The sequence below is a fragment of the Xenopus laevis genome, chromosome 7L (assembly GCF_017654675.1).
Source record: "Xenopus laevis strain J_2021 chromosome 7L, Xenopus_laevis_v10.1, whole genome shotgun sequence".
NCBI lineage: Eukaryota > Metazoa > Chordata > Amphibia > Anura > Pipidae > Xenopus > Xenopus laevis.
In genome coordinates this window covers 52,791,795-53,008,175 of record NC_054383.1, presented here as the reverse complement: position 1 = coordinate 53,008,175, position 216,381 = coordinate 52,791,795, and the positions used below count along the sequence as shown (strand labels likewise).

General features: G+C 40.0%; 1 protein-coding gene across 1 annotated transcript; it reads left to right on the top strand.

Annotated features, from left to right (window-relative positions):
• The first annotated feature begins 28,544 nt into the window (after window positions 1–28,544).
• ogdhl.L (oxoglutarate dehydrogenase like L homeolog) lies at window positions 28,545–182,719 on the top strand. Its single transcript, NM_001094077.1, is given in 23 exon segments — window positions 28,545–28,618; window positions 38,811–39,041; window positions 55,873–56,064; window positions 64,030–64,132; window positions 82,128–82,243; window positions 82,446–82,600; window positions 87,430–87,576; window positions 92,080–92,170; window positions 110,738–110,917; window positions 111,002–111,130; window positions 115,341–115,520; window positions 116,829–116,981; window positions 126,100–126,202; window positions 126,275–126,403; window positions 131,435–131,585; window positions 137,502–137,629; window positions 144,707–144,885; window positions 153,131–153,202; window positions 154,563–154,688; window positions 155,007–155,079; window positions 156,326–156,489; window positions 175,514–175,668; window positions 182,372–182,719. Coding segments are annotated over 22 exon segments (3,057 nt in total). The 5' UTR covers window positions 28,545–28,618; window positions 38,811–38,834; the 3' UTR covers window positions 182,496–182,719.
• Window positions 182,720–216,381: the final 33,662 nt, after the last annotated feature.

The window sequence follows — 216,381 nt, the reverse complement described above, 5'->3', positions numbered from 1 at the left end:
GTGTAGTGTGTGGCAAGGATTTTGTTTTATTTTACTTTGTTTATGCTGGTTTGCTCACAGAGTCTGTATATGTGAACAATAAATGGACTTTACTCTGATAAAGAACTGTCTGTTCGTCTGATCCTGCTCACAATTGGTGGAGGAATGCAATGGGCAGAAGTTTTACTTGAAAATACCGAAGACCAAAAGTTAAAGGGGCACTGTCGCCCAGTCACTTTCAGTTAAAGTAGGTACTGTATATCTGAGCTCCATTTGTCATACCATTTGTCATAGCAGGAGAGTTGTTTTGGTTATTTGGGAGGGTCAGGACCTGGTATATAATAGAGAGAGGTTTAGCCAATGTTTACAGCTGAAATTAATTTTCCAGAGTAGTATATTCCTGCTTCAGAGGGCAGTCCACCTGGAACAGGAGCTTTTCCCAGTGGAAGAACTTCAATTGCCTGTTTAAATTCATCACATGTAATTGGTGCGTCTAAGGCAGCTTTGGTGTCTAGCCTCAAACAAGGCAGAAGGATGGCTCCTAAATATCTTTGTATGTCATGGAATGTTTTATTGGTTGTAGAGGAGTACAATCAGTGATAGTATTCCCTGAACACTTCAACAGTTAGGCGTGAGGTAGTAACCAATGCACCTGTATGGTCTTTTATATTTGGTATAGTGGCTGTTTGCTGTGCATCTCGACATAAGATCATAAGCAGCCTCCCATGACATCTCCCGTTGCAAACACTCTTTTTGCCTGGGAAAGTAATTGTTTTTGTGTTAGTTCCGTGTTTGCCAAATGTAGGAGTCTCACTGATTGGTACTTTCCTTATCAGTAGTCCTCTATCTTGGTCTTATTATTTTTAACATGTTTGATTCCTGATATGTAGGCCCCCTGAAATGACATTAAAGGCATCCCAAAGTGTATGTGCGGGTGCACTTTCTGCATTATTGTGTCAGTATAGGCCACCTCTTGTTGTACAACTTTATAATTGACAGCCCATGGGAGAAGTCTTTAGACCCTGTCTGGAGGATCTTGCCCTAAGGTTACAACCATTTCCAAAGGAGAATGGCCAGAAATGCCTCTGGGTAGGTAAGCCACACTGTTGATTAGAGGAAGGATGTCTTGAGGCATGGTCAATCCTAGAGTGTGAGTTGTGAGAGACTGAATAGCAGGAAAACTTTATTAGAGTGGGTTGCTTCCACCTCCACACTTCTATTAGTGTAACACTCATGTTATCAGGAACCTCGCGCAGGATACCCTCGAATGCACAGGTGGACCTGTGGATTCCGGTGTTCACCGACACCCTTTTGGGGCCCTGGGCTTTCTGCGGCGGAAACCAACAAGGATGTATGTACCTAGAAATAAGTCCGTAAGCGAGGTACTGGCAACGAGTTAGAGAAGACGCAGTCAAGAATCGCGTGAATAGTTCAAGGCATCAAGGCAGGCAGCAGGAATCGTAGTCAAGGGTCAGGCAGAGGTCAAAAACCAGGAGATCAAAGTAAAAAAACGCTTAAGCAGGAACAGTAAACTGAAGCCTAGCTTGGGCACTATCAAAATGGTGGATCAGGCTTTTAAAGAATAATTGGTGACAAATGATTCAAACCGGCGCTGAATAGTGGTGTCATGATGCTCAGCGTCACAACGCCAGCATCAAGACGCCCAGCATCAAATGCCAGCGTCAGATTTCTAATGCAGAAGTGCGCTCCTGCACACACGAGCAGGCATAGAAGTGCTCCAGGAGGTAAGTGAGGAGTTAGATCTCTGGGCGCATCTTACAGTACCCCCCTTCAGGAGTACCCTCCGGGGACTCCCATAACTTCTGAGGGAACCTTCTGTGAAAAGCTCTGACCAAACGAGGAGCATGGGTATCAGAGGCTTTTACCTTTCTTCAGGCCAAAACCCCTTCTAGTGCACCAAGTACTGAATGTTGCCTCTAAATCTTCAAGAGTCCAGAATCTCTTGGACCCCATACTCTTGATGGTCACCAAGTAAAATGGGAGCAGGAAGAGGTTGATAACCGGAAAAAATGTTTCTCACCAGAGGCTTGATCAAAGATACATTATCATGTATTTATATAGCACCAACATATTGCGTAGCACTGTAAAGTAAATGTGATTATACAACTTAATCACATGAATTATATACATAGAACATATGGAGTTAGATACATCACAATCAATACCAGTACAAAAGGATGGCCCTATGCAGAAAGAGCTTGCATTCTAAAGGGAAGGGAGTAATACACACGGTGTGGGAGTGGGCAAGATTGAATTAAGTGGGTGAGAAATGTGGTGTTGTGTTCTGCTTCTAGAAAGAAGTACGTTTTCAGAGATTTCTTGAAAGCAGAAAGGTTGGGAGAAAGTCGGACAGACCATGGGAGAGAGTTCCAGAGGAGGGGTGCTGCCCTTGCAAAGTCTTGAATGTGAGCATGTGAGGAGGTAATGAGAGAAGAGTTGAGTAGCAGGTCAGTAGAGGAGTGTAATAAGCGGTTGGGTGAGTATATGAAGATGAGTTCAGAGATGTAGGGTGGGTCAAAGTTATGAAGTGCTTTGAAAGTCAGGGTCATTAATTTGAATTTAATTCTGAGAGGTAGTGGAAGCCAGTGCAGGGATTGACAGAATGGTGTGGCAGAGGAGGAGCAGTTGTTGAGATGTATGAGCCTTGCAGCAGTGTTCGTTATGGATTGGAGAGGTGACAGTCTCTGGAGGGGAAGGCCAATTAAAAGAGACTTACAGTAGTCTAGACGTGATATGACGAGAGAGTGAATAAGAATTTTGGCAGCATCTTGGCTGATAAATGATCGTATTTTCGATATGTTCCTTAGGTGGAAGTGACATGATTTAATAAGTGACTGGATATGAGGAGTGAATGACAGGGCAGAATCTAGGATAACCCCAAGGCGCCTGGGGAGAGGGGGTGACAGTGCAATTGTTTGCTATGATGGATGCTTCCAGGATGTTACTGGTGTTAGTTGGAGGAAAGAGAACCATTTCAGTTTTAGAGAGGTTTAATTTAAGGTAGCGGTGCGACATCCAGGTAGAGATAGCGGACAGGCAGGAGGAGACGCGAGTTAGGAGTTCTGGGTTGAGATCAGGTGATGAGAGATAGATCTGAATATTTTCAGCATAGAGGTGGTAGTGGAAAACATACGAGCTGACTAATGTGCCTGAGGGAGGAAGTATAGAGGGAGAATAATAAGGGTCCCAGGACAGAGCCTTGAGGAACCCCAACAGAAAGAGGTAGGGGAGAAGAGGCTACTCCATTGTAGGAGACACTGAAGGAACGATTGGTGATGTAAGAAGAGAACCAGGACAGGGCTGTGTCACGAGGCCAAGCGAAAGGAGGGACTGGAGGAGGAGAAGGTGATCTACATTGTCAAATGCAGCTGAGAAATCAAGCAGTATTAGTAGTGAGAAATGATTGTTGGCTTTAGCAGTTAAAAGGTCATTAGTTAGTCGGGTCAGGGCAGTTTCAGTGGCTTGTGTGTTGTGTTGTGGCTTAAAACCACATTGTAGGGGGTCCAGCAGGTTATTGTCAGAGAAGAATGAGGTTAGTCGGTTGTAGACTAGACTAGTAGTTTAGAGATGAAAGGTAGCAGAGAGATAGGTCGGAGGTTGTCAATATTGGAGGGATCGAGAGAGGGTTTTTTCAGAATGGGGGTGACAAGAGCATGTTTTATTTGAGAAGGAAACAGTCCAGTTGAGAGCGAGAGATCAAATAGGTGAGTTAAGGCTTTGATTAGACAAGGATTGATATTGCGGAGAAGTTTTGAGGGAATTGGATCAAGCGGGCAGGTGGTAAGGTGAGAAGAGGCCAAAAGCTTTGAGACTTCCTCATCAGTGACAGGGGTGAAGGAGCACAGGGGAGACTGGGGAGTGTGGAGGGAGGGTGGTGGAAGTCTAGGGAGGTTGAGTAATGTAATGTCCCTTCTGATAGTGTCAATTTTGTTTTTGAAGTGCTCAGCAATATCTTGAGCAGAGACAGATGTGCATGGAGGGGGTGGAGAAGGGGAAAGGAAAGTGTTATAGGTGGAGAAAAGTTGTGCTGTTATTTTGGAAAGGGAGTTAATGAGTGAAGTAAAGTATGTTTGTTTGGCTTGAAAGAGGCTGGTGTTATAGGACTGCAGGGCAGATTTGTAGCTCCAAAAGTATGATTCTGAGCGGGATTTACGCCAGCGATGCTCAAGTGCACATGAGTGTCTTTGGAGTGCTTTTGTATGAGCAGTATGCCAAGGTTGAAGTGGTTTGGGTCTAGCATGTTTAGTTTTTGTAGGAGCAAGCTCATTAAGGGCAGTGGAGAGAGTGCTATAGTAGACAGAGGTAGCCACATTAGGTCAAGAGATGGAATGAGATATTAGAGTGAAGAGAGTCAAAGAAAGAAGAGAGATGTGACATGTCTACAGCTTGCAGGTCACGGTAAGTACGTGTTTGGGGAATAGCAGGGGGTGAGGAGGGACTTTGTGAGAGTTGAAATGTGAGCATATTGTGATCAGAGAGGGGAAATGGTGAGATCGTAAAATTGGTGGTTGAACAGAGTCTGGTAATATGAGATCCAGAGTAGGCATGTGCCTAGGGCGCAAAGCTGGGAGGGCGCCAGGCACGTAACTCCTCTGTCGCCTACCCCAAGTCCGGTTCCCTTCTCTTGCCGAGTTTTCTCGCTTTGTGCGCAAATTGCATTACCATTGGAGTGAGAGGGGGAGTCTGAGCACAAAGACAAGCCTAGGGAGGAGGATAGTGAAAGAAGTTTAGAGACAGATGTTATAACAGGAAAGAGTTCGAAATGTTCATATTAGGAGGAAGGTCCAGTTTGACCGAAACAGAATTAATGATATCTTTAATCTTGAAAGGTAGCAAGGTCTGAACTTGGGAGAAGACAGACAAAGTTTGATATGGTGAGTAGAAAGCCAGACTGAATCTCCAACTAGGGAGTACTGGAATTACGACGTTTGTCCGAAGCCGTCTTTTGACATGAAGAAGCATTAAGGAGAGATTGATGAACCTGCGATCAGATGGCTCTAAAGTCACAGACCAATGCGTCCGCCACAGGTTTCTCCACTTTAAGGATGTTAGTTGGAACAGCCCAAAGAATCGTGATTTAAATTATTATGAGCAAACTCAGCCCAAGGAAGAAGTTCAACCCATTTGCTCTGAATTTGGGAAATAAAAAAATCGCAAGAACTGTTCCGTAGTTTGATTGGTCCTTCCTGTCTGACCATTATTTTCAGGATGGTAAGCAGAGGAAAAATTTAACAGTTTCCCCAACAGTTTAGTGAAGGATCGCCAGAACCTGGAAACGAACTACACACCATGGTCCGACACAATAGATTGAACAGCAGATTGAACAACACTGTGCAGACGAAAAATTTCCTTGATAAAAACCTGGGCCAGGACAGCACCTGAAGGAAGCTTCTTTAGAGGAATGAAATGAGCCATCTATGAAAATCTGTCGACCACCACTAGAATAGTAGTCTCGGAGGATTTAGGCAACTCCACAACGAAATCCATGGCAATGTCTAGCCAGGGTTGGGCAGGTATAGGCAAAGGCTGAAGAAGATCACAAGGTAATGAACAAGGAATTTTCTGTTGACATCCTTGGTAAGTGAAAGCCAACAACAGTATCTAGACACAAACTCGTGCATCTTATCTCCAGGATGACCAGAAATTTTTAATGAATGAGCCCACTTGAGAACTTGAGGAACCATTTGTTGAGATGAATAACTTCCCAGATGGACATTCTGGAGGAGAATCCAAAGAGGCACATTCAGACCAACACATAGAAGTAGCCACAAAAACCTCAGAGAGAATAATAGGGCAGGGTGGGGAGGGATCAGCCTCCTTTTCTATGAGACAAATAAAGCACCCGCCTTCATATTCTTAGACCCTGGTCGATAAGAGATTAAAAAATTAAACCTAGAGAAGAAAAGAGCCCACAGAGTTTGACAAGGGTTAAGTCTTCTGGAAGAAGAAATATATTCTAGATTCTTGTGATCTCTCAGAATAGTAATAGTTTGATTAGCACCCTCCAACAAGTGACGACATTCCTCCAGAGCGAGTTTTACTGCCAATAATTCGCAGTTGCCCACATCATAATTTCTCTCTGCTGAAGAAAGTCTGTGGGAAAAATAAGCACAAGGGTGAAGAGTTCCTTGGAAGTCCACTCTCTGGGACAGAACGTGCAGTTCTACACCCAATTTGGAGGCATCTACCTCTAAAATAAACAAACAAGGTGGATCAGGATGAATGAGTATAGGAGCTGAAGTGAATATTTGTTTAAGCAGAGACCTTGATAGGGTCCATCTCAAAGCCTGAATGAAAAATAACGTATCCCAAAAAGGAAATACTGGTCTTGTGGAACTCACATGTCTCAAGATTGGCATAGAGACAATTCTTCCTTAATGTGTCCAAAACCTGTTTTACTTGGGCCACATGATCCGAAAGTGAAGAAGAGTAAACCAGAATATCGTCCAGATATACAATGACACAGGACTGCAACAAATCACGGAGCACATTGTTGAAGAAATCTTGAAAGACAGCGGGGGCATTGCATAGGCCAATTGGCATGACCAAGTATTAATAGTGACCATCCAGGGTATTGAACGCTGTCTTCCATTCATCCCCCTGGCGTATGCGTATCAAGTTGTAGGCTCCCTGTAAGTCAAGTTTGGCTTCCCTTAACCTATCAAAGAGCTCCAGAATAAGTGGAAGAGGGTACCAGTTCTTAACTGTTATCTTATTCAATAGTCAATACAAGGTCTAAGACTGCCATCCTTCTTCTGCACAAAAAAGAACCCGGCTCCAGCAGGTGAACTAGACTTCCTGAGGAAACCTTTGGATAAGTTCTCCAAAATGTATTACTTCATAGCTAGTGTTTCAGTAACAGATAGGGGTTATGTTCTTCCCCTAGGAGGAACAGCATGGGTAACAAATCAACAGGACAATCGTAAACCTGATGTGGAGGTAGAATCTCAATCTCAATTCTTCTTCTCAAAGACATCTGTGAAATCTTTTTATACATCTGGAAGAAGACTAGTGGTTGCGGACAAAGAGGAAGCAGAGACAGGAACAATGGAGGAGAAAATACAATTTGAGTGACAATAGGAGCTCCAAGAGGTGAGTTTTCCGGCAGACCAATCGAAAGAGGGATTTTGTAACCAAAGCCAGGAGAACCCCAGAATCATGGCAGTTTCAGGACACTGGGTGATCAGGAAGAAAATCTCCTCTTCGTGAAGATTGCCGACTCGGAAGAGAACTGGAGTGGTGGCAGAAGAAAGGAGTCCTGGAGAAATGGGTCGGCTATCCACAGCATGAGCCAAAAGCAGGACCTTGAGGGGCTAAGAACTTAGCCCACAGGTCTTCACAGAAGATTTGTCGATAAAATTTACTGCAGCTCCAGAGTCAACAAAGGCTTGGCAGGAAAAGGTTCCAGACAGGGTTGAGAGGGAAGCAGGGAGGAACAGCTGAGATTTAGAAACATTTGGGAGTGCACAAATCGTGCCTAGGGAAGACTCCCCCCTCACACCTAGGCTTGGGCGTTTCCCTGACGCTGCCACTGAGGTCTAGTTGGACAAGACCTAATGAGATGCCCACCAAGACCGCAATACATACAAAGTCCTTCTGCTCTGCTGCATGTTCTTTCTTGAGCAGTCAAGCACGTAGCTCCAATCTGCATGGGTTCATCAAGAACCAGTGGAGTGGGAACCATAGAAGGAAGAGACTCATATCGAACAAAGGTAGAAACACTGGGTTTGCAGGTACGAAACTTGAGTGAAGACCTCTCTCTCTCATTCAGGAATCTATCTTGACAATGAATACTACGAAATCATCAAAAGAAGTAGGTAGATCCAGAGTAACCAGCTCGTCCTTAATATCCTCGTTAAGCCCCTCCAGAACGCTGCAATAAGAGCCTCATTGTTCCAAGACACTTCAGCAGCCAATGTCCGGAAATTAATAGCATATCCGTAGGCCGTACAGGATCCTTGGTTAATTTTCATAAGCCGGTCAGAGGCATTAAGTTTTCGACTCGGAACATCAAAGACTTGATGAAAAGTAGACAGGAAGGCCGCAGAATCATTAACCAGGGGATCATCTCTATCCAGTAGGGGAGAAGTACAAGCGAGAGCCTTTCCCTGTAGAAGAAAGATAATATAGGAGACTTTAGACCTCTCCTTCGTAAATTGGTCGGGTGCCAAGTTGAACTGGATCTTGCATTTCGTTAGTAATCCTCGACATGCATCCGGATCACCCCCAAAACAACACCAGCATCAAGATTTCTTGGAAGTGCGCTCTTGCACACACAAGCAGGCATAGATGCACGCCGGGAGTTAGGTGAGGAGTTAGATCTCCAGGTGCGTCTTATAGTTAGATTGCAGCTTTCTGACCATTCCTTTACTGGTCGGCTGTAGTTAGGGTTGCCACCTTTTCTGGAAAAAAATACCGGCCTTCCTGTATATGTATCTTTTTTCCCTATTAATAACATTGGCATCAACCATTGCCGGCCAGGTGGCAACCCTAGCTGTAGTGGACTCCAGTTCTAGTATCTAGCTGCGGGTTTAGTACTGCATTCAAATCTCCCATCAATATGGCACCAGAGTGTCCGTGATAAGTGGCAAAATATTAGTATCTGCCATGGTGGTAATATATTGTATGTGACTAGGTGCTGCAGTTCTCGTACAGCTGTTTGATTGTGGTTTAATATATATTATACCTTGCTCAGCAGCTGCTCTCCCTCTGTCATACGATCGCTGAACTTATCCAGCTCTCCATGCAGGAGAAAGATGTCTGTTTGCAGTTCCATTTTCAGATCCTAAAATAAACTTACACTCGGCGCAGATGTGAATTGGATGCACAATACAACAAGGGTTATACCCCCCAAAGAGTTAAAAAGTAGTTTGAAAGGTATGCAATTCCTGTAATAACACTCTCCACAAGCTTTTAGTGTATCTTAGGCATGTAAACTGACGGAATTTAGAGGAATTTTCTACACACAGATATAAAGCCATGAAGATGCATGCACTGTTCATAATTTGGGGTCTATACATGCGGCTTTGTTTGTTAAACCTATGTACAGTATACGGTAGATCAAACTGTTCAGAAGCCCCCTGGTATTCATATTTATCATGTTCTGTACTAAAGAAGATAAAAGCATGATGCTGTAAGTAAAGTATATGTTTTAGGCTTGTTTTCAGAACCATTAAATTGTATGAAAAACACTCATTTTGACAGTTTTTCTTTCAGCGTTCTTATCTCAGGCTCAAGTTTGTGAGGGCAAAACATTAGGATGTCCTTTTATTCAGTCGTCACCTTTTTGATGCAACATATGTGCAGCTCCTATTTCTCTCTATTGCTCATGTAATACTTCCCCAATGGTCTAAAGGTCATCTGCACAACCATTTACCCAGTGTTTTCAGTATGTGAGACTAGTCAACCCTACGTGGGGTTAAGTTGACAGCATCATGTAACTCCAGCTGCCAAATGTCTCTTATTAGTCAAGTGTATAAGTTTTGCCTTGTAAGTCCTGATTGACAAGCCCCCAGAGACCATAAGAGCGTGTCAGAATCTGACATTTTCTTAAAGTTTTTTTAAAAAAAAACTTTTGTTTTATTTATTTAACCAAAATGTAGGCAGTACGAACATAGTAAAGCTTGTTATGGTTAATAACAGTATTGGTCCAATGTCAGTGATATAGTTATATCAACATAATCATTAATCATAAGAAAAAGAATGTCTGAAAATAGACTATATAGAGGAAAATAGTAGTAGTAGTAGCTACAATCTAGTGGTACTAGATATTATATAGTTCCAGTTTATTGTCTCTCCCAGTTGCCATTTGTTTCATAGTTGCTCTTTTTTTTTATTTGTGTAACGTGTTCCTGAATTGGCTGGGTGGCTGTTTCCCAGTGTTTGCAATTAATGTGGTTGGTGCTTATATACAGATACATTTTCATGAAGAACTCTTCAAAAAAATTCTGGTAAGACCTGAGTAGTCCAGGTTATATTTTAATGTAAACTATGAAGTTAAAATATCAGCACAAAAATATTCATATGATCTTTATGTTTATTTTAGAGTCTCTATATATCATATTGTTGGATAATCCTATGCATACTCAAGCATGAAACTATTTAGACAAGGCTGTAATTTGCCAGTTTGGGTTGATTCTCAGAAATTAAATAAAAATCAAATCATTTAGCAAAGCCTCGCTTTGCCTTGATTTGGCTTAGAAAGGCATATTTACATGTTTTAAGCCATATGAGTTTATACTTTACAAAAACATAATTTTCTGGGGTCTTTCTAGTGTTGTGCTTTAAATGAATTGCTTTAAATGAATTGTTCAGTATAAAAATAAAAACTGAGTAAATAGATAGGCTGCACAAAATAAAAAATGTTTCTAATATAGTTAGTTAGGCAAAAATGTTATGTATAAAGGCTGGAGTGACTGGATGTGTAACATAATAGCCAGAACACTAACCTGCTTTTCAGCTCTCTTGGTTTACACTGACTGGTTACCCTGGTTATCAGGCAGTAACCAATCAGTGTCTTGAGGTGGCCACATGGGTCATATCTGTTGCTTTTGAATCTGAGCTGCACACTGAGGATCAATTGCAAACTCACTGAACAGATATGTACCATGTGGCCCCCCCTACAAGTCGCTGACTAACTCAGAGTTATAGAGTTGAAAAGCAGGAAGTTGTGTTCTGTTCAGTTATGTTAGACATCCAGTCACTCCAGCCTTTATAGATTACATTTTTGGCTAACTATATTAGAAACATTTTTTATTTTGCACAGCCTATCTATTTACCTAGTTTTTATTTTCACACTGAACTGTTCCCTTAAAATTTAATTATTTTAAATTTCCATAATATTATAATTATATTATTTGATATGGCCATGTTCTGGGGATTTGGGGGGTTCATAGAACAGTAAATACATTGATACAAATACAGAAAAAGAACATGTTTCCTTAAATAATGTAATTTTTTTCTTTGATTTGTATTTAAAGCAATATGTCAGCTTAAAGAAGTGGAATTATATAGTACTTCAGTCATGAAATCTCATGCCCTGAAAATAATCAATATATAGTTTTCCTAGGGAAATATACTGTTTTAGGTTAAAAAGGAGGCCAAAGGTCCTCCAAAAATCAGTAAGCTGTAATCATTGCTAATGCAGAAACAGCTAACATTTAAGACAGGTGTTGCCAGCTTCCCAAAACATCACGATAGAAACGTGTGACTAAGGCTATGCATTAAAAAATTAGAGGAGGGGGTAATACAGAAAGGCATGCTGCATACTTTACATTGGCAGCAAAGGCAGTATACATAATTTTCACATTATAAGATATTTTCAATTTCAAGGGGCAGTATTAACCTTTTTCAGCATGAGCTTAATGACTAGGGATTGTGCTGAAAATATTTTTGCCTATTATTTTACAGGAGAACTAATTCCCTCACATACAAAACCACCGGGGGCCAAGGGGGGGCCGCATTGCGGTGCAATTGTGCTCTTTGCACTAGAAGTCAAATTTAAATCGCAATTATGGCTCTTAAATTTAACAGGAGCAGATTTTTGCTGCCCCTGGCAACGCAGTGCACCTTGAGGTAAAAATGTAGAGCATCATAGTGGAGTTCACAGGTGCCATCTCTTTTCCCTTCTGGGTGGAGGAAGGCTTTAGTATGCAGGGGGGTTGATAAAAAAAGATATGGTTTTTGTTTTTCTTGAGCTAAACAGGACAAACAGCGAAATTGAAGCTACTCCATGTTTAGTTTTTGTGAGGTAGAGAATAAAATTATCAGAGCACAAATAATCTCCCAACGTAATAGTTTGGTGTTTATTTGGTGTTTTGATTTTATCTGTTCTTTAAATGCATGTCCAATGCAGTGTGGTTCTGTATATTTACTGCATAGCAATACCTGATTTAACTAATCTCTGTTTTTCAATTCCAAGGACATTGAGCTCAGTGCTGAATGCAACAAAATCAGGGTCAATTATTGCATTTAGCATTGATCTATATTGCTTCAAGCCTCACTGGGGATTGTGACGTCCTTTAACTCTTGGATTGCGATAAGGTAAACACTAAGGGGCAGATTTATCAAAATGTAGAGCTTAGTAAATAAAAACTCACCCACATTCTTTTAATTCGAATGGGATTTTTAGAAGTGTATTTGTCAAATGGTGAGTCCTAACTTTCACCCATTGATAAATACACTTCTAAAAATTCCATAGGAATGAATAGAACATAGGTGAGTTTTTATTTATTAGGCTCTAAACTCACATTTTGATGAATCTGCCCCATAGACTCTGCTTTCTAACTTTTTTTGATTCCAGTGGGCTGTTTTTTATGTTCTTGTTTGTATGTGTGGGTTTTATATTCATAAATCATTGACTAGATGGGTGTAACCTAGAAGTCATACTGAAGGTGTCACAGTCTGGTAGTTCCATTATTGCCAGAAAATACTAATAAATGGAGTCCTAGTTGTAGTTTATCAAATTATGAAACCAGAGATCACCAAAGTTTGCCAGAGGAAATTCTCTCTATTAACTTTTATGGGAGTTTCTAGGGGTGTATTTTTTAATAGAATGCTTTTTATTGAATTTTAACAGTTAAAAGTAAGGGAAAGAAATGGGTAAAGAAGGAAGGGGAGGGTGAAATTGGCTGGATTTATTGTCCATTAGTTGAAGGAGGTGGCGATTCAATCCATGGAGTCCATATATTATCAAACTTGCTTGGGTAGCCTCTGGATATGTGAGTTTATACAGTTCCAATTGTGAGTTGACAACCTTGGTCCACCAATTGAGGGTTGGTGGTGTTGGGCCCATCCGATGTAGGGTGATCGTCTTTTTGTCTTAGAATAGCAGCAGGCTCATTAGGCATCTGGTGTGTATTCTGGGCACCAGGGAGTCAAGGAGGTCTAGCGGGCAGGTAGATGGGTTGAGCACTTGGGGTAATGCTAGTTTGTTTGAAATAAAGGCCACAATTTCCCTCCAAAATTTGTAGATAATAGGCCAATCCCACTAAATGCAAGAAACCAGCATTCGGTGCTGTGCACCTTGGACAGTTGGAATAATCCATCCTACCCATTACATACAGTTTCCGTGGGGTAAAATATGTTTGATGGATAATTTTATGTTGTATAAGTTTATCTCTTGTACTCACTAAAGGAAGGTAGAGGTTATCTATAATTTTTTCCCAATCATCGGGATCTATTTGAATCCCACTATAGTAGGGTTTTTGCTGCTGGCAGTGCTTGAAGTACTATGACTGCATCTCCTCAATTGTAGACTTGAAGGCCTTGACTGTAACATCTAGGCACCATGGCGTAAAAACACATGCAGATACCTACAAGTCTCTAAGGGGCCGATTCACTAACTTCGAGTGAAGGATTCGAAGTAAAAAAACTTCGAATTTCGAAGTTTTTTTTGGGCTACTTCGACCATCGAATGGGCTACTACGACCTTCGACTACGACTTCGAATCGAAGGATTCGAACTAAAAATCGTTCGACTATTCGACCATTCGATAGTCGAAGTACTATCTCTTTTAAAAAAAACTTCGACCCCCTAGTTCGCCATCTGGGGAAGGTCCCCATAGGCTTGGCTAACTTTCTTTGATCGAAGGATATTCCTTCGATCGTTGGATTTAAATCCTTCGAATCGTTCGATTCAAAGGATTTTATTGTTCGATCAAAGGAATTATCGTTCGATCGAACTATCTGCGCTAAATCCTTCGACTTCGATATTCGAAGTCGAAGGATTTTAATTCCTAGTCGAATATCGAGGGTTAATTAACCCTCGATATTCGACCCTTAGTGAATCGGCCCCTAAATGTTTTTTTTTTTAATGTCCATTCGGAAAATGTGTATGTTTTCCCAGGGTCTACTGGCACATTAATAGAGCTGATCACCTAAATATGAACCTTTAGTATACTTTAGATAGGGATTTCTAAACTAGCCTACATTCATTTATTTTTACTCAACATTTTGTTTTTAATTAAGATTGATTAGGAGCGGGTCTGAAATGAAAGATGAGCAATACAAATAATATCTGATTTCTATTTTCTGATTTTCTTTGACCCCCACCAACCAGACAGGAGGAGGCAAAACAGAACATCATTTGATTCAATTCTAAAACTATGACAACAGAAAAAGAAGACAAGATGCACATTGTCTTAAAATTTCATTCAGTGTATATGTATTACAAATGTACCTTTGTGGACATGCTGGCAAAGCACATTTCCATTTGCTTATAATTTTTCTTAATATAACTGATTTGCCATGCTTTTCTACTTCCTATATATTAGTCTGACAGCAAGCATGGATAAGAAAAATTAATGATACAGTTCTTGCTTGTCGGTATGCACAGCAGATTAGTGAACCCCAGATCTAGAACTGTATTTAGGTCTGGTGCTGTCCTAGGCCCTCCCTGTGATTGTCACTTTCTTTTATTTTCCATATAGGCACTCGAGTGCCGCTCCAGAACTAAACAAGCAGTTTACAACATACTAACTATATAAAGTAATTGAATGTGAACTTGCCATTTAGATGAGTACAGGGTTACACTGACCTCCAGGTAATTCTGCATGATCAAGTTTTAGGTGCTTCATATAAATCATCTGTTACAGATTTTCATTTGACAAATAAGATGCATTTTTAAGTCACAGTCAGTTTTTCCATGACACAGTATCTACCATCTCTGTGCCCCACAATATCAGTGGCAACCTATAATAATCCATATACTCCACATAAGCATTAGCTGTTGTAAGACAGTTACGAGTTTAATAGGAGTCCTTCTGTTAATGATACAGTGTTAGCAGGTTTGAGCAATCAAACTTGATTTCCACTGGGAACAATTCGCTGGTGCTCTATGGGTTGCCATATGTTTAAGGTCACCGGTGGGTTTTATTGGTTTTCTCCAGGAAGAGTAACTGGATTTTTCAAACCAGAGTGATCATTCCAAATACATCATTCTCATTCCGTAAATCATTATCAGTATGGAGCACTATCCTGCAAAGGTTCATTAAGCATTAATTTAGGGCTTGTTTTAACCATTTCCAAGTCAGCCAGATTCTCCAATCAAGGCAAGGGTCCAGATATAAGCTGCAAACATTTATTTTTTGTAAATAATATAGTAAATTGAAGGAAGCCTATTATAGCTTCTACAGACTATGATGGTTATTAATTGTATATAAGTGAAACATCATTTAAATAAACAATTGTAATCATACAATCTTCACACTGTTTCAGATGACAAGAAAACCAACAACCACATTAAAAAAAAAAACCACATTATTAGAGGCAGAGTTTTGTTTATCAGCTGACTGTTTATGCACTAAAGTAATTACTCTGCTGGAAGTATGTGCCATTTCTCTTGCATTTGCCCAAGGGGGCCTTCAAATAGAATAGAATCATGAATAAGATGCCAAAAACATGTTGTTCCTAACTTAATCTCTGTCATAAACCAGAAATCATACAAAGTGCCAGTTTCTTTTATAATTACCTGACCTGCATAACTCAAAAAGTGTAAAGTTTTTTCAAACTTTTGGTTTTGGATACAGAAGTACAATTATTGATGACTTAATTTTTTTATATATTCTGATGCAGTGTTCAACAATGTGTTTGATACTGGGACATAAACTCTGTGAAAACAAAATAGGAGGGCACAGGAATTACTCTGGTTTACTCATTGTCCTAAATGTCTAGTGTGAAATATGGCATACACCAGTGTTGCCAAACTACAGCTCTATCACAACAAGGAATGCTGGTAAGGCGAGCTCTGGCATTTTGGGGTTATTTTAAAGGTATTTACTTTAAAATACTAGCCCCACACAGACACAATATGTGTTTGTGTGTGTATGTGTGTGTATATATATATATATATATATATATATATATATATATATATATATATATATATATATATATATACTGTACATACACATACATATATATATATATACATTTACTATATTTATAATTAACTATTTGACTTATCTACCCAGAACATCTGTTCCTCATGTGACCCCCTAACCTACATGTCCAAACTTCCTGAAATTCAGTATGTAGCTTACATTTAGTTGCTCATCTTCCTATGCTCTTTAACAAGTTCATGTTTGGGAGGGATTACACTAAGGGGAAGATTTATCAAGGGTCGGAATTCGAAGTAATGGGAGTTTTTTTTGAACTCCCATAACTACGAAATTTGAAACAAAAAGACCAATCGAAATTTATCAAAAATAAAAATTCAAATTTTTTAGGGTGAATAGGTCCTTTTGAGATTGAATTCGAATCGTACGAATGGAAGTAACAGCGCATTAGATTGAATTTTTTTCCAAAAAAACATTGATTTTTCAAAGTCCACCATTTGACTCCAAATAGGTTCTAGGAGGTCCCCCATAGGGAATTTTTAAAGAGACAGTATGGGGCAGATTTATCAAGTGAAAATTCGAAATTAAAAAAATTCATATTTTGAGCTAATTTTTGTGTACTTCAATTAGGGAATAGTCCAAATTCAATTTGAATTTGAAAAAAAATCAAAAATTTAAGTATCAAAATTTATCATGTACTGTCTCTTTAAAAATTCAACTTGGATAAATGGCAAGGGAACTGAGTTGGATGAAGGGAAAGGTTTGGGGAACTGGGGGAATATTCCACTACATAAATTCCATTCTGTAATAACACTCTGTCTTATATTGAACTGCAATTGCATTTTATGCTATTATGACTGGTGACGGTCAAAAAAAAGGGTGTGTAGACCAGACCCAGTCTCTAGAAGGCAAAGTTTTATTCATAACTGTAATAACATGTTTGCTTTGTAATGTATGTTGGGTATTTTGGTGGAAATAAAAACATTTAAAAAAAATAAATAAATTCAACTTCGACCTTTCTGCCATCTAAAACCTACCGAATTGCAGTTTTAGCCTATAGGGGACCTCCTAGAACAAATTTGGAGTTAATTGGTGGACTTTGAAAAATCTAAGTTTTTTTTTTAAAAACTTTGAATCGAATTTGATCAATTGCGATGTTACTTCAATTTGTTACGATTCAAATTCGAACGAAAATGACCTTTTCACCGAGGAAAAAATGTTTTATCGATATTCAAATTTTCTAATTTTTTTAAAATTTTAATCAAATTTGGACTATTCACTAGTTGAGGTACACAAAAAATAGCTTGAAATTCGATTTTTTTTTTCAATTGGAATTTTCATTTTGACCCTTGATAAATCTGCCCCTAGATGTGGTTGGAGGTTGAACAAAGGATTCTCTAGCCTGAAGAGGGATAATAGGCACCTAGGCTATTTCTGCTGCTTGGTACAAAAACACGTATGTTGCTACCTTCTCATATAGGTTTTAACCTGTTGTTAAATTAAGATACCTATACTATACTATACTGCACACAGACACTTTGCTACCTCTAATGATATGGTAAGACTTTTCTCATTGAAAAGTAATTTCTGTTCCACAAATAAGTTAGGTTGCAGATTTTTTTTTTAAATCTACTTTAGTACATTTCTTTATCTTTTACATCAATATTACATGAGTGAGGAGGTTCAATTAAAGTTAACAATGTTTTTCAAGATTGTTGGGAGATCTTCAAGAATAGTATAAAGTTGCAAGATAGAGATTTTATTGAGAAGGTTTTAGAAGGGTCTAAAATGTATCCATTGAGGCATACTGTATATCTACAAATTCATGAAATCTAATCTTAATTGATTTGACTTATTTTTTGCTATAGGCCTTCTTTTTTTTAACCTTTATTTTTAGCACTGAGTAGAGCTTTAATATTTACTATCTTCCGTTTACTATTTTTTATTTTGAGGATATTTGAGCGAAAAATATACTGCATAGTTTGCATAATAGTTTTTCTTTTGCTTGAAATTGGAAAGCTTAGATTTTACTTTGTTGTTATATATGTCTTCTTCAATAAAAAGACATGAAAAAGAAAGGAATATTATGAGTTAGCTCTCATTTAAAGATAATGCTTTTAAATGCTTTTGAAAAAGTTAAAATTTTTAGTTTTTTTCTAAATCCCTGGTCAGCAGCTCTAATACTGTAGTAGTGAAATAAATTAAAGGAATAATACATTGGCTTACTGCATAAATGTAAATGGTAACTCTAACCCAACACCATATTTGTACATACATCACTATCAAAGCCTTTACAATGCACAGTAAAATGAGTTGGTTGATTGCGCCTTAGTCATCTCTCCAAGGAGGTTTTCTAAAGAAATGTTACTTAATGTAATTAGTAAGAAAACTACTTTGTCTCATTAGTGCCAAGTTAGTATTTCTAGATACTGAGTCAGTCTTGTCACTACTCCACTTAAACAGGCTGTACAGAAAAACTGCATGGCAAAGGAAATGGTGATTTATTGAACATGTCATCATAAATAATTCTTAAATCTAATCAACCCTTCACTTTATGGATGTGATTCTGATGCACAATCAGTTCTTTGATTGATATGTGTTTTGTCATTAAATGAAGCACCTCCTTTACATGCCTGCTTTTAACTCCTTTTGCTTGTGGGTGTGTGCTAGTATGTCAATACATGAAGATCACAGTAAAAATATACACATTTTCAGAAAGCACAATTGATTGATTGAAAGCTTTTCAGACTTTGGCAGACCACCAGATTTGTGAATTCCTTTTGGTAGACAGATCATATATAGGTATAGACATAACCAAAAAGAGACAATATATATATATATATATATATATATATATATATTTTTTTTTTTTTTTTTTTTTTTTTGAGTAAATCGGCACTCATCATTCATATAGTTAAGGGCCAGGTGCTAACCAAATTTGTAGATATCAGTCCAGCGAAAGCACTCATGGCATTGACTCAAATATATATCAAAGGATTTTTATTAGTGCATTGTGCATCAACGCGTTTCGACTCACATGGAGTCCTGACGACGGCTCCATGTGAGTCGAAACACATTGATGCACCATGCACTAATAAAAATTCTTTAATATATTTGAGGAGTCAATGCCGTGAGTGCTTTCGCTGGACTGATATATATTTTTTTAAACTAATTATTACAAAAACTTGCATTTGCAAGATAAACAGTGAAATTCTAATTCAATTAATAATGAATTCAATATAAAGAGGGTAGTTTAACTTTATATCAACGTTTTAGTATGATGCAGTTATATTCTGCATCATATATTTTTATCTTAAAGTTTCTATTTATGTGGTTTTGGAATGATTTAGCTTTTTGCTCTGTAGCTCTCCAGTTTGTAATTTTAGCAGCTATCTGGTTGCTAGGGTCCAATTTTCCCTAGTTACCCTAGCAACAAGGCAGTGGTTAGAATGAAAGACTGAAAGTTGGATAGGAAAGGACGGGCCTAAATAGAAATATAATAATTATAATGTAGCATCACATAGTAATATTTTTTGCGGCTTCATTAATAGGGCCCTCGCATATCTGACTGATTCCAAATATTATATATATATATATAATATAATATTATGGGGCAGATGTATCAAAGTGAAAATTCGAATTTCTAATTTTCACATTCTTTTATTTGACTATTCGCCACTTAAACCTGCCGAATTGCAGTTTTAGCCTATGGAAGATGTCCTGAGATCAAATTGGAGTTGTTTGCAGCCTTCCTGACATTTGAGTTTTTTGTGCAGAAAAAACTCGAATCAAATTTGATTTACCTTTTTGGGTCCATCCTATTCATCCGACATTTAAAAATTTGATTTTTCAAATAAATTTCAATAGGTCGAATTTCAAGTTCATAGGAGTTTATGGAAGTTTTAAAAAACTCCCATGAACTCCAAATTTGACCCTTGATAAATCTGCCTCTAAATCTACTATAAGGGGTGCTTTAATATTTATATAATACTAATTCAATGCAAAGTCAAACTGTTATTTTACACATGAGTAGCAAAATGCCATTCATCTTTTGCCTTCCTCTAGATAAGGATGTTCACATAAAACAATACTGCTCAGGGTGACACAGTTGTCAACAACCTAATTCCATAATTCTAATTCATAGGATCTCAGTCATGCAGGAATTTAATTATGACAGGCAGGCATTGCAGAATAATGGCCAGAAGGGGCACAAAAATGTTTGAGGCTCATGATTTGCTTTTCTTAAGAAAATAGGCTGTGTAAAAAGGCCTGGAGGCTAGGCATTGCATACGCTGAGTATGGTTTATTTATATTACATAACACCATTAATGTATACTGCACTTCATATTAAGAACATAAGGAAGAGAATGATAGCAGGGAAGGTACACAGAATAGCAAATTACTTTAGCACAAAGGATGATGTGCACATTAATATAGAAAAAAAGCATAAACCCTTAAAACTTAAAGGGGGAAACATATAGGCATTAACATTAGATAGCAGAAGTTACAAAGGAGCATATCAGAGATAGAGGCAAGGAAACGAAAGTATTGTCATTGAGAAACACAAGGAAGCATTAACATTGATTCTCTAGATACCAAGGGGAAAGGGATTCTGAATGGAAAATGACCATGTGGCAGAAGTTTGTGTGAGATTACAATTACAACATTGTAAAAGGTTCATAATTCAATGTGCTTTTTATATTTATATGGGCACAGGTGTCAGTGGGCCCTCTAGCTTTTAATCATTTGGCCTATTTCATGTCATTCCCTATTTCTTTAAGGGGGAACATGCTTAATAATTGAAGAATATAGTAAGTAGATATAAAAGATTAGGAGAATAAAGAGGTTGAGTGAGGAGTGGAGCAATAATAATTTGAAAAGTAGGCCCAAGGTCTAACGTTTTCTGGAGGGCCCCTGACATCCCAGTCCAACACTGCTTCAGGTTAAGAAAGGCATATGGCAGTTTCCACTTATATGTACAAATGAAATATAGCAGGTTGAAAACCACTGGTCTTTGGTATATAAATATAAATCCATTGATTCGAACAGATACAGTATATTGGTCATTTTATCCAGTTCAGTGTTTTTTACATTTTAGTCATGAAAAGGCCAAAGGTGCAAACTGACTGCTTGGATGCGGTTTTCAAATACCTAAAAAAATACTACCCATGAAGCCATAATACACTTTAACATTATGTTAGTCCTATTAACGTTATATTAACAACATTTGCATTTGCAAAGTCTTCTTTTTATACAAATCCATATTGGCTGAGGTTACTGGTAATTATATTTGGAATCATCTGAATGCCCATGACTTTGATAACCCAAGCTAGTGGGACAGCAAAAATGAAAAGAAATCATAACATGCAGACAACATGTGAATTACATTTATTGCCAAAAGAAGGATTTCAAAAAACAGGCAGATTTGCAATGAATTATCATACTTTATCAAAAAGACAAAAAATATGCAGATTTTGCAAGTAAAATAATTCACACCGTAGCTTATGTAAATGCACATGAAATAAGATTAGTATAAAAAATTTTTTTAAAAATTATATAAATACACTCCTATATAAAAGGAAAAAGAAAACCTGAAAGCTAAAAAATAAATATGAATAAAAACAAGCTGCCTTATTCATTGTAGATAACTCGATCAGGGGGATTTCCCTGGAGAAAAATTCAGCTTTTAATGACTGCATGATGTTGATTACTGCAAAGAATCATGTAAATAAGGTACACTGGGTAATTATAATCAGACACTAAAAGGCCTTTAAGAGCTTTACTAATAAAGCCCCCCTGAAGGGCCCTACTGAATTGCTCAAACAGTAAATACTGTTAACTAACTTGATGGGTGTTTGTTTTTGCATATTGAATCACCTCTCTTTAAAATTTAAACATGTACATAACTGTATGTATTAAAAGGAAACACTTGCTGTTACATTTGCATTTTTGGACGACATGGTATTTGTTTTTTCATTACTGGATAGGTTCACAGTGACACAACATCATGTGGCAAAAGAAATTAATAATGCACAAAGTTAGGGATTCAGTACTAGAGATAATTTATCTTAGTGTATATGTGTCAAATTTTTCCTATGGTTGTATACTGACTTTTCAAAGGCTGCTGATCCAGGCAAAACTAAACCGGTAACTGCACTTTCAATTTAAGATACAGGATATAATACATTACCTTTAATTATGTTTACATAACATTAAATGCAGGCCAAATGATCTATGATTTAATGACCAAATGGTTAATGAGCTAAAGCATAATCATATTTGTATTGCACCTCCAAAGAACTCCTCTGGTTGTTACTGCAGCTCCTTGCAACCCACCCATAGCCTGTTGTCTTCATTTTATTTTTCTGTTGTTATTGTACCCACAAACATCTAATTTTTCCACTTCTTTACTTTTCCTTTGCACTCTCTTCCTTACCTTTGTTTTCTTACATTCCCTCTTCCTCTCCTTTTCTCTTCTAACCTTTTGCTCTCCAACCCCATTTCTGTTTTTCTTCCAAATTTCCCTTCTTTTCCACTCCCTTTGCAAATATTGGTTTCCAGTAGGCTACTGCCCCACACTAATTTGTCTACCCTACATTGCATTCTATTACAGTTTGCCAATAATATATTTATTTGATGAGGCTGCCAGATCGCTATACATTCATCTGAGTTGCAGTGCAGGTACTCAGGGCAGCCACGCCACACGCCCCAATCTTTCTGAGAGCTGCTGACTTCGGGAAGGCATGGACGTTTAAGGGGCCCTGGCCACCAATTTTCTCATAATGGGGTGGGGCTGGCCACCAATATTTTTTAATGGGGGGGCCTGGCCACAAATGTTTTTTTTTATGGGGGGGGGGGGCTGACCACCAGTACCTTTTTATTTTTTATTAACATGTGGGAACCCTAGCCACCAATATTTTTCTTGTTTTTTTACTGTGTGGTGGGGGGCGGACCTGTAGGTGGGGCTTTCCGTGGGTGCAGCCCAGGGGGCCCAGGAAATTTTGTCGTATGGGGCCCTGCGATTTCTGATGGCGGTCCTGCAGGTACTAAATATACAGCAGAAGATATAATCAGATATTCCATAGAATTCATTAATCCATCCCCTGATACATATTTAGCAACTGAGTGGCATCTTAGTGCAGGAATTTCTCTGGCTATTGCATTCAATTTTGTAGTAATAATATGGTATTGTAGGACTTCTTTACAGTACCTCATGTATGAGTTACTGGTGATTTTTTTTAAAACAATATGTTTGATGTATATACCTTTCAATTTTACAGCACAGTTGCAGATGAGATATGACAACTAAAAATATGTGGCTACACATAGGTACATTATAAAAATATGGGTTCAGTTGTAACACTCGCAACTGCTTCTCCCCACAGCTTTCACATCCTTGATACACCATTGGATGTATACTATATGGAATCACAGCTCTCAGAGCCTGAATCTTGTCTCTGTATTTATTCATTCATCATTACAGCAATGCAGAAATTGAGCAATTTAAAAAACAAAAACAAAACACCATCTACTTACGTTTTCTTAGTAGGACAATAGAAAATGAAATTTAAAAGGGGCTCATTTGCTATCCATAGGCACAATTTTAGACCTTTAAATGGGAACATCGTCTCCCCATTTAAAACACCATACACAAAGCCTTGTGTTTACCTAAACTTGCACCTATTGCCAATAAGCAACTTGCTCCTTGTATTTGTATCGGTGCCCAAAACAAACTGTGCAGAACACTGATCCTTGTAGTTAAACAGACATAAAGGGGCAGATTTATCAAGAGTTGAAGTGAAAATTCAAATTAAAAAAATTGGCATTTCAAGCTATTTTTTGTGTACTTTGACTAGGAAATAGTCTGAATTCAATTAGAATTTGAAAAAAATTAGAAAATTAGAATATCGAAATTTATCATGTACTTTCTCTTTAAAAATTTGACTTAGACCATATGCCATCTAAAACCTGCCGAATTGCTGTTTTAGCCTATGGGGGACCTCCTAGAACCCACTTGGAGTCAATTGGTGGACTTTGAAAAGGTTTTTTTTTTTAAAAAAAACTTCAATTCTAAATGCGCTGTTACTTCAAATTGTACGATTCAAATTTGATCAAAACTGACCTATTCACCCAAAAAAAAGGTTGACATTTTGATAAATTTCGATTGGTCTTTTTTTTATTTGAATTCCGAAGTTATGGGAGTTCAAAAAAACTCCCATTCCTTTGAAATTCGACCATTGATAAATCTGACCCAAAATATTGCATGCCTGGGGGCAATATGTGGAGGAGCTCTGTATCTACTTTTAAAAATGTATACAATTAAATGGCATTGTAGTATAATTCCATGTCCTGCATGCAACTCTTTACACTGTGGGTACCTAAATGTTCAGTTCACAAACCTGCTGCAAAATTGTATGCACCCACAATTATGCTGGAATTATTGGAAAACATGGTAAACATGAATCTTGCTTAGCTTTGTCTCCCTGGAGCAATTAAAAGCCAAACTGAATCATCGATTCATACAATTCTGCAGATACTTCCAACTGAGACATGCATTTCATGCACAGTTCAGTTCTTTTCAAATTACACCCACATTGCTGGCATGGGAAGCCAGACTTTGGACTCCAGACCCCAACAAACTGCTATCTCAGCTCTACAATATAATTCAATCCTCACAAGTTCCCCCATTCAATAAAGCCAAACAGAAATGGCAGTCACTTATTCCTTCTTTAGAGGAGGACCAATGGGAAGAGGCTATCGATAACCTATACCCCTGCCTAATATCACTCAGGGATAGAATGATTCAATTTAAAGTGATTCACCAAATTTATATTACCCCAATGAGGCTCAAAGCTATGGGTAGACTAGACAGAGCCATCTGTGTAAAGTGCGGCAGGGAAGAAGCTGGTTTCCTTCACTTGATATGGGACTGCCCTAGGGTGGCAGCATACTGGGCAGAAGTCATACAATATACCAATGTATTCCTCTCCTTTCCAGGAATCAAGTCACCGGAGTTTTGCATATTAGGCATTATAGATGAGGTAGTTCCCTTACAGAAATCCAGAACACTTCTAAGGTCGATCCTTTTCTACGCAAAAAAAACTAGTTATTATGAAATGGATGAGCCCCAACCCTCCCTTACTGCAGCAATGGATTGACCTAATAAATGGTACATTACCCCTAATCAAACTGACGTACAATGCTAGGGGAGCACCTGGGAAATTTGGGAAAATATGGGACCCTTGGCTAGACATCAATCCTCATGCATCCCTTCCAGATGATTGATTTATTGAAAGTACTCTGAAATACTTGATGTTACATATAAAATAATTGTAAACGAAGCTGAATAAGTGTAAAGCATATACAGTATGTGATATTTAAAGTTTATTTTTTGTTTTGTTTAAAATGCAAAATAAAAACCTTTTAAAAAAAACATGAATCTTGCCAATAATTTGTACTTTGTGCTACTTTATTAAATGATTAACAGAACATTCCAAATACTTCATTGTAGTTTCTAGTGAAACTGAAATTCAATTTCATGTTTTTAGGTTTAACAAAATCTGTCCCAGTGTATCTTGGCAAGTAAACACTTGTTATCATTATAGGTGGAGAACAAATAGTGATGCGCTGAATCCAATATATTAAGGTTCAAATGAGTACTGAATCCCTCAAAAGGTTCTATCTGATTCCAGGTATGGGATATGGATTAGTTTGCAGGGGTGATTCTACCATGAGGCACAAAGCAGCTCCTGGTTACTTTTAAAGAAGAATTTCTGGTCTTTAAACCAGAAATCTGGCTCTTCTAGTGCAGCGACGTGCCTCCCCCCGGACTCCTTCCGGCGATGTAAAAGTAAGTGTCGGGGGGGGGGTGGCATCGCAAAAGCCGCCTCAAGAGCCTGTCCATGGCAGTTTGATTGCCTATGTATGCTGCATACATGCAGTAATCTTGACAAATTTGTGCAAAAGGCACAAAACTGTTGCCAAGTGCCTGGACATTAGTAGTTTTTTCCCTGGCTATACCAGGGTGGCTAGTTTGTTGTTACAATGTATTCCACTGTAACACCCCTATAACTTTTTGCAGCTTATTAGCCTCCAAATAACTCAAGTATCAGAGTTTCTTTTTGTATAGCATTAGGATAATTTCCACAATTATTTATTTTCACCATAAGACTATACAATATTCTGGGTTGGAATTAGGGGTGGCAGAAATGGCAACAGGTTAGGACCAAATGAGGCAGAGGTGCATGTGCCTACCTAGACTGCTAGCAACATTTCTTGCTTCCCTTCTCTCTGGCAGACAGGAAACTGTCAGGACCAGCCAGGGCTCTATAACCCTTGGGTGCAGCGCCGTTTCTGGGGAAGGAGCCGCCTGAGGCGGCTCCTGCAATGCCGCCCCCCGCACCGACTTACCTGTCGGCGAGGGGAGGCAGGAACACGATTGCGGAGAGCGCAATTGCGCTCTCTCGCAATAGCGCAGCCGAATTTCCGGTTTAAAAACCGGAAATTCGGCTCTTAAAGGTGCAGGAGCGGCTTTTTGCCGCCCCTGGAATCTTGTCTGGCGCTGCCGCCTGAGGCGAGCGGCTCAGCTCGCCTCATTGGCGGAGCGCCCCTGCTTGGGTGTGCATTTTCAGGGCCTTGCACTTACCTGGTGAGTCACTGGAGGCTCTTAAGGCGGGTCCTGTTCTCCTCATGTATGTGTTTCCATGTTTCTGCCTGGTTCCAGTCTGTCTCCTCCCTTCTCTCCACCCATCTCATTATTCTCATTTGTTTCCCATCACTTGTTGATGACCCTTTATATTCCCAGCCATGACCTTTGCTCAGGGCTTGGTCATTGTTTGCTTCCCTTCATGACTAGCATTTAGGCAGGTTATATACAGACTTAAGGTTGAACTTGATGGACGTGTGTCTATTTTTCAACCTAAATTACTATGACTTGCCATTTCTTGCTTCCCTTCTCTCTGGCAGACAGGAAACTGTCAGGACCAGCCAGGGCTCTAACCCTTGGGTGTGCATTTTCAGGGCCTTGCACTTACCTGGTGAGTCACTGGAGGCTCTTAAGGCTGGTCCTGTTCTCCTCATGATTGTGTTTCAATGTTTCTGCCTGGTTCCAGTCTGTCTCCTCCCTTCTCTCCACCCATCTCATTATTCTCATATGTTTCCCAATACTTGTTTATGACCCTTTATAATCCCGGCCATGACCTTTGCTCAGGGCTTGGTCATTGTTTGTTCCCTTCATGACTAGCAGTTATATACAGACTTAAGGTTGAACTTGATGGACGTGTGTCTATTTTTCAACCTAAATTACTATGACTTGCCATCCTTCATTCCAAGTTCCAAGACCTTGCAATGGGCTACTCTGATCTTCTGATTTAAACTGTGCATTTTCTCATCTTCTACTAGGTAACTAGGCTAATGTCGCAACAAGCCATAGGAGAAGTGGTACAGCAGAAAGGACAGAAAAGGTGGAGTAAATTGCAAATGGGGGCTGCAGGAACAAAATTGCTAATGAGATAAATGGCATATAGGGAATTTTTGGATGTTAGGAAGGGACTTCAGAAGAAAAAAGGCATGGTGGTTAAAAAGCAGACAGATCATTATGTAAAGGGGAACTACCCAGTGATACATTGTCGTTTTGGTAAAGTGGTTGAGGGAGCAGACACTGGAATATGGCAGAAAACATGGTTGTAAGTAAAAAGTTAAGCACAAAAGGAAAATATATTTCAATAAGGGGATAGTGGAGGTAAAGAATGAGTAAAGAAATGGGTGGCAATTAGAAGTAGAAGAAAACATGTGGGCCCCATTTGCCATATTTAGGGTGCCTGAATTCCCAGGCTCTGCACTGATTACATCTTCCACGTTTCATAGCATCGTCATATAATTGATGTAAGAGTGGTCTTTGGATGACAGGTTGCCTGGCACGCTACAAAAGCCAAAATGATCAGGCAATATTTATTATTGCAGGATGCTAACTTTTTTTTTATTAGGGATGACTATAGAATCTATAAGGCCACCAAATAAATCCTGGCTATTTGTAGTTCTCCTTTTTATTTGCTTCCTTACAAGTCATCACTACCGTTAAAGGAAAACCATACCCCCAAACAATGTAGGTCTCTATAAAAAGATATTGCATAAAACAACTCATATGTAAAACCCTGCTTCATGTAAATAAACCATTTTGATAAGAATATACTTTTCTAGTAGTATGCACCATTGGGTAATCATAAATATAAAATTGCCATTTTAAAAAATAAGGGCAGCAGCCCCCTGGGATCCTAGGATTCACAGTGCACACAAACAAATGTTACCTGTTAGGTCACATGAGCCAATTACAGAGTTCTGTCTTTTGCTTCAACACTTCTTCCTGTTGCAGTTAGAGCTGTAGAATTCTGGTCAGGTGATCTCTGAGGCAGCACACAGACCATCACAAAATGGTGGTTGAAGTCAAGAGATGCAAAAGGACAATATTTACTTAAGTATATATACCAGTTTGGTAAGATTCATTAATATGCCACTTATATGATATAAACTATCTGTTGCTTAAGTATTCATTTTGGGGGTATTTAGTTTTCCTTTAATTGATTCCCATTAGTTCTTCAGCACCAAGGACAGCAGCACTCCACCCCCAAAACCCTCACTTTAGACAAATGCTGTAGCCCCGCCCTCCGCTTCACCCCTCCCAGCGCCGTTCCAGGAACTCTCGCTTTTGTGACGTAACGCAGCCTGCGGAACGGACCGTTTTCCTGAGTCGGTGCTTATAAGTAAGCCGTGCAGAGCCGCCCTCAGGTAAAGACCTTACTGTGTGAGCAGATTTATGCAACGGTCTTCACCCTGTCATCCCACTCTCCGCCCCTTGTTTTCTTCCTACTGTGCTGGTAAAAGATATATCAGAAATGAGCTGTCTGCATCATTTCATTGATATTCTCTGTATTACGGGAAGGGCATTGGAGACCAAGGTCGACTTCCCACCATTAAAACTGATTAATGGATGGTGTGTTATAATTACATTTAGCATATTCTGCTTAGTAATTGGCAAAGGCATGAGGTTTTTGGCGGAGAGCTACAGATAATAAACGTGTTTACGAAGCTCAGAGATCTGCTTCCCCTCCAGCTTACAGACAGTCTGACTAGCAGCGTCTGGCTACCAATATAATTACTAATATATCTTATAGGGGAGTATGTAACCGCACCATACATGGTTGGCAGAACCATCTGTTAGTAGTGTAATGTGGTTTTCGCACTCATAGTTTAAAAAAAGCTTACTGTTTTAACAACATGGCATGGTATTCATCTCTGAAGGCAGCCTTCCAGGGAGGGGCAGATTCAGTGAACATAGGACACCTGTATAGGAATAATGAAAGTCTCCCCTCCTCAAACATGGGTACTGTAGCGCTTAAATAATGTGTAAAACATTACTTTATTGAAAGAACAAACAAATAATATGAGCTGCTGAGGACCCAGGTACAAAGGCAATATGTCCGCCTTTGCATCCAGATTACCCTGAACTGAGAGATCAAAAGTGTTCATTAGGAACATATGGCTAACTCCCTAAAAAGGAGTGGCTAGTGGTTCACTGACTTGATCACTCGGGGAGGCCTGGGTTTGAAATTGTATGTCAATTTAAGATGCTACACATAAAGTGAAAGCTTTGTCTGGTCTTGCTGTGTGTAAAACATCCTATATGTAGTGATGTTTATATGGAAACTAGTTGATTGAAGACCCTGCAGTTATGCAAGTAAACATTACTCTGTATTTTTGCTTGATGTGCTTATCAGTTTATTTACACTACGTGGTTTTCTTCTGCTCAGTAGTTCAGGATTGTTTCTTAGGTATCTCTACCCACAGAAGCACTAATGATTGATGAACTCGGTAAAGAAAGAAAGTGATATATGCACAACAAAAAACACAAAACCTTACAGTTTAAACTTACATAAGCAACGAATTACTCACCGATTTAACCTACACAAACATTGTTGCACTTTTACTAGCTACTGACTGACTGCCTTAAAATGACATTTGGTGGGTGCTGTGTGATAGAGCTGACTTGTATTAGAGTGGGAATGTTTTTAGATATGTCTTTTAAGGGTGTTTTGTTTTTAAGGTGTGGTCCAGAAAATACATATGAACATTTAGGGTCACCCTAAAAATACATCATATAAATGCAACATCTATTATGCTTATAAATAAAACATTTTAAAATGTTTCTAATGTGATGAACTATTGGATTAACTCAAAATGAAATGCTGCGCTTTTAACCACAAAAGTCTGTTCCTCTGGCTCTTATGATGCACTGTGCTCATGTGTACTCACACACAAACCAATGGCATGCATGCATCAGTGAACAGAAGGCACCTGTATGGGAATACTGAAAGTGGCCCCTCTTCAAACATGGGTACTGCAGTGCTTAAATAATGTGTAAAACATTATTTTATTGAAAGAACAAACAAATATGAGCTGCTGAGGACCCAGGTGCAAAGGCAATAAGTCTGTTTTTGCATCCAGATTACCCAGAACTGAGAGATCAGAAGTGTTCATTAGGAACATATGGCTAACCCTTTAAAAAGGAGTGGCTAGTGGTTCACGTACCTGATCACTCAGGGAGGCCTGGGTTTGAGAGGACAAGAATAAAAGGATGAGTAATTAAAAGTAGCAATAACAATACATTTGTAGCTTTACAGAGCATTTGTTGTTAGATGGGATCAGTGACCCCCTGTTTGAAAGCTGGAAAGAGTTAGAAGAAAAAGGCAAATAATTAAAAAACGATTAAAAATAAATGATGAAGTCAAGTTGAAAAGTTGCTTAGAATTAGCCATTCTATTACATACTAAAAGTTAATTGAAAGGTGAACCACCCCTTTAAGACAGTACACATAACGTGAATGATTTGTTGAGACACACCTATGACTAAGCGCTGGAAGGTGCGAAACGCGTAAGGTGGGATATATGGGGTGGTATGTACTGAATACTTTTTAAATGAGAAATTCAATAAATTATTCTTATTTTTTACTCTAAAAGGCCTTGGGATATATATCTTTTTTGATATAAACTTATTTGGATTTGACTGCCTTGGAACTGGGGCTGGTCCCTTTGGCCATGCCGAATAGCTGTATGGACTCCCGATTTTTCAATAGATATATGTGAAAGATTTGTTGCCTGGTCTTGCTGTTTGTAAAACATCTTATATGTAGTGCAGTTTATATGGAAACTAGTTGATTGAAGACCCTGCAGTTATGCAAGTAAACATTACTCTGTATTTTTGCTTGATGTGCTTATCAGTTTATTTACACTAAGTGGTTTACTTCTGCTTGGTAGTTCAGCATCGTTTCTTAGGTATTTGTACACATAGAAGCACTAATGATTGATGAACTCGGAAAAGAAAGAATGTGATGTATGCACAACAAAAACTACAAAACCTTACAGTTTAAGGGTCAGGGAACACAGGCAGATTCAGGGAGATTAGTCGCCCGTCGACAAATCTCCTCTTCTTTGGGGCGATCCCTGAACTGCCTTGCCGCCTAGTGAGGCAACTTCTGAAAACGAATTGCTCCAAGTGGGAGGAAGTTCAGGAAGATTAGTCGCCCAGAAGAAGAGGAGTTATGTCGCCGGGCGACTAATCTCCCCGAATCTGCCTGTGTGCCCTGACCCTAAATTTACAGACGCAACTAATTACTCACCCATTTTATCTACACAAACATTTTTGCACTTTTACTAGCTACTGACTGGCTGCCTTAAGAGTAAGGCCACACTGGGTGTTTTGGGGAGATTTAGTCGCCTGGCGACTAATCGCCTCTTCTTTGCGGCGACCAAACGCCTTCCCTCACTTTGCGTTGGCTAAAATGAAAAATCGCCGGCACTGATCACACGCGCGATTGGTTTTCCAAAGTCGCCTGAAGTTGCCTCGTGAGGAAACTTCGGGCGACTTCGGAAAACGAAACGCCGCGTGGCCTTACTCTGAAATGACATTGGGTGGGTGCTGTGTGATAGAGCTGACTTGTATTAGGGTGGGAATATTTTTAGATATGTATCTTTTATAGGTGTGTTGTTTTTAAGGTGTGGTATGGAGAAAATACATATGAACATTGAGGGTCGCTATAAAAATACATCACATAAATGCAACATCTATTATACTTGTAAATAAAACTTTTTAAAAATGGTTCTAATATGATAAACTATTGGATTATCACAAAATGAAATGCAGCACTTTGCACTGTGCTCATGTGCTCACACACAAACCAATGGCATGCATACATGCTAGGTTACTTCAGTCAATGAATGGAAAGAGCTTTGTCTTTTAATCCCACAATGCATTTGTAATCCGTGTATGAGCATATGAAACACCATAAAATAGTGTCTTAAGTTAAAAGATGTAAAGCAAAAAAAAAAATATGCATATGCTAATTAAAGTAGGCTTTTTGATTACTCACTTATTATACTACATAATTTTAATTACCGTAAAATATCCTCCCCTCTATTGAAATGCATGTTAGTTAGTTGCATCAGCCATCCTTAAGATGGCCCATCCTACATCATTTTATTTGTTAATAACTCTAACACTTATTTTGAGGGTTTTTTTTATGAAGGGTTAAGCTTTGCCTTCAGCATGCTTCACCAAATCTCTCCAAGCAATAGCATCTGTTGGGCAACATAAAAATCACTCAGCTTTGTTGGGAAAGAGACGAATTACATAAAAAGCTGACAGATGCTTGTGTATTAATTAATGCAAATAGATTTCCCATTGGCAAATCATAGTCCCACTGAACCCTTGCATTATGTAAAAATGTTTACATATTGTACAATAGCCAGAACTTCTCGCTATTGATGTGGCTTTTTACTTTTGCATTTCTTTTCCACACAGTATTATCTTAAGTTACAACATTTCCAATTAAAGATTACTGCTAATGAAATGTCTAATGTGGAGACCTTTTGGCATGTAGTCTGACGTCATCAATTAAAAGAATAGTGACATATTCTATATATTTACAGAAATGTGTCAATATACCTATATAACCCCCATATATCAATCATTTTTTCTAATGGAGGAGCCCCCTGACTCCTCCCAGCTCACCGCTTACCAACTTTTGTTGCTCTCTGACATGGCTTGAGGGAGAGTAGCTTTGTGAGTAACGGAATGCTTGGGGCAGGGTAATGTTTTGATGGAGGACATATGAAAAAAAATGTTTAATATATTTATAGTAAAAATATATATTGTATATTATATATATTATATATTTATATTATAAAATGCCCGGCCCCTACCACATCATAATTTAGGAAGCTGCTCTACTTTAAGCCATCTCAAAAAGTGAAACAGATTAGTAAGTGATGAATGAGGTGGGAGGAGGCAGGGGGCAATTTTATTAGAAAAGATTAACAGCTCACTATGTCACTATCCCATTAAAACCCAACATATAAATGATGTATGCTTCAAGTCTACATAGATACCTATGGGACCATTTCAAAGGGCATCTAAAGTTGACATGTGATGTATTTAATATGTAGGCTATAATGTATAGGGCTGCAAAGTGCAAATATAAAAAAAAAGTAAATAATTCAATCTGGAGCATTTAAGGTTATTTCATTGAGGTACTTACCTTTCTAGGTAGGAATGTCAGTATCATGCATGCTTTGTATTTGTTAATCCCGCAATTACAAATTCAGATAAGCGGAGGTCAAGAGTAATGCGATTGTGGCGAAATGCTCAGACTTGCCTCCCCTCCTTTTTATTTTTGTGCAAATTTCTGCACCCATGAATGCATTTGCATGTCACATAGGGATGAATGCGAGAAACCTTTTTGTCATGCTACCTAAGGGGCAACTATATTTTTGTAGAAAAGATACATTTTGACAATATGCTAAAAATGTATGTGCCTGTACTTAGTTTTACTACATGAAGGTGGCATATTTTCCAAGTATGACACCTAGATTCCAGACGCCAGGACCTGTGCTTTTTCAGATAAGAGATCATTCTGTAATTTGGATCTCAGAAAAATCATCTAAATGTTAAATAAACCCAACAGGGATGTTTTGCCTCCAATAAGGAATAATTTTATCTTAGTCAAGATCAAGTACAAGGTACTGTTTTATTAATACAGATAAAAAGGAAATCCTTTTTACAAACTTGAATTATTTGTTTAAAATGGAGTCTAATGGAGATGGCCATCCTGTAATTCAGAGGTTTCTGGATAACAGATACAGTACCTGTATTTGCATTGATACATACAGCATGAGAGACCATTGCTTTTCTTTAATTGTTTGCTCAGATGTGCAATTACATTTACAAATAACTTTAAAACCATTGAAAATGTTTAACGAATGCATATTGAAAAGTTGTGTAGAATTACATTTATTTATTGTGCAAAAAGCAGTTTTTCAGTGGCCATTCCTTTTAATGGCCACTGAAAGTATTACATAGTAAAGTTAACAATAAAAAAGAATAGTGTTTTTTCAGAGTTAAACCTATAACATAATGAAACAATAGCCATATCTCACCTCTGCATCCTCAACCAAGCCAAACTCAAAAGCAGCATAGTCTGCGACAAGGAGTCATCACAATGAGCTTCCAGTATGTTCCTCCTTCCTGACAAAGTACGCCCCCTGGCATGACTTCAGATTTGCATCCCCTTGGAGGAGCCAGTCACACTGATCCCCCCCCCCCCGAAGATGATTTCATAAAGACATGCCCTCTATCAGAAGCCTGCCATTTGCAATAAATAATGGGGATCAGAGAGGAAATATGCCAGTGTGAAACTATAAACATAGCTATAATCTCAGCCATAAAGCAGGGCAGGGATGCTTCTGTTAATGGGTAGCAAAGAGGAGCTGTACCAATGTGAAATAATGCTGTGTTATAAATATATCTAGAACCTCAGCCATACAGCATAAAGTATGGTTCACAGGCAGTGTAGGACAGGCAGAGTATGGCAAACACACAGGGAACATACCAGTAGTATGTTATGTACATAACTATTATATATATCTATATATATATAGACAAATACAAGATTCCTCTGCACTCAACCCATTATCAATATATTTAAGACAGCGACATTTTGTGCATACTGCTACTGAAAAATGCCTTACCCTTTAAACAAAACAGGGATTGTTTGTCCATATATTGCAATATATTTAAGCTGGCCAACTACGTCAAAGTCATCCCATATCTGGCCAGTCCTATGCTCAATTTTCATCTGATTCATTAAGAATTCTATGGTTTAATTATACATTTTATAAAAGGGACGAATACGTTTTACCTGCAACTTACTAGCTGCTTTCAAAGTAAAACTCCCAAACTTGTCTGCCCTTTTATTAGACACCAGTGGCATCACCTGACTATAGTTTTTGTGGTCACACCCTCATTGCACCCCCGCCTAATGATTTTAAAAACTAGTGGTGAGCACAACTTTCCCCTGTTTGTTATCTATATATATATATATATATATATATATATATATATGTATATATATGTATGTGTGTGTGGTTATATTTATAAGTTTATATATAAGTTATGTATTGTTCATACATACTCCAGCAGCTTATCTGAGGCTTGGTCAGGTGAACAATGCAGTCTGGGTCTGTGAACAGTACAAGGTTTTACAGGCATGAACAATACTGGGGGGAGATTATAGCCATGAACAATACTGGGGGGGATTCTAGACATGAACAATACTGGGGGAGAATAGAGGGTGAACAATACATGCCCCCCCCCTGACCAGGAGCAGCACTGCTGAAATGATCCTCTACAATCAGTTTGCAAAGTTCTTTTCTGTCAACCAAATCAGAGGCACACATGCAGCTCTTCAATAATGCTTTCCTGTCTGCAAACAGAGAAGTTTTGCACACAGATTTGATGTAACTAGAGGATGAGGAAGGGGAAACATCACTCAGGGAACATGGGTGGGCCTAAGTGAAATTTGCTGTATTAGAATGGACACTCCTACTTTTAGATGCTGAAAATGCTTGATCTGGAAAGCTGTTACGAAATGAGTGATAAGAAAGTGTGTTTATAATACAAATTTGATGCAGTTCGGTATAGATTTTATCATACTAAGCAATACAGGGGTTCCAAGTAAAGTATAGTGACAGATACCTGGCACCCAGTGGAGCACACATACAGCCGCACTCCATCTAATCCCGGTGGGAAAAGTTTTCTCCTGCTGCCGCTTACATCTGCTACTTGGCAGCTGCAGCTCAGATCGCGGTACCAGCACTAGTTAGAGCGCCCAGCTTGCGCACCGCATTACAGGCGCTACCATACCATCTTAGCAGATGTAAGCGGCAGCAGGAGAAAACTTTTCCCACCGGGATTGGATGAAATGCGGCTGTATGTGCACTCCACTGGGTGCCAGGTATCTGTCACTATACTTTACTTGGAACCCCTGTGTTGCTTCTCCAGCGCACAGCAGCTCCATAAACTATTCACAAGCGGATCCTAGCACGCACACAATAAACTCCATGCATCCCGGCAAGTCTCCATCTCGCCAGGTCTCCATCTACATGCAGCCCAATAAATCCCACTTATTCGTGCCGTGGCTGCAGCTAAGGGGCTGGAGGTGGATGCAGACAGGCCTGTACACAACGTGCCCGCTTCACTCTCATAGAACCTGTCCCAGTGCGGCTGCGATGCTGCTTCAGAAGGTTGAGAGGACTGGGCTGAGCCAAAGCCGCCGCTAGCCATCTCTCCCAGGGAAGAAGCTCATGCCTTGGCCTGTGTGAGCGCTATCCCGGGGGCTTTCCAGCCACATGCTGTCAGTGAATAGCCAGGGTGGTGAAATCGAGTGCTGCAGGATGGATGGTCGTCGTATCACCTTTTTTGAAGAGGACAGGAAGTGGAGTTTTGGTAAGTTATTTCTTAATAAACTTGTGATTTTAAAGTATATTTTTTTCTTGGTGTTTATTTTTCATGGTAAACTAACAAATTTTTTAAAATTTTTTTTATGTTACTGGTCCTTTAAAGGTGGGTGTGTTTATATATAATGGGGGATATTTATTTACAGGCAAGTCAAGTGTGAGGTCTAATTACTGGTGGGGTGTACAAATGGCATGAAAATTTTAATATTCTCAGCAATTATTTTGCCTGAAAAGGTGAACACGATCATTTATTGTTACTTTGCCCTGAAGAAAAGCACTGCAATTTTACATACCACATATTCAATATATAACTTAGTTCAATTAATTTTCCAACTAATGCAGACCTTGTACCGTGTTTTTTTTTTTATTATAATGCATTATGTGCTTTTATTTTAATCACATCATCCCAGAGAATAAAAGCTTTGCCAGCAAATTACTTAATAAAAAAGAATCTTGATATTTTGGCATATAGCTGCTGCACAAATAAATTGGAAAGCTCCTAATTTAATTGTTGCTGATGGATCATTTTAAAGTGACTATAAATTAAGAACAGCAAGTTTAAGATTTTTTAATGCAATTTTAAAAGTGACTTTCATTTTTCTTTCATTGATTTTAAAGTGCAATAGGAATGGTAAAACAGTTTTTACTGTTTTATCGGTATTAACAATTTAAATATAAACCTGCCTATTTACAGTACATTCAAGTGACAAACTTTACTCTTGAGTATGCAGCCTGCATAGTGGTTAGTAATGGCACTGGGATGCTTAAAATTACATCACTGTGGCAAAGATTTTATCAGAAAAAAGTGTGGCAATAAATCAAACTGTACCACAATTGATTCATTCGCAAATATTTTTAACAAGAAAAAGTTGCTGCATTAAAATGTTTTGTATCATTTGCCTAAAGTTATGAATATGTTGATAAATGTCTGGTGACATTTAGCAAAAGATTATACAGAAGAAGACATGACATGGCAAAGAGGGAAGGCTAAAAGATTGGTTGGTGAAGAACAAATATTTCAGTGATCTGGCCCATAGTATACCAGTCTGTTATTGTGTATAGTGGCAGAAATGCAAAGGAGTGTTCTATAAACACAATATTGTGTCTCTTGCATACACACTAATTGTTATACAAAACATAACTTTTGTGCTATTATCTTAGACTGTACATGCAATATTGGTAACAGTAGTTTTACATAATAACCCTTACGGAATTTGGGTCCTGGTTAGGGTTGCTACCTGTCCGGTTTTGACAACCGTTTTTTTTGAAGGGTTGGCTGGGTCAAAACTGTCTGCCTGGTTTTCCAAATTAGGAAAACGGGGCAGGACTCTCTGAGATTAATGCTGCTATCAGCAAATCGCTAGTTGCCACGCCATGGCCCCACTTCTGTAACATCACAGAGATGGGAAAGGAGGCAACCCTTGTCCTGTTCTCTGGTTTTTGATGTAATGGGATGGACTTCTCAATGGGATGAAGAAAATATATCCAAAAACTGCCTCAAGGCTCTTCAGATTTAAATGGTTTGCTATTTATTTAGAGTGAGTAATGCACCAAATCCAGGATCTGATTTGTGATTGAGCCAAACCCAGATCCTGTAAAATTTCTGGCATGCATGCATAAGACTTTAAAGCTCAGGACAACTGACTGCGACAATTATTTCTCTCAAATTTGCATCTGCATTAGTAAATTATGCACAAGTTGTGTTCAGGCTGTGGTGGCATGAATGCAGATTGGTCTTTTCTGATTATGGAGACAGAAATTAGGTGCATTAAGGCATGTAAGGAGACCACTAGACAGGTTTTAAAACCAGGATATCTTTGCATCCATTCTCCTTTTGTTTCGACCTTGACCTTATGCATCAAAGCATTTACAACCAGCATTTAGTGTAAGATGCAAGTATAGAGGAGTTTGTATTGTACATTTGTGAATAGCACTTGGAAATGGATTCCGTTTTGCTCTTTGCAAAGGAGTGTGAAGAAGTAGTGAAAATAAACTGCTGTAGTATAGTTATTCTTGTTTTGTTAATATTTTGTGTTAAACTGATATGACAACCAAAAACACAGAGAACCACAAAAAACTCACACTGAACCAAGCATATTATGCTTCACCATGATGTTCTTCTTACTTTACAGAGATTACCATCTTAATGAATAAATATGAGTCACCTCAGGTCAGTTGCTGCTAAATTAAAACCATACTGTACTGGTTTGCTTGTGAAACACAACTCCATCCTCAGGACATTGCCCCCAAGATGTTATGTGTATTCATCAGGAGCCAAAGAACCTTTCTTAAGTGGAACCAATTCCAGTTATGTGGAAGAAATGTATTACGCATGGCTGGAGAATCCAAAAAGCGTCCATAAGGTAAATAGACCGCAAATATTTTTCTTTAACATGAACAGAAACGTTTTCTTTCTGAAGACATAATAGACATCCAGAGGATTTTAAAACATCATATCTTAGACTGTAAGTAAGAGTGGTATATACACAGGCAACACTAACATTTTCAGTACAAAGGGACAAATTTGGGTCAACAAAGAGATAGGAAGGGGCATATACATTTTAATGATGCAAATGACTTTATTTAACACAAAATCAAAGGAGTCTAGAAAGAAGGGAAAATAGGAGGAAAAAATAGGATTACTACAGCTCATAAAAAGCATTTCGCACTCCATGTTTCATTTAAACCTGCTGAGGATAGAGAATTGAATTTCATGATCCAGTTTGCCTCTCTCTTTAGTATATTTTGTTTAAAATCACCTCCTCTTGTCAATGTTTCAACCACCTCCAACACCACCCTTTTTAATTGCCCATGTGTGTGTTGACTGTGGTGTCTAAGTACCCTGTTTGAAATTCCTTATTTCACTCTTAGGCTCCTTTATTTTAGGTTTGATATTCCTTCCTGTTTGCTCTACATATACTAACCCACAGGGGCAATTAAGCATATAAATGACTCCTTTAGAGTCGCATGTAGAATAATCACTGTGGTTAACCCTAGTGCCTTGTGTCTGGTGATTGATCCAATCACCTTTTATAATTGAAGGACAACAAATACAATTTAAATATGGCAATGTTCCTTTTTTGGAATCCCAAAAAAACTCCTTTTGTTTTTCTTTAAAGATAAAGCTGGACATAACAAATCCCTAATACTTTTCCCTTTCTTATAACTAAACAAAATGGGTTCTGTAAATAGTCTACCAAAAGTGCTATCGCCTTGCAGAATTGGCCAATATTTCTTAACCACTTTTTCAATCTCTTTATTGTACTTATTTAGAAATTAACAGGATTCGATTTGTGCTTTCTTTTAATTTTTTATTGCAGTGCAAAAGTTCTTCCCTTCACAGTTGCTACATTTGCCCTAATTTGTGGCAAATTTGATGGTTCATAGCCACTTTCCACAAAATGTGAATGTAAGTCTTCACTAGAATGTACAAAATCTTTATCTAGGGATGTAATGTATTTTGCACACAAATTTAATTGGATTTACTTTGTTATGGTCCAGGTGTTTTTAATGTAGTGAATAAGATCAATTCAGTATTTTCTTCAACTACCAACCAGTATAGATTCTGGGGGTTAATTATCAAGGTCCAAATATCCGAACCTTGAATAATTCGTAGTTTTTGGACTAAAAAAAAAATCTACAAATTTTTCGAGATTTATTAAAGTCCGATGGTCTAGAAACTCCGAATCTGAAACCCCGGCATCTAAAAGCTCTCGAAGTCCTGTATAAGTCAATGGGGAAGGTCCCAGTGTCTGCGCTGATGTCCATATGATAGCCGATGAGTTTGTGGTTTCTGTGAAAAAAACTCAGAAAACTCAGAAAAAATTGTAGTTTTTGCGCAAAACTCTGAACAATTTAGTTTTCGAGGAAAGCTCTGAAGTATTTTTGCTGCCTTTTTTCTTCAAAAATAAGGTCCATACAGAAAATAAAAGTTGCTCAGATTTCGAACTTAGAAATACTTCGGATCTTGATAAATAACCTCCTCTGTATCTTCCCTATACACACACATCATCTTGAGCACAGAAACTCAGGACACACACACAACAATCATTAAAACATAGTCGCTATGATTATGTTGGGTGATTGCCACAGTAATTATGATCTCTAGTTACAGCCGTCTGTCTGCTATAAATAACCCTGTACTCAAACAAATGTCAGGCATATCCACTGCAAATTTATTGATTTTTAGGGGATCATACAGTGAATCAAAGAAGTTACCAATAATGGCAATTAGCTATAAGTGTCTTTGTCCTCTTTTGGGCAAGTATTTCCATTACCAGTCACCATTGCCACTCAAACAAGCCCATATATTGTAGAAAGCTGCAGCAGATTTGTTGCACTGATTCACCCATTCTATCTTATCATATAATTCATGCAATTTTAGTAACTGTTCACCAGCCTCTTCAGACTTTAAGGCTATGGCAGACTGGGTGACAGGCAAATAAGCACCGATGCATCTGTGATGTCACACTTCTCCCCTTCCTGTGCAGCCCTATTTCAGAGGAGCTGTGTCATGCCAGAAAATGTGAGATAAACTGATCTAAGTTTTTCAATCACATTGGGAATAAAATTTGAATTGACAGCTCCTGATGCTCCCAATTTGCAAATGTAGTTTCTCAGGGGAATAAAATACTGGAAAACTGATTTTTCCTTGCCTATTGTTATGGAGACACCAGCCGCAAGATATTGGATATTGGGACAGATGCTGCTCCTGGGTCACCAGTTGGACAACATTTCATTAACTAAGATGGCACATGATTGAAGAACAATACTTTTTTTGAAAGCCAGCAGTGCTATTATGTTGATCACATAACTGAAATATATTCACAAATTAGCAAATTAGACTGAAAGCAGTTGCTATTCTCATAGTGGTGACTTTACAAATGACCCTAATCTATATGTATATATTCTTCAGTACTTTTAGTTGCTGTACCCAGATGCACACATTGTTGTCAGCTGTAATTACGTGAAAGTTGATCCTGCACCGTGCACGTTATACAGTGGTGACCGAGATTTAAAATTGGTATTTGTATTTTAGGTATACTGATTCTCAGGTAAACCTTGCAGATTTGGCAGTTTCCAACAGTCCCTCTGGCATTTGCCATAATATTTAGGTTGCTGTGCTGGGTCTCTCACTATGTATTTGTATACTGCTGAGATGACATTACTTTGACTTTGGGTCTGGCTCTGGAAACCTAAGTATATTGCATACTGGCACATACTGAGGACAATGGATACTGGTAACAAAAGCACATCACACAGAAAGAGGCAGTGGAAATAGAACCCCGAGTCAATGGCACATCAAGCAAATAGATTGAGTGGGTACTTGAACTTCAAGCACAATATACATTGGGAGACAATTGACACTGGCACAACACATCTATAGTACATCAGAGTATTTTAGCTGGCTGAGAAGCGTTTGAAATTACTCATGACCAAACACAGCAAGTACAGACAAAAAATATACACAGGCCAATGCAGCGGGCCAATGCTTTGTCTGCCCTTGGCCTTGAATTAAATGGGAGGCAGCATGGGCACTTTTGTCCGTTTCTCCATCGGTACGTGCTGTAGATGTTCGGGATTAAAATGTATTTTGTTATCTGTCTATTGTTCATATATATATATTGTCACATGTTCATTGTTCTGAGAACAGGTGAAATAGTCAAGACTCTGTACACATCAGCTTGCTGTGATACTGCAGCTTATGAAAGCAGGGGACTGAGTACAACCTGGAAAGTGCAGTTTACTGTTTCAGTGTCCATTGTCTCGATATCCACATGATAATTCACAGAACAGCATTAGTAGTCAATTGCATAAAAATCATCAATGCTAACATTCGGGTTGACGCTTCAGTTCGGAATTATTCATTAGTTCAGATGTGTAGTTTATGTCTGCCAATACTGACTAGTATAATCAGAAGCATTCGTTAAACCTGATTAATAAATTAGCAAGTAATTAGTAATGCTTTTATTGAATTATACAAATCCAGATTATTACAGGTCTTCTTATAATATTTTAATAATTTCAGGTAGGGACCTGTTAGGCAGAGGGCTCAGGACCTGGAGTTTTCCAGAGTTTTTCCAGGTAACTCTAATTTTTCTCTCCATACCATCAGCCTACTAAAAAATCTTTGAAACATTAATTAAAACAAATAGGATTGTTTTGCCTCCAATAAGTATTATATCTTAGTTGGGATAAAGTAAAAGGTACTGTTTTATTATTACAGAGAGGAAATCATTTTTAAAAATTAGAATTATTTGCTTAAAGGAGAAGGAAACAAAAAAAATAAAACCTAGTTCATTAGGTCTGGCATCAGGCCCCCTCCTCAAACGCCACATTAAAAATGTTCATGTCATAACTGCTTTTGTGCACAGGTGTCTTGAAGTTTCCCTGCTGTTTAAAGTTCGGTGCCGCCATTTTCAATTAGGTGCATCACTTCCGGTTAGGCAGATGATGATGTTGAAAGAAAAAAAAAAAACAGGACAAAGTATCTATTTAAAATAAAGGCATGCGTATTTTCTTTTATTAATCTGCATTACTACAGACCTCAGTCAGACAGACCCGAATGGTGGCTTGCTTGATATATCGTTTAGCTCTGCTCCCCAGCTCCTGCGCTCGCTCGCTGACAAACTGTAAATTAAAACCAGAGCGAGCGCAGGAGCTTCAAAGCTTCCCTTTGTTTCCAAGCTATGAGGAAGCAGGAGCGCGATTGGAGCTTGATTTAGTGAGGCGGGGCAGAGAGGTCAGCAAAGACGAATGGCTGCATCACGTTGTCGCAACGTCATTGCTTGACAGGGAACCTACAAGATCATCGTGCACATGCGCAGGGCACTGCTGGGAACTATTGCGCATGCGTGTGCCCTATTGAGCCTGATTTCTGGACTGCAGCATGGGTATGCTGTTATATACATGTTTCAACTTTTTAAAAAAACGATTGCAGCACAAAGGTTAATGAAAAAACTAATGAGGGAATGCTTGGTTGTAAAGGGATATGCTTTTCATGGTCAACACTTAGAGCTTAAGTTGATTTTAGACTTTCCTTCTCCTTTAAAGTGGAGTTTATGGCAGATGGCTTTCTGTGTAATTTCTTCTTAGACTTCTAAATTGCATTATTTCTGCTTTCATTTATACTTATGTATGATTAGGAGCTCCCATAATCCTTTAATTCTCAATGAATATCAGTCGAAACTCAAGGTCAGTCTCTCTAATGCTACTAACAGGTCTATTAAATTTTTGTCTGTGGGACAAAAACTATAAGAATAAATTTTCTGGCACATAGGGAAATTGCCAACAATGATTTTTAGTAGTTCAGACATGCAATGCAAAATACTCCGTATAAGTATAACTGTTGCACTGTCAAATGAATGACAATGAATCAAAGACAAGCTCTGATCCTGGTAGGTATTTTATATCAAGTAAATATTCTCATGGTATAGTGCCCTCTTGTTATTCAGAAACTGAGATTCCAAGGGACTCTTCTGAGCTCAATTTTGTTTTGCTCTGTGGGCATTTATGTGTGCTTTGTATCCATATGATTCTACAGAAAGCTTCTTAAAAAAATGTAGTCAAGCCTGGCAGCAAAATTCTCAATTACTCAACCATTAACTCATTTAAGAGAAATGATTTGTCTGAATAAAGGTGCTACATTTGGAGGTTTGCTCAGCCAGAATTCAGACTAACTTATTACTGTTTAAATGCACCCATCAGCTGAATATGTATGCAGTTCTCTACCCTACATAGCTAATACAATTCCACCACATCTATTCAGCATATCATTTAAAAAGAAGTGGTTGTGACAGTGATTTCTAGGAATTGACTCATATTATTTTTCTTTAAAAAATGTACCTGCTTTAAAGGGGTTGTTTGCCTTTCAACACTTTTTTTTAGTTCAGTTGGTTTGAGATAGTTCACCAGAAATAGATTTTTCCTTTCTATTTTTTATTTTTTCCAAAATTCCAAAAGTTTAAAGTATAATGTCCCTGTCTCTGGTGTTTCAGTCATAGTGACATAGTGTCAGGGAGCCAGGAGCTCCCTCCAGGGAGGTAGTCAGGATCAAGGAGGAAGCCCTCTAGTGGGAGCAAGGTCGCGGTATCCGAAGGGTTAAGCAGAATCAGTAGTAGTGGTCACAGGCAGGAGTTAACGAGGGCAGGCAGATCAGATGCAAATATCAAGAGTTCAGGCAGGGGGTCAGAACCAAGGTAGGAGATAGAAACAGACTGGGAGCAGGATTCAGGCTGGGAGCTGGAAACAGGCTGGAATAAGGAATCAGGAAACACAAACAGGAACCCAGGATTAATGGCAGCAAATCCTATTCTTGGGCGCCGTCACAACGTTTTGGGCGCCCTTTTTTTAACGAGATCCCGGCACCAGTGATTACATCATCATGCAGCGACGCTGCAGCCATGTGTTCAGCATGGGCGCCGCCATCTTGGATCTTCACTGTGACCGCCGGGAATGTAAACAGCGCCGTCGGGTACTTCTGGCAGTCCTGACAGTACCCCCCCCCCCCACACGGGGCCTCTGGACCACCAGGACAAGGCTTTTGGGGAAACTTAGCGTGGAAATCCCTCACAAGACGAGGAGCATGAACGTCAGAGTGTCCTTCCCAGGAGCATTCTTTAGGGCCAAAGCCCCAAAGCCCTTCCACTTGATGAGGTACTGAAGAGAGCCCCTGTTGATTCTGGAGTCAAGGATCTTTTCCACCTCATATTCTTGTTGACCATCCACAGAGATAGTAGGAGGGGGAGACTGGTCAACAGAAAAGCGGTTGGAGGTAGCGGGTTTCACCAAGGAGACATGAAACACGTTGGGGATTCGCATCTCAGGGGGAAGCTGAAGTCTGACAGCCACAGGATTGATCACCTCTGAGATGGAGAATGGACCCACAAACTTCGGACCCAATTTAGGAGATGGCACCTTCAACCGAATGTTCCTGGAAGACAACCAAACTTTATCACCAACCTTGTAGGGAGGAGAGGGTCTACGTCTTCGATCTGCAAACGTTTTGTGAACCAGAGCGCTCTTCTCCAAGTTAGACTTGGTTGCAGCCCAAATGGCAGACATGTGGGCTGCATGGTCATCTGCAGCCGGGACGTCAGACAACACAAAGTCCTGTGGGAAGGCTTGAGGATGTTGACCATACACCGACATGAATGGAGACCTTCCAGTGGAAGTGTGGCAGGCATTGTTATGAGCGAATTCTGCCCACGGGAGGAGATCAGACCAATCATCACACTTCCACTGGAAGGTCTCCATTCATGTCGGTGTATGGTCAACATCCTCAAGCCTTCCCACAGGACTTTGTGTTGTCTGACGTCCCGGCTGCAGATGACCATGCAGCCCACATGTCTGCCATTTGGGCTGCAACCAAGTCTGACTTGGAGAAGTTATGACGACCCAGATCACGGTGTTCCCACTGGAGGGAGGAAGTTCGACTATGAAGTCCATTGCCAAATGCGTCCAAGGACGAGAGGGGACAGGCAATGGCTGTAGTAACCCGCTAGGGCGAGAATGGCTAGACTTGGAAGTGGCACAAACAGTACAAGCAGCAACAAAGTCTTTGACATCTTTACGAATAGTCGGCCACCAGACTAGACGCCGTAAAAGTTCTAGAGTCTTAGCAGGACCAGGATGTCCCTCTTGCTAGGAGCTATGAGTCTGTTGCAGGATAGGCAGACGAAGTTCAGGAGGTACGAATGCCATTCCAATGGGAGTATCAGGAGGGGCAGAAGATTGACCAGCCAGAATTTGATCAGCAAATTGAGGGTACAAAGAAGCGATGATCTTGACAGGATGAATAATAGGCTCTTGTCTTTCAGGAGTACGATCCACCGGAGTGAAACTTCGAGACAGAGCATCGGCTTTCCGATTCTTGGAGCCAGGGCGAAAAGTCAAGACAAAGTTAAATCGAGAGAAGAAGAGAGCCCACCTTGCTTGTCTGGGATTCAGCCTCTTGAGAGATTGAATGAACTCAAGATTCTTATGATCTGTGTAGATCGTGACTGGGATCAAGGAACCTTCAAGGAGGTGACGCCACTCTTCTAAGGCAAGCTTAACAGCCAGGCGTTCTCGATTTCCTACATCATAATTTTGTTCTGCAGGAGAGAACTTCTTAGAGAAATACGCACATGGGTGCAGCTTTCCATCAGAGGGATGTCTTTGGGACAGGATAGCTCCAGCTCCAACTTCAGAAGCATCCACCTCGATGAAGAAAGGTAACTCCGGATCAGGATGGCGGAGAACCGAGGCAGAAGTGAAGGCATCCTTCAAGGATTGAAAAGCTTCTATAGCAGGCGGGGGCCATGAGCTGGGTTTACCCCCTTTTCGGATGAGGGCCAGGATAGGAGCAATACGAGAAGAGAATCCCTTAATGAATTGCCGGTAGTAATTGGCAAAACCAATGAATCTCTGGATTGCCTTAGTGCTCAGCGGTAGGGGCCACTCTTGGATTGCAGACACTTTCACAGGATCCATCTCAAAACCCTCTGGGGAGATGATATAGCCCAGAAAAGGAATCTTGGACACTTCAAACACACATTTCTACAGTTTGGCAAAGAGAGAGTTCTTCCTCAAACAAGAGAGTACTTCCTTCACCTGGGAGCGATGGCTTGCAAGGTCCTTGGAGAAAATCAGGATGTCATCTAGGTACACGACCACAAACTTTCCCAAGAGATCCCGGAAAATGTCGTTCACAAATTCTTGAAAGACAGCGGGGGCATTGCAGAGACCAAAGGGCATTACGAGGTACTCATAGTGCCCATCACGAGTGTTGAATGCTGTCTTCCATTCGTCACCTTCCCGGATGCGGATAAGGTTATACGCCCCACGGAGATCCAACTTAGAGAAGATTTTAGCCCCCTTCAGTTGGTCAAAAAGTTATGCGATCAGAGGCAAGGGATACCGGTTCTTAACGGTGATTTTATTAAGACCCCGTTAGTCAATACAAGGACGTAGGCCTCCATCCTTCTTCTCCACGAAGAAGAATCCAGCCCCTGCAGGAGAAGTAGAAGGGCGAATAAACCCCCGCTGGAGATTTTCTTGGATATATTCCTTCATGGCAGCGGTCTCTGCTGGAGAGAGAGGATAAGTGCGACCTCTAGGGGGCATGGTTCCAGGCAGAAGATCGACAGGACAATCGTAGTGACGATGAGGAGGGAGAAATTCTGCAGACTTTTTACAGAAGACATCGGAGAATTCCTTATAGAAGGATGGAAGCGTCTTCAAATCTGACGTAGAAATATATTCACCCTCTGGATGGGTTCAGCAGGAAGGCAGTGCTGTTGGCAGTATGGACTCCAACGGGAAACCTGCCCCGAGGACCAATCAATGATAGGGTTATGCAGGCGTAACCAGGGAAGCCCCAAGACGACTGGAACAGAAGGACAGGAAATAATCAGGAACGATAACTTTTCTTTGTGTAAAGTCCCAACCTGCACAGGCAATTCCCCAGTCGTCATAGAGATAAACTCGGATTCAAGGGGTCGGTCATCAATGGCGGTTACTCGAAGAGGAGGAGTCAATGGAAACAGGGGAACATTCATATACTTAGCAAAGAGAGTGTCCATGAAATTTCCGGCAGCACCAGAGTCAATGAATGCTGAGCCAACTATGGTCTTAGTGGCCAGACGGATCTGTAAAGGTAGAAGAAACCTGTGAGAGTTCTCTTGAGATTTGGGAGCAACATCCCCCACATGAGACTTTCCAGGGTCACCTTGAAGAGGGGAACTCTGAGGCTTTACAGGAATAACACCCCTCACACGAGTCTTTCCAGGGTTAGCTTGAAGAGGAGAATTCTGAGGCTTCACAGGACAAGAGTTGGCAAAGTGGTACTGACCACCACAATAGAGACAAAGTCCAGCCGTACGTCTCCGGAGTTTCTCCTGTTCAGAGAGACGAACTCTTCCGACTTGCATAGGTTCCTCCGGAGGAATAACAGAAGGCTGCTGGGGGGTAGAAGGTAACATCGGTCTTTGGAAGCGAGGTGCCAACAAGGGTTGAAATCTTTTACTGCGCTCCTTCTCCACTTGATGCTCTCTGAGACGAGTGTCCACCTTAATGGACAGAGCAATCAGATCTTCCAGCAGGTCAGGGAACTCCCTGGAGACAAGATCATCTTTAATTCGAATAGACAGACCTTGAAAGAATACAGCCTTATAGGCATCGTCATTCCAGGAAGTATCAGCCATTAAAGTTCTAAAGTCAATAGCATAGTCACTGACACTGCGGTTTCCCTGCCGGAGTTGCAGAAGACGAGAAGGGGCGTTTGTGACCCGACCCGGGGCATCAAACACAGTACGAAATGCTTGAAGAAAAGCCTTGCCATCAAAAGTCACTGGAGAATTCTTCTCCCAAAGAGATGTTGCCCACTCAAGCGGTTTGCCCACCAAACGAGACATCACATAGCCCACCTTGGAACGTTCATTGGGGAAGTGCGAGGGTTGAAACTCGAACTGGATCTGGCACTGTGTAGCGAAACCTCTGCAAGCTTGTGGGTCCCCACTAAAGCGAGGAGGAGGCGGAATGCGAGGCTCACCAGACGAGGAACCTGTGGTAGACGAGACGGCCGCCATGGGAGGGTTTACAGCAGCTTGGGAAGCAGGGGGCGCTGGAGGCATACGAGAGAGAAGGGTATCGAGTGCCTGCCCTATGCAGTACTGCTGGGCTTCATAATCCTCCATGCGGGATGCCAGTCCGCAGAGCGCTCGTCCGACATCAGGCGTAGCTTCCTCAGTAGGATCCATGGCCCAAGAATAATGTCAGGGAGCCGGGAGCTCCCTCCAGGGAGGTAGTCAGGATCAAGGAGGAAGCCCTCTAGTGGGAGCAAGGTCGCGGTATCCAAAGGGTTAAGCAGAATCAGTAGTAGTGGTCACAGGCAGGAGTTAACGAGGGCAGGCAGATCAGATGCAAATATCAAGAGTTCAGGCAGGGGGTCAGAACCAAGGTAGGAGCTAGAAACAGACTGGGAGCAGGATTCAGGCTGGGAGCTGGAAACAGGCTGGAATCAGGGTGGAATAAGGAATCAGGAAACACAAACAGGAACCCAGGATTAATAGCAGCAAATCCTATTCTTGGGCGCCGTCACAACGTTTTGGGCGCCCTTTTATGACGAGATCCCGGCACCAGTGATTTCATCATCATGCAGCGACGCTGCAGCCATGTGTTCAGCATGGGCGCCGCCATCTTGGATCTTCACTGTGACCGCCGGGAATGTAAACAGCGCCGTTTGTCAAGATCCTGGTGCAAGGATGCCGCATCCTGGATGTATAGTTGGATAGTTTTGTGTCATCTGCAAACACTGATACATTACGTACAATACCCTCCCCATAGTCATTAATGAACAAGTTAAATGAAAGTGGACCCAATACCGAGCTCTGAGGGATCCCATTAAGAACTTTACTCCAAGTAGAGAATGTACCATTAATTTACGACTGACGTACCAAATTTTCACAACTGACGTGCTGGCTGCTGCAATATAAGCACCCAGGTATGTGTATTATGTGACATAAGACCCCCTAACGGTACAGAGACCCTAGAAAACCATATATTTTCAGAAAGTACACATTCTGAGGAATCCAATATGGGTAAATATGTGTTTCTACTGCAAACTGGAAAACAGCAAAGCAATGCTGAACATAACAGTTTTTATCAAATTTCTGAAAATCGTCACAAATCTTGAATTTTACCAATTATATGCCCCACATTTCGTAACGTATCAGCATAAAACATCCTAAATATGAACGACAGGGGTCTACTGAACACTTTGATGCCCAATATGCATAGATATACCAAACTATGTGGCGCACAGAAACCCCCAAATGACAATAGTGTAAATACATTTTCACTGCTGACGCGCTGGCTGCTGCAATATAAGCATCTGGTATGTGTATTATGCGACATAAGACCCCCCTAACAGTACAGAGACCATAGTAAACCATATATTTTCAGAAAGTACACATTCTGACGAATCCAATATGGGTAAATATGTGTTTCTACTGCAAACTGCAAAGCAATGCTGAACATAACGGTTTTTATCAAATTTCTGAAAATCGTCACAAAGCTTGAATTTTACCCAATTATATGCCCCACATTTCGTAACATATCAGCATAAAACATCCTAAATATGAACGACAGGGGTCTACTGAACACTTTGATACCCAATATGCACAGATATACCAAACTATGTGGCGCACGGAGACGCTCAAATGGATATATAGTAGATAAAATTTACAAGGCAAAGCAAAATAAGACAGAAAAGTGTGAAACGCAAATAAATCCAATAAAACCACAACAATCAACATTTTTTTTTCCCCAGACTAGTGTAATCGGCCGTCAGAAGCACAGTTTGAAAATATTAGCTGGGCCAAATAGGTTATATGGACAGAAACAAGTGAACACAACATATGCAGAGCTGAAAATGCAATAAAATGGCTAAAAATGCACCAAAATTCCCAAAATTGCAGTATAATCACCGAAATAACATACAAAAGGTATTGCACAGTACGGTTAGCGAATACGCTATTTGTAATGGCAATAAAACATTTTTTTCAGACAAAAAAGAGACGATGCGATAAGAAAAAAAAAAAAAAAGCCACAAAGCCATGTATGTGCGTGTGCACGTGTACAATTGGTGAATTACATGTTATGTGTGCGTGTGCACGTGTGTACAGTGAGTGTTGTTGCACTAACCTGAAAAAGTCGCTGAAGAGTGTTGCACACGATGTGGAGGGGCCCCAGGAAGAGCTCTGCGACGATCTGCCTGTTCCTGTGCTGTGGGGGCGGAGCTGGGCGGCGCAGTGCAGGCTGCAGCAGCAGGACACGTAAGTAACACGTGCCTGCTACTGCTTTGGGGCCCCTGGGCGATCGCGCCCCAGGGGCCACTTGATCCCCTGCTCGTTGCCTAGGGGCAGGGGATCGTGTAGGAACGGAGCGAGCGGCTCTAACAGCGCTCCTCCGCTCTCAAACCCGGAAGTGCTGCAGAACGTAGAATCTACGATCTATGGCACTTTGGTCCTTTGATCCACAGATTGTAGATTCTACGATCTGTGGCACTTAAAGGGTTAATGTGAGATGGTCAATTTGAATAGCTGATCCATTGGCAGAAGTTATGGTTTATTCACCCAAAACCACACTAACTTCTGATTACATCTGACTTTTATCTGTAACATGTGTTAATCATTTGTTTATTTTATTTTCAGGAACACCATTAAACCTTTTATTGATAAAGTATTATCTACCTTATGGGTTAACATTCAAAAGCAAACAGTGATTATTTTATGCACTTTTGGAAAGGATTTTGTAAAAAGTTATCTTCAATTCATATTTTTATTAAAAGGATTACTAATAAAGTGCTTCTTCCATTTTGTTTCTTTTTGGTTGTGTTCTGTAGATAAGATACTGTATATACTCGAGTATAAGCCGACCCGAGTATAAGCCGAGGTAACTAATTTTACCTACGAAAACTGGGAAAACTTATTGACTCGAGTATAAGCCTAGACACTACAGCCCTGTCTCCCAGCAGCGCACATTCTGCCAAAGCGACCCCCCCAGCGATCAACCAGACTTCTTTGCAAAGTTGATGGTGACAGAGAATTGCCAAACGGATTACTGTGTGCATTGTCCCACTGTCCCACTACCATGTGTGATATTGCCATCACTGTTAATTTTTTGTATAACCAACAGAGGGCGCTGTGTGATATTGCCATCACTGTTAATCCTTCATATAACCAACAGAGGGCGCTGTGTGATATTGCAGTCACTGTTATTCTTTCATATAACCAACAGAGGGCGCACTGTTATTCTTTCATATAACCAACAGAGGGCGCTGTGTGATATTGCAGTCTCTCCCCAAGCGAACTGTTGGTATAGGAATGAATAAAAGTGACTGCAATCTCAGCTACTGCCCACTGACTCGAGTATAAGCAGAGGTAGACTTTTTCAGCACATTTTGGATGCTGAAAAACTCGGCTTATACTCGAGTATATACGGTATTTATTTTTATCATATACAGGTCACAATAATTGACATTCCAGTAGTCTCACTTTTTTCAATTAGCCCTGTTTCCAGGATTTCTTTAATGATGTCCTGACTCAACAAATCTAAAGTGTGTTATAGCAGCTGCCTATCTTTCAAAAAGTGAATATCACCATGAATAAATGTATGTATAAGTTTACTTGTAAAGCACTGTTAAAGAGCCACAGTGCAGTACAATGCATACAATGTATAAAAGTACACACAGGGAGGACAAGTCAGACAATAAATAAATATACACAGTATACAGAGCTCATATAAGGACACAGAGCTATGTGGAAAGAGACAAAGTAGGATGGAGGTCCCTGCCCCACAGAGCTTACAGTCTAAGTGGATGGGTGGCTAACATTCAGGCACAAATTGGAGGGGAAAAAGAGCCCAATGTAAAGGCAATGTACTATAGGCGCCAGGATAAGACTAATGTTCTAGTGCTCCAAAAGGTAGACTCTTAGTTTTTTTTCCGATGAGATTGAAAGAGTAGTCGTTATTGCAGAATTCAGAGATGGAATTCCAGAGGTAAGAAGCAGCAAGATAGAAAGGTTTGAGACCAGAGGTGGCTGTGGATGGTGTGAAAAGAAGTTCTGAGAGGAACATACGGCCAGGAACGTACAGTTAAACAAGTGAAGAAATGTAGCGAGGAGCAGAGGAGTGAATGGCTTTGAATATTAGCAGAAGGATTTTATATTCTTTCCTTTGCTTAACAGGCAGCCATGCTAATGATTTTAGGGGTTAGACTGGTTCCCTCTTAGGAAAGAGCAGGAGGATCTTAGTAGCAGAGTTTAAGATTGGAGGGGAGAGCGATGGGAGTCAGCAAGACTGGTTAGTTAGAGATTGCAATAGTTTAAATGGGATAGGAAAGGGCATGAATTAGTGTTTTGGCTGCTGTTTGTGAAAGAAAGGGGTGTATCTTGGTTTTATTGCGAAGAAAGAAATTATAGATTTTGTCGATAGTATTATTAATATGATTAGAGAAGGAGAGAGACTGGTAGAAGATGACACCCAAGCAGCGTGCGGAATGAACAGGGTTAATGGTCATGGGAAAAAACGCTTAGATTTGTATTGTGAACTGTTATATTTTATGGAGGAATTTTGGAAGTGGAGGATCTATGGCAATAAATGCAAAACACAAAATAAGAATTACACAATAAGTGTTAAGAGAAATTACACCCAATAATTCCCTTTTACACAAAGGAGTTATAATATCTAGCATTGCTAAAAGACAGGAGGCACTGCTGCCAATACACACCATACTGAAAGCCCTAGCAACTGCATGATCACATTAGAGCAGTGGTGCCTAACAGCCTCCAGTGCCTTCTAGGCCCCATACCTTGGTAGAATCAGAAAATTGTCTCTATTATACATTTGTTGGATCATTTATTAATTGCTTGCCAGACATTCTGCTTATTGGTAGAGCAAGCAAATCTCGGTGCCCTCTCTTTGTTACAGGACATAGATGCTTGCCTACACACCTACCAACACTTTGGGGCAGATTTATCAAGGGTCGAATTTCGAAGTAAAAAATACTTCGAAATTCGACCATCAAATTTAAATACTTTGAATTCGAATATCGAATTCAAACTTTTTTCATCGAATTTGGGTATTCTGCGGTCGAAGTAAAATTCCCTCGAATTCACTTCGACCCTTGATAAATCTGCCCCATTATGTCTCCTATATGAAAGTTAGCAGATCCCTCTTCCAGCCACTGCAACACTTCTACCATGTTGCTTTTTCTGGAGAAAAGTCACTGTTGGCATCATCTACAAAATGTATTAGTATGGAGTGCACCTTGTATACAGTAGAATCAGCAGAAATCTACATTTTCAGCAAGGACTTGCAGCATTGTTTTATAATCTATGATATCTACTCCTGTGTCTATGTAAAATACATTTATTTCACTTTTGTCTCTTACCCTTTAGTGTCCAAGGACAGATAATTAATGTAAAGACTGTTCAGTTCTTTATGCATTTATTAGATTTTCTTTAATTAATACAGAAGACAAAAAAATTGTCCCCTTAAAACTACTGCAGATTAGTGTAACTAAGTACTTTTCCAGCTGCTGGCAAGATATACAGTATTTTGAATGGTACAGTTCTGACTCCTGGGAGTTGGAGAAAATAACTAAAACATTATTACTTTTCCAGTGGCATTTATGGATGAAGTATTCAGTCAGTGCAACAAATCAATATTTTGAAACACATCAGTCTTTAAACAAATTATGTTACCCTTCCTACCAGTGACAGTTCAGTAGATGGAGCCTCAATTTGTCATAGTGTTGTCAGCTTAGAAGATTCTCTTTAGCAAGCACGCATAGTGTTCTGAATGGTGTGCATACAGTTGGGTTACCTGTAAAAGAGTAGCTCAGTGTCAAGTCTACTTTATTTAGAGGGGCTTTTTTTTCTGATAAAAAACAACTGAATTAGGAAGATATTAGATAAGCAGTCAGAGTATAATAAACCTATATAGATAAAGCTTCCAAAATAAGCTTTTTTAACCATTTTTTGGGGTGTGGTATTGGACATAATATATTACTTAAATTATATATAACATGCGTATAATATTATTACATGCATAATACATGTATTATGCATAAGCACCAAGCACATCAGATATTCAGAAATAGAACTCAGGATTCTGCTTGACATTTTACAATAACATAACATCACTAATGTGTAAAAGCTTGCATGTGTATGGATTAAAGGAACATAGATTCAGTCTATGGGTCTGACTGTGCCTACAACCATAAAAAGTACATAGGGACAACCAAAAATTATAAAAGACCTGCTAGTATTTATGGGATCAGAAGCGTGATATAAAATATAAAAAGTGTAAGAAAAAGTTTGATTGTGCCTCTTACTTTAGGTGATAACTCAGTTGTGCATTTCACCATAATATAACATCAAATTAGATATGTTTTATGTGTAATCCTTAAAATATTTGTATTTTTTTTATTTGTGAATGTTATACCTGTAGTAGCATTTTCCTGTTAAATATATGTGTTCAAATGCAAGTTTTGCCCCCTTTACATGTAAATGAACTTAAAAATTTTAATAACTTTTTTAATAACTATTTTAGAAAGTAAATTACTGTTTTCTAGTGAACAATCTATGAATGTTCTGGTGTCATGACATTTACATTATTATTACACATATATTCCTGTTTCATTTGCAGTCCTGGGATGCATTTTTCCGAAGTGCTGATAATGGAACCCCTCAGTGTGAAATACAAGGTGTACCTTCTTTGGCTGATATAGAGAGTAAATTGCCTTCCCTTTCTAGCCAAGGTTTGGCCACGGCACCAGCCAAAGCAGAGAAGATAGTGGAAGAGCATCTGGCTGTGCAATCTTTGATTAGAGCCTACCAGGTAAATCCATACTAAAAAAAGTATACAAATATCTCCACTACAAAAATAGGAACTTTGCATGTATCAAGTATGTAATTTTATCAGTTAACCATTTTTTTCACATTACATTATTCACTAAGACAGCAGCCTTAGTTAATCAATAGAAACAGAATAAAATCAATACACGCTATATACTCTTATCTGAAAAAAAGATAAAAAAAAATCTATAGGAAGTCTAATAGACATTGTAGAGCCTCATAATATTATGTAGAACTACTTCCTGCTTATCAAGAGTTTGTTTAGCATAATCATTTAATTTCTAAATCTAGGCAGTTACTATGATAGCTGTCCTGGATATAATGATATAAAACTGCAATTTCTGTAGTACTTTACCTCTATCTAAACAGAGTGAGTGTGACATTCAGAAACAAAAGGGATTTGACACATGTGATGTTTTCATCACGGTTACTGAATAGGAAGTATTCTTCTGGCCTGTTATTTGGTGTTCAAAATGTGCTGGTGTTGTGGGTTGCTTTTGTTGTTTGCAGTGATTGACACAAATTCTTGGAGTTTTAAGTAGAAGCAGTTGTCATTTCACTTATGTGCCATAGCTTTCATTACTTCAGAGTCTTGGCCAGAAAAGATTTCCACATACTAGAAGGCTCCTGGGTAGGGGCATGGCCTGCATGGGGAACATATAGGATGTGAGTTGCGTGAGCTCCGAATAGGAGCGCAAAAAAACCCTGAATTTATCCGGCCAATATTAAGCAAGTCCTCAAACGGTGGGCACCTCAAGACTACAGCCCTCAGATCCGATGGTGCGGAGAGGCCACCGCAGAAGCACAGACCTGGACACAAAACCGAAGCGCACCATGCCGAATCAAAATGGCGTCAATGCAAACACAGCCAGCATGGCCACGGAAGCCTCCTTGTGGAGATACTGCAGCAAAGCAACTGGTGCAGTTCGCAAGAGACACCCTGCCTCAGTGCAAAAACAAAGGTGAGCCCAGGGAGTCACAAGGGACGAATAACCAATGGGATAGCAAACCAGACAGGGCTTCATCCCACACCCCACCAAGCTCACCTACGCATACACCCATGCCCAACACTTAATGAAGTCCTCAGCAATATTACAACAAACCACATGGTGCTAATGGACAAAATAGACAAACCAAAAACAGATTTTGCCATCTTAAAACACAACACGCAAAAGCTGAGGGAGAGGACAGGGGAAGCTGAGAGGAGGATAAGTGACCTAGAGGATGCCACTGCCCCTATTCCAGGCTACCTAACCGCTACAGAAAAACAACTAGCTCTGCTGGAAAGTAGACAACCTGTAAAATAGACTCAGACTGAATAATATCAGGATCCTGGAGCTACCTGAAAGGGCAGAAGGGGCTGTGACAAAAAAAAATTGTTAAACATTGGCTTATGTGCACCTTTGGCCAACCAACCTTCTCTACCGCTTTTACAGTAGAGAGAGCCGACAGAGTGCCCCCACCAGGAGCACCTCCATGACCCCTAAGAGTGCTGGCTACTAAACTACAGAGATAGAGATGCGCCACTGGCAGTAGCCAGGAAAGCAGGAGAGCTCCAATATGAGGATAAAAGGATCTCAATTTATCCGGATTTCTCCACAGATGTGTAAGAATGAGGACATACTCCACACAGTTGAAAGAGGTGACACGACACAAGGCATCCTGGCGTCCCCACACAAATAGAATGCACTGGCCTGACCAGGATAATGATCTGACCAGGATAAAGATGCATCTCAAGCACATGTTCTACAAGAGACTGCTCACTGGACAGGTAACAAACTACTGTATACTGACTGGCAGGACACGTCACTAGTATAAATGTCTCGAGGGCAACGGAGCATAAAGACTGCGGCGGGTACCCCTAGACTGAACTCTGTGCGGACACTAACCCCACAACACAGTCAAGGCTTGTTCTTACGTTAAGGGTAGGGGCACACTGAGCGATTCGGGGAGATTGTCGTCTGGCGACTAATTGCCTCATTTTGCGGCGACCAATCTCTCAGAACGCATTCCCTCTGTCTTGCGCCGGCTAAAATGAAAGATCGTCTGCACTAAAGCACACGATGTGCTTCGTATTCCGAAGTCGCCCGTAGTTTCCTTGTGAGGCAACTTCGGGCGACTTTGGAAAATGAAGCGACGCGTGTGCTTTATTGCAGGTGATTTTTCATTTTAGCCGACGCAAGACAGAGGGAAGGCATTCGGGGAGATTTGTCGCCACAAAGACAAGGCGATTAGTCGCACGGCAACTAAATCTCCCCGAATCGCCCAGTGTGCCCCTACCCTTAGGCAGTAAAACTCACTCTAATTATGTTTACGAAGTGGGTGGGGAGGGAGTTGGGGAAGGGTCATTTGTAACAAGTTCATTTTTTTTGGTGTCACATTCAACATCCGGCATAGCAGGCATTCCACCAGGTTACCCACAACAGTAAGGAATTTTATAGGTAAACACTATGGCTAAAGTTAAGATACTATCTTGGAATGTGAAGGGCCTGGGGGACACCCTGAAAAGGCAACTAGTGTTCGACTTCATATGTAGAAATAGGACTCAGATGATACTGCTACAAGAGACCCACTTGGTGGGTGGGAAAATACTAGCTATGAAAAAGCCTTGGATAGGTGCAATGTACCATTCTTGATACTCCAGCTATTCTAGGGGTGTCTCCATCCTTATATGCATAACGTGTTCCTTTGTCACAGACTCAATTATGTCGGACAGGCTTGGGAGATATGTCCTTATACAAGGAACTTTTCAAGGCAAGAAATTTTCTCTGATAAATGTTTATGCACCACCCCCGCTAAATGAACCCTTACTAAATGGTTTGACAAACAATTACTAACCCTACCAGTAGAACCCCTACTTTTTATGGGAGACTTTAATGTGATGGTTAATGCAGATATATACAAGCTGCACCCCCCAGAACCTCATCTACAGTCTTAAACAAGTGGATGACCACATTCCAACTGGTAGACCTATGGTGAGTTTGCAGTGAGACAATTCATGTGTTACTCACCAGGTTACAACAACATGCCCAGAATTGACCTGGCATTGGGCTGCACAGAAGTAAATAAATGGGTTCATAAAGTTGAAATACTCACCCGAGGTATCTCCGATCATTCCCTTACCCTGTCAACCTCACATACACCAGCTGATCGGATCTGGAATTTAAGCCTTTATTGGGCAAAACATGAACAGTGGTATAAAACCATTCAGAATAGCATAAAAACCTACTTAGCAACAAACAAGGAGGAAGTGACCCCACAATAAACATGGGATGCTTTTAAAGACTTCACCAGACGGGAATTCATTAGTAACATCAAGGCCTTAACAGATAGCTACCAAGGGGACTTAGTACACAAAACCCAAAAAGCACAGGAGGCTGAAAAAGCATATTTAGCACGGCCATCGAAACAAACTCGCCAAACATGGCAGAACAGGCAAAGGGAACTCCTTCTAGCTCAGGTTGAGCTTACGAAAAACACATGCTTTACCAAAGAGCGAATATTGTTGAGTATGGCAACAAAAATGGAAAATTGCTGGCCCTATTATCTAGAGAAATCAATATCTCTATGGCGATCCCAGCCGTAAAACTACTCAGAGGGGACATCGACTCCACTCCAGAGGGTATAAATGAAAGGTTCACAAGCTACTACTCGGACCTATACAGTTCCAAGCTGAAAATTCCCCCTGATGAGGTAAAATAATACTTAAGTGACACCGAAATACCAGAAATTGATGCACAAGAAATCGCAGAATTAGCAGCAGTCATTACACAAGACGGGGTAGAGGCAGCTATAGCAGCCTTCCCAGGGGAAAAACCCCAGGTATACATGGTCTACCTATAGAGTGGTACAAGCAACATATAAAAAAAATTGGTAACCCTGTACAATGGAGTCAGGGAGGGGAAACCCTTACCTGAGTCCATGAGGGAAACGCTCATTATACTGATCCCAAAAGCAGGCAAGGACCCCCTGGAATGTGCCTCATACAGACAAATATTGCTTGTTAATGCGGATGCCAAAATATTGGCGAAACTGCTGGCGACCTGGCTGGCACCACATGTGGCCACAGTGATTTACCCTGACCAAACAGCCTTTATGCCTGGCCGTACAACAGGCATCAGTATTAGAAGGCTATTTACTAACATCTGAGTATCGCATGATAATATAGGGGAGAGGGTGGTAGCGACACTGGATAATGTGAAAGCCTTCGATTCAGTGGAGTGGAGCAAGTTATGGGCCACAATGAGATGGGTGGGTATGCCCCCAGAGTACATTAACTGGGTACAGGTGCTGTATCACATACCAGTGGCCAGGATCAGAACTAACACAAAAGTTTCAAGGGTGCTCCTTTCTGTTTGCAATTGCCATGAAGCCTATGGCCTTTCGTATAAAACGTTCACAGGAGGTAGATGGACTAAGAGTAGGTACATGAAGCGAAGTCATCTCTATGTATGCAGATGATACTCACCTCTACCTATCCAATCAGCACTGGGCACTCTCTAGGGCATTGACTATAATCAACACACACAAGGTACTCTGGGCTCAAGATCAATTGGTCTAATTCAGTGATTTTCCCCATTGACCCCCTCCCACCCAATGGAAAAAAGAGAGGTGTGGGCACATCTCCCCCTCACCCTACTTGGTAGAATTAACGTATTTAAGATGATAATCCTTCCAAAACTAAATATGTATTTAAACAATCCCCAGTAGGGATACCAAAAATCGATTTTTACTAAACTTAAAAGTCTCATGTTCACACTGTTTTGGAATGCCCCCCCAGACTAGCCATTAGTACCTTACAACTCCCTACTACCCAGGGAGGACTGGCGGCACCCAATCTCTACTGGTGTCACTGGTAGTCGCAAGAAACTGGGCTACTCCATCACACACAAACGCGGCAACACTCTTGGAAGCACAACCTGTAGGATCACTGGAGGGTCTAAAGAACATACTGTATAGAGGAACTTCACACATAACAAACGTTTTTCCCCTAATGACTGGAACAGCAGAGCGTGGCACACCATTCTACAATTCTACCCCAAAACACAGCTGCACTGCTGTGGATTTTCCCCAATGTGGTGCAACCCCAGACTACAACACCTCCGCACCATTCCAGACCCACAGGTGTGGGCACACTATGAAATTAAATATCTGTCAGATGTTATGGTAGAATGGAATTTAATGACATTTCAGGATCTTAAACACAAATTTTCCCTTCCCAACTCAATGCTCTTCAGATATGTGACATGATGTGGAAACCCAATTCAAGAGGCCCAATAGACACCCCCAAGAAGTGTAGAGGTGGAGGGCGTCTCCTTAAATAAACTGTTAAGTAGGTGGCAGCGGGATATACCTGGGTTCACCCCAGAGGACTGTGAGGACATTCTAGAATCAGTCTTTGAAGGGGTAATCTGTAGTAAAGACAGAATGACTCAGCTGAATTATCTGCACAGGGTGTACCTCACTCCTGACATGCTACATAGAATGAATCCAAATATAAGGGATGAGTGCTGTAGATGTTAACATTTCCCAGCAAATTTAATACATATGGTTTGGGAATGCCAATGCCGTTTATCCAGACATTTGGGAAGGAGGTAACAGAAATGATCCAATAAGAATGGACATTCCACTACCGATGGACCCCAAGGTACTACTATTAAATCAAATGGAGGAAATATCTCCAAAAAGAGTCCGGAGGACACTACTATCTATTCTGTGCATGTATGCTAAGAAAGTGATGGCACTGAAATGGAAATCTAGAGGCGGGCCAACCACACAGGGTTGGGAACAACTAATTTAAAAGTCACTCCCACTATATAAATTGTCATATATGAAAAGAGGCTGGGCACCATGGACAGATGAAGACCCAGATGTAGGCTGAAATTGACTAACTTCCTCCATGGTGTGCCACCAAGCTAACACCTCACAAGGCCAAACAGTCGAGAGTCAAAAGGGGGAATAAAATGTGATATGCAACTAAATATATAGAATACGGAATTAACCTGTACTGCCCTTTAAAGGACAAGGAAAGTTCAACTTAAGAAGTAGCTAGAAATGTTTACATGATGTTTTGTGCTTCTGTACCAGTTCAAGGCAACCACAGCCCTTTCGCGGTAAAGATCTGTGTCTCCAAAGATGCCCCAGTAGCTCCCCATCTTCTTTTCTGCTGATTTACTGCACATGCTCTGTGCTGCTGTCACTTACTGAGCTTAGGGACCTACTCAAAACATACAGTACACATAGATTATAAGTGTCACAATATAAGGCTGAATAGTAATTAATACAGATAATTACTACATGGCAGCACAGAAACCAGTGCAACTAGCATCAGACACTTTCCAAGATGGTCACCCCCTGTGACAAGTTTGAAGTCCTGGACCATTGCTGCTATTGACAAGCTGAAACTTTAGGCTGGTGCAATAAGTTCAGTATATAAAATATGACATTTTTAGCCATATTCATTTTTAGGGTTTAGTTCTCCTTTAAAGATAGCTTGAATGCAATGATGACACCACTCTGGTTATGATTGTAAAGTTTTTGTTTTATTGTAAAAATGCAATTCAGCAATATCAGAAAACTTACTATGTTTGTAATGATACATTTGCGCAATAAAAGAATTGTTAAAAAATAAAGAAAGCTCCTGGGTAACAAATGATCTGATCTTAAATCATTTATCGTACATATGGTTGTCCACGTTTTGTCAAAATTCTGATGTACCATTTTAATTTGCTGGTCATAAGCCAACTCTGGAGACTGGCTAGACTCAATGATAAGCAAGCCATTGAACATTCATGTGTGTCTATCACAATGAGGGTACCGGGACACACTGAATGGCAATACCTAAGGCTAAGTGAGGTTGACACTGGAGTCATCATGATGAATTGAGTGAAGCCACTCTAAATCAAAAACTAGGGCTAAATCAACATTTCAAATGGAGGTGTAAAGCTACAGTGTCAATGTTGATTGCTTCTTGCCTTCTGAACAAGCACTGCCAGCATTATTTACTTTTAAGAAAATAAACATTTGCAAATGTATTTGATTTTTTTCATTAAACAGGCCTTACTTTTGGCTCGATTAGTTACTGGGTGTTTCCAGTGAAGTCAAAATGATACTTACTGAGATTCTGGAATTGGTTTGATTACATTTTATAGCCTAATTTGTATTGCACAATTCCAGTCAATCCAGGGAAAATTAGTTCTCAGTCAGAGAAAAACAGATTAAATTGTTGCAAATTATTAGGCAATTTGCTGATGTCGACTCGCCAAAATTATACCGAATCAATAATTGTATAATTTAACTCATTGCCATTACTCGTGTCTCATTGCTAACCCTCTATGAAGATAAGTTTGCTGAATTTGAAGATATGTGTTTGAGACTATGAGGCTTCATGTGAAAGGCAAGCAGTGTAGCTTCTACAATGATGGGGGTGAAGTGACTATATGCAAGCTGCCTTGGGGTGACCAGAGTCAGTTTGTGACAACCACAGTAGTTGTTTGTGGGTACCCTGGGGCTACAAAATGCAGCCCTATTTTAGTATTGCTATAGGACAAAATCTAAAAAGTTTTATTGCTAGATTTCCTTTAGTAAATTGGGCAGTACAATTCTTATAAAGATGCATTTATATTTTTTTCTGAATGGGACAAATGTTAGGAAATTTAGCTGTGCCAGCTATGACTGGCATGACATGAAAGCGAAGGCATAACTCAAAAGTCAAAGTAAACTTTATTGTCATCTCAGCAGTATACAAATACACAGTGAAACTACTTTTGCATTTAAGCACCCAGTACTGTTATGACTATAATCACCATGATGGGGTGGGAACATGTGAAGTTAGTTACCATAAAACTAACCTATATTGTTGCTAATTGATCATTCACTTACTTACTTACACAATAAGTGCCGAGCATTTTTGTAGTGACTTCTGCTTTTATTTCTGTGTTTTGGACAGATCCGTGGACATCATGTTGCACAGCTGGACCCACTAGGAATCTTAGATGCAGACTTAGACTCATTTGTTCCTTCTGATCTAATCACAACACTTGATAAACTAGGTAAGAATTTAGGGTTTTGATTAGCTGAAGGAATTTGCAAAATGCTTTTATGTGTGTATCGTTGTAATAGTTGCTAAGTTAAATTCTGTACAAATGTTTACTATGTGGATGGTTCATGGTAACTTTGGTGAGTTACCATTGATTACACTGTCTTTCAGTAACATACTGTCAAATATTTTAAGCCAAAAGTTGTAAAAGATGGGGCAAAATATGATTTTTTTTAATGAAGCATGATTGTTGTCCTTGTATGTGAAGTAGGGACATACATTGCAATAATGGAAATAATCCATTCCAAAGAGCTAACGGACATATTCAGTTATATTTTATGATAGAATAACACTGTCACACGGTTATTTTACACCACTCTAGACTTGGTATAACTTGAATAGATTTTTGTGTAAAATAATGAATTATTTTATAGGAATATATATGATTGTAAGTGCTCAACCCTTCAAGTAAACCACGTTCCGGGTATCAGGTGCTTAATCTGGATGACCCTTTCCTGCCCAACAGGTTCAGCATACAATGTAGAAACAAACTGGGAGCACACTGATTATAGTGAAATAAGTGATTTGTTGTTTATTTTAGCCCATGTACATACAAGGTAAGGGCAACGTTTCGGACCCCACTGGGCCCTTTATCAAGGCTTCATAAAGGGCCCAGTGGGGTCCGAAACGTTGCCCTTATGTACATGGGCTAAAATAAACAACAAATCACTTATTTCACTATAATCAGTGTGCTACTAGTTTGTTTCTATATTGTATGTGGCATACAGTGATGCTTATGATGCATATAATTTTGTGTGGTGTAATCATGTTACTCTGGTGTATTTCAAAGCTATTTTTTTACACACCCATATAATTATACCAGCAAGTGTGTTTCAGGTTTGTTTTACTTTGCTTAATTTATTTTTATTCTGTGTATGTGCTGGATTATGATTGTACTGACAGTAAATTAGTCCTTCTTGCAATGAGTGGGAGCAAATCCTTTACAGAATTGTGCTGGGAAAAGGCACAATATTTAGCTGCCATGCATTATAAATATGTGCTGTATTTAGTCTTACCTTGTTTTGTGGCTCCTTCATTAGCTCATATCTATTTCACCGTTTTATAACATAAAAACAATGTAAGATGTAAGGCTAGCTGAGAACAAGTAGGTTTTTTTTGTATTTTTAATTATGAGATTTTTGTCTGCTCAGCTTGTATTTGCTAAAAGATTGGTAAAAATAAATATGTGCACAACTAGTTATGACACAGTATGGTCACTGGCAATGTTCTCTCTCTAAACTCTGTGCAGGTGCGTGCACATGAAATTTTGGGGCCAGTGAACACAACTAATTGTGATGCGCATAAAGAATGGCCTGAGAACACAGTTTCTAAAAATGCACACACAAGTTTAAAATGTACACACAAAAGAATTTTTTGGTGCACATAGTTGAGAAGAGATTAGAGAAAACATTGGTCACTGGTTGCATATTGTTTATAATTGTGTGTAGGTACACTGCTATACATGGTCTAGGGCAGTGATCCCCAACCAGTTGCTCATGAGCCAGTCCCATTGATGTTGCCCCCAGTGGTCTCATGGTAAGTGCCTTTTTGAAATTCTTGTCTTAAATTACATTTTGGAGGCATAAAGACAGGTTTTCTCCAACAGAGCCTCCTGCAGGCTATCAGTCCACATGGGACTGTCACTTAACCTATCACAACCCTTATTTGGCATCCCAAAGGATTTTGCTTGTATGACTCCCCAATGGGTTTTAAATTTAAATGTGGCTCACGTTTAAAAAAGTTTGGGAACCCCCGGTCTTAGGATGTGGAAAACAGTCTTCTGAACTTCTGGTTTTGCCTGTAACATAATAAAAATTGGATTTGCCTCTAATATAATAAGTAAGTTTGATGAAAAAGGCACAACCATCAAGTTAACTCATGAATCAAATAACTGTATCGAGTTTCCACTTTTTATCCTACTGTTATGCCTGATTTTGATTTGAACCATTTTGTTTGCTTCTACATGAGCTGCTATATAGCTAACACAGCTAGAACTGTATTTGCTCTGTTCACTGGTAGATGTTTTTTTACTTTTCTGGTTCCACTGTTGGTGTCAAGTGCGTTACATGCACACAAAGATTTTCATACACAGAGTAACGCTTCCAATCTGTATTTTAGGTCAATTGTGAAATAAAACAAATCCTTCCAGCAATAAGAAGATGGAAAATTCACACTTTTTCATATACCGTTTACTTTTTGTGCTACTCCTAATATTTTAAAAATAAGTAGAAAAAGGGTACTAGGAAGGTGCACCCCACCTTGAACCATAAAAGGCAATTAAATGAAAACTGTAATAGTAATCCAATGTACAGTTAGGCCTATAAATCTTTGGACAGAGACAACTTTTTTCTAATTTTGGTTCTGTACATTACCACAATGAATTTTAAATGAAACAACTCAGATGCAGTTGAACTGCAGAGTTTCAGCTTTAATTCAGTGGGTTGAACAAAAAGATTGCATAAACATGTGAGGAACTAAAGCCTTTTTTAACAGAATCCCTTGGTTTCAGGGGCTCAAATGTAATTAGACAAATTAAAAAACTGAAAATAAAATGTTTATTTCCTAGGGCAGCCCGACTGTCAGTGCAGATGTCTGGATATCTCCAGAGGCAGGACAAAAGAAAAAAACTTAAAGCCTTTAAGCTCCGCCTTCTCCCTTAATTATCTGGCTCTGGCCTTGCCTTTTCAGTTTTTTTCATTTGTCCTGTTAGGAGGTAGGACCAGGGTTAATTCCCTTGTAATTAGTTGAGAGTAGCGAGTTATTTTAGTTTTTATTTCCAGGGAATGTTCGGAGTCCATTCCCTATGGGACTGGGCAGAACTCTCCCTCCTTGCCAGTCAGATAGGCCCAGGATGTATGAAGAGGTGTATTGATGCAGTGATTCAGTTTATGCTTATACTGCTATCTTAATGTCGATACAAGGACAGTCCTGTGGGGACAGCAGAATTCTGGCCTCCGGTGACAGAGGGCTAAAGGAATAGGCAAATTCCCCCTACTGATGGCAGGGGAAGGGTCGCCGGTCTGGGACGTTATGCCTTACAGCAGTGATCCCCAACCAGTGGCTCATGAGCAACATGTTGCTCTTCAACCCCTTGGATGTTGCTCCCAGTGGCCTCAAAGCAGGTGATTATTTTTGAATTCAAGATTTGAAGGCAAGTTTTGGTTGCTTAAAACCAGATGTACTGCCAAACAGAGTCTCCTGTAGGCTGTCAGTCCATATAGGGGCTACCAATAACCAATCACAGCCCTTATTTGGCACCCCAAGGGACATTTTCCATGCTTGTGTTGCTCCCCAACTCTTTTTAAATCTGAATGTTGCTCACAGGTAAAAAAAGGTTGGGGACCCCTGCCTTACAGAGTGGTAAGGATTGTGCAGCTTACTAAAGGTGAGTTCGGCCGGATGCCACCCGTCCCCTGCTCCTTGCCCCCTGGTATGTCTTTCCGGCGGAGTGGAGTACCTCGTATTTCAGAGCGGCACTTACTGTCAGACGCGGCACTGTTTGTGGCAGCAGGTCAGGAAGCTGCTTTTTCGGCAAACTGCCTCTCCGGTATGAGTGGAACGTGGAAGTGCGCGTCTGGGCGGTACTAGCGTAGTTACGCTGGAGACTCAACTCTCGTGGTTTTGGTTCACTTCAGGTGGACGCTAGTGCGTTAAAGTGGCCTGGGTGCGCAGGGTTGAGCACGCTATGAAGTACAGCAATTCCACAGTGAGTGTGGATTTTTGGCAGAGAGAGAAGGTTAAGTCTCTACAGTCAGTATGTTGGTTCCTATATTACCCGACACTCTGCTAGATCTGATTAAAGACATGCCTCAGAGGGATAAGGCAGAGACAAAGGCCAAAAAGTGCTGAACTAAATCTAGGCGCACTAGGTTGTCTCTCAAGGTAGTCAGCCCTCCACCAGCAGTGAAATTTTAGAGAGGGGCAAGTTTAAAAGGGAGTTCTGATACAGAGGCTGCTCCATTCATGCTGCCTGAACCAATTCCCTTGCTAACCCAGGATGCTTGCCCTCTGGCGCAACACTCACCTCCATGGCAATCAGCTGAGGAGGATGCAACGCATGCAGGGCCTTCTTCATCACAACAACAGCAGTTCTCTGAGCTAATAATATGGGTTAAAACGGCTGTTCATCAGTGGATCCAGCAGCACACAGTTCAGAAAAGGAGGCATAGATCCCCTTCTTCTTCTTCTCTTAGATCAGACCTGTCTAGATCCAGAAGTTCTGACCAGTCGCAGGAATCTTCAGAATTTTATTCCTCAGATTCTGATTCAGAAGGGCCAGTTTTTGTCCAGCAGGAGCAGGTTAAACGCCTTTTAAGATATATGCTGCAGACTCTAGAGATAAAAGACACAACTACAGCCACTTCTAAGGCAGATAGAGTGTTAGGTTTGCAACCAAAAAAGCAGATGTACTTCCTGGTCTTTAGATCTATTACTCAAACGATTGATTCAGAGTGGAGTCATCCAGAAAGGAGAGTGAACATTAGTAAGAGATTTTTTACTAAATACCCTATTCCTGAAGAGTACAAACCTAAGTGGGATAAGCCACCAAGGGTCGATTCAGCGGTTTCTAGATTGTTTAAATTTACAACTCTTCCTACTGCAGATGCTATGGCATTCAGAGACCCAATGGACAAGCGGATGGAGAAAGCACTTAAAAGAGCTTGTGCAAATACAACGGCCATTTTCAGACCTGCCACAGCAGCATCGGGTCTGGCACGCAAAGTTCTGGACGCAATAACTGTTGCAACACTATTCACAAGATTAGTTTCTCACAGCAGAGCTTAATCGAGTGGCTACAGCTTTCGATTTCTTAGGTGAGACAGCAATGGAAATCATAAGGTTGGTAGCTAGATCATTGGCTAATGCAGTGGTCACTAGGAGGGCTTTGTGGCTCCGGCATTGGTCAGGAGACAATGCACCAAAAGGTCGATTAATTTCACTACCTTATTCAGGGGAGCATCTTTTTGGGCCTGGATTGAAAGAAATAATTTCAGATGTAACAGGTGGAAAAAGTGCATTCCTACCACAAGGGCAGAAGAATCGTCCGGATCAGTCCTGAAGACAGTCCAACCGATCTTGGGGGTCTTCATATAGGTCCTTTCGTCCATTCAGACGTAACTCATTTAACCAGACCAATTCATCAAACTACGCGGTACATAAGAGAACAACTTGGCCCAGCCAGAACATTCAAACTAGAAAGCCAAGCGTGCCCAATACCTCGAATGCAAGAAGGTCACCAAGCACCGGGTGGAACCGAAGCGTAGAAGTTCCTCACCAGTTCAGGTTCAGAGGTTTTTATTCAAATTTGTTTTTGGTGGAAAAGAAGGGAGGAAGTTACAGGCCTGTTCTGAATCTCAAACCCTTAAAACGTTCATGTAAAAAAAGCAAAGGTTCAAGTTTGAAACGCTAAGAGCAGTTATCCATGTCATGGAGCCACAGTACTTTATGACAACAATCGACCGGCAGGAGGCGTACTTGCATATACGGATACATCCGGATCGTCAAAAATACCTGCGATTTGCGGTGGGCCAGGATCAGTTCCAGTTCAAGGCTCTACCATTTGGGTTGACCATGGCACCTCAGGTGTTTACAAAAATATTGGCACCTATGATAGCTATCCTGAGAATGGAAGGGATAAAAGCAACTCCTTACCTAGACGACATTCTCATCATGTCGCCTACAGCAGAACTAGCAGAAGTGCAGATGCATCAAATGCTCAGTATGCTTTGCCGCTTTGGGTGGCTGATCAATGTCAAGAAGAGCAACCTGTTACCAAACCAATCAGTCAGGAATGGGAATGCAGTTCAATTCTACAGGACATTAAGTTTGGGGGTTATAGTAAACTGATGGTGGGATAACGTTTATTATAGGAAGTGCATATAATCCATACTGACTGACTTCTATTTGGGGTGGAATCCCCATTGTGTTTTTTGCGCATCCGCTGTTTTAAAATTTGCGCAAGGTGTAAACCAAACTTATCCAATTCCAGGACAAGAATGGTGGCACTACCAAATGACAAGGTTTGCAGAACTCTATTTCTGCAAATGGTGCAGCCCACAGCAGAGGACTACTTGAGGCTGTTAGGGTTGATGGTGTCGACTCTGTAGGCAATTCCATATTCCCGGTTTCATCTAAGGTTGCTTCAAAAGCATTTTCTGGGTCATTGGAACAGAAATCACAAAGATCTGTCTCAGAACATTCCAGTCACAAACAACTAAGAGAAGAACTCGGGTGGTGGACAGAAATATTGCAAGAGGCTGTCTGTGGTCACTACAACCTTAATCAGCACGGATACCAGTCTATCAGGCTGGGAGGCAGCAATGAACGACAAGACATGACAGTGGAAGTGGCTGTAGTCTTGGCTGCACATAAATGTTCTGGAGCTAAGTGCAGTTTACAAAGCGCTGAGAGTTTGGTCACATCAGCTGAGAAATTGTCCAATACGAATACAATCCGACAATGCAACTGTGGTGTCATATATGAACCATCAAGGAGGCACAAAGAGTCAAGCAGCGATGAACGAGGTCTCCAAAATATTTCAGTGGGCAGAAAGCCAGGGCTCAACCTTGTTGGCAATATACATCCCAGGAGTGGATAATTGGGAGGCTGATTATCTCAGCAGAAACAAGATCGACCAGGCAGAATGGCTTTACACAGAAACAACAAACTTCCACGGTACTGTGTGAGAATAAATGATCCTATGGCAACAGAGGCCTTAATCATTCCCTGGAAGTTCAGGAAAGTTTATCTCTTTCCACCATTTCCGCTGTTGGCAAGGGTAATAAGGAAGGTTCATCAAGAGCAAGTTCAAGCAATTCTAGTGGCGCTGGATTAGCCTCGGTGAGCGTGGTATGCAGACTTGGTGAACATGTCAGCCTCACCACCATGGCGACTACCGATGCGTTCGGATCTGCTGTCACAGGGACCGGTCAATCATCACAATCTGCAAATGTTATGGGTAGCGGCATGGGATTTGAGACCCAGATCTGGAGGGACACAGGTTTTTCAGAGGAAGTGATAAAAACCTTAATTAAAGCAAGGAAACCTTCTACAGATTTTGGTAAATTTTTCAGTCCTGGTGTACTGAGAACAGAATTTATTGTAGAGATTGCTCTATGCAACAACTCCTTAGTTTCCTCCAAGGAGGCCTTAACAAGGGTCTTAGTATTAGAGCCCTCAGGTCACAGACATCGGCCTTGTCTGTGCTTTTTCAGTTTGAATGGGCTATTCAACCTGAAGTAAAACAATTCTTTCAAGCAGTTCTACACATCAGGCCTCCGTATAGAGATCCCACCCTGCCGTGGGACCTCAATCTGGTGCTAAAGGTGTTACAAGGACCTCCTTTCAAGCCTATGGCTGAATGTTCAGATACATTTCTAGCTGGAAAGTTTTTCTCCTGGCAATTCGGCTAGAAGAGTATCCAAGCTACAAGCACTCTCAGTGAAGGTTCCTTGGATGGTGTTTCACAAGGATAAGGTAGTCTTTAGGACTATACCATCTTTTTTGCCGAAAGTGGTGTCAGAGTTTCACCTGAACCAGGACATCGTACTGCCATCTCTATGTCCCAATCCACAGAATGAGTTAGAGAAACGTCTACATACTTTGGATGTGGTTAGGGCATTGAAATATTACTTTAAGTGAACAGCTTTTAGAAAATCAGGTGCTCTCTTCGTTTCTTATGGGCCACCAAGGAAGGGACAAGCAGCTTCCAAGAGAACGTTAGCAAGATGGTTAGTGGAGCTAATCAACTTTGCTAACAAACAGTCTTCAAAACGGCCACAGTTTCCTGTCAAGGCTCATTCTATGAGGGCCTTCAGTACTTCATGGGCACTGAAGAATTGTGCCACAGCAGAACAGATTTGTAAAGCAGCAACGTGGTCTTCAGTTCATACCTTTGCAAAGTTCTATAGGCTCAACATTTTTGCCTCGGCAGAGGCAGCTTTTAGGAGAAAGGTGCTGCAAGCAGTAGTACCTCCTTAAAATTCTCCCTCCCTTTGTTTTTTCTGGGAAAGACGGCTTTTGAACATCCCCAGACGTCTGCACTAAAGTCGGGCTGCCATGGGAAAACAGGATTTTCTTACCGGTAAATCCTTTTCTCCCGGGCCCGTACTGTCAGTGCAGTATGTCCCTCCCATTTTTTAGAGGAGGTGTTGGTGGTTTGCCAAGGTTCATTTCGGACCAGAATTATCAGTTATATTTAAAAAAAAAGTTAAAAAAGTAAAAAACAAATAAAAAATAAAAAAACAAATATATATATATATATATATATATATATAAAAGAATAAGATTGATTGTATAGTTAAAAGTATGACTGTTTATGTCGTTACCGTTATGCCTTGCATGTTTTCCAAGTTTCTCCTATCCAGGGCTTAAGTATGCAAACTGAAAAGGCAAGGACAGAGCTGGATAATTAAGGCGGAGCTTAAAGGCTTTACGTTTTTTTCTTATGTCCTGCCTCTGGAGATATCCAGGATTAACCCAAGATGTCTGCACTGACAGTACAGGCCCGGGAGAAAAGGATTTACCGATAAGAAAATTCTGTTTTCTAATACTTTGCTGACAGCCTAAAGTCTTGAACTCATGGACATCATGATTCTGGGTTTCCTCCTTTTTAATGCTCTGCCAGGCTTTTACTGCAGCGACTTTCAGTTGCTGTTTGTTTGTGGGCCTTTCTGTCCGAAGTTTAGTCTTCAACAAATTAAATGCATGCTCAATTGGGTTCATCAGGTGACTTGACTTGGCCATTCAAAAATATTCCACTTCTTTGCTTTAATAAACTCCTAGGTTGCTTTGGCTGTAAGTTGTGGGTCATTATGAAACGCCCCCCAATCACTTTGACTGCATTTAGCTGGATTTGAGCAGACAGTATGTCTCTGAACACCTCAGAATTCATTCAGCTGCTTCTGTCCTGTGTCAAAACACTAGTGTTCCAGTGCCACTGGCAGCCATGCACGCCCAAGCCATCACTCTGCCTTTGCCATGTTTTACAGATGATGTGGTATTCTTTGGATCATGAGCTGTTCCATGCCTTCTCCATACTTTTTTCTTGCTATCATTCTGGTAGTGGTTGATCTTGGTTTCATCTGTCCAAAGAATGTTTTTCCAGAACTGTTTCTATTCTTGATGCTTATGAGTGGCTTGCACCTTGCAGTGCACCCTCTGTATTTACTTTCATGCAGTCTTCTCTTTATGGTAGACTTGGATATCGATACGCCTACCTCCGGGAGAGCGTTGTTCACTTGTTTGGCTGTTGTGAAGGGATTTCTCTTCACCAATCATCCACCACTGTTCTGTGGACGTATACAAATATAAGTTAATGGAGGGCACTTATCAATATTGGAAGGAGAAAAAGCTCTTTTTTTTGAGAATTATGAGGTGCAAATAACCCCGGGATAACCCCACAGTCAGCTACCCAAAACCATATACAAGAATAGAGAGGGGATGCACACTAAATAAAGAAAAATAATAATAAATAAATAAATAATACCAGTTTGTCTGATGTATATCTGTTTTCTATACACTATATATAAAAGAGAATTTTTAAAAATACCACCTTTGTTTACTAAGTATTATTTTCTTTATTGAGTGTGCATCCCCTTTCTATTCTTGTATACTTGTCAGGGCCCGAAGGCTCTGTTGTAGTGTGGACCAAGGAGGAGACAACAACACCAAGTTCGCGGTACAAAAGGATTTATCAGAAGAATAGTCGTAATCAGGCAAATGGTCAGTACAGGCAGCAAGGATCAGAATCGATGAAAACAGGCAAGAAGTCGGTACACGAATAAGCAGAATATCAAGAATCACACCCAGGAACTATACAAGATAGACCTATAATTGAGCAAGGACAGAAAGGGCAATTGGAAATAAATAGTCCAAAGTTGGCGCCAAAACTTGACGCAGTGACGTCATGACGCCGACGCCGGCGTCCTCCCGTTGGCGTCCTGACGCTGACGCACATTCTGACGCCGGCGTCCATTCCGTCGCCGGCGACCAATCCTGGGGCGACACGTTTCTGACGCAATCATATTACGACCAGGAAGAGCCGCATGGTGGAGCAGGAGGTCGCCATCTTGGATGTCCCGTGGGGTAAGTTCTTCACTTTCCATTACAGTACCCCCCTCCTTAGGGGGGGCCTCAGGACCACCGAGGCTAGGGGAAGAAGGAAAAAGTCTGTGGAACTTACGAACCAGGACAGGTGCATGTACGTCCGAGCTTTTCACCCAAGAACACTCCTCTGGACCGAACCCCTTCCACTCGATAAGATATTGAAGAGAGCCCCTGGAAATACGAGAGTCCAAGATTCTTTTGACTTCAAATTCCTTGTGATCGTCAACCAAAACAGGAGCTGGAGAGGAAGAAGAAGAGGGGCAAGACATAGCAGGTTTAAGCAGGGAAACATGAAAAACATTAGGTATCCGCAGCTCAGGAGGAAGTTGAAGACGAACAGCCACAGGGTTGATGATTTCGATGATAGGGAAGGGGCCGATGAATTTAGGACCAAGCTTGGGTGTAGGAATCTTGAGACGAATGTTGCGAGTGGAAAGAAAAACTTTATCACCAGGACTGTATGGAGGGGAAGAAATCCTTCTTTTATCAGCAAACCTTTTCTGCACCAGGGAACTCTTCTCTAAGTTTGCTGCAGTAGCATGCCAAATAGCCAACATGTGAGCAGCTTGGTCATTGGTAAGAAGAAAATCTTGGGAAAAAGCCAAAGGATTGAGACCATAAACACAGAAGAAAGGAGACTTTTGGGAAGAAGAATGCAGAGCGTTGTTGTGGGCAAATTCAGCCCAGGGAAGAAGATCCGACCAATCATCCTGGCACAAGGACACATGACAACGAAGAAACTGTTCCAAAGCCTGATTGACCCGTTCTGCGGCTCCATTAGACTGTGGGTGGTAGGCAGAAGAAAATTGAAGGGAAATGTTAAGAGCTTTGCAAAGAGATCTCCAGAACTTGGAAATAAACTGGGAACCCCGATCAGACACAATCTCGGCAGGAAAACCATGGAGACGAAATATATGTTTGATGAAAAGTTCAGAGAGTTCGGGAGCAGAAGGCAGTTTCCGAAGAGGCGTGAAGTGAGCCATTTTACTGAATCTGTCGATCACCACCCAGATGACAGTGTGACCAGACGAAACAGGGAGATCGACAATGAAATCCATCGCCAGGTGAGTCCAAGGTCGAGATGGAATGGGAAGTGGCAAGAGTAAACCCTTGGGGGGGGAATGTCCGGACTTGGAAACAGCACAAGTGGAACAGGACAAAACAAAGTCTTTGACATCTTTCCTTAGGGACGGCCACCAGACCAGACGAGACAGGAGCTCGGTTGTCTTCTTAATCCCTGGATGACCGGCCTGTTTGGAACTGTGAGATTGAGATAAAATGGCATGACGAAAATGAGCAGAAAGTAACTGAGAGGCACAGGAGGGAAACAAGGCGGCAATAATCTTGGTAGAGGGCACAATGGGTACAGGAACTTTCGGGGCAGGAATCTTCAGGAGCAAAGCTTCTGGACAGAGCGTCAGCCTTCCTGTTTCTGGAGCCAGGACGAAACGTGATAATAAAATTAAAACGAGAAAAGAAAAGTGCCCACCTGGCTTGCCGGGGATTGAGGCGCTTGGCTTGCCGGGGATTGAGGCGCTTGAGGGATTGAATAAATTCAAGGTTCTTGTGGTCGGTAAAGATTGTCACCGGAATAGAAGAACCCTCAAGCAAATGTCTCCGTTCTTCCAAGGCCAACTTAACGGCAAGTAGCTCCCGATTGCCCACACCATAGTTCTGCTCAGGGGAAGAAAATTTTTTGGAGAAAAAGGCACAAGGGTGGAGTTTATTGTCAGAAGAAGATTTTTGAGATAGAACTGCTCCAGCTCCTACATCAGAGGCATCGACTTCAATGAAGAAGGGTTGAAGGGGTTCAGGGTGTCTAAGAATTGGAGCAGAAGAAAAGGCTTCCTTGAGGGTCTTGAAGGCTTCGAGAGCTTGAGGGGGCCAGCGTTGAGGTTTATTCCCTTTACGGATCAGGGCAAGGATTGGATGGATCTTGGAAGAAAAGTTTTTGATGAATTGTCTATAATAGTTGGCGAAGCCAATAAATCTCTGAACTGCCTTGATGCTGGTAGGAAGGGGCCAATCCAAAATTGCAGAAACTTTGGCGGGATCCATCTTAAAACCTTGTGGAGAAATGATGTAGCCAAGAAAAGGAATGGAAGAAACTTCGAAGGTGCATTTTTCCAATTTGGCAAAGAGATTGTTTTTCCTCAACCTGGAAAGAACTTCACGCACTTGGCAACGATGATCAGAAAGGTTTTTGGAAAAAATAAGAATGTCGTCTAAGTACACGACCACACACTGTCCCAAAAGATCACGAAAAATGTCATTGACCAATTCTTGGAAGACCGCAGGAGCATTGCAAAGACCGAAGGGCATGACGAGATACTCGTAATGGCCATCACGAGTATTAAAAGCGGTCTTCCATTCGTCTCCCTCACGAATCCGAATAAGATTGTAGGCCCCTCGTAGATCCAACTTAGTAAAGAAACTAGCCCCCTTGAGCTGATCAAAAAGTTCAGAGATGAGAGGAAGAGGATATCTGTTCTTTACGGTGATTTTATTTAACCCCCTGTAGTCAATGCAGGGCCGCAGACTACCGTCTTTCTTTTCAACAAAGAAGAACCCTGCTCCGGCAGGGGAGGTAGAAGGACGAATAAAACCTCTCTGAAGATTCTCCTGGATATAAGACTTCATAGCAGAAGTTTCAGAGGGAGAAAGCGGATAAGTGCGGCCTCAGGGAAGCATGGAGCCGGGTAAAAGTTCGATAGGACAATCATAGGGACGATGAGGTGGGAGAGTCTCAGCGGACTTCTTATCAAAGACATCGGAAAAGGCTTGGTACACAGGAGGGAGAGAAGAACTTGAAGATACTGAAGAAACTTTGACAACAGGAACAGCAGGTAAACAGTTGTGTACACAAAATGGACTCCAACGGGAAATTTGAGAAAAGGACCAGTCAATGACCGGATTATGAACACACAACCAAGGCAATCCCAGGACAACGGGAGTTGAAGGGCAATCGATAAGAAGAAAAGACAGTCTTTCCAAATGCATAGTGCCCACCTTGAAGGAGAGTTCCTGAGTAGACTGCGAGATGATGGCAGAAGAAAGGGGACAATCATCAATCGCCAGGACTCGAAGAGGGGTTGCCAAGGGTTGGAGCGGAATGGCATGGTTATCAGCAAAGGCACGATCCATGAAGTTGCCAGCAGCACCAGAATCGAGGAAAGCCTGAGAAGGGATCTTCTTGGAGCCGAACTGGATTTGAACAGGAAGAAGAAAGCGTTGAGCAGAGGAATGGGGAGGAGAACAAATTCCACCCAGGTAAGTCTCCCCAAGCTTACCTAGGTTTTGGAGTTTCCCAGCTTCACTGGGCATTCCTGGGCGAAGTGGGCTTTTCCCCCACAGTAGAGGCATGACCCAGCGGCCCTTCTCCGGAGCTTCTCCTGTTCGGAAAGGCGTGCCCGCACGATCTGCATTGGTTCTTCAGGTGGTAAAGAAGAAGTAGCAGGTGCCGCAGGAGGAGGAGGAGAAAGGTTGGAAGCTGGACTGGGAAGTAAGGGTCTTTGGAAGCGTGGAGCCAGGGTGGGTTGGTACCTGGAAAACTTCCTAGCGCGCTCCCTGTCAAGTTCGACTTGGAACTCCCTCTGTCGGGTGTCAACCTTCACAGCCAACGCAACAAGGTCCTCCCATCGAGAAGGAATCTCACGAGATACAAGATCGTTCTTGATGCGCATCGCCAGGCCGTTGTAGAAGGCAGCATGGTATCCGTCATTATTCCACGAAGTTTCTGCCACGAGAGTTCGGAATTCGATGGCATATTCCGGAACAGAACGAGTCCCTTGCTGCAGCTGGAATAAACGAGCCGAGGCAGAAGTAGCCGACCTGGAGCATCGAACACCGTGCGAAGGTCCCGGATGAAGGCCTTGGCATCATCGATTACCGGATCTTCCTTCTCCCAAAGAGGAGAAGCCCACTCCAGAGCTTTCCCTTGCAGGCGGGTGATAATATAGCCCACTTTAGCTCGCTCCGAGACAAACTGACCTGGAAGCAGGGTGAATTGGATCTCACACTGGTTGATGAAACCACGGCATGATTCCGGATCACCGCTATACAGAGGAGGTGCAGGGATGCGAGGTTCGGAAACCTGGAGCGGAGTAGCAGGAACCGGCATAGGGACTGGAGCCACAGGAGATAAAGCAGATAATTTCTCCAGGATTGCTTCAAGTGCCTGGCCGAAGTGGGTTTGCTGGGCTTCATAGGTGTGCATACGGGAAGCCAATCCACGAACGGCTCTGCCGACATCAGTAGGAACTTGGGGCTCCTCAGAGGGGTCCATGGCCCAATTATACTGTCAGGGCCCGAAGGCTCTGTTGTAGTGTGGACCAAGGAGGAGACAACAACACCAAGTTCGCGGTACAAAAGGATTTATCAGAAGAATAGTCGTAATCAGGCAAATGGTCAGTACAGGCAGCAAGGATCAGAATCGATGAAAACAGGCAAGAAGTCGGTACACGAATAAGCAGAATATCAAGAATCACACCCAGGAACTATACAAGATAGACCTATAATTGGGCAAGGACAGAAAGGGCAATTGGAAATAAATAGTCCAAAGTTGGCGCCAAAACTTGACGCAGTGACGTCATGACGCCGACGCCGGCGTCCTCCCGTTGGCGTCCTGACGCTGACGCACATTCTGACGCCGGCGTCCATTCCGTCGCCGGCGACCAATCCTGGGGCGACACGTTTCTGACGCAGTCATATTACGACCAGGAAGAGCCACATGGTGGAGCAGGAGGTCGCCATCTTGGATGTCCCGTGGGGTAAGTTCTTCACTTTCCATTACAATACTGTCCTGTGGACATCCAGGTCTTTTTGCATTGCTGAGTTCACCAGTGCTTTCTTTCTTTCTCAGGATGTACCAAACTGTAGATTTTGCCACGCATTTTAGCAATTTCTCAGATGGGTTTTTTTTCTGTTTTTGCAGCTTAAGGATGGCTTGTTTCACCTGCATGGACAGCTCCTTTGACCGCATGTTGTCTGTTCACAGCAAAATCATCCACATACAAGTACCCCCCCTGAAATCAATTTCAGGGCTTTTATCTGCGTTATTGAAAATGACATAACGGAGGAATTGCCCACACCTTCCCATGAAATAGCCTTTGAGTCAATGGTCCAATTACTGAAATGAAGTGATTTAGTTCCTCACATTTTTATGCAATCTTTTTGTTCAACCCACTGAATTAAAGATGAAAGTCTGCAGTTCAACCACATCTGAGTTATTTCATTTAAAATTCATTGTGGTAATGTACAGAACCAAAATTAAAAATAAGTTGTCTCTGTCCACAGATTTATGGGCCTAACTGTATATGTACACAGGTATATGTATTTCTAAATAGGTTTTATTTTCTGTTAATACCAATTGTCTCCATCCAACAACTAGATGTCTGCAGCCTTCTTACTGTAATCTGTCATGGCTAAGAACTGTCTTTTCCAGAGGAGCCGGAGTGTGATTGATGGCTATGTTTCTGAATGTAAGCTATTGCATCTGTCATGAAGAGGTTGATGATGTGCACCGGCTGAATGGGATTGCGCATAATAAAGCCATGGATTAATGAGCTCTAGCTTCTTACAACACTTTCAAAAGCTTTGTTGTTTTTCATTTTACCAATTTAATCTCTGTTGAAGCTTAAATGCTTGATATATGATTTTATTCCTGACTGCTTGGATTGATAAGTGATCTTAGAGACACAGAACATGACGCTTATTTACCCCATTTCAGGTGAAAGAAAAAAAATAAATTCCAGTTTCTCGAACGGTTGCAATGTTTCCATGTTCTAATTTCTCTTGTCTTTTATTGCGCAAACTCTGAAAATGCAAATATGAAATCATTATTATTGTATCACAGGCTTGAATGGTTTTGGAACACAATGATTAATGCTTTTTAAAATATAAAGAATGGTTACTTGCATGTGCTGTTAGGGCAAGGGCACATCAGAACTAGTAGTAAAGATTGATTTTTTACTGTGTCTCAAGCAACTCTCAAATATATACAACTCCAAAAGAAAAATCCAAGTTGTAGTTCAACATCAACTATAGGAAGAAACCAGCACTAATAGGAGTTAAAAATAAAAATAAAAATGATTATGAAATGGATGTTTTGGTCTAAAACAAGATTTTTATCAAGATCTTGGTTTAGATAATAATGTCCATTTCATAATGAAAATGTTTGTTTTCCTATTTTAAAATCCTGGGAAAGCTGGTTTCTTCCTACGATATATATATATATATGTGTACATGTGTTGCTTTTTAGCAGCTGCTATTTCCCTAGCTGTTTAAATGAGTTTTCAGTTTGGAATCTGGTTGAATCGTTAGTGTTTCGCAAAACTGATTATTCGTCCTTGTGATTTTAAAACTCGAAATGTAAATATGCAAAGGCTGTAGACTCTATTTGCGCTTAATCTTTGGTGGAGGTTTGGTATTCTGCAGAGATGTTAAGAAATGCTTTTAAACATTTAAAGCTTATAGTACATGTCACAGTGTTTGAGGCACAAAGAAAATAAAGAAAATAAGTGTCCTACTCAGGGTCACAAAACATGAGAGAGGAAATTAACCCAGACCTCCCTGAGTCACAATACAGTGGATTAATCACTGATCTGCTCTTTTGGGAACTGCAAAGTAAAATTGCCACCTGCCTCTTCTAAACAGAATGCTCTGACAGAGAAATGCCCTTCAGCATCTAGTATTACATGTGGGGAACATATTTTAGCCATAGTGCAGTTCTTTACAGTTTATGCCTCAGAGGTCTTTAATTTTGTTAATAACAGGCAGTTGACCTTACATTTCTTTTTTGCGCCTCCATAGACCATCATAATGATTGTAAGTCTTTATATAGAACATTTTTGCACTTTACTCCTAATGGAATATGTGCAGTGTCATCTCTGCTTATTATATTCATTATTTTAAATACAGAAACTGCGAGATAGTCCTCTTTGTATTGATCGCTTTGTGCTCCCTCTTAAGAGGACAGTAATTCATAGTGTATTTAAACTGTCAAGTTCAGTCAGTTTCCATTAGGATCTGACCTTACTGTGTTTCCTTTATTTTACTTTTCTTTCTGAAATAATAACTCTCAAGACCTGGACCTTTCAGCATTCTCTTCCCCCTCCCAACCATGTCTCTTACTGGATTAAATTTGGCCTTTGATGTTTCATTTTCCATTTATGCTACATAAATATACTGAATGCTGTTTTGTTATTGGCAAACCGCTCTTTAAAGAAGGGTTGCAATTTTACTAGTCCAACCAAAGCCTCTGTATCTCCTGATGAACTACATCTTCCAGAATCCTTTCACAAGTAGCTTAATTTAGCTGATACCTTAGTCCATGCTTTACATCTTGACATCTCTTTGAATATCAAATATTCTATTTCTATTAAGGTTATTAAAAGAAGAACTGAAGGCTGTGAAAGTTTACACAACTTTACAAAAGTTTGATAAATGATGGGGACCTAACAATAGGGGGAGCAGATCCCATAATGGGGAATATGGACTTCTAAGGACTCACAGGTTGCTTCTCCTGAAGCTATACTAATACACCTGTATACATAAGTGAGGATGGGGAATGACCTATTGCAATACTGGAGTTGATGCCGTGTCTCGTGCTTAAAAAACAAGGGCTGCAATGTAGGGCATTTGTAGAGGCATGAGTTGTCACTGCTGGACGGCTGAAGTACAGTAACTTTAGGCTGAAAATCCCGAAGGATAAGGTACAGCATCTAACTTTTTCTTCTCTGCTGATGTGAATTTAAGCAGACAGCTTTGCTCAAAAAATTATACAATGTGTGCTATTTTGGGACATTTTGGTGACTAAAGATTGTATTCTTGTTTGTATTCAGGCTTTTATGGGTTGCATGAAGGAGATCTGGACAAAGTTTTCCGCTTGCCAACAACCACATATATTGGAGGAACCGATTCTACCCTGTCTCTGCGAGAGATTATCAGAAGATTGGAGGTAAATTGGGCTTTTGTGTGTTCAGAAGAAGAACTTTAGCTGATGACCTTTAGGTGCAATCATTTATTATAAATTGATATCCTTTAGGAGAAACAGGACAAATGTAGGTCAGTGGCAATACATATCTGTGTAAATATGTTTTTTTCTGCTAGTTTTGTCATACTTGCCACTAACATCTCACATATGGGATTTTGCCTTTCAGAATTCATATTGTCAACACATTGGGCTGGAGTTTATGTTTATCAATGATGTAGAACAATGCCAGTGGATTCGACAAAAATTTGAGACCCCTGGCATTATGAAGTTTACAAACGAAGAGAAGCGAACACTTCTAGCCAGGCTCATACGGTCTACCAGGTATCCCAGAATTGCATTTTTTTTGTAACTTGCATTTTATTGATTTTCATAAAAACAGTACAGACATTTCCAATGATGCCAGGTAGCTAAGGTAAGTAACAATGGAATATTACTAGCAAACGCTGGTTACATTCAATACATATCCGTTGAAAGAAAAATCATAGACAGCGAACAAGTGGGGGTGGTTAACAAAAAATAAGAGCAAGCCCTACGAGATGCCGTCAAGTATACAAGGTGGAGCTAGCCCAGGGAGCCATTCCTTTACACCTATACAATCAAACACAATGAATCATCAGCTATCGTAAGAGTGAGCTTCTGCAGTCGTTAGGAAGTAGTTCCAGTTACCCCAGACTCATGTAAGTGCAATGTGTTACTTATTCGGGAGGTAATTTCCTCAAATCTCTTATTACTCTCAAGCCTAGAAATAACCTCCCAAATAGTGGGAAGTGCAGGGGACTTCCATTTGGAGGTGATTGCCAACCTTGCCACCGTCGACACCTGGTTAACCCACTTTTGACCAGCGTTGCCTATACCAGTGACAGGGAGGGCTAACAACAAATGGGGCATCTCAATATACAGAGAGGTTTTAAAAACCTTCGTTATCAGCTTAATAATATCTTCCCAAAAATGTGTTCGTTTCGGACATTCCCATAAAACATGAAATAGAGTGCCCTTTTGTTGGCAACCTCTCCAGCACATAGGACTGCATTGAGCAAACATTTTAGAGAGTCGGTCCGGGGTGAGGTACCACTTCATCATCATTTTATAAATACTCTCTTTCTGCTGGGTACACGCCGTCATTTTCCGTGCGTTCTCCCACATCCTTCCCCATTGGGAATGGGACCATTCCTTCCCCCAAGCTTTTTCCCAGTATTGCATATAAGTGTGCTTAGGGAATGGCTCGTCCGGCATGGCATTGAGTAGGCAATATAATTGTGAGATCAGCCCCTTGTAAGGGAAACCGCTACCTAATATTTTCTCAAATGGAGACAGCTGTATCTGGGAACGTTGCCCAAACAAAGATGTAATGTAATGTTTAATCTGGAGATATTCCATCTTTTTCCCCGTGCTTCAGTTACATTTTCTTAACAATCCGTCGTATGTGTATAACTGCTTCCTCAGCGGGTTAATAAAATCATTTATCCTATTAAACGCATGCGCCGCCCAATCCAATTGGTATGATGGCCCTTGGCCAGGCTGGAAGTCCGGATTAGCAGAGAACAACAATAAGGTTGAAGGATATTTGCTAATCCGATATTTCTTTAACCAATGTTTCCAGATCGAGAGGGTGAAAGTTATGGGCTTAGGGGCCAATGCTGATAGCTGGACTCTAGGGTGGTTAGTTAAGATCAGGTTGCTTATATGGTAGGGGAGGGTCCATGTGGCTTCTAATTGTGCCCACTTAGTAGGCGCTTGAGGTTGCAACCAGGCCAGAGTTTGGCGCAGATGTGAAGCCTCGTAGTATTTGCTTATGTCTGGTACCGCAAGGCCCCCCTGATGCCGCCCTGCTAAGAGCACTGAACGTGGCAATCTTGGTTTTGCCGCACCCCATATGTATTTAAGTATCAATTTTTGAATATGGCCTAATTTAGTGACAGGGATGTGAACTGGTATGGTTTCAAACAAGTATAAAAGTTTAGGAAGCACTGTCATTTTGACTGCGGCTATACGCCCAAACCAAGATATATTATGGGACCCCCATTCCTGCATGTCTTTCCGAATCCGATCAACCAGAGGCACAAAATTCGCTTGGTACAGCTGGCGATAATGTGGTGTCAGTTTTACTCCTAGATAATTTATGTGTGATGTCTGCCACTTATAACGGAAAGTCTCCTGAAGAGCCCCCTTAGCTTGACCACCTACGTGAAACATGAGAGCCTCAGATTTAGCCCAGTTGATCTTGTATCCTGCCACTAAGCTATACTCCTGTAATGTGTGGTGTAGATTAGGTAGGGAGATAGAGGGATTACTGAGAGTGAGCAGGACATCGTCAGCGAAAAGTGATATCTTGTATGTGTCGGGCCCCACTGTAATTCCTGCAATGTCTGGGTGGTCCCTTATTTTGGCAGCCAACGATTCTATACTGAGGGCGTGAAGCAGAGGAGAAAGTGGGCAGCCCTGCCGTGTACCATTCCTAATATGGATAGGCATGCCAGCATCACCATTCAATTTCAGATAGGCAGAAGGGGTCGTGTATAATGATTTGATAGCTTGGAGGAAAGGTCCGTGGAATCTCATATATTGGAGTAGCCTAGTCATATATGTCCAATCCAGTCTGTCGAAGGCTTTCTCCGCATCTAAACTCAAAACAACAGATGGAGTGCCCTGTGATTGAATAATATCTATAAGATCTATGGCTCTGTGAGTGTTATCACCTGCTTGCCTTCCCATCACAAAACCCACTTGATCAGAATCTATCAGTTTGGGCAAGAGTGGGGCTAGGCGCTGAGCCAATATTTTAGTGAATATTTTCAAGTCACTATTTAAAAGCGCTATAGGCCTATAGCTTCCGCACTGTGTCAGATCCTTGCCCTCCTTGGGAAGTACCGTTATGTATGAGGAAAGCATAGAGGTAGGAATTTGTTCTTTTCCCTGCAGGAAGGTGTTAAAGAGCTCAGCCAGGATGGGGGCAAGGGTATCCCTAAAGACTTTGTAATATGTATTAGTGAATCCGTCAGGCCCTGCAGATTTGTGGAGAGGGATAGCTCTGAGGACTGCAAGAACCTCGTCCCCCGTAATCTCCTTATTTAATTTCTCTAGGTCCTCCTCGGTCAGTTTGGGTAAGCGGCACCCCTCTAAGAACTGAGCAAGATGTTGCGATTTATTATCGGTGGCTTGGGAGGGTGGTGGAATAATAGGAATGAAAAGCTTGTGAAATTTGAGTGGGATTGTGAGTAGCCTCCCCGTTGCTGGGACAGATCGTTAAAATTTGGGATTGCCTGGCTCGCCTTTTTAATTGGTTTGCTAGTAAAGTTTGGGCCTTGTTTCCCATTTGATAATATTTCCTCTTAGTCCAAAGCAGTGTTTTCTCTGCATCTAGCAGGGCAAGTTGTTTCAAAGAGGTGCGTAAAGTGCAAATTTCTTGCATCAGTGCCGGGTCTGAGTTATGGTGTACTGCAGATTCTAATTGATATAATTTGGATTCCAATTTGTAAATTTGTTGTCTTCTAGTACTTTTCCTAGTGGTAGAGATTGAGATAAGGTGACCCCGAAATGACAGCTTTATGGGCTTCCCAAGTTAAGGCTATGGAATCTATAGACCCCCTGTTCTGCACAAAATACTCTTTCAGATGATTCTCAATGACTTCCTTAGTGTGAGGGTCGTTGAGAATTTTTTCATTCAATCTCCAGTGAGGCTGCTTTGGAATCACGAAATATTTAAAGTAATGGGGGCATGGTCCGACCATGAGATAGCCTGGATAGAAGTGGTGGTTGGATATTTCAGACAATTTTGGGATACAAAAAAATAATCCAGTCTCATGGAGGTCTGATGAAGGGAGGAGTAAAAGGTATATCTGCGGTCTCTAGGGTGATCGATACGCCACGCATCAAACAGGGCATTGGATCTAATAACAGTGCCGAATTGTTTGGCCTGCCGTGGAACCGGGGAAGTGCGTGAGGGGCAGATGTCTCTATCCACTATTTCAGAGAAAACCAAAGTCACCCCCTATTAGTAGAATCGTGGAGGAATGTTTGGTTTGCCAGTGACAAAACTTTGCGTATCGTACGAAGTTGTTTGGTATTGGGAACATACACATTGATCAAAGTTATAGGAGTACCAACGTATGAGCCCTGTAACAGCAAGTAGTGACCGTTAGGGTCTGCGATGTGACTTGTTATCGTCAAGGGGCAATCCTTATGAATCAGAGTCATAACCCCTTTCTCAAGGAGAAAGGGGCTCGCCCCGAAACGTCGCACGTCCGCACAAATAAACAGCAAGGGGTCACCCTGCACTGCAATTTACCTCGTGTGCCAGTATATCTTTACTGGAAGTATCAAATAAATCTAACCTTATCAGACAATAAAGACAATTTGTGCAAGACTGTTTCTGTATTACTGATTAAATGGAATAGGTGTTTATAGGTATAGTAAATAATATAAATATATATATAATAGTAAATAAACAGCCCATGAATAATGTGTACTGTAGCTAATGCTAGATTCAAACACCATAGGTAGGTAGGTTTCTAACCCAATTGTCTCACTTACAAAAGCAGACTATTCTTAAAAACTGAATATGGGTTCAGAACTTTATAATTTGAATATCTTTCACCTAGTGTAATTTCTCCTAACATGAGTAAGAAAAAGAGTATGTTGTGCAGTGGCTGCCAAATGTTTAACAGATAATCTAGGTATACAACAATAAATTTCCTTAATAATGGTTCCCCACACAAATTTGTAGAAAAAGTTAACCTTTAGTGTTTCTGGCTTGGACTTCAACACCATGCGCAATGCTTCTCTTTTTTTGCAGTATGGAGTTTGGTTGTATGTATAGTATGCATAGTTTTTGTCCCTCACAAAGTGAAGTGCATATACAGTACACACACTGATTGTGTTTATATACTTTATTCTGTAATGTGCTGTAGTAGACAATGTCACTATAACAATGGTGTAACTACCATACAGCAGGGGGGCACGGAACAAAGGGTCTGCTTATGGTAACCTTTCTCTGTAGTCCCTCTCCATAGCTCCTTCTGTCATAATTTTTACCGCCTGTCGCAAACAAACAAGCAGGTGGGTGGACAACCTGCAGTGTGATATAATAAACCTTTCTATGTCTGTCATTTCTGTTGGTTACTGGCAGATAAACACACATTTTCCTTCTCTAGGTTTGAAGACTTCCTAGCACGCAAGTGGTCATCTGAGAAGAGATTCGGGTTGGAAGGGTGTGAGGTCATGATTCCAGCATTGAAGGCAATCATAGACAAGTCTAGTGAGATGGGACTGGAATATGTCATACTAGGGATGCCTCACAGGTATGTTTATAGTCATGTGCAACAAAATATTTAGTACTCAGTTTTACAACTTTGTTGTAAATGTCTCAAACTTTAGTATGAATTTACAACACACAAGTGCTCAATTTTAGACAACAACTATCATATTAGTGTGTATGTCTAATAAATCCTCTGCCTCTTTTTTTCATCTCTTTTTGAAGATTTTATGGTTTCATTTTACAAAGCGTTACAAGAGCAAATGGATAAATTCCACAGAAAATAAAAATTAAGTTCTAACAATTTTACCAGAGCAGGTAGGATATTGATGTTTCATTTTTAGAAATTATTAATCAAACTCAAAGAAACTTATTAAGCAAGTCAGACAAATTAGGGAGACTCTTCAGAGGTTTGTGATGGTCAGGCATAGGCCATAGGCCAACAGTGTAAAAGCTGGTCTGGTAAATAGCACTTTCTCATGTTTACATTTGTTCAGATCTTGTGTGATAGGGGTCAAGGGCAAGAATGAACAGTAGTAGAGATAGCAGGCAGCCCTGATGAGTACCTCTCCCTATCAAGATATTAAGACAGCATTAAAGCAGTGTGCATGTTTATTCTCACTCTGGATGGCAGTGGATGTGATTTACTTAGACTTTGCTAAAGCATTTGATACAGTTCCACACAGAAGGTTACTGGTTAAATAAAGGAATGTTGGCCTGAAACATAGTATTTGTACCTGGACAAAGAACTGGCTAAAAGATTACAAAGAGTGGTGGTAAATTGAAAATTTTCTAATTGGACCAGTGTTGTTAGTGGAGTACCGCAGGGCTCTGTACTAGGTCCCTTGCTTTTCAACTTGTTTATTAATGACCTGGAGGTGGGCATTGAAAGTACTGTTTCTAATTTTTCAGATGATACTAAATTGTGCAGAACTATAGGTTCCATGCAGGATGCTGCCACTTGGAAAACTGGGCAGCAAACTGGAAAATAAGGTTCAATGTTGATAAATGCAAGGCTATGCACTTTGGCAAAAATAATATATTATATGCAAGTTATACACTAAATGCCAGTGTGTTGGGCGTTTCCTTAATTGAGAGGGATCTAGTGTCATTCTGTGGCTACTAAAGCAAATAAAGTTCTGTCTTGCATAAAAAAGGGCATTAACTTAAAGGATGAAAACATAATTATGCCTCTTTATAGGTCCCTGGTAAGGCCTCATCTGGAGTATGAACTGGTTAGAGGAATGGAAGGCTTAAATTATGAGGGTAGACTGTCATGGTTAGGGTTGTTTTCCAAAAAAGGCGCTTGCGAGGGGACATGATTACACTTTACAAGTACATTAGAGAACATTATAGACAAATAGCAGGGGACATTTTTACCCATAAAGAGGATCACCGCACCAGAGACCACCCCTTCAGAATAGAAGAAGAGAAATTTCATTTGAAGCAACGTAGGTGGTTCTTCTCAGTGAGGACAGTGAGGTTGTGGAATGCACTGCCTGGTGATGGTGTGATGGCTGAGTCTGTTAAGGCTTTTCAGAGTGGTTTGGATGATTTCTTGAACATACATAATATCAAAAGCTATTGTGATACTAAACTCTATAGTTAGTATAGATATGGGTGTATATAATTTATGTGACGGTATGGAGAGGTGTGTGTGTATGGATGCTGGGTTTTCATTTGGATGGGTTGAACTTGATAAACGTTGTCTTTTTTTCAACCCGATTTAACTATGTAACCATGCATTCAGTTTTTGTTGAAAAATAAAACCATATCTTTCTCAATAGGATGAGGTGAGCGAAATTGGTTAGATTTGTGTCTAAATGTATCTCGTACCAGCCTTTACTATTTGCTACTTTGATGCTTTTTAAATATAGTTTCATAGTTACATAGTTAAATTGGGGTGAAAAAAGACAAAGTCCATCAAGTTCAACCCCTCCAAATGAAAACCCAGCATCCATACACACTCCTCCCTACTTTTACATAAATTCTATATACCCATACCTATACTAACTATAGAGCTTAGTATCACAATAGCCTTTGATATGTCTGTCCAAAAAATCATCCAAGCCATTCTTAAAGGCATTAACTGAATCAGCCATCACAACATCGCCCGGCAGTGCATTCCACAACCTCATTGTCCTGACTGTGAAGAACCACCTACGTTGCTTCAAATGAAAGTTCTTTTCTTCTAGTCTAAAGGGGTGGCCTCTGGTACGGTGATCCACTTTATGGGTAAAAAGGTCCCCTGCTTTTTGTCTATTATGTCCTCTAATGTACTTGTAAAGTGTAATCAAATAGGTCCCAAAGTATTAACATTTCCTGATGCAAAAATGTTTTGTTAATCAAAAACAAATAACTCCTTCTTACCCTAGCTACTTGTACTATTACAATATCCACTTCATAAGTCAAGGCTAGGTTTATGTCTCCTCTTGCTTGCATTTGCTGTGAGTCATCTGTGGCAAGAGAGTTTAGGCCTCGTTTACATGGGGCTGGATGCAGTACTAAAGCATTTGCATCCTTGCCACACTCTGTACATTGATTTTGATCTGAAATCTGGCATGAGAGGCAGAGCACAGAGCTGGCAGGTGTATGCCAGGCCTCTTTACTGCATGCCACAGGGCAGGTGGGTAGACAAGAACCGTTTGCTCTATGCAATTATCAGCCAGGTGCACTTCCCTGATTCTACAGCATAGGGAGGCAGATAAAAGTATAAGCAGACACTCAAAAAGAGACACACCAGTCCAGGCTGTGTTTTTTTTTTTTTTTTTAATTGAAACGCAGGAATAAACACAGCCTTAACATAGGCTAGAATGTTACTGGAAATACAGTGGTTTTTAACCTTTTAACTGCCAAGCATGTACGGCATACATGGCGGTTCAGGGCTCAGTCTGCCACAGTGTACGTCTTTTGCAGCTGAGCCCTACTCTCTGCATCCTTATGTATATTTAGTATAGTTTTGCTGTTTGGTGCTTTGGTATAGAAAGATATATTTTACTTAGTTTGATTTGTCAGAATATGTGCATTCCAAAAATATATGGTTTTCTGGGGGTCTTTCTACAGTTTGGGGGTCTTACGGCACATAACACACAGTGGTTTCTTTTCAGTAGCTGAGTTGGCCAGCGTGAAAATTCATATGCATGTTTTTCATTTGGGATCCGTACATACCACATTCTTTGGTAAATCTATGCATATTGGGCATCAAACTATTCAGTAGACCTCTGTCCTCATATTTACAGTGATTTTATTTTGTACATAAAACATTGTGTGAGATAAATGCGGAAAACTGCAACATTTTTAGGCGATTCTCAGAAATGTTGTAAAAACCCTATATTTAGAAAAGCGTGGTAGTTTGGTGTAGAAAGACATCTTTATCTTTGTTGGATTCATCAGAATTTGTACTTACCAAAAATATATGGTTTGGCTTGTGGCACATAATATGAATTCAAGGGTCTTTGTTCAGAAGGCGAATCGAATCGGCAGCAGAGTAAATTCATATGCACTATTTTTATTTGGGGACCGCACATGCCGGCTGCCTTGGTATATAGTTATGCATATTGGGCATCAAACTGTTCAGTACACCCTTGGTGTCAATATTTAGGGTGTTTTCCAGTTGTATGTAAGAAATTGGGTGATAAATGTGGCTAATTGCAATATTTTTAGGCGATTCTCAGAAATGTTGTAAAAACCCTACATTTAGAAAAGCGTGGTAGTTTGGTGTAGAAAGACATCTTTATCTTTGTTGGATTCATCAGAATTTGTACTTACCAAAAATATATGGTTTGGCTTGTGGCACATAATATGAAGTCAAGGGTCTTTGTTCAGAAGGCGAATCGAATCGGCAGCAGAGAAAATTCATATGCACTATTTTTATTTGGGGACTGCACATGCCGGCTGCCTTGGTATATAGTTATGCATATTGGGCATCAAACTGTTCAGTACACCCTTGGTGTCAATATTTAGGGTGTTTTCCAGTTGTATGTAAGAAATTGGGTGATAAATGTGGCTAATTGCAATATTTTTAGGCGATTTTCAGAAATGTCCTAAAAACCGCTTCCTTTACCAAGCCAAATATGGCTTTTTTTCTTAAGCAATGATAATCTATTGAAACTGGCTGTTTTGGTTTTGCCCACAGACTTTATTTTCCTTAAAAACCTTTAAAACTCTATACATATTAACAGTTATAATCAATAAATAATAGAGACGCAGATCTCTGTTATGAAGAGCTGGCAGTTGATAAAAAAGAGGGGACAGAAACAAAAAAAAAATTCTGAGCACCCTCCCTATTTTAACTAAAATTGCCAAAGACCATATCAATAGCAGAAGGTAGAATTTGCAAGGAACTAAAGACCCAGATTTAGTATGGAGGGAGAATTCACTCATTGTTTCTGTCCTATATTTCACTTCTGTCTCAGTTTCTGGATATTTATATTATGCGATTTTTTTTGTGGTCCTAAAAGTATCAGTTCACGGTACTGCAGACATTCAGATACAGCTTAGTTTACTTTCTGATAGCTTGTTAATGTATCTGTTCATGTTTGATTTATAGAGGCAGACTCAATGTACTGGCAAATGTGATTCGAAAAGATTTAGACCAGATCTTCTGCCAGTTTGACCCTAAGCTGGAGGCTTCAGATGAGGTAACAGTTATTTTTATTTATGCACTGCTTGCATTAGATTTATTACTTAGAATTCAACAATTCATTACTTTGTTCAGACAGGGGCTAGTAGTAAGCCTGTTATAATGCACACTATTTTTTTGATTTGAGTAAAGTCTTCCTACTTATGTTCAGTTTATTTTGTTGGAAAAGGCTATATATGTAAAAAAAAAAAAGGAATTCATTGTTATGTGTGTGTGTGTATATATATAATTATGTATATATTATATATAATATTTATATTATATATATATATATATATATATATATATATATATATATATATATATATATATAGTCGATAATGTACCCCCTACTGTAATTTATAAAGATATTATGTCACCGAGAAGTTATTTGACCATATATTATACAGGTCACATTTCTCTGAGGTAACTATTAATATCTTTATAAATTTTAGTAGGGGGTACATTATGCATTATAATCTACAGTTTTTATGTGCTTTACAATGTAACGTATGGCTTCACTTACATACTTCTAAATGACACTTATTAGTAGACTGTGCTTTTGCCCCCCTTCCCTTGCTGATTTTAGTTTTCTCCTTATGTTTCCCTGTAGTTATTTTTGGAGTTAAGTACCTTTATTTCTCTGCTGTATTCTGCCCCTTTCCTTCTTGCTTGCCATGGTTTACTATCGGTGAAGGGGGAGTTGTACTAAGATCAAGACTGGGGATTGAAAGTGGGAGCGAAACTTGAGATGTGGGTGGAAGGGAGGGAGACCGGAGAAGCAGGATGAAGGGAAGAAACTGACAGAGCTGACATGAGGAGCGGGAGTGAAATGTGAGAAGTTGGATGCCCGGAAGACAGGAGGAGCAAGACTGAGGAGAGACCGTGCAAAGGGAACCGGAAGACTGCAGAGGCAGCATGTGAGGGAAGAAGCTGCATGGATCGAACAGTTGGCAGCACGGAAAAAGACCTGAATAGTTAAGTTAAAGCAGGGGCTGAGAGGGAGCGCAACAGCTGGAGTGCGCTAGTGGTGAGCCTGGTAGTCAGAAACGGGAGGGAGGCAAAAGTGGAAGGGAAGGCTGCAGAGCAAGAGCAGCAGCCGTTTATAAGGATATAATTTACAGTCTGGTCCCATAGGGAAATGACCAGACTGTAGAATATATACACACACACACCAATGAAATGGACTCCTGTTCTTTTATCCTTTTCAGAAGAAAAAATAACTTTAACAAATTTCCCTGATTTTACATTTTCCAGGATTTTACATAATTTGTTCCTGGTCCCCTGAAAAACATAAAATGGGAGTTCTACTGTAGTTGGCAATCATGATTATAAATATATACAATGCAACAATATTAACTGGTTTCTTTTTTTCTCATTATTGTCCCTACAATTACGTTTCATGATGTCACACTCTGCACTTTCCCACCAATTTGTGTTTAATAGACTCACTGTTGTGTATGTGCTTTCACTTTGATAAAGGCTAGATTGCTAGTCCAAATGTTAGCCTCCCAAAGGAATATATATATATATATATATATATATATATATATATATATATATATATATATATAACAAACAAGGGAAAGTTTTGCTCACCACTATTTTTTAAAAACATAAGGCGGGGGTGCAGTGAGGCTGTGACCACAAAATACATATAGTCAAATACAAGAGTCCTCTGCACTCAACCCATTATCAATATATTTAAGACAGCGACATTTTGTGCATACTGCTACTAAAAAATGCCTTACCCTTTAAACAAAACAGGGATTGTTTTCCATATAATGCAATATATTTAAGATGGCCAACTACGTCAAAGTCATCCCATATCTGGCCAGTCCTATGCTCAATTTTATCTTGATTCATTAAGAATTCTATTGCTTCATTATACATTTTACAAAGGGACTAGGTTTTACCTGCAACTTACTTGCTGCTCTCAAAGTAAACCTCCATACTTGGCTGCCCTTTTATAAGGCACCAGTGGGATCACCTGACTGTAGCTGGGAAGGAGCTACAACATGGAGCTGGTCACTGCTCCTGTATAAACTATAACAAACAAGGGAAAGTTGTGCTCACCACTATTTTTTAAATATATTGATAATGGGTTGAGTGGGTTGACTATATGTAATTTGTGGTCACAGCCTCATTGCACAACTTTCCTTATATATATTGGGGTATATATATATATATATATATATATATATATATATATATATATATATATATAGATATATAGATATATAGATATATATATATATATATATATATAGATATATAGATATATATATAGATATATAGATATATAGATATATATATAGATATATAGATATATATATATAGATATATATAGATATAGATATATATAGATATATATATACCAATTATTCTCAGACCAGCATTCCCTGTTTTAAGAATCAATTGTTTTATTTTTGCATCGTATCTATGCCCAACGTTTTATATATACAGTGGTGTGAAAAACTATTTGCCCCCTTCCTGATTTCTTATTCTTTTGCATGTTTGTCACACTTAAATGTTTCTGCTCATCAAAAACCGTTAACTATTAGTCAAAGATAACATAATTGAACACAAAATGCAGTTTTTAAATGAAGGTTTACGTTAAGGGAGAAAAAAAACTCCAAATCTACATGGGCCTGTGTGAAAAAGTGATTGCCCCCCTCGTTAAAAAATAACAACAGTGGTTTATCACACCTGAGTTCAATTTCAAAGGTTATAAAGCCATTTCTAAAGCTTTGGGACTCCAGCGAACCACAGTGAGAGCCATTATCCACAAATGGCAAAAACATGGAACAGTGGTGAACCTTCCCAGGAGTGGCCGGCCGACCAAAATTACCCCAAGAGCGCAGAGACAACTCATCAGAGAGGCCACAAAAGACCCCAGGACAACATCTAAAGAACTGCAGGCCTCACTTGCCTCAATTAAGGTCAGTGTTCACGACTCCACCATAAGAAATAGACTGGGCAAAAACGGCCTGCATGGCAGATTTCCAAGGCGCAAACCACTTTTAAGCAAAAAGAACATTAAAGGAAAACTATACCCCCAAAATGAATACTTAAGCAACAGATAGTTTATATCAAATTGAATGACATATTAAAGAATCTTACCAAACTGGAATATATATTTACATAAATATTGCCCTTTTACATCTCTTGCCTTGAGCCACCATTTCGTGACTCTATCTGTGCTGCCTCAGAGATCACCTGACCAGAAATACTACAACACTAACTGTAACAGGAAGAAGTGAAGAAGCAAAAGACAGAACTCTGTCTGTTAATTGGCTCATGTGACCTTACATGTGGTTTGTATGTGTGCACAGTGAATCTTACGATCTCAGGGGGTGGCCCTTATTTTTTAAAATGGCAATTTTCTATTTATGATTACCCAATGGCACATACTACTAAAAAAGTATATTATTATGATAATGGTTCATTTACATGAAGCAGGGTTTTACACATGAGCTGTTTTACTCAGTATCTTTTAATAGAGACCTACATTGTTTGGGGGGTATAGTTTTCCTTTAAGGCTCGTCTCAGTTTTGCTAAAAAACATCTCAATGATTGCCAAGACTTTTGGGAAAATACCTTGTGGACCGACGAGACAAAAGTTGAACTTTTTGGAAGGTGCGCGTCCCGTTACATCTGACGTAAAAGTAACACAGCATTTCAGAAAAAGAACATCATACCAACAGTAAAATATGGTGGTGGTAGTGTGATGGTCTGGGGTTGTTTTGCTGCTTCAGGACCTGGAAGACTTGCTGTGATAGATGGAACCATGAATTCTACTGTCTACCAAAAAATCCTGAAGGAGAATGTCCGGCCATCTGTTCGTCAACTCAAGCTGAAGCGATCTTGGGTGCTGCAGCAGGACAATGACCCAAAACACACCAGCAAATCCACCTCTGAATGGCTGAAGAAAAACATAATGAAGACTTTGGAGTGGCCCAGTCAAAGTCCTGACCTGAATCCTATTGAGATGTTGTGGCATGACCTTAAAAAGGCGGTTCATGCTAGAAAACCCTCAAATAAAGCTGAATTACAACAATTCTGCAAAGATGAGTGGGCCAAAATTCCTCCAGAGCGCTGTAAAAGACTCGTTGCAAGTTATCGCAAACGCTTGATTGCAGTTATTGCTGCTAAGGGTGGCCCAACCAGTTATTAGGTTCAGGGGCCAATTACGTTTTCACACAGGTTTGGATTTCTTTTCTCCCTAAATAATAAAAACCCTCATTTAAAAACTGCATTTTGTGTTTACTTGTGTTATCTTTGACTAATAGTTAAATGTGTTTGATGATCAGAAACATTTTGTGTGACAAACATGCAAAAGAATAAGAAATCAGGAAGGGGGCAAATAGTTTTTCACACCACTGTGTATATATATATATATATATACAGGTATATATATGAAAAAGTTTGGGAACCCCTCTCAGCCTGCATAATAATTTACTTCACTTTCAACAAAAAAAGATAACAGTGGTAAGTCTATCTTTTCCCAGGAAAAGCTGAGTACTGGGGTTTTTTCTGAACAAAGATTTTTAGTGAGGCAGTATTCAGTTGTATGAAATAAAATCAAATGTGAAGAACTGGCTGTGCAAAAATTTGGGTACCCTTGTAATTTTGCTAATTTGAATGCATAAACTGCTCAATACTAATTACTGGCAAAAACAAACTGGTTGGATTAGCTTCATAACCCTTGAATTTAATAGGCAGGTGTGTCCAATCATCAGAAAAGGTATTTAAGGTGACCAATTGCAAGTTGTGCTTCTGTTTGACTCTCCACTGAAGAGTGACAGCATGGGATTCTCAAAGCAACTGTCAAAAGATCTGAAAACAAAGATTGTTCTGTATCATTGTTTAGGGGAAGGCTGCAAAAAGCTATCTCAGAGGTATGTCAGTTTCAACTGCAAGGAATGTAATCAGGAAATGGAAGGCCACAGGCACACTTGCTGTAAAACCCAGGTCTGGCAGGCCAAATAAAAAAAGGAGTAGCATATGCAGAGTATTGTGAGAATGGTTACAGACAACCCAAAGATCACCTCCAAAGACATGCAAGAACATCCTGCTGCAAATGGTGTATCTGTACATCGTTCTACAATGCAGCGCAATTTGCACAAAGAACATAAGTATGGCAGGGTAATGCGAAAGAAGCCTTTCTGCACTCACTCCACAATTAAAGTTGCTTGTTTTAGTCAAAAGCTCATTTAGACAAGCCACAGTCATTTTGGAACAAAGTGCTTTGGACCGATGAGACTGATTTGAGTTTTGAGAATTGAGTTACTGTATTTGGTCATAACAAAAAACGCTTTGCATGGCGGAAGAAGAACACTGCATTCCAAGAATTACACCTGCTACCTACTGTCAAATTTGGTGGAGGTTCCATCATGCTGTGGGGCTGTGTGACTAGTTCAGGGACTGGGGCCCTTGTTAAGTCGAGGGTTGGATGAATTCAAACCAATATCTACAAATTCTTCAGGATATTGTTAATCAGTCACAAAGTTGAAGTCATGCAGGGGTTGGATATTCCAACAAGACAATGACCCTAAACACAATTTGAAATCTACAAAGGCATTAATGCAGAGGGAAAAATACAATATTCAGGAATGGCCGTCACAGTCCCCCGACTTGAATTTCATGGAGAATCTATGGGTTGATTTGAAGCAGGCTGTCCATGTTCGCAACCATCAAATTTAACTGAACTGGAGAGATTTTGTATGGATGAATGGTCAAAAATACCACCATCCAGAATCCAGACACTCATCAAAGGCTATAGGAGGCGTCTAGAGGTCTTTACATTTGCAGAAGGTGCACAAAATTATTGTAAGTGACACACTAACGTTTTGGCTGTTACCCCAGCCTTTCTCAAAGTTAAATAGTGCAATAAAATGAATCCTTAAATACATAGTGTTTGGAAGGAATCTTCAGCATACATCCCACAGTGATGTAGTTCAACCCGATTCCTGACCTTCTTTGATGACGTACCACAACCATGAATATATTTAAACCAACTGTTGTGCAAAATAGCATCCTGTGCAAATTCGTTACACACCCTTTCATATCAGTTACACTGTATAAAATAAAACTTGGCAAATCAATTCCTCATAAAGTTCACATCAATTACAATGTTGCAGTTTCTATTATTTCATTTCAAATGCTCCGATCTTGTCTTCCATAAACTGCCTTAAAGGAAGCGATAAGATATATATAATTCGTATGATGGAACACACACTGGGACCTCCGATCACCAATAATTCATAGCATGTAATCATTACCCTAGTGCATCAATCAGTGATACAATTATTTTATTCAGAAGTCCTTACTTCCAGACACATACCCCTGTGTGCTCTATCACCAAGAAATATTATGCACTCACCCGTTTTCCCCTGTTCATCACTGTGATCTGTATGAAATAACACCAGGAAATTGATGTGAACTTTATTAGTCGTAAAATATCTACGATCTCCAATGCAGCCCCCGAACCTATTAGTACAGAGGGCCCGGGTGGACCCGCATCTCACAGTGCCCAATTGAATCCTATACATAACCACTGCACTAGCTCCAACAGTCCTCAACTATGGAGGTCCATCGGGAGTGGGCTCTGTTATTAAATAAATATACTAGTCCTATTTAGAAGCATCAATACCTGGTTAGGCTACCATGTGAAAATGTAGCTAACCCAATCTCCACTCTATGGGATTTTACACCTGTGGCTAAACCATTCTACATTCTATCTGATTTTACAACTATCCTGACAAAATATATTGTGTCCACCATTATAAAAAACAAACCTAAATTAAAAATGCACATATTGTGTCAATTGCTGATCCAGCTCAGTGGGGGTCTTATTCTGGCACAACTCACATAAATTACACATATATAGAAAAATCTAAAACTTCCTCAAAGGCCAAATATCAATAAAGTGAAAAACAACATCATAAAAAAGCCCATTATTTAAACCTGGTGTATAAATATTCAAATAAATACAGTTTGCCTCAAATAAGTATAGCCATTATCAATTTTCAAATAAAAATAACCTTATTCATCAAACTGTAACCAATATCTCCAATGAGATCGACATTGTTCATCCATTCGTTAGTCCATCAAGGTTAATAGAAAAGTGTGTAAGAGACTAGCTCATTCAGTCCAAGAGGACTTATAGTATTTAATTTATGTATCCACCGAAGTAATAGTTTCAACAGCATTCTCTCCCGATCCCCCCTCTTAACTGATTGAACATCTGTGATTAGCCATATGTTCACAGAAAGTAGTGACGGTCTTCCCAACATAAAACAAGCCACACAGGCGTTATAATAAAAATTATGAAATAAATCAAAAATTTAAAAGTATACGTCAGTCAGTATTTAATCTGAATAAGTTTCCCAGTACGTGGCTGATTGAACGTAGGCCCAGCAATGAGATGACTACATGTCATGCACAAGGGACATTTATAGCACCCAGTCCTACAAGTAGACAGCTATGTTTTAGGAGCGACAGTGTGATAACAATGTACTGGTTCTGTTTTAACCAATAAGTCCCGAAGATTGCGTCCTCATCTGTATGCAATACAGGGATGTGTTATAAAGGCAGGGGGCAAAGTTTTGTCTCTCTCGAGTACTGACCAGTGGCATGTACGGCTTGTGTCAATTGTATACTACCAGATGCATAAGTAGTGAGCAAAGTCAATCTTTCATCAGTAGTCTTTCCTGCTCTGTCACTTACTCTGCCCAACAGTTCCTCCTGTGTATATTCAAGTGCTCTAGCGTTACATACCAGCAGTTCCTGTAAATCATAACCCCTCTGTAAAAACCTAGTGATCAACTTATCAGTTTGTTTAATTAAATTTACTTGTTCTGTTTGTGAGTAAGGAATACTCTTAAGTAAAGTGGGTGGCATGAAAAATGAAGCAATAGTGTATTCCGGTCGGTTTGTTTCTTAAACGTGGTGGTACTAAATCCTGTCTCGGTGAGAGTTATAGTTAAAGAGATACTGACACCTGAAATGAAACTTTTTTTTAGATCTATTATAATATTGGCTTTGCAAGCTACTTCTAACTTTGCCATAAAGTATTTGCATGATGCTTTTACATTACCTGTCTGATCCCCCATGTTCCTGTATGAGGGGGCTGCCATATTTGTGCAGCAGGAGTCCGTTAGCATTAGAAACTGTAACTAACAGGCTGAGATGGGACAGTCAGGTTGGCAAAGTCAGAGTGTCAGAGAGTCAGAGGGGCAAATTCACTAAGCGCCGAACGCTAGCGTTTGGCATTTTCGTTACTGCGCAAATTCACTAACGAACGCTGGTGTAGTTTCGCTAGTGTTACTTCGCACCCTTACGCCAGGCGAATTTTCGCTAGCGACGTAACTACGCAAATTCACTAACTTGCGCAGTGTACTGAACGCTACCTTTTACGCTAGACTTCCTTCGCCACCTCAGACCTGGCGAAGCGCAATAGAGTAGATAGGGATTGTTTCAAAAAAAGTCAAAATTTCTTCTAAGTCCCAAAAAACGCTGGCGTGTTTTCTACATGATGGGTGATAGGCTGAAAAAGATCGAAAAAATTTTTGGGGCTCCCCTCCTTCCCCCCTACATTTCCTGACTCATGGCAACTTACCTAGACAGTGGGCACACGTGTAGGGCAAAATAAAATTTTTATTTGCTGATTTGAAAGTTTTCTAGGCATTTGTAGTGCTGATACGTATTCCTCCATTGAAATTTGAATTTCGCACCGTATGCAAATTAGCCTTCGCTAGCGTAACTTCGCTTTACATAGCAAATCAACGCTAGCGCAACTTCGCAACCTTATGCTACCCCTGTGCGCAACTTTGGATTTTAGTGAATTTGTGGAGCGCTGGCGAAACTACGCCTGGCGAAGTGCGGCGAAGTTGCGCCTGGCGCAACTTCGCATCTTAGTGAATTTGCCCCAGAGAGTCAGGCTTAGGAACCTCAACTAACAATTATATACAAAAACAAACCTCTCTGCAAAAAATGATCAACATGACCTATAGGTAACATTTAATGTACATTCATATGCTAAAATTCATTTTTTAGTGTCAGTATCACTTTAAGTCAAAAAAAGAAACTGGTTTTTCATCAATGGTAGATGTAAATCTGATCATAGAGGGCAAGGAATTCAATTTGTGGACCATTGTCTTCAATTGTTGCTTAGTTCCTGTCCAAATTAGAAATAGAGCATCAATAAAGTGATAAAGCCTATATACACATGCACCATAAACAGGCAAAATGTACCTCTCTTCATAATTGGACATGTACAGATTGACGAATGCTGGAGCCACATTTGAACCCATACTGGTCCCACTGATCTGTAAAAAATATGAATGCAAAAATTTAAAGTACCGTATATACTGGAGTATAAGCCGAGTTTTTCAGCATCCAAAATGTGCTGAAAAAGTCTACCTCGGCTTATACTCGGGTCAGCGGGCAGTAGCTGAGATTGCAGTCACTTTTAATCATTCCTATACCAACAGTTCACTTGGGGAGAGACTGCAATATCACACAGCGCCCTCTGTTGGTTATATGAAAGAATAACAGTGCACCCTCTGTTGGTTATATGAAAGAATAACAGTGACTGCAATAGCACACAGAACCCTCTGTTGATTATATGAAAGAATAACAGTGCACCCTCTGTTGGTTATATGAAAGAATAACAGTGACTGCAAAATCACACAGTGCCATCTGTTGGTTATATGAAAGAATAACAGTGACTGCAATATCACACAGCACCCTCTGTTGGTTATATGAAAGAATAACAGTGACTGCAATACCACACAGTGCCCTCTGTTTGTTATATGAAGGATTAACAGTGATGGCAATATCACAAAGCACCCTCTGCACATGGTAGTGGGACAGTGGGACAATGCACACAGTAATCCTCTGTCACCATCAACTTTGCAAAGAAGTCCGGTTGATCACTGGGGGAGTCGCTTTGGCGGAATGTGCGCTGCTGGGAGACAGGGCTGTAGTTGTGTCTAGGCTTATACTAGAGTCAATAAGTTTTCCCAGTTTTCGTAGGTAAAATTAGGTACCTCGGCTTATACTCGGGTCAGCTTATACTCGAGTATATACGGTAAATCAAAGACAGACATAGTTGTAACAAATCTATAAGTAGCTCAATATGTGGTCTTGTATGATCTGGATTAATAAAAAATTTTTTGTTTAACTACATCAATGCCTTCTTCTGTAGGGATTACTGTATACAAGGAAGAAACATCCATTGTGGCAAGCAATACGTAGGGAGGCAATGGATTTGCATCAAGGGTTGCCACCTTTTCTGGAAAAAAATACCGGCCTTCCTATATATTTATCTTTTTTCCCTATTAATAACATTGGGATCATTTTGAAATCATTTTTACTAGCCAGGTCGGTAAAATACTGGCCAGGTGGCAACCCTATTTGCATCATATTTGTTAAAGGAGACATTTCATATAACCTTCATATTCTGATATATTACTCAATGATGCAGACATTTTTTAAAGCATTTTACCTCCTAAAACTGTCATTATATCAGAGCTGCAGAGAGATTTTTACAGGTCAGTAGCTAGGCTAGGCTAAAATGAAGAGTGGGCGTGTCTGTTCATTCTCTCACAGGAAGTGGTCACAGAATTGACTGACAGGCTGAACTCTGCAGGGAAACTGAAACCCCTCCCACCCTCTGTCCTTAAATGCTCAACATAAAGCAACAGATGTGAAGGTTAATACAAACTGTAAAAAATGTATCAGTAATATTTTCTTTTATTTAAAGTACAACAGTATGTGTTCCACAACAAATAAGCATTAATCACAAATGTACATGCCCAACTGGACATAATCTATAGTTAATAATGCATTGTTATACACTGTGCAACTCTCTGCCTCTATTACATTATAAAAGTTATACAAACAGTGTACATTAGTATATACTGTTATGATATTCCAGGGCAGCAGCTGTAGGTTTTCTTTTCCTGCATATGATCAGGTGCAGGGAGTTGCAATGTAATAAATGCAGCATTTCTGGAACCATTTGATCAGGTGCAGGGAGTTGCAAGGGAATAAATGCAGCTGTTCTGGGACAATTTATGACCAGATGCTGGGACTTGCAAGGGAAAATGCAGCTGTTCTGGAACAATTTATGTTTAGGTGTAGGGAGTTGCAAGGAAATAAATGCAGCTGGTGTTCTGGAATTGTATAACATATAATAACAGATGCAGGGAGTTACAAAGGAAAACCCAAAAGATGTTGTAAGGTGCCCTGGGAGACCGGCATGCATTATTACCTTCAGTCCCCTGGTGCCTCTTGTCGCAAGTTGGAGAAAATGTGAATGCGCAATAATGGTGCATTGCAACATCTGCCAAATTCAAAATAAAAGGCACTTTTGGCTTGTTTTGAGTGCCTTAGCTGGTTCTCAATTTCCTGACTTCAGCTAAAGCCTAAAGCGGCCATAGATGTTGAGATTTTTAAAAGATCAGATCCTGATCGTGAGACCACGATCTTCTTGGAACGATCGTACAATCGTACGAATTTACCATCAACTAAAAGACCAATTTGCCAGGAAAACAAAGGGGAGCTGCCTGCTTGACCCGGCAAACATAGATAGATTGCACTGGGACCGACAAAGATTTTTTGACCTGGCCGATCAATTTCCTGACAGATCGGCCGAAAAGTCGTAAGATGTACGATCGATCGAATCCCATCAACCGCAGGATTGGACGGACTTCCCTAAAATCGGTCGTTCGGCAAGAAGAATCGCCGCGTCTATGGGGGAGCTTTATATCTATTGGATCTTCTTGATATTGACCTTTTTGCTTTCTGGATATCTGACCTCCGTACCTTGCCGCCTGCTTTTTGACCCTCTGCCTGTCCACTACTTTGTCTCTGCCTTATCCTATTTTGTAATCCAAAGAATCAAAGTAACTGAGAGAGAGCACGCCAGGCAGATTTACTGCTAAGTGATTTATTGTTCACACAACATGTTTCGGGCTGCTCGCCCTTTATCAAGTTATCACTTGATAAAGGGCGAGCAGCCCGAAACATGTTGTGTGAACAATAAATCACTTAGCAGTAAATCTGCCTGGCGTGCTCTCTCTCAGTTACTTTGATTCTTTGGATTACCTGTTACACCTGGAGCGGGGGTGTCTTTTCTGAGATAGAGAGCCTGCACCTAACCCCAGTACACAGTCATCCCCTACGTTATCCTATTTTGTACCCTGACTCCGATTATGTTGGCTGCGTTGATCCCCGTCTGTTTCGCAGCAGAAAGTTCCAGGGCCCCAAAAGGCCGTCGGTGAAAACCGGAATAAGGTAGGGCTCTCCGACTACACCTAAAGGGTAATTCTGACAGTCCTTGGGCTCCTATACCTACAGAGCGTAACAGTTAACTTGGGCCAACATGGAGCCCTCGCAGACTGCGGCACCAAACACTTCACTCGAAATGGTGCTTGAGACATTTCTTAAACGACTGGAAATCCAGGAGCAACAACACCACCATATTTCCCAGACTCTTTAGCATTTTTCATCTCGTCTAGACGAGCTTCGGTGTGCTTAGGGAGGGTCTGCTCCTTCTCCAGCTGTTCCGGTTCCTCCTCATTCCAAGTCATCTCCTTCAGAACCCAAGATTTCAGCACAAGTCTGCTTTTTTGGAAATCCTGAGGGTTGCCGGGGATTCCTCAATCAATGTCTCATCCATTTTGAACTCTGTTCTCAGCAATTCCTCTCTGAGAAATCTAAGGTGGCTTATATCATCGCCTTGTTACAAGGTAAAGCTTGGGCTTATCCTTTATTGGAGCGTGACAATCCTATTGTCCACAACTCTTTGGTCTTTATCACTACGTTTCGAGAGATTTTAGATGCTCCTGGTCGCAAGATTAATGCCTCAGTCCATCTCATGAAAATTTCCCAGGGTACTATTTCTGCTGCTGAGTATGCTATTGATTTCCGTACGTTGGCAGCCGAGGTTACCTGGAATAACGACCGCTTGGTCACAGCTTTTTGGCAATGGCTCAGTGAAAATTTCAAATATGATTTAGCCCCTAGGGATTTGCCTACTCAATTTAATGAACTGATGGCTATCATCATCTGAGTGGACAATCGCATGAAGGAAAGGTTGTCTCAGAAGTCCCGCTCCCGGAGGTTCGCTATGCCCTCTACGTTTTCTTCCAAGGCCCCTTCAACTTCAGTCTCTCCAGCTGAAGAACCTATGCAGTTAGGGGTCACCCATCTGTCCCCTGAGGAAAGCACTCACAGATGGAATTCTGGTCTCTGTTTATACTGTGGTCAAAAGGGCCATCTCCTCAAGCGTCAGGGAAATGCTCCCACCTAGGTCAGAGTGGGGAGTCTCCCCTAGGTAGAAAACTTCCACTCCCAGATAAACAACCCACAAGAATCTTTGTGCCTGCTTCTATATACTTTTTGGATAAAGTATTTCCCTGGCAAGCGCTTCTGGACTCCGGGGCAGCTGGCAATTTCCTTGACGCCTCTATGTCCAGAAAGTATGCCATCCCTTCCCCCCCCTCTCGATACACCCCTTTCCACTCAAGCTCACGTATCTTACGGACTTTTGACCTCTGCCACAGTGCTGCTGGAATTACGTGTGGCATGGTTACACGTAGAAAAAAAAAAAAAAAAAGAAATTTGCTCTGCCACTCCAGTCATTCGGGGACTTCCTTGGTTAAGACAACATAACCCATCCATTGATTGGAGTACTGGCCAGCTCATCACCTGGGGTTCTTCGTGTCACTCCTTCTCTTTGCCTGCCTCTTGTAAATCCCTGTGTGTTTCATCCATCACAACAATTTCCACTCCTCTTCCGAAATGCTACACGGAATTTTTTGTTGTCTTTGAGGAAAAGAATGCTGATATTCTTCCTCCACATAGACATTTTGATCTCATTCCAGGTACTGTTGAGGGAGGATTTATCTGCTATCCATCCCTGAAACTCTAGCCATGCAAGAATACATTCAGGAAAACCTTTCAAGAGGATTCATCAGGAACTCCTCCTCCCCTGCAGGTGCTGAATTATTTTTTGTTCAGAAAAAAAAGATGGTGGGCTCAGGCCTTGTATTGACTACCAGGGTCTGAGCAAAATCATAGTTAAAAAATTTTAGTCTCTCCTGTTAATCCCTGAACTTTTTGACAGATTGAGGGGTGCCAACATTTTTTCCAAGTTGGATCTCCGAGTTGCTTATAACCTGTTTCACATTCATCACAGATGTGAATGGAAAACTGCTTTTAATTCTTGTTATGGTCACTACTAGTATCTCGTTATGCCCTTTGGACTATATAATGCTCCTGCAGTCTTTTAGGACTTCATAAATGACATTTGCAGCGACCTGTTATTATCTTATGTTGTTGTGTACCTTAACGACATCCTGGTGTTCTTCCCTTCCCGAGCATAATTCTCAAGTCAAATGGTCTTACAACGTCTCAGGGAGAACAATCTTTATGTTAACTTAAAGAAATGTGAGTTCCATAAGTCTAGGATTCCCTTCTTAGGGTACATAATTTCTGCATCCGGGTTTGAGATGGACCCTGCTAAAGTTTCTGCAGTAACAGAATGGCCTGTCCCAATTGGTTTGAAAGTGATCCAACGTTTCTTTGGCTTTGCCATTTTTTTTTACCAAAGATTCATTTGTCTCTGATCGGGGGTTCAATTTGTTTTCCCACTTCTGGCGTGCTTTTTACAGGTTATTGGGAATTAGCCTTTACTTTTCTTCAGCATACCATACACAAAGCAATGGTCAGACGAAAAGAACTCTGGTCTTGGAACAGTTCCTTCATTGTTTCATTTCTCTAAATCAAGACAAATGGTCTAAACTCCTTTCTTGGGCTGAATTCGCCTATAATAATCTCAAACATGAAGCTTTGGGCTGCTCTCCTTTCTTCTGCACGTTTGGAAAAAATCCTCTTGCTCCTTCTGTACTCAAGGGTAGATGTTCCCGCGGCTGAAGTTGCGGTACGGAATTTCAAATCCATTTGGTAATCTGCTCATCAGGCCCTTGATAAATCCTTGGTCCGTCAAAAGAAGGCAGCTGATATACGTTGCAAGTCTACTTCCTGTTTTAATGTTGGTGATTCTGTATGGCTGTCCACTAAGAACATTAAAGGGATACTGTCATGGGAATTTTTTTTTTTCCAAAATGAATCAGTTAATAGTGCTGCTCCAGCAGAATTCTGCACTGAAATCCATTTCTCAAAAGAGCTAACAGATTTTTTTATATTAAATTTTGAAATCTGACATGGGGCTAGACATATTGTCAATTTCCCAGCTGCCCCAAGTCATGTGACTTGTGCTCTGATAAACTTCAATCACTCTTTACTGCTGTACTGCAAGTTGGAGTGATATCACCCCCTCCCTTTTCCCCCCCAGCAGCCAAACAAAAGATCAATGGGAAGGTAACCAGATAACAGCTCCCTAACACAATATAACAGCTGCCTGGTAGATCTAAGAACAACACTCAATAGTAAAAACCCATGTCCCACTGAGACACATTCAGTTACATTGAGAAGGAAAAACAGCAGCCTGCCAGAAAGCATTTCTCTCCTAGGGGCAAATTCACTATGCGCCGAAGCGCCTAACGCTAGCGTCAATTCGCTAGCATTGGTCATTTTCGTTACTTTGCGAATTCACTAACGAACGCTGGCGTAAATTCGCTAGTGTTACTTCGCACCCTTACGCCTGGTGAATTTGCGCAACGGACGTAACTACGCAAATTCACTAACGCGCGCATTGTACTGAACGCTACCTTTTATGCTAGACTTCCTTCGCCACCTCAGACCAGATGAAGCGCAATAGAGTAGATGGGGATTGCTTCAAAAAAAGTTCAAATTTTTTCTAAGTCCCAAAAAACGCTGGCGTTTTTTCTATATTATGGGTGATAGGCTGAAAAAGATCGAAAAAATTTTTGGGGCTCCCCTCCTTCCCCCCTACATTTCCTAACTCATGGCAACTTAGCTATATAGTGGGCACATGTGTAGGGCAAAATAAAAATTTTATTTGAAGTTTTGAAGGTTTCCCAGGCATTTGTAGTGATTCTACATATTCCTCCATTGAAATCTGAATTTGGCACCATATGCAAATTAACTATCGCTAGCGTAACTTCGCTTCGCTTAGCGAATCAACGCTAGCGCAACCTCGCAACCTTACGCTACCCCTGAGCGCAACTTCGGATTTTTGTGAATTTGCGGATTGCTGGCGAAACTACGCCTGGCAAAGTGCGGCAAAGTGCGGCGAAGTTACGCCTGGCGCAACTACGAATCTTAGCGAATGTCCCACCTAAAGTGCAGGCACAAGTCACATGACCAGGGGCAGCTGGGAAATTGACAAAATGTCTAGCCCCATGTCAGATTTTAAAACTGAATATAAAAAAATCTGTTTGCTCTTTTGAAAAATGTATTTCAGTGCAGAATTCTGCTGGAGTAGCACTATTAACTGATGCGTTTTGAAAAAAACATGTTTTCCGATGACAGGATCCCTTTAAGCTTGTGTTCCTTCTCCTAAACTGGGGTCCTGTTTTATTGGCCCATTCAAGATCGAAAAGATTGTTAACCCGGTGTGTGTTAAGCTTTAACTGCCTCCCAGCATGAATATTTCCAATTCCTTCCATGTCTCTCTCCTCAAACCTGTGATCAACAACGCCTTTTCTTCCATTTGTCCTTCCTTTTCTCCTGTCCTGGTCGATGGGTATCAAGAATTTGAGGAAACGCTGACATCACGTATTGGCGCCAAATTCAAAATAAAAGCTGCTTCTCAGTTTCCGGACTTCAGCTAAAGCCTTATATCTATTGGATCTTCTGGATAATGACCTTTTTGTCTGTCTTCTGACCTCCGTACCTTGCCGTCTGCCTTTTGACTCTCCCCCTGTCCACGACTTTGTCTCTGCCTGATCCTTTTTCGTACTCTGATTCCAATTACCTTGGCCGTGTTGAGGATCCCCACCTGTTCCTCAGCAGAAAGTTCCAGGGCCCCAAAAGGGCATTGGTGAAAACCGGAATAAGGTAGGACACTCTGACTACACCTAAAGGGTAATTCTGACAGTCTTTGGGCTCCTATACCTACAGAGTGCAACAGACGTTGATTGATTTTTGCATACAACACAAGACTGTGTAGAAAATGACTATGGTATTTACACTAAATCCTGATAAACATTGCCCCCAGAAAAGAATAAAATACTTTTAGTAGCAGATTGTTTTATTTATACACCAGTTTGCTTTTCATTTGTTCCCAGTCATAGCAGGACAAGGGAGAGGAACAAGCAGTTCCCAAGGAGGGGAAAAGAAACAGGACAGAGAGGGATAGAAAGGAGCAGTTCAGGGAAAGGAAAGGGTGATCTGATGTCTGCAGAGGACCGAGTGTGACATCACAAATACACCCACTCCTCCCTCATTGGCTGCTGCTCTGTATCTTATGCATAAGATGATGGCTGTTCTACTGTTGAACAGGAAGCTTGCAAAGGGGGAGGGCTGAGCACAGTTTTCAAGCTAATACAGACATTTTTGACCCAAAAGGTATTCAAATAAAAACTATTTCTTCTATTTTACATTATTTTACATGGTTTGATGCATTGTGAAAATGTATGCTATATATATCAAGAAAGTCACCAGTATCTCTAATATATATCTCTATGGCTTCCCTCTCCACTCGTGTCAAGTTGGGATATACCTTCTGTCCAAAGTTGGCTTTAGATCTCTCATCCATTAATAATCGAGTAAAAGCTTATCACTCTCAATGAATCTGTGCGTACCATAGGCACATAAAATTTTTCCTTAAAGCAATCCTGTCATCGGAAAACATGGTTTTTTCAAAACACATCAGTTAATAGTGCTACTCCAGCAGAATTCTGCACTGAAATCCATTTCTCTAAAGAGCGAACAGATTTTTTTTATATTCAATTTTAAAATCTGACAAGGGGCTTGACATTTTGTCAATTTCCCAGCTGCCCCCAGTCATGTGACTTGTGCCTGCACTTTAGGAGAGAAATGCTTTCTGGCAGGCTGCTGTTTTTCCTTCTCAATGTAACTGAATGTGTCTCAGTGGGACATGGGTTTTTACCATTGAGTGCTGTTCTTAGATCTACCAGGCAGCTGTTATCTTGTGTTAGGGAGCTGCTATCTCGTTACCTTCCCATTGTTCTTTTGTTTGGCTGCTGGGGGGAAAAAGGGAGGGGGGTGATATCACTCTAACTTACAGTACATCAGTAAAGAGTGATTGAAGTTTATCAGAGCACATGACTTGGGGCAGCTGGGAAATTGATAAAATGTGTAGCCCCATGTCAGATTTCAAAATTGAATGTAAAAAAATCTGTTTGCTCTTTTGAGAAATTCTGCTGGAGCAGCACTATTAACTGATTCATTTTGAATTTTTTTTTTTTTCCCATGACAGTATCCCTTTGTTTCATTGTTCGCTGAACAAGTTTTGTTATTTTGTACAGTGTAAATTATATGAACGAGTGTGTAACGAATTTGCACAGGATGCTATTTTGCAAAATAGGTTTTTTTAATAATAATATTTTTTTTTCCTTGAAAAAGGTACAAGGACATGACTGACATGTTGACAGTTTGCAATAAAGCTTTTCTCATATTCCAGGGATCAGGGGATGTGAAATATCACTTGGGAATGTACCATGAACGCATCAATCGTGCCACAAACAAGAAAATTACCTTATCTTTGGTTGCTAATCCCTCCCATCTGGAAGCTGTGGATCCTGTGGTACAAGGTAAAACTAAAGCAGAACAGTTTTATCGAGGAGACACTGAAGGAAATAAGGTTAGTATATCACTAGAACAAGTAGTATTTTATAAATATAAGGTATATAAAAAATATTGTAAAACATATGTCTTAATCATTTAGGTAATGTCAATACTGGTTCATGGTGATGCTGCCTTTGCTGGACAAGGTGTTGTATATGAAACATTCCACCTCAGTGACCTTCCTTCATACACCACCAACGGAACAATCCATATTGTTGTCAATAATCAGGTAATGGAATAAATGTATGAACTTTGCAGTAAATAGACATCCTTATGATAACAATTTTGGTTATAGCTCAGGCCACAGCTGTGGAGTCAGTCGGGAGCAATTTTGGGTATCTGGAGTCGCCAAAAATGTACCATCTTTTAATAACTTTGAATACAAGCACTGAAAACAATTAAATCAGATTTAAAAGGGTTGGTTGTTTACATTTAAATAAACATCCAGTATGATGTACAGATTCTGAGACAATTTGCAATTGGTTTTCATTTTTTATTATTTGTGGTTTTTGAGTTATTCAGCAGCTCTCCAGTTTGCAATTTCAGCCATCTGGTTGCTAGGGTTCAACTTACCCTTACAACCATGAATTAATTTGAATGAGAGACAGGGTTATTAACAGGAGAGGGCCTAAATAGAAAGATGAGTAATAAAAAGAAGCAATAACAATACACTTGTAGCCTTACAGAGCATTTGTGTTTTTAGATGGGGTCAGTGACTCCCATTTGAAAGCTGAAAAGAGTCAGAAGAAGGCACATAAAAGTATAAAAAGAACTAATGAAGATGAATGGAAAAGTTGCTTAGAATGGGTCATTCTATAACATACTAAGTTACGTAAACGTGAACCACCCCATTAAAGTGGACCTGTCACCTAGACACAAAAAAAAACTGTATAAAAAAAGTCCTTTTCAAATTAAACACGAAATCCAATTTCTATGTTTTATCAAAGCATTCATAGCCTTTGTAAGCTCATTTAAAGGAGAAGGAAAGCTACGGAGGCATTTTATTGCCAATAGATTAACTGCAATAGTGCAAGCTAGAATGCTATATTTATTCTGTAGATTATTTTACCATACCTGAGTAAAAAGCTCTAGAAACTCTCTGTTTGTTTAGAATAGGAGCTGCAGTATTAATGTGGTGTGACATCACTTCCTGCCTGAGTCTCTCCCTGCTCTGGGCTCAGATTACAGCAGAGAAGGGAGGGGTGGGGGGAGAGGAGCAAACTGAGCATGCTCTTGCCCAGGGCAATGAGGTTTAAGATGAAGGCAGGAAGTCTGATACAGAAGCCCATGAGTACACAATAGAAGGAAAGAAATGCAGTGTTTCTTTTGACAGGGGACTCAGAGCAGCATTACTTTGAGGGTTTACTAGTATATTTAGATGGACCTTTCTGATAAGGCTTACTTAGTTTTAACCTTTCCTTCTCCTTTAAAAATCTCAGCTGTCAATCAAATATTGTCTGCCCTAACTGCTCAATGCTGATTACTGGTAGCACCGAATTGGTTGGATTAGCTTGTTAAAGGGGAAGGAAACCTAGTTGGTGCAAAAACCCTCCCCCCCTCCCGTGTGTTGCCCACCCTCCCTCCTCCCCCTGGCCTACCCGTCCCACTGGGCAAATACCCCTAACTTGTTACTTACCCTTCTGCGCATATCCAGTCCAGGGAGTTCACAGACGACATCTTCTTCCTGCTTTGACCGGCGCATGCGCAGTAGGAGCATTTCGCCGGTACGATCTACTGCGCATGCGCCAAAAGTACATCGTGACTTTTGGCGCATGCGCAGTAGATCCGTACCGGCGAAATGCTCCTACTGCAAATGCGCCAAAACGCTGTTCAAAGCAGAAAGGAGATCACGTGGAAGAAGATGTCGCCTGTGAACTCCCTGGGCTGGACCTGCGCAGAAGGGTAAGTAACAAGTTAGGGGCATTTGCCCAGCGGGACGGGTAGGCCAGGGGGGAGGAGGGAGGGTGGGGCAACACACGGGAGGGGGGGAGGGTTTTTGCGCCAACTAGGTTTCCTTCCCCTTTAAGCTTTGAAGTTCATAGGTAGGTGTGTCAAATCATGAGAAAAGGTACAGTATTTACAGTAAGGTGGCCAATTGCAAGTTGTGCTTCTGTTTGACTCTCCTCTGAAGAATAACAGTATGAGATGCTCATAGCAACTCTCAAAAGATCTGAAAACAAAGATTGTTCAGTATTATGGTTTAGGGGAAGACTACAAAAAGCTATCTCAGAGGTTTAAACTGTCCGTTTCAACTGTAAGGAATGTAATCAGGAAATGGAAGGCCACAAGCATATGGCAGGCCAAGAAAAATACAGGAACGTCATATGTGGAGGATTGTGAGAATGGTTACAGACAACCCAAAGATCACCTCCAAAGACCTGCAAGAACATCTTGCTGCAAATGGTGTATCTGTACATCATTCTACAATTCAGCGCAATTTGCTCAAAGAACATCTGTATGGCAGGGTGATGAGAAAGAAGCCCTTACTGCACTCACGCCACAAACAGTCGCTTGTTGTATGCAAAAGCTCATTTAGACAAGCCACAGTCATTTTGGAACAAAGTGCTTTGGACTGATTATACAAATGAGAAAATGTAGTTATTTGTTCATAACAAAAAGTGCTTTGCATGGCGGAAGAAGAAAACTGCATTCCAAGAAAAACACCTGCTACCTACTGTCAAATTTGGTGGAGGGTCTGATGAATTCAACCCAATATCAACAAATTCTTCAGGATAATGTTCAAGCATCAGTCACAAAGTTGAAGATATGCAGGGGTTGGATATTCCAACAAGACAATTACCCTAAACACACTTCAAAATCTACAAAGGCATTTATGCAGAGGGAGAAGTTCAATATTCTTGGGCGTGCATGGCTGCCAGTGGCACTGGGACACTAGTGTTTATCGATGATGTGACACAGGACAGAAGCAGCTGAATGAATTCTGAGGTGTTCAGAGACATAGGGGCAAATTCACTAAGATTCGTAGTTGCGCCCGGCGTAACTTCGCCGCACGTCACCACACTTCCCCAGGCGTAGTTTCGCCAGAGCTCCGCAAATTCACTAAAATCCAAAGTTGCGCTCAGGGGTAGCGTAAGGTTGCGAAGTTGCGCTAGCGTTGATCCGCTAAGCAAAGTTACGCTAGCGATGGTTAATTTGCATATGGCGCCAAATTCAAATTTCAATGGAGGAATATGTAGCAGCACTACAAATGCCTGGGAAACCTTCAAAACATCAAATAACATTTTTATTTTGCCCTACACATGTGCCCACTGTATAGTTAAGTTGCCATGAGTTAGGAAATGTAGGGGGGAAGGAGGGGAGCCCCAAAAAATTTTTCGATCTTTTTCAGCCTATCACCCATAATATAGAAAAAACGCCAACTTTTTTTGAAGCAATCCCTATCTACTCTATTGCGCTTCACCTGGTCTGAGGTGGCGAAGGAAGTCTAGCGTAAAAGGTAGTGTTCAGTACAATGCGCGTGTTAGTGAATTTGCGTAGTTACGTCCGTTGCGCAAATTCGCCAGGCGTAAGGGTGTGAAGTAACGCTAGCGAAGTTACGCCAGCGTTCGTTAGTGAATTTGCAAAGTAACGAAAATGCCCAACGCTAGCGAATTGACGCTAGCGTTTAGTGAATTTGCCCCATACTGTCTACTCGAATACAGCTAAATGCAGTCAAATTGATTGGGAGGCATTTCATAATACAGATCGATAATGACCCAAAACATACATCAGAAACCCAGGAGTTTATTAAAGCAAAGAAGTGGCCAAGTCAGTCACCTGGTCTAAACCCAATTGAGCACGCATTTCACTTGTTGAAGACTTAACTTCGGACAGAAAGGCCCACAAACAAACAGCAACTGAAAGCCGCAGCAGTAAAGGCCTGGCAGAGCATTAAAAAGGAAGAAACCCAGAATCTGGTGATGTTCAATATTTCTGGCTGTCATTGGCAGCAAATGGTTTTCAACCAAGTATTAGAAGAGATTATTCATTAATTATTAAGTCCTGTGAGTGCGGATCCTTTTTGGAGATATATTGAATACTTGATGTTTCTGCACCCAGGCATATATAATGACTTTACGGTGCTGGAACAAGAAATTTATACAATCAATAAAGAAAGAGTCCGCACTCATGGGTCTTGTGTAGAAAAGCAAAAATGTAGTTAGTGTTTATTCGACGTTTCGGCTCCTAAACGCTTCCTGAGGATGGCTCGCGTTTAGGAGCCGAAACGTCGAATAAACACTAACTAGCTTTTTATATATATATATATATATATATATATATATATATATATATATATACATATATATTTTTTTTTTTGAGATTATCTCAAATATGTCAAATTTTATAGGGCATATTAAACCAATGGGGTGTCCAAATAAAGATCTAAAGTTCAGGAACCTCATAATATGGTGTTGTTACATAAATGCATTGTCTTCCAGATTGGATTTACCACGGATCCTCGAATGGCTCGGTCTTCTCCATACCCCACAGATGTGGCACGTGTGGTTAATGCACCCATATTCCATGTAAATGCAGATGACCCTGAAGCTGTAATGTACGTGTGCAGTGTGGCTGCTGAGTGGAGGAATACCTTTAATAAAGATGTAGTTGTGGATTTGGTAAGTATTTACACTCTTTCGCCTTTTGGTCTTTTCCTGTACAATTTATTAGCTTATAGTACTAGTATGCATCTTGTTTACATATTTATAGGACATTATCCTGTACAGCAAGCTGAATAGGTAGCTGAAATAATAGTATTAGTAGTAACATAACCAGGTATTTGGTTTAGGGATTCATTTTCATGTTTGCAAATACATAAGCTCTTTACTAATTTAAACTATAACTCCAAATAGGCCTGATTTAGGCAGGACAATCCCAGATTGAGATACCCCAAAATACTGGATCTTAAATATGGGTGTAGTTTTGGATAGATTTTGTGTACACCTGGGCAAGTCTGGGTTGGAAGGTCTAAATTGTTCTTTTTTAATATTTAACTGTTGTGCGGGGGTCTGACATCCTAACAGGTGTGTTTTCTAGACAAATTAAAAAAAAAATAATATACTTATCGTCTTATTCTGTATTTGAAGTTGCTTCTGTCTGATGAGGTGCTGAGGGTTCTTAAAACTCATATTAATTACACTCAAACTAATAATTGTTCATACTAAGGAAAATTGTTCACATTTTGCATATGTTTTCAGTTAATGACTTGTATTCAGCTCCCCATTTGGCTTATAGTTTTTTGTAGAGACATTATCAGTAGGACCCTGCTTTTGATTAAAAGCAAGAATAGAGTACACAAAGAAGATACTGGCACTGTACAAGCCTTCTTCTCTATATGTTGACATTTTTACAAGCCTTTAAGCTCACAAGAGTACAAGAGCACAAGAGCTTTTTCTGTTAATGTATTTTCATAATCAGATGAACAGTAAAGAACAGTGTATACAGTTCCTATACAATGCACTTCTGCAGTCAATACACTAATGACTATGTAGTTATTCAGGGCTTTGAATAAGGGAGGACTGGATTAAATTTTTGCTTCAAAACTTTGTCATCTTGGACAGGTGGCGCTGAAGCTCATTTATTACAATTTTATATGATTTTAATGTGCACACTTGTAGAAAATTAAATTTTTTTGCAAGTAAACATACAAATATTTTTCTTAGGTATGAGAAGTAAGCTTTGGGTCAAAATATATTTTTGGGGTTTTTTTTAATGTGTACAACTATTTTTTCTTGTTGATTTTCACCTAATCATGTTTGCCTTCTTTGTCTTCTTGTGAGCAAAAATCTATGGAAATAATTGTGTCAAAACAAAATTGTGCTATTAAGCTGAAACATACTGTTAACAGTGCTAGTATGTGTACCAGCATTGCATGATGGACAATTCTATCATAATGTTTTTATACAATTTTCTAATGTAATATATAGGTGTGTTACCGTCGTAGTGGGCACAATGAAATGGATGAACCCATGTTCACTCAGCCCTTGATGTACAAACAGATTCACAAGCAGGTGCCAGTCCTCAAAAAGTACGCAGACAAAATGATTGCCGAGGGCACAGTTTCTCTGCAAGAGTTTGAGGTACAATTTATTTATTTTTTTACATTTTATTAGTGAGAACGTAGGTACATCAGTGTCCAGAGTTTGTTTTGGGTTGGTGCCTGAAAATTCAGTTTCCCTCGCGTAAGGACAGAGGCTGATAAAGTTGTTATGACTTTTGCAACATCACTAATATCCAGAAAGGTAACAATATATGTGTGTGTTCGTTAGTAAATGTAGTACCTTCCCCCTAGGGAAGAACCTTTTGAGGTGAGGCACGTGGATTAGCAATGCATTTTTTTTAACTATAAAGTAATTGAACAATATCATGAAGAGGTTTTTCTGCTGCTTATTAAAGCAGTGTTGCTCTCTGGAATTCAGGTGATGCAAAACCTTAGAATTTAAGCTTATGCCATCAAAACTTATACATGTATGGGGCCTATTATCCAGACCTGCTTGGGACCTGGGGTCTTCTGGATAATGGATATTTCCATAATTTGGATCTTGATACCGTAAGTCTGTGAGAGAATCATATAAACAGTATATAAACACAATAGGCTGGGTTTGCTTCCGATAAGTATTAATTATATATTAGTTTGAATCAAGTAGAAGGTACTATTTTATTATTACAGAGAAAAAGGAAATAATTTCTAAAAATTACAATTATTTGGATAATATGGAGTCTATGGCAGACGGCCATTCTGTAATTCAGAGCTTTCTGGATAAAGGGTTTCCGGATGACGGATCCCACATCTTGCATATATGGCGTTTACTATATTAGGGGGCACATTTACTATGGGTCGAATATCGAGGGTTAATTAACCCTCGATATTCGACCATCGAAGTTAAATCCTTCGACTTCGAATATCGAAGTCGAAGGATTTACCGTATGATTCGAATGATTTTATTTATCGATCGAACGATTTTCCTTCTATCACAAATTGCTAGGAAAGCCTATGGGGACCTTTCCCATAGGCTAACATTGGTGCTCGGTAGGTTTAAGGTGGCGAAGTAGGTGGTTGAAGTTTTTTTTAAAGAGACAGTACTTCGACTATCGAATGGTCGAATAGTCGAACGATTTTTAGTTTGAATCGTTCGATTTGAAGTCGAAGTCGTGGTCGAAGTAGCCAATTCGAGGGTCGAAGTAGCCAAAAAAAACTTTGAAATTCTAAGTTTTTTTTCTTCTAATCCTTCACTCGAGCAAAGTAAATGTGCCCCCAAGCGTCAAACAGCAGTGCAGAGAACTACATTTTTTCATTAAACAAGACCAGTGAACAAAGTGCAATTTTGAGCGCAATCGCCATGGGTTTTTTCCACAATGCAATTTTTTCCCCCAGAATTCGTGTCATTGTAGTCACAAGGGGGCAATGTCCCTTCAGGGTTCCCCTTTATCTATAAGAGCAGCAATATTCAATTCAGAATGTAGACAGGAAGAAATAAGTGGCGCCAAATGGCACAATACAGTGCTTTGCGGCTATAAGTTTGAACGGTGCATTTTGATGCAAGTTCCCTTTAATAAAACGGGGTTTACGCACAACTGACTGCAAGGAAATTTGCGGGACTGTGACTGCATCTATGTTCATAAATCACCCCTACAGTTGGGTGGAATTCCCCTTTAAGCTGTACAATTATTGTTATCCCCCAATGTAATGCTAATCAGTTACATTTCCAAACTGAATTCTTCATTTTTAATCCATAGTTGTGGAGATTCAATTACCCAGAAATTTGCTTGTGGTAATTTAGCACAATTGGTGGGTTTAGGGACTAAAGCTAATGTCACACTTAAGGCCCCCATAGACGCAAACGACCGATTTCAGTGCAATCCAACCAATCCGTCAAATTATAATGAGGTTAGTGGAAATCGAATGATTGTACATCTACCGATCTTTCTCCCGACATCGGTTGGGAAATTGATCGGGCAGGGTAAAAAAATGTTGTCTCTAAACTATGAAAATTGCCCATTGATGGGACAGACAGATTGTGATAGTTTACAATTTGTAAACTGTGCATGTGTGCGCATGTGTGGGGAGATGCTTGTGTGACACCTGTCAACGAACGTTCGTTCACTTCAAGGATTGTTCATTACATTGATATAAAAGCATAAAACAGTTTTTACTGTTTTTTGTGCATATTCAACAATTATAACAACTGAGTCATATATATGTATGCAGTATTCAAAAGAAGACATTGAAATAAGAGGCATGTATATATATATATATATATGCATGTATGCATGTATGTATATATATATATATATATATATATATATATATATATATATATATATATATATATATATATATATATATATATATATATATATATATATATATACTGTATATATATGGGTGCTCAAGTAAAAATTATAAATAAAGAGTTCCGAGTACTGGCACTCCCAGGATTTGCACAAAAAGGAGGAAAAATATTAATTGATGAATGAAAGTGTAGGTTTATTAAACCAACGTTTCGGAAGGAACCTTTCTAAAGGACAAAGAGAGGGGTTCCTGTGTGGAACTGAAACGTTGGTTTAATAAACCTACACTTTCATTCATCAATTAATATTTTTCCTCCTTTTTGTGCAAACCCTGGGAGTTTCAGTACTCTGGAGTGCGGATACTGAATATATAATATATATCACTTTCACTTTATTCAAAAGAAGACATTGGAGATAAAAATTGGAGATAAAATTTAAAAAAATCTATACTTAGGATTTTCTAAGAGATAATGACAACATGCTGCAATCTGCACCCTGTTTCAGCAGAACTGACATTGCACAGGATAAACCCGTAGTGTTCACGTGGGGCAGAGTTCATCCTGAAAATGCATAGTTGCGCATATTGCCATTTTTCTCCATGGGGTATTTATGTACTGACATTTGCCAAAGATGTAAACATATTAAGACAGGTTGGGGGTTATATAATAAAGTTTGCCACGGGGCAGTAAACCATAGCAACCAATAAGCAGGTAGAATGTACTGGTCATCTGTTTACAAGCAAGCATCTTATTGTTGCTATGGGTTAATGCTACTGGGCAAAATTTACATAATCCCCAACCAACGCCTTTTATTACATATGGGGGTATATGCTTTACTAACACCATCATACAATTGAGTTGCCCGAAGTTTGGTTATGGATGCAAGCCATCATGTAAACAAAGGTATTTGGGGGCTCAGTTTGTATGGGACTTTGCAAATAATTATCTAAGGCAGGGCTGTCCAACTGGCCCCAACCCCTTTTGTGTGGCCCCCATCTACCTGCTTTGTCTGTTTACCATGTGAAAGCTTTAAATGGTATCACTACAGAGATGAACTGGCCCCTTCATTGTTTAAACTTCAAATTCAGACTAATCCCCTGTATTGTTCACACCTGTGATCCCCCTGCATTCTTCACACTTGTGACACCTCTATTGTTCACATCCTAAAACTCTGTACTGTTCACACCTGAGACCCAGTCTGAAACTGCCCACATTGTTCACCTGTTCGCACTTTATACAAAATGCTAATAGGGCACCAGCACTGTGTAGTACATGTTCTGCCTTCCATATGCTGCCTGTGTGTGTCCTGCTCTGCCTATGTGTGCCCTATTCTGCCTGTGTGCCCTATTCTGCCTGTGTGCCCTATTCTGCCTGTGTGCCCTATTCTGCCTGTGTGCCCTATTCTGCCTGTGTGCCCTATTCTGCCTGTGTGCCCTATTCTGCCTGTGTGTGCTATACTCTGCTTGTGTGCCCTATTCTGCCTGTGTGTGCTATACTCTGCTTGTGTGCCCTGCTCTGCCTGTGTGTGACCTACTCTGCCTGTGTATGACATACTCTGCCTGTTTGTGCTCTGCTCTGCCTGTGTGTGACATACTCTGCCTGTGTGTGCCCTGCTCTGCCTGTGACACACTCTGCCTGTGTGTGCCATGCTTTGCCTGCGTGGGTCATGCTCTGCCTGCATGTGCCCTGATCTGCCTGCATGTGCCCTGCTCTGCCTGCTTGCACCCTGCTCTGCCTGTGTGTGTGCCATGATCTGCCTGTGTGCGCCCTGCCTGTGTGCACCCTTCTTTGCCTGTGTGTGCCCTGCTTTGCCTGTGTGTGCCCTGCATTGCCTGTGTGTGCCCTGCATTGCCTGTGTTGCCTTTTGTGTGTTCCCTGCTTTGCCTGTGTGTGCCCTGCTTTGCCTGTGTGTGCCCTGCTTTGCCTGTGTGTGCCCTGCTTTGCCTGTGTGTGCCCTGCTTTGCCTGTGTGTGCCATGCTCTGCCTGTGTGTGCCCTGCTCTGCCTGTGTGTGCCATACTCTGCATGTGTGTGCCAAGCTCTGCCTTTGTGTGCCCTGCTCTGCCTGTGTGCAACATACTCTGCCTGTGTGTGCCCTGCTCTGCCTGTGTGTGCCCTGCTCTGCCTGTGTGTGAAATACTCTGCCTGTCTGTGACATACTCTGCCTGTCTGTGACATACTCTGCCTGTCTGTGACATACTCTGCCTGTCTGTGACATACTCTGCCTGTCTGTGACATACTCTGCCTGTCTGTGACATACTCTGCCTGTCTGTGACATACTCTGCCTGTGTGTGACATACTCTGCCTGTGTGTGCCATACTCTGCCTGTATGTGCCCTGCTCTGTCCGTGAAACATAAGCCTGGTATTTGTTCTGGGGGTTTGTTAGCATTTGAAAATAAATTATTGTTAGGGGCCCCTTAGGTGTTTAATCATGTGCTGGGGGTGCTGTATTATCCAAGGGGAAGAGGAGGCATATGTATAATGACAACTTTTTTCACATATAAGTAATAAGTGATATCCCTGCAGTGAGCACCAGCCATTTGGTTTTTTGGTGTGCTACAACAATTAATGTGCACATGATCTTGTGGTAACATGGGTGTAGTTTAAAGTGGGTGTGGTTAAAAACAGGGAGTGGTCAACATGGGCTTCCATTATCGGCCCTCCACCATGTAGACCAGAAAAATTCCGGCCCTCGGTACCACAGAATTTGGACAGAACTGATCTAAGGTTTATGTAAAACTTGTGAAACTGTTCAAAAGTTTTTCAGATTGGAATGATATTTCTATGATTTTTATGGGGGAGGGATTTTCCTTTTATTTATTTTTTATTTTCTCTCTCGCCTACTTGTTACTTTTTTCCATATCCTATTACCTGAAAAGAAAGAACAAAATCTTTGATAATAGATCCTTATTTAATTCTGTAATAGAATTCATGTAGTTACTTAATTAATAAATGACAAAGATTCAGAACACCAAGCTCCTCCTCTTCTAAAAGCGGGGAAAGGTTGTATTTCTCATGTTTCTCATTAGCTAATTTTGCTTTTTTTTTTTTTTTTTTTTAAAGATTTTTATTTATTATTAACTTTATATACATTAGACATGGACAGAGAAATACAATAAATCATAATACAGAAAGAAAACATAGACATTGCAGTCCGTTGAATACATTTCAGGATATTGTCATGCATATATAACCACCCGCTACCTTAGCTGTACTGCTTTACCTGTCTGTTAAAACTGTGACTTTGTTGGCTGGGTAACCTTGGAATCGGTATCTCTGGGAGGCCTATTGTTGGGTTGGCATCAATCCATGGTGTCCAAATTTTCTCAAACTTGTGGGTAGCGCCTCGGGCAAGGTATGTTAGTTTTATAACCGGGATTGTCTTATTTACCAGGGCTAGCCATTCAGGTAGTTTCGGACCTTCAGGGTTCATCCATTTTATTGCTATTAGTTTTTTTGCATAAAAAAGTAGTGTTCTCATTAGGTTTCTCTGGTGAGCATGTAGGACCAACTCGTCTACTATGCCTAGTAAACATACCTCCTGAGACTTAACCCTGGGCAGATCTAGTTGTTCTTCCAGGTAGATTAAGATTTCAGACCAATACCTCTCAATGTATTGACAATCCCACACCATGTGAGCGAACCCGGCATCAACCTCTCGGCATCTAGGGCATTCTGCATTAGGAAGTTTCCCCATATATTTGAGCCTAATCGGGGTGATGTAGATTTGATGACAGAATTTAAATTGAACAAAACGGTCCCTTGTAGCTATGAGGAAATCATAGATATGATCCACTGCCTCTTCCCATTGGTCATCATTCATAGTTGGGATCATGACATCCCACTTGCTTTCTGCCCTATCGAAGAGGGACGGTTTTACCTCTATTAATACCTTGTAAAGTTGGAATAATAGTTTCTCTGTGTTTGGGGACCATAACCGTTCCTCCCATCGAGACATGCCTAATTCTATTTTGAGTGAACCAAATTGTGCCTTAAAGGCATGGCGCAGTTGCAAGTACCTGTAGAACTGTAAATTAGGGTTTCCTATTCCCTCTTTAATTATATCAAATTGGGGGAAGTAGCCATCCGTGACAAGATCAGAGAGATCTTTAATGTCCAATAACGGCCAGTAGTGCATGTCTGGAAGAGCTATTAAATGTTGAAAATTCGAATTCCTCCAGAGAGGCGTATGTGGGGAATAAACTGGCGTTATATTTGCTGTTTGTTTTTGCACCGTAGCCCATGCTCCCATAGGAGAGCTAATCACTTCTGGTAGAGTAGGAATATCTTTCTTATTTCTGTAGGGTGCGTTCCTTAATGCCTCAAGGGATCCCATTATATTTCCATGAAGTGCCGTTAGGGGGTTGTCTGGGTCGGGATTAAACCAATTATGTATAAAGGTTAATTGCCCTGCTAAATAATAAAGCTGCATGTTGGGTAACGCTAGCCCACCACTTTGGTGTGGGGCCATTAGTGTTGTCCAGCCTATTCTAGGGGTTTTATTAGCCCATACCAGTGATCTCATTTCACCATTCAGTTTTTTAAAAAACTTTTTTGTTATTACAACCGGAGCATTTTGAAGTGGGTACAGAAATTTGGGTAGGTAGATCATTTTGAACAAGTTTATTCTGCCCCACACTGTCAGAGGCAGTCTGATCCAGTATGTCACCTCTTTTTTAAACTTATTCAGGATAGGATCTAAGTTGGTTTCTTCATATTTATTCAAGTCTCTACTAATAGTTATGCCTAAATATTTAAAGCTAGATGCCCATTGGAGTCCGTGTGCCGTACCTCCTACAACGTTATTGTTCAGTGAGAACAAATTGCTTTTCTGCCTATTCACTTTGAGGCCACTATGTTCACTGAAAATTTCTAGGATGTTCAGGGCTTTGTCAAGTGACCCTTCTGCATCTTTTAAGAATAGGATGATGTCATCAGCGTATAGCGCTATTTTGTCCTCTACCCTATTTATCTTGAGGCCTAGGACTTCGGGATCTAGTCGCAGGACCACCGCCAGTGGTTCTATCGCTAGTGCGAAGAGTAGCGGGGATAGGGGGCAACCTTGCCTGGTTCCACTACCCAGCTTGAAATTTCTGGAAAGAGTGGTATTAACCCGTATACGTGCTGACGGCTTTTTATATAGTAGTTGAATCCAGGCAATAAATCTAGGGCCAAATCCGTATCGTTTTAGTACTTCCCAGAGAAAATTCCAGCTTACTGAATCGAAGGCCTTAGATATATCTAATGCTGCAAGTATCCCCCCTGTATGAGTCAGTTTGGAGTGTTGTATATGAGTAAAGACCCTTCTCAAGTTTAAGGCTGTTGTTTTGTTAGGCATGAAGCCCGATTGGTCACTGTGTATCAACTCGGTTATGACTTTCATTAGTCTGCTGTCAAGCAGTTTAGCCAGTATCTTTGCGTCAGTATTTATTAAAGAAATTGGCCTGTATGATTCGCATTGGGTTGGGTCTTTACCATTTTTATGGATTAGTGTAATCATTGCCTCATAGAAGGTTTCCGGAAGAGATTGGGTTTCTAGCGATTCATTAAAGACATTGGATAATGGAGTTATCATCTGTTTACTCAGATGTTTATACCACCTGTTTGGCAGTCCATCTGGCCCTGGGGTTTTATTAGCGGGAAGGCTGTTTATTGTGTCCTCAACTTCATGGGGTAGGATGAGATTATCTAGGAATTTACTCTGTTCTGTCGACAATGTTGGAAGAGGAATTTGATCTATATATTTTTTTAGCTCTTCCTCACTTTTTGTGTCTTTGTTACTGTATGTCTCATTGAAGTACTCCGTGAATACCTTTGCTATGTCATGTGGGTCTGTAACAAGAGTCCCAGTTTTCCCTGTAATAGCTGGGATCACTGTTGCCGCTTCCGTAGTTTTTGCCAGATAGGCCAGCGTTTTCCCATTTTTATCGCCTGTTTCAAAAACTTTCTGATTTTGATAAAGCAGTTTTTTCCTAGTGAGGTTTACTAGTTGCAAGTCAAGATCTCTTTGGGCTTTTAATAGTTCCGTATAAGTTCCCTCAGTTTTCTCTTTAATATAGTTGTCTTGTGCACTCTGGAATGCGCTCTCTTTTGTTTGTAGCTCCTCTCTACTGACTGTCCTAGCTCCCTTTATAGCACTTATGAGTGTACCCCTAGATACTGCTTTGGAGGTGTCCCACAATATGTTATTAGATGCTGTGGCATAGTTTTCAGTCCAGAATTGGGTATACTCAGTAGTACATTTCTCCGCGACCGTTTCATTTGCCAGCCAAAGCGGAGAAAGGCGCCAAAGGGCTTGAGTATAATTTTTCCCCACTAGTAGGTTAAGCTCCAGTGGAGAATGATCTGAGTGAGCCCTTGGCAGATACTGGATTTGTTGGAGTAAGTGGGTAAAGTCGGCCGTGCCCACTGCCAAGTCAATTCTTGATAAGGTTTTATGCGTCATGGAGTGGCAGGAGTATTGTTGTTCAAGTGGGTGTTTGCCTCTCCATAAGTCACTAAGGGCCAGTGTATCTAACCAGCCGTTAAAATGTGTTGATGCTGCGTCGACCCCTGACATTCTATCCATTATTGGGTTTACTGTACAATTGAAGTCCCCTATATAGCATGTAGGCTCTGTGGGGAGGGCCAGTATTTTCTGAGAAATCTGGTCTAGTAATTCCAGCGAGAAAGGAGGGGGCACATAAATATTTGCCAGGATGATTGGTGTGTTATGAATTTTGCAGTGTATGATTATGTATCTTCCATAGAAGTCAGTGTGTATGGTGAGGAGTTCGTAGGGAAGTCCTTTCTTTATCAGTATAGTCACCCCCCGTGAATGGGTTGAGAAGGGAGCTAATTTTGCTTTTAACTAAGAATCAAAGATAAAACTATATAAAAAAAAAAAAAAAACTCTATCTTTTTACAGGAAGAGATTGCAAAGTATGATAGAATTTGTGAAGAGGCCTATGCGAGGTCCAAAGATAAGAAAATTCTCAACATAAAGCACTGGTTGGACTCACCATGGCCAGGTAGTTGAGCTATAAGACAAAAGAAAATTAATTGTAACTCATTATTTACATTTCCTCTCATGTTTTTTTAAGGATTTTTCACTTTAGATGGTGAACCAAAGAGTATGACTTGTCCCCCAACTGGTATTCCTGAAGACATGCTTTCCCATATTGGTGCTATAGCCAGTTCAGTGCCTTTGAAAGACTTTAAAATTCACGGAGGTGAGTTGTAGTTCATCTGTGTTTTAAAAAGGTGTGAGTGCCTAATATACAGGTATGGAATCTGTTTTCCAGAAGCTAGTTATCAGAAATCTACGAATTACAGGAATTCCATGTCCCATAGTCTTCATTTTAATCAAATAATTAATTTTTTTTAAAATGATTTGCTTTTTCTGTAATAATAACAACCCCTTTTGTAGGTAATCCTATTGGGTTGATTCATTGTTTAAATTAGTTAAGTTAACTTAAGGTATATATATTCAAATTGCAGAAAGATCCCTTATCCAGAAAATCCCAGGTTCTGAGCTTATTGGATAACATGTCTAATAACTGTATATCCCTTGATCTCTGATGATCCATCATTGAAGGGTTTTGTCCACCATACAGATGTACATAACTGGAATCTTTATACAGTATGAAAAGCCTATATGACAAACATTAAAATGTTAAAGTTTATATATCTAGTGTATTTTCTTTCTGTACCAGGAAAATAAGACTTTTTGGCTCAATGCAAAAATCCCAGAATTATTATAACTATTAATGGTGATGTGAGCCCAGGGACGCTTTAATAAAAGGGCAAAAATGGCATCTGCCCAAGGCCCACTTGTTTTGGGGGCCCACTGCTGACTTGCAAACTTTTTTTTTTTTTTTACAATTTTTTTCCCCGTCCGATCCACTCTCCTTTTGCACCCCGCCCGGTGTGAAGTTGCCAGCGACGCGTGTAAAACTGACTAAAGTATAAATAGGCGGAGAGGAAGCACCACCTGCCCCAGTCCAGAGAGGGAGTCTGGAAGAGGAGTCGAGCATCACGTCGGCGTGTCACACGCCACGCTGGGCTGTGCCTAAACAGCTGCACCTGCTGCACTTAACCGCCATGAGCCAAGCCCAAACAGTCCTTCCTCCTGATCTCCTACAGCGATACCGGACGGCACACCGTCACCGGGTGGGTGACTTTGTGCTGTAGTCTGCACGGCACATTCACGATTCATCCCAGCCAGCTGCTGAGCCAGGTCCAGGCACACACACTCATAGAGAGAGAGTCAGTTACGCACCTTCTACGCTCCATCTATCCTGATCCATTCCTAGGAGCAGTGAGTGGCCAATCTCATAAGTCCCTGCCAATTTTGCCACAGACTTCCAAATTCTGCTGCTTGACATTAAATATATTATTGTCACTACTGTCTGTCTTCTCAGCAAAGTCAGCTCACACTGCTAATGCTCTGTTTTTGGAATTTTATTTTACTCCTCTTTCTATTCAGTCCCTCCCCGATTCATTTTCCAGTCTCTTTTTCAAATCAATGCATGGTTGCTAGGGTAATTTGGGCCCTAACAATTGCTGAAATTGCAAACTGGAGAGCTGCTGAATAAAAAGCTTAATAATTAAAAATCGCAAATAATAAAAAATGAAAACCAATTGCAAATTGTCCCTGAATATCACTTTCAACATCATACTAACAGTTATTTTAAAGGTGAACAACCCCTTTAAATAACAGGGAGTACCACTACCTACAGTCATGGCCGGAACTAGGGGTAGGCAGAAGAGGCACCTGCCTAGGGCGCAACGAAAGGGGGAGGGCAGGTACCTGTCTTCTGCCTACCCCTAGGCCATGTTCGCGCTCTCTCTCCATTCCCTTCCAGCTCTCTCCCCCTCGCCTCCGGCTTTTTCCCCTCCCCTCTGGCGATATCCTCCCTCTCCCTTGCCGAGCTCACCTCTTCAGTTTTTCCCCTCCGTCGCTCTGCGCATGTGTGTGCATGCTCAATGGGGGGGGTGCACGCACGGAGAGGATTACGCTCCTTCTCCATTTTCGCGTTCCCTCTCCATTACCTTCCAGCTCTCTCCCCCTTGCCTCCAGCTTTTTCCCCTCCCCTCTGGCGATATCCTCCCTCTCCCTTGCCAAGCTCACCTCTTTGGGTTTTTCCCCTCCCCGCCATCGTTCTGCGCATGTGTGCACATGCTCGATGGGCTGGTGCGCGCACAGAGAGGATCGCACACACGAGCACCGAGGGGAGTGTAGTCACCTAGGGCACCCAGTCGGCTTGGCCCAGCACTGCCTACAGTCATATAATCATGATTCTTTGGAGTTTTGTTTATTATTCGTTGAGCTTTCAACTTCCTTTTAATATATAATATTCCTTATGGAGACAGTAGTATTTCAGCATTGACATAAAGTTTATTGGATTAACAGAAAATATGCAATATGCATCATAACAAAATTAGATAGGTGCATACATTTGGGCACCCCAACAGAGATATTACATCAATACTTTTTTGAGCCTCCTTTTGCAAATGTAACAGCCTCTAGACACCTCCCATAACCTTTGATGCCTGGATTCTGATGGTGGTATTTTTGACCATTTGTCCATAAATAATCTCTCCAATTCAGTTGAATTTGATGGCTGCCAAGCATGGACAGCCTGCTTCAAATCATCCCATAGATTTTCAATGATATTCAAGTTGGGGGACTGTTATGGCATTTCCAGAATATTGTACTTCTCCCTCTGCATAAATGCCTTTGTAGATTTCAAAGTGTTTGTAGGCTCATTGTCTTGTTGGAATATCCAACCCTTGTAACTTCAACTTTGTGACTGATGCTTGAACATTATTCTGAGGAATTTGTTGATATTGGGTTGAAATTATCTGACCCTCAACTTTAACAAGGGCCCCATTCCCTGAACTAGCCACACAGCCCCACAGCATGATGGAACCTCCACCAAATTTGACAGTAGGTAGCAGGTGTTTTTCTTGGAAAGCAAAGTTTTTCTTCCGCCATGCAAACCACTTTTTGTTATGACCAAATAACTAAATTTTTGTCTCATCAGTCCAAAGCACTTTGTTCCAAAATGACTGTGGCTTGTCTAAAAGAGCTTTTGCATACAACAAGCGACTCTCTTTGTGTTGTGAGTGCCGAAAGGGCTTCATTCTCATCACCCTGCCATACAGATGTTCTTTAGACAGTTTAAACCTCTGAAATAGCTCTTTGTAGCTTTCTCCTAAACCAAGATACTGAACAATTTTTGTTTTCAGATCTTTTGAGAGTTGCTTTGAGGATCCCATGCTGTTCTTCAGACAAGAGTCAAACAGAAGCAGAATTTGCAATTAGCCACTTTAAATACCTTTTCTCATGATTTGACACACCTGCCTATGAAGTTTAAGGCTTAACGAGCTAATCCAGCCAATTTGGTGTTGGCAGTAATCAGTATTGAGCAGTTTCATGCATTCAAATTAGCAAACTGACAAGGGTACCCACATTTTTTATTTAATTTCATACAACTGAATACTGCTTCACTAAAAATCTTTGTTCAGAAAACACCCCAGAACTCCGATGTTCCTGGAAAATGAAAGACATAACACTGTTATCTTTTTTTGTTGACAGTAGAGTAAATTATTATGCAGACCGAGAGGGGTTCTCAAACTTTTTATATGACTGTAATCAGATTTGTTTTCTCAGAATTGTTCACTCTTGGCTCTGCCTTACTGCCAATTTGCCACAAGCACAGATAAAGTCACAGAGACTTTCTGTTTATTGACAATGTTTTAGTGATTTTACTTGCTTGCCTGGGATCAATGGAGTGCTCATTGACCATTTCTACAGTGATTATACTGGAACAGCTAGGGTTAATATGCTAATTATCCATTTTATTCTGATTAGTCATTTAATACTGGCATGACTGAATTATGTTTTGTTAAATGGGTGTGGTATTTGCGGGTGTGGCCAAAAGTGGAAGATAGAAGAAAAGAAAGATTGATCGTTTCAATACACACATGTAGAGCTGAATCATCAGATATATAAGTAGATATACAAGTAGAAACAATAGAATTCTACCTGTATCTGACAATTCAGCACTAACAATGGGTGATCAAAATTTTCCGTCCTGATCAATGAGCTGACCTATATCCAAGTCTTCTGCTGATATCGGTCTGCTCTTTTTCCACCATACACGCACCGAATATCGGATGAAAATTCATTTTGTACAATATTAGCTGTGCGTCTATGGCCACCTTAGGGCACGATTGGGTAAAACATTTGTATATTTGTTTCAGTTGGCTGTCTTATTAAAGGAGAAGGAAAGGTTAAAACTAAGTAAGCCTTATCAGAAAGGTCCATCTAAATATACCAGTAAACCCCCAAAGTAGTGCTGCTCTGAGTCCCCTGTCAAAAGAAACACAGCATTTCTTTCCTTCTATTGTGTACTCATGGGCTTCTGTATCAGACTTCCTGCCTTCAGCTTAAACCTCATTGCCCTGGGCAAGAGCATGCTCAGTTTGTTCCTCTTCCCCACCCCCTCCCTTCTCTACTGTAATCTGAGCCCAGAGCAGGGAGAGACTCAGGCAGGAAGTGATGTCACACCCCATTAATACTGCAGCTCCTATCCTAAACAAACAGAGAGTTTCTAGAGCTTTTTACTCAGGTATGGTAAAACATTCTACAGAATAAATATAGCATTCTAGCTTGCACTATTGCAGCTAATCTATTGCCAATAAAATGCCTCCGTAGCTTTCCTTCTCCTTTAAAGGATTATTGTTATAAGATTATTATTATTATTATAGAATTTTGTGAGGCACTTTATCTAGTCATAATATAAAGGGTTTCTAGATAGCTTGAAATGCATAATATGCTACTTAAGTTGGCTGAAATGTCCTCAGGCTTAAAAAGAAATGTAATAAAAAATCACCTTGCATGTTTCAAATCAAAATAATCCAACTTTCTGCTTACAAGTCTGCCTACTTATAAAACCTTTAGGTGGTTGCATTGGAAGTTATCATGAAACTATTTGGGGTGTGGACTGAAAAGTAAATTGTAGGGCTGTTCATAACTTGCATTTAATACTTTTGTTCCCTAATAAAATCAATATTTTTTTTTAAATGTCTTTGTTTATATTATTATTATAGTTTATCTTTCCACTGAATTTCCCACAATTAGAAAAGCTTCCTGTATCCATTGGTCATTAACTTTGAAACTTTAAATAGAAGAAGTCCATTGCAGTATTTATACCAATGTTAGTAGAGTTATTCATGTAATGGTTCTTTTCCAGGACTCTCTAGGATTTTGAAGAGCAGACTGGAAATGACCAATAGTCGTACAGTCGATTGGGCACTGGCAGAATACATGACGTTTGGATCTTTGCTGAAAGAAGGAATCCATGTTAGGCTTAGTGGCCAGGATGTAGAAAGAGGAACGTTTAGGTAAATGTTTTATTTTACGTATATATTTACTTATTAGAGTTATTATTATTGTTATCTTTTCAATTTCAATGTAAATCTAAACATGTAAATTAATTTAAATTCAGTGTAATAAATAAATATGTTTAATTATTTGTATTTTTAAATATATGAATGTATTATTATTATACATGCAATACACTCTCACCTGGTGTGGTACCTACAGATAAGAGGAAAGCTGAAGTAATTAAAATATTTAAATAGGGATTGTGATCTCAGCCTGGCAATTATAGGCCTGTAAATTTGACATTTGTGTTGGACAAGTTATTTAAAGGCTTGTTAAGGGATCACATTCAAAATTGCATTATGAGCAGTAATCAACATGACTTTATAAAGGATAGGTCATGTCTAGGGTTGCCACCTGTCTGGATTTGACCCGGACAGTACGGTTTTTGGGAGGGCTGTCCAGGTAAAAACTGCCTACCTGGTTTTCCTAATTTGGAAAACCAAGAGGGATTCCCTAACATTGACGTTGCGATTGGCCAACCACCACAACATCATTGTCCCACCCCCGTGATGTCATTGGCCCGCCCCCGCCCGGAGCTCCCAGCGGGGAAAGGTGGCAACCCTAGTCATGTCAGACATATTACTTTTGTTTATGATGAGGTAAGTAATATGCTGGACAGTGGGGGAGCAGTAGATGTGATCTATTTGGATTTTGCCGAAGTGTTTGATACAGTGCCCCACAAACGACTGCTTTCTGAATTAAATTTTTTTGATATTAGTAATGTCTGTACATGGATAGGAAACTGACTAACTGTATCAATGTTTGCAGATGATATGCTTTCCTGTATTTTGCTGCAAATAAACAGTGGCAATTCCAGGAAAACATATAATCCGTGGACAAAAAATCGGGGTTCTACTGCATGTAGACATCCAGTATGTTGGCATCCTTGCAGCAGGATCTTGACATACTAGTAATCTAGGAGGCTAAGTAGCAGACAAGATTAAATGTTGATTGATGAAAGGACAATCACCTGGGATGTAAAAATGTGCAAGCCACTTCTACCCTTAATGGGACTTGTAATGGCTGTAGCAAGCACTGTCAACAGCTGTAAGGGCAAACATAGTTCTGAGTTGTCTTAACCCTTTCCCTGCCAGCCGTTTTGTCCTAGATGCGAACATCTACTGCCAAGCAGTTTTTAGACATTTTGTACTCTTTCACTTTAAGGGCATTTCCTGGGGCAGTCTTTTAGTTTACCCAGGAAAACAATATATTGTTTTTTTCAGGACAACCTGAATTTTCTAAATATGCAAGAATTGGTGCAATTCTACTTCTGTTTAGGCTTCTAAGTGTCTAATAAAATGAAAAAAATCATGTTTCACAAAGAACAATCACATATATCAGAAACATCATATATTTTATGTACAAGAACACAGTCGATTTGGAAAGGTCTATGTCTCCTGAACACGGCAATACCAAATATATATAGTTTTATGGAGATTTCTCACTTGTATAGATCAAAATCTACAAGCAGTACACTACAAAATTTCCAAAGTACAGCTCCGCAAACGGCATACTTCTGATTCACCTAGAAAACTACCCATTATTAGAAAGAACAGATTCTGGTGAATCAAAATGGGTAAATATATCTATGTACTCCAAACTGCCAAGTTGCAATTGTTTCCTAAGTTTAGGGGCCCCTATGGGTTAATCTGCCCTGCAGCTTTAAGGCCCCCACCTTTTTCTTAGAGTGATCTGCCAGGAGAGGTGTGACAGCTTCCTGCTACACTGCATTGTCGTGTGTGTAAGGAGTGGCCTTTTCCTCTTTCGCCTCTGGATGCTGATCCAGCTGGGTGTGCTCAGGGGGACTGAGTACACCAGGCCCAGAAGAAGGCATGTGTCCAAGTCGGGGACCAGGAAACCCCATGAATGAGGAATAGATCTACTAGGGCAGACTTGTCATAGTCTCTCTAGGAGAGAAAGGCAGAGAGGTTAGAGAGAAAGAACAGTTCTGAGCTCCAACATAGGAGTGATAGATTGAAGGTATCTCTCCCAGGCCATATTGCCTGTAGTATAGGGATCCCAGCGGAGAGGGAATCAGGAGAGAGTGATTGCCCTGAGGTTGATCCAGAGACTACTACTGGAATATGTCGCAGAGGTGAAGTGGGATACCTGCCGCTGCCAAGTCTGTCCCCAGGGAGTGTCAGCCTGTATCTGCTCTAAGTGAGCCTGCCTGCAGATCTGTGTGAACTCTCTATATGCTGTTGCCTCAACTCCTGCGTGAGTTGAAACCTGATGACACTTGGTTATTAGCAACGGTTGTTTTTATAGCTTTATTATTTTTTATTTAATTACACATGATGGAAAATGAAGGATAATGAATGATGTTGACACCCACTGATGATGTCACACTTACCTGTTTGACGCCACTTTTCACTTTTAAAAACGCACCACTGTTATGGAGTTTGTACTTCCTGAAGACGGCCCGAGTAGAGGAGCCGAAATGATACAGTTAGGTCCATAAATTTTTGTACAGACAACTTTTTTTTCTAATTTTGCTTCTGTACATTATCACAATGAATTTTAAATGAAACAACTTGGATGCAGTTGAACTGCAGACTTTCAGCTTTAATTCAGTGGGTTGAACAAAAAGATTGCATAAAAATGTGAGTAACTAAAGCCTTTTTTTAAAACAATCATTTAATTTCAGGGGCTCAAAAGTAATTGGACAATTGACTTAAAGGTTATTTCATGGGTAGGTGTGGGCAATTCCTTTGTTATGTTTATCAGTGAAGCAGATAAAAGCCCTGGAGTTGATTTGAGGGGGGGTGCTCGTATGTGGAAGATTTTGCTGTGAACAGATAACATGCGGTCAAAGGAGCTCTCCATGCAGGTGAAACAAGCCACCCTTAAGATGCAAAAACAAAAAAAAACCATCAGAGAAATTGCTACAATATTTGGAGTGGCAAAATCTACAGTTTGGTACATCTGGAGAAAGAAAGAAAGTACTGGTGAACTCACCAACGCAAAAAGACCTGGACGTCCACGGAAGACAATAGTGGTGGATGATCAGCAAATCATTTACATGTTGAAGAGAAACTGCTTCACAACAGCCAAACAAGTGAACCCCACTCTTCAGGAAGTAGGTGCATCGTTATCCAAGTCTACCATAAAGAGAAGACTGCATGAAAGTAAAAACAGAGGATGCACTGTAAGGTGCAAGCCACTCATAAGCATCAAGAATAGAAAGGCTAGATTGGACTTTGCTAAAAAACATCTAAAAAATCCAGCACAGTTCTGGAAAAAAGTTCTTTGGACAGATGAAACCAAGATCAACCTCTACCAGAATGATGGCAAGAAAAAAGGATGGAGAAGGTGTGGAACAGCTCATGATCCAAAGCATACCACATCATCTGTAAAACGGCAGAGGCAGTGTGATTGCTTGGGCGTGCATGGCTGCCAGTGGCACTGGGACACTAGTGTTTATCCATGATGTGACAGAAGCAGCCGAATGAATTCTGAGGTGTTCAGAGACACTGTCTGCTAAAATCCATGCAGTCAAATTGATTGGGAGGCATTTCATAATGCAGATGGACAATGACCCAAAACATATAGCCAAAGAAACCCAGGAGTTTATTAAAGCAAAGAAGTGGAATATTCTTAATCAGTCACCTGATCTGAACATGCATTTCACTTGTTGAAGACTAAACAGAAAGGCCCACAAATAAACAGCAACTGAAAGCCGCTGCAGTAAAGGCCTGGAAGAGCATTAAAAAGGAGGAAAACTGGAGAGAGTGTAGAGACGTGCAACTAAATTGGTTAGAGGGATGTAAGACTTAAATTATGAGGGTAGACTGTCAAGGTTGGGGTTGTTTTCTCTGGAAAAAAGGTGCTTGCAAGGGGACATGATTACAGGACCTTTTTACCCATAAAGTGGATCACAGTACCAGAGGCCACCCCTTTAGACTAGAAGAAGCAATTTGAAGCAATGTAGGGGGTTATTCACAGTCAGTTAATGTCTTTAAGAATGGCTTGGATGACTTTTTGGACAGACATAATATCAAAGGCTACTGTGATACTAAACTCTAGTATAGGTTTGAGTATATATAATTTGTGAAAGTAGGGAGGGTTGTGTGTATGGATGGTGGGTTTTCATTTGGAGGGTTTGAACCTGATGGACTTTTGTCAACCCAATTTAATTTAACTATGTAACTATGAAACCCAAAATCTAGTGATGTCCATGAGTTCAGGACCTCAGGCTGTCATTGCCAGCAAAGGGTTTTGAAGCAAGTATTAGAAATTAACATTTTATTTTCAGTTTTTAATTTGTCCAATTATTTTTGAGCCACCTGAAATGAAAAAATAAATATATATATATATATATATATATATATATATATATATATATATATATATATATATATATATATAAATATATATATATACGTGTGTGTGTGTGTGTAACATCAGGCTGGCAAAGCTCTTCCTTAGTCACTTAACCCATTACTATTTCACCTAACCTTAATTATGCTACTAATTGGTGTATATTTGGGAGAGCAATTTGTTCTTGACATTGATAACATGAGGAGGTACGTAGAGACCACTGCTTTCATTTTGTTTGACACTGGCAGCTATGTAGCAAAGAACACACATAATGGGTATTATCAGTGTAATAGTCCATTTTGCCTGAGCACTCGCAGAGCTGAACATATTGGTGTGATTCAGTCAGTTAGTCTCACTCATTACTCAGGGAGTTAATGGATTACAGTAATTGCCTTAGTCATCTCTGTTTTCATAATGTGCCTCAGCGTCCCATTTTAATGCTGATTAATGTACCCTCCAAGCTCTAAGGGAGGAGGGGTGAAAATTTCTACTGCTTTAATATATCCATAGACACTTTGGAAAAAGGGCAATTTTTTTCTCAGATGGTGCAACTACTTCTGTGACAGTTTTGTTTGGGAATCACTTGATTCAGTGCTATTGCATTACACGTAATATTGATCTGAAGGGTTGCTTGTAATAAGCTTTTTGATAATGGTGATAGATGACCCAGGTGCATTCAGTGTAATTTGGAAGACATTGTGATAGTGAAACTAGATCAAAATAGGTACATATGGTGAATGCTGAGTTTTACTAACTTTTCTTACAATCCTTTTCAATGCTGGGCCTTTTTATTTGCAGCAAATAATATTTCAACTTTGTCTACATCTGGGCACATCATATGTGCTAGTGAGGTCTCTCATGGATATATGCACTGGTGTTATGCAATACATGGGTCTCCCATGTGGGTGGTATATGCACTGGTGGGTCTCTCATTTTAACACTGTAGCCAATGAAGACACTGAAGGCGGAAGAAGAGTGGTCAGTGTTACTGCAGTTAGATGTTGTGGTGACTATTTGGCTTATAACCTGTCAGGAACTGTGTATGTAATGTAAAATTAAACTGGAGGTATATATGTAATATTATGTTTTTATGTCATATGTCTTATGTCTTTATATGGCACCTATTTGGTGTAAAAACTGGAGTCTCATGATGTCTAAAAGAGGTTCTAACTCAAAAAAATATCCTCTTTTATATTGTGTAATGCAAATATCAACAGTTGAATACATTATGATGTTTTATTTGAGTGGTTGGGGTGGTTAGTGCGGGGGCCCTACCTTGAGCATCCTATCGATCAGGCAAAGGGGGACAAAAAAAAATTCCCAATGATACCCAGTAAACAATAAAGGACATAGTAATGTAGTGTAACATTTGTACTAAGCATGATTAAACAAATACTTGGTGATTCTGACATTTGTAATTTATGTAATAATTATTAAATAATATAATATATATATATATTCTCTTCTTTTTTCACTTAGTTAGGACTCACTTGCTGACATTTTGGCTAGCACTCTAGCCTTTCTCATTATATATACCATATCACTTTTTCTAGTCATCGTCATCATGTCCTGCACGATCAGGAGGTGGACCGTTGGACTTGTGTTCCAATGAATCATCTTTGGCCAAACCAAGCTCCATACACGGTGTGCAACAGTTCCTTGTCTGAATATGGCGTACTTGGTAAGTGATTACTTTTTCCCCTCCAAATCAGTTAAAAGTTTTTGTATTAATCTGTTATTTGACTGTACTCTATGGTTCTCTGTTACTTGAACTAAAACTGATTATATTAGAAACATTTTTTATTTTGCACAGCTTACCTATTTATCCAATTTTTATTTTTACACTGAACTGTTCATTTAAGGAGCGACAATGCAACAATATAATGATTCAGCATGAAGGCCTATTAAAATGAGCTTAGCCTATGACTTTTGCTGTCTTGGATTTTACTGTGACTACAACGCAGTAATTTATAATTTGGTTATGAGCTGTGGGTGTAAATGTTAGTACAGGGGGTTTGAACCTAAAAATCCAGAAAAGTTCACAGTTAAGAAGCTAATTATTACAACTTAATTCTATAAGCCAGAGGAACAATGGGCAAATGCATATCAAATAAGATGCTTCCCATTATACTGTGTATAATGCTGTTCTTGTGTCCTTTTTAGTCTGCTAACTGCCACTTCTTGTCTCATTTACAGAAGGAATATCCCTTATGTAATATGTTTATCCTAGCATTATATGTTTGTGCCAGTGAATGTATGTAATTTGAAATGGGATTTTTTAACATTTGCCATATGATAAGCAAACATGCCATTTCCTAAACTGGCAAGCTTTTCTGCAAAAAATGGGAAGAAAAAGACAGGTAATGAGCACTAAGAACAAATTGCCTTCTTCAGAAGATAATGTTTATCATACACTGTATCTAAATAAGGAAGAGCATATGTGGAGATAAGCCTTAAACAAATTATCCATATTGCAGATTTTCTCAGCCATGTCTCCCAATCAGTAGAAATGGACTTGTAATAGTGAAGCTAAAATTAGAACTGGATTAAAAGCTGTCAGGGGAAATACTGTTTTATGTACACTGGAAATATGATGTGATATATTTTTTTAAGAGTTTTGTTTTTTGCTGGCTTCATTCTGATACATCAGTGAAGATCCAGTTGAAGACTGAAGGATTTCCTATTAATTTATTTGGTTAAAGGCTATAAGGAATAGCTATGATACAGCCCGCTATTAATTGTAAAGGGGCCTTCTAATACACAGACTCTTTATTTTATCTAATCTGTTTCAGAGTTAGTACAGATAATAACCTTTGCATTAGTTAAAAGCCACAGCAATGCTCCTTTCATTTAATATGTTGTCTTCTTGCAATTTAGTATTTGTTTTAAGCTGGCCATAGATGTAAAGATTTTTAAAAGATCTTTTCGTATCGTTAGACCAAGCTTATCTTGAAACGATTATTTAAATGTATGATTTGTCCATCAACTAAAAAGACCATCTCAAGCGATATTGTCTAGTTAAAGCCAGGAAAACTGAGGGTAGCTGCCTGCTTGGCCCTGCAAACAATTGGACAACAGATTTCACTGTGACCGATGAAAATTCTCTAACCTGGCCGATCAATTTTCTGACTGATGTCGGACGAAAAATCGTTGGATGCATTATTGTTTGATTCCCACTAACCTCACGATAATTTGACGAATTGGTTGGATTGCACTAAAATCGGTCGGTCGCTCATCAAAGAAAAATCTTTGCGTCTAAGGGGACCTTTACTCTAGCCACTGTTTTTTCCTTTGTTTTTCCCTATTTTCATTATAGGGAACTCTGTTACATTAATATATTTGCTGAAAAGTCTCTGCAACTTTTTAAATATGTATACTTCTTTCTCATTTTGGTGCAGTAATTGTATCTTGTGGACAATGCAGTCGCTATACCACGTGACATGAATAACATGAATCTTATCTTGATAGCAAATGGATATTGATTATGTCTTATATAAATCCCATTGCATTAGGCAGGCAATAATTGCATTTTTATGGACAACTAAAACAAAAATGTGCAGTGCCCAATGCTTTTAAATATAGCTTGGTGTGTGCTCTAGAGCAGGGCATAGAAGAAATTGCAGAAATGTAACACCAAGGAACTTTCTGATATAGTATATGTTAAGTTCTCATTTATAGTGGTTTTAAAGGAGGTTTTCACCTTTGAGTTTTTAAGTATGATGATGATGAAGACCAACAAACAAAAATATAGTTCACTTGTAATTAATGTTCACTCACTTGTATTACCCAATTTCAGGCTGTGTAGAGGTATATAAACCAGAATAGGGATACTAAAAACAAGAGAAAGCAGTAAAACCCCACACTACCTTACTAAAATTAATTGAGATCTAATTATATAAGTGCTTAGTGCTAATATAAACATATGCTTAGTTCTCAATCAATTTAGCACCAACATACAATTAATGGTATTTCAATTGATTGTGTTAATGCAAATAATTATGATTAAAGTGCTTAAGTGCTATAAATTAGGTGCTGTGACCTTCAACAAAATGTATCTACACACAATTGATGAATAATGTAAAAGTTCATGGTTCTTATATGAATTAAATAAGGTGCTAGTGCTATAGTTATAATTTTAAAGTGAGTTCATGGTATCAAACAATTAAAAATAAAGCATCAGCAATTCATGAATAAAAGTGAGAAATTAGAAAATAGTATAGAGGTGAAGTTGTCCCAAAGAAACTAGCTGCGTTGTTCTAAGCCCTGGGACACCATACGTGGGAGAAAGGCAGAACACCGAGGACTGTAATCTCGTTACTACGTTTAACTGTCTTGTAAGGAGAGCTAACTTTGCTATAAAACCAACAAATCCTCAGTGCCTTAGAGATAAAAGAGAATAAAAGGAATGAATGCTGCGCTAATAGCGCTACAATTCCATTAAATTTCTCTGGATCCGAGATTCAATTAAAGTTTAAAAAGGTAAGATTTCAATAATAAGCTTTTTTTAAAAAAAAAAAAAAAAAAAAAGGGTTTGAATTCTCGCCGACGTACGTTTCGCTTACGCTTTTGTCTGGATGAACTCACTTTAAAATTATAACTACAGCACTAGCCGCTTATTTAATTCATATAAGAACCATGAACTTTTAGATTATTCATCAATTGTGTGTAGATACATTTTGTTGAAGGTCACAGCACCTAATTTATAGCACTTAAGCACTTTAATCATAACTATTTGTATTAACACAATCGATTGAAATACCATTAATTGTATGTTGATGATGAAGACCAATTGAAGAGGTTCTTAGAATTGCGAACTCTATGACATCCTAAAAGTTAACTTAAAGGTTAATCACCCCTTTAAAGTTGTCAGTGTAATTGCATTAAAAGCAGTATTGGTTCATTTACCAACTTACTTTGGGGTTAACTATCCATTTTGGAGGTAGTCTCCATTGTTTCGTGGAGCTACGTAGGGCTCCACTTATAGTCATCAATAGCGGGCATGGTCAGAGCACATTCTAGTCAAAATCTCTATGGTCTCAACCCAGAGCAGCATATTAACGGTCCAAGACATAGATCTATCCATGACATTGCAGAGGAGGTTACTGTATAACAAGCGTATTGTTTTTGCTGAGGATGTCTCCACCTCCAAATGTTTATTAACACTGCTGCCTCAACTAAGTTGGCAAAGGTTTTTGTGTCATGGGTTGAGGGGTGTAGCCTATCCATTTCTGGATAAAATCACCTGCACATATTGTAGGCAAATCCCCATATTCAGACACTTTTTGTAGAACTTCATTTTGTATTTGGATGTCAACCGGAGGGGGCAAATAGACATTGACTATTAGACAGTACCAGCAATTTGACCTTTTAGTATTAAATATCTGCCACCTCTATTAGAGATAAGCGCCTCTAAATGAAAGTTCAAAGATTTCCTAATTATTATTGCTACTCCCCTGGAATAAGTGGAGAAATCGGCATTGTAAACCATAGAAACCCAATTTCGCCTAAGAGCGCAAACTCTTTGTCCCACTAGGTGGGTTTCCTGTAACAGTATGATGTCTGCACCAGATTTCTTAATCACATCTAAAATTAAAGATCGATTGATCTTATCATTGATGCCCCGTACATTCCAAGGTAATAGTTTAAAGTTGCAGCGAGCCATTTCATATAATAGTGGATGATCCTCAAGGGACCTCCTGCCACAAGCATCACCCCTATGTCCTTCAAACCACAGTGAGAATACATTTGATCTTGCCTCTAGAGAAGAGAAGAGAAAAGGAGAAAGCGAGAACCACAGACTATAAACCCCGACATTAAGCCCCCCACCCGGTATCTTTCACCCAACCTGGAGATACATTCTCCCAGAACCAAATTTAACCCAACTGGAGTGTAGCTTAACCACAAAAACGTAGGTACTTTTGCCCAAAAAGTATGATACTTACACAGGGTGCTGTATTGTCTCTCAAATGCCAGGCCTACTTGCGCTTAGATATCTATTAAACAGGCCAGCCACATTTAAATAGGCACACAGTCCAATTTGTAAAGGTAATGAGCCCACGGGGCAAAGGATATCATCAATTAAGTAGAAAGCAAAGATGCTCAGAATGTCCAGTCATAAGGGAAGAGAGTGTTGTTTGACAGTCATCCAGGAGGCTGATATTTGGGTTTATAGGTATTTTGTATGTCTTTTTGCCTAGCATTTTACCAAGAATTGGGAGGCCATTACCTCGGGAAGATCAGGGAATATCCACACAGTTAGTGTTCTTGTTGGTGTGCTCTTGGGGGGCTCCTAGCTTTGCCAGGTTGGTGCTCAATCCATTACAGTGCTACCTCTAGTTGATCAAAAAAGTGGGCTCTGCCAGCATCCATGATTTTTAATTTTGCAGGGTAAAGCGTTGCATATTCCAGTTCACAGAGTTTGTGCTTAACTCCCAGATATGAGCCACGCTTCTTTTGCACAGTGGAGGAGTAGTCAGGATATAGCAAGACTCTGGCTCCCAATGTATTGCAGATCGCCTTTCTTTCTGGCCTCACACAATGCAGCATCTCTATCTCTATAATTCAACAGTGTGATCAAGAATGCCTGTGGTGGGGCTCCAGGGGGCAGGGGTCGGAGTGGGACCCGGTGTGCCCTTTCCACCATGAATTGCGGGGAGAATACACTTTGAACAATTAGCTCTTTGAGCCATGTCTCCGCAAATATTTCAGGTTGATTTCCCGCACACTTTTCTGGGAGACCAAGAACTCTGATATTGGAGCGGCGTGGCCGATTTTCTAGGTGGTCCACACATCACTCACTGTTTGAAGTTTGAGATGCCGGATGTCCTGGGTTAGCGGAGCAGTACGGTCCTTCACCTCTCCTACCCTTTCCTCCAAGGCAACGGTTCTCTATCTTATGCTTTGTTTGATTAGGGAAAGCACTACCTTTAGTTCCTTGACTTTGGAGGTAAAAGTTGCAGTTAGGGTAGTTTGACACTGCAAAATGGCTGACATTAGATCAGCTGAATTTTCCATTGGCAGCTCTCTCTCTGTAGTAGTTGGGAGTGTTGGAGTTGCATTGGTGGAGGAGAAAGAGCAGAGTCCAATCTCGCTGCTTCTGATCTAAACATATGTGTATTTTTCCCCATTCTATTTCCTGTAGACAGGAGCAGACTGCTTATATTTATGTAGATATTCATTTCAAGAGTTAGCTTTTAGAGGCCACAGGATCACTGGTAAGCGGAGTAGCACATCCACAAGATGCTAATCACATATACAACACTGCCCTATGCACACACTGGCCTAAGGTTTGGCAAAGAAGAGGAAAGTACAAAGCTTTTTATTGGGTCATCAGTACCTCCATTTCCACACCATTTGTGCTTTATGTGCTAGATTGGAGGCACTAAACTCACAGTTTATAATTGTCCCTGCAGCTGTAGTGTAAGAGCAGGGTGATGCAGCACTTGCTGTTCTGTGCCTTTACTAGGCTCTAACTTCCTCTTATGGCACATAGTGGAACAGAAGGACTAGCTGTGGATCATTGACAGCTATATATCTTTAAACTGCCAGAAAAGGGGAGCACCTGGGGTCTTGAGGTGACTCACCCCTCAGGAAGCTATCCAGGAGCACCTCCTCTGCCTCTACTCAGCTGCTGCAGAGAGGATCCAGGGTGATCTGCACTCCGATGCATTCTGTTGCACTCCGCTTCCGGGTGCCCGATTTTGCAAGCCCCTGGCTTCAATGGCTTTCCCCGGCTTCGGATGCTTCAATTCAGCTTGTAACAATGTCGGGCTGCAGCGGGTACCCTGAGGAGCAACTGGGAGCCTCTGTGCACACAAGGGGCTGCCAGATTTATCAGCGAATTTGGTATGAAACCCCGGGAGCGCCATGCTATGCGTCCTCTCTTGTGCTAGGCCAGCCCCCCCCCTGTGTTGTTAATTTTAATGCTATAACCATCAATGTGGGATTTAAGTGTCTGCACTGAGCTCTAACAATCCGTACTGTAGAATGGAGTTTAACAGCTGAAGCAGTCAAACACACTCTGATGAACTAACACATTGATCAAGGCAGCAAATGGTTTGATAAATATGTAAATTTGCTAAACACTTTCTGAATTTTTAGTAATATGTTCCTTATAGGAAGTTTATAACTTCAAAATCATATTCATTAGTTGGGAATCACCCAGTTCGATATTTATTATCTGTTCCAAAATTGTATGATTCTTACATACCTTCTGTTATCTCATGCAAAATTCTACTTTGTACTTAATAACCTTTATGTGGTTCAACAGTTAAAATATTGCAGGGTTCTGTCTGAGCGTAAATCTGATCTGATACTAGAGATGGCAGGTACATGACACCTGCCATTGAGAGCTTTCTGATGACTTCTCCTAGCACCTGACTGTGTGCATTGCATAACAAAAGTCCCAGACCCTGCCTGTCATCGCAGTCGGCATGCCCAGCATACTGTTCAAGTACGGCACTAATTAAACAGCTTTAAATGAAATCTCCTTGCTGAGCTTGCCTTTAGAATATAGCATATTTTATATGTGATATTTCAGAAGATATTGCATTACTGCTTTCTCCTTCAAAAGTAACATGTAATCATTTAGTTTTTGAGATCTGTCTATCTAGATAAAACCTGGTCTCTGAGTTAAAGATCCTTTGCCATTTCTATGACATAAAAGAAATGTCTGTATATATGTAGGAATTACCATGGAGTGGAAACGTATTTTGTTTTTTGTTTACTTAGTGTATACTGTTTTTCTGTTATTTTGCAGGTTTTGAGCTTGGCTTTGCTATGGCAAGCCCCAATGCTTTAGTGCTTTGGGAAGCACAGTTTGGTGATTTTTATAATACTGCCCAATGCATAATTGACCAGTTTATCAGCTCGGGACAAGCTAAGTGGGTTCGTCACAATGGAATTGTGCTACTGCTGCCGCATGGAATGGAAGGAATGGTAAGAGAATTAAAGGATCACCAATTTATCACATGATTAAAGTTTGCATCTCAGTCCAAAAAAATAGTAATCTGTGAATATTTACAGGGATTCTGTTGTTAGAATAAAAATAACTGGCACATGTGAAATTCTGGGCTTTTTGTCACCCCAATGACTTAAGGGGTTGTTCACCTTTAAATTATGTTTTAGTAAGCTGTAGAGAGTGATATTCTGAGACATTTGCAATTGGTTTTCATGTTTTATTTGTGGATTTTGAGTTATTTTTATTCAGGAGCTCTCCAGTTTGCAATTTCAGCAATCTGGTTGCTATGGTCCAAATTACCCTAGCAACCATGCATAAGAGACTGGAATATGAATAGGAGAGGGCCTGAATAGGTAGCAATAACAATAAATGTGTTGCCTTACAGAGCATTTGTTTTTAGATGGGGGTCAGTGACCCCCATTTAAAAGTTGAAGAGTTGAGGGGCGCGGCCTGACACTAGATCTGAGCAGGCACATCTCAGAGTGCTCCTCTCTATGGACCAAAACTATCCTGATTTAAGACCACTCTAAATCACTCAAGACGGCCTCAGGCAAACCCGACTGGCAACAACTACCCCAGAGGATATTAATGGGGAAGAATAGGGCACAAGAAAGGGCCTCAATGTCTGCTAGTAGGCTTGAGAAGTTTGCCCGTGAGGACAAACAAGATCGATCATTAACCACGACTTACAAAAACTGAGGGAGCGGATGGTGGTAGAGCAACAAGTTAGTGGCCTGGAGGACACTTGTGCTCCTCTACCTGGGAGCATAACGGAGCCGCATTGGCAGCAAGCAGCATCAATAAAGTCGATGATCTCGATAACCGCCTCCGCAGAAATAACCTTTGTTTTCCCAGAAATGGCTGAGGGGGACAAGCCAGAGTGCATTATTGAGGATTGGCTGGCAGAAAAGTTTGATCAGGCTAACCTCCCATTTTTGCTGTAGAAAGGGCCCACAGGATCCCGATGCGGCCTGGTCCTCCTGGAATCCCACCGCGGCCATTAATTACCAGGCTGCTGAATGAGACAGGGATGCCATTCTCTCAAAGACTCACAAACAAGACACCCGAAAATTCCACACGACAACGATCACCATCTATGTTGACTATTCGGCAGAGGTCCAGCGGCAATGCGGCAAGTTCATCGAAGAGAAGAAAAGATTGCGAGCGGCAAAGCTAATCTACGCAATGCTTTACCTGGCCTGTCTGCGGAAAAGCTTAAATGGGCCCTCACATTTCTTCACTTCACCGCAAGAAGCCAACAGCTGAATGGATGCCCAGAATGTTCCAGCACTGTGACAAGAGGCCATAAAGAGGCATTGGGACGGTAAAAGTAACCCCTAAAGGACCTAGATAAACTCATAGGTACTTTCTTGTCATACCTCAAGGGACATTGACATTATGGAAGTTTATACCCAGTCTGCAACACTAAGTCAAATTGCCTTTTAACACCACAGAGTCAGAGTGGTCCTGAGGACTCACAGTCATGGGCCAGAGAGAGAGGGGACGATATAACCTTTTCTTGTTTCACAGTAAATTTAACTGTTCATGGTCCGGGTATCGGACCAGTTCAATGGTCACTACCGTGCGCACCAGTGGGGGATGGGGTGGAAAGGGAGTGGTTGATTGGATGGGAATGCTGAATGTAATGTTAAATGTTTTGCTATTGTTAGCGCTAAGGGTAAGGCCACACGAGGAGATTCGGGGATATTAGTCGCCAGGCGACTAATCTCCCCGAATCTCCTCGTGTGGACTAGCCCTTAAGCAAAAGTTATGCAGGGGGAACATTTCAACTGTACACAGCTGTTATGCAAAAACGGGTGTAAAATGGCTAGCAAGCTAATCAGCTGGAATGTCAGAGGCCTCAACTGCCCTATTAAAAGGAGGGTGGTTTTGGAGTATCTCAAATAACAACAAGTTCAGATACCATTCCTCCAGGAAACCCACTTAACAGGGGGAAAATTATGGCTCTTAAAAAGTCATGGGTGGGATGGGCATATCCCTCCACCTTCTCGAACCATTAGTCCAGGGTAACTCTGTTAATTCACAAAACAGTCCCATTTGTACTAGGTCTGACATTAAAGGAAGGTATAGCTTTGTGCACTGCCATGTAAACAACAAGGAGTTAATTCTTGCAAATATCTATATCCCTCCTCACTATAAATGGGACTGTTTAACTGCACTGGCAAAATTTATGGCCCAATACCCACATGCAAATACAATTGCAATGGGTTACTTCAATACACTGCTTAAAACAGACCTTGAAAGATGACCAAATCAGGTCAAAGGTTGGGGCAAAAAACTAATGATCTAAAACAGTTATTTGATGGTATAAGGCTGGTGGAAATCTGGAGGTAACTACATCCAAATACCAGACAGTACTCCTGTTTTTCACAATCGCCCATGTCCCTGTCTAGAATTGATTATGCCATGGTTGATGACCCTATGCTGCCAATAGTTAAAACAGCGCAGTACCTCCCTAGGGGATCTCTGACCATTCCCTCCTGGAACTAATGATCCAACTTCACTGCACTGTGAGTGTTCCGAGATGGTCCCTGAATCCCGTTTGGCTAAAAATCCTAGACAATGAAACCATGCTTGATACCACAATCCGAGAGTTTTTCTTTAAAAAAATAGAGGATCAACGGATACTCTAATAGTATGGGACACCTTTAAGGCATATCTCAGAGGGCAGCTGGGGGCAGAGATAGCCGCATTCAAAAAAACAAAGCTAAATGAAGCAAGGTGGCCTAGAAAGTGAGGTGGTGGCAGCTGAACAACTGGCAGCCACATACCTCACAGGGGAAAATCTTTCAGCCCTTAGGATTAAACAACAGGAGTACAACCAGTACATGACGCAAAAGGCCCAAAGAAGTCTGTTGTTTACTAAGGCACAGATATATGAGCAAGGGGAAAGAGCTGGTAAAGTGCTAGCTCACCTCACAAAGCAGCACACCACCCCTCCTACAATAGCGGCCCTAAAAAAACTTCTAGACTTATGATGGTTTCTGTTTGTTGACTGGTGTAAAATTGGACAAGGGTGCGATTGACTTCATCTACAGTATGAAGTCGATTGCACCCTTGTCCAATTTTACACCAACCTGTATTCCTCCAAGCTGACAAACCCTTTGTTGAAATAGACTCCTTTCTAGCACGGTTAAACACGCCTAAGCTGCCCCCCAATATAAAGACTTCATTGAGTGTAGCATCACCAAGGAATGATAGAGGCTATTGAATCTTTCCATAATGGAAAGGCCCCAGGAGCAGATGGGCTACCAATTGAGATATACAAGAGCCAAGTCACAACCCTCTCCCCTTATCTCCTTGGAACCTATAACGCAGCTCTTGCACAGGGGAGTCTGCCTGGCTCGATGTATGAAATGCCTTGCTTCCTAAACCAGGCAAAGACCAAATGTTATGTGATTCATAAAGGCCCATGTCTGTCCTAACGGCCAATGTTAAAATTCTCGACAAAATCCTGACCAAAAGACTTGGTAAAGTGGTTACTAAGATAGTAGGCCCTGACTAAACCGGTTTTATCCCAGGGAAAACTGTAGCTCTTAACACGAGAAGGCTGTTTGTCAATTTAACTGCAGAACACGATAACAAAGGTCAAAGAGCCATTGCTGCTCTGGATATAGCTAATGCCATACGACACAGTCAAGTGCCCCTATCTTTGGAAAGTGCTCAACCACTTTGGGATAGGCCCAACTTTTCAAAATCTGGTTAAACTCCTGTACCATTCTACTCGGGCCTCGCGTAGGGTCAACTCTAGATTAACGTCACTCCTAGACACAAGGGACCAGGCAGGGCTGTCCCCTTGCTCTTTGCATTGCCCATCAAACCCCTTGCTCAAGCAATCCGAGAATCAGACGACATCACAGGGTTTAGAATCCAAAACATAGAGGAAAAAAAATACAACTATATGCAGATGACATGCTAGGGAACCTAGGGGACAGGGGGATCTTCTCTGCGATGCCTCCTAGAGATCACAGACCAGGTCTAGGTTGGGTTTACAGACCCTTATGAGACCAGAAAAAGGTGGTGTGGCCCTACCATACAAGTTCCACTATTTCCTAGCAGCCCAGATCACACATCTTATTACTATACTACACCCTAACCACTACCAGCCTCTGCAAAAGTTGTGGGTAGAGGTGAAACACACAACTAACTTTCCCTGGGACATAATACTGTGGGCCAAAGCGCAAACTTTGAACCCTATTCTGCTCACAAAAGTACATGAGTTGCTAGCCTTCACACAATTTGACCCTCAGACACCTCTCTGGAGCAATGCAAAATTTCTATACATGGCCCATATAGTTCCCCCAAACTGCTGGTTGAGTAAAGGGATAAAAATACATTGAAGACGTATGGGAAACTGATGCCATAAAAACATTTGCTGAACTGAAAATACAATATAATAAACCAAACACCCAGTGAATAATCTATCAACAAATCAGAAGTGCCTCCTAAAACCAAATCAAAAAGGAATCCTCTCTGGAATATATAAAAAAAATGCAGGACTCCCTAGTTAGAAATAACCCAATTCACAGCAGAGAGGCACGGGAGAGAGACCTAGACTATAAAAGGCCATAAGAGCCCCTATGCATGTATCTTATAACTACAATGACAGACTGTTGCAATTATACATGGTGCATAGAGCATACCACACCAGGGAAACGTTAAGCAAAATATATGTCTCTCCAGACTGCCTAAGGTGGGATGCACCCCAAGCTACTCTGCTGCACACTGTTTGGCAGTGCTCTCAACTACAAAAGTATTGGGCAAAAAAAGCATCTATCAAAAATAATAGGCACTAACCTACCGGCTGAACTGAGCCTGTGTCTCCTGGGTATTGGGATTACGGAGTACACGCCAGCGGCACATAGGCAATTAGTAGCCAAGGTCTTATTCCACGCCAGGTGACAAATTAGCAGCAATGGCTAGACACACCATTAGAGTTATGGAAATGTTACGGACATAAAGTCCCAGATAACTTCGGGTAATGCTGCAACTAAAGTCTGTTGTTTATTCTGCCATGCTTGCACAATGTAATGTATAATACTTTTGGCAATAATATGTGTATATGAAATAGTTTTTTTTATCTGTAAACGATCTCCAATAAACTTGTTTTGAGAGAAAAAAAAAGTTGAGTCAGAAGGAGAAGGCAAATAATTTAAAAAAATTAACTAAAAGATAACACCCCCTTTATTAGTTGCAGGGGCAAGTGACAAAATGCTTGGAATCTCTGACACCTGGTTTTGTGGGTGCTCTGATCGTTCATAATACCTTCAGTTCTTTGTATACAGTGGTGTGAAAAACTATTTGCCCCCTTCCTGATTTCTTATTCTTTTGCATGTTTGTCACACTTAAATGTTTCTGCTCATCAAAAACCGTTAACTATTAGTCAAAGATAACATAATTGAACACAAAATGCAGTTTTTAAATGAAGGTTTACGTTATTAAGGGAGAAAAAAAACTCCAAATCTACATGGGCTTGTGTGAAAAAGTGATTGCCCCCCTTGTTAAAAAATAACTTAACTGTGGTTTATCACACCTGAGTTCAATTTCAAAGGTTATAAAGCCATTTCTAAAGCTTTGGGACTCCAGCGAACCACAGTGAGAGCCATTATCCACAAATGGCAAAAACATGGAACAGTGGTGAACCTTCCCAGGAGTGCCCGGCCGACCAAAATTACCCCAAGAGCGCAGAGACAACTCATCCGAGAGGCCACAAAAGACCCCAGGACAACATCTAAAGAACTGCAGGCCTCACTTGCCTCAATTAAGGTCAGTGTTCACGACTCCACCATAAGAAAGAGACTGGGCAAAAACGGCCTGCATGGCAGATTTCCAAGGCACAAACCACTTTTAAGCAAAAAGAACATTAAGGCTCGTCTCAATTTTGCTAAAAAACATCTCAATGATTGCCAAGACTTTTGGGAAAATACCTTGTGGACCGACGAGGCAAAAGTTGAACTTTTTGGAAGGTGCGCGTCCCGTTACATCTGGCGTAAAAGTAACACAGCATTTCAGAAAAAGAACATCATACCAACAGTAAAATATGGTGCTGGTAGTGTGATGGTCTGGGGTTGTTTTGCTGCTTCAGGACCTGGAAGACTTGCTGTGATAGATGGAACCATGAATTCTACTGTCTACCAAAAAATCCTGAAGGAGAATGTCCGGCCATCTGTTCATCAACTCAAGCTGAAGCGATCTTGGGTGCTGCAGCAGGACAATGACCCAAAACACACCAGCAAATCTACCTCTGAATGGTTGAAGAAAAACAAAATGAAGACTTTGGAGTGGCCTAGTCAAAGTCCTGACCTGAATCCTATTGAGATGTTGTGGCATGACCTTAAAAAGGCGGTTCATGCTAGAAAACCCTCAAATAAAGCTGAATTACAACAATTCTGCAAAGATGAGTGGGCCAAAATTCCTCCAGAGCGCTGTAAAAGACTCGTTGCAAGTTATTGATTGCAGTTATTGCTGCTAAGGGTGGCCCAACCAGTTATTAGGTTCAGGGGGCAATTACTTTTTCACACAGGTTTGGATTTCTTTTCTCCCTTTTCTCCCTAAATAATAAAAACCCTCATTTAAAAACTACATTTTGTGTTTACTTGTGTTATCTTTGACTAATAGTTAAATGTGTTTGATGATCAGAAACATTTTGTGTGACAAACATGCAAAAGAATAAGAAAATCAGGAAGGGGGCAAATAGTTTTTCACACCACTGTATGTGTTGAAATAGTAAAATGTATGTAAAAGTTGCAAAACTTGAGTTCAGCACCATCATGTGACACCTAGAGGCATACCTTGTTCTGTGTATAAAGTAATCTAACAATAATGTTTATAAATCACAGCTGCAACTTGAGGCCCATGGGTCCTGTTGTATTGTTTGTGCTGGGGGGGGGTCTTTCTTGTTGCCTCAGATCTCCAATGGTGCACTCCGAGTGCCATCCTACTGGCGAGTTACATTCTAGCCGGCGGGAGGCAGTTTGGGGAGATTAGTCACTCAGAAGAAGAGGAGATTTATCACCGGGCGACTAATCTCCCCGAATCTGATGATGTGCCCTGACACTAGAGGGCTCATTTACTAAAATTGGTGCCAAATTTAGCCAGGCAGCTACCCATAGCAAATAATCAGCAATTAGCTTTAATCAATCTACTACAGCCTAGAAGATAAAAGTTGTCATGATATTTAAAACATATGTTAATAAATAAATTCTGGGTAAGAGAAGGGTTTGTTTATACAAAGAGATTCCTAGTGTTCTGCCGATTGTGCTTGTTAGAACCTGAAGTAAATGGCAGGGCATATTTTGAATCTTAGTCCAAACATGAGAGAGAGGTAGAAAATGGCAAGCCAGTGAAGTATTATGACTAATCTTGGTTTCTTGTAGAAAGTAGAAATTTCACTCTACATATTTTGTCCTGTTAGGGCTATTCCACACGGGGAGATAGCCACGCGTTTGCGGTCGCGGCGACAAAGCGCCGCGCCAGTCGCCGCGACCGGCGCAGGCGACAGTTTTGTATGGGCGCCTATGTAAAAACGCCTGTGCTAACCACACGAGGCGATGCGCTTTTCAACAGTCGCCTGAAAAAGCCTGGCGAGGCATTTTCAGGCGACTGTTGAAAAGCGCATCGCCTCGTGTGGTTAGCACAGGCGTTTTTACATAGGCGCCCATACAAAACTGTCGCCTGCGCCGGTCGCAGCGACTGGTGCGGCGCTTTGTCGCCGCGACCGCAAACGCGTGGCTATCTTCCCGTGTGGACTAGCCCTTATTAAGTACAAAACAGCCCCCCAAAAGAAAAGTAATTAAAACAAGCTAATTAAAAGAATATAGATAAGTATCTTCAAATCAAAGTCTATTCATTAAAATAAAGTTAAAAAGGGGCTGTATACTACATGGTCCATTTACTTACTGCCCTTTCCATTGCTAGTTCAGTTGTCTTCGACCAAACAGAACATATCAGTGAAACGTTCAGCTGTATCGCAAATGGGTCAAATATTCAAACAGCAAATTTTAAACAAATCATTGTGTTCATTTATATGGGTAACTCTGCTTAATATTTTCAGGGAGTAGTTCATATTTCTAGAATAAGAGTTCATATTACAACTAGAATAAATTGATGAATTAAATTAATGCTTCTACATTGCCACTGCAATAAGTAATTCGATTCAAAGAAGAGCATTTCTAAACTCCTCATGTCTAATGTTATTACCAGGGGCCTGAGCATTCATCAGCCAGACCTGAAAGGTTTCTGCAGATGAGCAATGACGACTCTGATGCTTATCCTGTAAGTTGATTTGTCTAACACTGTGCCCTGTTACTTCTTGACCTCATTCTCTGATTTTACCTGTGGAAGAATCCTTTGTATGTTGGAATGGTGAATGGTCTGTTTCTTATTATTTTTCTTGGGTCTTGGTCAGTGGATAATGAAATCAGGGTTATGGCTTATACCCAGTGATAGGGAATATTATGACAGAGATTCAAAGCCATAAGAAATATTAACCATAATGGCTTTGAAGTGCTGTGTTTTTAAAGATTACTATATATTGAAAAAAAAGCATGGTTCAGTTATTTTGTATGAAGGAATGGGAGAATCTGGGTTAAAGCCCAGACCATCAGTGTATAAAAATTCTGGAACATTATGGGGCAGATTTATTAAGGTACGAGTTGTGTTTTCCATGAAAAATTCGAGTTTTCAAGTATTTTTGAGTCAAAAAACTATTTTTCAGGTTAGAAAAATAAATAAAATTTTTCGAGATTTATTATACCCCTACTATGGAAATAGCTTGAATCCAAAAATACACCATCTAAAACCTGTCAAGGTCAATGGCAGACGTCCCTTGAACCATTTGAAGATGTTACTAGCCTTCATGAGTTTTTTTCGGAGGGTTTCACTCGAACACTGGATCGATTTGAGCGATTCAATTTTTTTTTTAGCCAAAAAGTCGATCAATACAAGTTTTCGGGTTGTTAACCCCAAACCCGCTTATTTGAGTTAAGACATTTATTAAACAAATAAATGTTAGGCTTAATTTGGTAATTAAATCTGCATTCATCATATTTCAATAAACAATCCATTTACTGGATTAACACCCATCGAGTGAACCAATACCAAATATACACAGTTTTATAAGGATTCCTCAAATCCCCACAGGATTATAAAAGAGGATTTTCAAAGCATACCCATCAGAAATAAAGTTGCTGAACAAAACTTGCATGAAGGATGAGAAGGGGCACAAGGGTCAATTGTTATGGGTTCTAGGGGGTGCAGATTTTTGATTTTTTTTGTTTTAAAGAAAAACTATACCTTCAGATTTGTTACTTCACCAACAGTTTTATATCATATTTAATGGCCTATGCCATGCAGAGAAATTATCATATGCTAATGGCAGCTCAGTTTTGAAACAGAGACCCAAATAGGATTGCTTCTACATGTCTATATGCTTCTTCATGAAATGGGCCTCTGCTACCATATATTACAGTAGAAAATATACTCTTTTTGGTTTCATTGGAGGTTAATGGTAAAGTTTTCCACTGATATTAAAGTTTTGTTGCTTTTTGTATGTTGAACATTGAGATGGTTCGTTGGGTGCTATTTGCCAGGAATTTACGGTATTAGTTTGCATTGATATAAACTTTGTGTTCAGGAATTTACACAGGACTTTGACGTTTCCCAACTCTTTGACTGTAATTGGATTGTGGTGAACTGTTCAAACCCAGCCAGCTATTTTCATGTTCTCAGAAGACAAATTCTGCTGCCCTTCCGTAAACCTGTAAGTATATCAGTGTGAGAGCAGGGCTGAACTGGCAATCTGTAAATTTTTGTAAATGTAAGATACCATAGATCGTAAATATTTATTTGGCCGGTATATAATGAGCTGATTTTTATCACCAAGGATGTAGCTGGGGAAGGCATGGTTTAATTTATACAGATGACTTCTAAGTGGTCTGCTGATTTGTTTTGATTGTGTTCGTAAGAACCCAAAGTAAATGCCAGAGCCTATTTTGAATTTTATTCCAAACTTGAGGTAGAAAAGGACAACCAATGAAGTATTCCTTATGACTAATCTCTGTTTCTTTTAAAATTTCAGCTAATTATTTTTACCCCCAAATCATTGCTGAGGCACCCAGAAGCAAAATCTAGCTTTGATGACATGAAAACAGGTCAGTATAAAATTAACTCACCTTTAGTATTTCGTGTTCACTTAATGGACAATTATAAATAAAATTATGTACATTGAAAAGCTTAAATGTCGCTTTTACTGATGCAGCAAATCCTTTTAGTGTTAAGTATGCTTCCTGTACTGCTGGACTGCATACCTAGGTAGCAAGCCTTGGAATTACTGCAGGCCGTCAGTGGGGGTTATTTATCAACACTCTGTAAGTTTACACCTGGGCAGTAACCCATGGCAACCAATCAGATCATTAATTTCAGTGTTCAACCTGCACTTGGCTGAATAAAGGTAATCACTGTTTGGTTTCTAAGGGTTACTGCCAATGAACAAATTTCCCCAGTGTTAATAGATGAGCCCAGTATGTCATGCTGCATTGCTTTATATCTTATATGTAAGGCACAGATATGGGCTTCTTAAGGCGGGTTGTACCTTTTGTTCTTTGTACACTTTGCTGGCAAGCTGTGATAGATTAGGTCTACATTTAGGTAATTTGCCATGCCCATGTTTACACTCTTTGGGGGTTATCTAAGTTTGCCCAGGAGCTGTAGCCCATAGCAACCAATCAGGTAGTATTCACAGGTCACCTGTAAAAGCAAACACCTTATTGATTGCTAGGGGTTACTGCTCCTGGGCAAACTTAGTGCATTTTATTACATATGGGGGGATTTGTGAATGTTAAGAACTAATATTTACCAATTGGTTCCCCCCATATTAGGAAGTAATCATTTTATACAATAGAATAGATACATAGAATACATATACTTGTATAGATATACCATACTTGTATATCCTACAGCTATGTTATTTATTGTGGTAATACACCCATGTGAACTGGTTAAACACACATTCAGTCACTAATAACACATCATTATTGTTTTACGTTAAAAGGAACAAAAACGCAAAACCAAAAGCAATGCTTTTTACTTGGTAATCTTTCTAGATTCATTTTCCCAACACTGGGAAACATTTAAATGTTGAAATGGAAAGGAAATTCTAATAAAATGTGGTTTCCATCTCTCACAGGTTTGTAAATACCACAAGTGCAAATTGCATTAGCTGAAAATTAGCTAAATGGACACTTGACTTTTTTTGTTTCTTAATTCATCTCCTTGTAATTAAACGGGGAAAATATACAAGTGTTCTTTTCTGTAAATTGTTTAAAAAGCCTCTTTGGTTTTTGTGAAGTAATATTCACTATTAAGAGCTAATGGAAATGTACTTTCTCTAACCTCAAGGTACCAATTTCCAGCGTGTGATTCCTGAAAATGGTGCAGCTTCCCACAGTCCTCAGGAGGTTAAAAGGGTCATTTTCTGCACTGGGAAAGTTTATTATGAGCTGGTTAAAGAGAGACACCGCAAAGGGTTGGATAGCCAAGTAGCTATCACCAGGCTGGAGCAGGTGATTTTATTTTCTCTAGAAAGATGGAGATAATTTTATATTGATACAGAGTTTATATGTACTCTAAATGCATTATCCTCATTTGTAGTTGAATTCCATCTGTAATACTGCAACATTTTATTTTTATTATTTACCATCGTGGCACAGATATTGGCAATATGTATGGCAACAAAAAAATGGACTTGTCAGTATTACAGTTGTGTCTAGCATTTACAGTTGTCTTAAGGTATATGTACTGGTAGTGTGTAGGGTGATCCTATTGACTAGCGTAAGTAAGATATCTTTTAATTTGGCCATCCACATAGATGGACAATTAGCATTGATCTTCTTGTTTGCGCGAGAAGAGAGAAATGCAGGTTGTTTACAGACTGGTGACTGGAAAAAGCAAGTAAAAGCAAACAAATCAACTGAAAAGGATAAGTATTTATTAACTGCTATTTTATTGTAAGGTTTTATATTTAAATACTGTGGTTTCATTTTGTACAGTTTTTTTCTGTTTTGGCTGCTAAATAGCAAAATTTGGTGTGCTGAAAGAAGAAAAAGTTTGTACCAGTGTCACGATAGGGCTCCTGCGCCACAGCTTCTGTCCCAAATTAGAAGCAATGCAAATGCCAAATCTTTAAGGTTGTGGACAAACAGGAACATAAAACCGCAGAAACTGTGCTGCAAGGTTTTTTTATTCACAACATGTTTCGAGCTAGTGGCTCTTTTTCAAGTGTTAAGTATAAGTGTTTCAAGGTTTTTAAATCCATATACACTCCACCCCCTGGTGTGATAGGTTACTAAAAACATTAACTCCTCGAGGTCACTGCAGTTGGGGATTTGTTAGCCTGGCCTCATATCATACAATATAATCAGTGTAACTTTAGTGCTTATAGTCCAGTGTGGTGAAAAAATCAAATCATCCAATAGTCAATAAAACCATAAAAATGGTAGGTTACACTTTACCCCCTGTACTGCTTTTCAGCCTACAAAAAAGAGTCCAGTTTGCTGCAAAATCTACAATTTTCAAATTACATGAACAGAGTTGTATTACATAAGAGTTACAATTATTTTTCTCTTTCTTGTTACCGTGTTGTATTATTAACAATGTTGCAAATTTGTAACAGTGTGGCTAAAATTGCCCAGTTTATCTTACCAATCAGAAGATCTGATACTGTACGGTATCTTGTTTCTATTTTATTTATTATAGGGCAGCCACATTTTTCTCACTAAAAAGGAATATGACAACAGATTAGAACAGAATAATAATAAAATTTCGATCAGCAGTATTCAAAAACTACAAAAAACATCCTACACTCCACTGGTCATTCATACCTCTTGGATCCAAACTGTCAAGTTTTTTAATCCAACGTGCCTCTTTCTGTAGCAGTATTTTTCTAATATCTCCTCCTCTATGTGGTAGTTCAGCTACTTCTTACACCAACCATTTTAGTTGGGACACATGGTGATTGTGTAAATTACAATGGCGTGAAACTGGGGTATCGGTGGTTGTGCCTGTTTTAAAGTTGCGGATGTCCCCCTTATGTTCTTTTATCCTTTCTTTCACTTTTCGCATGGTCTTTCCTACGTACACCATGCCGCAGGGGCATTTTAGCATATATACCACGTACTCTGATACACAAGTGGCATAACTATTTAGTTGGATATTGTTACCCTATGTTGGATGGATAAGCCTGTCTCCTTTTATAATAGAGGAACAGCACACACAATTTAAACAAGGGTATGTTTCTACTATTGGTTTGCCCTTGAATATTTTTTGCATTCTGTTCTGTCTCGGTTCTGCTGGGCATAGTATGTCTCTCACTGTATGGCCTCGTTTATAACAAAATAGTGGCATATTAGTAACCGTTTTATTTATAGTTTTATCATTCTGTAAAATTGGCCAGAATTTTTTCACTAGTTTTTTCTACTTTGTTGCTGTGTCTCCCATAGTTACTCACTAGGGGAATTCTGTTAGTTTCCTTATTCTTAGGCTTCCCTATCAGTAGCGTTTCTCGTGGAATCTTTTCGACCTCCCTTGCTAGGGATACTAACCTTTGTCTCTTATAGCCTTTCTCTGAGAAACGTTCAATTAAATCCCCTGCTGCTTTCTTATACCCACTGTCATCTGATGTTATCCGTCTAGCTCTCAAAAATTTACCCTTTGGAATGGCCCTAATACATTTTGGGTTATGAAAGCTCTTTGCATTCAACAAATTATTTCGGTCTGTACTTTTCCAATAGAGATCTGCACAGATCTTGCCTTGACCTAATGTGAGTTGGTCTAAGAAATTCAGAGACCCTGTTGCTACTTCCATAGTAAACTGAATGGTGGGGTGGCTATCATTTGCTTCTTTAACCATTTCATGGAACTTGTTTATGTCCCCCTTCCAGATTACCAAAATGTCATCCACATATCTTAGGTAGGTTACAATGTGTTCTTTGTACCTATGTTGTAAGAAAAATTTATTTTCCAAAAAATATACAAATAGGTTAGCAAATGCAGGGGCGACCGCTGCACCCATTGATGTCCCTTGAGACTGCCAAAAGTATTCCCCTTTGAATCTAAAGTAGTTCTTTTTAAGGACTACAGTGAGGCAATCTAATAAAAAATAAACCAAATTGTTTGGTAGGTTAGTCTTGAGTAGATACTCTTCTATACACATTATTATCCTTAATATTTCTTCCTACAGTCTCACTCCCGCAGAAGAAAAAGTTCTTAATAAAGGACTGGGTTTTGTGCCTTCTTATCAAGTGGACTATACGACTTGGGAAATAGACTTTCAAAAATTTTTAAGGAACTTGAAAGTAAAAATGTGTTTTTCTAAGCCTGTTATTACACCTGCTTGCAATGAAACTGTAACTGATACATGCCCACTTAAAAAGCCTAGCAATTATATACCAAACATCACTAACGATGCTTTAAATGCGTTTGAATATGTTGTTACCTCAGAAGTCAGGAAAGAGTTCGATTCCTTATACAGGGTAAAACATAATTTATCATACAGCGAAAGAACAGCCTTGAAAAAATTGAAAAATAACGAGTCAATCGTGGTTAAGAAAGCAGACAAAGGCGGTGCTATTGTTGTAATGGATAAATGTTTGTATGATAAAGAGGTTACTAGACAGCTATACACCCCAGGGCATTACAATCGAATATCAAAAGACCCCACCAATGATATTAAAATAGAAATAGAATATATGGTTAATGATGCAATGTTAAATGGTACAATCACCAAAAAAACTGCAGATTTCCTAATAACAGAACACCCACGAACCCCAGTATTGTACTTGTTACCTAAAGTACACGTCATTGGAGAACCCCCCGGGCCGTCCAATCGTCTCTGGGATAGGATCTGTGTTAAAACCATTAAGTAAATATGTGGATTTTTATTTGCAACCACTGGTCAAACAAATACCAAATTTCCTAAAAGATACAAGTGAATTATTAAGGAAATTGAACACCTTAGAGGGTTTAACTGAAAACTGTACACTGTGTAGCATAGATATTGAAAGCCTTTACACGTCAATACCTCAGGATGAAGGGTTAATGTGTATAGAAGAGTATCTACTCGAGACTAACCTACCAAACAATTTGGTTTATTTTTTATTAGATTGCCTCACTGTAGTCCTTAAAAAGAACTACTTTAGATTCAAAGGGGAATACTTTTGGCAGTCTCAAGGGACATCAATGGGTGCAGCGGTCGCCCCTGCATTTGCTAACCTATTTGTATATTTTTTGGAAAAAATCTGTGCAGATCTCTATTGGAAAAGTACAGACCGAAATAATTTGTTGAATGCAAAGAGCTTTCATAACCCAAAATGTATTAGGGCCATTCCAAAGGGTCAATTTTTGAGAGCTAGACGGATAACATCAGATGACAGTGGGTATAAGAAAGCAGCAGGGGATTTAATTGAACGTTTCTCAGAGAAAGGCTATAAGAGACAAAGGTTAGTATCCCTAGCAAGGGAGGTCGAAAAGATTCCACGAGAAACGCTACTGATAGAGAAGCCTAAGAATAAGGAAACTAACAGAATTCCCCTAGTGAGTACCTATGGGAGACACAGCAACAAAGTAGAAAAAATAGTGAAAAAATTCTGGCCAATTTTACAGAATGATAAAACTATAAATAAAACGGTTACTAATATGCCACTATTTTGTTATAAACGAGGCCATACAGTGAGAGACATACTATGCCCAGCAGAACCGAGACAGAACAGAATGCAAAAAATATTCAAGGGCAAACCAATAGTAGGAACATACCCTTGTTTAAATTGTATGTGCTGTTCCTCTATTATAAAAGGAGACAGGGTTATCCATCCAACAAAGAGTAACAATATCCAACTAAATAGTTATGCCACTTGTGTATCAGAGTACGTGGTATATATGCTAAAATGCCCCTGCGGCATGGTGTACGTAGGACAGACCATGCGAAAAGTGAAAGAAAGGATAAAAGAACATAAGGGGGACATCCGCAACTTTAAAACAGGCACAACCACTGATACCCCAGTTTCACGCCATTTTAATTTACACAATCACCATGTGTCCCAACTAAAATGGTTGGTGTAAGAAGTAGCTGAACTACCACATAGAGGAGGAGATATTAGAAAAATACTGCTACAGAAAGAGGCACGTTGGATTAAATAACTCGACAGTTTGACTCCAAGAGGTATGAATGACCAGCGGAGTGTAGGATGTTTTTTGTAGTTTTCGAATACTGCTGATCCAAATTTTATTATTATTCTGTTCTAATCTGTTGTCATATTCCTTTTTAGTGAGAAAAATGTGGCTGCCCTATAGTTTGAAATAAAATAGAAACAAGATACCGTACAGTATCAGATCTTCTGATTGGTAAGATAAACTGGGCAATTTTAGCCACACTGTTACAAATTTGCAATATTGTTAATAATACAACACGGTAACAAGAAAGAGAAAAATAATTGTAACTCTTATGTAATACAACTCTGCTACTTAAGATGTTCATGTAATTTGAAAATTGTAGATTTTGCAGCAAACTGGACTCTTTTTTGTAGGCTGAAAAGCAGTACAGGGGGTAAAGTGTAACCTACCATTTTTATGGTTTTATTGACTATTGGATGATTTGATTTTTTCACCACACTGGACTATAAGCACTAAAGTTACACTGATTATATTGTATGATATGAGGCCAGGCTAACAAATCCCCAACTGCAGTGACCTCGAGGAGTTAATGTTTTTAGTAACCTATCACACCAGGGGGTGGAGTGTATATGGATTTAAAAACCTTGAAACACTTATACTTAACACTTGAAAAAGAGCCACTAGCTTGAAACATGTTGTGAATAAAAAAACCTTGCAGCACAGTTTCTGCTGTTTTATGTTCCTGTTTGTCCACAACCTTAAAGATTTAAAATTTGGTGTGCTATTGTGCTTACAGCAAGTTTGTCACAACCTGCTTTACTTTGCAGTTAATTTTCCTTCAGTTTGAGGGGGTGGGGTTTGATTAGTTGCACCTGAACAGACTGTATAAATAGAACCCCTGGGACTCCAGTGGAGCTTGCTCTAGTGTTTAGCTGCTCTTAAGTGTTTGCTCTTTAAGTGGGGGATCTGTAAGCGGAGTTGCAAACACCGAAGTTTCAAACTAAAGGAGGTTCTAACTAGGTCAAATGTTTGTTCCAAATAGGGTTGCAACCTTTTCTAGAAAAAAATACCGGCCTTCCTATGTTTTTATGTCTTTTTCCTATACTAAACATTGTAATCATGCAACATTTTTACCGACCAGGTCGGTAAAATACCAGCCAGATGGCAATCCTAGTTTCAAACCGTAATTTTTTTTTATTCCTGTTTTGATTTGTAACTGGGTTAATGAGTGCTAGCAAGATTGAAGGTCTGACCCAATGTACATTCTGCCACATGTATGCAGATTTGGAGCAAGATATCCAAAATGCTTACCTCTGCAGTGGTTGTTAGCAAATTGCCACTTTGAAGGCTCGAGAGAGAGCACTAGAGCAACAAATTGCAACACTGCAGTCAATTGACAATCTTGAAAGGAGTCTCTTGCTCACTGAGCAGGACCTAGCGGGCTCAGATAGTTTGGGGGGGGGAACAGAACAGCAGCAGGAGGTTGAGGCAGCTAGCTGGGTGACAGTTAGAAAACTAAGGTTGGCAAAAAGAAAATGGAGGCCAGATTGTGTTAAGAAGATGGGAGTGTGAACTCTGCATTGGCAATTTTAGATGGGGCTGATCTACTGGACTGGACCAGAGAGACCAGTTTCTCTATTAGTGGTGGGGAGGAGAGCAGATTCAGGCCTAAGCAGATTGTGGATGTAGGGGACTCAATTATTAGGATAATAGGGTAATCTGTCGCCCGGATCGATACAACTGAACAGTTTGCTGTCTACCTGGTGCCAGGGTTCGGCATGTGGTTGATTGGGTAGACAAATTATTGGGTGGGGCTGGGCATGACTCAACTGTCTTAGTGCATGTCGATACTAATGACAAAATAAATAGTAGATGGAAGACCTTAAATAGTATTTTCAGGGATTTAGGCTCTAAGATCAAGGAAAGGTCTTTCAATGTAATTTTTTCTGAAATTTTAGGGAGCTAAATGCATGGCTGTAGTCTTAGTGTAGGAAGGAAGTGTTTGGATTCCTAGAGCACTGGGCTGATTTTTCCTTGGGGTACAACCTATACAGTTGTGACGGTTTGCACCTCAATGGAAGGGGTCCACTGTGCTAGGGGAAAGAATGGCTAAGAGGTCGGAGGAGTATTTAAACTAGGCAAGGGGTGGGGGGGGTGAGATAAAGAATTATGGGGAAAGCTAGGGGCAGTGTGATTAGTAAGGGGTCATGGCGGAGAAGAGAGGGGGCATACTGGAGGTTACTACTTTTACTTTTGAAATTTGCATTACTTAGTGGAGAATTATATCTTAAGTTAGTAATAGTCTGTTTTCCTTGTAACAGAGGGACCTCCTTAGCTGGTAAACTAAGGAGGTCCCTCTGTTACAAGGAAAACAGACTATTACTAACTTAAGATATAATTCTCCACTAAGTAATGCAAATTTCAAAAGTAAAAGTAGTAACCTCCACTGTATGCTGGCAAATGTTAGGTAAAATGGCACGCCTAGAATTAATTGCACGCTTTAAAAATGATCATATAATTGGTATCACTGAGAACTGGTGGGATGAATAGTACAAAATTACCACGCTTGCACACCCTGGCTCTCCAGGAAACAAAAACCCGGTGCGCGGTGAAGGAGGCCTCGGCAACCTCAATTTTCATAAGTAAGAAGAATTTCACTGGCACACGAAGGTTCATTCAAGCAGTTACAAGCCCTTGCTGAGTTTATTTTGCGAAGGTGCAACGTTTCGGTGTAATTAACTCAGCAAGGGATTGTACCTGCTTGAATGAACCTTCGTTTGCCAGTGAAATTCTTTTTACCTGGTGGAATGAAACATGTGACTGGACTGTGAATTTAAATGGTTACACCCTTTTTAGGAGGTACAGAGGGATTAAAAAGGGTGGAGGAGTGTGTTTGTATGTAAAGCCTGAATTAAAGCCATGCACAAATAACCATAGCTGGCACTGGTGAGGTTGTAGAATCCCTCTGGGTAGAGATTTTGACTGGGCAAAAGGTTACAAAGAGAATTATCATTGTTGTATGCTATAAACCACCTCGTATAAGTGACTAGTATGAAACCCAACTACTCTTGCAGATACAAGCAGCTTCACAGCTGGGTCATGTTGTTTCGTTGTTGTGTAATGGGGTTGCCAAGGCCTAAAAAAAAGCTAGTAGGTTTGTAAATATGCATAATGACAACTTTTTATTCCAGCTCGTTCAAGAACCTACTAGGAATAACTCTCTTTTGGACCTTGTAATAACTAATAATACTGAACTCATAGCATTTGTGTCGGTGAGCATTTAGGGAATAGTGATCATAACATGGTCTCCTTTGAGATTATGTTGCAGAAGCAATTCTATAAAGGAGTAACTAAAACACTAAATTTCAGTGCAAACTTTGACAGTATAAGGGCATCTATGCAACATATTAAGTGGGAAACAGGATTAAACACAGAACAAAAATGGGAAGTCTTTAAAATGCTGCTTAATAAATATACATGTCAGTATATTCCCCTTGTAAGCAAGGACAGTTGTTGCAAAGCAAAACCTTTTTGGTTCAATAGAAGCGTTGGTGTTGAGGTGGGTAGGAAAAGACATGCTTTCAAGTTAGCTGGGACAGCCAAATCATTTATAAGGTACAAGGAGGCCAATAAATCATGCAAAGAAGCTATAAGGCAAGCTAAAATTGACATGGAAAAGGATATTGCAGCAAGCAGTAAAAAGAATCTAGAAATTATTTTTTAAAAATGTTAATAGTTAAAAAATGAAGCAGGAAGCGGTGGAACCTTTAATATTTGAAGGGGCTCAGCGCAGTTTCTGAACTCATATTTTTCATCTGTCTACACAAATGAGGAACCAGTTAATGAAGGTTTCCTCCTTAATAGTCCCAATTCTAGAAATTCAAGAGTCTAGAACATGTTAAGATAAACAAAGGTCCGGGCCAGATGGTATTCATCCCAGGGTACTTAGCGAGCTTAGCTCTGTGATTGCCAAACCTCTATACTTAATTTTTCAGGATTCATTGAGGTCTGGCATAGTGCAGAGAGACTGGCGAATTGCTAATGTGTTTCCGCAATTCAAAAAAGGATCCCATTCTCAGCCTCAAAACTATAGGCCATTTAGTCTGACGTCAGTGGTAGGAAAGCTTTTCGAAGGTTTAATAAAGGGTAAGATACTGGACTTCATAGCAAATCATAATACTATGAGTGTGTGCCAGTATGGTTTTATGCGTAATAGGTCTTGCCAGACTACCGTATATACTCGCGTATAAGCCGAGTTTTTCAGCACCCAAAATGTGCTGAAAAACTCAACCTCGGCTTATACGCGGGTCATACCGTAATACGCTCCTTCCGCGGCCCCAGCAGGACTGTCTGTGACTGACTGTCACGATCGCCGCCCGGAGCAGGTCCAGGAGCTCCGGGCGGCGCGTCCTTCCCTGCCGGCGTTCGCTCCCAAAATGGCGGCGCCCATGGCCGCCACGTGGGTAGCGTAACTTAATTTTTTTTTATGAGAAGGTAAGCAGGGACCTCGATTCTGAGATGGCAGTGGATGTGATTTACTTAGACTTTGCTAGAGCATTTGATACAATGCCACACAGAAGGTCATTGGTTAAATTAAGGAATGTTGGCTTGGAACATAGTATTTGTACCTGGATAGAGAACTGGCTAAAGGATAGACTACAAAGAGTGGTGGTAAATGGAACCACAGGGCTCTGTACTAGGTCCCTTGCTTTTCAACTTGTTTATTAATGACCTGGAGGTGGGCATTGAAAGTACTGTTTCTATTTTTGCAGATGATACTTAATTGTGCAGAACTATGGGTTCCATGCAGGATGCTGCCACTTTGCAGAATGATTTGTCTAATTTGGAAAAGTGGGCAGCAAACTGGAAAATGAGGTTCAATGTTGATAAATGCAAGGTTATGCACGTTGGCAAAAATAATATAAATGCAAGTTATACACTAAATGGCAACGTGTTGGGAGTTTCCTTAAATGAGAAAGATCTAGGGGTTTTTTTTGTAGATAAGTTGTCTGGGCAGTGTCATTCTGTGACTACTAAAGAAAATAAAGTTCTGTCTTGCATAAAAAAAGGGCATTAACTCAAGTGATGAAAACATAATTATGCCTCTTTATAGGTCCCTAGTAAGGCCTCATCTGGAGTATGCAGTGCAGTTTTGGACTCCAGTCCTTAAGAGGGATATAAATGAGCTGGAGAGAGTGCAGAGACATGCAACTAAACTGGTTAGAGTGATGGAAGACTTAAATTATGAAGGTATACTGTCATGGTTGGGGTTGTTTTCCAAAAAAGGCACTTGCGAGGGGACATGATTACTCTTTCACTGGACAACCCTCCCCAAAGCTTTAAAAGCCCAACCCCACCCCCAATCTGGTGTCTTTTTTTCTTCTGCTTCAGTTTATTTTTGTTAAAATCATTTTTTTATCTGTTAGAAGCAGTTCTCTTTTTAACCTTGGGGAAGCATTAGGGCTTGCTGGAAAGCGTCCTAGGGACTGAGGTTTTGGTCTTTGTGATCTTTTTCCCCCTAAGCACTTAACCTCATGTATGAAGTATTCATCATCTGGATGAGGTAGGCACAGTATTACTGTGGCTTATATCACTGGTTTGCCCTTTGCCTTACCGGCCTGATTATAACCTGTCTGGCGGCAAGTGCTATGTCCCCCATCCGTGTGCCTACCTGGGCATGTCTAAAATGCATCCAGCAGCATTGGGGTGTATGGCCCCTACACCCCTTAGGATTTTTACAGATGGGAGAGGGAGGTAATCTGTTGGAATCCCAGGTTTGCCTTAGGGAGTGGGGTAAGCAGAATGTTTAGTTAGCGGCTTGAACCTTATGTCCTCCTTCTCCTTTTCCCCTGGGGAATCAGGGCCGGATTTACATAGTGGACGCCCCTAGGCCCACTACCGTTCGTTGCCCCTGTCCCCTCCAGGGGAACAGGAGAAATGGAGATTGGTGCACGGGAAATTTAAAAAATGATTGTATCTCCAGTGCATCTCCAGTGTTTTTGAACCAATGTGGGTGTGGTTGGGCAGCATGCCGCCCCCCTAAAATCCTGCCGCCCTAGGCCCAGGCCTAGGTGGCCTTTCCACAAATCCTGGCCTGTGGGGAATTATTTTCTTTTCTTTTTCTGGAGGAATTTCGGTTTCAGAGCCAGCTGCCTCCCTCACAAGTCTTTCCCAAGGTGTAGGTAACAAAAAAAAAACCTGGGGCCTTTGTTCTACTAGCAGTTAAGGGAACGCCATCCTGATGCTGGAGTCTCTTAACTCTTAAGAATGGATGGACCAGGCCATTGGGGGAACGGTAGCTGTTCTGTACGTTCTATGAGCAATGCTAATGTAATGCTGGGTTAATTTGCATTTTCTATACTGATCTGTATGTTTTTTGAGCAGACAAGGTGGGTCTGCAGGTTCTGTGAACAGCAGCTGTAGGTAATTAGATAATTACTCTGGAGGTCAGTGTCAAGTGCAGTTAATGAGCATGTAGATTCCCCTCCCACTCCTTCCCTTAGCAGTTCAGAGTGATTTTCAGAAGCATCAGGTAAGATTATGTGTTAAAACTCTGTTATTATAAAGTTGTTAGTTAAATTAACATGTACTTTTATATCTGCTTTCTGAGTTTAGCTAGCCTAGAAGTTTCAACCAAACTGTATATATATGTGGAAACATTTCAGTGGTTCTGGGGCTGTCTGTAATAACCAGATATGAATGTACATGTTATACATTTCTGTGGTCCTGCTACTGTTCAATATTACAACCAAACTGTATGTATATATGGAATCATTACAGTGGTTTTTGACCTGGCTTTAGTATCCAAATATAAATGGACATATTATACATTTCTTTGGTCCTGCCACTGTTTAATATTACAACCAAGGTATATGCTTCCAGTGGCTTTGGGACTGGTTAAGACAATAACCAAATATAAATGTACATGTTATACATTTTTCTGGTTTAGACACCAATTAATATAACAACCAAACTTAAGGTATGAGTTAAACAGCTCAGTGATTGGTGTGGGAAGGATTAAGGCACTTTCCAGAGGGTGCCTATACAGCCTCCAGGTTGGTATGTAAGCATGGTAACATAGATCACTGTTCCATTGACCCCATGTCATGTTTGTTTTATATAACATTTGAGTCAAGTTATAAGCAGGGATTACTCTTGCAAGCAAGTCATTTCCGTATCATACACTTGAACAATGTAGAAACTAAGACTGGCTTAAATGCGGGATCCAAGTCAGGTATATGCAGTATAAGCTTATTTAAATGCAGCAGCTATGCTGGGGATAAGTGTTATACACTTATATACAGCAGTCAATAAGAGCTTACGGGACAGTGCCACGGTAAGTATGATCCAACCAATATATAAATTATAGATGCATTAAAGGTGGTAACTGATGTAAACATATATCTGGTCTAAATGGATTGGCTGATGCCAATTCTGACTTATACAAAGGCTATGTGGCATATAGGATTATATACTTGTGAAGCACATAGATCAATATAGGTATCTGTATACACTGGTTTGAGAGTAGTGGCCAGTTCTGGTTAAATGCAAACGGCTATACGGCACCTGTGCACTCAGCAGTCAGCAGTCAAGCAGCAGGTTATACAATTGCAGCATTATAACAGCTGACTTGCAGGCCACAACCATTGGGGTATATTTGGTCCATAGTTCTTACATTCAGACTTGTTGGCTGGTTGAGCGGTACCAATCAGCCATAGGGAAGTCACTAATTAGAATAAGTGCCTATGACTGGACTTTATGCATTCTTTTTTTGAAAAAGAGTGATATATTGTTTCTTGCCTTTTGCAATAGGGTAGGTCTTGGGCAGAATAGGTGCTTGTATATGTGTGTATACATGTATGGGTATTTGTGTGTGTGTAGTTATATCTGTGCATATATTTATGTATGCATATATATTAGATATGGGTATATGTATATGGAATCCAGATATTATTGTGAATGTATATATGGATATGGATTCAGCAAGGATTCCAATACTGACACAGCCTGAGTCTTGGCCGGATAACTTATTACTCCTTGGGAGCGGCAAAGGCTCTGTATGTTCTGATGCTAAACCAAGGCCTATTCACATAACTGGTATGATATTCATCAGGATCTCTTACCTTGGCTATGGGGGTTAAACTCATTATCTGACCTCAGTCCAGAAGACAGTAGACACAGCAGTCTTTTAGTTTTAGCAGCAAATTTAGTTACTTTGTATGCACTGGGTTCACTATGGTCTCAGTGTTTTAGAAGCCTTGCTATGAGATGTACCATAGCACAGACCTATCCAGCTTGCCTCAAGCACAATAGGGGACCAATCAGCTCACTTAGGGTATACTCATGGGCCATATTATATTAATGGTTGCCATATAAAGCTGGCTGTAAAATTTGTTACACACCATCAATGTGGCTGTAAAAAGAAAACAAAAACAAAAAAAAACCCCCGGTTTTCACGGGGTCATTATAACAAATTATTCTTTTGGTCATGATAACCCTTATTGATGACAGGAGGCATGCAATCATGGCATGCAGGATTTTTTCTTAAGTCTATGCTACTTTGTGACTTGCTTTTCAGACTACCATAGACTGGCCTGGCTAGTTAGGGTTGGTATCCTATAGGGTATCATCAGGACAGGATGTTTACAAAAGTTGTCTTATTGAAATTGTACTTTCTGGACCAAGTATGCAGTGTCTGCCTTTAGGAATGGCCCTGGTTATGGCATGTCTAACTATAGTCTTGGACATTCTAGTATAGGTAGTAGGGGTGTTCTATTCCAGAATAATAGGTGGATAATTCTATCCCCACATACATATCCCCATACCTAGATTAATTCTGATCTTGGATACTTAAGAATAGTCTAGTAATTAATCTTTAGCAGTATTGTATTGGTTAGTTATACTTCCTGGAATAGTTAATTCCTTCCTATTTAGTAGACTCGTTGGAGCATGCCAAACAGATTTTGGTTCTAGGCCAAATTTATGGGATATTATAACTTCAATTATGTCCAGGTCACATCCTTGAAGGCTCAAGAGGACTGTATCCTGGCAAGGTTATGCATATCTGCATGTATTTCTGTTACAATGTCTACTCCATAGGGCATGCAAATCTTTAATATCCAGACTTGTTTGGCAGAGGATCATGAGCTAATGATGAGAACAATTTCAACCCGCACAGGAAGATTCCCTAGGCTGCTGTATGCTCCTAGATACCTCACATGACAGGTAAGGTATGCCCGCAGTGGCGGCAGTCCGTCTCCCGAGTCACTCTATGGACCTTTCATTGATAGGGTGCATGGGTTATGGTCCAGGACAAATACAGGTTCCTTATGTGCCCTGTAGACTTTAGTATCGAAGAGTCCGGGAACTACACTAGTCAATGCTATTTATCTGTAGTGTTCAACATATCTAGGACATGTAGAATACTAGTGATGGAATGTTTCTTTCCCCTACTAAGTCATCTTTTGCAGGTACCATGCTTTTGAGCTGTTTGAGCTTCTGAGCACTTGTGTTTACTGCGCTGGTAAGTAGTTGGAGTGTGACTCTGGAGAAGTGTTACTCTGGGTCTCTATCTACTTCTTTTTCAACTTCTCTTTCAGTGGAGGTAGTTGTCTCCTTTCAGGTGGAAATGCCATGGTGGCTTCACACTCCATATCATTGGTTCTGCCTCTAAAGAGTCCCGTTTCTTCCTTTTCTCTGGCAGTCCATTTCCTCTGAAGAAAGAGTTCACAGATTTTCTACAAGGTGTTTCTCTGTTCACCTGTAGAGTTTTATCTGGAACAGATTATACTTGGCCAGGTATCTTTTTGTGGAGCAAAAGGGGAAATTGTATCATACTTACCGTAATTTTCCTTTCATGGACAACTGCATGTCATAGTTCCCATCCCTTTTTTGGTAGTTTTGTTATGTTTTGGGTAGCCGAGGATGAGTAGAGTATAACAGTGCTTTTTTAGCAGAGTCATGCAGGCATTACACAACAGTAAGCTTTCACTTTTAAGCTGACAGAAAGTATGCACAGATAAGTCTGAGCACAGTGACATCTACAGGCTATTTGCATGAACACCACATATTCCCCCCCTATAGTAGGAAAGCATTTGGACCACTATAATAAACAGCAACATTAAACAGTATGCATTTTAAAGCAATAATATACATTATTCACATCATCCTTGGTCCATGCAGGTAGTTTTCTGATTCTCTCGGTACACCTTAACGGTTCACTTCTTCAGGCCTATTGAAGTTGGCATCAGGAGTAGGAAAATGTCCATCATATGGAGCTTCTCCAAAGTCATATCTAACAGGAGCAAGATGACTTGCATTCCATATGCTTCCATAGTTCATATGGGTATGGTCCTCGCTGGCATCTCACTTCAAGTGGTGTAGTAAATTTAGATTGTCCTTGTTTCGGTATTCCTGGTTTCTTAATTCTGACTAAAGATCCAGGTTGAAAGTGTACTTCTCTTGCACCACGTTTTCTGTCAGTATAAGCCTTGCCTTTTGGCTTGTTGACGTTTCACAATGTCAGCAGTAGATGATTTTGTAGGCACAGTATTGTATTTGCTTCACGGTTTTGCAGTGTAGGTGAATCCCTTTCCTTAGCACTGTATTTTGCCTGTGACTGTGCATTATTAGGCCACAGTGCTGAATTCACAATCTGTTCATTCCCAGCAGTTCCCTGACTAAGAGTTTTAGCCTCTGCCACTGCTGTTTCAATTTGGCTAGCAACTGTTAATAGCCTTTGCAAGGGTTAAATCATGCTCTAGGAGCAGTCTCTCTCTAATGCGAGGTGAGTTTGTTTTTCCACTATCTCTTGCATTTCATCTGTTAGATTCCCAAACTCACAGTTATCAACCAGCTTTCTCAAAGCTTCTACAAATTGGTCTGTGGATTCGCCATTACGTTGTCCACGTTGGCGGAATTTATATCTTTCAGCAACCATATTTACTCTTGGCACGAAAAACTCTATAGTTAGTATAGATATGGGTATATATCATTTATGTGTAAAAAGTTTAGAGGGGTGTGTGTATGAATGCTGGGTTTTCATCTGGAGGGGTTAAACTTGATGGACTTTGTCTTTTTTCAACCCGATTTAACGAACTAATCGTTCTAGGCTTGCTGTTCAGAGTTATCTGCAAACCAGATTTTAAAGGGATACTTCATCTTATGGTTAACGTTCAGTATAGTTTCTATAACTTTCAGTTATAGAATGAACTACTCTTAGTAACTTTTAAAACTGTCTCCATGTTTTATAGTTTTAGATTTTTTTTTCATAATAGGATAGTCTCTCTGTACTGTATTCTAAGTATCCCAAACATGCACCAGCAGTCAATAAAGATTACATTAGATCAGATTGTCCATCTATATCATTGCATATATGACTAGCTTTAGGGCTGCTTTACTTTTCTGGCAATGCAGCAGATTTATGACCGCAAATACATGATGTATCATCTACAGAATCTGCCCTTAAACCAGTGATCCCCAACCTTGTTGCTCCCCAACTCCTTGGATGTTGCTCCAAGTGGCCTCAAAACAGGTGCTTATTTTTGAATTCCCAGTTTGGAGGCAAGGTTTGGTTACATAAAAATCAGGTGTACTGCCAAACAGAATCTCCAGTAGGCTGCCAGTCCACATAGGGGCTACCAGATACCCAATCATAGTCCTGATTTGGCACACCAGGGACTTTTTCATGCTTGTGTTGCTCCCCAACTCTTTTTACATCTGAATGTGGCTCACGGTTAAAAAAGGTTGGGGACCCATGCCTTAAACCTTTGCTTTATAATGTCTGCTCAATTCTCATAAGCTGCACCATATTGTTGTCTGTATAGTGGTCCTGAGAATCCATGCACTCTGTCAGAGTGCTCCACTTACATGTGCAAGGGTTAATTACTGTAACTTTATGACAAGAATGACACCTATGGACACTTAACTTCTAGATTTTTAGATCTGCTTTATAACCTTTGTTTGCTATTTCCCTTGGACCTTTCTTGTTGATGGTTAATATTGCAAAATGGTTCACCATCACCCCAATTACTAAAGGGCATCTAAAGGCAAAGAATTCTAATCTCTGTGTGTTTTCTAAATCGTATGGACCCATTGTGTAATATAACTTCCAGAATGCATGCGTCCCCACTAAATGAAAACTGTCACTGAGCGTTTGTCTCCTTGTGTTCCCAGCCCAATAAGAATAGCATGAGTGTGTGGCTGCACTGAAAGCTTGATGTCACACATGCATGGTAAACAGACATGCTCATATGTATATATGTATGTAAGTATTTATATAGCACCACAAATGTATGCAGCTCTTTACAAGGCGTGAAAACAAACAGGGGTACAGTTATTATATGCTATACAGTAAAAATAGATAATCTGTGCTTAAATGTTACTGACACTAAGGGGCCGATTCACTAACTTCGAGTGAAGGATTCGAAGTAAAAAAACTAAGAATTTCGAAGTGTTTTTTGGGCTACTTCGACCATCGAATGGGCTACTTCGACCTTCGAGTACGACTTCGAATAAAAGGATTCGAACTAAAAATTGTTCGACTATTCGACCATTCGATAGTTGAAGTACTGTCTCTTTAAGAAAAAACTTCGACCCCCTAGTTCGCCATCTAAAAGCTACCGAACTCAATGTTAGCCTATGGGGAAGGTCCCCATAGGCTTTCCTAAGTTTTTCCTTTGATCGTTGGATTAAAATCCTTAGAATCGTTCGATTTGAAGGATTTTATCGTTCGATTCGAAGGATTTTATCGTTCGATTCGAAGGATTTTATCGTTCGATTAGAAGGATTTTATCGTTCGATTCGAAGGATTTTATCGTTCATTCGAAGGATTTTATCGTTCGATCGAAGGAGTAATCCTTCAATCGCACTATTTGCGCTAAAATCCTTCGACTTCGATATCGAAGGATTTTAATTCCCAGTCGAATATCGAGGGTTAATTAACCCTCGATATTCGACCCTTTGTGAATCGGCCCCTTAGGGTCAGATTTATTAAGGTATGAGTTGTATTCTCCATGAAAAATTCAAGTTTTTGAGGTTATTTTGGAGTCAAAAATCAAATTTTTGGTTTAAAAAAAAAAAAATTGCATTTCTCAAGGTTTTTACAAAATAACTTGAATTTTTCGAGATTTTTGATACCCCAGCCCTGGAAATAGATTGAATACACCATCTAAAACCTGTTGAGGTCATGTATAAGTCAATGGCAGAGGTACCTTTTACCATTGGAAGATGTTAAAAGCCTTAATGATGTTTAAGATTTTTCCGAGTGTTGTTATCCCCGAACTCGCTGATTAGCATTTTGGAGTTTTATCTTTAAATAGAAACTATTCAAGTTGTGAGTTCATTCAAGTTCATTTGAGATCTAAAAAACTCTTCGACCTTTGATAAATTACCCCCTGAAGAAACTCTTCAAATATTACTCGTATTAAAAGTTATCTATAGGCCATGTTGATAATTTTTCACCGATAGGGCTGCTTTTGTAACTTATTGTTACTTGAAGTTCCTAAATCTGACAACCTGACTGTCCCTTCTCAAGCTGTCCGTTAGAGTTTCTAATGCTAATAGACTATGGCTGCACAAATATGGCACCCCCCCCCATATAGGGACATGGTGGATCAGATAGGTAATGTAGAAACATCAACAGATACTTTTATGGCCAAATTATAAATAGCAGGCAAAGACAATATGATGATAGGTTTAGAAAAGGTTTAATTTTTTGTCTCTTTTGGTGTTTCAATACACTTTTGGGAAGAGGTCCCTGCCACAAAGAGCTTATAATCTATTAGGAAAAGGAGACGAAAAGGGCTGACTTAAAAGTGCAAAGGTCAAGGGTTTGTTGCTGCAGGGAAAGACAAGAAAATAGCTTGGACTAGAAGATGGTTTATAAGGATCTTAGAGAAAAGTGTTAGTGTAATAGCTTTCCTGATGCAAGAAAGGTTTTATAAGCGACTGTTTTGGTGAGCTGTATGGTCAGTAGATTGTCCTTAGTTGAGCACAAAGCCCAGGAGGGTGTATAAGTGAAAGAGAACTGATATATAGAGAGAAGCAGAAGAATGAAGGGCTCTGAATGACAGTAATGATGTGATGGGTAGAGACAGGGCCGCCATTAGAAATCACGGGGCCCCGTACAACAAAATTTTTGTGGCCCCCTGGGACAAGGATGTGATGAGGTCACCAAGAGAGAGAATGTAAAGCAAGAACAGAAGAGCCCCTGCAAATGGTATTTTTTTAATTGAATTTTGACATTTTTAAAGTTTATTTTGCAGAATTGGTCCATGTGATGTATAAAACACGCTAAGAGATGACATTTTCCTTTCGATAGATCCCCTTTAACCTATCAGCTTATACAAACACATTTTTGGGCAAGTAAAAACTTTAATAGGAGCTTGTAACTCTTTTTCTCCGTTCTGTTTTATCATACAGATCTCCCCGTTCCCTTTTGATTTGGTGAAGCAAGAAGCTGAGAAGTATGCCACCTCAGAACTGGTTTGGTGCCAAGAAGAACACAAAAACATGGGATATTATGACTATGTTAAAGCACGTTTTCTCACCATCCTAAACCATGCAAGGCCTGTTTGGTAAGCGGAGTTAAAATGAGTCTAACATAAAGGGATATATTTATTAATGAGGCTAAAGTTAAAATCTGGTATATTTTTGGCAAAATGTAAATTTGCCATGACCTCAGTAGTTTATTAAAATTCAAGTGCAACAAATTCAGGCAATATGATGAGAGAGCCACCACAATTTTTTGCCAGGTCCAGGCTGTCAAAATAAAAGTACAGCTGCAACTATAGCATATCCTCCATGCTTTCCAACAAATGCCATTGCTTTATGGTGCAAATTCACCTGCGTATTTTCCACAATACAATTGTATCGGGAAAATTCACTGGCGAATGTACGCAATAGAGTATGCTAGTTGCCAATTGCAAAAAATGCCAATATGTCAGCACATTATGCTTGCAATGGTGTTGTGCAGGTGTTCAAAAAATTTTGACCCATACTGTACCAACCTGCCATGTCGTGCCATCCCAAATTATATACCGGAGGGTGCATGCCGAGCATGGGTATATAAATAAGCTCTGGCCTGGTTCTAGTGGGACTTGCAGTGGAGTGGAGAGGATTTGGAGATGTTGGGGAGTGGCTGGGTGGTGTTGAATTCGGCACTTGCCCATGACCTGTTTCTAGAGGCAGAGGGTTGGCCCTAACCTGTCCAACCCTCTGGTAAACATAAAAAGACATTTGACATACTGATGCAAGCTTTGACGGAGTTAGGCGTGGAAAGATCACATGCTTGCCCTTCACCCTGTGATGGAAGTGACTCAATAAAATAAGCTGGCTATATCTGGGGTGTAAACGTTGGCCACTTTAACTTTTATTTCACTAACTTGACTACACATCGAGTTTTGACTACACCTTGAGTTTTGAGTCCATGTTGACAACTGAGAAAATGTATGCATGACCAGTAGGGATGCACCATATCCACAATTTTAGGAATGACCGAATCCAACTCCTAATTTGCATATGCAAATTATAGTGGGAAGGGGGGTAAAGAACCACATTCATAGCATGTGGTTTAGACATTTTTGAATTCCAAGTTTGTGTGACTAAAAGTCACATGATTTTTCGGATTTGTATTTGGTTCGGTCAGGCAGAATCTTGGCTGAGTCCTGAACCAAATCCTGGATTCGGTGCATCCCTAATGACCAGATTACACAGAATTCCATAATTTATGCCATGAACCAGACAATCAGACAAGTCACAAGAACCTGATGTAAAAAAAGTCACAAGAACCTGATGTAAAAAAATAAATAAAAATAAACGTAAACAAGAACACTATACATGTCACTTTAGCCAGCACATATCGGATGTATGAAGTTTGTGACCACAAAGTAAAACAATCAATGGAGAATATTTTTTCTACAATATAAAAACACGGTGATTCGTCAGAAATTGCTTATTTTTTTTCTAATTCTGTTCTGTTCAACACAACTAATTATTATATGAATCAGTGTTGAGTAGAATGGCGAAACATCACCAGTGGAGTCCTGAGCTGTTTCTTCTCCGCATGGTGTTTGCATTAATTATACATCAAGCAGAGTATTTAGATCCATCACATTTGTTCTGCATAGGGATTCACATAGCTCTGTGAATATAAACTGTTAGGGTGTAAATGTAAATGCCATAGTTTTTAATATTTATTTGATTGTGGCCCAAGCAGTTCATATTGTACTTGTCAACACGTAAACATAGTTCATTTCAATATAAAGTGAAAATAATGAAACTTCTTCTGATGTTTTTCCCTCTGAAAGCCTTTAAAGGGGTTGTTCACTTTTAGTTTAACTTTTAGTATGATGTAGAGAGTGGTATTCTAAAACAATTTGCAATAGTTTTTTAGTTTTTTATTATTTGTGGTTTCTGAGTTATTTAGCTTTTTTTCCAGCTGCTCTTCAGTTTTACATTTTAGCAATCTGGTTGCTAGGTTCCTACTTTGTGGAATATGAATAGGAGATGGCATGAATAGAAAGATGAGTAATAAAAATGAGCAGTAACAATAAATTTGTAGCCTTTTTGGTTTTTTAGATGGGGTCACTGATTCCCATTTGAAAGCTGGAAATTCAGAAGAAGGACAATTATTCAAAAATTATAGAAACGAAAAAGTGTAGATAAATTGAAAAGTTGCTTAGAATTAGCCATTTTATAACATACTTAGAGTTAACATAAAGGTGAACTACCCCTGTAACCTTTCCTTATATTGTCTTGGGAGTTGACCTCTGGGTGGTATTGGATTTAACAGAACATTGCACTTTTGCATTTTTATTTTCACTTTCTTTTTGCCTAACAGGAATACTAACATTTAACTGTGTAATTATTCTGCTCTTGCTATATTTACGACTCAACTTGCAGTTTGTCTTGCCTAAGCATCCATTATTCTAATGGAGTCAGGCCTCAATCATTCTTAATTACCTTCTAAGTCCTGCTGTAAAGTCATTTATCTCTCTATCTTTTGTTTTTCATTGGTTTGCACTTAGACAGTTCATATACTCTTCGCCCATACTAAAACTGAAAGCCATTTAATATGGAACTAAGTCATTTGACTTCACCACGTAAAAATGTAGAGGTTGAGAAAGAATAGCAGTAACATATTTCATTTATAAAATCTGCAGTAAGCTTCTTTAGAACATATAGTTTATATAGATAACTGTGGCTGTGCCACTTAGAGAGTTAATGTTTTTGATATGCATTTGTAGTACCTGTATGTCAATACTCCATAATACATGCACCTTGCACAGTATGATAGTAAATGAGCCATACTTACAAAGCGCCCTAAACAAACTTATACAGTTTCAGCATGCCTTTACTAGGATAACTAGGGAATTATTATGCACTCTGCAATGCGAGGAATGACCTTGAATCCCCTCCCTTGTTCAAAGGTCTGGGAATCGTAAGAAAGCTGCAGAAGTAATAAAGCTGAGATTGAGCCATTTGTAATCAAGGTGTCTCATAGTATCAGTTTTACTTCAGAAAGGAACAAATCTGTGCTGATATAATATTCAGCTCCATACCTGTATATAAATGATGTGCAGCTCCATATCTTTTTATGATGTAAGCACATATTTGGCCTTTTCTAAAGTAAAACTGACATTCCTTACATGGAAACCTTTATCTATAAAAATTCCGAATTACGAGACTACGCTCTACCATAGTCCATTAAAGGAGAATTAAACCCTTGCTACTAAAGTCCCGTTCCCTACATAGACCCCCCTCCCTGCTCCCCCCCCAACCTAGGTGCTACCTTCGCTAAATGCCCCTACCTCTTTACCCCTTGGTGCAGATTCTGTCCAGTGGATTTCACGGCAGCCATCTTCTTCTCTTTGGTAATCTTCATGATGTAAGTGCCTTATTAGCGTATGTGCAGTTGGAGCAATTTGCTGTTTCACTGTGCCAAAAGTCATGGAAATTGCTGAAGTGCCGGAAGAAGACCCAAAGATTACCGGGGAGGCTGAAGATGGCACCCGTGAACTCCGCTGGACAGAATCTGCACCGAGGGGTAAGTAAAGCGTTAGGGGCATTTAGCAAAGGTAGCACCTAGGCTAGGGAGGGGGGTCTATGTAGGGGATTTAAGTAGCAATGGTTTGTTTCTCCTTTAATGGACTATGGTAGATGGTCGTCTCGTGATTCGGAATTTTTATAGATAAAGGTTTCCATGTAAGGAATGTCAGTTTTACTTTAGAAAAGGCCAAATTGGTGGTAAATTAGTTCTATTGAGTTTATTTAATGTTTAAAGAATTTTGCAGATTTAAGGTATGCTGATCCAAATTACAGAAAGATCCCTTATCCAGAAACCCCCGAATCCAAGCATGCCGGATTGCGTACCTGTACAAGGGTTGCAATCCTGTACTGGAATGGGAGTAGTTTATAGGTTTACAGGTTAATTTTCCCAATAATAATAATGAGAGGAATTGCTGATTTACAGCTGCCTTCACAACAGTGTGATGTGTTTCATTTTTACTTCATATGGGTAACAATTTAAGGGGTTGTTCACAAGACTTAAATCATGTGGTTTACTTAGTTTTAATTAATATTTTTTTCATCTTCTAAAAATGAATTCATTTTGACTTACTGCAGTGATACAACTTGAAGCATGAGTCGCTCTCATTTCTTGAAGACTTTACTTGTACAGACAAACTGATCTGATACGTTAGTGGCAGCAATGTTTTAGTTCAGAGAAAACACACTTAGTAGGGGCTGAAGGTGCTGCTAATGGAAGTATAGCAACTAATGTATCAACTGTAGCAGTTTAGAGAGTTGAAGCCTCGCCTTATTGCATAAACACTGTTCACAGCTTTATCACTATTGACTATGAGAAGTTGTCCTGTCATAAACAATAAAAGATATTAAATGACTACTACAGGTAACTCCTAGTCAGAATAGCAAGTGTTTGTGGAAAGATTCCTGCAATGTAGTTACTCAGCAAGTCACTTACTGCTGGCAATGCACATCATTTTATATGTCTGTGTTTATCTTAGGCCCCAACCCAAAAAGCACTGTGTATCTTGTTGGCGCTATATAAATAAATGATAATGAAAATGATGATCCCTGTTCTTCACTGTGAGAGTTGTACACAACTATATGGTTGCCACATACAGTGGATGTGATTTACTTAGACTTTGCTAAAGCATTTGATACAGTGCCACACAAAAGGTTACTGGTTAAATTAAGGAATATTGGCCTGGAACATAGTATTTGTATCTGGATAGAGAACTGGCTAAAAGATAGACTACAAAGAGTGGTGGTAAATGGAACATTTTCTAATTGGACCAGTGTTGTTAGTGGCGTACCACAGGGTTCTGTACTAGGTCCCTTGCTTTGCAACTTGTTTATTAATGACCTGGAGGTGGGCATTGAAATTACTATATCTAATTTTGCAGATGATACTAAATTGTGCAGAACTATAGGTTCCATGCAGGATGCTGCCATTTTGCAGAGTGATTTGTCTAAGTTGGAAAACTGGGCAGCAAACTGGAAAATGAAGTTCAATGTTGATAAATGCAAGGTTATGCACTTTGGCAAAAATAATATAAATGCAAGTTATACACTAAATGGTGTGTTGGGAGTTTCCCTAAATGAGAAGGATCTAGGGGTTTTGTAGATAACAAGTTGTCTAATTCTGGGCAGTGTCATTCTGTGGCTACTAAAGCAAATAAAGTTCTGTCTTGCATAAAAAAGGGCATTAACTCAAGGGATGAAAACATAATTATGCCTCTTTATAGGTCCCTGGTAAGGCCTCATCTGGAGTATGCAGTGCAGTTTTGGACTCCAGTCCTTAAGAGGGATATAAATGAGCTGGAGAGAGTGCAGAAACATGCAACTAAATTGGTTAGAGGGATGAAAGACTTAAATTATGAGTGTAGACTGTCAAGGTTGGGGTTGTTTTCTCTGGAAAAAAGGCACTTGCGAGGGGACATGATTACACTTTACAAGTACATTAGAGGACAATATAGACAAATAGCAGGGGACCTTTTTACCCATAAAGTGGATCACCGTACCAGTGGCCACCCCTTTAGACTAGAAGAAAAGAACTTTCATTTGAAGCAATGTAGGGGGTTCTTCACATTCAGGACAGTGAGGTTGTGGAATGCACTGCCAGGTGATGTTGTGATGGCTGATTCAGTTAATGCCTTTAAGAATGGCTTGGATGATTTTTTGGACAGACATAATATCAAAGGCTATTGTGATACTAAACTCTATAGTTAGTATAGGTATGGGTATATAGAATTTAATTAAAAGTAGGGAGGGGTGTGTGTATGGATGCTGGGTTTTCATTTGGAAGGGTTGAACTTGATGGACCTTGTCTTTTTTCAACCCAATTTAACTATGTAACATAGGCATTTCTTTGGAATGTAGTCAAAGTGTTTGTAGTTACAAACAAACTAGAAGGATTATGTTCCAGTGCTGCTAGAAGAAATGAAGAAGCTTTGCATTGGCAGAGTTTCATCAGTGAGTAATTGATGCATGAGTAAGTGAGTCAAAATAACGGGTCCATGTTAGGTGACTGACAGGAACCAACTTGAAGCGGCATTGTCACTTGCTGTGCCATGCTGTTCCCTCCATCTAGCTGTAAAATAAAGTACTGGATATTCAGCATGTTCTCATTGGTAAAGCCACCTGCATGTTGAAAGGGATGGTTCATCTTTAAACTAAACTTGTTTTGTTATAGAATGGCCAATTCTAAGCAACTTTTCTGCTGAATAAAAAGCTAAATAACTCTAAAACAACAAATAAAAAGTGAAAACCAATTGCACATTGTCTCAGAATATCACTCTCTACATCATACTAAGAGTTAAGTTAAAGGTGAACAAGCCTTGGGCCACTAGCAAAGCATCCTGACAGGACAGCCGCTTTATGTAAGTAGCCCAAAATTAATTGGCAGTGCCTATAATTTCTAAAATAGGGAAAGTAAAGTAAATTGTAGAAGTGCATGGAACTTCTCATTAAACTCCAAGCCAAATTCTTCAGGGCGTTAGATGATCTTTACATTTTTCAAATGAAAAACTGAAAGTAATGTGCCAGTGTTATGCTTAAAAAAAATATTGGAGCCTACAGCAATTTGGCAGTTGAATGCCAGACACTAAAGGAATATCCTCAATTAAGAGTGCAGGTAGCATGTATATTTTACACAGAAATTGGACATGGCCCAGCACACTATTTGTACATTTTGTATTTTGTGACTAATTTGGATTACTTGCAGCTTTGTCACTGGGGTTTTTGCTGTTTCTTTAGGTACGTTGGTCGGGACCCAGCAGCAGCTCCAGCCACTGGAAATAAGAACACTCATCATGTAGAACTCAGGAGATTTCTGGATATTGCCTTTGATCTGGAATATTTTGAAGGAAAACCTTTCTGATGCTATACATACTCTAGGAAATGTATCTTTAAGTGATATAAAGCAGTGCTAATGATCTGCAACCAGTAATACATAACTCTTCTCAATAAATCTTAACATAAACTGAGGCTTTACAATGATTTCTGTCGTTTATTTCCACGGTGTAGTACGGAACAAACATGTTGTGCAGACATCTTCATAAAAGCAACTGTTTTTAATAAAAAAAGTTGCTGAATTTTTTTCAAGACTATTGTTGATATTTTCTCTGTCTAAATATAAAGATTTTTACAACTTCTTGTGCAAACATGACAGTATTGAGGGTTGTGCTGTTTGGGAGGGGAGGTCATGCTCTGCAGGGAGACTGAGTTAAATATTGTCAATATTCTGCAAACAATAAAGGCAACATTAAGACACCACGTGTGAAAAAGTGAATGCACAACCCCATATGTAACATAAAGTACAAGGGGTCATAGTTATCGGGGGAAATGTAAATAGCAAAATGTTGTCAATAAAAATAAGCATGTCGCAATGTAATACTATTTGTTAGGCTTTTATTGCATTGCGAATCTTAATTGCGCATTGTGAACCTTTAACACCTGCTCTGGAGTTTAGTTAAATATTTTTACAAACTGTAAAATTTGCGATCGATATCCTACTTTTGCATGAGGGGCAAAGTGTTTGCAAAGGCAACGCATTGCGAACTGATTGCGAATGAATTTTGCTTTGGCGACCGATAATAAATTCCCCCAATAGTTTTTTTTATACCAGAGCACAGGATCAGCATGTGCTCAGGAACAGTACCAGGACCTACCACAGCCATGGTGACCTCTAATAAACTATAAGAATTGATAGAGGTAATGTGGCATTAAAGGGATACTGTCATGGGAAAAAAAAAAATTTTCATTTCCAAAATGAATCAGTTAATAGTGCTGCTCCAGCAGAATTCTGCTCTGAAATCCATTTCTCAAAAGAGCAAACAGATTTTTTTATATTCAATTTTGAAATCTGACATGGGGCTAGACATATTGTCAATTTCCCAGCTGCCCCAAGTCATGTGACTTTTTTTGCGGACATAGAATTTTTTTTTTGAAGCAATCCCTATCTACTCTATTGCACTTCACCTGGTCTGAGGTGGAGAAGGCAAGTCTGGCACAAGAGGTAACGTTAAGTAAAATTTGCAAGCTATTGAATTAGCGTAGTTACATTGACCCTTCGCCAAAGCGCAACTTCGTCTGGCGTAAGGGTGCGAAATAGCGCTAAAGTAGGTCCACTTCACTAGCAAATTTACGCCAGCGCACGTTAGTCAATCGGCGAAGTAACGAAATTACATGACGCTGGCAAATTTGCGCTAACAGGCGCTTCGCGCTTTAGTGAATTTGCGCCCTTATCTCTATCCCCTCCTCTCTTCAAAGTGGGAATCCCATCTATAGCCATAAATTTAGGATCTTTTCAATTCCCCCCATGGACAGATATACAGTGTTCATAAAAATAAGCAGATTCCCCCTTTTACTCAGTTTCTTTTTTCTTTATATTACTCATATGTTCTCCAATTCTTTTAGTTAGTGGGTGAATAGTTTCCCTATACGCAATAAGTTGCAGGTACATTGGATAAGATAAACCACATATTTCAATTGACAAAGAAATTATTTATCTCATGTTTTTGTAGTCAGTGTGCATTTGAAAGTGTCCCCCTTTTTTTACCCAGTCAAATTTCATGCAATGTCCACATGGGAACATTCCTATTGTTTTTTCATCTAGAATTTTTTCCAACGTCTTATCTTCCATGAGAATATACCAATGTTTCTTAATATTAAATACCTTCCATCTGTCTCTACTATATTTTGTCACTATACATGGGCCTTTTCTATTCTCACTCTTTTTCTTCTCTTTTTTTTAGGGACAAGTAATTGCTGTCTCTCTATCTGTCTAACCCTCTCTATATCTTCCAAAAGCTTTTCCTCCCTATATGCTTTCTCTATAAATCTCTCCTTAACATTAATCACTTCAAATTCTTCTTTCCTACTGCAATTCCATTTAACGCTCATAAAGTGGCTATAAGGGATACCTTCCAATAAGTAAATACGAGTTAACATCTACCTTTTAGAATTGGGTACTTGTCTGGATCTGAGTCCCATTTTACTTCTGAAATAGGCAACAGTGTGTAAAAATTACGGTAATAATGCCACTAATGGGGCTAAAAATAAATCAATATAAATATAAGTGAACCCCCTCCAGATATGATGGGAAATCCCGGGGGGTTCACTTATGGACCTTTGGGAGATGGTAGAAAACTGGAAGAATAGGATATTTAGGGGCACATTTACTAAGCTCGAGTGAAGGATTCGAAGTAAAAAAACTTCGAATTTCAAAGTTTTTTTTTAGTACTTCGACCATCAAATAGGCTACTACGACCTTCGACTTCTATTCGAATGATTCAAACTAAAAATCGTTGACTATTTGACCATTCGATAGTTGAAGTACTGTCTCTTTAAAAAAAAAAAAAAACTTTGACTACTTACTTCTCCACTTAAAACCTACTGAGCTTCAATGTTCGCCTATGGGGACCTTCTCCATAAGTTTTCTAAGCTTTTTTTGATCGAAGGAAAATCCTTCAATCAATGGATTAAAATCCTTCGAATTCAAAGGATTTAATCGTCAATGTCTGTATTCTTTTTTTTTTTAGGGTAGTTCTCTTACCCCCTTATCATTAAAATGGTTATTATTACTTCTTACTTTCCTAAGATCTTTCTCCACTAATCTATTAAAAAGATCATTAGAAGGGCCCCCACATTCAATCGGATAGAAAAAAAATTGGTAAATTGTGAGATTCGGTGTGAGAAAATTCGGTGTGAGTTTTGCGCTCCGCAGTGGAATGCACTAGTTGAGACACATCTGGTGCCATCTTGGTTTTTCGGAAAGAGTTACGGTACTTGTGAAGTGGAGACATCACAAAAAGGCTATTGTATCCAGTGCTAAGTGACCATGTCCAACTGTACCCTTCAGGAAACGCAGGATCTGGTGAGAGCAGTCCATTTTTGGGGAGCACGTGTAGCTGGAAATAGAGGGGGTGTGAGGGACGCCCCAATTAACCCCTTCTGTAACCTTATCTACATATATCTCCACATAATAAGCCTGACAACCCATTTGGGAAATTATCGCTTACTTGATTATTGAATTGGAGAACTATAACTAACACTGTAATACTCCCAAGTTGGAGAACTGTAACTCACACCAATTTTGCTCTACTTAATTGTTGTTGCAAGACTGGGGGAATCATTCAATACAACCTAGGAGATTTGGAAAATTCCTATTACTGTGATTTTAAGGGGCAGATTTATCAAAGGTCGAAGTAAAAATTTAAATAACATTTTTTTCAATTCCAAACTAATTTTTGTGTACTTCGACTAGGGTATATGCCAAATTAGATTCAAATTTGAAAAAGTAAAAATTCGAATATCGAAATTTATCATGTACTGTCTCTTTAAAGATTCGACTTCGACCATTCGCCATGTAAAACCTGCCGAATTGCTGTTTTAGCCTATGAGGAACCTCCTAGAATTTGGAGTCAATTATTGGACTTTGAAAAATCAAAGTTTTTTTTTGGGGAAAAAACTATGACTCGTACGATTCGAATGCGCTATTACTTCGATACAAATTAAATCAAAAACTGACCTATTCGCCCAAAAAATAAAACTTAAATTTTTTTTGATAAGTTTCGATTGGTCTTTTTTAGTTCGAATTACGAAGTTATAGGAGTTCAAAAAAACTCCCATTACTTCAAAATTCTACCCTTGATAAATCTGCCCCTAAGTGACCACCTACCTGAAATATTTTGATAAATCTTTTTATGTATTTATATTGTTATATGTTGGGTTCCGGAACGGTCAGGTTTTAAATGAAATTTTTTTAAAGTAAAATAAAATTCTTATATATTTGGTCTCCAAATACACCTTAAATTAATTTATTACTGTTCTGTTATCCTCAATAGGACCTTGAAGATCTGTGTATTCCAGACCAATTTAAAAAAAATTCTCCTTAATGCCACATTACCTCTATCAATTCTTATTTGTTTAGTGGTTTCCACTTGGTCTTGGTTTGTGGCATTGGGAAAAAGTGTGTATTAGATATTGTCCTTAGTGTATATATAACTGTAAACACTTTCTTACCTTGTTATATAAGTATGGCATTCAAATTTCTATCTAAACATAGATATCGTCAGAATCTGGATAGCCCATGGGAAAATGATCTGACAGAAAGCCCTTATGAGACAAGGGAAAAATGTATAGAAATGGAGAGACTACTGATAAGTGGATTAATATTTTAGAATATGCCTCATTGAAATTGATGTCCCTTTTGGTTGTGACAAGGGAAAAAGAATGGGAAAGTGTGAATAAAGACAGAAATAGAGTAATGAGTGAAATGAAGGACAATTTAAATAGTGAAAGTCTAAATAAATTTGAATAACAAATGGAGATTAAATTGAGTAAAGTAGAGAGGGAATGTATGGGGACAAAAAGGAAAAAATGTATCCGAGATAAAACAGACCAGTGCTGTCCAATTTCTGTGGTACCAAGGGCCGGAATTTTTCTGGTCTAAATGGTGGAGGGCCGATAATGGAAGCCAGTGTTATCCACTCCCTGTTTTCAGACCACACCCACTTTAAACTAAACCCATGTTACCCCATGTCCACATTATAGCACACCAAAAAAACAAATTGTTGGTGCTCACTGCAGGGATATAACTCAAATGTGAAAAAATGTTAAGTCATATTAAGACATACCCTTAAATCCATATGCCTCCTCCTCCCCTGTGGATGACACAGTACCCCCAGCACATGATAAAACACCTTTGTGGCCCCTAACAATAATTTTCAAATACTAAAAACCCCTAGAACAAATACCAGACTTATGTTTCACAGACAGAGCAGGGCACATAAAGGCAGAGTATGGCGCTCACAGGAAGCACAGGGAATGCAGAGTATGGTATACGCAAGCATAATAGGGCAGGCAGAGTATGGCACCCCCATGGAGCATAGGGCAGGCATAGACTGTTACACCCAGGGAGCATAGGGTGGACAGAGTATGGCACACACAAGGAGCATAGGGCTGACAGAGTATGACACACAGGGAACATAGAGCAGGCAGTGTATGGCACACACAGGGAGCATAAGGAAGGCAGAACAGATCAGGAGACAGGAAAACCCATCAGGACCACTCTAAAATGTACTACATACAGTGACACAGTGCTGGTGCTCCATTAGCATTTTGAATAAGGTGTGAACAATGTGGGCAGTTTCATTTTGTGTCTCAGGGGTGAACTGTACAGGGATTTAGGATGTGACAATAGAGGTGTCTCAGGTGTGAACAATGCAGGGGGATTACATGAGTGAATAATACAGTGGATTACACTCTGAATTTTAGGTTTAAACAATGCAGGGGCCAGTTATCATTGTTGTGATACATTTGAAAGGTTACACATGGTAAGCAGACACAGTAGGCAGGCTTTCATGTGGGGCAACACAGAGGGGGGTCGGGCCGCAAGTTGGATAGGTGTATGACTGGCCTGATAAACGGGAAACACATGGTAATCATTTTAGAAAAATGCATTATGGAGGGGAGCAACGAGGAAGAGATACTAAATGGCAAAATAGACGGGGGGGTTCAATATGGAGAAACTGTTAATACAAAAGGAAGAAGAATGGATAGTCCCCCATGGGGTAATAAAAGAACATTTAGCGGAAATGATCAAATTATATCACAGACTAAATTTACACCTTTAAGTCGGGAAAATAAGGAAATCCCTTTTCAAAATGAAAGAGAGAGAGATAGAGACCAGATATATAAATCAGAAAGGGAAAATAAATTGGACACAGGGAGAGGAAGATGAGTTAGAAGGGATAGAGAGGGACAGGAATGCCACCAATAAAAACAGTAAGATTGGAATAAATGAGAACAAGTCTGGAGTATTTAATCTGTCAGAGCATATATTGACAGAAGGTGAAATCTCATTGTTATCTGAAGGATTAAAATTAAAATGTTCCCCTAAGAATGAGATCAACACCTTTGAGGTCTATACAGATATACAGAAATTTATTAAAAAAAAAATTGAAAAAAAGGGGACAGAAAACTGAGAACATAGAAAACTGAGAACATAGAAAATATAAAACAGAATTTAATGGGAGAAAAAATTGGAAACAAGTTCTCAGCAGAGGAAATAAGTGCAGTACACAATCTTTATCAACTTTTGGAGGAAAGTGACCTGGAGAGTAAGAAACACCTAGTGACCTAAAACCACCCTCCACCTTCTATCCGATTGAATGTGGGGGCCCTTCCATTGATCTTTTTAATAGATTAGTGGAGAAAGATCTTAGGAAAGTAAGAAGTAATAATAACCATTTTAATGATAATCTCACTTGGGGGGGGGGGAATTGCCCTAAAAAAACTTAGGGAGAATACAGACATTGTAATTTAGTCTTGTGATAATTCAGGATAGAGATGTATATATAAAAGAAGCCCCTAGATTACTAAAAGATAAATCATCCTACGAATTTCTTCTTAAAAACCCTACAGAAATTTATCAGAAAAAACTTATTGAACTACTAGCACATGCCAAGGATACACATATCATTAATAAAGATGAGATGAATTTCCTAATCACTAAATATCCTATTCTACCAAGAATTTTCTACCATCTCCCAAAGGTCCATAAGGACCCAGTGAACCCCCCAGGATATCCCATCATATCTGGGGTGGGTTCACTTACCTCGAATCTGTCTGTTTATATTGATTTATTTTTAGCTCCATTAGTGGCATTATTACCATAATTTTTACGAGACACTATGGACACACTGTTGGCTATCTCAGAAGTAAAATGGGACCCAGATTGCACTTTTGTAACATAAGGGGGCATATTTATCAAGGGTTGAATATCGAATTGAAAATACTTCGAAATTCGAATTCAAAAAGACCAACCGAAGTGAAGATGAAGGTTTTTTTGGATCGAAGAGGTCTGTATTCGGCCGTATTTGAATCATACAATCAAAGGAATATCGCTCATATTCGAATTCGATCTAATTCAATTCAAAGTTTTCCCCCAAAAAACTTTGATTTCTCAAAGTCCACCAATTGACTCCAAATAGGTTCTAGGAAGTCCCCCATAGGCTAAAACAGCACTTCAAATTCAAATCGAATTTGGACTATTCCCTAGTCGAAGTACACAAAAAATAGCTTGAAATTCGACGTTTTTAAGCCAACGCAGGGCCTCCTTTACACAGGAAGAATAAATAGGCAAATGCCAGTCACGGGTCTCTACATGCTACCTATAAAGAGTTTATAGGTATGTACAGCATGAACAGTTACAGTGTAGAATAAAAGTATTTTCTTTTTATAGTGTCCTTAAACTCTTCAACTGCCAGAGATCAGATGGGTCTTGTTGCACTGTGAGGAAAGCGGTTTGCTGGGCAATATGTTTTTCCAGTAGTGTAACCTTAAACTTTTGGCAAACATTTGGTAAATAAAAATTGTGTTTTATCCAGTTATGTAGGTAAAGCAACAAGCCTGCTGGCTCTGTAGAGTAGAGTATTTGGAGATAATCATAAATAGAATTGACCTGGAGACTAAAGAGGATCTAACACGGTCATATCTGGTACTTCTCTGACCATACCAGATCTGAGCATAATGGATCAGTGAAGATGTGTGATTCCTCTTCATCTGCTGATGCACCATGCACTGGTTTAAATGGTGCATTGGCAGATCAAATTTACAAATTACATGGATATTGGTCAGAACTGGCGGGCCACCATACACGTTCAGATTATAAGATGATTTTATCTGTGAATGATGTATGGCTTCCTTAACTCTTTGCATATACAGTTTATCCAGGATATAGGGTAGAAATTAAGCAGACCCTGGAACAAACATAAGGATGTTAATGTAAGGAACGTGGGGGAACGGCGGGGACGCCCGCCACGATGAGCAGCTTCCTTTAGGCCGAAGCCGGCGTCTTAGGGCGCGTGCGGCGCGCTCTTGTGTAATTTAAAGGCGCAGGCGCGCTGACGTAGTGACGTCAGCGCGCAATGGCGCGTAATTCAAACACTATTTAAAGCCCATTAGGGCTGTGGGACCTTGCCCGTGATAGGTTTATACCTGGTGCTTTTGAGCTTTTGCTATCTTGTATCCTGAACCTGTTTGATTCCTGTTGTGACCCCTGCCTGGCTTTTGACTATTCTGACCTCTGGATCCTGACCCTCGCCTGTATACCAACTACCCCTTCTGCTAAATCCCTTCTGATTGACTTCCTGGTTTGACCCTTGCCTGCCTGATAACGTTTATTCTCTGCCTGCCTCGACCCGGCCTGATTTGACTACTCTTTTGCTTAACACCTTGTACTACGATCTTCTGTCCAAAGACTTTGCTTTTCAGTCGTGCCCCTCTGCCTATCCAGAACCCTCATCTTGCACCTCTCGTTTAAGTCCAGGTGGCATCCAAGTAAGCCGAGGCCCAAAGGCGGTCACACTACTGGTGAAGCACGAGCCGAGACCAGGGTGCCTGGTGTTTGTTCTGGTGTTGGGTGCCGACCGTGACATTATCACGGGCCTAAGATGGATGAAGAAGGTCGAGCTGCCGCTGCTCCTTCCACCACTGAAACGCTACTTACCACACTGTTACAGCACCTGGAAGAACATGAGCAGAGGCAAGATTACCTGATGCAAGGTTTCCACAATTTGACCCGTCGACTGGATGCTTCTGTTCAGTCTCCAGCTGCAGTAGTCACCCCTCTTGTGGCCACTCCTGTGGGTTCTCCTGCTCTGTTGGGTAATGTATCCAAAACCCATGAACCCAAAATTGTGTTTCCTGATAAATTCAATGGGGACAGGTCAAAATTTTTTGTGTTCCAAGAGGCATGTAAATTATACCTCAGCTTTTTCCCCCACTCATTCACTACTGGCGAGGAAAAAGTGAGGTTCGTAATGACCCTATTACAGGGTGATCCCCAAGTTTGGGCTCTCAGATTGCACCTCTCAGATCCTGCCCGTTTTTCCCTTGATTCATTTTTTAAAACCATGGCTGTACTTTATGATGACCCGGATCATGCATCTTCTGCCGACTCCGTGATTCGTAAGTTGCGCCAGGGGAAACGGGATGCGGAGGTGTATTGCACCGAGTTCCGCCGGTGGGCAGTGGAGACTGGGTGGAACGTCATGGCGCTTCGCAGCCAGTTCCGTATTGGGCTGTCTGATTCTGTCAAAGATAGCTTGGTAAATTACCCTTTATCTTCCAACCTGGATGATCTCATGTCACTTGCCATCCAGGTAGATAGGAGGCAGAGGGAAAGAAGGGGTGAAAGGGGTTCTCCTTTGCATTCTGGGTTTACCAATGTTAAGTATAACTTTTCTAATATGGTGTCCAATGTTAAGTCCCCTAACCCTTCCGTGGTTCAACCTCAGGAGGAACCCATGAAATTGGGCATATCCCGTCTAACCCCTGAGGAAAGAACCCGCAGGCGTTCCCTTGGTCTTTGCATTTACTGTGGGGAGAAGGGTCATTTCCTGAATTTATGTCCTAAGAGGCTGGGAAACTTCCAAGCCTAAATGGAGAAGGGGAGCACTATTTGGGTGCAGAAGTTTCCTCTCCCCAGTCTACCTCTAGGATTTTGATACCTGTTAAACTCACCTGGTCTACGGGCTCTGTCAAGGTGTCTGCTTTTGTGGATTCAGGGGCGGAGGGGAATTTTCTGGATGCCACCTTTGCGGCAAGATTTGGTATTCCCTTAACCCCTCTAATTCCTCCTATGAGGATTTTGGCAGTTGATAAAAAACCCTTAGGGTCGGGTCTGGTAACTAAAAAATCTGTGTCCCTTTCCATGTGCTCTGATAATCATCACAGTGAGAGGTTAGCCCTTTTTATCATTGAGGGTGCGTCTTCTCCTCTTATTTTGGGGTTACCTTGGCTTCAGACCCATAATCCTCATATTGACTGGGTATCGGGGAAGGTTCTTCAATGGGGTCTTAAGTGTGGTGGTTCATGTATTCCTCAAGTGGTGGCAACTACTTCTTTAGAAGGTTTACCTGCAGCATATGCTGAATATGCTGACGTATTTTCTAAGAAAGCCGCAGAAACCCTACCTCCACACAGGCAGTATGATTGTTCTATAGATCTAATTCAAGGGTCTACTCCCCCTCGGGGTAGAACATACCCTCTTTCCTTGCCGGAAGCCCAGGCAATGAAGGAATATATAAAGGACAACCTTGAAAGAGGGTTCATCAGGCCTTCTAGTTCCCCTGCGGGGGCGGGCTTCTTCTTTGTTGGGAAAAAGGATGGTGGTCTACGCCCCTGTATAGATTATAGGGGTCTCAATAAGATCACCATAAAAAACCGCTATCCCCTCCCGTTAATTTCTGAATTGTTTGACCAGGTTAAGAGTGCTAAGATCTATTCTAAGCTAGATCTAAGGGGCGCCTATAACCTCATACGTATTAGGGAGGAAGATGAGTGGAAAACTGCATTTAACACCAGGGACGTCCACTACGAATATCTGTAATGCCCTTTGGTCTCTGTAACGCACCCGCAGTGTTCCAAGAATTTGTTAACGACATCTTTCGGGACCTGTTGGGGATATTCGTAGTGGTCTATCTTGACGATATTTTAATTTTCTCCTCTAACTTGGGTGAACATAGAAATCATGTTCATCAAGTCTTGTGCAGACTCAGGGAAAATAAACTTTATGCAAAACTGGAGAAATGTATCTTTGAGGTTACTTCCGTTCAGTTTCTAGGGTTTAATATTTCCAGCAAGGGTCTTGAAATGGATCCAGGCAAGGTGAGAGCTGTACTGGATTGGACCCAACCCCAATCATTGCGTGCTACCCAAAGGTTCCTAGGGTTTGCAAATTACTATCGTCAGTTTATTAAAAAATTTTCCCTAATTGTGGCCCCCATTACTGATTTAACTAAGAAGGGTGCTGACCCCAGCATCTGGCTTCCTGAAGCTGTACAAGCTTTTGACTTCCTCAAGAAGGAATTCAGTTATGCCCCCATTCTTCGACACCCCGACACTGCACTTCCTTTTATTGTAGAGGTAGATGCTTCTGAAGTTGGGACAGGGGCAGTCCTTTCTCAAAGGCATCCAACAACCAACAAGGTGCATCCCTGTGCATTCTTCTCTAAGAAATTTTCGCCTGCTGAGATCAACTATGATATCGAGAATAGAGAATTGTTGACTGTTAAATGGGCCTTTGAGGAATGGCGGCATCTGCTGGAGGGAGCAAAACACATGATCACGGTTTATACTGATCATAAGAATCTTCTGTACATTGAGTCGGCCAAGCGACTAAATCCTAGGCAAGCCAGATGGGCGCTGTTCTTCACCAGGTTCAATTTTTCTTTAACGTTTAGGCCTGGTTCCAAGGATACTAAAGCGGATGCACTCTCTAGAAGCTTCGAGTCCGAGTGCTCTGAGTCTAGCGAGTGTATTCCCATCGTCCCCAGGGAGGTAATTGTAGCAGCACTTGAATCTGACCTTTCCTCTTTATTGTCCCCTGTACAATCATCTGCTCCGGTGGATACTCCCTCTGGGAGGCTGTTCGTTCCACAGGAGTTAAGGGAACAAGTATTGAAGGAGGTTCACGATTCTAAGATGGCGGGGCATCCTGGCATTTCTAAGACGGTGTCTCTGTTATCCCGTTATGTCTGGTGGTCTTCCTTCAAACAGGATGCAAAGGCCTTTGTTAACTCCTGTCCGATCTGCCAACGGTCAAAATCATCTCATAACTCTTCCCAGGGTCTGTTAATGCCTTTCAAATAAAGTTTTACTTGTTTATGCAAATAATACACACAAAGCCACAATAGTAGGCCTGTATAATACAATACATAAGCTTACATGGTATATACCTAACGTTTAAACATAGCCACAATTACATAACAGTAAACAGTAAGTATTACAATTATACAGCAAGGAGCAGATACACCTACCACCAGTATGAGAATGGCCCCAACGTTTCGGCGTAAGCCTTTGTCAACGTTTGCCTTACGCCGAAACGTTGGGGCCATTCTCATACTGGTGGTAGGTGTATCTGCTCCTTGCTGTATAATTGTAATACTTACTGTTTACTGTTATGTAATTGTGGCTATGTTTAAACGTTAGGTATATACCATGTAAGCTTATGTATTGTATTATACAGGCCTACTATTGTGGCTTTGTGTGTATTATTTGCATAAACAAGTAAAACTTTATTTTAAATATACCATACTTGCCTTCTTTTGAGTGTGCATACCTATCTATATATTGTTACGTTGTGGGGTACCCATTGTAGGGGTACCCTTTTGATGTTTGCACCTCTTGCACTGTTTACCTACAGCATTTGCTGAATTGGTGTGCCCTCCACCCATTACTAAATTCTGTTAATGCCTTTACCAATTCCTGTGAAACCTTGGTCCCATCTTTCGATGGACTTCATTGTAGATTTGCCCTCTTCCCAAGGGAAGACTGTGATTTGGGTGGTGGTGGATAGGTTCAGTAAGATGGGTCATTTTATTCCCCTTCCACACCTCCCTTCTGCTAAAACCTTGGCTGATCTGTTCATTACTCACATTTTTAAGTTACATGGTTTTCCTGAAAATATTGTTTCTGACAGGGGGGTTCAGTTTGTCTCGAAGTTTTGGCGTGCTTTCTGTTCTTTAGTAGGGATTGAGTTATCCTTTTCCACTGCATATCACCCCCAAACAAATGGTCAAACCGAAAGGGTAAACCAGTCCCTAGAACAATATCTTAGATGCTATGTGTCCGATAATCAGTCTACATGGTCCGAACTGTTACACTGGGCGGAATTCGCATACAATAATGCTACCCATTCCTCCTCAAGAGAGTCTCCATTCTTTATTGTCAATGGGTTACTTCCCAAAGGGTTTTCTTTTTCTGGCTCTAATTCCCCTGTACCCTCTGCCAATTCCTCTGTCGTTAAATTTTCTGAAATTTGGTCTCGGGTGCACAATTCTTTGTCCGCAGCTTCCCTTGCTCAGAAAAGTGCTGCTGATAAATCCCGTAGGGAAGCACCCCAGTACAAGGTGGGGGACTTAGTATGGTTGTCTACAAAGAACATCAAGCTGAAGGTTCCCTCTCCCAAATTGGGTCCCAGGTTTATAGGTCCATACCCCATCACTGCAATAATTAACCCATCCTCTGTTCGTCTTCAGTTACCTGCTAATTTTAAAATTCTTTTCATGTCTCCCTCTTGAAACCTGCCACTCATGTTCATCATTTGTCTGTTCCTCCCCAGTATTGGTTGAAGGTCAGCCTGAATTTGAGATCCAAGAGTTCCTAGATTCCCGCCTCGTACGAGGTAAACTTCAATATCTCACTAAGTGGAAGGGCTTTGGTCCTGAGGAGAACTCTTGGGTCTCAGTAGAGGACATCAAGGCTGACCGCCTCAAGAAGCAATACCATGCTAAATTTCCCGGTAAGCCTGGGGGTCCAGTGGCCCCCCCTAGAGAGGGGGGTAATGTAAGGAACATACCTGGTGGTCTAGTGGGGGGACGGCAGGGACGCCTGTCGCCCCCTCGTCGGGGACGCCCGCCGCGACGAGCAGCTCCCTTTAGGCTGCAGGCGCCGGCGTCTTAGGGCGCGCGCGGCGCGCTCTTGTGTAATTTAAAGGCGCGCTGACGTCACTACACAATAGCGCGTAATTCAAACACTATTTAAAGCCCATTAGGGCTGTGGGACCTTGCCCGTGATAGGTTTATACCTGGTGCTTTTGAGCTTTTGCTATCTTGTATCTTGAACCTGTTTGATTCCTGTTGTGACCCCTGCCTGGCTTTTGACTATTCTGACCTCTGGATCCTGACCCTAGCCTGTATACCAACTACCCCTTCTGCTAAATCCCTTCTGATTGACTTCCTGGTCTGACCATTGCCTGCCTGATAACGTTTATTCTCTGCCTGCCTCGACCCGGCCTGATTTGACTACTCTTTTGCTTAACGCCTTGTACTACGATCTTCTGTCCAAAGACTTTGCTTTGCAGTCGTGCCCCTCTGCCTATCCAGAACCCTCATCTTCCACCTCTCGTTTAAGTCCAGGTGGCATCCAAGTAAGCTGAGGGCTCCTCCCGAGGCCCAAAGGCGATCACACTACTGGTGAAGCATGAGCCGAGACCGTTGGGTGCCGACCGTGACAGTTAAGAAAAAAAAATGGTTGAGGAGGAGTAAGATTTTTAATAGAATGTAAACCCCAAAATTTAATTTTACTTCTGAATTCCAATTTACTGTACATCAATTTAAAAAATTCAACAGTTTTAAGTTATTTGTAACTGTAACTGAAAGCTATATTTGTCTGACCCTTTTAAAAACATAAAGGCTGCTTATGAAATTCATATGTTGCAAGGCTGATTTGTAATCAATAAAAATAAATGCTGCGAAATGTAGCAATGTAACATGCACCTGAACTAACTACCACTAACCATGTACTTTAGTTATGTTTTATGTGGTCAGTATAAGGAGTGTAGTGGCATCTCTGCCCTCCATACACCGTAATGGGTTGCAGGAGTCATTATATGAGACCCTCCCCATGCCTCTTAAATGTGTACCAATGCCCTGAATCTTCTGTAGTGAAAATTACATAAAGGATGGCCTTTCAAATCACCATCCAATAAAAATCAATCACAAACTTAATTTCAATTCAATTTCCAGGTAACACATATATTTCCCACCAGCTCCACTAATACATAGTTTAAAATAAAGTCTTATTTATACCGCCCTGTAATGAATGCCTTAGAACATGGATATTATGTGAATGTACTGCATGCTTTTAATCATACAATTCTCATAATTACATAAGCATTAATGTAAACCCACTGCTGACACTTTATTAACACTTTATTAACCCCAGGAACAATTGTGAGCAGTGTTTGCATGAGATTCATTCCCCTCCCATGCTGCATATGCAGTTAGGCAAAACTTTACTACAAAACCCAGCTAATTTGCTTTTGCCAGTTCATTTTTTTTTTTATTATTATTTTTATTTCCTTTACAGTAAATAACATAGAAACATTCATAGAAGACACACTTCACAACGATTAAAAGAATATAAATTGACTTCTGCCGGTGTTGTTATTATAAGGGGCGGGTTCCTATCTACTGGGGGTCAAGTGTTACTACTAAATTTAAAAACCAGGTGCCCGTGTTTATATATAACTAGTGCCATTATTTTTAAGTGAGACCGTGTCGATATTGTTCTTGGAAGGGGTGCCAGTGTTGTGTAAAAAATAAAAAATAAATATGTGAATACATAAATAGATATTTAATAATTAATAAATACCAATAATATTATAGGGGACCAGTGCCCGTGTTGTTCTAAGAAACACCTTCCTGTGCTTGTTATGGGGTGTAAGTACCAATATTGATATAAAAAGCAAATGTCATTATCCTTATAAGGGACAATTGCCCGTATTTCCATAAGAGGCCCGTACCAGTGCTGGTACGGGGGCAAGTGTAGTGTTGTTTTAATAACCGTGTTATTATAGTGAATTAGTGTACAATATTCCCCCAATAAACCTCCTCCTGCCTCACACCTAGCAGACCACAGTCTCAAAAAAAAAAAGGGGGGGGTAAATAATAATAATACTAGAAGAAAAAATAAAAATAAAAAATTTGAAGAAGGATAAAAGAAAATAGTAAAAGTAAAAGAGATAGATCTCCCATCTTTATATGCCAATGGTAGCCTCTATATGTGGCTACTCCACGGGTAAATAGTATATTTTTTTCCATTCCTCCCACAAATACTTGGAATGTTCACGCTCTTTCTTTGACCAACGTTCACCAAGCGACATTTGCTCATAGACTAGATTTAAATCGATTAATTAAACCAATTCCTGTTTTTGTGGGACTTGAGCCATCTTCCAGTGCCTTGGTATTAATAATCTGACTGCTGTCAGAATATGAAATATAAAATGCTGTACTTCTTTTGGAAAAGTATCCAGCCCATAATTCAGTATTGCTAGTGGTAAAGTCAGTATTACATGAAGTTGGATAGCCTGTTTCAAAATCGTTTAGGTGGTTGTCCATAATGTTGAGATTTTTGGGCAGTGCCACCAGATATGGGTTAGATTACCAATATTATTACAATCTCTCCAGCATTGGTCCGAGGCCCCTGAATAGTATTTATGTACGAGACTCTGAGTTTTGTACCATCTGTAAAATAACTTCCTGGCATTTTCAATGTGATTAGTACATTTTGAATATCTGTATGCCATATTGGCCATTTTTGTCCATTGTTGTAAATCCAATTCCATATTTAGCTCCTGTTCCCACTTCCGTAAATGGGAAGGTTTTTCTGTTGTTCTCTCTTCCATCAATAACTTGTATATTATAGTAATTCTGAGCAACTAGTTTCTCATATCTAGAAGTTTGGGTATGTGCAAGATCCCTTGTTCTGCTCAAAAAATGTTTTATTTGCAGATATTTATAAAAATCATGCATTGGGATATTATATTCTGTCATCAATGTATCAACAGGTTTCAAAAGTGAATTTTTGTAAAGTTGTCCTAGAAATATCAGATGATTATTTCGCCATTTTGATAGGTTAAGATGGGGAATTGCCATTTCCAGCATCTCCAAATTTGCACTTAATGCTAGAAATTCTATCAATGATATCTTCCCATTAATTTTAGACCATATCTTTATTGCCGTCTTCGTAGTATGAACAGCTGTAGAGCTATGGATTGACAGAACCTGAGGGTGCACCCACATTAACCCTCTAAGTGTAGATGGTTTAATAAAATTTTGTTCCAATTGAAGCCAGTGCAGATTTTCATTAGGAAGATTCCACGCTCTCATTTGTTCCAGAATGGTGGACTGTTAATATGTTTCTAAATTGGGAACCCCAAAACCACCTTTATCTGTTGCTCTTTGCAAGTACTTCTGCTGGATTCTTGGTTTATGATTTGCCCAAATTTAATTTTGGATCATTCGTTGTGCTTTACGAAAAAAGGAACATGGAACTGTTATTGGTAAAGTTCGAAAAATATACAAAAATTTAGGCAAAATCATCATTTTGATAGTGGCCATTCTCCCCAACCATGATGTATATAACGGTGTCCACTTTCTCAAAAGGTCCTGTGTAGTGTCAAGCAACTTGGGGTAGATGGCTGCATAGATTTTAGAAACTGAACTGCTCAATTCGATCCTCAAATATGTATATGTATGTATTCCAGTGAAATGTGTGTTCTGCCTTTAAACGTGCTATATCTTCCTGAGGCATTCCCAGTGGAAGGATCTGAGATTTTGTCTCATTTAACTTATAGTAGGATACCTCACTGAAGTTTTTTATTATCTCTACTACTGCAGGTAGTGACCTCTCCGGTTTAGTTAATGTAAGGATGATGTCATCTGCAAACATTGCTAGCTTTTAATCAATGTTGTTCACCCGAATACCTGAGACCCTATCCTCCTTCTGAATAGTCCTGGCCAATGGTTCCAGTGTAAGATTGAAAATAAAGGGGGAGAGGGGGCAACCTTGTCTTGTGCCATTCGAGATCTTGAACTTGTTAGAGAGGAAACCCATGTTTTTAACTTGTGCAGTGTATTGGAATAAAGAGATAGTATAGCATGTTTGATAGGGCCGTTAAAGCCGAAGTATTGTAAAGTAAGATCCAGATAATTCCAGTTTACCCTATCAAAGGCCTTTTCGGCATCTAAACTGCACAGCGTAGGCTCTTTTCTTTTATTGGTGGTCTTTATTAGTGCTAGAATTTTCCTGGCGTTATCTGGACCCTGTCTACCTTTCATAAAACCTGCTAATCCATATGAAGCAAGGAGGGCAGGACTAATGACAGCCTAGAAGCTATCACTTTAGCATATAGTTTCAGGTCTGCATTCAATAATGAGATAGGTCTATAGTTTGCACATTCTACCGGGTCTTTCCCAGGTTTGGGGATCACTGATATCGTAGCCACTAACATTTCTGCAGGGAAGGCCTCTCCCTGTAGGATATGATTGAATAAATCAACAAGATGAGGGAGTAGAATGTCCTGGAAACTACATTCTACATTCTTACTTTTGCCAGTTCAATGCCTTAGTTTGTACTGTGGTCTGATCTCTCTTCCAGCTAATATTCATCCAATATTCCTGCTTCTCTTCCGAGAAATAGATCAAATCTCAGCCTTCTGGTAAGAGCATACCTGTTCTTAAATCTCATATAGAGAGTATATAATGAGGTGGTTTACCCTTCTCACTTAAAGGAGAAGGAAAGTCATTTACCACTTGGGGGTGCCAAATGTTAGGCAGCCCCAAGTGAATGTATTTACTTACCAGTGAGCACCACAGAGAGCTTCTCTTCTGGCTCCTTCTTTCTTCAAATTTCCCGGGGCAGACATATGCGCAGTAGTTAAAGTTCAGCTTTTCACTCTCACGCGCATGCACAGCGCGAGAAGAAAGAAGAAGCCAGAAGAGGAGTGCTCCGTGGTGCTTGCTGGAATAACCCCGGGCCAGTGCAGTTTTCTGCTGATAAGAGCACTGGCCCGGGGTTTTATGTAGGTAAATACATTCACTTGGGGGTGCCTAACATTTGGCACCCCCAAGTGGTAAACGACTTTCCTTCTCCTTTAAATATTAACATGCAAATGCATACACTGTATAAGGTTCTGATATTTAGATGTGTTTTAAGACCTAATTGACTCTGTGAGCTGAACAGATGCTTTATGCATTGTTTAATGCAAACCAAAAAGCCCATTACTTAGATTCATTAATTTCTGATTTTTTGGCCCCTGTCCATATTTCTGGTCCTAAGCACAATATTCTTCCCAGCCTGTGTAGAAGTGCACCAATGAAGCTGAAAGACTGACAGTTTGGTATTAGTGCCAATAAATCTCTGTTTAAAGCAATAAATATAGTACTGTATGTGCATCATAGACCGAATGTGAAGATTAAAATATTATAAAAATGATGGGCTTTAACAGTAGTTATGAATTGTGAAGAAATACATTTTACATTTTTATTGATGGAGGAGAAGGACTCAAGAAATATATGTTTATTAAAGCTTCTGTTTTCAGCTTACTAGCATATTGCAAATTTCTTTTAGAAACTCGTATTTCATATTTTGTTTTGCTCCCAAAGCATAGTTAATTATACCTTCATCTCTGTAACATAAATTGACTTGAAACCAGAACATGTACTTTACTTCGTTTAGCATTCTGACAACCATTCTTTCAAGTAGTTCTGTTGCATTTATGCAGTCCCCATCATTGAAGGAAAATTTTAGTGTGGCATTTTGCCCATTTACTAAAACCGTAGTCACAATATTAGTCTACATCTTAATAATTATACAAGGCAATAAGAAAAAAACATATTCTTTACGACTAAGTGGGGAAAAGGCAGAACCAGTGAACTATTTATACCTATGAACAGGTCTTGAAGGATGATGAAGTATTACTGTAAGTATGGATGCGTAAATGTTTTGTCTGAGACACATTTGTGGCAAAATTCTTGAGTTTCTGTGCTACAATTTTTTTTTCATCCCTCAGGAAAAAAAGGGGAGAAAAAAATGTCCATTGAATCCAATGCTTTTGCCGCAAAAAAAACGAGAAAAAGCACTCTGACTTCAATGCATTTGGTGTATGAAAAACATCCATTGACACAAATTCCTTTTGCTCAAGAGTAAATACCCATCAAATCCAATGCATTTGGTGTAACAAACTGCCCATTGAATCCAAAGCATTCAGCAACATTTTCCTATTGTGCAACATGTTCCCATTGTCCAGTGGAATAGGGCAGTTTTACTTTTCACTACTGCATGGAGTGAGAGGCAGAGGTAGAGTAAACAGGGAGCTGCTTGGGTAGAATTATTGGGAAGGAAAGAGGGTCCCCAGCCCACACCATCCCCCAGGTATCATTCTGAGTGTGCGGAGTATTGGCGGGGAAACAAATCGATTCCCCCTTTGCTGGGAAAGCCGCGTTCTCGATGTAGTGAGGAGACTAAGTTCAAACAGTTTGTAAGTTGGTTTAACATAATGACTGATAGATTTACTTATCAAAATATTATTCTATATTAAAAGTTGCAGTTAGGTCCATAAATCTTTGGACAGAGACAACTTTTTTCTAATTTTGGTTCTGTACATTAGCACAATGAATTTTAAATAAAACAACTCAGATTCAGTTGAACTGCAGACATTCAGCTTTAATTCAGTGGGTTGAACAAAAAGATTACATAAAAACACTTAACACAATCACTTCATTTCAGGGGCTCAAAAGTAATTGGACAAAATAAAAACTGAAAATAAAATTTTAATTTCTAATACTTGGTTGAAAACCCTTTTCTGGCAATGACAGCCTGAAGTCTTGAACTAATGGACATCACCAGATTCTGTGTTTCCTCCATTTTAATGCTCTGCCAGGCCATTACTGCAGCAGATTTCAGTTGTCTGTTTGTGGGCCTTTCCGTCCAAAGTTTAGTCTTCAACAAGTGAAATGCATGCTCAATTGGGTTCAGATCAGGTGAGTGACTTGGCCATTCAAGAATATCCCACTTCTTTGCTTTAATAAACTCCTGGGTTGGTTAGGCTGTATGTTTTGGGTCCATCTGTATTATGAAACGCCTCCCAATCAATTTGACTGCATTTAGCTGGATTTGAGCAGACAGTACTGTATGTCTGTCCTCTGTCACATCATCGATTAACACTAGTGTCCAAGTGCCACTGGCAGCCATGCACGCCCAAGCCATCACACTGCCTCCTCCATGTTTTATAGATGATGTGGTATGCTTTGGATCATGAGCTGTTCCACACCTTCTCCATACTTTTTTCTTGCCATCATTCTGGTAGAGGTTGATCTTGGTTTCATCTGTCCAAAGAATATTTTTCCAGAACTGTGCTGGCTTTTTTTAGATTTTTTTAGCGAAGTCCAATCTAGCCTTTATATTCTTGATGCTTATGAGTGGATTGCTCCTTGCAGTGCACCCTCTGTATTTACTTTCATGCAGTTTGCCCTTTATGGTAGACTTGGATATTGATATGCCTACCTCCTGGAGAGTGTTGTTCACTTGTCTGGCTGATGTGATTGGGTTTCTCTTCACCATGGAAATGATTCTGCGATCATCCACCACTGTTGTCTTCCATCGTTGTCCAATTCTTTTTGTGTTGCCAAGTTCACCAATGCTTTCTTTCTTTCTCATGATGTACCAAACTGTACATTTTGGCACTTCTAATATTGTAGCAGTTTTATTTTCTCAGTGTCAGTATCCTGGCCAGGATTTTATACTTTAGTAATATTATGGCTACTTTACTTTCCTTTCTCTATTCAAGATTCATGAGTCTAGAAACTCTTAGTGCATATTTAATGACTTTAATGTTTGTATAGCTCCCCCTCTGTGTGTAATATTATATGGGTCCGTTTCATTTGTGGATGTCATGTATATCTGTGACCATGAATTGAGCTCCTTTTAAAGTAATTGGATTCATATTTGTACAGTATTTTTTGCCACTTTGTCGCTCTCCTTGTGGGTAATAATTTATTGCTATATATATTTTATTGATTGTACTATGTGTATATTTTGGTATATATCAATAAATTGATTAATTAATTTTAAAAAATATCTATTTTTATAATTAATTAAGAGAGTAAGGGCATAAGGGGATGTCTACAGAATGCAGAAATTATTAAAAATGCACTAAACATATTGAAATACAATGGACAACAATGTTTTAATATAACATATGTCAGATGTACTGAAGCTGAAAAGGATTACAAATAAAAAACAAAGGTACCAAAAAATTCTAAAAATCTCCTTAGAATATGCTAAATACATTTTGAATTTTTTTTGCTTGTATTGCATTTGCTTCTGCATCAGATATAGTATTTCATATATCCACAGCAAGGAATTTAGCAGTAGTCACAGTTGCTCCTTTCTTTTTTTTAAAACAGGAATTGAAGTTTGCAGGTCTGTTTCCCAAGACTTTTTTTTATAGTCATGTAGGTTTGGGTATTTGTGTTCCAGTAGGATGTTAAACATTAAAGAGAGAGTCCATGTCTTATTTGTATATTTATGGCACTATATGTTTCAAAGCTGGTTAGTGGTTTACACACAGTATTTCATCTTGATATAGTTGTCAGTCTTTATTTGAGGCAGTAATACACAAAGTAAAATGAAGGTTTTGCATACAGTTTACATATCATTTGTGCATTCACATTAAGCAAGCATAGATTTCACCATAGTATCTGGGAATTAAAACATATTGATTATTAAGTAAATAACAAGAACTAGAACTATGACTGCTCTCAACTTGCAGAGTTCATAAGCAAGCCTATGTGCTCATATCCAGATCCAGTGTATTTACTTTTATTATTTTAAGTTGGGTCCTGATACTGCTTGTACCTGAATGTATTAATGCAAGATTACTGGCTAGTTATGTTATGGGTTTATTTTGCTTTTCAATGTAGTCTTTTCATGGGTACCAGGCTCTTCTGTTGCCACTGGAACCAGATAAGTACAGTGGTAGGGCCTCCGATTTATCCATGTTTATATTGTAATTTGAGTAGGTGCTGTAGTTATTTAGTTCAGTGATAATGTTGAGAGATACCACTGGGTTGGTTACCATTAGCAACAGCAAACAGCTGTTTTGTATTCCATATTGCCTATTTTAATGCCCAACATGTTTATGTTGTTGTGGATGGCAACCAGGAGGTATACCATCCAAATCACTTATAACAGTGGGGACAAAGGGCAGCCCCAACGTATTCCATTCCTAATGTCGAATGGAATTGATAGTAGTCCATTAAAGGGGTTGTTCACCTTCATATAACATTCAAAAATGTAACAGTTCATGTAAAAATAATAAGCTTTGCCATATAAATATTTAACAAAAAATGTGCAGTTGATGAGATATTCACCTCAGATGGATCCCTTTGCAGATGGGGCCTTTTCATCATGGGCCCCCTGTTGGGGGGGTCGCCGACCCACCAAAACGCTACAGTGACTGTTGTACTTCCTTATTTTACATCATACACACTCCTGGCAGAAGCAGGAAGTGCACACATGCAGCAGTTTCTGAAGCTTAACTCTGATTGGCTGATTCTCCTGTCAGTCTGCTTCTGATCTCTAGTCAGTGTGGTTAATTTGCATACACACTGCTCTGTAGGGCGGGGCTGGGCCAGCGTGTGAGGAGAGGAAAAGTCTTCTGGTGGGACTTGGGGTGGCAGCATGTATGCACAGAGACGTTTCTTATGTGAATGGGCTGACTTAAAGGAGGTGAATGTTTAGCTGTTTGTGTGTATTGGGAGGACAGTGTGTCATTTTTACAGGGGGAAGAGGAGGGTTTCGGGGGGCACAGGCTTGTGTGGGGTTGAAGGAGGGAGGAGGGAGCTGCTGTGTAAAGGGACAAGTGATCTGTGACTGGTCCACATGGAGGGAGAAGGGGTAAATGGAGTGTCTGTGTGTGAGAGAAGGTAAAGTCAGTGCTGGGTGGAAGGTCTGACACTTGTGGGGACATGTGAGGAGGGAGAACTCTCCCTTATGTACCCCCACTGTAGTGTCTATTATACAATCTTATAGTTGTGACCCAATGTGGATGTAACTGCCTTTTATGGCCATTTCACTAAACAGTCAAACTCAAACACCTTCCTGCTCATACGGATGTCTGCAACTGCACAGCTGATGTGTGTACGTAAATTAAAAGTGTATCGTGTTATGTGTAGCAAACCCATTTAACAGTGCAACAGATTCATCTCATGGATTCCCTATATCATTATGTCATCCTAGTTTAGGTGTCAAGAAAATCTTTAATTACTCTTCTATATAATTCAACCCATAAAACTATGTGAATTTTGAGTAGTGAATGCTATTGTGGTACTCATATGCCCCAAATGGCTAAAGATTACTTAGCACATTAATATATACGTGTAGATCAACCCCACAAAATTGTACAAAAAAAGCAAAAACTCCAAAAAATTAACATTTGTGAAAAAAATATAGAAATGTCTACTAAGTCCCAATATCATACATGGTGTGCAGTTCCACTATAACTATCTGGGAGTTGGCTTCCACTCATCTACTTCCATCCACAACGAGTGTTAGTTAGAGGTATATGAAAAAACAAGTGCACAATCGCCCGTGGGTTTACACCGCTGCAAAAAAAATCAGCAAAATAGTTGGAGAAGGTGCATTCAAGTCCCTAAAGTTTTCTTAGATGTTAATAACATACACCTCCGTAGGTTTAATTACCACTTAGGATAAGGTCAAATAGTCACTTCATATTTTTCAAAAGTTCTCCGTATGCGAGCTATATAGTGAAGTGATCAAAATGCAAAGTTTTGCACACTTTATACTGTAAATGTTCTCCATATGTAAATTATGCAGTAAAATGATCAGGGTGCAAAGCATTTCCAAACAGACCGTGGAGAATACAGTTAAGCTCTGCAGCGATCTTAAAACTCACACAATTGTATGGTGCTCTCCTCCACCGGAATCAGATGTTGTAGAGAAGTAAATCCACCCTCCCCAGACCATTAAGGTGTACAGAGCCATGCTGCGAGGTATAGGAATGTGTACCGCATCGGTCTAACAACTTCATTTGGGTGCGCGGAGCAATGCAGGAGTGAGCATGTGTAGAGACAACCGGCTCAGTATCAGTATCGCAATCTTTAGCCATTTGGGGCATATGAGTACCACAATAGCATTCACTACTCAAAATTCACATAATTTTATGAGTTGAAATATATAGAAGAGTAATTAAAGATTTTCTTGACACCTAAACTAGGGTGACATAATGATATAGGGAATCCATGAGATGAATCTGTTGCACTGTTAACTGGGTTTGCTACACATAACACGATACACTTTTAATTTACGTACACACATCAGCTGTGCAGTTGCAGACATCCGTATGAGCAGTAAGGTGTTTGAGTTTGTCTGCTTAGTTAAATGGCCATAAAAGGCAGTTACATCCACATTGGGTCACAACTATAAGATTGTATAATAGACACACTACAGTGGGGTACATAAGGGGTTTTGCGACCCCTCATGTACGGTATTTGTACGGCATTGATGTAGTTATCTAGTGAACATATGCAGGGATTTGAAGCTACACATTGGGAGGTAGTAGTTCTTTATTTTTTATTTGAAGTACTAATAAACACATATGATGGACAGAACTCCAGAGCAGGCTTGTCAACTATGCTCAATTGTTAGATGTCTTTGTAACAATGTTTAACACTGTGATAACAAAGTGATAAGTGTTAGCAAAGTGATATATTGAAACATTGTTATAGAAGATTGTGATTTTAGCAATAGCAATAGAAGAGCTACATTGTACCCATAAAACCACAATTTCTCCAACACAGAGGAGAGGTGCCTGGAAAAATACGACTTAATTTCACCGGGGTGTCATACCAGAAAAACATAGATTTATAAATACTCTCTTTCTGTCGAACACATGTAACGCTTTTTTTTAGCATTCTCCCAGATCTCCCTTCATTCTTCCATTGGGAGAGAAGTCGAAGTGATTTCCTCCCATTTTACCATATAGGAATGTCTGGGAAATGGAATTTCCGGTAAAGTTTTTATAATGCTATAAACCGTGGAGATCAAGGCTTTTTGAGGGAGGCCTCTAACACAGAGTTTTTCAAATGGTGTAAGAGGAAGAATATTGGGGTCCCTGATAAGAAAAATTCGGGCAAAGTGGGAAATTTGCAAATATTCAAAAAAACATTTAGGGAGGACATGGAACTTATTTAGTACCTCAGTAAAAGTCCATTGTTTGAACGTCAGTGGTTTTATGGGTACATTTCAACACATCTTGTGGGAGTGTCCCGTAATAACAGCGTTATGGAAAGGGGTGGAAGATATGCTCTCACGGATACTGCATAGGGATATTCACTTAGACATCTATACTACGTTGGTGGGTAAACCTATACCTGATAATTCTGCTTCTGAACAGAGGCTTACAAATTACATTCTTACTGCGACCAGACTAGCACTTACGTCACAATGGAAAGGTGTACTTTCCCCTGCACTATCTGATGTTATTCGGAGAGTTAAAGATATGAGGGACATGGAGTACATGACCGCTAATATTCGGGGACGCAGGGATAATTGGGAGAAAATATGGGCTGACTGGAACGTCTATATGACCTCCATTCAACAAGCTGGGAATGCTTCTCTCATATAGAGGCTCGGGTTCTCATTTTGTGTACAATTTGGATAAACTAGGATGGACTGCTTTGATTTTCCTCCCAAGGATAACTTTCTAATTTTTTTCTTTTGCTATCTTCCTTTTTTTTTTTCTTTTCTTTCTTTCTTTTATTTCTTTTTCTTCTTTCTTCTTTTCTTGTTTTTTAAGTTGTGCATGGGTTGAGTACGAATACTGTGCTATGGTCTTCGGTTGAACATTGTAGCAGTTCTCAGTGAAATTTACATTAATGGGCCTTAATTGTGCTATTCTGTCAGTTTGTATATCTTGTAATTGCTTATGCTGAACTGTATTGCTTATTACTAGATGTTAAAGTGCTACATATGCCATAATGTTCATATTTTCTTGTACTTTGTCTATGTAACAACAAATGAATAAAAAACTTTGTTACAAAAAAAAAAAAGAAGAGCTACATTGCTTAAACTTAGAGATTATAAACAGAAGCTACATATGTGCTATGCATTTTTTTTATAAAACTACCTGTATGTTATTAATGAAATTTAATTAGCAGTTGTGTTCTGGTGATGTTGTCAATACGTCATATCCTATATGTCTGGTTTCCCGCCAACTCTTGTATTTATGGCATTCTCACAAACAATTTGTCACTTTGAGAAAGGCCTCGGAGGAGGCCGAAACGTTAGGCTTACATCTTTGCAATAAAACTTTTTTATTTTTTACCTAATACCTGTGAGTGCGGATCTTTTCTGTTGGTTGTATATCGAAAAATTTGGATACTGCACCCAGGCATTCTATATTATTTATCGTGAGTGCTGGCTTTTTCGTGGACTATATAAATATATATATATATATATATATATATATATATATATATATATATATATTTGTTTGATTAGAGAATTAGAAAGGACTTTGCAGTGGTATTTTTTTCTTTTCATATATAGTAAGGGATTTCTGATAATTGTGCAAATATAAGGATACAAAGTAATAATATTAAAAGGCAATAGCAAAAGAACTGCCTGTTGGACAATAGTGAATTTTGCGTGTTTGTCAGATTTAATAGACCGATAATGCCCTGTGTGCATCAATGATTGTCCAAGGGGAACTACCTTTGCTTGTACCAGAGAATACCACTTATATGCACACAATGCTGCTAGTACTTAAACTGACCCATTTTCTGTAAGAAATCAGTCCCCATAGCCTGTGATATTGTTTTCCTTTTAATAAAATTGCTATTTAATCTCATTTACGACACACAATACCAGCTAAAGGGATTTTTTTATGGTGTTAAAAAGTAGGGTACAATTACATATAACATATCGGCCAAAAGCAGAATTCCCAGAAAACTGGCACACATTGGGGATTTGATGTGGTACAGGTATGGAACCTATTATCCAGAGTGCTCAGGACCTGGGGTTTTCCAGATAGTGGATCCAGAATTTGGATATTTATACCTTAAATCGACTAGAAAATGAGGTAAACATTAAATAAACCCAAGTACACACTACTGTTTTATTACTACAGAGAAAAAGGAAATCATTTTTAAAAATTTGTATAGAATGGAGACAGTCTTTCTGTGATTCAGATCTTTCTGGATAATGGATTTCTGGATTATTTATCCCGTACCTGTAGTTAACGTTTACTATGGGCAAGATATCTCATGAAAATGCTTACTCGTTGCCAAAACATCACAATGGTGATCCAGTTTAATATCAGGAAAAGAAGGCAATGTTACTGGGATTCATTTGGATTGCTGCATAATGTTTTTTAGGCAAGTGGAGGCATGTTTGGCAGACTTGTCACCAGTGGCAGGATAGATTTACCACAGGCAACAAATCTCTGTGTGTTTGGGCTATACTATAATATATAGCAAACCAAAAGTATGACGTATCAGATTGTCTAATTAGAGAAAATTCACTCTTATGGATCATACACAGGAGTATTATTTTATGCATTTGATGTGCAGTTTTGAGAGTTTCAAGATGCCACATGCTGCATTTTCTTTCCAATACTGACACAGACACACGTAAGCTCTGAATGCAGGTGGAATGCAACATTCTGTGTTTGGCGCTTACATGGGCCTGTGTCACTACAGGGGCCATTTTAAAGAGTTGTGTGTGTTTCTTCCTGTGCTCCACTGGCTGAACGCACTGGATTTAATTATCTACAGATCATCAAGTTATTCTACTAATAATAATAATAATAATAATATAAATGCAAGTTATACACTAAATGGCAGTGTGTTGGGAGTTTCCTTAAATGAGAAGGATCTAGGGGTCTTTGTAGATAACACGTTGTCTAATTCTGGGCAGTGTCATTCTGTGGCTACTAAAGTAAATAAAGTTCTGTCTTGCATAAAAAAGGGCATTAACTCAAGGGATGAAAACATAATTATGCCTCTTTATAGGTCCCTGGTAAGGCCTCATCTGGAGTATGCAGTGCAGTTTTGGACTCCAGTCCTTAAGAGGGATATAAATGAGCTGGAGAGAATGCAGAGATGTGCAACTAAATTGGTTAGAGGGATGGAAGACTTAAATTATGAGGGTAGACTGTCAAGGTTGGGGTTGTTTTCTCTGGAAAAAAGGCACTTGCGAGGGGACATGATTACACTTTACAAGTACATTAGAGGACATTATAGACAAATAGCAGGGGACCTTTTTACCCATAAAGTGGATCACCGTACCAGAGGCCACCCCTTCAGACTAGAAGAAAAGAACTTTCATTTGAAGAAACCTAGGGGTTCTTCACAGTCAGGACAGTGAGGTTGTGGAATGCACTGCGGGTGATGTTGTGATGGCTGATTCAGTTAATGCCTTTACGAATGGCTTGGATGATTTTTTGGACAGACATAATATCAAAGGCTATTGTGATACTAAGCTCTATAGTTAGTATAGGTATGGGTATATAGACTTTTATTAAAAGTAGGGAGGGGTGTGTGTATGGATGCTGGGTTTTCATTTGGAAGGGTTGAACTTGATGGACTTTGTCTTTTTTCAACCCAATTTAACTATGTAACTATGTACTATAACCTCCAACCTGCTATGTATAGCATGTGGGCAAGGAGAAAAGTGTCTTGTAAGTAAATCAGACTGAAAAACCCCAATAAGCATGCACATCCACATGCATCTGATCCACTTGCTGTTTTGAGTACCCTCTGACAGGATAAAATGTGCACACATGTATTTCGCCATTACATATACTGGCCTTGTACACTATATACCAAGGTTACTGTGTAATGATAGGTACTACACCACCATTCTCATTCTTCCTCCCCTGTTCTAGTCTGGTGCATTTGCAGTAGATACATTGCAGGAGCATTAAGTACTGTGCATGCAAACAACATGGTAGATCACTTCTGTGTTTTGCATTTGCATCCTTCTCTTCTCTGTATATGCTGGCAGGCAAGGGCTCTATCTGCCAAGAACGTACTAGGAACATTATTGACCAGATTTGCATGTATGAGTGAGTGGGGTTAAATGTATTAGTGGGACTACATGTATGAGTGAGATTATGCATATGAATGAGTGTGATTATGCATGTGAGTGGGGTTACATGTATGAATTGGATTATACATATGAGTGAGTGGGATTATGCATATGTATGTGTGGGATTACATGTATGAGTGGGATTATACATACAAGTGAGTGGGATTATGCATATATGAGTGGGTTTACATGTATGGGTGGTATTATACATATGAGTGAGTGGGATTACATGTATGAGTGGGATTATGCATATGAGTGAGTGGGATTACATGTATGAGTGGGATTATGCATATGTGCGAGTGGGATAGTGCATATGCGTAACAGGGATTACATGTATGAGTGGGATTATGCATATGTATGTAAATGCATATGTGTGAGTGGGATTATGCATATGAGTGAGTGGGATTACATGTATGAGTAGGATTATGCATATGCGTTAGTGGGATAACATGTATGAGTGGGATTATGCATATGTGCGAGTGTGATAGTGCATATGCGTAACAGGGATTACATGTATGAGTGGGATTATGCATATGTATGTATATGCATATGTGTGAGTGGTATTATGTATATGAGTGAGTGGGATTACATGTATGAGTGGGATTATACATGAGTGAGTGGGATTATATGTATGAGTGGGATTATGTATATAAATGAGTGGGATTACATGTGTGAGTGGGATTATGCATATGCATGAGTGGGATATCATGCATGAGTGGGATTATGCATATGAGTGAGTGGGATTACATGTATAAATGGGATTACGCATATGTAGGTGTGGGATTACATGTATGAGTGGGATTATGCATATGAGTGAGTGGTATTATGCATATGTAGGCGTGGGATTACATGTATGAGTGGGATTATGCATATGAGTGAGTGGGATTATGCATATGTATGTGTGTGATTACATATATGAGTGGGATTATGCATATGAGTGAGTGGGATTACATGTATGAGTGGGATTATGCATATGTATGAGTGGGATTACATGAAGGAGTGAGTAGGATTACACATACTTGCTAATAAAGTTACATTACAAAATTTCTCAGCAAGGTCATCAAGCGTGGCTGGATATACAAATTGCATTCAGGAAAACACTACAGTGCAGGCTAATGGAGGAGAAAAATACAGAGACAATGATGCATTTTGTGTGGGAAATATGTTTATAGCAGGGGTCCCCAAACGCCGGGCCGCGGACACTCCCACACTGGGCCGCCAAGCCCAGTGCGCAAAAATGAGGCACGCACACGGGAGGCGGGCTGGCGGCAGCTTGTGATGCTGTATGTGATAATAACAGTTCCTGTTAAGCTCTCGGATCTGTCAATTCAGAAAATACCTGCATTTTTTGAGTCAAAGAGTTGTGCATAGAGGTAAAAATTGAGCATGTGATAGGTGTTAAGTGCAAAAAACAGTACCTTTTTGCCCGTTGTACTTCATCACCAGCACAATAAATAAGGCCTTACACATCTGATGAGCACATCTTATTCATTACAAAGAGAACTTGTTTCAATGCTGCAAAGAAAACATGCATGATTGAAGAAAATATGTCATGCAGAGGAGCAGGTACCAATACTGGCCTAGCCACACACCCTCAATATACTTTCAAACAAAAACAGAACACCAGTACCTTATTGTGCTTCAAACGCTCAGTGATCACTGAGGCAGGGCCATTTGGGTCCCGCAACGTTTGATCAGGTGTGCAGTGTCTGAAGCACCTTGCAATAAAAGTTGGGAATACCCCGTTTGAAGCACGAAAAGGTACTAGTGTTCTATTTTTGTTTGAAAGAAAATATGCATGCCATTTTCTTCTATTTGCCCATTTGTTACAAAGCAAATAAAAGGTCTGTTTTGTTTTCAATAGCACAGCAATATCCTTGTTGGATAAATTATCCTTGTTGATAAAAAAAATAAGCACTGACATTTCTAACACATGACATCTCTTACACTAATTTCATTACATTGAGGAATTTACACATTATATTATAATACATATTTCCAGTTGTTTCATGGTGCCTTTAAAGTCTGTCATTTTCTACCAACTGAAAGCGCTGCTGTACATTGTTAAAATATTCTTTTTATGTGGGTTATACTTTAATAATTAATTTGGCATAAAGTTACATTTTACTGACATCTACCATATAAATAAGTCAAACTAAAGAATGAGTATTATTTTTGACCATGACATGCATGTTTAACAGCACTGAAATAACTTCTCTTTGTTATAATTAAATTCCATAGGCTTCACTTATTAAGTGGAGGAAGGAGTAAACTGCAAAAAACATGTAAAAAACAAGACTTGTTTTTTGCACTTTGCACATTCCAGATTACAGACTTCTGCCTAAATTCACAACTCTTTCCACTTGTAAAATTGAGTTCATTCAAGGTTTTCAAGTAATACATAAAAATATTTGCATACATGGGTGCCATATTGACCCCAATGTGCAGCCTTGTAATTGCAGATAAAATGTATCTTGGAATTGGAAACAGTTTTCGGTAATTACTATCTCAAATACAAATTACAGTATAAAAATAAACACCAGCCGGCCACGCTGAAGGAGTAAGGAGCACTGGCGAGAGCTCCTTACAGTACCCCCTTCTCCATGGGGGGCCTCGGAACCACCAAGACTAGGTTTTGAGGGAATTGCTTGCGGAACCTCCATATATGAAGTGGAGCATGCATGTCTGAATGTTTAATCCAGGAGCATTCCTCCAGCCCAAAACCTCTCCATTCGACCAGGTATTTAAGGGAACCTCTGGAAAAGCGAGAGTCCAAGATCTTCTCCAATTAATACTCTTGAAGACCATCTACAATTATGGGAGGAGAAGAAGAATGACTGAACATTGCAGGTTTGTGGAGGGACACATGAAACACGTTCTGAATCCACATTTCTGACGGTAATGGAAGCCGAACTGCCACCGGATTGATAAGTTCAATTATAGCAAAAGGGCCAATGAATTTGGGGCCCAACTTAGGCTATGGAATTTTGAAGGTGACTGTTCTTGGTAGAAAGCCAAACTTTGTTCCCAAGAGAGTACTGAGGAGAAGAAGAATGTTTTTTATCGGCATAAGATTTTTGAAAAACAGAACTCTTCTCCAGAAACCCCTTGACAAAGGCATTTGTGCTGAAACGTTGGGGTCATTCTCATTTGTGGCAAGTATATTCGCTCCTTGTTGCTTCTTTTTTGCCTCACACAAACCTCTGGGTGGTATGTATATCATTGCTATGTATACTGAATTTTTGTGAACATTATTGTAAACTGCCAAATAGTTTATTTTAAATAGTAAAAGATTTTTTTGAAACCACCTGAGTTTGTGATTGAATTTTATTTTTGAGAGTGCAAACCTATTGTATGGTACTGGCCTTAGTAGCTTGCCAGATTGCGGACATGTGAGAAACTTGATCATTGGCCGCAGGTACATTGGTGAGGAATAAATCTTGAGGGAATGCCAAAGGATGTTGACCATATACACAAAAAAGGAGATCTCTCGGAAGAGGCATGTAGTGAATTGTTATGAGCAAATTCGGCCCAAGGTCAGCCCAGTTGTCTTGCCACAATGAGATATGGCATCTTAAAATTTTTTCTAGTGCTTTATTGACTCTTTGTGCGGCTCTGTTAGATTAAGGATGATAGGCTGAAGAAAATTGAAGTGAGATATTGAGGGATTTGCATAAGGATCTCCAAAAATTTTAAATGAACTGAGAACCTCTGTCCAAAACAATTTCAGCTGGAAATCCATGCAAATCACTTTTTGTTATGACCAAATAACTCAATTTTTATCTCATCAGTCCAAAGCACTTTGTTTCAAAATGACTGTGACTTGTCTAAATGAGCTTTGCATACAACAAGCGACTCTGTTTATGGCATGAGTGCAGAAAGGGCTTCTTTCTCATCTACCTGCCATACAGATCTTCTCTGTTCAAATTGCACTGAATTGTAGAACGATGTACATACACCATCTGCAGCAAGATGTTCTTGCAGGCCTTTGGAGGTGATCTTTGGGTTGTCTGTAACCAGAATCACAATCCACAGCATATGCAGCTCCTGTATTTTTCTTGGCCTGCCAGACCTGGGTTTTACAGCAACTGTGCCTGTGGCCTTCTGTTTCCTGATTACATTCCTTACAGTTGAAACTGACAGTTTAAACCTCTGAGATAGCTTTTTGTAGCCTTCCCCTAAACCATGATACTGAACAATCTTTGTTTTCAGATCTTTTGAGAGTTGCTTTGAGGATCCCATGTTGTCACTCTTCAGAGGAGAGTCAAACAGAAGCACAACTTGCAGTTAGCCACCTTAAA